The sequence below is a fragment of the Apus apus genome, chromosome 2 (assembly GCF_020740795.1).
Source record: "Apus apus isolate bApuApu2 chromosome 2, bApuApu2.pri.cur, whole genome shotgun sequence".
Classification (NCBI taxonomy): domain Eukaryota; kingdom Metazoa; phylum Chordata; class Aves; order Apodiformes; family Apodidae; genus Apus; species Apus apus.
In genome coordinates, this window is record NC_067283.1 from 79,401,997 (window position 1) to 79,690,354 (window position 288,358).

Genomic DNA, 288,358 nt, shown 5'->3' on the forward strand with positions numbered 1-288,358 from the left:
TTTAATGCCCACATTCTGTTATTAGTATAAATATAGACATTGAGTGGTTTTTTCCAAGTTTGTCTCAACAATCTGGGCCTTTTTTTTTGGAGTGGTTTTTTTGTGTTTGTTTTGTTTTGTTTTGTTGTGGGTTTTTTTTAGCAATGGCCCTATATGATTTTTATCCCTGTAGTACAGGTCTTTTTTATGAACTTCCATAATGCTAGTTAAAATATGTAAATTAACTTTACCTCTAAATGTGAAGTCAGCAGAGTAAAGGAAGAGATTTATTTACACTATACCCAGGACTTTAAGGGGTAAGCATATGCTTTCCTATAGTTAGTGACTTGACCCTTTTCATCACTCATAACTCATATTTTGACAAGTCTTATATTGTAAATACTACTCTTGGCAAATTATTGAGTATTTCCAGAGAAGCTTTTAAGAAGTTAAAATGCATCCTTACCTGAAGGTGAGGGAAATATATTCTTAACCATGTATTTCATGAAACAGCAAAATCCAGTAACATTCCTATGAACTGTAATTTGTGCTTAATTTAAGAAGTTAAGGTTCAAAATGCTCAGTAGGGCTCTTATTTTACTAAAGCTGACAAAATCTATTTTAGATATGATATTGCTTGTGACAGTGTTAACAGCAGAATATATTCCAACATTTTTCTCACCTAGTTACTGAGTGCAGTCCTGTAAATCATTTACCAACTACTGATAGCATAGGTGAGTTCTCTTTTTGATAGGAAAGTTTACTCAAATGTCATGAATACTAGATTATTGTGAAGACCATAAACCACTAGTTGCAAATGCTGAGAGTGCACCTGCATCTATACCTGTGAAAGTATATGGTGTGTTTTGGTCTTTCATGCCTACCCATGTGATCTCATTCAAATGTTGAAAGATAGAAGGAAAACCACAAATCATTAAGTGTCTTTTGAGGGCTCCTTTGTGATAGGTTTTCTATGTTGCAGCCACTTCTGTGAAGATAGTATAATGTAGGCCTGACTGAACCAGCTATAAGCTAGTTAGCATGGTCTATGAAGTATCACAGACATGTTAAAATGCACTGGGCATAAGACACAGTAATTGCCCCATGACTTAGATAGTTTTTCAAGTGAGCTTCCAACCCAGGTCAGGTCTTGCAATACAGCACTTTTCCTTTCGACCTTAGTAAATTGCTACCATATTAACAGTGAAGATGTCCTTTTTTTACTTTTAAATCAAGCAATCTCAAGTCTAAAACTGCTTTGTGTAAGATACAAGTCCACTGTGTAATGACCACAGGGCTAATGCCTTCACCATGAAGTGACATATGGTGTGAGCTGTGAGCAGACTGATGTATCCAAGCAATGCAATAATGCAGCTCTGGGAGCAGTGTAGCTCCTCTAGAGTTGTGCTGACTGGAAGCAAAACAAACCTGCCTCCTGGACATGAAATTTCTTGGACCTTAAGCATGACACACTTGTATGCCCTAGCAGAGCTTTTGTACAGATTTCCAGTCCCCTCAGTTCTTGTTTTGCATTTGCTTAAAGACATGAAAATTACAAATATTAATTTGCTGCAGACCTTTGTCAATTATAACAGAATAATATCTTGGCAGACATTTCCCATGTCTGCCACAGTAAAGGAAGTCAGGGACAAAATTAACTCCTTGTCTGCTTCGTACAAAACTTCATTAAAAGTATTTTTGTCATGTTCTCCCAATAGTCTTAAACAGCCTTAATATTCATTCCTTTGAAGGGTTTTCTAGCCATCCGGTTGTGTAACATTCTTATTGAGAGGATGACCAGGTGAGGCTGCACCTTCAGTTTATGGACAGCTGTGTCTCTCTGACATTATTTGCCTTGTTCTTTGTTAATTTGACTACCCTGCCAATAGCACAGCATCAGGTACAGGCTGATGCATTGCTGTCCTTGAAGCCCTGGAAGAAAGGAAGGCAGGCCACAACAACCCCATGCAATGCTACAGGATTGGGGAAGAGTGGCTGGAAAGCTTCATGGTGAAAGGGACCTGAGGGTGTTGGCTGATAGCTGGCTGAATATGGGCCAGCAGTGTGCCCAGCTGGCCAACAGGAATAGTGTGGCCAGGGAGACTAAGGAAGTGATCGTTCCCCTGTACTCAGCACTGGTGAGGCTGCACCTCGATTACTGTGTTCAGCTTTGGGCCCCCCCACTACAAGAAGGACATGGAAGTTCTGGAGTGAGTCCAAAGGACAACAAAGCTGGTGAAGGGTCAGGAGAATAAGTCTTATGAGGAGCAGCTGAAGGAACTCTGCCATTTAATGATTCTACAATTCATGACACAGCTCCACCACAGAATGATGACATACAGGAGGCAGGAGCAGGGCCAGGCTTCAAAGGAGTGCTTTAGAAATATCACCCCAACATGCAGGCATGGGTTGAGGAAAGCTGATGCTGAGTTTGAACTGGTAGAGACATCATGGGCAAGACAAAGAGCTTCAGCATCTGCATGAGTAGCAAAAGGCCAGACAAAGAAATGCGAGCTCTCTGTTGGGCAGGGCCATTGATTTCATGGAAGTAAACATGGAAAATTACAAATTGCCTGTGTATTCTGATAAAAATAACTCTTAACCCATTAAATCTCAATAATATACGCTATAGATGAGAAAGTCCTCTAGAAGGACTACATATCTGAACATTTACATGCTGACATATGGCACAGAGGTTTTTATTACATGACTATTTCCTCACTGAAACTTTAATTCTTAAGGTCATGCAGGTTTTAGCCCTAATATTAGATTAATCTTATGATGTTATCAGGGACAGGAGAAGTGATAGGTGTTTTTTTAAAGACCAAATTAGAAATGAAAGAATGTCTTTTCAAATTAGGTACTGCATGTCTTTGTAGCTACAGAAAAAATTTTAAAACACTAGAAAAAATCTGAGGAGTAGGTGACTAAAAGAAAAACAAATCCCAAATGATAATTTAGCTCTTGAAATATAAGCTCATCACCTGGATTTTGAGGATCAAATGAGTATTTTTGATGAAGAGTTTGTATTGTCTGATACAAAGCTGGATTATACCAATGGACAAGCTCTTATTATTTTTTGTTATATCTGCTGAAAATGGAACCTTACAAAGCAGAGGTTTCTTGGCTAAAGCACCATTAAGAACTATTCTGTCGAAAGGCTGTCTGATTTCCCTGTTGGGCAACATGTCATATTTGTGGTTATGACTTTAACACAATGAACTATAAAATATTTGCATGAATTGCAACAAAAAGAATCATTTCTTACACCATAATTAAATAGAACTGACAAGTCCTGTGGGATGAAGGAAAGATTTAGTTTCTTTTAAATACAAGGAAACTGACCCATGGCACCACATCTCAAGCCAAGGTCAGATAAAAATTTATCTCTATTACAGGGAGTAGAAGGTGGACCACTGGACCCCCAGTTCTGCACCATAAACACAGTCATCCCTTCTGGATTGCTTTTTAAAAAGAGAAAAAGTGAGAGTGCTTTGACACGTAGGAGGTCAATGACGTTAGAAAAGCTGATGATCTAAAATAACTTATCAGTGACTTGTTTCAACAGTCCAGTGAAACAATGAAGTTGTAATGTGTCAGAGAATGAGAAAGATAGACTCAACCATCTTCCCATTTCCAGCTAGTGTTACAGGAGGTTAGCACCTTCCATCCTTTGGTGGTTTTCTCGCAGTATTGGGAGACTAACAGTAAGGAGCAGATCCAGACTCCATGGACAATATGCATATTTCCTTCACCCCCTGCAGCTCCTTGCCAGTACAATTCAGTCATGATTTGCATCATCATTGCAAGTCCTGTCTGTCACGTTTCCTGAATGGAAACAGTGTCTATGTTTGACACGTGCACAAAGGGCTGGAAATAAGGCCCCTAATTTTATTTTTGCTACTGATAATATGCGTAGCTTTGTTTTTCCAGCAAGAGATTTAATTTGCAAAACAAGACTGGAACTTTTTTTCTGACTCACCTGTTTTTTGCCACATATATCCCATCTTAAGTACTTCCTTTTTAAAATACCATCTGCTCTATATAAAGAATAATTCAGGATGTTGTGTTTATATTCAAGTTCTTTAACAGTGCATGTAGATACTACCATACGTTTTTATTTAATTTCTAAAAGGAATTTCCTTCAAGGCCCACCTGGGTAACAGCTGAATAGGAAACCTGCAGAGCTGTTACTGTTCCCAAATACATTACTTCCTGCCCAGATTTCCACAGAGGTCTTCCAAACCTGCAGGGAGGCTATGTTTTAGACCAGTCACTGTTTGTCTTCTGTCTCCTAGCTTGTTGACTTCAAAGACAGACAAAAAAAACCAAACCCAAAACAAAACCAAAACTTATTATGTCTTGGATGACATAAGTGTTTGGGGGATGTAGGTGAGGGAGGACATTGTTCAAAATGGGACCTCTTTTTCACAGTACCATTGGCAAGAGCAGTAGCACTGTACCTGAGATCAGCATTACTGGGCAATACTGCTGTACAAATCATCTTCTTGTACCCACAGGCAGAGTGAGAGACATATATGAAAGTCTGTACTTGAGGATCATGCAAGGGTAGACAAAGCAAGCTAGGGTTAAGCCAAGTGTATTCTTTAAATTTTCCCTGAACTGTTTCTTCTGCAAATACGAAAGAGAATTTGTGAAGGGCCAATCAACTTATAGTAATCTCAGTGCAGAAGATAATTTTAAGCTAACTTTGTGTTTGCCTGGATTCAGAGACTTGGGATCATTTCATGTAACTCCATATAGCCACAGCACTAAAACTGGCTGGGAATGTTTTTTCCTATACCACACCAAACTGTGTGTTAAAAACTATTCCAAAGCCACCAAGAGAGTGAAAGGCAGTTGTCCCAGAATAGCTAATGCACCTGAATTCTTTAGGCCACTTGGGTTAAGTCCTTGTTCTTTCCTCTTCATTTATGCAGAAACATCCCACACCTCCTCAGCTCAGGCTGACTGTTCTTGGAAAAACTAGAAATGGGCAGGATGTTTCAGTTGCTCCCTTTGAAATTTTCCCATGTTTATCATTACATATTTTACCAAGCCCAGCTGTGAGGACTGTAACTTGGGACAGTGGGAACTAAGGTTCAGGTTCTTGCTCCACAGAACATCATGAAAATCAACATCAGAGACTCAATAATCCACTAGGCCTTCAACTGCAGCCTGGTGGTTAGGTTGCAGCATTCAGTCAGGCCAAGGAGTAATTTAAAACTCACCCGAGATCACCGGCCACTGTAAGGTATATAATTTGGATTGGAATCCTCCCAGATGAAATTTCTATCGATATTAACACATTCTCACAACCTGTTGTTATTCATTGGTATCTTTCATCGGTTTGGTTGGAGAATTCCAGCTGGGACTAATAAGAGCTGGAGAAAAGAAGATATGCTAGTCATGGACCTACTGTCAGGGAGAACTAGAAGAGGACTGTAGTGGTGGCTTTTCATCTGTGTTCTCCAGCATCATTTTCCTGTGAGGCATTCCCTAGCAGGCCTGTATTTGCCTGCCACCTCCCATAGCTTGTTTACTCTGTTTTAATTATGTGAAAGGGCCCTTTGGATTAACAGCAGCCTAAACTTCCTCAAAAAAAACCCACCACCTGAGATTAATTGAACCTACCTCTTTATTTTAACAGAGGTACAGGAAAAAAAATATTATTCATTGCCTGGTGGTGACCTAAGGGAATCAGTCACAGTGCTAGCCCAGCAGACTCATTCCAGGCAAACCTCAACAAAGGAAAACAACCTTAAAGGCCCTCACAAGCCATTTAAGCCTTGTCACAGACAATATTCACGTTTGGCTGTGTGGTCACCTATGTGGAAAGTACACTGTTTGGCAACCAGAATATTTCAGGAGATGAAAATATATCCCCATTCTTTAATTTTATTGGATTCAGGATAACTTGAAATACTTCAGTGCTGTAAACTTTCAAGTAGACCTGTTGGTTACTCTTCAGTCCCTTATACTTCACTGTACCTAGCACAAGGAAACACAGGAAATAGCACAGGCTAACCTGAAGAGGTAGAAGAATACGATAATATGGATAGCAGAATACAACAGTATAAAGAACAACTTAGTGTATATGGAAAGGAATCAAAATAAAATGTCTAGAAATCACTTCCAAAGAGACCTGAGAAACAGAGAGAGGCTTTCCAGGTGCAGAAGTCAGAGCCAGCTTGATTGCTAATCTATTAATAAATTACTTTATGCAAGTCAGGATTTATTTATCTTATCATAATAATAGTATTTTCTGTAGGTTAGGATAATTTTATGTTGTTAATAACACAGTAAAAGATAAACCTTCCCAGACATTGTTAAGCTGTATTTTGATGTTACCTTCAAATCTTCTTTGAAAATTAGTCTATGAATTTACAGGAGCAAATCTTTATATAATTGGTTCGCTACTTGTTGGTTTTTTAAAATAATATTCTGGTTTTTAAATCTGAATACTTTCTGTATATTTTACTAAACTTACATGCTCAGTGTTACTGTAATTCTTAATTATTATGAATCTCACAAGATACCAATTTGTATTGTTGTTTGTTTATTCAACATATGCATGTTTGAAAAGTTGCTTTTTTAAAAAAACACATGTTGCTATAAAAGCTTACATTTGGGGAGATGAATTCTCCTGGTTCCCTGGTGATTAACACTTGTGTTTTATTTTTTTTAATTTCCCGTCTATGTGTACATTATTTACAAAAACAAATTACTATCTCTTTTTTTTTTTTTTTTTGTGGATGGTAATGTATTTGGAGAATGGTGAATGTGTTCTTCTTCATATCGTATCATAATCCAGACACACTTTCAAGTATTAGAAACTATAGCCATCTTACAGGTCTTACTGGGCTACTAAGTCTCTCACTTCATAATCCTATTAATTAGCTAATTTTACCAGGGCAGGCTGAATACCTAGTCACTATAGAATTGTTCTCTGACTAAGGCAAGAGTCCAAGATGTCTGGGTTATGCATCCCTTTTTGCTGAATTACTCAGCCTCTTTGTGTGACACTTTTTCCTTAAAATGGGAATAACACATGTAGTGTTTAAGCGTATTTAATATTAGGAAAAGGTGCATAAAAACTCCTTGCATAAAAGGTGCCATAGAAAATTATAAACATTAGATTTTATAGACTCTTATCCACGGGTGGTTTACTTCTAAAAATATTATAGAGTTCCAGGTACCTGTGTATATGAATCCACCCCAGGATGATTCATAACCTGAGAAAAAAAACCTACCCTAAATCTCCTTGAATACATCATCAGCTCTAGCCAAGCTTATGTTAAACTTGGTTTTGAATTTAAAGGATTTTTCTTGGTTTTGAATTTAAAGGATTTTGAATTAAAGGGGCTTTGAATTAAAAGAGGTTTTATACAGAGATATGGCTGGAGATGTAGAGCCAAGTGAACTAGTGCTCGACACTGGGAAGCTCATAAAAATTAGCCCAGAGAGCCCCAGGGAGGCAGTTATACAGTTTCCCACAGCTCCAAGCATGTTCTTGCAGTGGCACAGCAGCTCACATGCCAATATTTGGTGGGCTGCTCGCACAGGTGTCCATGCTGGCTCCTCACTGGGGCTTACATCCAGTTGCTTCCAACAGGATCTGCAGAAATGACAATGAGCACTGGGTCTTTGAGCCTCGGCCTTCAAGGTATCGAGTTACACCTAATTTGAAATCCTAGCTGATTTCAGGGAGAATTTGGATTGATGCTGTTCTGTAAAATGCTGAGATGTAATGTCTAGCCTGTGTTTGGTTGGGAATGTGAGCTTGGCTTGTATGTCACACCACTGAAAATCACCTTATTCTTACAATCAGAACTCCATTACATTAGTTGTAAACCAGCTTAAGTACCATTTAAGTTTGTTGAAATCTTTCAGAAATATAAGAGGTATGAAAACAACAACAAGAAAATACAACACCAAGGTTAATGAATACTTCAGAGTGTGGATGCACGCAATTGCTGACCTGGAGAACAGCTCAGATCAAGAAACTGAAGGAGCAATGGGAATGGGAGCTCCAGTATCAAAGCTATTTATCAGCTCATATTAATGATACAATGTGTATAAGATATCAAAAGCATTGCTGCCATTTTATTTCCCCATGGGCCAAATCCTGTTGCTATTTTCACAATAAAGAAAGAAAAAAAAAAATAATTTACCTGAATGGGAAAAGTAGGATTACTGCATTCCCATCAGGAAATGAGAAGAATGCAGAAATGCAAATGCTGGTTATGTATATGGATGTACATTTGATGGTGAAGTTAATTCAGTTTCCCATGTTCTTTTTTACCATTTGGTATCTGGTGAATATTATTCAAGTTCTTATAGCTCTGGAAAAATGTAAGCAGAAATATTAATTGTCAGTAAAGAATTTCTCATTGTTTTAAAATTTGTTTATTTCCAAATAGATCAAATCCAAAGTTGGTTAGCCAATACAAATGTAGATTATCACCCAAACCAGCTTCTTTTTACTAATCTTCTACTAACCTTATGAGCTATAAATAATTCAGGCCATTTGCAAGAATATGATATCAGTTTTGACCTCCCAAAAGTAAATTTAAATTTGGTCCTGGCACGAATAAGAAAACTATTAAAGTAATAGCAAGAAACTCACATTCCATAATTTAAAGTGGGATCTGGACTCAATTATTCCACACAGCAGATGAGCTGCCTTAACCACCAAACTCTTGGTTCTTTTGGCACATGTCTCTGTCATTTCCACTGACACTTTATTCCAGCCTGAAAATGTAATTAAATACATTGGAGTTTTTTCTTTAGAGTATACTTTAGAAAGAGCATTTTGTCTAAAGAATTTTGTTTTAAAAGCTTCTTGCAAGTTTCTAATCTTGTGAATAGAACTATTGAGGTTAATCTCTTTTTAAAACCCTTTGGGTTACAAGATGCCTGGCTTTTGCTTTTGTCCCAGAAGGATGGTGTTTTTCACATCACCATAGGAGGTCCCCTGCTGCTCACCAGTGCTTGGGAGAACAGCTGGAGAGGAGAAGAAACACAGCCTCCCAGCATCTCATTTTGCTCATAGACATGGATCAAGTCAGCTGGATCCAACATTCTGCATCTTCCTGAACAGACATCAAAAGTAGCTACTTTTAGGTGGCTTTGGGCAAAATCTGTGTGTTTCCTTGTTTGTTTGTTTATAATGCCAAGCCCCTAGCACTTCCTAGCTCTTAACAAAAACCACCAGAATACTGTTAGAGTACTGTCTTATTGCTGAAGTAGAGTCTGCAAACTGAGGTGATATCTGGGTTCTACAGTAATCCTGATGAGGGATTCTTCCAAGATTTGTATGTTTAAAAGTTAGTTATGATCCCTTCAGAGACCTAGTGAGAGTATGAGGATGCCCAGGCAGACCAGGTCCTCAGGTCCACCCGTGGAGCTGGTGGCCAGGGCAAGGCACACAGTTGGCTCTCTGCACCCAGGTCTGTGTGGCATCCTTGCACCCTGCCTGGTGTGTGGCAACGAGACACCCACAGCCAAATGCTGGTCATTGCCTGCACTGAAGCCTGCCTGGGGATGGAGCCACATCTTGGGCTGGATGGGAGGGTTTTTTGGCAAGGCAACCATCTAAGAGCTTCCCATAAGTCTCTGTAAGGGCATCTTCTTCTCCAGGCTCTGTGGGCTCCACATCTACTCCACTTCAGTAGAGCCCCCTTGCCACAGCCATGTGTTCTTCTAGCTGTTCTGCTGTTCACTCTCAAATCCCAACACTGCTGTCTTCCCACTAGTCCCTCCCCTTGCCAACATTCCCTCTGGCTTCCTTCAGCCAGGGCTTAGAAGAGGGGTCCAGCCTGAGCAGCAACACTGACCAGTGAACATCTGCAACAACCCTACTCCTGACACACCATGGGGCCTCTGTGAGTGGTGGGTGGCAGACCCACCTCGGGGAAACCTGACACAACAAGATGCTTTTTGCCATTGCCTTCCTATTTATGAGCACCTCACACCAGCCTGCATTATAATTTTAAAGGAGAAAAAGTGAAGACAGAGACTTGAGAGAGAGACCTTTGTCCTTCCTGTCTTACTGGAAAACCTGGAAAAAACCAACGTGGCAAACATGCAAGCAATCACACCAAATTTTCAGTGTCAGGTGACATGTAACCCCTATCCTACTGTTTTAATTAAATGTACAGAATATCTTTGGATTGCACTGATGCTTTCAGTTTATTTTAAGTTCCACACTGAAATTTTTATTTCAAAGCAGCAAGGCTGCTTTTGCCCTTGGGTATGAAAGTCTTTGGATCCTGTTTTAATGGGAGACAAAAGAGGGAAAAGAGATTGTCATAAATACTTCTGAAATCTTTTGATTAATAACCTGATTTTAGTTCTGAGGCCAACATGCTAAATTTTAACATGAGATCTGTTGCAAGGGATAACTGACCCCAGAAGAGACATGAGGAATTATTAATGGATGTCTGTGATCTGCTTGTCTCGTTCATCAGAGCCTTCAAGTCCAGAGACTGAAACTCAGAGGAATTTTCCAGATGTTGCAGTACTTGCACATCAGTTTGCAAGGTTCTTAGATGACTTCTACACTTGATTTATTATTACTTCATTCTTTCTATTTTACTTATTACTCTTGCTTGTGTACTTTTGTATTTTCTTTCACAGCAGATACCCCAGAAGCATTTTTCAAAGGCCTTCCTTTTGCTTGCTTCAACAGCAATAGGTCACAGCCTCCTACTGCCTTTTGAGTTAAACACACATTTCTGCCTTACAACTCTGGTCCACCTGTAACTGAAAAACAGTGAATTTGACACAAGTAGAACCCTTGTATTCACAAATAAATAAGGTGGCAGGTTACTCAGACAGTAAATTCTACAGTTTAGACAGTATGGGTAAACTTATTTTTCCTCTGTACCATCTTTGTTTCTGTAATTTCTTGTGAAGTATTTATCTTGGGTAAATTAATAGCCAATTGGCTCTTTAGTACTTAATATTTCATAAACACTCAAGCAGATATTCCTCAATTGCTCTAGAAGCTCTTCTTAGCCTGATTATTTGCTCCACTGGCTAGAGAGAAGAGGAGGGGATTATCATTTACAGTTTTAGTCCTAGGGAAAACTCCAGTTGTCAGCCTCCTCAACACAAAATCCTAGCGTAGCTAATCCAGTGGGGGTGGGGAGAACAACCTTTCTGCCTTTCCAGCTGCGGTGTCTCTATTAAATCACAAAATCAACAACAGTGTTTGCTATAAACAGGGACTCTATAAACAGTATAACAGTTACTGTTCTGCTGTTGCCTCCGCTTTTGCAAATGTTCCAGGAGGACAATTTGTCCCAAAAGTGACTTTATAAAGAAATTCGATTCATAATTGAAAATTTTAGGTATTGAAAAACATTTTGTTGTATATTGAAAATTAAATGTTAATATAATGAATATTTATTTTCAGGAAACTGAGCACAAATTTGGTGGCTAGGAAACCTTGAGAGACAGGGCTTGGTAGTGGTCAGAATTGGACTTCTAGCAACATAGCTGCTTTTAGATCTATTGACAAGTTGAATAAACTCATGTCGACATCCAAGAATTATTACTACATAAGATGGACTGTTCATAGGGGTTTTTGTGCTCACTTTTCCTCAGGTTTTCCCGTATTGTATAAGGGAAAATTGAATGCACGGGATCTATGGGGCTCTTGTCAGAGCTGAAAGATCAGTGAATTTCCATGTGGCCTTTACCACTGTTTTTTTGTTATTTTTCCAGCACAAACCACCTAGATACTTTCAACCTGGTGGTTGCTTGTGCTGCTATAAACATCTGGCAGAGAAGTCTGCTGAAGGAGAGTCATTACTGTGTGATGCCAAAATTAAAGGCTCCACAAATGGAGAAAATTAAGGTTGCCAGGGTTACCTTAAGGCATTTCCTGTCTGCTCTGTGCTTCACTCTGCAGACTTGTTTGCTCATTTTGATATAGCATCTGTATGTAAAGTAAGCTTCAGGACTTTAAAATTGCAAACAGAGCTATGTCCAAAAGTGAAAGGTCTTGCCACAGGTCCCAAGGATAATTCTCATCCCTCTATTTTTCATGTAACATTTTCCCAGCTGCTCTCACCATGGATGAGGCAACGGTGCTGCAGGAAGCAGCTGCCTTGGGAGGTTTGGTCTGTTGAGAAGACTCAATAAAGGATTAGGGCCAGTCACTGAAGGAGGTTGTTTTTCTCTGTCATTCTTTGCTTAGGATGAGCCAAAGGAAAGACTGTCAGCTAAAATTTCAGGTCTTAAATTTTTGTCAGGGACACCTTTGCAAACAAGGTAATCTTTCCTTTGAGGATCCAGCTACGTAAATGGACGCAGGGACACAGCATTGTAGGTCTGTTCCTCCCACATATCTTACTAAGTCCCGTGGGAGTCAAGTATGTCTGGCAGTGTGCCAGTAGACCTTCTTAGTGAGTTGCCTGAGGTCAAGAAGAAAATCATTGGCAAACTGACATGCAGAATTCAAGTCTCTACATCCCGCATCACACAGGCACACTTCATTCTGCTGATGTGGATGCACTGTTAGGGTTAGGCAGTTCAAAAAGCACATTAGGTCTCTGATCTTGATAAAAATGCACACATTATGCTCAACTAGATGTAATATAGGTGATACTATGAACAATGTCAAACATGAAGTATGGGCATAAATCTCTGCAGTGTCACAGAAAGGTTAAGATTATAAACTGCAAACAAAGAACAACCTAATTAACTTTCATTCCAAATTTTATGACCTGAAGACCATGTTTTTTATTCATAAATATTTTGCACATCTTTGCAATGCTTGAAATAGAAGACAGTAAGATTTTTTCCAACATGCACATTTTAAAACTAACACACCACCCTGACACAGCGGCCACTCAGAGGGGCTTTGCCTATGCCAGTGTACAATGCTTTTTGATACAGTTTGCACATTTTTTCCCTGCAATTTCTTCTCTTGTCTTGGAGAAATAGAATTATTGTTATCTCAAAGACAAAATTAATTCAATATGGCACACAACCATCTTGGTCGGAGCTTTATTATTGCATTTTCTGATTTGACTTTAGTTGATTGTTTTGACAATTAGTCAGTCTAGGTTTTGTATATGTTACATCAAGCACATCTTGCATTTCTGCATTGTTTTAAAGGTTAGACTAAAATTTTACCATGATTCATTTTTATGACATTTTCCACAGACTGAAACAGAACTGTTCATGTGCTTAACACTGAATGCATGTTTACTTTGAAAAATCAAAGATTAGAAAGTAATATGTTTTTTTTAATTGATTTGTTGTTCTTTGACCAATTACACCCCAGAGAAAATAATGCACTGAAGTTAGGTTATTGTCTTATGCCAGTTTGTGTTTTTTCTCCTAAAATATCATCTGCAGATAAACTGGTGGAGAAAAAAAGTATGCTATAATTATGGGAGACATTATTTGAGCTTTGCTAACTTATTTCGACTAAGGTGATATGTCCAACAAGCTGTTTGTTCTGCAGATGTTTGCAGTCTCAGTAAGTGCTTTCTATGAAAAATTAAAATTGTAAATCAGGCAGAGGTGGCTTCCACCTTAAAATGGTGGCCTGCAGTTTCTCTGAAATGCTTCTCCACATCAGACTTCTAAATGGGGTCTGAGATCTTCTGGTCCACAGAGACTTTCCCCACTGTTTAATTACTGCTAATCACACTGAAACATAGCTAGTGTCATGAGCATTCATTTCACTTTGTGAAAACCTGGACTTGTAAGCACAGTCTTTGATGATGTGCAGTGTCCCTGCACTAATTGCAAGGGAATTTCAAAAGCAGTTTTAATTTGCTCCTTGGCTATGATTGTACACAGCTGTCATATTTCTGCACCTGTACAATCCATTTTCAGGTGCCAAATTCTTCAAGTCTTGGCTTTTTGCACCTTTAGATTCCAGGGTTTCAATGCTAGTTATTAGATTTATTTAACCCTTGCTTCCTACTAGATTTAGTTAGCTTTTTCAATATGGCCTGATCTGGGACCTTTTCAGAAAGCCACAACATTCTTAAACTGTGAGTACTGGGGAAGACAAGCTGAGATGTAGCTCATCCAGGCAAAAAACTTTATAAACCATATTATTTTATTTGTTGACTTTTCATTGAAGTGTGGACGGTTGTTAAGTCATAAGACTGAGTCACACTGAGGAGACATGAGGATGGCTTTGTCCTTTGAAACTGTTTCACTGCTTAGCAGCAGGAGTCCTGCAGCCCAGGTGACTCACTGGCACTGGGCTGCACCTACCAGAGTGCTGGCTGATGACATGTCATTGGTCCTTTCCCTGGGCTTCCAGCTCCTGTGACTCCACAGGAAAAAGCAGTATATTAAATATCTTCTTTCTATGCTAGAAGTGGCAGGAATCACATGTAGCAGTCAGACACCGACTGTAGAGTTTTGGACTGGTTGCATGAGGTAAGAAAATGCAAAATGGATTATCTCACTAGGTAGGAAAATGAAAAATGGATCATCAAAAGGGCTAAATTTACAAGTGATCTGGCTTGCCTCCTCCTTTGAAGAAGATGGAAATCCCTTCTCCCAGGGTTGTGGTGACCAAGGCAGGACAGACTGCCTCTGAGGAATCTGCATCAATATAAATAAGTATTGGGGCAGGGATTATACCACACCACAGATATCCTGCATCTCCACCCAGGAGGTTAATGTAGACACTTTCACTGACATATTCACTGGCCTGTAAACCTGTGTATCTCATGTATTGTCCCATGTTTGTTTTTGCTGTCTTTTCTACAGAGGACAGTTCAAACAGTGCTAATGTAACATAGAATCAACAGAGATTAGAACTCATGAGCCTTCAAATTGCAGCTGAGCCAGTGACTATAGTCACCACTCAAAGCAATATAGCCTAGTATGAAGGGATGTGAGGAGTCATGAAAAAGACAGAATTATTGAGCAAGATGAGTTGAGAGAAGGGAATCTGGGCAAGGAGGTGTAAATGTATCAATATTTCCTCATATAGAGCTTGTATGTAAAACTGCAAATAAGGTTGAAGTTACAGATCCATAATTCCATTGTGATTTTAGTGAATCAAGCTTCTCTCCTGTGGTTTGCAACATTACCTGAACCTTTAATAGAACTGCAATCCTGTAATTCACAGCTTGTTGTAATTAATGCATAAAATAAATCTGTCAAGGGCTTTAAGTGATTCCATAAACTATAAAAGCACTGTGCAAAATTTAAAATAATTATCTTGATATTGTTTGTAATTGTACAAGGTATTGGTATTCATTAATTTTCACAATGCATGGGAAAAAATTGTACCTAGATGTTAGATTTACATGCACAGATACATGCCTGTTATATTCCTTTGTTGGTGAGTAATCGTTTGTTAAGATTATTCTGATCTAATCTTCATTTTTTTCTGCAGATCTGTGCCTGTGCATCTCATTGCACAGTTTGTTGCATCTCATCTGTGCATCATGAGATTCTGAAGTACCTCAAATGTATGTATTTCAACAAACTAGAATATATATATATAAAACAAACATAAAGGACATTTGTCATCATAGCTGCCACCTAGCAATAAGCAAAAGTAGTAAATAACTGAGATGGAAATGGGTCAGCGGGTATTTCATTGTCCCTGAGCCAAATCAATAACAGCTTGTTTGCTGTATCACTTGTCATCTTCCCTTCAGTCAATGGTGTGCTTTATTGACCTTAGTAAATGCTATAATATATATTGACCTTAGTAAATGCTATAATAAATCCAGTACAAATGAAAAAAACCCTCTGCTCTGTAATGAAAATCTGATAGCTTATCTGTCATGCTGTCCTATGTAAAGAGCTGTGTTCCTTCTGCCCTGTCCCCAGGACATTGCCATTAGATATGCTGCAAGATTATGAACTACCACTGAATTTTATGAGGTTCTTCATGTAGCTTTTCTATACAATGGTATTTCTCCCAATCTCAGTCTTGATTTAATAAATTGAATCCTGTTTTCTTCTCCCTTTTATTTTTGTGACTTATTTAACCAAATTGACTTATCGGGGGGGGGAATTTAAGTGGAAGAAAACTGGGTCTGCATTGCTCCTTAACATTTTTCTGTTTAAGTAAAATTAGATGATCATTAAAAAGTTGCATTCCGAGACCAGTTTCTCATTTCTCACTGCAGAAGTTCCAGCCCAGGAAGCAGCTCTGAAGTGCACATTTTCCATCACAGTGTAACTAAAGTACTTAAAGCCATTAATTTTGAAGGAACTCTTAAAACATAATTTACCTGCAGAATTATTTGGACTCCAAATCATTAGCTAGAACTAAAGTACCAGTTATGAGATAGGAATTTTTAAGGGCTGTTTCAGCATTTCCTTATCAGTGGAGTTTTTTTCATTTCATCCTAGTTTAGTAGAAAAAGAGACCGTTTGCTGATTTTATGTAAAGTCTGTATTTATGGACTTTAAAAATGCAATGTTGCTTGACTGTCACTACTTGGATGACTTATTCAAGTCTGCAGACCTCAATCTCATCATCATCCCTATTGACTGTGATGTTCCTGACAAAGCACAGCTCCCTAAAGAAATACCAGCTGCTTCACAAGCTACATGTGTACTTGTTTGGTGCTCTCAGGAATACTCAGTACTGATCCTTCATGGCAGGCTTCCAAGCAAAAACTGAATCATATTTAGAAGCTGGATTGAACCTTGTTAAGTGAAAAAGCTTCATAAATACTTCAGTTTAAAAGATCTCAAAAGCTGAGAACTGCCAGCAGTTGAGTCAAGAAAACATTTGCTGATTTGTATTTCTCCACTGCAGAGTGTCCAAGTTTCAGTCAGGGTAATTGGACATAACATACCCCTTTTGCCTGCTGTTTTATCATGGTAAGCATAAAGCCCAACTGCAAAAGATGACATGAGATTATTGTATTGTGAGCACTGATGCTGTTCTGTCAGCATTTCAAATCTTGCTACATAGCAACCTATAGATAACTCTAAAGCTAAGGTCAAAGCAATTTTACAATAATCTTCTACAAAATGAAGTCAATGTTCTCTTTGTTAGCCTGTTTCTCGATACGAGAATGCTTCAGTCTCCATTCTGTTTCCTGCTGGCATTATTTTTTGGAATATCAATTCTGCCTTTGTGAATTTTTTAGGAATACTGTAAGACTGGAAGAAGAAAACCTCATGAATGGATCTGATGTAGTTTGGACAAAGGATGCTGGGGGAGGACTACAGAGGAAGAAGTGGTCACTGTGAGTGTCCTGATCATGCCATCCATTGTATTGTCTGGGTAATTTAAGGTCACTCAGAAAACAAAATCTCCCATTCCCCCAAAACTGAAAAGAAACACATTTTGACTGGCAGTTTTAAAGCAATAGAGACTCTTAATTACAAAACACTCTTGATATATACGATCTGCAAAGCCTTACATGGAATTTATACTCTTCCAGACCAGCTCACACCCTGGCTGTGCCAGCACAGCATTGTGCTGTGCAGTGGTTCTGCACTGTCACATCACACAGGTTAGGAAGCAGGCCTCAGAGCTCAGATAGGTACAGAACACCAGAATAGCCACAGGACTCCAGTGTAGCACAAAACCTTCTTCTTCAGGGGCTCCAAGATACAGCACAGAGGATAGATAAGGCTTAGCCAGAAATGAAAGGATTTATGGATTTGCCTGGTCCATGAAGTAGAGTGTACTAACAAGAACTTGCAGGTTGAGGCTTGAGAAGCAGTTTTGTGGCTGAAATTTGAGTTACTTTCCCACTGCATCACTTTTCAGTGTGCAAACCAACTGCTTGAACTGAATTTGTCTCTTAGTTACACAGCTATAAATCCCAGCACATTTCTAACAGGACTACAGGAGTAACTTCCAATTAGATAAAAATAGCATGAAGTGTTTTTCATAAATATTGTTATCTACTGTAAATATTTTAAACAGGAAGGATCTGAAAATTATGGTATGAAGGGATTATGAGTAGTCCTGCTGAGAAGGACTTGGGAGTACTAGTGGATGAAAAGTGGAACATGAGCTGGCAATATGCATTTGCAGCAGAGAAAGCCAACAGTATCTTGGGCTGCATCAAAAGAAGCGTGGCCAGCAGGTTAAGTGAGGTGATCCTACCCCTCTGCTCTTGTGAGACCCCACCTGCAGTACTGCATCCAGCTCTGGAGTTCTCAGCACACAAAGGACATGGAGCTGTTGGAGCAAGTCCAGAGGAGGGCCATGAAGATGATCTAAGGTGCTGGAGCACCTAGAAAAACGGGCTGAGAGAGTTGGGTCATTCAGTCTGGAGAAGAGAAGGCTCCAGGGAGACCTCACAGCAGCCTTTCAATACTTAATGAGGAATTATAAGAAATATGGGGGCAAACTTTTAGCAAGGCCTGTATAAATAGGACAAGGGGTAATGATTTTAATCTGAAAGATAGTAGGTTCAGACTAGATATAAGGAAGATACGTTTTTACAGTGTGGGTGGTGAAAAACTGGAGCACGTTGCCCAGAGAGGTGGTAGATGCCCCACCTCTGGAAACGTTCAAGGTCAGGCTGGACAGGACTCTGAGCAACGTGATCTAGCTGAAGGTGTCCCTGCTCAATGCAGTGGGTTTGAACTAGATGACCTTTAAAGGTCACTTCCAACCCAAGCCATTCTATGGTTCTATGAAAATTAACATTTGAAATTGTGCACACATCATCAGGTTCCTGGGTTTTCTTGCTAAACAATAGGTGCTTTTAGGGCCACCTCAGGCGAGATTACTGTTACTTGATCCAGTTCAGTGAAGACTTAAGCACAAGTTCATCTTAACACAGCTGAGACATCACACCAAACCAGACACACAGTTGGTTTGTGAACCACTGCCCAAACTGCCTCCTGCTGCATGTGCACAGGCCTCTCTGCTTAGCAAGGGCTCCAGGCAGTTCCAAAAGCCCACTCACATGGCACTAATTTGGAAACCACGGTATCTATTAGCAACAGCAACAAACAAGTGGAGGTGAATATGTGAGGGATGAGAAGAAAACCAGAGGAGTGTTTGACAAGGTTTCTTGCTTGTGAGCATCTTGAGGGCATCTTTTCACTGCATGCATAACTACTTTGCTCAACAAAACCCTGCTCAGACTTTTCCAACTGCCTTAGCATTTTACATTTAAATATGGAAACGTTTTGTTTTTCAAGTTTCTTCTGCTAGGGTCTTTCTAAAATAACTTAGACTACCAAGAATGTTTACATGTTGCTACACAACCATAAGAAGGATTAATTAGGCTCTTAAAGCTGGATCGCTACCTTGCTGAGTTCAGGCCAAGTATTGGGAAAACATAAAATGAAAACTCTGACTGAATTACTCTGACAAGGAGAACCTTTTAACATCTTCGTGTTGGGAAGCTCTGTTTCCTCCATGGCACATATTTAGTGCAGCATGAAGGCTGAAGAGGCCTTACAAATGCACTACCTCACTTCAGCAGTGCCTGTGTCACACAGTGGAGCTGTTGCAATGGCTCTGACTGCTAGAAGGTCCCAGCAAACACCAAGCACAGTGGTAGAAGGTGACTTTCAGTACAAGGTTTGAATTATTTATCTCCTTTCCCTAAAGGCAGGTGCTTTCCACAGCAGTAATCCAGTCACCTGAGAAACAGGAAGAGTTTCTAATCTAGCACCCAAGTGTAAACACAGCGCTGAGCCTAAAATGTGGAGCTCTTTAATCCATCACTTCCTGGGAACAAAAGAAAAACAATTGCAAGTGTTTAAGGGCATCGCAAAGAGAAATGACAGGAGTTTATGTGAGAGGGAGAATCTGAAGGTGGGCTACATCACCGCAAACCAGTCAGCCTGGTTGGCTCTTCAGCTCTGTTTCTCGGACCACTGGTGAGGTCTGTCTGTGCCCACTGATAGCGGACAAATTCCTGCTTACAGGGACAGGGTGAAGTGATGACTTGTAAAACCAATCCTTGGTCCAACTGGGTGTAAAGGGAAGAGTATTCTAAGGCTGCCCAAAGCCTGACTGTTCTCTGTTTGAAAACCTTGCCGGTAGCTGGGTAACCTCAAGAGATTATAACTTGGTCCCTTTTAGGGAGTCCTGACTTGAGCCTTTTGCTGCCCATGTTTCTTGGTGTTGCAACAAATGGTGACTGTGTCTAGAAGCTTCCTTACATAAAGAAAAAGGAAGATTTTCCCTGGTTCCAGGATTATTGGCTCAGGATGGGTCCCAAACCACAAGCACTTCAGTCATCAAGTGAGTCAGTATCCTCTGAGGATGCCATTAATAACAGGAAAGACAAAACCGACAGCCCTAATTTAGCACACATTTTGTACTTGACAACACTCAGATTCATCTTCTGATGCTTATTTTTTTATGTTAGCTTTTTCCTGAGAAAGGACTCACCTATTTTTTCTGAAGATAAGAGGAAACCTTCTCCCATCACAGCTAAGCAAAAATTGATTCACTATATATTAACCTACAAAGCTCAGCTACTTGTCCCCTTCAAGTAGTAAAGTTTATTTGGGTCAGTCAGCAGCAAAGGCTGCTCTGAATTCAACCAGGCATTTTTATTTTCAGTCAGAACAAAATATCCTCCAGATTTGTTGTGACCAAGAAATTTAGTCTACATCAGACTTTAGAGATTGCCTCTCCCAGGCAAGGCAGAGCCATGCTGCCAGAGTACTCTTCAGTAGACAAACAGCAGCTGCAGCGCTTTACCTGTGCACACAGCTTGATTTCCTGATAACCATGATGAGGTGGAGTACCAGTATTCTGCTTACCCTCCAGATGACAGCTGGCCATTCTGCCAGATTTCACTTCAGGTGACCTTCCTCCATCTAACTTGATACTTTTTACTAGGGCATGTAGTTAGAGGCCAACAGGTAATGGATCAAATCTAGAAGAGGGGAGCTTTAGGTTAGACATTAGGAAGAAATTCTTCAGTGTGGTGAGACACTGCAACAGGTTGCCCAGAGAAGTTATGGATGCCTCAGCCCTGGAAGTGTTCAAGGCCAGATTGGATGGGGCTTTCAGCAACCTGATCTAGTGGGAGGTGTCTCTGCCCATACAGGGGGGTTAGAAATAGATGATCTTTATGGTGCCTTCCAACCCAAACCATTCTATGATGATTCTGGTAATGCACTTGCTTGGATGCATCCCCACATGTGTTATCTGTTTTGAGAAAGAATTTGCAAAGTGCAAATACAAGTTATTTTCCAGTTTCCCTTTGAAAGCCTATTGGAACTAGAGGGCTCACTACTGTCACATTGTTGAATAATACCTGCTTTGCTACCATGTTTGTTACTCAAATGTTAACAACCTTATTTATGAAGTGTTCTCCATTTTATTTTCTGTTTACAGTTTGCTGCTGCATCCTGTGCAAATCCTGTGATTCATTGAATAAGAAAAGAATGAGCATTGCCGAATTTTTATGGGTGTTAGGGGAATGGTATACAGTACAGCAGTTGGGATAAGAATCAAGGGAAACAGAAGACATGGTCTCATATATCCTCTAATGAGCCTAGAGCTAAACATCACTACCATGTCTTTCCAGTCTACTAACCATCATAGGTTGCAAGTAAACAGAAACACCAAATACCGCAACGGGCAGACTGAATGTATCTAGCACTGGGCTTGCTAACTTCCCCAGTTTCCTCTGACATCTCAAGCCGAAGTGCTTAGTATCTGTGTACACAAAACAAACGTTTTCCTATTTCTAAATAGGGACATAAACTAACTCAGCAGCCTTTGATTCTATTCTGGGACAAGAAGCTGATGTAAGCCAGGAACTTTGCTTTTGTTTGTAAGAAACAAATGGCATGTTTGTTCACTTGAATGTATTCAGTAAATAAGCAAACCTATAAAGTTATAGTTCAACCAAGACGTAAACACATCCTAAAATTGTGCATGAATAAGAATATTATATTTAATTAATATTAAAGCCAAACAGATGCACTTGTGCAAAAGATTAAGCTAACAAAATAGAAAATATCATATCAGTGCAACTCCAAAGAAGATTTCAGGCAAGATTTGTGAAGTTGTAAATGGGACCATGAAAGGATACAATGACCAAATTTCTTTTTTGCATTGTTAAATGCAGTTTTCAACGCACATCTTAAGAACATCCTTCTTTGTAATGTGCAGGTTTGCAGCATTCTGAGTGTCTTGCTATCAGTATGTCATTGTCATTTAGGCCCTCCCAGAGTTTCTGGGAAATTCTGTTTGCTTTGAAATGAATATAGTGCTCTCCTGTGCTATGTTGGGATTCTTTGACTTCAGATGCAGGAAGGAATCTAGGGACAAGGGGGAAGAATATTTCTTACCATGCCAGATGCATGGAAAGAAATTTCTTACAGCGGAGCACTGACAGACAGCATTAATTACACTGCTGGCTGTTAAAGTCTAAATATCTGAAGCACAAGGGACTGTGGAGACTGTTCCTCCTGGGTCTTCAAAGCTGTGATCTGGTAGGAGGAACAAATGCTAGCAGCAGTGCAGAGCAGACTTGTCCTTCTACCTCTCTTTGTTGCAACAGTATTTGTTTGCAAGGTATTTATCCGAATCTGCTCAGGGAATTGGTCAGAATCAAAACATTTTTCTGTCAGGTTTTTGTTAGAAAAAAAAAACAGAACTGAAACCCAAAGAAACAGTTTGTATGAGTTTCCCCATCCCATTTCCACTGCACTGACCCATGGAGACATTACAGTTACGCTACACAAGCAAATAGTGCAAGAAAACAGGAGCTTATCAGTAGAGTGAAACACCATGCTGGGGACCCACTGATGGTCCGACATGAACTTCAGGAGTCTGTATTTCAGATTAGCTCTAATCTGACCCAATGTTCTGAACACCCTTGAGCTGGTTCATGCTATATGCTCCAGAGCATTTCTGGAGCATATCATTTAGCTTCGTTTCCTACAGAAAACGTGCAGTTTGCAAGCTCTGGGACTGCTCTGGGACACGAACTGAAGTGTGCAAAGAGGGAAACTCGCTTCTAAGGTGCCAAATGACATTGTTAAGGTAGGCTTATCCTTTTCATATGTCACAGCTGAGGGAGTGATAAATGGTGGGGAGAGACCATGGACTTTGTTTAAAGTGGCCTGACACCACAAGTGAGAAGGCAGCCTTTGATTTACATTTGCTGACTGAACAGCTGCAGTGGCTTAAGATATGAGTGGCCCTCGCTAGAGTTTACTACCTTTGTACCGAGTATTTTTCCTTCCATAGCAATGCCAGCGGCAAGGAAAGTGTGAGTGTCCCTTGTTTGCCTCCACAGAACTGAGGATGACCTAGTTTAAACTGCTAGGGGAAGTGTTTTGAACTAACCTGGCTTACATGGTACTAAGGCAGCAAAAGGTACCCTCATGGGCATCCTGCTGGGATCTGTATTGGGGGTGGTGACTTTCAGAGGGGGGTAAAAAATGTTTTTCACAGGTCTGACTACCTGATAAATGAACACGTGCATAAGCTGTGACTGCAGGGTTTGCAACTGTAAATTGCCTTTAAACATGTCTTTAAACAGGCTTCCTGGGTGAAGGCAAAGTAAACATATTCACAGTTGGATTCAGAGGAAGATGAGAAAAGCTTCATTTATTTTTATGCTATTTTTTTCTAAATACTATATTCCTAGTTGATACACATAATTAAAATTAATAAGCTGAAAGTGAGATTATAATAGAACAAGATAATGAGATGCTGGTGATGAAGAAATGCAGCAGCTATCTTAAATTAGAGGAAGGGTCAATGAGGTTTATACAGACAGAAGCTACATGTAGGGAATAGCCTGCCACTACGTGCAGTGATGCTGCCTGAAGGGTCCAGAAATGAAGAAGCTTGCTTAATGATATGAGGGACGGAGTGAAGAGGCAGCCTAAGGATGACAAATAACGGAGAGTAAGACCCTGCAAAGGCAATGCCTGGGAGCTGAGTAGAACTTATGAAATAGGTAAAAATATGGGGAGTTATAAAGCTGTCCATCTTCTGGAGCCTCTAACACAGGAAAGACATGGAGCTCCTCAAGAGAGTCCAGAGGAGGGCCACAAAGATGATCCGAGGGCTGGAGTGCCTCTGCTATGAACACAGGCTGAGAGAGTTGGGGCTGCTCAGTCTGGAGAAGAGAAGGCTCCAGGGATATCTCATAGTGGCCTTTCAGTACCTGAAGGTGGCCTACAGGAAAACTGAGGAGGGACTTTTTACACGGGCATGTAGTGAGAGGATGAGGGGTAATGGCTTTAAACTGGAAGAATGTAGATTTAAGTCAGACATTAGGAATAAATTCTTTAGTGTGAGGGTGGTGAGACACTGAAACATGTTGCCGAGGGAAATTGTGGATGCCCCATGCCTGGAAGCATTCAAGGGCAGGTTAGATGGGGCTCTGAGCAACCTGATGTAGTGGGTGGTGTCCCTGCACATGCAGAGGGGTTGGAACTAGATGATCTTTAAGGTGCCTTGCAACCCAAACCATTCAGTGATTCTATTATTCCTATGTGCTTCCAGCTGTTGATTAATCAAGAGGTGGCTCTGCGTCATTAGGAAAAGAAGGCTGGAGTCTATGAAATTGTATTTTGAAATCTTGTAACAGAGACCATTTTCTTATGTGGAAAATAGAACTTTGAGTCTCTAAGGTAGAGGTTCTGGTCAGAAACCAAGTGTAACAGCATACACTTAATGTCCTTCACCAGGGCCCAAGCTGATAGAGCTAAATGCACTGTCATATGGCAATCCAGCTCCATTATAACAGTTTTGGATTTGTACATCCCAAACAAGAACAGACCTGCTGTTTTGGATATGTGGTCAGCCCAGTAGCACAGGAGGTATCACATCCACAATGTCTGTGATTGTTCTGTGGGACTTCTATGCTTGCTATTTTTTTCTTATTCAGGACTTCATGAAAGTACTTGCACTGAAACTACAATCAAAAGAGTTAGGGTATAAGGAAGCCACAGTGGGGAAGAAGCTGTTGGGATCCAGAACAGAGAGGGAGGCTGAAGAAGCCAAGAAAATATCTTGCAGCATTTTTTCTTAATTCTTATTGGGAAGTTGTTTACATAAAAAGAAACTGTTGAAGTGACTTTATGCTAGAGTAGCTATAAATGAAGCTGTTACAAAATCTGCTGGCTAGTCACTTCTTATTTATTTATTTCTCCTGGAAGTTAGTAACTAAAGTTCATTTGTTAGCACAAAACATTCATTTGATTCATTGCTTGTCATGCTAAAGGCCTAGGCTCATCCTGGCAAGACGTAATTCTGCATAATGGGACCCAACGCTGAAGCATCTTGCATCTCATGGAGTTCACATGCTGCTACTCAGACACTGAGCTGCCAGTACAGTGCACGGGGAGAGCTGGCTTACTACAAGCTGGATTCCAAATAAGAGGAAGGCTGTCCAGCCCTGTTGTTGAGTATTCTTTTGAAGAGAACCTAGTAATTATTTTGAAAGCTACGACCATGACCCGGAACTGGCTTTGAAACCCGAGCACATGCTTGCGAAGGAGTTATGACGGACAAGAACGTGAGGAATCTGGGGTTTTTGCTCTGCACAGATCATGATAATTTTGGCTGGAGAAATCTTTTCTTTCACTGTATCCTTCAAAATTTGCATGGTAGCAAATTTTGCTGTACACTGTCACCCACTACAGAAGTATTTGCTTCTCCAGAAATGCCTTAGTCTTGAACTATGACATTTTCTGACACCATGTCAATGTCAAACATCTTGTCTACCAAAAGTTAGTGAACTGAAACCAGACAAGGTGAGGCAGATAATCTACTTCACTGCAGTCAGTGGGGGAAAAAAAACCTCCTCCAGAGGATGATACAAAGGGAAAGCTTTTGTGCAGTAAACCTGTCAGACACGCGAAAGCTGAAATAATTCAGTTCAATGACACCACTGTGGAAAAACAGAAAACTCAAAAATAAGGTAAGCCAGGCAAGAACAAGGCATCACATGCATGTAATGAAAACTCATCACCTTTTTTTAAATAATCATAGAATATGCAGATTTCTAGCATAAAGATTACTCTGGAGCTAAGGAAGGAAGAGATGTCTGTCTTCCATCTGACATTTTGGTCAAATAAGGTCTTTAGCAACTACTGGTAGAGGGAAGAAGGATTAGAATAGCTGGGTGAAGATGTGACCTGGCCCATGTAATGCAGCAAATTTAAGTGAGGAATGTTAAAAAGGTTTAACAAACCAACTCAGAGTAAAGCAAATCTAGCAAATGCCAAAGCTGTACTGCATGGAGCAAGAGTCTGGGGAATGGGTCCTGCTGGCCTGTCACCTCACCACCAACCACCCGCACAAGGTGGGAAGACCTGTACAGCCAGCAAGGAGTTGTCTTATCGGGGAGGTGGAGAGGAGGCTTCAATCCATTTCTGGTCCTCACCTGGGCTGAAAACTGAGCTGGCTTGCATGTGAGCAGCTTCAAAAGGAAGTAATTTACCTTAGGCACACAATCAGTGAAAGGAATTTCTCCCAATTAAAGGAAAATTGGAGCAGTGCAAAACTGGCCAAGTCCCCAGATGTTCATAGATGTATGGAGCTTTGTACAGTGTATTTGTGGGGTTTTCCAAATTCCAAAACAATTGCATAAAATGAAGAAGAAACTGGTTTGGGGTCATTTTCAGAGTGGGAAAAGAAAACACTGGGTTTTAAAACCCCTTTCCTATGAAACACAGATGCTAAGTGCTTATAAACTGAGTAAGATGGACACAAGACAAAGGAGAAAAGGAAGAAGCTTGTTGGAGTGACTGTACAAACTGATCTTCCCTTCCCCTCTGCTCCCCAAATCCCTCTTCCTAGTTGACCCCTCCTGCTCGTGCTTCTTTGCAGTTGTTCTAAAGCCTGATACAAAATTAAGAGTTTTGCAGGCCTTTGCAATACATCCACACCACAAGAGAATACTCACTCTTTCTGTGATACAGTTTTAGGCTGCATAAATCTGGTCCTATTCTACTGGTAATGGCTTCTTCTAATTCGCAGAAGTACTCATTTGAAAAAACACAGGCTGCTCTTATTGGATGACAGATTCAAAGTTTTCATTAATCCCTACGCTGTTGTGCTTCATAGACCTGAGTACATGCAATGCGGTAGCCAGACACGCACGTTACATTCCATCAGCATGGTGTCAAACCAAGTACTCAATCAGAAGTCAAAAAATAACTTAATAAATACCCCTGATCTGACTCAGCCCTCCTCAGATTAGGGCTTGTCTGAGTGGGGAAGCTTTCTGGCAGAGTGATTGGGGGAAAAAAAAAAACAAACAAAACATTCCCCTGCAGTAACTTTGGAAGCGCAGTAGTTTGGAATAGAGTTACAGAGCTATTTGGGATTATACCATATAATCTACAGTAGAATAACTATTTGGGCTAACTGTACTGTGAGTTAGTACTGTGTAGACAGGCAAACTCAGGTGAAATCCTTGGCAAAGCTTGAGTTTTGAAGCAACTGTAGGAAGGTATGACCTGTATACCTGGGTGCAGAGATTAGGGCGGCTGGCAAGTGAAGTGACACCCGCCTCCCCACCCCAGGAGGCTGCAGAGTGTCCTACAGGATGTCTCCTGGTTGGGCTTGGCAAGCTGCAACAGGAGTGCTGCCCAGGATATGCTAAAGCAGGAAGAAAGCATTTCTGCTTTTGCTGCCAGAAGTGGCTGTGGCCGGCCACAGCAAAGCAATCTGGGGGCAGGTTGCTTATCAGAAGACAGCCAGGTACAAGGCAGCTGCCACCTTCCTGAAGGCTCTCCTCCACCTTGCTTCTGTTTGATGGGGCAGGCAGCCACAGACCCTAGCACAGGTACCCATTTGACTCCAAGTCCCTCTTGTGCTTCTTTGTCCCAGCTCTAACCTTGATGACACACACCCAGTTTGCCTGGATGTCACCCTGTGAGCCTCCAAGACCAGCAGAACCCCACTATGGACATTACGCATCTCAAGTCAAATCTCTTTTACCTTCTCTCCCCTTTACTAAGATTTTTTTTTAAGATAAAAGAAGAATGCTTTCCTTGTGTAGCGTATGTGTTCTTAAACTTGCTTTTTTTAGTATTGCTTGTTATGCTCTACACATTAGCTCCACTGACACTTAAAAAATTAAAAAGTCACACACTCATGTTTATTTCTGATACCCAGAGCTGGTCTCCTGTATCACTGCTCACATGCTGGAGCTTCCAGACCAATGTTAGGATTCTGCCTGCAAACAAAAGACTGAATACAGCATTTGCCTCCTTTATGACTGTAACTTTTTTGTTCTTGTACCGTTTCCTATATGAAACGGGCCCATATCTGCAAGCTTGGATTCCTCTTTGCCTTGCTCCTTCTGTGGTTATTCACTGTAGGGCAAGAGTGCAAAGTAATAAAAAATAAATACTTCCAAAAAATAAACACTATATACTTGCTTTGCAGAAATTTAAACAACTGAAAAGCTATAGAGCGAGCTGCTGAACGAAGACCAGCGCGTCCCTAGGAGGTGGCCCAAAGGCTATTTTCATCTGCCCTCTCTGCGCTGTCCTCCCTCTCCCAGGGAAAAGCAACGGCCGGTGCAGGACACACTTCGGAAAGGCACGGCTGACAAGAGCCCCTACACAAATCTGCCGCAAACTTAAACAGGAGTTTGCTGCGCGCAGCGGAAGCCTGCAGGTATATCTTCTTTAACCGGCACGCGACTTCCTCAGCCCCTGCTGCGGGCTGGCGGTGCTCGGCACGGCTTTGTGTGGCAAAGCGCGGGAGCGGCGCATCCCCCCCGGACGCTGCAGGCGGGCCGCTGCCTTCTCCCGAGCTGGAGGCGGGTTCCCGCGCCCCGGGGCAGCGGACACAGCGGGACGCGTCCCGGAGCCCCCGCAGCGCCGCGCCGGGGAAGCCCGGGGACGGGGGCGCCCGGGGGCCGCTGCCCGCGCTCCTGCCGGGCCGGGGCGGGGCGGGCCGGGGCGGGGGCGCGGCCGAGCGCTGCGCAGGGAGCGGCTCCGCCTCTGCCCCTGCCCCGCCGGGACGGGGCGGCCCCGGGCAGGAGCGGGCGGCGGCGGTAGGCTCCTTTTTCCTCCTCCTCTCTTACTCCCTCCCCCGGCTCTCAGCAGCGGCTTTGCGCTGCCGGGGCCGCCCGGGCGAGCGGCTCTGAGGGGGCGGGCGGACAAAGGCTGCGGGCTGGTGCCGGCTCTGGGGCGCGATGGAGCGGCGCGGCGGCTGAGGCGGCTCGGTGGGGCCGAGCCGGGCCGGGCCGGGCCGGGCCAGGAGGCAGCACATGTTGCGCGGTGGGGCCCGGCGCTGCGCACCCGCGGGCGGGCCGAGGAGCCAGCATGGACAACTTCTTGGCGGAGGTGAGCACGGGCCGGCGGGGTCTTCCTCCCGCCCTTCCTCCTGCGTGGGGTGGCTCTGTGGGGCGGGAGCGGGCAGCAGAGTGTGCGAAGGGCTGTTGAAAAGTCTGGTCTGTTCCCCCGAGCACCGCGGCTCGCAGGGGCTTTGCAGGAGCAGCCCTTCGGGACTTGGTGAGCGGCTTTGCCCCCCGCACCTCCTCCCCAAAATACCAGCCTCTCGGTCCGTGAGCGGGGGCGGGACTCGAGGCCGCCGGCGTTGCGCTGGTCAGGCGCTCGGCTCTCCTTTGGGCTCATGAGGACGGGCCGGGGCTGCAGGAGCCGGTGCCTTGGCTTTGCCCGCCACGCCGCCCCAGCACCCGCCGCTCCGCCCTGGCGGGGTCTCCGTGGGAAGCGGCCCCGGCTGCCCCGGGCTCCGGCGGGGCTGCTGCGGGTCCCTGCCCGCTCTCCCGCCCCTGCTGCCGGCGGCGTGTCTCGGGGGAGAGTGCGGGGCTCGCTGCGGGAAACCCGGGGAGTGAACTTTTTCCTCCTGGCGTGGGCATATGAGGCTTCAAAGGATGGAGGTTTCGGAAGCAGGGCTGCTGTTGGCCAGTCTTCTTTTAAGGTCTCTTTATTAAGTGCATGCTGTTAGGTACAGACAAAAGCTTCCGATACAAAGGGCAAAGTAATGAGGCTCAAGTTTTGAAAGTGATTTGGGCTTGGCCATTATGTGGTGGGTCTTGACAACTTCATCATGTCGGGTCAGGAAACCAAATGAAGGACGCTTTGCTACTTGCATAGGTATACACTTAACAATGAAAACTTGGGTCCTCCTCTGATCTAAGTTAGCTGAATTTTATGCAACAGTATTTTTCAAATCTGTTCAGCCCGCCCAGTGTCGACACAGCCTTATGAGCATACGGTGTCTGGTGTTAATGCAGCGACTTCTGTGTGTTGTGCTTGCAGCTTGCTGGCAGAGCCTGCCTCTGGATTGTGACTTCTGGCCACCGACTGTGTGACTGCTTTAATCGCACCCCTTGCTGAAGCAGTTGCACTGTCAGGGTTGTAAATACAGGCCAGGCATCTGTTTTACAAGGCTGTGATTAAGCTGCAAAACTGTCCTTTGCCCTCATGAAAGAACTTCCCTCGTGTTCTCAGTGCTGTTGATGCTCCCACAAGAAAAATAGGTGATCTGTTTACCGGAATAGTAATTAGTCAAATAAAAGAAGGTCATACAGCTTACGCCTTGTTAGCTGTTCATTTGTCAGGCAACAAAAGTTCTGTCAAGTGCAACAAGAAGGAAGAAACGCAGCATTAACTTTCAAAAAGCCTGAGTTAAGTAGTAATATTACTTTTTTTTTTTTCCCTGTGAAGGATGTAGCCCTCACCTTTCAAAAGCTTGCAAGCCATGAGCAATGTGGTAGTATTAGCCTAGCCTTGCAGAATTAATCTGAAGAGTCATTCGCTCTGACACAACGTATAGTAGCATGCCCTACATAAAGGTGAAGAAGAGAGTTAATGGTTTTGAATCTCCTATTAGCCAAAATTACTTGCCCTGGGGAAAAGGCAAGTAAATTTTGCCGGTCTGTGTTAATATTTCAGCATGTTTTTATGTTAATTTGTGGCTGCTGCATGCAGACTTTGATCTTTCTTCAGAACTCTTACTCCCTTTCAACATGTTGATATTACTTTAAAAGATCAGTAAATATAGCACCTTGACTTTAATCCACATCCAAAGTCCCACCCATAAGTAGAAACATTTTCCTTTCCTTAGACCGGAGCAATATGTAAATGGTGTATAGGGAGCATAAGGCACAAGAGCAGAAGTGCACTGAGCCTGACCCAGCTACCAGAGAAAAATGTCTGTTGAAGGCGCTGGATTGAGCCACTAGCTGGGATAATTTAATTTGTGTGAGGCAGACATCCTGCAGCTGCTCTTTATGAAAATATTTGCTGACTTATCTGAGAGAATTATTGTTCTCACTAAAATAAGTTGTAGTGTGCAGAAGAAGGAGGAAGCTGAATGAAGGACACAGGTAACAGGCCTGGTCTGCTCTGCTCCCATATGGCAGTGACGTGAGTTTACAGACATAATTATGTTTTGGAAGAAACGCTGGTAGGTGAGCAGGGCATACACGGGCCCTTCACGGGTCATTCCTCAGCATTTCCAAGTTCTCATTCGCTGGGCTGGAGACAGTGTCTTCAGGTCTGGCTATTGTAGAAAAATACTGTACAATTAAAAGGTGCATTACTGTTTCTGCCGTATTTCTCCATAGCTACTGCAGATTATAACCTGCTGTCAGTATAGGATGATGCTCACTGGAACAAAAGGAGGCAATTGGGTAAGATACTGCCAGAGTGCAGGAACATGCCTGTTGCAGCAGAGGTGCTCCTGTTGGGACTTGCTGTGTTAAATGTGATGTGAGATAATGCCAAGCTCCTGACGATCAGCTGATGCTGCCATCACCTGAGACTTAACACCTTTTTGACTTCTCAGTCTTCCTGCTCAGTTTCCTTCTTTTGCTTAAATGGCTTTTATTCTTCTAGAATGATGAGTGGTTATATCTGTCTCCAGAAGAGCCTTGGTCTCCGTCCCTATCCTGGTTTTCTAGCTTGGCCAATTTAAAAAAAAATAATGCTCCGAGTAAAGAATTGGGCTAGAAGAGTTGGTCCTGGAACTTACCCCTCACAGTTCTTTAGCTGCTGGGAGATACAGAGAAATGTTTTCTGAGACTTTTAAAACCTCTTTCAGGGTGCTGGTTGATCTATGTTACCTTCCGTTGTTTGTCAGAAGGTCAGTGGTGGAACCGTAACTTTTTCAGTATATTTATAGTCATATTTTCATGTATAAAGTGTTAAAAAGATGTAGAATTCTTGGAGATCCATACTCAGAATTGGAGTTATGGATGTATGCAACAGAGCCATTTGGCTGCGTTGCTCAAAATAGCCTGAAAAAAATGGTAGCTGAGGTCAGACTTCTCTTTTCCAGTGAGAGTGCTAAAAGGAGGTGTATGCCATGAGAGAAGAAGAGTCATGTCAAGATGAGAAGAAACACAAGGAAATCTAGCATGAAAAGGGCAGGAGAGGGAAGCTCGAGCTGCCTCTTCAGCATCTGAAGTTCCTGAGCAGTGCTTACTAGGGCAGCAGGGGAAGTGGATGCAGAGGTTAAGTTCGTTTTCTTATGTGGGGAGTCCCATTGCTCTGTGTACACAGTGTGTCGCACTGATCCATGGTCATCTCCTTGTTGTGAGAGGAGTGTGGTGGTTGCTAGCCCAGCTGAGGTCGGAGAGTTACTGAGGTTGGAGGTGACTTCTGGTGGTCATCTTGTCCAAACCTGCCCTCCAAGCTGATGCACTGCTCCAAGGACCTGGCAGCACTAATTCATGTAGTAGTGGCTGCAGGGACTGATTGTGTTTAGTTGCTGCCAGGCTTAAAAGACAAAGGATTATATTTCCACAACTGGAAGAGGGGAAACCAGCTCCCATCTCTTGCCTTTTGTATAGCACGTTTGGGTAGATGGTGTTGGAGAGCATGAGAAAAGTGTCATCACCATCATAGAGGTCGGACAAGATGTTTCTGTAATGTTGCACACAGGTTTGGGAACTGTGGGGTAGCCTCTTGTGAGGCACTGCAATTACTGTGTCTAGTATGCTTTTCTTTTTAGCAGTACTGCTGGTACCTTGGGTTCAAAATGGTTTCCTTAATTTCTGCTTTCCGCAGTTGAACATACTTGCTTGTGTTGCCTGTTTTAAGAGCAGGCTCCCAGCATGTGTCCTGAAGCAGCAAGTGTTGAACCTCCCTCTGTGGGAAGGATATGGGGCAAAAATTAATTCTGAGGCTTTGAACTTAGCTTTAGGGAGCTGTCAGAGGTGGCATCTGCCGAGCCTTCAAGCTCTTATTTTGGATATGCAGCTTGTGGCAAACTTCCCTGGTGCTCTTGTGCTGCAGTGTTTGGAAAATCACTGCCTGCCAGCACTGAACCCTTCATGGAGACCTTCAAGAGTCTCTTCACCTCCCTGTAGCAAGCGCATGACTGTGCCAAGTTGTTGCTCTTAACGTGAAAGTATTGTGATGCTTATTACATTTCAGCATCAATGCACATGGGTTTATGGCTGTGCTGTGCAGCATAGTTTACATCTTTGGGACAGTCTTGGAGATCTCCCAGTTTATGTTAAAGGCATTTTACTGCTAGCACAAGTGTGGATTTTTAGGCTCCAGTTTGTGATGTTGATGTAGCTTATACTAGCAAAACTGTGTTTCAGACTGGTGGGGCAAAACCACCATTCCTTTAGTGGTAGCATAAAGGTTACATTTCTGCAGGACTTCTGAGCACCAAAGCCATGTCAAGCTGGAACAGTGCCTTGTTAGTATGTCGACATTGGCTGCATTTTCTGAAGTTTGAGTTGTGATTCCTTCTCATATTCAGTTTTTTCTTTAAAGGTGGTGGCTATTTTTTCAACAGTTATTTTTAGGTTAATTAGAGACTATTCTGTTTTGAGTAGAAAATGTTTCAGGGAGATTCATGAGTACCTTACCAAGTTGGAAAGGAATGAAAGTTTCTGTACGTTGAGAAATCACATTTGGCTCTTCAGTAGCACGTCATCATAAATGCTTACTGTATGTAGTTCACATATGCCTTCCACAAGACAGATTTGTGCAACTGAGGCATAGTCGTCGTCGCTGGGTTGGAGCCTAGCAGCCCTGCTGGCACCACTCATTTTGTAAAATGACACAAGAATTCTCTTAAAGCTGCAAAACGCATAACTATTGAAATTAGTAATAGAGGCTCTGTATTGTGCAGGGTCTGCTTGTGGTTTTTTAACTATGTTCGGTCAGACTCTAACCAAAGAAGACCTTCTGAAACCCCCCAACGTTGCAGGAGTCTTGGCTGCTTCTGAGTCTTGGCTTTTTTTTGACTCCTGGTGACACCTCACTGAAATGGTTGCTTTTTTCTTCCTGGTCTTTTCCCTAATATGTATGTTTATGTCAGCACTTGCAAAGCTCTTTGGTTCTTTTTTTGGTTTCAATCTATCACACAGCCTGCTGCCTGGTAAAAGGGAATTGTGTTTGAAAGCATGACCAGTCCCAACTTATATTTTAAGCCAAGTGGCATGGGCTTTTTTGAGAAATGCTCCACATTTTTTTCTGTGATTCTTTGGAGGCAGGAGAGGACCACTTGGCAGGAGAGAGGAAAGCAGAAAGTAAGGAGAGCTTAAGCTTTCTGTGCTGTCTGGAGAGTTGAGTGCACTGGTCCCATGGCTAATCTGAGAAACCCTGCAACCTTTCCATGCTCTTGTTACCTCAGTGTGCGGCAAAAGGTGGAAGGAAAAGTTTGGGGCCCATCATTGATAATAATGCTGCCACTTGGCTCAGTTGTACTGTGTTGCGCTTCCACTGTGGCGACTGGCTGAGACATTAGGAGGAAATTCTTCACTATGAGAGTGGTAAGACAGTGAAACAGGTCACCCAGGGAAGCTGCGGAGGCCCCATCACTGGAAGTGTTCGAGGTCAGATTGGATGGGGCTTGGAGCAACCTGGTCTAGTGGGAGGTGTCCGTGGCCATGCAGGGGGATTGGGACTACATGATTTTTAGGTCCCTTCCAACCCAAACCATTCTATGACTATATGAGTTTTGGGTTTCAGCTTGGTAAGACCAAAATAATATTGTGAATCTGTTTTTTAGCTTTAGAAGATGTCTCAAGGAAAGCTGGTAGGTCCAATTGGTGGCTCCATGTGTGTGCGCATAGGTTTGTATTTATGTAGTGTCACTGTCTTTGCTCAGAACAAATACAGACCTGATCCTTAGGAAATACCTTTTGTGTCTTTGGGGTGGACACAGCCCAAGTGGAAGGTGCCATAGTCTCCTGCTAGAGATGGGAGCAGCAGCTCCATTCTTTTCATGCTCAGTGTGGAAAGCATGTGCCTGACACAGTGCTGGAGGGAAGCCTGTCCTCTGAGGGGTTGTCTCACCAACCTTTTTGGTTGCAGGGCTGGTATTTTTCCTTAGTGAATCACAGTCTTCAGCTCTGATCTGAGCCAAGGAATGGAGTTTCGGGTGGAGTTCCTGTAGGGTGTAGGAGGTGAAAAGTCACTGTGAATTGAGACTTTGCTGAGGGGGGGAAAGAATGACCAGCCTTAAGTCACTAACTGTGGCTACTTCAGAAGTTTTGGGATGTGACCTAAAAACTTGCTAGACAGATTATATCTTCAGGTTTGTACGAGGAGGTCATAGTTTATGCATTCTCATTTATCTTGATCTGCCCGTTACTTATCATTATGTGACATTTTAAGCTACTAGTGTGACATCAAGGAGGATTGCTTAGTGTTAGAGCAACAGTTTAGGGCAAATTACTGGGTTTTTTGGGTATTATTGGTTCAAATTTTGCATGGCAGGGTTTTGGGTTGTTTTTGGTTTTTTTTACTTATTTAGGATTTTTTAATGTTTTGTGATGTCTGAGCATTATCCATTGGTCATATTTACTGTACTGCAACTTTGTTTTGGGCAACCCCCTGGTTAAGAAAGTTTTACTTATGGTTAGAGGTCCATTTAGTAGCTCAAACACTCCCATGTTTTTAAAGACAGGACTTTTCAAAGTTTGAATGCAGAATGGGAACTGATATTAACTATCCTGCAGATCTACGTTGTGAAGTAAACTATATGCATGCTAAAGAAAATATTACTGCTTTGTTACACTGGAAATGTGAATGTCTTATTGGAAAAATGTACTGGGAAATGTTTGTTAGCAGGCTGTTGAGGGAGAATGCAGTCCACTCCTAGACTCATTTCTGCAAAATCGGTGATAAGATCTGGCTCAGGTAGATTGAAATGTCCTTTGGGCTTGTTCTCTCCACTGAGCTGGACAGCCAGTGTTGGGTAGGTGCTCTGCAGAGTGTTGTTCCACTGACTGGCCAGATGTTTTCCCACTGCAAACTGGTGGTTAACTGGTGGAGGCTGCTGGGTTGTTTCAGGTGTTAACACAACTCCTTGATATTGGTTTCTATTTGAAGCATGGCAGAAATTGGTGTGTTTGGCTTTACTGACCAGTTAACATTTCCATTTTGTATAAACTTCTGTAAAGGAGTTTAACATACAGTTTCTAGATGAGATCTTGTAATTTTTCCTAGTGAGGAATTCTGTGCTTAGTTATTCTTTGCTGAGAAGGAGCTGTCACAGTCAGAAATTGGAGGAAACAAAAGTGTACTCCAGCACTTTTGAGGCTTTGAGAAAAACTTTGCAGTTTACTTGTTTGTATGAAGAAAATCTTCAAAAGTGAAAAGTGGTGGTCACTTCTGGTGGTTTTCTGGACTTGCAGTAAAAAATTCACATCTAATGCATCTTAAGATGGAGTCTCACTGGCCCTGTCTCTGGTGGGTAAATTTAAGCACACTGGAGCAGAGCCTAAATGGGAGAGCCAGTGCAATGCCTTTTACTCATTTTAGGATTAACAGCATGCTGAAGAAAAACATCCTGAAGTATAGACTTTCTCTGTCTTGCATGCTATTCATTAGCCTGCCAAACTTCAGAGTTGAACAGGGCTCCTGTATTTTGATGTCAGTATATTTTAGCAAATGCATTTTAGCATATATGTTAATTGCTTCTGTGGAGTGTTCTGCTGAGTTTATAGCACTTACTTTCTTTGAGACTGTGTAATCCTCATCTTATGGAGAGCTTCACTAGAGCTGAGTAAATACTTAGCAAAGGTGAATATTGGATAAATCTCTTAGGGTTAAATGCTCTGTGAAATTATTTTGGTCTTGGTTTGGTTTTGTTCCCAATGAGGAAAAACGGAAAGAGGAGAAGGGAGCCCTGCAGTATACATTTTAGGAATCAAGCTGTGCCTTCACTCATGGTCCTGGCTGGTAGCATGCAGTGTTGAGGGGCTGGGGAAACAAAAGGCTAAGTGCACTTTGATGTTAGTATTGCCTCTTCCTATATGTTCTTGGGAACCTATTAATAATCCTTTATTATATGTAAGTGATACGGTCTCAAAGTCAGGATTGATTTTGGTGCCTGTAACCTAGCTTTGGGTATAGACCTCAGGCTCACTTGGTTGATGTGTGCTAGCTGCCATGAGCTCCAGGCAGAATTATGAAGCTGAGTGTTTCTGAAAAATGTCATCTAAGTTAATACCCCGAGCCTCTTGGCCCTCTCTCTCCCGCTTTCTCTCACAGACTTTCAAAAGGCTTATGAAAACTTTTTTTGATGAGCTTTCCAGCATCTGGAGAAAACATTTATGTAGTGCTTGAAAACTCTGCTGGATTTTGAAGGTGGTGCAACTGGCAAGTCTTGCATGACTTTGATGTTGTGCACCAGTTGCGTCTACTATCCTTCCCAATCTTGCTAACAGAAAAATGAGATTTCTCTGAACAGATTCTTTCGCCTCCCCTTTGCATTCAGCTCCTGTGTTGGGCACAGGAGATAAGAGAAGTTTATTCCTTGTTTTGAAAAAGTATTGCTGTTTACAGCATTAACGGAAATGGATTATTTGGTCCTTTTTTAGTCACTGCTGTTTAGCCTGCCCTTAAAATGTTTACTCAGATGAAGTTAAATATATTTAAGAGAATAGGATTGTTTTTCTTATCAAGTTGTTTATCCTGAGGAAAAGTCAAATCCCTTTGTTTAATATACCCATCTGGTCTACAAAAGCTGTGGAGATCATTTCTGTTTGACCAGTTTCGTGGATCAAAAAAAAACTGTGTATCTTGCTTAGAGTATGCTTTTATTTGCTTCAGAAAGGAGCCAAGTTGGTGGAATGCTGGAGTTCACACTGGGACAAGGAGTAGACACCAATTCTGTAGGTCAGACTTTTTGCTTTTTTGGCTGTCACCTTGCATCTCTTCCCCTTATTAAATGTAGACTGTGGTTTTGTGATGAGGGTTTATCTCCTCATTACAGCTATCTGGTGATGGGTATGGTGGATAGGTTTGTTTGGTGTGTGCAATCAGTCAGTATATTCCCTGGAAGAAAATGAGAGCGGTGTTTACAGCAGGGCTTTGAAGGGTGGCATTTCCTGCTGCTTTTCAGACTATGTACCAGGAGGAGTGTCGGATGAAGCAAGCTCTTTGTTGTTGAAAGTCCCAGCGTCAGATTCTGCTGCGTGATACTTGATAAGCTATTTCAAGGAATAAACAAATGCAGCAAATCTGAGCTGGAAAATAGTATTTGCGCAACAACCCCTTTTTCCTCCCTGCAATTACATTTCTAATATTTTGTGCACTGAATCTGAGACGTTTTGACAGATGGCAGATGGGATTTTGGCACAAAGTTACACAGCATTTGCAGCAAAAGGGCGATTCTCTGTTTTGTGTTAGTTTTTAGAGTCTCTACTCCAAATTTCTGTGTTTCTGTTGCACCATATTTGCCATCATTCTGCTTTGGTGGTTCAGTATCTTAAATTATTACAGTCCTGGTGCATTAATGAATTCTCTGGTTTGTTTTTTGTTTTTATTTGGTTTGAGTTTTACAGAAGCCTATGAATAAACTTAATTGCAATGTAATGAAATAATTGATTTAAACTTTTATTGTATACCTTTACCCCTTTGTCAGTAGGATGCCTTTGTACTGTGCCAATAAAGTGGAGACAGAAGGGGGTACCCAAATCTGTGCATTTTCATGTGACCATCTAGTCCTTTGTCAGTGGCTTGTTCGTGGCAGTCCTTATTGGGAATGCAAAGGGAATATGTTGAGTTGTGAGATCCTTTTTCTGTGCGTAGTCATTCAGCATTTACTGAGTTCCAGGTGCTTCTGGATTCTGGCAAATACAAGCTGTAATCCTGAATTTTGCTGTCTTGAACAGTGTGCTGCTTACAAAAACACTTCTTTATATTGCTTGCAAATATTTAATTTGAAAAGTGCACAGTCTCTTTATGTGGTCAGAGAGGCCACAAAAGCTTTGCTGTTGTCCTGGGATTTTTGTTTTTTTTTCTGTTGAAAGGCATCAGAATTTTTGGTAGGCAGAATGAACTGCAGCTCTCCTGAGGCATCGAAATGTGCCTCCTGTTCCACGTGCAGACGGGAATCCTCTCATTAGGAAAGAAGAGTTGGGTGCGTGTGTTAATCAGTGGCTAAATTGAAGGGACAAGAAGGACTCAGGGCAGCCAAAGTCAGGACACCTGTAGCAGCAGATTGTGGATCACGCTGCTGTGGGGATGGCCCAGGACACTCCTGGGGAAGCAGAGGAGAGGAGCTGGCATTTGGCTCTGCACAGGAGCAGATGCTTTAGCAGGATAGCTTCTCAAAGGGGTCTCCTATTTGGATGAGGCAACGATGTCTGTTAGCTACTGCTTCAAAATGCATAAATTAAGCTTTTTTTTTTTTTTTTGCTTTGCAATTACTGTTAAGGGTTGAGATTAATCTTCTGTTCCTGTCCTGGGGCCAGCTGAGTTTTCCTAGTGGTACATTTTGAGTGTATTTTTTCTAGATGGGTCTCTGGTGTTATGAATACTTACAGATTGGAAAGTCTTGCTTTTCAGGGTTGGCTTTTAAAATATTTTTTTATGCTGTGGAGCAATGATGTGCTTCTGGATAGTTTAGTTTAGGCTTATTGGAGAAATCTGGGGTTATTCTCCAGAAAGCTGCAGTAATGTAGGTCCTAAAAAACAGGACTTTGGCATTTGTTAGTACTGCTCCATTGGTGGTGATGGTATTATTGTTGTAAAACTTGCCCTTTTCAGTTCTACTGACACCGAAATTCCTACTTTGTTTTTCTTCTTGTGTGATCATCTTTTCCCTAGTTTCGTTCCAGATGCTGTACCAGAGTAACTAATTATCAGCAAGCATTGCTTTCTTTCCCAAATAGCAGTTGTGGTGCTACCACTTGCTCTTCAGGAAACAGCTGGATTTTTATGAGTTTTTGGGGGAAATTTAAAGAGTTCTCTGCCAGAGGCACCTGGAACAGTTAAGTCCACTCTTCACATCTTTACCCACAGATGAGTGTGAGACCACCTGGAAGCTAGGATGATCCTTGTACATGCTTTGAAAAAGAAAAGGTTATGTCAATAAGCTCAAAGTTACGGGTGTATAAGATGCTCCTTCTGTTGTGTGTATTTTTATTTAGGTTGCTGATATTTTATTTTACTCCAGCTGCAATACTGTATACTGTTGCTTCTTTCCCCATTACCCAACAAAGAGGAGAGGGGTGGAGGAGAATAATAAAAAAAATAACAGTAAAAAAATAATTGTAATTTGTTTATTTATTTTTTCAGTGATCTGAGAGGTTCATTGACAGCTGAAAAGCCATCCTGAGCAAAACTAACAAAAATGTCTGAATAGCTGAAAGCTTAAATTGTCTGCTAGAAAGGTGGTTTGTTGAGTAACAGAAACAAGTTCAGAAGTGGTAACCATTAGTGGCTATAAATAGAGTTACTCATTTAAGCTTTCAGATGGATAAAAGAGGGAGATTGTTCTAGTTTTTCATCTTTACCATGTGGTAAAAAGTAAGGTATGTCATGCCCTGTGATTTTTTTTACCCAGCTTTAAAAATAGCTGCACTTGTGCTTCTTTCTGCTCAAAGAAAGGTCTTCAAGTATACTTACATAAATGACAAAAACTGTTTGGCCCTAGTCTGAAATAAACACATGAATTTGTGAATCATTTAACTTTTAATAAGTTGTGTTCCCTGCAGAGCAGTGTCTCTATTCTGTCAGTACATTTGGAGTTTTAATAAAACATTGAATTTTCTTCTAAACCAACATCTGTAATTGTGTGAGTGATATAGAAACAGTGTAGAGGAGCAGCTAATGTGTACCTAGTGTGTCACTGGGTCTTATCTTTTGGAAGATAGAACCTGGTTTGCAGCCTTTGAAGGAGCAGGTTGACTTTCTTCCTCGGAGCTGGTTGCCTGCTGTGGTGGTGAGGAAGGTGCCACAGAGCAGCCCAAAGTGCTGAGGCTGTCCCAGGGGCCCTAGAAGAGCCTTGATGACCCTGGGTCTTCTGTGGATGGGAGTGGCTTTGGCAGAGAGGCTGGTTTTCTTAGTCACCAGGTGTTGGGGTAAACCTTTTCCAGAGGGGCACCTTGTGCAGTCTCTGTTGTTGGGTTTCTTGTACTGCGTATGGTGCTGATCTTGCAAATTACATTTTTAGTTTAAAGTCTTTGTTTAAAGCAGCAACTACTTTTTACGGTCAGCTGTGTGTCCCAGCCTAATTAAGGGAAGAAGTTGGAGGCTTGCATGAATAACTAAATAATAATTAACCTCTCTTTGACTTCACCAGTGCAGAACTGGGACATTCATCTGAAGACCTAGATTTCTTCTGCCTTGGCACTGACTGACCAAGCATCAACACTTGCGTCCTCTTTCTTCTTCAATGCCAAGTGAATTTGTGGACATGTTACACTTCTGGGCTCCACTGGAAAGTAATACTAAAGATGCAATGCTTTGGGCCTATCCTGAGTCAGAAGTTCGATGTTGAGTGTCCTAGTTGTGGTGGCTGCCTGGGTGCATTTTGCACAGCAGCTAGCTGGTGGCTGAGGGGGCTGTTACAAAGGTCACTCCTGAGCTGGGGGTAATGCAGGTGAACAGACTGTTCCAATCTGTGAGCTTTGCTTCTCTTATCAGCAGAGGCTGGCAGTTCCCAAACAAGTTGCTGCGATAGTAGGTTCTGGCCGGGCAGGAGGGGGAAGTTGTTGGCAAAAGAAAGGTGTGCGGGTGGGTAGGTTTTAAAGGCACAGGAGTTCTAAGGATTTGGTCATCTATAGCTATGCTATGCAATCATGGCTAAAGATAAGGAACCCAAAACAAGCAGTGGTAGGAAGTATTGAGGCTTGGGTTTCTAAAATTTGGTGCCTTGACTTGCGTAATAACAGGATGTGTAACTTTTTCCATGGATATTTTGCTCTTGGTGTTCCTGTACTTAAAGATACCTTGATTCAGCAAGTTTGGTTATTACAGGATGAATGTGGGACACACAGTTCCGCCTGAATTATAGAAGAGTCCTCATATATTTAAAATTAATAATGTTCTGAAATACGTTGTAGTTATGTCTTCTGGCTGGTTACAAGTTACATGGCTTCCTATACTTCATGGTCTGGGCTTGCCACAGGAGAGTTAAAGGACATATAGGGAAAGCTCTCCCTGACCATGTTGAAAGTTGAACTAGATGATCTTTAAAGGTCCCTTCCTACCCAAGCCATTCTGATTTTGTCCCTGTTGGGATCAGGAAACCCTCAAAACTCCGTTTAATATCAACCAGTCAAAATTACTAAAATCCAGTAGGAAGATCCTGCCAATCTGGGTACAAATGAAGTAGTAGTGAACATGGTTCAAGCATAGCTTCTGCAAAGCTTCTCTCACAGAAGTGCCCACAGGAGTGGCCTTCTGCATCACTGCTGTAACTCTCCAGTGGGTTATAGTGGGGGAAATATCCCCATGCAAGTCATGATGCTCTCTTGGACCCCTCTTGCTCTAAAGTGCTAGTGTGGCATCTGCAGCCATGTCCACACCTCAGGGACAAGGGTGGGAAGTCTCTGCCACAACTGGGTCTCTGTGCTCTCTGCACGGATGCAGCTTTGTTAACAAATGACTCGCCTATTTTACTACCAGTTTTTAATCTGTCTCGGGATCATTGTTGCATTGATTGGTGTGTTCACTGATAGAGTTGATGTTGTTGCAGATATGTTCCTGGAAAGCTGGAAATGAGTTTTTAAAATTTCTAATTTTAAAATTTTTTTTTAATGAGGCAATCAAGCCATCTCCTTACTGATGCAGTGCATGACATCTGTTGAGGAAAGACCATTTACCCACTGGTGTCTTTTGTAGTGTGGATTGACTCTGAAGTTCTGCAGGGGATTTCTTGGCTTTTTAGGAAGCTGTCCTTAAGACACGATTGGCTTTGGAAGAGTGCAAATGTTGCTATCATACTGGCCCACAGAAGGCTGAGTTTCAGTGGTGCCTCCCTTAATTTAGCAGAATGGAAGCAGAGCAGTATACAAAGTCAGGAGTAAAGGAGAGTGTCTTGTGATTTCTAACTCCACTGAAGAAACAGAATTACATTAGGATTGAATAGGGGTGATTGCCTGCTAATCTGTGTCCTTCGGGCTCCTAGTGGTATCATCAAGCCACTGTTAGGAGAAAAAAAAGTTGAAAGTCGGTGCCATTGTCTGTAAAATAGACTTAAAGGAGAACTGGACATGAGTAGGAAGAAGCTGCGTAATACATTATACATTATTATGCAAAGTAAAGTAGTAATTGACTTTTACAGGGCAAGGAATGTTCAACACCCGTGGCACAGCCCTGTCCATGTTACTCACACAGCCACCTTGGGGATGGCGGGTGTGGATGTATGTATGGATGTGTGTGCATGCAGGGTGATTCATCACCAGCCCCTGCTTGCTTTTAGATATTCGAGAATCAACGTGCTGGGGAAAATTTCTTCTGGAAACTGGTTTTCACAACAGAAGGACCATTGAATGCAATACTGCATTTTATTTCTGTAAATGTGTCCATAAATTATTTTTAGACAAAAATAAATACAATTTTACCTGAGGGAGAGATTTGTACAGCACATGGGGTAAAAAAAAAAAAATCCAAATAAACTCCTTACAAATTGGCTGAAGTTGTGTATTGCCTCTGGAAGTCAGTTGTATTTGAGATGGATTTTAATGTGATCTTGAGGAATTAAAGGCTGTCTATCTGCAGACTGCTAGCTATGGGCCTAGCTTTTGTAGTTCTGCTGTACAAATGGGATCTTGCTTATGTGGTTATGAGGTGGTGATTTAGTTCCTAGGAGAAGAAAACATTGTGAAAGCATGTGTCTGTCTACAATACGTGCACAGGTTCTGATGGTCACACTTGTGCATAAACAGATGTGCTCTTGGCTATCCAAAGACAGAAGACGATGGAAGCACTTGACCAAATCAATGTTGTATAGGCACTCTCTTCTAAATAGCTCAGTTTGGTGATAAACAGGCTGCCAGAGCTCATCATATCCACGAGCAGCTAGAATTATTATGAAAGTATAGTCACTTCTTCAAAACAAAGACAAGTTGGTACTTGAGACAACAGGGAAATTGTAGGAAGACCAGGCCGGGAGCAAGAGGGAAGGTGATGTCATGTGAACACTGTCATGGGATTTGGATGATTTAAACTGCATCACTGCCAAGGACTTGCAGCCCTCAACAAGTAATTCAAGTTTTTTTTGTCTTGGTTCTCCAGTTGCAAAATACTACAAGCTTTTCCACTTCTAACCTTTTTTTCCCCATTTTCTCAGGAAAAGAGGTATAATGCATAAGGCTCTCTCCCGCCCCAGGCCCTTGTGCTGGTGCAAATAAAACTTGATCTGCCACCCGTGCTAAGCAAAGGGTCAAGTTCTGGTTGACTTCATTGGTGAAGGAGCAGGCACATAATCCTTGTGGTTTGCAGTATTTTCTGCTGCACGTGTGAAAGTAGCATGGAGCTTCAAGGACTCAAAATTATTTTCCTTACAAGTGAGGAAATCTCCATTCCTCCCTGCAGAATGAAGTATTTTGTATGCTACTTAGGGGGTTAAAGGTAGTATGTGCAGTAAGTAGGTTATTGTTCCCTTTTAAGATTTATGACTTCTTTGAAAAGAAAACTGGTTGTATTTAAAGTAACGTGGTTTTGGCCAGCCAAGTCAAAGGATAGAGGAAGCTAACATGGAACGGGCAGTGGAGGAGCACATTGCTACAGCAACACTTAATTACAGCAAAGCGTAAGTGGTTTTCTGGGATTCCTACAGTCCTGGTGTTAAGGAGCAGCGCAGGGATGGCATCTTCAGCAGAACTGCTGCATGGGGTTGGGTTTTCTGGTAATCACGAGCAAGATGCCTCTCAGATGTTCTGTTGCTCTGAGATTAACGGACTGTTCTTTTGAGTTTTGAAGAGTTAAAAAACCAACCAAACAAAACATGTTGGCTGAAGCAGTAACATGCTTAAAAGCATTCACTTTTTTTGAAATTACTCTTTTGAGAATAATTCAGTAGGGACAGGTCCCCCTCCAAGTGACCAAATTTGAGCATTTTTCCTGAACAAGGTCTGGGCTGAAGAAGCACTCATTCATTCTTGGGTGTGCGTCATATCAGCTGAAGTCAAGCACATGTTCTCTTCTGACTGAGAATGCTTTCTTGAATCCTCTTCTATCCTACAATAATTCGCCCGTGTAATGCTTTTGTTTGCATGTTCCACACTTCAGCATTTATGGAGAAGTTGTTTTTCAGCAGTGTTTAGATAATTTTTTTACCTAGGAGTTATTAAAAAAAACTACCACCCAAACCCAACAAATGGCTGTTTTGTTGACTCAGTGTAGTAACATGAGAAGTGACTTTATTACTATTATGGAAAGTAGTAAAAGATACTGGCTGGTTTTAGGCAGAGCAAGACATTTATATTTGTTTTAGACTTGCGTTCTTTAGTGCCATAAAAATCAGATTGTAAGATTAAATATGTTTTAATAGTGCTGTTAAGCAATCATGGAAAATTCCCATTCTGAGCTTCTGCAGGCATTTGGATGCTACAAAGTCCATATACTTCAGGTTTTGTTTTCTTTTCTGTTTTTAGGAGTTCTTGTAATTATTTAAGAAAACAGGTCTGTGGGCAGGCAAGAACCAGTACTAATGCATTTTGAGGGGTACACTTGCGTTTTCCTTTAGGCACCTTGCTAATTCATCTTGAACTTACTGTGCAGTCACTTTCTTTATAAATAATTTAAAGTAACATCCTCATGATGGGAAGCCTGTAAAGTCCTCCCAGGTTTCACAGAATGGGGAACTGCACCACGCTGTGGAAAATAGATGCTTATGGAATTGTCTGGGCTGACATTTATGAAAGAGTTGGTTGACTTAATTCATTGCCAAGTAAAATAAATTACTGTGTAAAGGTTTGTGCTCCTGAGTAGACTTACTTTCAGATGTAGGCAAGAGAAAAATTATAGTTCCCTGGACTTCAGGGTTCAACAGAGGGGTTGCACTTAGAAGCTTACTGTCCAGTGTGTTGATTTGCAGCTTCCAGCCACAATACCTCTTGGGGGCGCCAGGGAGAGTGAGGGAGCTATGTAATGTAGGCAGGGATGTGTAAACCTACTGGAGCAGTTTCGCTATGGGGAAAAAAAGCATGCTTTGGTCAGACTTGAAGTTGCTACACAGTCTGTGTATGTTGTCTGTCTGTTGCCTGATAGAGGCGTATGTGAGTCTGTGGGTAGCCTGAGGTATTGGATTTTGAAATAATAACTTCTTGGAGACGAGATGACTAGAGTGGAAAGAGGTTCCTGGTTCTTGGTGTGCTCTTGGTAGCTGCACAATCCCCTGCCTGTTTGTACCTCCCGTGCTCTCCACAAAGATACTTGTGCTTCACATGCAAATGCATTTCAGACCCCCTGGGTCACCACCATCATTTCATTACTTCCATCAGCATTAAGGTCTGCTGGATTCCAGTATCTCTGGGTTCCAGAGTATCTCTGCCTAAAGGCAGCTGTGTTCTTGCCATGTCCTCTTCTGGGCTTGCATCAGTTTTTCTAACGCAGGAAAGCTTTCCACAGCCAGCACTTGTGAGTGCTTCCAGGCTGGAGGAGATGTGGCTGCTGGTCACAGCTGGCAGGTCTATGTGTGAAGGAAATGGGATCTCCTTTCTGGATTTAGACCAAAACAGTTAAGTTTAGTGTCTTGGCTCGAGTAGGTCACATTGGTAGTAACAAGTGCAGTCTGCTTTCAGACTTGATCCTGGAGAAATGGGTGAAAAAACCCAAACAGTGTTAGTCTGTGCTGCAGTGATTTTCCAGTTTTTGCTTGAGCTGATCCCCTTGGCTAATCGGAAGAGCTTGGGTGCAAGGAGTTGCCACCTTGGTATGTTATTGGTGTTCATCTCGCAGATTACAATGTATAGTCAAAATTGTTTGGCTGACTTGGTCCTTTGCCTACCAAGAAGCATGCAGCTGTTCAATCCTGACTTTATTATGTTTTTTGCACACTGAATGTAGTAAACTAGAAGAGTCTTAATCTAGATGCATTTCCTCATACTCCTCATTTATCTCTGGGATAAATGCCCGTTTTGTTAGGTATTAATACTGGAAATCACTTCTGTTTGGTTAAGCTCTTCTAATTAATTTGTGGTTTAGTTTCAGATTAAATCTAATTTCATCCTGCAGTACAGTAAAACACTCATGCATGCAAGAAAAAATGCAGAAGCAACTGACTGCTCAGTGTTTCTGCTTTTTGTGCTCCTGCCACAAGTATTAGGCTGAGGTAGTAATTTTTCCTGTTAATAACTACCAGCTCCTGCAAACTTGTATTGAAGAGGGGAAAAAAAAAAAAAAAAAAAATCAGTGCCTGTGATTCAGGAAATGTTCATCCCTGTCATGAAAACAAGGACACAAAATGTGAATGCGTCAAATCTGTAGGTGTGCCTGCAAATAAGGAAATATGCCACACCTTTTTGTTGAAAGGTGGAGTGCAGATTTTAAGCTGTTTTGGAAAGATGCTACAAGCCACGAGGAAAGGTACATTGTTGTTCATCCTAGGGACCTGTGAGCTGTTTTGTATGACCTGCCTGGGAGATTTGTCTGTAGATGCGAGGTCAAAACTGGTATGAAATTACAAGGTTTAGTCCAGTGTATGGCTTGAAGGTATTAGTGACTGGAGAAGTGTTGCCAGTATAAATACCTGCCCTATTTATGGGTTTTCTTCTAAAGTTGCTGTCTTCCAGCAGTTTGGTGAACAAATTTAAAATGAGTAAATATTTTATAACTTCTATTGTATATAATATAGAAGAAAAAAATCCTGATATAAGTAGAATTACTTGCCGTTGTGAGTCAGGTGACTTACCCTGTAGGTGCCGCATTTTATAGTTGCACACTTGCAGAAAAATCAAAACACATATGCTAATAAGAGTAACATTGCTGGAAGGAAATGTATCTAGTCAGGGCAAAGAAGTGAACTAAGCAAAAGCAGGAGATTACTTTTCAGGGGGTTATGACCTTGAGGAACTGAATATAATGAATGCAGTGTTTTAGGCTGTCTTTTTACCTTGCAACTGTGCATACCGTTGGTATTCACCAGCAGCGACGGGGCTCTGCAGTGGAAAGCCTTGCAAAGCATCACCTCCTCCCTCAGAGACGTTTAAAGCCAGTGAAGTACAAAGCTGCTCAAAGCACATGCAGGAAACACTGCCTTTTATCTGAACTTCATGGGTAACTTTTCTTAAAATATATACTTCGTTGCTTAGTCTGCCCTTCAGTATAGATTCCAAACTCTTTTCTACAAAGTTGCACATTCTGTATGTGTTACAGTGGTGTGAAAGGCCACTGGTTCAGCCTGCTAGCCTTTCTACCATGCGTGCTTGGGAATAAGCCAGTCCTCTGCCCTTTAATGATAAAGTGTGCCATTACTTTTTGCTTAATTGGTAGTGTGTTCATCAGGTGATCTCCAGACAGGCAATTTGGAGTTGCTCAGTGATTATTGTGGTTTGCAGGATACAAATTAGTGTGGGAAGTTGCTTACACTAACCTTGCAACTTAGGACTTTAGTGTCAGGATCTGCTTTTTCTGCACTCGCCCAAAGCACAGAGGGAAGGGAGCATGGATGGGGCCGTGATGTCCACTGTTTGTTCGGATGATGTGTGTGAGGGGCAGGCTCCTGGGCTGCAGAGCCACCTCACTTGTTTGAGCTGGTGTGATGAAACGGCACTCGTCCTAGGTTCAGGACATTGCCCCAGAGATATAATGGGGCATCTGAACAGAGTGGAGTGGGTGGTACTGATGAAGACTGCCGGGCAGTTCGCTGTGACTCATGGGAATAGAGGACCTGAGCTCTGTCTGCTGAGCTTGGTGCAGCCTCAGCCAATCAACTGCTTGTGTCCAAAGCATAGCTGGGATTTTTTCCTCAGTGTGGGGTCAGACAGGCTGGATGTGCCTTCAAAATGCACTTGTTGGAAATGCTACTAAATGGGTCCAACAGCACTTTCTAATTGACCAGCTGTCCAGCATCTTTCATCTTTTCCTCATGCTTTCTGCATTCCATTATATAATTAACCATAGCAACTCCTACAGATGTTTACCCATATGCAAGAGTCCTGTTGACATCTGTAGGGTTGTAATCTGTAGGATATGGTACTTGGGCAAAGTTAGGAAGAGGTTCTGGTGTTTGTAGGGCAAACCATGTGTAGCTTGCCAAATAACATTGATTTTAAAAAATAAAAAATCTTGAGGTGTGATTGAGCAATGTAAATAAATAATTCAGTGCAGTTATAGGCTTTAAAGACTTGTATTTCTGTGGTAAAATAGAGATGTGAAGTGATCATGCTGTGAAAGCAAAGCTGCAAAGAAAAATGAAGCCTGCTGAATCATCTCTTGCAAGTTTGTTATTAGGGGATCAATAAAACTTAGGAAAAGAACTTGAAAACTGATATTTAAAATTATCCTTTTTGCAATAATCGACATTTCTATTAGTGAAATAAATAAATGAAAGAACTGTGGGCTGACTGGTCCATTATTCTCTTCTTCCTTTTCACATTTGCTTTCTTAGCCTTGGAATACAGATTTGCTAATTCTTGTAGCGCCAAAGTGTAAACTGTGTCTTTCAGAAATCTTGTGTTTTAAGTTTAGGGTAAGATGGAGCTTGGAAGAAGGAGGGCAGGGAATGGGGGAATGAAAAACACTAATAAAGAATGTGGGCTGGGTGGATTGGATTGTTTTTGTCTTAAGGCTCTGATCTTATAGCTGTTTTCTGCAACAGTTAAGGCTGGAAATATTTTCCCTCTTGCCCATCCCTGTGCTAACCTGGGAAAATGATTCATGTGTAAACTGATATTCTTGAGTTGGAGGGAGTTGTAAGTAAAAAATCTCTCTTAATATTGTTAGACCTGTAAAAGGCAGATGAAAACTGGCAATATAGAAGTAAGAGCTAAAGTGGAACCTCTTGTACTTCGATGCCAGTAACTTGCAAAGTGAAAACTGTGGTATTGTTCTTGGGAGCATTTTTAGAAGTGTACTCATTACCTTGCACAGTCTGCTGCTTTATGAATTATTGTTTCCACAGAAGAATCCCACTTGCCTAAAGGTAAGTTTTCCTGGAGTTGCCTGCTTGTTTGACATGAGGGGAAAAAGGAAAATAAAAAAAGAAGAAGAAGAAAAAAAAAGCTCTCTAGAAACCAGGAATAGTCCTGTCCTTGCTAAATTCATTTCTTTCTGTGTGCTTTCCATGCAACACTGACATTTTATCCATGATGCTTTTTGATCTAAGAAGGCTTTGATAAATACTACCGGAATGAGATCAGATGGCTGCCAAAAATCACTCAAAGGTAGAAGATGCACCTTGATCAGAAATCTTACCTGCTTTGTATATTGAAATAGTTCTGAGCCAGTATAGTGTCCCTCTAAACAAAGCAAATCCATGCTTGTATAAAACAGCTGGCATCCCTGGAAGAGCTGGTGCTGTATAGTAGTTCTGTACTAGATTTTCTTCTGAAAAGTTGGTGTCCAGGTGTATTATAGAACAGTGTTCAGAACCGAACAGTTCCTTGACTGATGAGTATAATAGTGTCTCATGAAACTAAGTGGTAAATGCCTCTGTTCACAACCCATGTGTCAAAGGAATGTTGGTTTTGTTTCTTTTTACACTTAGCTTTAAAATACTCAAATTAAAGATGTTCCTCCTAAATAAAAGGTTACAAGAGGGAGTTCTCATTTTGCAAACAAGACTCTTCTTGGTTTTTGCAGGAATTAATGGGAAACCTCTTTCAACTTCAGTCTCAAACTAAGCCTTACTTTAGAGTGGTTGGTCTCTCCCATGCCGCATGGCTGATGCTCATGAGTTGGCTCCCCTGGCCTTTGCTTTGCAAAGGGGCAAGAGGAAGGTGGAAGGAAATGTTAGGGTGTTTAACAGCATTAGAGAAAATGGATTTGAGACCCTTAGCAGCCTGTGACAGATGGCAGATTCAATAGCTGTGACATGTTAAGGGTGAAGTTTCCTAAGAAGAGCAAAGGTGTGAGCCCAAATAAAGGAGGGTAGTGAAGAAGACAATGTTATTTCTGCCATCACTTTGCCTCATTGGTGTTTCAGACACTATTCCCAAGAGGGTAGCTGAAGAAGGGAATGAGAAGAGAGTGCTAGCATGACTTTGCACATCTGAATTTAGAAATCCTTCTGCACCTTGATGTGATTTGCTTGTCATGTAGCATAAGCAACAAGTTGCCAAGCTGGTAGCTTTTGGATTGAGGACTGCCAAGCGCAACTGAGCATGGTGGGTGAGCTCTAGGCATTTTGGCAGGCTGTTGTCTCTGAGTTGGTGATGGAGGGAGCTGCACAGCAGTGCAGCAACTTCCCGAGTGATATGAAAAATACTATGTTAGCAGGAGCGAGCAGTGATTTAAGTTTGTTTAGGCAGTTGTGCTGGGATAAGTACTCTTGCTACATTGCTGTAGGCTTTGGGGAGTGGTTTTTAGAGTAGAGTGTCTCTTCACCTGCTGCTTGTGTTTGTGCTGTCGTTCCTCAGTTCTGTCTTTGTTAAAATACTTATTAAGGTCAAAACCCCTCAACTCACAGGTGAAGAATGGGGTTGTGCACATGTATACAGATTGTTTATAATTCAACTAGTTTTAGTGAAACAAAGGGATTTTTTTGTTTTATTTTGGTTTTTTGGGGGGTTTGTTTTTTATTGGCAAAACTGCTGTCATCGAAAACAGAACTGCAACTTCTGTTGACATCTGTGATGGCAGAGTTGGGGCTTGTTTGGTTCTTAGAAAAGTTTTAAGGATTTTGAGAGGGTATTGTATATTTCTCTTTAGGAATCCAAATAAGGGGAGAAAATTACATGCTACTTTAAAGATGACCGCAAATGTACCAGGAGCTCTGCCATTTGCCTGGCTGCTGCTACCCCCCACCCCAATATAGACTGTGATAGGAAAAGGTTGCAGTGGCCCCAAGCTCTTTTTTCCTGTGTTCCTTTCATCTTCCTGCTGTGCTCAGCCACTGCCCCCTCTTCCTTTTCTTCACCCACGTGTTGTCTTTTTGAATTACTTATCTTCATTACTGAGTTTTAACAGATGAAAATTCCACCCTCCTGTCAAGCGAAGGCATGAGGGGCTGAGTGATGGAGGCAGTGTTTCCCCAAGTCTGTGATACCTGCTGTGTACAAGTGTACAGTGGGACCTGAAACTGCAGATCTAGTAAATAGAGGAAAGTTGCCATACACTTTTCCTGCTTCCCTGATTTCTCACTTTTGCACTTTTCTTCTCAGTTGGTTGCCACGTAGTACTTTGAGTGCTGATTTTTAATTCTGGAATAAATGAGAACTGCCATTGACTTGACTGCCCAGAAACTGTTAATTTCTTTACTTAAACTTGAAGGCTTGAGAAAGAGCTGTTACCCTGTAACAGCCTGTGAAACTTGGCTGCAGCTGCTAACAGGCTTTACAGATACCTCTATTGCCATGGTGTAGGCTGGGCAGTCTTGAAAGCAAAAACGGTGTTGGACAAAACTTAAAGGTATCTTTCTCATGAAAGTCATAAATCATATTGTAGCAGTACCAGTAACTCTCCTGAAAAAGCTTGGTGTCATGTCATTGCTAGATTTGCTTTTCAGGGTATGGTGAAGCTGGTTTTTCTTACTGATGTGGAAACCATGTCATCCTAGAAGCCAGCAACCACATTTTTAGAGCTCTAGCAGAGAAGTGCAATTGCTTTTTAGCCTTTGAGCAAGGTCTGCTAGCAATGTGTGTCTTTACACTCATTGTGCTTGTCCACCTGCATATCTAGAGAGTAATTTCTGTGTGCTGTTTGTGTTGGGAATAACTAGAAGACTAATTGTTGTGGTTTTTATTATAATAATAATAATAATAATTAGACCATATTCTACGAAGTGGTGGTCTTCTAAGAAGTACTGGTGTTTTCAAAGGGCTGGGAGAGTTACAAATCTATTCTGGGTCCCTCTCAAGTCAGAAATAGTAATGATATATGTTCTAATCCGGTTTCTTGTTTTTAAAGTAGTATGCCATCATGGGCACTGTGCTATCTCCAATTACTGAAACAGAAGGAGATGGAGCCTGTTCAAGGTTAATCAGCAGCTGTTGCACAGACCTCAGGAGCAGGAGAGCTTTGATCTGGTGTGGGGGATGGACCGACAACAAGAACGTTTTCAAGGAGATTTTGGTCTGCAGGAAACTAACCCCCCTAAACTGACCTAATATCCTACAGAAACATCTTCATGGCTTTGTTTTATTTTTAAAAAAATAAAGTATCTTTGGGAGGCAGAGCTAAATTTGTTGAAAGGTGTTATTAGTTTATTCCTGTGCTCTCTGGGGAAATTTTGATTAGTGCTGTGTTTTGAAAATTAATTTTATCCCATTCAGCTGGATTAAGTATGTACGTAGATTTGAGCACATAGTCAGTTCATGAAGTTGAGTTTAAAGCACTGAAATTGAGATTACATGCTCAAATGCCTTCTAGCACTGTGCTTTCTCTCACTGTCTACAAAGACTTACGGTTCAACTACTCCTCCCTAGCTCCATACATTCCTCACCATCCCCCACCATCACTCAGATGAAAACTGCCAATTTTCCAGCTGTTGGCGGAGGGGCTGCAGAGTGGCTGGAGAGAAATGGAGCCCATTTGCAACACTGCCTTGGAGTGATTTCTGGAGTATTAATTTATTACCCTTTTATAGGTTGTGGGGTGGTAGCATATGCAGACCTTGGTAGTAGTTTTTATTTCAGCCACCACTGGCACCAGTTGTTGTGGAAGCCTGTTGCCCATGAGCACAGGAAAGCTGCGCTAGTGAAGCCGGGCTCTGCAAAGGAGGGGATCTAGACCAAAACTCTGAATTACAGAGTAATATGTCAAGCAAGTGGCCATTACTGCTTGTTTGTTTCCCTGGTCTTAGGTATGGAAGAACAGGTTCAGTTTTCCGCTTAGGAAGCAAAATGCTTAATTTTTGAGTTGAAGTTGGTGAGGGACATCCAGCTTTCAGTGAGTTTAATGAGTTTGCTCCTTAGTAGTCTGCCTAGGCATGCACTTGACAAGCTAAGGTTTTGGGGTACCTAAGCTGGAGTGTTCTCAGTAGTTGCAAGCTAACAATGAGGGGCGAGTTTTCAGAAGCAAAACTGTTCATTAATATGAAATTGGCAAAGTTTTTTCTGCCTGAATAGCTTCTTTCTTGCCGTGGCCCTCCTTGTGATCAATGTGAATCAGTTGAGAGGAACAATGAAGATAAATATGGTTTTGGTTATCTTTTCCATTAAAAAAAGCTATGTCCAGCTTGACATAGTTAATAAAATCTCTTCCTGTCTCTCAGACTTCATATTTAGAGCCAGGCTACTGCAGTGCATGAACAAAAGGTTCTCTAAATACATATTGACTATTGTTCCTTTTGGCTTTGCCAAGCCCTAGCAGTGAAATGCTTTTTGAGTGCAGATGTAGCATAACCTACATTGCTCTTAATTTAAAGCAGTTTTAACTGCTGTGAATCAACTGCATTGATGAGTTGTCTGGATTGTACATTGTGACATGTGAATGAATAGCATTTTCACTTGGATGAGAACACATTTATTACACAGTATCTGTTTTTTAATACATGTACATATACAGTATATATAAAAATGTATTTAAATTAGTTATTTAATCCAGCATACAACCTGCATGCATACAAAAGCTAGCTTGTTAATTACAGTTTTGCAACCAATGTGCCACCATTTTACTTAGTTAAGATCAGGTTCTTAGTTAATGTTGTGAATTCCAGTGTATATGTCAAAAGAAAGTAAAAAATAAGGGACTTTTACCATCTCCAAGAACAGAATACAGGTGAAGGTAAGAGTTAGTCTTTGCATTTTCAGCTGTAAAACCTTCAAGGCAAAAGAAAAAGGGACTTCTCGAGGTGGTCTTGCAGCCGTTAGATTTGCAAACCTATTTCCTTTCCCTTTTGCAGTCAGGAGAAATTTATTTACTATGGAAATGATGGCATATGCCCCTTCTGCAAATGCCATTTCAAGTATTTTTACAACCTCACTTCACAGAAATAAAAAAACGTTGAGCTTTAGTAACTGCTCTGTGGCTTTGCTTTCATCCTTATCGCAGAATAGCAGCAAGTTAGATGGCTTGTCAGAGGCCTCTGGAGTAGCCGAGTTACCAGGCTTCTTCCCTCAAGATAGGTCCATATGCCGTGTGTGTTGAGTGGAGTCCTTCCTTGAGTGAGTCCTGTATTATAGTGGTTAAGGTTGGAAGGGACCTTAAAGATCTTCAGGTTCCAACCTCCTTGCTATTATGCGGGGATACTTCACACAAGACCAGGCTGCACAAAGCCTCGTCCAGCCTGACCTTAAGCACCTCCAGGGAGGAGGCATCAACAACCTCCCTACACAACCTATTCCAGCAGCTTACTACCCTCATGGTGATGAATTTCTTTCTGATGTCTAACCTACATCTCCTCTCTTTCAGTTTAAGACCATTACCTCTTGTCCTGTCAGTACCCTCTCTGGTGAAAAGCCCCTCCCCAGCTTTCCTGTAGGCCCCTTTCAAGTACTGGAAGGCTGCTATAAGGTCTCCATGGAGTCTTCTCCAGGCTGAACTGTCTCAGCCTGTCTTCGTAGCAGAGGTGCTCCCGCCCCTTGATTATCTTTGTTCCCTTTCTCTGGACCCTCTTCAGCGGCTCTGTCTTTTCTGTGCTGAGGGCACCTGAGCTGGATACAGTACTCCAGGTGAAGTCTCACAAGAGCAGGCTAGAGGGGGAGAGTCACCACCACAAAAGAAGGGGCTACACTTCTTTTGGTGCAGCCCAGGATGCAGTTGCTCTCTGGGCTCCAGCGCAGACTGGCAGCTCATGTCGAGCTTCTCATCTACTACCACCCCCAAGTCCTTCTTCTCAGGACTGCTCTCCATTTTCCCCCCAGCCTGTATTTGTGCCTGGGGTTGTGCTGACCCAGGTGCAGGACCTTGCACTTGGCCTTGCTGAACTTCATGAGGTTGGCACTGGCCCACATCTCCAGCACGTCAAAGTCCCTCTGGATGGCTGCCGTTCCCTCTAGGGTGTCAACCACACCCCACAGCTTGTTATCCTCAGCAAATTTGCTGAGGATGCACTCAATCCCACTGTCCATGTCTCCAACAAAGATGTTGAGCAGCACTGGTCCCAGTACTGACCCCTGAGGGACACCACTCATCACCTGCCTCCACTTGGACACTGAACCATTGACAACAACTCTCTAGGTGTAGCCATCCAGCTAGTTTACTTATCAACCAAGTGATCCATCTGTCAAATACATGTCTTGTTTGTTTGGAGACCAGGATGGCTTGTGGGACAGTGTCAAATGCCTTGCACAAATCCACGTAGATGATGTCAGTTGCTCTGCCACCATCCACCATCTCTGTAGCCTTGTCACCGAAGGCTACCAGATTGGTCAGGCATTATTTGCCCTTAGTGAAGCCATGTTGGCTGTCACCAGTCACTTCCTTATTTTCCATGTGCCTTAGCAGAGTTTCCAGGAGGAATTACAAGTCTTGTCCATAAATTAACTACTAGTGAAGGTTTTGTTCTCAGAGCTGCCAATTGTGCCTCACTGATGCATGGCAGAGGGATTGCAGCCCAGCTGCAGGGCTCCCTGGGCACAGGAAGTGGCTTTAACCTGCCCAGCTCCAAAGGGATCTTTTGCCAAGGCTTTATTTTTCTTTCTTCCCTACCCCAGACAGGAAGGCCTTGCAGTGCACCCAGTTCATGGACAGACACTGTATTGTTGAGGTACCTTGCCAAGGAACACGTTGTATTTGCATTTCAGATGCCTCAGGCTTTGCAAACTGCATTGTTCCAGCCTCCCCTGAATGGCAGCTATTGACCCCTAACAATGTACGTTTGTTTAAATCAAACCCTCTCCTAACTTGCTTTAAAAAGCTAATTTTAGGACTAGCCCAACCAAATGAACCCTGCTGTGGAGGTCCCCTTTTTTACCCCTTCATAGCCAGAAAAAAAATAATTCAGGATTAATTATTTAATTTGAAGGTAGAATACATTCTCCTCCTTGCGAGAGGCTATTTTGAATGCTGAGGTTCTGGCAAATTTTGTTGTGTCTTAATGTTCATAATCTTTTCATTGCCCTTGAAAGCATAAACATAATGTTAGTTGAGGCTGAAGAATTTTGGCAAAAAAAACAGCGGAACAACAGGGCTTTGATTGACCTGAAGCACTTGAAGAGCTTGACTACATTTTGACAGGTTTTTTTTTTTGCTGTTTATGTGTGCATTTAGGTAGAGCAAACTCATCTAGGAGAAGGAGGTGAAGACTGATGGGTACAGACACTTCATGCCTACCAGCAGACTGGAGAAAGCACTTCCCTGGGTGATGGGAAGTCTGGGGCCAAATTCCCTTCGCTATTTTGTGACTGTAGCACATACCTTCACCTCTTGAACTGTCAGGTCTCCAGTGTCTTCTTCATTAAACCAATCACAGTTTGTGAACGAAACTATGGCTGTATACTGGGCAGGGGGAAGCTTTGCTATGCCTTGCTCCTGTGGAGTTACTAGGTTGAGGGAGAAAAGTTCAGTGAAGTAAAAATTTGCTATGAGCTGGACTACTTTATGAGGAATGGCTGAGAGAACTGGGACAGTTATGCTTGGAGAAGGCTCTGGGGAATCTTATCAATATATATAAATACCTGGAGAGAAGGTGTTAAAAAGGTGGAGCCAGGCTTTTCTCAGTTGTGCCCACTGACAGAACTGGAGACAATGGGCACACACTGAAATATAGGAGGTTCCCTCTGAGCATCAGGAAACACTTTTTTACTGTGAAAGTGACCAAGTACTAGCACTGGTTGCCCAGAGAGATTCTCTCATCCTTTGGGATACTTAACAACCACCTGGACGTGGTCCTGGGCAACCAGCTCTAGGTGGTGGTGGCCCTGCTTGAACAGGAGGGTTGGACTAGGTGCTCTCCAGAAGTCCCTGCCAACCTCAGCCTTCTGTGATGCACAGGTGAAGTGAGGTGGCTGAGGACATACAAGAACCTGAGGCAAGACTCAGCTCACCTTGCTCTTGAGTGTATTACATGGCATAGCATGGGTATGGATCTTTTATGCAGTGCTTCTTACTTGTGCCTTGGTCCTTTCGACCCACGCTGCAGTGGACTGAGTGGGGTGGGTGGCAGCTGCAAGCCTCGAGTTTTCACTGTTGGACCCTCTTGGGGATGGTGGGCTGGCAGCAGTAACTGTGTTAATTTGTCTCCCACCCTCCTTCATACTGATGATGTCACCTTCAAAGTTGTTATCACTCCTGCTCTTGTACTGCAGGGACATCAGGTATATCTATTTGGTGGCTCTGGTGGGGAGGTACCAGGGGAAGTTCAAGAGCAGTGCCCTCACGCCAGCCTTCCTCCCTTTGGGAAGCTCAGGGTGTCTGTGCCCTTGGATCTGTCAGCATGAGGGTGTTTGTGCTGCTTGAGCAGATGAAGAACAGGGCAATGCAGCAGTGCTGTGGGTTTTCTGACTGTGCTGGTGCTCTCCTGTCTGCTCCCTCTGGCGTCACCATGGAGTTTCGAGCCACTATATCCTGTGTTTGAACTGCCTCCAAATTACTGTAAACCTGGAAACCAGCTGGCCTGAGATTTCGGAGGTAAAAGGGCAAACAGCTCCATGCACACTTGCAGCATTTAAAATGGAAAACAGTCCATTGAAAGATGAAGGGGAAAAAAAAAATATGAGATACTCTTAACATGGTATTCTATGTGTAGCTGAGCTCTTACCATTCAGAGAAACTAAGCAGCAAGAGTTCTTGTATTTTCCAGGAACATTGCTTTGTGTCTCAGTGCTGCTGTTCTCCCATTATAGAAGCAACAACATTGTCTAAAGCATATGCAACTTGTAACTGGCTAAAGTCTGTGGTAGACTCACAGGTCACTTGCCTTATATAATGTTACAGAAATAAAAACCCTTTGCCAAGGCTGTAACTCTAGTTTCTGTGTGTAGAAATTCAGGCAAGGACAACCTTTGGATGCTAGCATGCAAAAGTAATTATTTGAATTGTTTTTTTCAATGATCATACACCCGAAATCACAATTTTATTATTTTCAGAGTATATCTGAGACATTTTCTGCTACCTCTTTTCCTTTAGGGCAGAATTTTACTGTTCTGGTGAAAAAAAAATAATCTCTTTTAATACCACTATAATATTGACTTTCTGATATGAAACCTGCTGTCTGTTTGTAGAGAATGGGAGTATACTTTGGTTTGGACGTCAGACCATGGGGTGCTGCTGTTCAGTGTTTTCATGCCGGCTGAAACTTTCCCCTGTGCTGGAACAATTTAAGTGCTTACAGTTACTGCAATGGCTTTTGCTGCAGCATCAGCTGTTGTTTCTTCTCCCACATCCCTCTCCCTTGTTCTCAGTGCTGGATATTTCTGTTTTCTTGATGCTGGATCTAACAGCCAAATGAAAATCAAATAGTTGGTGTCTACCCTGTCTTACTAGGACAGACTCAGGTGTCTCACTGATAATGTCTCTGAGGCCTCCTCACCTCTGAAAAGCAAATGTTATTTCCTTGTAACCTTGCCTGCTAGTAGTTGAGGGTTTTTTTAAATCCTTTTTGTTGCTGGTCAGCCAAAAGAGGAGGAAGGTATAAAGGACAAGTGGTTTAGAAAAAAGGTGAAAGATGGTGGGAGGGGGAAGTGCTGTGAGTACCTAACAGGTTGAAAATAAACAGGCAGGGAGCCAACCAGCTTTGAGGAGGATCTTTTAAACTGTGTGTAAAGTCAAACACTGCCTTGCTATTTTACATGTGCTAACATGAGGCACATGACTTGGAGAACTGGCTCCAGATGTTCTTGCTGGCTTTTAGGAACTTCTACTAAAAAAAAAAAAAGGCACTTCAGTGTAGTTCTCCTGTGTTTACTCTTCCGGCAGAAAGCGACAAAAACTTGCTGAGAGATTATTTTGTTTTCTTTCTTTCACTTGCTTATTTGGATTTTACTCTTACTTTTCTCCTTTTATATGATAGTATTTCCAGATAAAAATATTGAGAGAAATTCACTTTTCAGTTTTCAGTTATGCTCCATCTGTAACTTTGTTTTCTTTATTGTAGGGGTCTCGGGTCTGGCTGCGAGAAAATAATCAGCATTATCCCAGTACTGTTCATTCCTGTGCTGAAGGAGTTGTGGTATTCAGGACAGACTATGGTCAGGTATGGTTATCACTCCTCTACATTTTCTCCTTTTTGCAGCTCTGTGGAAAAGAAGCTGTTCTCCTTGTGGGGAGGGCACAGGGGAAACTATAAAAGCCTTCATTTTGTATGGCTGGAATGCACAACTTTGGTTATAATAGTTCTTTCCGTTGTCTGTCTGGTGAGTTGCTGTGATTGTGCCTGCCAAAGCTGAAGCAATGCTGCCAGGTGTGAGAGCCTTGTTCCACCTAGGTTGGGTTCCATTCCCATACAGTAAGAGAAAGGGGGGCTGGCACAGGGCACTGCAGCATCACCACAGTCATGCAGTGTCAATGATTCAGGGGGAGGCAGCAGGGCATACCTCCCAGAGCACAACTGGGGCAACTCCACCAGTTCCTGTAAAAAGGGCTTTGTGAAGGAAGGGGACTGCTACTGCACTCTCACTGCTTTTTTTTTTTTTCTGGATTTTGTTCTTAGTTTTGGCTTGGTTTGTTTTTTTAAATTTTAACTGTGTCCTGGCTGTGAAGTGCTCCTGGCTCCTGCTTGCCTGCAGGGATAGACGTGGGTCCCATCATCTCCTCAGGTTACCTTGGCTATCTCGGTCAGTGCATGCCTTTGTGTCTGGCTGCCAGCTGGTGAAGGAAGCTACTGTGAAGCTTGTTTCTCCCTGTTTTTTCTTGCTTTTTTTAAAAATATAATTCTCTTTTTTAACCCCTAGAAGAATGCAGAACTAGCCCTGTCAGATGCTGGAAGTGCTCTGCTTTCTCACTTTTTATTTGTCCATTTATTCTACTCTCTATTAAGCTACAGCTAATGATAACTCCCCTGTGGCAGTAAACAAGATTACCTTCTGTAGGTCCCTTCCAACCCAAACCACTCTGTGATCCTTTGCACCTGTCCCAGGTTACCGAATATATTGGATTGATGGCCCAGATGTATTGGAATGATGAGGAGGAACACATCCAGAAAACTAGATTGAGAGCAGCTACCACTAGGTGCAAAGCCTTCTCTCAGAGAAACAAGGCCACCAATATGCTGGTGTGTTTTCTTTGGGTTGCTGAGCTTTGGGAGACTGCCCTACTGAAATTTAAGGTCTGGTGAAGTGGAAAGGTGAGATTGTCTCCTCTCTTGGCTTTTTGAAGATGAAAAAAGAAGGATCCATCATATTAAAGCATCATTTGGGTTGCAGAGTAGGAAGGCTGCCTTGTGCATTGTTACAGTAACGTGCTCCAAGCAATGGCCAGCATTGGGCCTTTCATTTAAACAGCATCCCTCTCTGGCTCCTAGTAGGTGTGACCCATGTTTATAGGAGGGGATAGCTGTAATTTTCACAGGACTTTGTAATTGGACATGTAGCTGTAAAGAGCCTGATTTTTAAAAGTGTTTTGAGCTTTAAAACTCTTATACTTAGGGAAGCTGCAGATCACAGAATCACAGAATTGTGAGAGTTGGAAGGGACCTCGAGATCATCTAGTCCAACTCCCCTGCTAAAGCAGGATCCCCTAGAGCACATTACTCAGGACTGCATCCAGGTGCGTCTTCACTGTCTCCAGAGAAGGAGACTCCACAACTTCCCTGGGCAGCTGGTTCCAGTGCTCTGTCACCCTCACCATAAAGAAGTTTTTCCTCATATTTAAGTGGAATTTCCTGTGTTCCAGCTTGTGCCTGTTGCCCCTCATCCTGTCACTGGGAACTACTGAAAAGAGTCTGGCTCCATCCTCCCTGCATTCACCCTTTAGATATAGGCATTGATGAGGTCTCCCCTCAGCCTTCTCTTCTCCAGGCTAAATACACCCAGCTCTCTCAGCCTTTCCTTATATGAGAGATGTTCTCCAATCCTCCAATCATCTCTATTGCCCTCCACTGGACTCTCTGTAGTAGTTCCCTGTCTCTTGAACTGGGGAGCCCAGAACTGGATGCAGTATTCCAGACGTGGCCTCAACAGGGCAGAGAAGAAGGGAAGAATGACCTCTCTCAACCTACTGGCCACACTCTTCCTTATGGTACCCCAGGATTCCACTTGCCTTCTTGCCAGCAAGGGCACATTGATGACTCATGGATAATTTACTATCTATCAGGACTCCCAGATGCGTCTCCTCAGAACTGCTTTCTAGCAGGTCAATGCCTAACCTATACTGGTGCGGGGGTTCTTCCTTGCCAGGACCCTATACATCCTCTTGTTGAGCCTCATTAGGTTTCTCTCTGCTCAGCTCTCCAGCCTGTCCAGGTCAAGATGCTGTTTTAAAATGAACAGCTTGCTTTGGTGCCCTAGGAAAGGATGGCAGAGCTAATGTTGGCATCCACAAGTGGAAAAGCTGCACCTAAGACGTGGTCTTACATGTGTGTTATGTATGATGTTGCTGCCTTTCCAAGGGGCACATAATGGAATTTGAAACTTTAGGTAATATGGAAAAACCCCAAGTCATTACTGTGATACCATCTGACTAATTACATTTCCTTAGAAAATCTTGGTGCTATAAATATCACTGGGGAAAAAAACCCCAACACCTTGGTTTGGCTTGTTTGTGTTAAAAGCAGGTGGTGTGAATTGGGAAAAATGTCGGGAGCAGCCTTCAGATCCCTGATGCAGCATTTCTCTCCTTGGTGGGTCTGAGCTGGCTCCTGCCCAGCCAAAGGTATACTAGCCATTCACTGCATTTGATAACTTGAGTTCCTTTTGAGGTTTATGTTTTCAGGAGTGCACTTTCTGGTAAAAGGACCATGCTAGCTGACATTGGCTGATAATTCTTTTTTTCTCTTGTTGCTTTTCTTGATGTACTTTTAGACCATCCTGCCCTTACTGTTTGGTTACCTGTGAGCTGCAGAAGGTTGCAAGCAGGTGAAATGAAACTGAGATAAATGTTCAACTACTACCTCTGATGGCTGAGTGGTCCCTGCAGTGCTGTGTATCATTTTGAAGAACAAGGCAGGGGAAGCAAGGCATGAGGTTGCAGAAATATGGGGTGATGATGATTTTCGAAGCAGGGCTAGTGTATTAATTCCCAGACCCTTTTGAAAGCTGCAGCTCATGTTCAACTCTTAATGACAAACTGATGAAAGTGTTGGGACTTTATCAAAGCACCGCATTGTTACTCATCTTCTCTGATTCAGTAGCTCCTATTAAACTTTGTACTTCTCACCTTTCCACTGAGCATTTTGCATGACTTCTCAAGACGTGATTGATGGGGCAGTGGAACTAGGAAGGTGTGTTTGCTGGAGTTTTGCTCAGGTTTTATTTTTATGAGTTTGGACTTCAAGTTTTTGCCAGTGTCAGTTTGCAGAATAATGAAAATATCATAGCACAGTACATCTTAATTTCATCTTTCCGTTCTGGTCTGAGTGGTGGATATAAATTTGCCACAAAAGCCTGTGGTGGCATACGGTTGTATGCTGAAGGGGTGTTGGTTGTAGGGAATCCTACCCGATGCCTGAAGTCTTGTGGGAATGTTCCATAACTTTTCAATGTTTTAACAAATTGCATATTGGTTATTAAATCCTTTCTTGATAATCACACGGTGATGTAATTGCTCCTAGAGTATTCTTGTGTAGCCTGAATGTTTCAATTAAGCAGTCCATTAGTTAATTATTGTTTAAAGACAGTTGTCTTTAGCAGCCTTCTGCTGTTGTCACCCCCTGTGTGAGATGGTTGTAAAATTGTGAATTGACAGGCTGTGTGGATTATCTGATGCATGTGATAGGGTATTCTTAAAAAGGGAATTTCAAGATGTAGGTTTGGGTTTCCCTGAGCAAATAGCTACAAAGCAGTTTTAACTTCATGAAAAAAAAAGAAAACCATGGAACTGTGCAGGGATAGATAAAACCCTCATTAAGAATCACAGAATGTTAGAATGTTAGGTGTTGGAAGGGACCTCTGAAGATCATCAAGTCCCACCCTCCTGCCAAAGCAGGGCCAAAAACTAGGGCAAATCACTCAGAAAGGCATCCAGATGGGTCTTGAAAGTCTGCAGAGAAGGAGACTCCACAACCTCCCTGGGGAGCCTGTTCCAGTCCTCTGTAACCCTCACTGTAAAGAAGTTCTTCCTCATGTTGAGGTGAAACTTCCTGTGCTGGAGTTTGAATCCATTGCCCCTTGTCCTGTCACAGGGCACAAGTGGAAAGAGCTTGTCCCTGCCTTCTTGACGCCCAGCTCTCATGTATTTATAGACACTAATTAGATCCCCCCTCAGTCTTCTCCTCTCTAGACTGAAAAGCCCCAGGTCTCTTAGGCTTTCCCCATAAGGCAGGTGTTCCTTAAATACAGGGAGGGGAAGAGTACAATCACGGTTGTGTTTCACCACCCTGGACCATGATAAAGGAGTGGGAGATGAAAAGTGTAGCATACCTCCCAGCAAATGTTCATGGTGTTGGGCTGCAGCTGGCTTTGGAGCACCTCTCAAGAGCCTTCTGCAGGCTGGCCTTCAAAATGAAGGGTTTGCAATTGCTTGAAGCTGTGATGAGCAGACAATTCATATTGGAAACATTTTTCTCTTTTTAAGCACCTCCCAGATGCAAAAGAGAAGATGCTGTACTCATTCACTGGTTGGTTTGTTTTTTGTTCCATTAGCCTTCACAGAGCTGTTGAAGGACTGATGTTTTGGAAACACCATGTCTGTGAAAACAAATACGAAATGTGTCAGTGCAGTCTATGAATAGTTACACTCACAAAAAAAATCCTAATCTTTCCTTACGTGTGTGTGTGTATATATATAAGATGATGTAGTTACTGCGTCTTTTTTTCATGTTTGAAGGTATTTTTGCTGACTGTGTTTTTAGGGTTAAAATGATTTCCTTCTTAAAAGTTTTATTTACAGTAAAGCAGACATTTCCTCATCGTCATATTCTATAACTTTTTAATGAAGTTGTGTGAGTTTTTAAAATACTCAAATGTTTAAATAAAATGCTGAAAGCCCTGCTGTCACTGTGTGGTTTGTTTGAAATGACTTGTGTATGTTTGGTAGAGTATCAATGGTTCTGCTGAGAAAAACCTTTTTCCAGTTTATCTCCTTTTCTGAATAATGTGAACTTTATTTTAGACAAAATATTAACTTTTCACCTTGCATGAAAGAGGACTGTATTATGCTCTTGACTGATACAGCTGCACTTGAAACTGCCCCCACTGAGGGACTAGATAGCAAATAGAAAAATCAGGGGGGGAGGGTGGGGGCTTGAGTTGCATGGCATTAATTTTAATAACATATTTCTTGTCATCTAATTAGGACTCTCTACTTTTTCTTCCATTTGTACATCCAAATATATAGAAAAAGAATTCAAATAAATGTATAGTCAGCATGTGTGTCCTCCCCCCCTTTTCCAAATGTAGTCATGATGGCTTTTGTAAGTAACTCTGTGTTCAAGCCTTTGAGCATTGGGGACTTTCAAAACAGCATCTAAGAGTACACACATTTCCCTTTGCATGGGAAAATGTCTATAAACGTAAGACATAATGTGTGCACATGTAGGGAAAATTTGCGCTGAAGAAAGTCATCCAGAGAGAAGTGAAATTTGAATCAATTGCTGCAACCTGTCCTGAATCTGACACTGAAATTTCAAGATACTTTATTGCATACCTGCTTACTTGACTGAGAGGAACTTCTAAATCAAATATATTATAAATAGAAGCAGCTGAGCGATACTATCCCAAAAATGCAGGGTCTTTAACAGCAGATGTCATATTTCACCAGTGAAGACTTTGTCAGTTAAACCAGCTTTCTGTGAACTTCCTTTACAAAGAAGTCCTTCACGGCATGGTGTTGTGTCAGCAAACAGAGTGCAGCTCAATATTCTTAACTTCAAACCAGAGGCACCTGTAAATGGTTTGGTCAGCAGCAAAAGTATTTTTTCCTGTGTGTTTAGCTTAGTGTGGCTCATCTGGGGCATTTCTGCATCTAAAGAATGGGAAGGCTACAGATGTTACTTGTTAAACACAGCTCAAGTATGTTTTCCATGGAGGTTTTAACTTTTTCTCCCCCCTGCCCTTCTGGTTTCTCATTGTGACCTCATTCAGAAAAGTTAGACCAGGGCTTTGTTTGAGGTTTGGGGGTTGTTTTTTCTTTTTGCTCAGCTTGGAGGGTTCCTTTTGTTTGATTTCTGAGCTAGCAATAGGATTATGTTGAAGTTACTTTTTGGTTATCCCAGGCGAGTTCATGCTTTTCCTCATTTTTGGTTTAAAAGGATAAAAAAAAGATCCCAGATCTGCAAGCAATGGTTAAAGCACTTCTCATAAGGACTCTTTTCTTTGCCTTGTGTCCTTTCTCACCCTTGCTCGGGATTTGCTTGTGCTAGCCTTTGCTACTGTGAGGAGCCCTTTTAAACAAGAGTCTTCCGTTCATATTCACAGGGTATGAATAACACCACTGAAGTTACTTGGCTTAAGTGACTGAAGTCAGTAGGACTGTTTATCAGGAAATGCTGTTTTGCTGCATTGGCTCATAGGATCAGGCATTGGCGAACTAAATCCTTCTGGACAAGGATTTTCTTAAATTATGATTGAAAAGCATTGTGCTTGCTTCTGGGTCTTCCATGTGAAGACTAGACAATATTTCCCAACAGTGCTTTCTTTGACATTTTCCTGAGTTCAGTATCTATTACCCTTGAAATGCAACCTTACAAGGGAACATTTTAAAGAAGCCCTTCGTGAGCTCCCTTGTATATATATATAGCCTCTTAAGAAAATACACAGATATATGTAGTGGGCTTTGGTCTTGGCTGCTCCTAGTGTTAGATGAATCCATCTCTTTCTGCAAACTTGTATTTATTAAGACTTTCATGCTTTTTAATTTAATGGTGCTTATTAAGAGGTAGTGACTACCGACTCTGGCTGTCGGGTAGCTTGCCCGTGATATGGGCAGCAGATGCCCTGCCTTTGGGGCTCAGAGTCAGTGCCAAATTCAGCAGCTTTACACCAGGAAATCGGATTCCATCTGTCTAAACACTGTGAAGTTCATTTTATTCTACAGTTAGTTATATTTGGCTTACTTGTAATAATTCTCCTGATTGTTTCTAGTGTACTTCAAAAAGCTTGATGCCATGGCTATTGGCATGCTGGCTTCTTATGTTGTATTTTGCTGTTTGTTTTTTTTTTTAATGTTGGATTGTTGAGTTTATGTGATGTGTGTTTGGTTTGTTTTGTGGTTTTTTTTCATTGTGGCGTTTTTTAATTGCTATGTGTATGGGAAGTTTGGGTTTGGGGGATGAGGTAGGGTTGGGGACAACCAGAATTCAGCTGGAGCGCCTTTTTAGTACTCAGGATTTATCCTGTGTGGAGAAGTGTTTACGTCTTTATGCGGGATGTCGAAGTTCAGCGACTCTGGCTGCAAGCATCTGTTGGCGTGCCTGTAAACAGAGCTCATGACAGATGCGAGCCGGGCACTGGAAGCGTCTGCTGGGAGCACCCTCCAGGAGACTGGCCACCTACCCAGCCCTGACAGTGAGGCACCCCAGCCTGTGGAGGCAGCATTTGGTACCCCAGTCTTTGAGGCTCCTCCCGGGAGGGGCGGCCAGGAGGGAGGGCTGTGCACTCACGCTTTCTTCATCCCGTGCTCTTTAGAAAGAGGTTTCCATCAATCAGAAGAGGCTTCATTGGCCACACATGTCCTGCAAGCTCACTGAGCTACATCATCACATCCCTTCAGTGATGCATTTAATGGAGCATATCTGCAATGCATGAAAGCCTCCCCACATCTAGTGAGAATTTAATGCAACCATAGAGCCTCACAGCAAACCTTTTCCTTAATGGAAATGCTGCTTCAAAACCCTGAACATTGCTTACAAGTGTGGTGTTTGATCACTGGTTCAGGTGGAAATGCTCATAAATTGAACAAGTGTTTTGTTTTGGGTTTTCTTCTGGTACACCATCTTTTTTTGACTTTCTAAGTACTTGCTAATTGGAAAAATCATTAGTGTGAGTCTCTTAAATTCTCCAAAATATTATATATAGCATAAAAATATTAAAAAGACATTTCATAATGCTAAAGGAAGCAGTATCTGTAGCAGAAAACTTTTTTTTTTTCCCAAAATCCAGATCTAATTTCAGCTTTTTATCAGCAGTGATGTTTTTACATGACTGCTGATCCCTGAGAATTTGTTAAAGGGCAGTAGGGAAAAGCCTCTTTTTGTGTGTGTTTTTCCCTGAACTACTGTGTATTTATTACATAAAACATACAAAGCAGGTTATGAAGCACTTCTTGGATACGTTGCATATGTGCTGTCCATACACTTTTCCTGTTACTTGCCTTTCTGCCAAAACCACTATCATTTTGATTAATTCCAGGAAGGGGAAAGTTGTAATTCTGGAGTGTGATATTTTAAAAGAAAGGTCAGATTGTAAAAAAAACAAGAACCAAAACCCAAAACAACAACAAAAACCCAACCCTGTCTGCCAGATCAAGTTGACTGTATTATTCCTGTAAAATGAACTTTCTGGCTACCAGTGTGTAGCCACTTTTTGTCAGAAGTCAGGGAGCTTGCAAGTGAGTAGCACAGGGATTTCTGTTGTGCAATGATGGAGGCAGGAGGGCTGAGCAATGACCATAAATAACTCCTTTAATGTTGTGTTTTCAAGGGTTTTGTTCTGTGTTGCCTAAACATAATGGTAATGTTTGCTTTAGCTTTACTGAAATTAATTTGTTTGGCATGAGTGTGGCTGTTGTTAAGTGTTTTACTAACAATATAAATTAAATCTGTATGAACAGAAGCATTTATCTCTGAGCAGAGAGTTGCTTTATGCTTTTTAGAAGACCTGACTGAAAGCAGCCCGTGTTGGAGATGGTGACAAAGAAGTGCATACTGTGTCCCCCTTGGTTTGCTTTGGCCATGTAATAGGCTCTAGCTACGTAAACAGTTGAGATGTCAGTCTTGTCTCTTGCTTTCTGCAAAGAAAATCCAAACCATCTGTGCTTTTTTGGTGCTTTTATTATGCTTGTACTAAAGATAGCAAAACTGCTTTTGTTTTAAGATTAAAGGAGATATACACAGGCTGCCATATTAATGTCTTTTGTAAAGGAACACAGTTCAGCTGTTCACAAAACACGGGAAGGAATTCAGACCACATTGAGCCAAAAAACGACAAAAATACGAATGTGTAGCATAGTGACAAGCAAACTTGTCACTTCAGTTGCTCTCTTGATCCTAAATTCCCTTGGATATGGGGCTGGTCTCATTGTTCAGTATTGTTGGTGTTTTTAAGAACATGTGGTTTAAGCAAAGCACAATTATACGCTGGGATACTTTGCAACAGAGCACTACTCAGTCTTGCTCTGGTGAGGTTTTGTACCTTGCAGTGCAGACAACTGCTAGATGGACACAGATTTTTTAGTTGGAGAAAACTTCTGTCAGCTTGTGCATGAATTTATTCTCATTAAGGATTGCACAAAAGCCAAGTAATATAGAGTGCCCTAATTTTTCTGTTATTATTTTTTTATTATTGAGTATTTTATTGTTAATGATTATTGATTTTTAAAAGAAAGTCAAAGAAATGACTGGGTGATTCTGGACAAGATTTTACTCAATGATAGTAAAATTGTGAGAAAGCTTGTGAGAAAATACTAGGGCATGTGCGAGCAACCATTTTAAAATGTGTTGGAAGCTGTGAGAAGAGGCTATCTTCTTCATGACGGCCAGCTGCATGGGAGCCCGTCCAGCTCCCTTGGGGACTGGGCTGGGTGGAAATCCTTTTAGGTTACTGTTTCTAGGTAGTTAAAAAAATGTAGCCATCTGACAGATGTGTAGGGCATGGTGTTCGGTGGGCTGGTAGTCCCAGCCCACATTCTGGCTCACCAGTGTCATCAAGAGGTGGTGGTAGTTAACATATAGGGAAGTAGGCGGTCTCCTTTGGCTGGTCCTCTGGGGAAGGCTGTGGTGACTTGAACTGTCTGGTGCCAGTTCTGTAGGTGGAAAGCTTGTTTGATCTTTCCTCTGTGGTCACTCATAATTCTTGAGGTGTACATCACCTCTGTATACCTGAGAAGTACAGAATAGAAGAGGGATCCTCTGTATCTCTGGGTACCTTTCACTGCACAAGTTGACTTCAAACAAAGAAAGCCTCTGTGGTCAGATTGGAGTTTCAATGCCAGAGTACTTTCAAGATGATGTCGGAAATGCTGTCGACTTGAAAGATGCAGTACTTCTCGCAGAACTTCAGATTCTTTAAACAGGGAATACAAGAACCTTCCCGGTGGGATGAAATCTGTCATTACACTTTCAAGAGCTGCATAATGTTTGTGTTCTTGAGCATTTCAAAGTGACTTGTTGCTTGAAAGTGTCAGGTTTTCTCACGAGAACACTATCGGAGCAAGATTTCCCCTAAAGCATTTTTGCAATGTGATAATAAGTCTTTCAATATTAGTTGCAAAAGGAACTTTTAAGTGCTCTTTCACAGTGGTGCTTTTATGTTTGCTAAACCAGGGGGAGAAAATGTTAGCGTCAGTCATGTGCCTCTTCTCATCCAGCATGCTTTATTTTGTAAAACAAGCCAGGTCTTGTTTAGCATACACATGATGGAGCTGAGGGACAGTTTACAGAGATTTATCTATCCAAGCTGACTTACGTAAGGGCAATAATAAAATGGATGTGGAAGAAAACCCACTGTGTTGCAAAGTCAGGCCCTGGAGAGTTAGGAAATGCTGCAGAGCCTCTTCTTGCACTACAGGAAAAGGAGCAAATGGCCTCTCTGCAGTGGGGCAATTGTGTCTCATGCAGGAGAGTAGAGGGACCTGTATCAGGGCAAGCTGCATCAGTTGGCTCTAAGCAGCCTCTGGATGTTGTAGGGTTACAGGGATGAGTATATATGAGGGTGGAAGTAAAGGGTGCTTGCTGAAAGCACTCTTAATAGTCCTGTTGTGGTTTGTTTTTTTCGTTCTGGTTTTTCATGCCTCTTGCCTACCATTGCTCCTGTCTTCCATGCATGGCTTCCCGCACTTGCACTAGTTTGGTCCCTTCGACCTTCTGATTCAACTTTGCTTTCTGTAACATGTCCCTGCTCATTTGGCCTTGCATCCTGGTTCCCGTTTGCATCTGCTTGTCTCCCCAACACACAGATGCATGTGCACATGTGCTGGCTCACACCCTGTCGGGGCAGAAGGCGGGGCTTTTGGATCCTGGAGTGGGAGCATGGGGGGTCCCCAGGTGGTGACAGAAGAAAAAGAGCCCATCACACCCCCTAGACAAGAGCAGGGCAGCCAGGGGTGATGGGGCAGCCCTGACCCCAGGCATCGGGCACCTCCCTGCAAACCCAATAAACTTCAGCAGGGCACAAATCCTCATCAGGCCTCCTTCAGCTTTTGAGGAGTTGAAGGGTCAGATGGCCTTCTCGTTATCCTTTTGCATGCTTTGGTCTGGGTTAGTGCAGTTATTGGCATTTCGGAGTTGAAGGGGGGAGTACAGGAAGGTGCTCCTCTGCAGCAGCTAGAGCACACTGAGGGCAGGTGGGCTGTCCCAAGGTGTTCAGCTGCTAAGTGTCTGGGGCTTTGTTGTGTGCTCATTGTGGGATTTTTCTCTAGTGATTTATAACTTTGTCAAACTGATGACTTTTACAGGAAAGAAAATCATGCCTCTTGGAAACAGTTCATTCCCTTTTTAGATGGAACTTACAGTCTCCAAGGAAAGGTCTGGCTAGAGTGTTCACTTGTCGAATAACCAGTTATTTATTGTAGGCTTGAATGAGACAATAATAGTGTTTTGCCTATGTTTATTAAAAAAGCTATGTTGAAAACATATTGTTAGTAAGGTGTTTACCTGCTGTTTGAATACTTTGAAGATTTCCACGGGTAGCAGAATTGCAAACTATTGAAATCAGATTTGGGAAGAGAGCAATCTTTAATAGCTAGAAGTGCCACAAGCCTGTAATTAAAATAATGGTATGTCTTTTACTGCTGATTATTTCTCTTTTGAAAGTACCTTTTTTCACTAGCATCAGCAGGAAGTTCTAATTGGAAGTGAATAATAAAATTGGTTCCATTATTAATGCTGCTTTCAGGCAGGCATTTAATAGACAGTGAAATCTGATGGCCAGACTTCATTGACATTATCTGTGCATCACCATTGGCCTAAGTGCCATTACACAAGGTTTCTGTCACCGCAAAATTTGTCCAGGAAATGTAAAGTTCTGTCAAGGATACTTCAAGGTCTGCTAGGCATTTGAGATTTGTTTCTCACATGTCCTCAGTGGGGGAGGAGAAGAGGGAGCAGTATTTCTGCATGACCAGGAAAGCAACAGAAGCGTGACAAAGGCTCGGTAAGTCCAGCGTAGAAGTGTGTACTTCGAAGAAGAATGTGCCTGCTGCACCAAATTTGTACATGAACAAAACCCTTGACGTGGGCAGGAGCTGCATTCAGCCTGTGTGGAAGACGAAGGGGAGGCTAAGAAGAAGGAGGCTGCTAGGGGTCTATGTTTTCTTAAGCATCACCTTCTTCTGGGATGTTTCTCTGGGCCTTTTTTAAAATGCTTGCCTAGTATTCTGGATTTATGACAGTGTTAACAGATAAGACCAGACACTGCTGTGCATATTCAATTACTCTGAATGAGTAGCTGGTATCTGTTAATCCCAAGCATGCCCACAGTGTATGTATCAAATGCATTTGCTATATGCTTTTAGAAGTGAGCAGAGCTATTGCACTGCAATGCAATGTCTTAATGCCTCTAGAAAGTGGATATAGCTCTTCTGGTAAATATTAAACCATATGTACATGTGCTGTGAGGATGATGTGGTAAAATGTGTATAGGTGCTCACTAGATTAAAACAAAGCCCCAGGCCTTGGCTAAAAAAAACAAACATGGTTAGTTTGAGTAGTATTCACCTTTAGGTATTGATAAGCTCTGCAGTTGCACTTTGAAAAGTCCTTGAACATCACGATCTGAGTCAGGGTTGTTTGAATATGGAACCCTTAAATCTGGTTCTCCACAAGCTGAACAAACTGTGTACTGTACCTGATGTCCTTAGAGCAGATTATGCAGCTTGAAGTAAACAGAGATTTAGACACCACAAAGACTCAGAGCTGATGAAGCTGAACTCAAGTTGTGCTTCTTTTTGTATTACTTTTAACCTGTGCACAACAAGATGTACTTGCCAGTTTCGGTGTGGACATGATGTAAATACTAAGGACTTTATCAGATGCTGTTGAAGGTTGCAGTTACAAGCACTGCTTCCTTTGTTTATGTATCAAAATGGAAAGAAATGACTGATTAGAAATGGGCATCTGATTAGCAAACCTAGGGGCACACATTACCAGACTTGTAAAACAAGCTCACTTTTGTAGTGATAACAATGGCAATCAGTAGCCACTTCTCTTTTCTTTAGGAGTTTCTAAATGGAGATAATTATTTTTATAATGGACAATCAAACTAACTTCTAAGGAAGCTTTAGCAACTGGTTCTAGATTTTTTTCATCACTTTAAAGTTGCAGTCTTGAGCTGTTAGTACCCATGAGTTAATAGAGCCAGATTTTGCCATGGGAAGTGGAATCCAGTCGACCTCATTCTCTTACATACTACATATTTTAAATCTGCTTTTAATTTGTATTTGGACTTACTTATCAGAGCTAATCACCACAGTGGAAGTGTCAGTCTGAGAACAGTGTCCTGTAACCTCCATAGGACCTCAGGTACAAAGGGATGGAAGTAGGAGCTCCTGCATTTGCACGAGGGTGTAACTGAAGCTACTGAGTTACTGGCTGAGGTGGCCCTTCTCATCGCAATCTTATAATGAACTTTTCTTCTTGGGAGGTGTAAGGGGCAATTAAGCATAAGCTACGTAAGGAGAAACAGCTACTCCCTGTGCTTCCGGGCTTATTTGCCAGTCCAAAATGCGCTTGCCTTTTGGAAGAGTTTCTGACATGATGGAAAAGCAGAAAAGAAGTTTGGATTCTAGCCTAGTAGTTTCATCTACTCCTATAATTAAGCTCAGAGCACTTGTAGCTTTGTTGAATCTCTGTTTTGTTTGTAGCTAATTTAGTTTCCAGTTGGGCAGGAACTGTTCCCTTAATATCAGGTTTTTTCTTTAAACTTCTTAGCACAGTGCATGCTTACTGGAGACAAGTGCATTATTTCTGTCTAGCAAAGCCCCTCCGCCCCATTCTGATGTAGTTCTTGAATTATACAGCTACCAGCATACACGTCCCTAGAGTGAGTAACAGCTCTTTGCAGTACATATGTAAATATTTACATCTGTTTCCCTCCCACTTGGTAAAGTACTCCATTTTTATACAGTACAAGGTGCTTTTATATTGCAAAAAAAACACACTGTTTAGGTTTTCGGTTTTGTTTTGAGGGGGCGTGATGTTTACTTAGCAAAAGGCCAAACTAGACGCAGCATGCGTTTTGCAGGGAAGCCCTGCTTTCATCCAGTTTCACAGCTGGGCTGGCAGATTTATGACAAGGCGATGGACTTCTTCAAGGTCAGCCAGTGAATCGGTGGTTAAGTAGAACCTCGTGTCCTGCTGACTCGAGCGCTTTGTATAATAGTCAAGCGTGGGGCTTTGTCTTTGCAAATTACTGCAGCGAATAAACCAAGCTTATCCTCAACCCCACAGTTAATTTCAATAAAAAAAAATTGTGGGAGCTTTTATGCTTATTTAAAATTATGTTGATTGGTATTGATAGGCTCAGACTTGCCTTTGCGGTGGGGAGGAATTCTGAAAAGGATTGTGGGGATCCTTTTACACTCTTTGAGAAGATCTGAGTACTTAAAAATACATAATACAAGTATATATGTGCATCAGCTATTGCTGCTTTATGTTTATTGCAGAGCAGTAACGTGCAGATCCTCATCTATTTGTTATGCCGTTATACAGAGAAGTGGATGAAGGCAAATAGCAACAGTGGGGAACTTGTAGCACCAGATCAACTGGAAAACTTACGGCAAGTTTGGGCCATCATCTCCCTGAGCTGCGTTTGGGCAGGGTGAGGGGCTCTGGTGCTCCTGCAGACAGCCCTTGCATCAGCTCTGCTCATAAGGAGCAAGTTCCTCCTTGGCATTTTTCTTGCTCTACCGTATACGTTTTGTCACAGGGGCTGGCTCTTGTTCCTGTGGACTTGCAGGAGGGAGTTCCTTAGCTTTAGAGAGGACCAGGTTATTTGTGCCCTGGATTTTAACTTTTTCCAGTGTTTGAGTGGATGGCAGGTTCTGACTGTTGCCTTCAGCTGAGAACACACTGCAGGATACTTGGTGACTGAGGCAGAAATTAGTTTGAGAATATTATCTGCTAATTTCTGATTGTGAAATTTAAGAAGTGATCTGTATTTTTGTTTGAGAAAAAAAAATTACCAATTTACCAATTGAGAAATATTTAGTGTCTATGTTAGCACAGGCTTGCCAACAGCAGAACATCCAGCAAAGTTGTACTAGCATGTCTGCTGAGTTTGGAGTCGCCTCAAGTGCTGTGGCTTCCATGATCTGCGTGCACCGCTTCCAGCTTCCTTCCACATTTTCCTTTATGAGGCATCACCTGACTTCAGACCTGGCTGTCTTCATGTGAATGTGCAAGGTCTCAGGAATATAATCTGGGAGACTTAGCAATGACATTATTTTTTAACTGATTTTTTTTTTTTTCATCTTTACTGTCTCACCAAGCCTTGTGCTTTAATTCAATTTTCTCATCTAAATGTGCTATTGCTAACTTTAGGTATGAAAACTTCCTTTTGAAATGCATCAGCTCCAGTGTTCCTGGGGTGCTTCTTTCTGAATTTTTTTGTCCTCTATACATGGATGCAAATGGATATATTAATTTCACTTTTTTTTTTTGAGATAACTGAGTTTTGGCCTTGATTTGAATTACTCTTATCAGTTGTGTCTGTGAGCAGAAGTTACAGCATGTCAGGAAAGTAAGGTATGCTCTCACTATCTGTCAGATGCAAGGCAAAAATAAAATCTGTAGCTTTATATATTTAATAGTAAATTAATAGAGATCTTATCACTTGTTAGAAATGTCTGTAGCTAAGCTCACCTGTAAACTTGATGTGTGGTAGGAAATCAAGCTAATACTTGCTCCATCTGTTAAAAGGAGCAAGCACAGCAAGAGGCCAGGATAATGAGGTATGTATAAAGGGAGCAAAAAATTTTACTGTTAGACATAGTTTTGAAAGCTCATAATTGAATAACAGGTTTGTGAAGAGGGTGGGAAGAAAAGTCAGCTCTTACTGTTGGAGTACAAGTGGAGTTTGAACTTTCTTTTAAAAGATCCTGATCTGTTACAAGTGTTTTATAACTACACAGCAGTGGTAAGTGTCTTGAGTTTTGGTCTTGGAGTTAATGAAAAACTTCCATTTCTGGAACTAGAAATTTAATATTAAAAGGCCTGTCTTTCATTTCTTGCTCTGTGTTTGAAATAGGTCTGCAAGTCAAAAAGAAAAAAAAAATACCCCAACTAACCCCAAGTTGTGCTCTTTGCTTTTATGTTCTGCTTGAGAAGTACTGCAGCTTTTCTTATTGAAAACAGTCAGAAACAGGGCTATAATGACAGGAGTACAAGCATTTTTCTTGATAGAAAATACTAACAAATGCACACCAGTACAAGTTGAGAGGAACTTTTCAGCTGCCGTTAAGTAGAGCAGCCACATGTGCAGCAATATCCTGGGCAGAACCTGTGCTGTGTTGTCATGTGTACATGTTGGGTTTAGTCAAAGGCTCCCATTGCCTTCCCTGTGGATTTGATAGAGCCTGGGGTTGGTGGGGTTGAGCATCCAGCTAAGGGGAAAGTTGTGTATCTGATGTAAGTAGAGCTTGTTGAGTGTGTGACTGCTGCAATAGCCAGAATCTGCACTCCTGGCAGCCTCTTCCCTCTGGAAATACGCACTTGCTGGTTGCTAATCGCACGTGCTTTCTTCACCCTACAGTGCAGCAGCGGTTGTGGGGACTGTTTGCTTGAACTTGTCTCAGCAGTGTTACATTTTGTGATCCTGAACTGGAGCTGGCAATGGCTTGCTGACGTTTGAAACCCCCTTGTATTTTGGGAGCCTGTCCTGTGCCTTTCCTTCATCTCAGGTTGCTGTTTGTATACCTTGATAGCTCAAACTGTGAAACAGTTTTCCTGCAATTAGTATCCCGCTTGAAGCACCAGTGTGTAGCACTGTGCTCCAGGGGAAATCACTCCAGAGGTTGAAAACATCATTCAGATTGCCAAGTTGGTGAGGCTTTGCATCCAAACTCACGTTTTGGCACCACTGTTTGGAAATGAGCTTGTCTTTCTCACCACATCAGATAGAGAAATGTGTGCCCGTGTTTTTGGTCCTTTGTGGAGGATCTTCACATTTGAAGGAAATAGATCTCTTCTTTCATTCTGTGATGAAATGACAGCTGTTGCTCAATGCAGGTACCTCCTTTGGAGGGATGTTTTACAGAATAACTGCTGAACACTGGAGGCAAGCATGAAGAAAGCTGTAAGCCAAATTGTCTCTATAAAGGTTTAACTACAGTGGTTCTGACATTAATGTGCTGTTTTGATACAGCTGTCCCCCTCACCCCCTTTCTTCTCAACACTTCTATATTTCTGGGAAGTGGTTTGTGCAAAGTCAAAATAAAAATAGCGGTGTGGGCAGTGCTGGCACTGTAACTTCAGCTGACACAGCAGAGTGGTTTAACTGCAATGGTGTGGTTGTATGAGTGTAAGGACATGCTTGGAGTTAAACACAAAATTTTGTGGGAGCAAAACTGTTCTCAGTTGCCTTGAAACTGGGCAGAAAAGTCCCATTTAGGTCCCAGGACCATAGCCTGTCAGCATGGTTTGTGTTTCAGACACATGCAGAAAAGGGCCAAGTGATGCCAAAACAACTTTGTTGGGAAGGGTTTGACTTCAGTTGCTGGTGCTGTAATACAGTGTAAGACCTTTGGACTGCTGGAGCCCACAGCACTAAGGGAATTGTTTTTCAGTTTTATTACTTTTGTGTGTTTTGATTGGATTGAACAGTGTCTCAAGGGGCTTGGAAAAAGTTTGGCAGATGTGCTAGCACTTCCCAGTGGAGGGGCCAGCCTCCTAACTGACACAAGTAACCCCAGTAGTCCTGTAAGCAAAGAAAATTATATAAAAAAATTGAGATGGTGTAATCCTGCTGAGGTTGAGGGCCTCTGCTGGGAAAACCTTTCACATTTGTGATTCACAGGGCTGCATCAGCAGGATCTAGTGCAAACCTGTCTTAACGGGAAAAGCCTCTGACGTGCAAAAGTGGATTTCTTTAGAGACCGGTGCTTGCTTATGCTTTGTCAGCAGCACAGTAATATCCCAACTTCTTGAGTTACCTTGCTCTGAGATGCAGCAGACGGAGAGGATCAAAATGAGTGCTTTTCAGCTTCGTTATCTGGCTTAATCTAATTGATTGGCTATATGCCTGACATGTGCTTGCTTTGACTTGTCCTCTCCAGAAGCGCATCCTGGAAGCCTGGTGTAGTAAACCTTCCTCTTGCCAACACGCTTCCTCCCCTGGTACCTGGGATGGTTCTGTGTGTTTCCCTGCTTGGGAATGTGAAGCAGTGTTTGATAGACATGGGCTCATGGTGGAGTGGGAATTCTCCAGTGTTAGGCAGCATCTGATAAGTGTATTTATTTTGGTCTTGGGCAGATCAGTTAAATAAAAAACTATAAAAAATGATAAGTGAAATCAGGCTCTCTAATTTAGATAATAATGGAAACCTGCATAGCTTACTAAGTTTCTTCCTAGATGTTTACAGTTGGATGGTATTTCATATTAGGATTTTTTGTTTGGCTTCCAGCACCAGAGTTTGAATCTGCCTTCAACGTGCCTCTTTCAATCCATTTCCTTCTCCCAAAATTTCAGCTGCAAGAGAATCTAGCAAATGCAAAATCATGAGGACTGTGTTTTAATTTGTCATGCTCACATTTATGCCTGTGTGGTTACTACAAGTAGGTAGTACAGGTATGTTCCTGTGTGGTTTTGCTTTTTCTCCTTGTAGTGTAGTAGTATTTCTTTATAAAAGCAGAGCATGTCTTTCTGTTGCATATACTAGGCATGCAAGGTTTAGTGATGGTGATGTCAGCAGATTGGTTAGGTTAACCGAGCTTTTCAGATGAGTGAATCCCAGAATTGAGCACTTTCAATATACCAGTAGTATTTATATTCTTTATAATACAGTCATCTCTTGAGAATAACTTAATACAGGTTCTTTTTCAAAACATATCAGAAACAAGTATGACTTCCTTGTACCTCCTTGTTTTGAACTAAATGAGGCGTTGGGTGAGTCCTCACCAATACTGAACTTCCATGGATGTAGCTGACTGTGAGGTCTTTGTGTGCTTTGCCTGATCACCCATATCTTGCTTCTCAGTGTGGACGTTAAAGAAAAATGTGTTAAGATATCAGTATAAAAATTGGTATTTGAAGCTACTATAATGCAGAATTACAGATGAATAATGAATCTTGTATTTGAATAGTTGGTAAAAGTTCTTTTGAGCTGAAGGAAAGCAATACGTATATCTCAATGGATTCTTCTAGGAAATAATATCTTCTGCAGTTTAAATACTGCATACTCATTTGTGTTACAGTGTAAGAAACCTGCTTTTACTGCTGATGCATGTTTTGATGATGAAAGAGCTTGCAATGCAAATGTTAAGGCTTTTTAGTAGCATCACAGCATTTTTCATATTTTGCAGTTGACTTAGAGTCAGTCATTAGTTATTGTAACAACAGATAAGGAGAAGGCTGAAGTTCTCAACAACTTTTTTGCCTCAGTCTTCATTGGCAACCCCTCTCCTTACAACTCTCATGTTGATGGCCCACTAGATGCAGACCAGAGAGACAGAGTTCCTCCCACTATAAGTGACGATAAGGTTCATGACCATCTGAGGAACCTGCATATATACAAGTCCATGGGACCTGATGAGATATATCCCAGAGTCCTGAAGGAACTGGCAGATGTAGTTGCCAAACCACTGTCCATGATATTTGAAAAGTCGTGGCAATCAGGTGAAGTCCCTGGTGATTGGAAGAAAGGACATGTTATGCCCATATTTAAAAAGGGCAAAAAGGAGCACCCTGGGAATTACCGACCTATCAGCCTCACCTCTGTGCCTGGGAAGATCATGGAACAGATCCTCCTAGAAGACATGCTAAGGCACGTGGAGGACAAGGAGGTGATCCAGGACAGCCAGGGGCAAATCCTGCCTGACCAACCTAGTGGCTTTCTACAACAAAGTGACTACATCAGTCAACCAGGGAAAAGCAGCAGATGTCATCTATCTGGACTTCTGCAAGGCCTTTGACACAGTCCCCCACAACATCCTTCTCACTAAATTGGAGAGATATTGGTTTGATGGGTGGACTGTTCCGTGGATGAGGAACTGGCTAGATGGTTGCACCCAGAGGGCAGTGGTCGACGGCTCTAAGTCCAAATGGAAAACAGTGACAAGTGGTGTCCCTCAGGGGTCAGTGCTGGGTCCAGTGTTAATATCTTCATTAACGATAATGACGGTGCCATTGAGAGCATGCTCAGTAAGTTTGCTGATGACACCAAACTGGGTGGTGCAGTCAATATGCCAGAGGGACCTGGACAAGCTAGAGAAGTGGGCCCAGATGAACCTCAGGAGGTTCAACAAGGCCAAGTGCAGGGTCCTGCACCTTGGCCAAGGTAACCCAAGATATGAATACAGGCTGGGGGAGGTCACGCTTGAGAGCAGCCCTACGGAAAAGGACCTGGGGGTACTAGTGGATCAAAAGCTGGACATGAGCCACCAATGTCCAGTTGCAGCCCAGAAGGCCAACTCCATCCTGGGCTGTATCAAAAGAAGTGTGGCCAGCAGATCAAGAGAAGTGATTCTGCCCCTCTACTCTGCCCTGGTGAGACCTCACCTAGAATACTGCGACCAGCTCTGGTGACCCCAGCACCTGTTAGGATGTGTCCAGAGAAGGGCCACAAAAATGATCTGAGGGCTGGAGCACCTCTCTTATAAGGACAGGCTGAGGGAATTGGGGTTGTTCAATCTGAAATAGGCTCTGGGGGGACCTCATAGTGGCCTTCCAGTACCTGAAGGGGGCCTACAGGAAAGCTGGGGATGGTCTTTGTATAGGGGCTTACAGTGAGAGGACAAGGGGTAATGGGTTTAAGCTGAAAGAAGAGAGATTTAGGTTAGAGATCAGGTATAAGTTCTTCAGTGTAAGGGTGGTGAGACACTGGAACAGGCTGCCCAGAGATGTTGTGGGGACTCCACCCCTGGAGTGTGTCCTTGCCCATTCAGGGGAGTTGGAACTTGATGATCTTTAAGGTCCCTTCCAACTCCAGAAATTCTGTGATTCTGTGATTAATTGTGAGGTACCTGATGATGTGTCAGCTCAGTGCTGCATGACTAAATTGTCATGTCATCTTAGTGTTTTTCTTATAGCTTGTTGAGATTATATTTGGGGCTGCAACTCTGAAGTCCCTGCACACTGTTGCTTTCTTGTTAATGGTAAGTATGACCCTCTGTTGGATTGGCTTGTTACACCTCAGTTCCATGCCTTCAGGCAGTTTTTTTGGCAATAAAATTACTCCAAATAAAATACTTATTGAAGATTCTGTGTCTAGAAGTTCTAATAATGTGATGCACATTTTTTCTTTGTCTTGTTTGGACTTACTTTCACCTTTTTGTCCTAGCCGTAGCGTGCGTAACCACTTACTTGAAGGCGCAAGTCTGGCCTCTAATCCAGAGGATTTGAGTTTTGAGAAGAGATTATGTCTTATTTAGAGTCCACATGTGCTGGATGTTTTGGTGTAGTGAGAGCCAGTCTTCACTGCTGTGTCCGCAGATGCACTTTGCTCGCTTGCAGCTTTGTCAGGCATCTCTCTTTACTGTTGAGGATCAGTTTCTGTGGTTGCCTTGATATTCAGTTTAACTGCAGTCCTTTGGCAGCTCTCAAACTTGAGTATTGGCTATTACCTCCATACCACCAGCTGTATTTGCCTGTCCAGTTATGTCCATCCTGTGGTCTTTACTTTCCCTGACACTGATAGTAGCTTTCCCTGAACATTGTACACTGTGGTATCTTAGTGCTATGAGCATGGGCATGAGGCCAAGAGAGGCTGTGTACTACACAGAGCATTGCCAGAGCCAGGCTTTAGAAAACCAGTTGCACAAAGTTGGGAGCTGTCAGTTTTGTACAAGAAATGTCCATCCCTGCAGAAAGGTTTCTACTGCTAGTTTAAAATAATATTTTGCATAGCAAAAGGCAAAATCGAAACAGATAGTAGTAAATTCAAGATATTATAGGGGGAAGGAAAGACATGGGCAGTATTTCAGGGCTGAGACTTTGCTAAATAGAAACTGAATGTAGATATGTCTCTTTTCTATGTTATACAGCTGCTCACATTAAAAGATTGTAGCAGTCTCTCTAACCTTTGTAGTCTTTGACTGTAAGATTTAAACATGCCCTTGTTTCTAGAAATTTCTGGCTTAATTTGCCAGGCTGAAGATACATGTAACAAAAATCATCCCATCGTCAGAGAGGGAGTGAGTTTGTGTGGAACTAAGTCGCTGGATTTGGACAGGAAAAGTATATCTACCTATCAGCTTGTAAGTTATGTGGATGAAATAATTAAGTATTTTTTTTTTCTTCACAGAAATTGCTTTCCTTCCTTTCACCTTAAAATGAAGAAAAATTAAATAGAAGTTCTTGCTCACCTTACATTCCACCAGGAATCATAAGGAACAACATACTGGCCTTTGCTTTGAAATGTACAGTGAATTCTAGTGTATAGGGGGATAGAAACTGGGATGTAGGAAGACAGGCAGTCTGCGCCCTCTCCAGCATCCTGAGGCGCACCAGGACTCGCACTGTCCTGGGTTTATTTACCGTTGGTTCTGTTCTGTCCCAGGTGACATCCTGCTTTATTCCCTGCTCTCTGAGCCTGTTTCATGTTAAGGCCTATGTGCTATAAGTGCCTGTAATAATAAGAACAGCTAGTTAGTGTGCTAACCGGAGGACTGCACCTTTGAAAAGGTTCTTCATGTAATAAGCTGAGCATGTTTTGGGCAGTGAGAAGGGGTTACATTGATAGGGAAAGAGAGCTTGATAAGGGAAAAGACAACCTTTTATCACTTGCAGGAGGGTTTTCTCCACTGATCTCTAAAGCTAAGTTTTAAGATGTTGTATTTATTGGAAAACACAGTCAAATAAATCTGTTTGTATCGTTGAGAGTAGCCTGGGAAGGTAAGTGGAGGGCAATGCTATTTGCTAATACACAAGACTGCAGTGTACATATAAATCTCTCGTAACCTTTCCTCCCATGCAAGGCATCAGAAAAAGTGGTCCAATTTTAATCCGCTGCTTCTGATCTGTTTTTAGTAACATGCCAGGGTAATCTCACCACACTTCCTGTTGAACGTACATTTGACCTGGCTTTTAAAGAGTATAGACTGGGACTTTTACATCTTCATGTGTTTGAGGTTTATAAAGGCAAATACTAAAACAACAGTATCCTGACAAAGATAGAAAAATGCTAGTGTATTTTTCCTTGCAGCAAAAGATTGGGATTTTCTTTCCAGGACTATAAACATTACAGTTATATGTAAAGCTACCAAGTAATTCTGTAAATATAAGACATCTTTCTCGTCTGCTTCCTTCATAATTCTGACACAACTACTGAAGAAGTACTGCCCTTATGTGGGGGGAAAAAGAACCCAGATACTAGGAATTGGTGCTCCTTGCTTGCTTCATGGAAACCAGTTGTAATTGGGCTTCTCCAACATAGATGTACATGCTATCTGGTGTGTAATACAAATGTTTTTTTTCAAATGTAAGCACAAGCTAGCTGTGGCAAATTAAATTGCACACATACATTTTAACAAGCGGGTTACCTTCTTATGGGTTAAATTTGCTCTTTGGCAGTAGGTTCATAGTTCAAAAGCAAACCAGACAGTTTATATGCTGATTTTATGAGAGTGACTTTCAGAGCAGTCTGTCAGACTTTTTCAGCCAAGAGCAACTTCTTTTCATGGCTGGTATATAAAGCATGTTCTCACACATGCCATAGCAATATCCATGTCACATACTGAGACTTATGACATGTTTTTGAAAGGTATTGCATCTGTTAACCACTCCATCTGTTGTCCATACCTGTTGATTCACACCCTGCAATGACTGACGGGTGCTCTGCCCTCCTGGACAAGTTTTAGCAGTGCCACTTACTTATCTTTTGCTTGAAAGAAGTCTGCTTACAGGAGTATGGCCCAGACTAGGCATATTCAAACCTTCCACCTGTTCTTTTAATTTTGCCAAAAACAAAGCTTTAAGGTTTCATATTTAATATCTACAAGCTCTTCACAAGTGCTGTGAAAGGAGGTTCTTTACCTGCACAGTAACAGAAAGTTAACATTAATACTTGCAGCATTATCTCTAAGGATGTGAAAAAGGGAACTTGCTGGTCTAAGACAGACAAAATAAAAGCTTTTAAAAGCCATTTTGTGAATCTCTTATGGCTTCTGGACCTGCAATGTTCTTGCTTCTTGTAATAGAACCAAGTCAAAGAACATAATACTGTTTTCCCCCAAACCAGACATACTAAAATGCAGTAGTGTTTTCGTATTTGTACTTCGGTATCTCCAAGAGGCCTTTCCATCTTTGTGCCAGGCACTGTAAAATTTTATAGCAAAGAGGTAGCTTTTTTCTTAAAAAGCTTTCAGTCAAAGAAAGAGATCACTTTGGCATACTTAACAATGTGTACTTTGAGCAATAATCAAGTTTTACTCGCATGCATTTGAGGAAACATCAGTAATTAGTACCTGACAATTAGTGCCTGTAAGCAGTCTGACTAATGCTCCTGTTGAGTGCAAATTAGAAGACAAGTGTGGTGTGCTGCTTGTATCTAAGCAGTTTCTCTGTTTTCCAATTTAAACTTTAAAATATTTTGGACTTGAGAGAAGTATGCATGCATGGCCACTGCAGTATTTTCTTACAAATTAAAGTTGCATGTGGGCTTGCAGTCCAGGGAGCGACACAAAAATCTTAAATTTCTGTGTTCACGCATTTCAAGTCTACCCTCCCTCTCATTTATGTACCTTTTCAAAACAAGACAAAATACAGGTTTTATTTATTTATTTATTAGATCTGTCTGCTTTTTTTCTTCTTACTACCTTCACCATGATTTCATGATGATTGAACCATTGTGGAGCATGCCGTTGTTTTTGTCAGTCTTGAGCCAGAGCAATTCTTGGGCAGAGGAGGTCTGGAAGACTTCAGTTGCTTGGTGTGTCCCCCATAAAACTAAACAAACAGCTGACAAAAAAAAAGTAGCTACAACGGAAAACCTGAAGACATCATAAATGGACTGTCATTGGCACGTTAGCTCCTCCAACCTGGTGAAGGCTGACATGAGGCTGCAGGAACCCTGTGACTTCAGCCATGCATGGGGCTGGGGGATCTTGATTGACGGGAGCCGGTTGGGTTCTCAGGGTGCAGAACTGGGTTTCACGGTTGTCAGGGAAAATGCTTAACCGCCTTGGCTGCTGTCTTGAGATACGTGCAGCTTTGTTTCATGCTTGTCCAAACCTGTTTTGATCTTTCTTGCAGCAAACTCTCCTCCTCGTGCAGCTAACAGTGCTGAAGGGATAATGGTGGTGGAGAGCCAGTCCCAATTATACTGATTTAATGTGTCAGGTTCCCTTGCTGACAACAGTTGTGACTCTCTGTGGTAGTTCAGCCTAGCAAGACTCGGTGGTGGGGGACTTGTTGTGACAATATCATGCAAATATAAGAGCCCTGAGTGTCTTGAAGCTCTAACTTTTTCTTTATGCCACAGAAAGCAACGTGCCTCAGTGACTGTTTAGGAGGACCTCAGGGTCCAAGAGAGTGAAAAAAGGCCCAGCGGCAGCAGGCTGATGTGCATAGCGATACTGACTAGCAGCACTTCTCAAGGAGGGGTTGATGGTCATCTTCTGGAGCCTGCTGCTGTGGTCTAACCACACTAGTTCTAGAGAAAAGTAAGAATGTAAGGGCAAAACACACTCTGTAAGACCTTAAAATAAGTCACCTTTGTGCTTTTTGAAAGCAGTGAGGTTTTTGCTGATTTTTTGATGATGCAACCTCCTCAGAATGTTATAAAAAGTCCCCGCTTTTTTGCTTACTATATAGAAATTCAGAATTATTCCAGCTTCTTGCTCCCTTTCCTGACCTTTCACCTGTCATCTACTATTTCTGCCAAGCTGTCTGAGAGACAGTAACAGCAAAGGGACCCTGATCCCTCTGGGACCAGTGGGTGCTGCCCACACAGTCAGTACTGTGTCCCATGGTTGTCTGTTGGCACGGAGGCAGGGTCTTTTGCTCCTTCCCTCTGTGGACACAGAGTCCTTTGTCACAGTCCTGCTAGCAGGGCATGTGAGAGCAGTGCCCCTTGGGAGGGATTAATGCAGAATTATTATTTCAGAGGATTTGCAGACTTGGGCAGCTGTCCCTGCAGTAAATCATACACTGGCAGGTTCCTCTCCAGCATACGGGAAATGGGATGTCTAAATTTTATTTCTAGACTGCAGTTGAAAATCTGATATACAGATAGCTCCCTGTTCTTCTGGGAGAAACATGAGTGTGAGGCAGGACATGCTGAGAGGAAAAGCATAGCCCTACCTACTCACAGAGCCAACACTGTGGACCAGGGTGTTGAGCTTCAATGTCACAGTCTCCACTGGAGGCAGCTGAGATTTAGCTTCAGCCAAAATCCTGAAATACAGCTAAGGCATCTTCTGTCTCTAGACTGTCCTCCTCTTGCCAATGTTTATACACGTTTTCCATGCTGCACAAATGTCACTGGCCAATTCTGAGTGTGGATAAATGACCTGTGCCTGTTTTTTCTTTTTGTTCAACAGTTCTTCCATGTTAGCAACAATTTTTTGTCGATACTAGGAGTGCATGCTTGGGTGAGGGAAACAATGCTGGTATGGCACTTAACTTGGGTAGGTTGAAAGGTGCGCTTGGAAACCTGCTTGGGGCTGGTCTGTTCCTGCCTACCCTACAGTCACTTCTAGGTGTCAGAACCAAGCACATAGGTAAGGATGGATTACTCCTTCCCACTGTCCTCTAAGGGCATCTTCCAGTTATCTTCAGTCAGAGCTGGAATCCTGAAAGGATGATGAATTGTTTTGAGATCAGCATGCACGATAAAAGTAAACATTGAAATACCGTAACCTTGTAAACTTGTCTACCATAGAAACTGTACTGTATGCTTAAGTTTGGGGAAAATCCCCAGTGTTTCATGTTCACCTTCCTGTAACTGTACTTTGAACATTGTCCGTTGTGTGTTATGTGTCACTATGTACATAATTGTTTTCACAGATAGACTTTCTTATGAGTTTATTGTATTCAGGGCTTGAGTTCCTCCCCTTTCTACCTCCCAAACCCCCTGTAAATTACCATTATACACCTACAATTCTGGGAGAAGGGGAGTTGAATAGACAGCTACCTTTTTAAAGGGCTGTTTCATTGAAGAAGCTTAGAGCTGTGATTCAAATACACACTTGGATGTCTTGGTAGCACTATGGCTATATCAAAACCTCATACCACAGCTACCCTGCAAGAAAGAAAAACAGGTAGTAAATGCTGACTTAATGAACAGCCTCTCTGATCCTTTAAAAAAAAAAAAAAAAGCCAAAACAAACCAACCACCAAAAAAGCATGAGCAAGGCACTGATGTTCAAGCCAGGGTGTTTGCACGGCATTGGGATCACTTGTAACCCAGTTCTTGTTTTGTGGGTCAGAGCAAAACTAAGTAGTGACAGGAGTGTGGGTAGGAGCATGGTGTGCAGATTGCTGGTAAAGGGAGGGGTTTTGGCTTGGCTTTACGTGACAATTAGTGAAACTGTAGAAATGCTATTTTGTGATATTGCAGGGGAAAAAAATAAAACTAAAGTTAGTTTAAAAAAAAGTATAATGGGACTCTGGCTTTTGTTGTCTGTTAAAATGAGTAGGTCATTGTATGAATTCAGATGTACACTTTTAGGATCTCTCATATTCAGATTTTTGTAGCAAAACAGAAAAAAACCCAAACCTATAATTATTTTTTTTAAGCAAGCAAAGACTCCTATCTAAATTTTGCCAGAATTGCATCAAAATTATCTTAGAAATTAGACCCTCAAAGATCATTCCAGAGCTCTGCCAGTTCACACTCTTGTTAACCTCTTGCCTATTCTGCTTCTCTGGAAACCTGTCAATACAGAAAGATCTAAAAGGTGTTTTTCTAATTGAGGCAGGAACATCCTGCTGAAGCAGGCATGTTGCTGTTGCAAACAAGTTGTTTCAGTAATACGTGATTTGAGTACAATTGAATATTGTTGCTGTGGGGTGTGCACTATTTGCACTAGGAATCACCAAGCCAAGACTTGGAGAAACTAAAATAAAGTGGAAACACTTAATTTATGACAGTTCTGTAGTTAAATGTTGTCAGGAGATCCAAAAGCTGAGATTACGTGTATATGAATTTCCTCTGTGCGTGGGCAAGTTGTCATGTCTTTAACTTGCAAAGAGCTTCAGAAATACATAGGGGTTTTCTGCCTTCAGCACTGGGTTCATGAATAACGCTTGCCAGCATCCTTTTCTTGCTTTCTGGCAAGCAAGCCATAAACCTATGGCCTCCAGCTGTGGGCAACAGGAGTCTAGCAGAAAGAAAGAGGGAAACCCAAGTCCTACACTGTCTCATAGTGCTGACATTTGCCAGCAAGACCCTTTTGCTGTAAAAAACCTTCCAGTCTGTTTTTTTATCTTTATTCCCAGCCTGCTGCAGCAGCCTTGCTAAGGCAGTGCTGCAGCCCAGCAGCTGTGGTTCCCCTTCTTGGAGTGGACCAGCTGGAGCCAGGGCTTTCCAGGGCTTTTTGGTTTTTTTGGCATCCCAGAGGGCCTCATGGGAATATTACCTTCTCCAATGCACTTTCATTGGGGACAAGGTGTGCTTTGCCTGGATGGCCCCTTGGAGTGCCAACTCCCATGTATGCATGGCTTCTGATTTCATTCCTGCACTGCACACAGGCTGCTCCTATTCTAGACTGGAAGGCAGTCCAGTCAGCTGCCTGCAGGGCTTTTTTCTTTTTCTTTTTTCCCCTCTTCTTTTTAAGAAAAAAATAATAAATAAATAATAAAGACCTATTGAAATTAGTTGCTTTGTGCCTCAAGAAAGCTGGTATAATTTGTAGGCTGCTTATTGAACAGAGTTGTTCCAGTTCTTGATAGCAGGGCATTTTATTCAGATTTGGTCTTATTCATTCAGTTGCAAATAGTCATTGTTTATCTCATATGAATCATTGAATAAATATGAGTTTGAAACTGAAAGTTTCACTTTAACTCTAACTGATGTTGACAGTCAAGCTAATGCATTCAGTGCTTTGCATCATCCATAGATGCGCTTTCCTTTGTGTAGAAAATGACAGTTAAAGGATTATGGGGGTTTTTTGTGGTGGTCTTTTTTTAGTGTTTTGGTCTTCCTGCTGGGAAGAGGGGAAAACACCCATTTTTTAGCCTCATGTGCTTGGAGCTAGTTAAGACAATATGTATTGAAAGCAGAGGGAGCATTGCTGTTTCATATGTTTACTGGATGCTGTTTACAGTAACACTGACTTGGGAGTGCCTTTGGTGGGGTGTCCCAAACCAGTGAGAGTATTGAACCTATGGGAATTGTGAGCCCAGACCTTCTTCTGTTCATCTGCTACATGCTGGAATCTGCTCTCGACATCATCTCCCAGTGCCATGCTTGCAGTGCAGTCAAAGCTTGCTTCTAGTTGAGATCCTGCTGCTGACTGGCTGCTTGGCAGGGAGCTGATGGTTCATCTTGTGGTATGTCTTCTGTGTTCTGGCCTTGAACTGCTTCACTTGTCCCACATTCTGAGAAAGCCTGGGCAGCAGCAGTCCCATCTCTGGAAGCGTTCAAGGGCAACCTGCACAAGACTTCGAGAAACCTGGTCTAGTGGAAGGTATCCCTGCCCATGCAGGGAGGTTGGAACTAGATGATCTTTAAGGTCCTTTCCAACCCAGATAATTCTATGACTCTAGAAATCCCTCCACTTCTCAGTTCATGCAGAGAAAGGGGGAATTTTCCATGGTGAAGCAAGTGCTGGTGATGTGCCATGAATGTTTCACATTTTCTGCCGTGCCACTGTCACAATATTTGTAGGTGGATGGGCTTCTTAAAAACTGAGCTTTGTTGTGTCTTCACATGCTTTATAGGTTACACAAGGTCACTTGCAAAGAAAGCTAAGTTAAAGATAAATTTGGTTTTTTTTCTTGTAAGAATTAGCATGGACTGCCTAAAGGCTTACTATAGGATAATCTAGGTAAAATTGATGTGTTTAATTTGAATTAAATTTCTTTATTGTCTATGTAAGCAAGTCCAATTGAAGGATTATAAGCTCTGAACCTGTTACTGGAATCTTGTTCGCACTTGGTGATAGAGCTTGTCTACAGACAGAATCAGGTTGGTGTGTGGAATAAACTGCCTTGAAATTCCTCTTTTGGAACAAGCATTATGTAGGAAGTCTTGATCAGTCAAGTTTATTGACAGTGGTCAACATATCAGGAAACAACAAAGAGGAGCCATTTAGTGGGTTTGCTGAGCTCTGCTGCAGTGATGACCAGGATTGCTCAACCCCATTCCTTGTGGGTGCAAGCCATCACTAGTGCTGTCGCTGCTGGAGGGTGGGGGAAGGCACCAGGACAGGCTCCCAGCACTTGGACCTGGGAGCAGCTCCTGAGCCAGGTGTCCCAGGCTCTGGCAAGTATGAGAGGTGTCATGAAAGGGGGATTGAGGGGAATTTGGAAAAGGTTTGATTGATAGGAGGAGGGGTAAAGTCTGAAAATGGCTGGAACTGAAGTGAGCAGGGGACAAAACAGAGGATTATACACAATTTATGGATTATGTGTTACTCAGCTGCTTTGACAGGACTAGTAATGTGAGAAGTGGACATTTAGGCATTTTGCATTAGGGGTCAAGATTAACATCTAACTGGGAAGGGAGCGTGGGGAGTGGAATGATTGCCAGAGTAAATGGGGAAGAATTTTACAAAAATGGGTGTGAAATTACCTGATGCTCAGTTGATGTGTATATGGGATATTTGCTTAAAGAAAAGGCCAGTGTAAGTTGCAGTAGTAATGATATCAGTTTAGCCAGTAAGATTTTTTTTCTTGACATCAATAAACGCCTTATATAAAATTATTTAATGTTCCTCTACAGTTTAATAGATAAGAAACTTCATTGTGGGTTCTTTTTGTTGCTTTGAAAAAGATTACATTATATTGCATCAAAGTAAGCCTTGGACCCTGGTACATCTTGTTGCCTCAAAGATTGTTTTTGGGACAATGGAATGGATGTCTAATGTCAGCTGTTACAGAGAAACAGTAAATTATCAGGCAAAAACATTACTTAAGCCACACTCTTGTAATGATTAACCATACAATTTAAAATGCTGGGAGTTAAACATTTCGTCTTAAATTGCTTTTGATTTATGAGAGCCTCCTTGTTCTGTGTTTTAAGTATTTACTTAGACAGTGGATCTCTCTAGGAAAAAAGAGTGAACTACTAGTTTTTTGTTTTTGTTTTTAATCTCTGGGTCCTTGGGATTGTTGTGATTTATTTTTCTCCCTGGAACGCTGCATTCCACAGCTTGTAATGTGAGCCCAAGGCCTCTTTTTTCTGCTTGGACTCATGTATAAAGACATTTTGTAAGATTTATTGCATTCTTTTAACTTCTAAGCACGAGGGAAACACAAATGATTGTCCTCGGTTAAGACCAACAGCAGAGAATGAAAAAAGAAATTATATTTTTAAGTGACTATGTCTGTGTACAGTCCTGTGTATTTTGCTGGGCTATGCTCATATCTCTGCTGCAGGGTCAGTGATCGTAAGTGAAAAGATAGCTTAGAAAACTGAGGGTGCTGATGTCTTAAACATATAAGCCAAGTCCTCTGGAATTGCTGTTGAGTTGTGTGGATTTTCATGGACATCACTGTAGCAGTTGGGATTAACCCTGTGGAAAAATTCACACAAAGCAGCCCTCGTGGCAGCGACAGGAAGGTTGATGGCCTCTGGTTTTGATTCACAATTAGCTTTGTTTTCAGATATCTGTGGACTGGCAAGATGCTGTAGTAGTTGAGTTGCTAATATAGGCATTATTGAAAAGAGTTTGGTTGTTTAGTTGTATCTTCTGCTGTTTGTACAGCCACTTCCTAGATGACATCTGTAAAATACCTCTTTGCCTTCTCCTTCCATATCTTATGGAATTTTATGTTTAAACTACCATATTTTACATTATCCCTCTTGTTATATGAATTTGAGCAACTTAATTTAAATTGAGTGCATGCCAAGACTTAGATATTTCTGTTTTTGCTATACCAATTGTCAGCCTTATCTTCTGTAGTACCCTGCAGTTTTTAGAGCACACCTAGGGCTCACAAAAAGTGTTCTGATGTAGAAAAGGGCAGTGGCGGGAGGTTGGTTATTCTTTTTATGTTACCCCTATGCAAAACCCCCCTCTTGATCTGTTGCAACACCGCCAGCAATAGGTGTGCTAAGCTGTGAGATGGTTCCTGAGCACAGCAGCTTGCTGTATCTGGCATCCCTCAGACATTGCCACATCTGCCTTATGTTACTGATGGTGAAGATGATGGCACATGGCTGGCTGCTGGTGGTGTGGTGGGTGATGGCCATGAGGGATGGGCCAGCTTTAGGCTGCAGGCAGGCCTCTGGTCCCCATCAAGAGGTAGCAGCAGCTTGGGAGCTACCATTGCTGCCTCTGGATGGGGATGGGAGGCCTGCCTGTGACTTCAAGCTGGGCCTGTGTCCATCATCACCCTTTGCTCTAATCCCAATCTCAATTTTTGGATTAAAGACAGAGACCTGAGCCTTGTACTGACTGTGAGTTGTGTTCAGAAGGGGGGAGGGATCAGGTCACTGTGTAGAAGGGGCCATTTTAAAATTCTTGCAGTGTGTGTACTTTTTGGTGGTTGATCTTGCACATTTTTAGAGAGCAGATTCAATAATGATCTAGCTCGGGTCAGGGCTTCCAAGATACAGACAAACCTATTTCCGCCATTAAATTAAAATTACATGTAAATCTTGCTAAAGTGATGAAGTCATCAGTCAATACCAAACTGTTGATTAGGAAACTTTTACAAGACTTTCTGCCTTCCTGCCTTCCAGGATTGATTATCATTAGCATCCTTGTGAAAAGAACCCCGAGAGATTGGGTATTATTGGTTCCTCACACACTAGAGAGCCTGAGCGTGACTTCCAGCTTTTGCAAGAAATGGGGATTGTGAGGATTTTTTAATGTGCTTTACCTAAGCACTTAATTCAGCATTTTCCTAAACTTACTTGATTTAGCTGTTGTGAAATCCCTTTATACCATATAATGACCTAATTCAAACAAGGGTCTTTGTCACTTGGTATCATGTCATAAAGTGAAGCAGCGAGAGAGAGAAAGCATGTGTGCTCTTATCATTGAGGGCCCACTCTGACGTTCTTTCATTATGTTAATAAATTGTATTACAAATTAAATCTTTCATTAAAATATAATTTCCATTGGATATTAAGTTTAGGGGTAATTTGTCAGTGCAGAAATTTAATTAGACATTGGTTTGTGATATTCCCCTTAAATGGAGTGCTTGAAAGGCTTTTTTTTTTTTTTTTTCCTCATGCCAGATAATTGCACAGGATAAAATGTCATTTTTAAAATGAAGACGTAGGGAATATTAAGGTCTTCATGCTGGTGGTTTTCATGCTCTCCTACAATCATCAGTGAAATTAATTTAATTGCTCTCATATGCCTCAAACTCCTGATTTGTCGGTGGGTTGTTTTCTTTACATGCTCAGTAGTCAATTTAAAAGCATGTATTTGTGTAAAATACTAGTTATTCTAAATTCTACGGCATTAAAAAAAAATAATAATTTCTGAAACAAATACAAAGCTGCAGCCTTGCCTAACAAATACTTGTATATTATGGAGTACAATATTACACCACTCATGCAGCGATATTTATGAACAGGCATGATATATATGAATAGGGAAATTTATATATTTATTTGCTAAAGCCATCATTTTCATTATATGTCTTAGACATAGTATGTGATTTATGGGTTGTTGGCTTTCCAAATAGAGTCCCATATGAAATTATTTATTTCTATTTATGATGTTCCACCATTTTGGAACAAACCCCTTCATGAAATGTCAACTGCCAAAAACTTTTATGTAGTGTTCATCTGCAGAGTCTCAGTGCATGTTGTTGTAAGTTCTTTAGGTTCCTACAATGCATTAGAGAATGTCATACTGGCATCTTCAGCAGAAAGAAAGCACTTCCTGAAGCAGTGTTTGGGGATCTGGATGGTGTTTCAGAGGGTTGAATGGAAGTCAGTCCCATCTATGCAATGCAATTCTGCCCATGTCCTGGATGTGCTGAGGTGCTGCCAAAGACTCCTCTAACTTTATTCCCTTTGTCCTGTGTCCAAGGCTAATGTTCTCATTGTGAGACAATGAATGAATTTTCTCAACTTGTTCTTCTTTCTCATCTAGGTAATATTTTTGGGAAGTATGAGTGAAGATCTCACTCTCAGTGTCTAGGACTTGACATTGTGTCCTAAACAGATGTGGCGAGTGCCATGGGTAGCATAGTTGTTCAGCAGGTGCACCTTGATATTAATATTTGGGTGTCTGACAGTTACCTCCTATGTTTTTTTTCAAACACCCGAGTGCCTGTTAAAGCTTTTTCCCATGTTACCTGGGGAACTTGGTAGCACTGGTCCCCTGCCTTTTCAGGTTGCTTCCTCATTTGTGGCCATTTTTGGTGTGTTCATCACAGCACTATTAAGCCAAGGGACAGCTGAACAGTTTTCATGTGGTGTTCTGCTTTTTCAGTACTGTTGTTTAGCTGAGTTCACTGTTTTGTATTTCTTGACCTTACTGTTTTTGTTGTTCTTTGCATCGCTCCTTCTTATCTGAACCTCTAATTTTCACTGCCGTAATAACTTTGAGAGTTCTTATTTTGTGTTCTGTCTCTTCAGGGTTTAATTTATAGTTTTCCATGTATTCAGCATGTTTGTTATCTTGGACCATTTATATCTTGAGAGGAAAGAAGCTTTTGCTGAATTCTCATTTAAGCTTCTCTTAAATCTTACTCCAAGTTTCCTGCATGTTTTGCTTGACCTTCCAGTAATGCTTGCAAGAAGATTCTTGAGGATGGATGCTCCTGTGCTCTGCTCATGGGCTCCTGGAGTTTAAGAGCCATCTTGTTAATTTTCCTCTTCTGCATGCTGACCCTACAGAATGTCTTTTGTTTCCTGTTTCCTGAGTATTTAATCTGCTGTCGTATTTCATTAATGTGACCTTCTAATTAGTAATAATAAAGTTCAAGGTAGCTTTTTCACATCCTTGTCCTAATGAAGGCGGGACTCAAGATGAAGTCAAATAAAGCAGGCCTTTCAGGGCTTGAGCATCAGGACTGCTGAAAGCCCATTTTATGGAAACAAGGTTTGGGCATGTGATCCTTCTGCCCCGTCTGATGACTTTGATCTTGTTAGATGATTTTGACTAAGTTTTACACTGGGTTTAGGAAGTCTGAAGGATGTATGTCTCTGGTAAAAATTCAAAGTAAAGGATAAGTAACTCCCCACTGTTGGGGAAGATGCCCTCCTTCTTTCTTGTCTGGGTGGCAGCCATTATGATTGGTCAGTGTGTTTTCTACCTGGTTGACACACAGGTGTATCTCAGTCAGTCAGCTCACAGAGCCATTTCCTTACCCAAACAAGGAGGGAATACATGCATGAGCTGCAAATGTGAGAAAATTGGCCTGAAGAAGAGGAAATAGTGGATTTGAGTGGAAAGGACGAATCTGCAGAGACCATCTTTGATAGTCCTGCCACCCACAAGTCAATCATCACGTTGTTTTTCTCAGTGCATTTTTATTAATTCCTTATGTTAATAAACATGCTTTGGCATGTATGTAGTGCTCTGTCTATCCTGCCAGCTTGTGAATCACATATCAAAGAACAGAAATCACAAATACGAATATTCTCCTCCTAGAAATTACGGTGTTTTTCCTTTCCATGTTCACGTGAGCTGCACTCAATGGGTATGTGCCGTTCCCTTTTGGTTTCCTAATTCTCTTGCTGAGTTTGTTTTCCTGTTTTAATTCCAGGCTAGTACATGGCTGTTGGTAAGTTGCTTACTTCTCCTTCAATCCCTTTTATTTCCAAGTCTTTCAGCTTATGACATTCTTTGTTCTACAATATGACCTTTGTTTTTTTTCTTTGGGATTCATCCTAGTAGGGACTGCATTTTATTGTTCTTCAGATGTAATTACCTCTAATTCGGTTTGCACTTTGTGTTGTTAATCTTGGGACTGCAAACACTCTTTTCAGCCCCAAAGTTTTGCTATCAGCTAATGCTGTTCAAGTTTATTCTGTCCTTTAGGTATCTGAACTGCTTGCCCCTGGATCATGTACAGGTGGTTGCTTTCTACATGCAGAGCAACACTTACCTGCCCTGTATAAATGCTTGTCCTGTCATCTTGACAGTTGCCTACCACAAAATAGATCTGTGTGTGTCTTTTGGTTACAGTTAGGGATTGTGCTTTGGAGGCTCTGAATCTGTAAGAAATTTCTGATGGCTTGCTCAAGTGTCCCATTGTTGTCTGTGCTGCCTTCCAGTACCTGTTAGAAATTTGTTTCCTAGATAACCTTTCTTTCCCAGCCTTTCCCCCAGTACACTTTGTGTCAGTGATAGCTGTAGTGGGGCGATGGCCTGTGCCAGCCTTTAGTACACCTGGGATGGGATTTTAATGAACAAATTTCATCAGGCAGTTCCCCTCTGTCAGCTGGTGGGGTATCCGATGTTCAGTGTGGTCCGTGTTCAGGCTCTTGCTTTTTCAACTTCTTTTTCTCAATTCTCTCAGAAAGACAGACAAAATCACTATTCTCCTGAGTGGCTTCCTGTGATGACACAACTGTCCTTGTTCAGTCTTTTGTTGCTAGGAGCATACACAGGTTTTTATGCTGAAATACTCTGAGAGGTTTACTCTTCCATGTAGCAATGGCCCCTTGTGCTGCCCTGTCCATCAGGCACTGCTGTGTGATCCCCACCCAGACTGCGGCAGCAACCCTGCCATGATCACCAGGGCTTGAGCTGTGGGTTATTGCACTTCTGCCATCAGCTTAGTCATCATAGAATGGTTTGGGTTGGAAGGGGACCTTAAAAATCATCTAGTTCCAACCTGCCTGCTTAGGCAGGGACACCTTCCACTAGACCAGGTGTCTCCAACCTGCATCCACCCTGGCCTTGAACATCCAGGGAGGGGGCATCCGCAGTTTCCCTGGGCAACATGTTCCGGTGACACCACCCTCACAGCCAAGAATTTATTCCTAATGTCCAAGCTAAATCTACCCACTTTCTGCTTACAACCATCCCCCCTCATCCTATCACTACATGCCTTTATAAAAGGTCCCTCCCCAGCTTTCCTGTAGGCCTTCTTCAGGTGTGCTGAAAGGCCACTCTAAGATATCCCCAGAGTTTTCTCTTTTTCCAGGCTTTGTAAATATTATTCAAAAGGATTTTGGAAGGGCCTTTTAAAAAATATTCTGCATCAATAAGTTGTTTACATTAGCCCTGTACTTTCTGACACTTCAAGGGTGATGTGTGAGGCATTTGACACTGTTCCACAAGACATCCTGGTCTCCAAACTGACAAGGCATGGATTTGACAGATGGACCACTCAGTGGATAAGAGATTGGCTGGATGGCTGTCCCCAGAGAGTTGTGGTCAATGGCTCGAGGTCCAAATGGAGGCAGGTGATGAGTGGTGTCCCTCAGGGGTCAGTACTGGGACCAGTGCTGTTTAGCATCTTTGTTGGAGACATGGACAGTGGCATTGAGTGTATCCTCAGCAAGTTGGCTGAGGATACCAAGCTGTGTGGTGTGGTTGACACGCAAGAGGGAAGGGCTGCCATCCAGAGGGACCTTGACAGGCTGGAGAGGTGGGCCAGTGCCAGCCTCATGAAGTTTAACAAGGCCAAGTGCAAGGTCCTGCACCTGGGTCAGCACAACCCCAGGCACAAATACAGGCTGGAGGGAGAATGGCTGGAGAGCAGTCCTGAGGAGAAGGACTTGGGGGTGGTTGTTGATGAGAAGCTCAACATGAGCCACTCATGTGTGCTGGAGCCCAGAGAGGAACTGCATCCTGGGCTGCATCAAAAGAAGTGTGGCCAGCAGGGCCAGGAAGGGGATTCTGCCCCTCTGCTCTGCTCTGGTCAGACCCCACCTGGAATACTGTGTACAGTTCTGGTGCCCTCAGCACAAGAAGGATATAGACCTGTTGGAAAGGTTCCAGAGAAGGGCCAGCAAGATGATCAAAGGCCTGGAGCACCTCTGCTATGAAGACAGGCTGAGGGAGTTGGGGCTGTTCAGCCTAGAAGAAGAGAAGGCTTCCGGGAGACCTTATAGCAGCCTTCCAGTACTTGAAAGGGACTACAGGAAAGCTGGGGAGGGGGAAGATAGTGAAAGGACAAGGGGTAATGGTTTTAAACTGAGAGAGGGGAGACTTAGATTAGGTATTAGGAAGAAAATCTTCAGTATAAGGGTGGTGAGGAACTGGAATGGGTTGCCCAGGGAGGTTGTTGATGCCCCATCCCTGGAGGTTTGTAAGGCCAGGCTGGACAAGGTTTTATGCAACCTGGTCTAGTGGTAGGGTTCCCTGCTCATGATAGGTGATCTTTGAGGTCACTTCCAACCTTAATGATTCTGTGATTCTACCTTAACAGGGACTAGTATTGCTTGAATAACATTGGCTATGGGCTGCAGATATGTATCTGTAACAACGGATTGCCAAGATGTAAATTAAAAGGAAATGGGAAGCTAAATTCCAACATTATTGTTTGATAGTCTTCAGGGTTGTCATTCATAACAGTTTATTTAACTAGATTGGGGATGTGTACATCTGAGCACATTTGTGATAGTTCTGCAGAAGATATGTACAGGTGTTGTCTGACTATTTAAATTGTGGATTTTTTAGAGCTTTTATTTTCTGTTTGGAATATTTGTCTCAAAAGTGCATTAATTAGAAGTTGGTTCTGTTGTTCATTTTGAAATATCTTTAGCCCACTGAACTTCACATGCTACTTGCCTTAGGAATAGTGACCTAACCCAATAGTGATGTTGACCAGAGAATTAAATGGAAACATTTAAATGGATTTTAGATCAAACATATAAACACTTGTAGCTTGTTAAAGCAGTAATTTTCATTTGCTGTTTTGCACTGTAAAATATTTCCTTCCAGAGTAATTTGAATATAAGTGGGGCTTACTGTAAGGGGTGGGTTTTTAGTTGGTTGGTTTCGGATTTTTGGGGAACGATTGTTGCTTGGCTTATTTTTCTCCTGATAAAGTCTAACAGTAGTCCAGTATGAAACAAGATTACTTTTAAAGGAAGTGGTAAATAAATAAATAAAATAAAAAGACCTGATAATTCTCAGTGCATTGTCAGTATGTGCTAGTTTCATATGACCCTATGTATGTATTTGGGGTTTCAGTTATTGTCAAAGAAGCTATACAAGACGGTATGACTGGCAGATTATTATGTTTTACAGGTCTGCATGCTGATAAACTGGATAGGGACTATGAATAGATATGAAAGCTCTGTTCTCAGATAGGAGTTTTTGAATGTGTGGTCTGATAATAGTTTGTTTTTTTCTTCTCTTTCAGGTATTCACATATAAACAGAGCACAATCACACACCAAAAAGTAACGCCTATGCATCAAACAAGCACAGAGAGCGTGGAAGACATGGCAGCACTCATAGATCTCCATGAAGGCTCCATTATGCACAACTTATTCCAGCGCTATCAGCAAGATAAAATCTATGTAAGTTTCTCCTAAAATTAAGAAAAATACCCAGAGGGAATGTTTTTGAACATGTAGGTGCTGTGTGTGTTTTGCTGTTCTGTACTATCACCCTTCCTAAGGCTCTCTGGTTCTTTGCATATCCACATAGAGCTGGAGCATGCCTCAGCTAATGACTTCTCACCAACAATGATGGAAGGAGAAGGTAGCTCAGGGCTAGCCAGGCAATCCCTTGTAAAGACTGGAAAACTGGCATGCTCCATATGCTTTCATACTTCCAGTGGTGGGTTCTTCTTTTTCTCTTCTTGAAACCCTCTGTGCCAACTGTATATTCTGTATGTCACCAGTGAGGATTTGGTGAGATTTAGTCCGTGACTCTCACTTGAGATCCCATCAGGCCAAGAGCCAATTCTGATCAGCATCCCCTTTTCTAGTGTAGTAGAAAGGGGGTGGTATTGCAATTGTCAGTCTTAGGACTTGTGTGATTAAACACAGCTAATCAAGGTTTGGGTTGTAGGAGAACAGGCAGCTGTTTAGCAGTTCCAAACCTAGGAATTAGTCTACAGAGAATTCTTTTTCTCAGCTCTGTAATGAAGGTTTTTGTGATTAGTTTTACTTGCTTTTAAAATATTTTCATTTATCTTGAACTGACTAGATATGAATCTTTCCTATATCTGGAGCTACGTTAAATGTAAGGAGTATTAATGGCTCTTACAGATTGCAAAATCTCACTTTTCAGTGGTTCAGGATTTGGAGTTCTGTTTTGCTTTTTAAAAAATAAATAATGACAGAACATAAATAATTTTTGTTTGCATCATCTGTCTAGACCATTGATTTGGCCTATACATGCTTTATTCCAAGCACCACCTATTAAGTTTGGATTCTTTATTTTTAAGCATCAACACATCAACATAAAAGTAAGTTCTCCCTGTATTTAGAAATTTCTTTATGATAAAAAGCAAAACAGGGCACAAGGAAATTACATGCCTTTGTAGCTTTAAACGGACTAGTATGGAGAATCTTAAATGTTGAGGTAGTTCTCTTTACAAAAGTCTTTATGTATGTCTTTTCTCAACAAAAAATAATAAAAATGAATCATGTTGCCTTTCAGATAAATCAGTAAAAAAAAAAAAAAAAAAGGATAGCATATATGAACAATCTTGCACATGCAGGGGAGTAAAGGGAATAAAGCTACTTGGTAAGAGTTTTGTTTTCCAGTAGTGTTACTGGATTAGAATACACTACTCAATGTGAATGAAAATAAAACATGTTTTCTGAGCAATTCTGTGGACTTGGATGTGGAGCATGGATGTCAACCTTTCCCCATTTTGAAACAGCATGTGTGTAAAGGGGGTGATTTTTGCGGAGAGGCAAAGAATTGCCTTGTTCTGAAGAAACATGTCCTAGCTTCTTTCCTAGCTTGTCAGGGCAAGTTTAGGGTATTTTGGTACTTGGTGCTCAGTGTGATGTGTTTTTCTAGACAAACAGGTTTGTGTGTGGTTGATGATGACAGAGTTTCAGTGACTGCTGAATACTCAATTGTCTCTTCAGTTTTGCTAATTTTACTGCTTTCTGTTTTGGGTCCAGCTCAGAAATGCTTGAAAGGTGATTGGAAAAAAAACATGCATTTTGAAATGCATATGAAAGCCTCTCTGTTGTCCTATCTAAACAGCAAGAACCTGATGTAAGAAGCATCTTTTCTCTCTCCTCATTGTTACCCTGCTCCTGTTGTCCCAGTGGTAGTGTTTGAACAGGACAGGGCTCCAGGAACAGAAACCCCAATAAAAGCCAATTAAGTAGCTATAATAATTTTATGAAAACTGATAGATATTTGACCATGTGTTATAGGAGGAGGTATTCCTGTTGCAAAACAAACTATCTCTTTTAAAGCCAAAATCTCTTGGTTGTGTTGAACAGTTCAACAATCCTTTAATACTTGATGTTAAAAAAAAACAGAGGACTGAAAGGTACATTAAGTTTACCTTTGTTGAAGGCATACTTGCAACTGAAGAAACTGTGTTCCTGGTCAGTCTGCTTTAGGACCAGACTGGTTCTTGTATAGGACAGTAGAAACCATTGGAGTTCATGCCAGGAGCAATCGAAACTTTCCAGACTGTACATTTGCCTTCTCCCTTACCTCCAAAAAGTCCTCTCCTACGGCCAGTAATTGCTTCATCACTGTAGTGCACGTATGGAGTCCTGTGTCTGCCTTGGCACCTTGGCTGTATCTGTCCCTTGCGTGTTAGGGATAAGTTGGGAAGGCTTGTGGCCCTCTCAGGGTGTAGAGGATGGTCATCTCACTGAAAGACTTTTTGTACCTGGCAGTGAGACTGGGAAGCACCTTCTTACCCATGATGAGGAATGCACTTAATTAGGACGTAAGTTTTGCTTCTTCGTGCACACACACAAATTATACAAAGTGCAATGTAATAAATGGTAGTATAAAGTGTATAGCATTTAAAAATACAGAAGAACCTTTTAAAAAGAAATTTAAACAGTTGCTTTCTCGGGAGGACAGTTGTTTATGCAAATCTTCCACAGTTGACTTGTGTGCTTGTCTGTATTTGAGAAGCTGTTTCTCCAGCAATGAGCAATTAAGTAAATATCTTGAGATCTTGAATTAATTTTATTCTTTCTTTATTTAATAACATTTTGTCTCACATAATCACACGTGTGTTTCTAAACTCGTCGCTACTTCCTAATTAATACTACAAAGGTATTTGCTATGGGTGCCAAGTTTTGTCAGACGTGTCAGTGACTTTCTTTGCTGCTGCCAACAACTCCAGCTATAAAGGCTCAGCAAAGGATTTTCTGTATTTCTTGTTGTTTTTTGATGGGGGAGGAATATTGATTTAGCCTACAGACTATGTTCATAGTAAGAATGTTGCCTGGCTCTGTACTGAATGAGTTGAGGCTTTTAGCTGAATCTGTGCTGGTACAGAGAAGATGCACTACGAAAGTTGTTTGCATCAAGTCTGTTGATACTTGCTTGTGATACTTTTTGTCTGAATTTCTATGAAAGAAGAGAGTGCATGCTTTCCCTTATTGGTCTGTGAGAAGCACAGCATGTACATGCCCTTTCCTGATTACTTGAAGGACGCTCCTCTCTGGTATTCTTGCAGATTTATTGATTGATACTGTTTCTATCTAGAAGTCTGCTTCTGGGCTATCACTGCTTTTGGTGTCCAGGAAAGGAGCAGAGTTAGGATGGCAATGATCATATGTTGAAGGGGTTTCTATTTCTCCTTTTTCCCTGCATTATACCCCATCAGGAACAGTTTGATGTGGGGGGGTCCAGTCCCTGAACATTGGCATATGAGTTTTAACACCCATCTTTGAATGCTCAGACTAGCTTGTGTGCTATGCTGGTATGTAGCAAGATATGGAAAGAAAACCACCAGTACTAAAAGCAGAAGGTGCCCACATTTGAAAACTGAGCCTATTGTGGAGTGGAAGGAGGGATTTTGTCACCTCTGAAGCAAGGCCAGCATGGGGCAGGCAATGTGAAGAGGGGAAGTGCTGTGGCGGCTGCTGTTGTCACTGTTCAAAGGCCATTTTTTCCCAAAGCTGTTGATTCTGGTTTACTTTTAGTTAAGTACACATTGCAGAGGAGACAGGCTTAGCCTTGGCGAGGACTCTGTAAACCACACCATGTGGATTATGCTGCAAGATGCACAAATTACAGTGTTGGAGCTGGCTCCAAAAGGAGCTGCGGTTGTCTTGTCTATGTGGCCAGCGGGTAGTTACTGATGCAGGATCCCAGCAGAGCAGAGAATTAGGGAGCAGCTTTTGCTGAGGTGAGAGACAGGCTGGAAAAAACTGCAGTATACATTGTGCAGGTCAGTATGGAGGTTTTTAGTGTCAGATCTGCCTTTGTTTGCCTGAGTTCAAGTAATAAACAAGTTTCAAAGCATGTCTTGATTAATTTTTTTCCTTTTGAATTAAGCTCTGAAGCGCCAGCTAGGCATGTTCCCCTTTGAAGTGGTGATGATTTGACACGTGCCCATCTTCTTCAGGTGGAAAAAGCATCTCCGTGCCCAGGGAGGTGTGCTGTGTGGGGTGGGGTGTGGCAGTCCCTCAGCTGCCCTCTCCTGATGAGAAGAGTGGCCTCCAGGTTGTCCAGTGGCTGGGTGTGGTAGCTATGAAGGGTGAGAGAGACCATAGCCTATTTTTGCTCACTTTCAAATTAGGCTTGCAGCTTGCCTGCCAATAATTACAACCATCTGTTAGGCTTGTGTGTGTAGAAAAACTTATGTACCAGCCACGTAGACATCTAGTGCTGTACCAGCCACATCCACCATCAGACAAAGAATGATGGTATTTAGGAGCTGAGTTTTTGTGTCTGGCTTCTTTTCTCTCTTCAATTGAAGCAACAAACATAGGATAACTTGGATGAGAAAGCAGCATTTCTCCAATTTTTAAAAGAGTTTTAAAACTGGAAAAGTTGTTTCTTCCATGACAAGGTTTCTTGCAGAGTTTATATCCTCTTTATTACGCTGAATGCTCAGTTACCTGTTCTTAAAAGGTATATTCAGTTATTTTTACATCAGTTTTAAATCCATTTGTGTTTATTTACTGAAGCAATGTTCAGTTGCAGTTTGTTAAACTAACAGTAATTATATAATTTATTTCCCTCAAAGTCATAAGGGTTCCCTGAGGCAACTAGTTGATGTTTGTACAATAATAATCAATAATCACCACCAGGGCTTTTTCAAATATCTGTTTGCAGGCATAAACATTTTAGTATCTAGGTCAATTGCTCTCTGTGACTTGCTTGTCTAGACTTTTGCATTCGCCTCTTTTTCTGAGTGCCGTAAAACTCATTTCAGATCCATTGCAGTTGGTCTGTGCCACGTTACAATGATCAGCAGGAAGTGGATGTTGCTGCATGTTGTAGTGAGAAAATAGCAAGGCACACTTAAATTGGTTAAATCAAGTAAGTTCAACATAATTAATGCACTTTGAAATCACCGTTCAGATGTCCTCTACCACAGGAAGAAGTTTTAGGTGGACGCAGAGAGACAAAGTGAGATCAGTAGAAGACAATAGCCCCAAAATGTTTACTTGTAAAGACAAAAGCTGTCACAACTGATTTCTTAAACAGAAAATCTTGGATATGGTTGCTGCAGAAACTGGATCTTAAAAGAATGTGTATCAAGGACTCATACACCATTCTGGACAGATGACCAGCCTTGGTCTTTAACCTGTCGTTCTCTGTAGTATACGTTAAGTGTGGGCCATTGACTTCAAAAAAAGAAAACAATGATACACACAAATTGTGTAGTTAATTAGTACAATTACACATATATATTAAGTATCGCACATGTACATTTAGACCAAGTCCTTAGTTATTAGGCTACTCCTAGAACTACTTCTATCCTGCTCTTGCCTGCAACCCAGTGGTAGTTGCACAGTTACTCTCCACAGGCATCCGGTGCTCTAGAGCAGTCCCAATGTAACCAGTTTGCAGGTTCTGCCTTATGGTCGCTGAGAAAACCACTGTTAATTTAATTTCTGTATTTCTACAGTAAAGAAATTTAACAGGAATCCTCATGAATCACAGTGTTTTTTCATGCCCTCCTGCGTTACTGGGAAGGTGAGGGAAATTCTCTTCATCAGCTCCTTCAGGGGAGGTGCAGAGGGCAGAGAATGCTGCTGCTAAAATTGCAGCACAAATGTCTATACATAGCTACTTACCTCCATAATTAGCATGTTATGCTTACACACATCAGATAATGTTTTCAAAATGTAGTTCAAAGTGAGTTCCTGTCTCCAAGCATTAATTACAGCTTCCATTTCACATCTCTTTACTAGATAGCAGCAGACAAAGATCTATATAAACACAGCAGGGTTTTAATTGAAAATCTAGTGGAATTTATTTCTGGTGATTGCTGTTTCTAAAGGATGGTCAGTTATATAGATCAACAATTGTCTGCCCAGGGCCAATTGCCAGTATTTCCTATTTGTTTTTTTAATATACTGGCATAGACTTAGATTTCACTTATTCTGGCTTTTGATTTCATGCTCTTTTAAAGCGTAATTCCTGCTGTCCTCCTAAAAAGCGCTTTCTAAAGAAGAGGTATTAAAACATTAAAGGAACATGGAAGTTACAAAAATTGGGGTATCAGTATGTAAAAATACTAGCAAGCAGACTGAAACAAAGCATCATATTAAAAATATTTCTCCTGTGTTCTGGAGGCACTGCCTTGTGCGATATCATCTACTAGAATTTTTGTTTTGTTTGCATGCGTTTTCTCTGAAAAGCCCCTTCATCTTCCCAAAATGAATCTATAGGAATGAAGAACAATGTTTTTTTTCTTTTCCTTGCTGGAGGGTGAATTAGACCTCCAGACAGCTTTGAAAGACTCATTTGAGCATTGTACAATAACAAAGCAGGAAGAAAGACCAGTGTGTGGCCACAGGCCATTTGAAATGAAGGGATGAGCCATGGTGTCTCTCTTCTCTGATTTGAGCTAGTTTGCCTCATTAGAAATAAGCTGTGCACTTGTGCACACAAATTTCTACAGTCTGATATGCAAACCTACTGTCATAAGCTGCATTGCATCCCATGAAAATGACAGAAATCAATGTTTCGTCCAGATCAACAGCAGATTGTTTTTGTTCAGGAGGTCACCTCCTCTCTCCACTTGGCAACGGTGAAGAGAGTTACTCTTCCATAACTGTTCATGTAAACAGTCCATGCACTAGATCACAAAAGATCATTATCCTGACATCCAGTACATAGTACTGCTACATGGTAGAGATTGTCTTGTATTGGTCAGCAAAAAAATGCAAAAAAAGCCAAGGAGACATCATCATACAGGAGAATAACTGCCAGAAACATGCCAAGTTCTTAAATAAGGAGGGATGTCTGTCTGGCATCAATGTTGTGGTCTGTTGTTTTGGTTTTTAACTTTGTCTGTAACAACGTTCTTCTATCAGCTTTTCTTCATCTTGGTTTCATATTTCCTAGCTGGACTTTTTTGTGCAGGTTCTGGATAACTCTTGTAGAGTGAGTTTCACTGTACACATGGAACAGTCTGATCAGTAGGAGAAGATTAAAGGGAAAACACAATGAGATTAAGCTATAAGTGTATCTCAACCTGTGGAGAGCTCTCATTTTCGTGTAGATTCTTCACCATCTCTGAACTAAGCTGAAAGGTGTGACTGCCTCAGTCCACTGTTTTGGTATTTCCATTGGTAGTTAAGGCAATCTAAAGCCAGTTTTTAATCCTGAAGAAACAATTTCTTCTAGCATCCTTTAGCTACCTAGAACAAGGACACTATGAATGTGTACGCTTGAGGCTATGGGGAGTGGAAGAGTTTGCTTAGTTTAGAAGTTAAAGTAGCTGGACCCCAAAGTACCATGGTGCTCCTTAATGCTCTGTATGAAGGGAAGCTTTAAGTCACTCTTGTTGGTTTGAGGGATGAATGTAACAGCTAAAGATGCAACTAATAGGGGATGCTGTTGCCCAACAGTTGCTGATGATGGTCTGAAGTCATGTACAGAAAAAATTCCAAATTTATTAAAAAGTCTTGCTATGAGCTGTGCCAGTGAAAACAAGCATAAAGCTTGGTTTGAAAATACTTTGCTCTAGTACTCCTTGGATCTTATTTATGCTCAGGAATGGAAAAGGCTGCCAGGGAGGGAGGTGGTAGGAGAGGCTGCTGCAGCAGCTTACATCATGGACAGTGGACGTGGGAAAGTGCAGCTAAACAGTGTGAATGTGCCTGAGAGGATGCTTGTAGAAAACAATGACAAGGAGAACATTTAGCAGGAGGGTCTTGGATGTAGGTGGCTATCTATTGGCACTTGATAGTTTTAATGACATTCTTTGTTTTATTCTGGTTCCCTTCAAAAAATCACCTCCTGTGGACTGTAACTGGCATTTGTAGTATGACATGCGTTTACAAGCATCTCATTTTGTAATCAATTCTAAAATGACCTTGATAAGAAAAAAAGATGATTTAGGGGTCATAATGGTGTATGCACTGACAAGGAATAAATGATAAAGTGCTAAAGGAGAGCAAGACTGATGTAGATTGAGGCTGCTGGAAACCCACCAAGACTCACCAAATATGGTGAGGGCTGCAGAAGCCCAAGCATGTAGAGATGATTATATAGTATGACATTTTCATCTTAGAAATGGGTTGCTTTGTTGAAAGCGTCTGAACTTGTAGTTTAGAACTTCAGTTCGATTATGGCTTTTAAGAAAGGAACTTGGCTTCAGATGTTTTAGCTTATAATTTAGGGAGACAACTGGATTCTGTCCCACTGAAATTAGTGTGGGACTAGTTGAAAGATGGGGCATACATACCACAGAGAGGGTAAATCAAGGCCTTACCAAGAGCAAGACCCCTTATTATCATCCTGCTTATGGAATACCCTCGCCCCTTCTGCTCCCTCCCCTAAAAAGCACACCAAAATATTGTCCAGCCGTCTTTCTCGTTTTTATGCTGACGTGTATGTGGTGGTAGAGTGAGTTGTCTTTGCCTCAGAATAAGCTCAGGCATTATGAACATCTATTCCTTTACTTGGGAAAACTGGGAGGAGCCAGTACCTGCAGTGTGGGGCAAGCTCTTCTGTCCCCAGGTCTTGCATTCTAACACCTCAAAAGTTGACATTTTAAAGATAAAGAAGTTTGACAGCTACACAGTTTTGTGGTCTTATAAGCATCTTCTGCCTCTGTAAATTACTTGAAATCACCAGTATTGTAGTTTGGTAAAAAGTCCTGTAGCCTTGATGATTTAAACATGAGAGATGCCCAACTTGTGTAGGACAGTTATAAAAATCTTTTCACGTTCATTGTCAAATGGTGCGATATAGTAGCTTTCTAGTGAACCAGATGCACTGCAGTTTTATTTAAAGCTTCCCATATATTAAGGGTGAGCCTGGAAAATGATACTCATTGAATAAGTTGAAACTAATAATCCTTTTTTTTAAAAAAAAAAAAAACACCCTTACTTTTCAGATAGCAATTCAGTTCCTTGAATTACTCCAGTCGAGTCAGGTGTTGATCAAAAACAACGCAGAAAGATATCTTTTGAGGCATCTGCTTTTTTTTCTATATTGAGGATAGATGTTGTCCCGGAGCAGAAAGCCTTGAAAGTGCTCTTAAAATGAGAGTTGTCCAAAGTGCTGTCTCTCAATGTTAATGCAAATACCTGTAACAAAACATCTAGATTCTGTATTTGATTGGTTCCAACATTTCCAGTAGCATGCAGCTACTTAGAATAAACTTAACTGAAAAGTAAAATTCCTAAAAAGAAAGTGTGTTGTGTTCTGGCTTAAACCAGAACAATGAGGAATGCAAAGCCTGAAAGAAGTATTTTTTTTTTCTTATCCCCTCAATTTATTTAAGAAAGAAGAGAGAACGGGGTTTCTCAAATGCTAGAAGTCTGGGAAGCATGGAGGGATACCTTGATGTAGAAGGTGAAAGGAGGTAATGAGAAAACATATGGGATAAAACTGATGATCTTACACGAACAGAGAAAGCTTGGGTAAAACACAGACATCAGAAAGGATCCTCAGAAATAGAAATGTTATTGTGGAGATGTGAAAGTCTTGACATAAAAGGGAAGAAGTGGAAGGTGAATGGTTACTGTATATGGAGAAAACCTGAAAGGATATGCCCAAAGGAGTCTGTGAAGGGGAAAGATGGAGAGCAAGACAGTCCTGATACGTCTAGTAAATTTGGTTTATAGAATTAATTGAAGTGTTCTTGCACCAGGGCCATTTCCTTTCTTGTTGCTTTTTCCATGTAGAGGACCTGAAAAAAATGCTGAAGGGGAATTTTCTCCTCTTTTAGTTTGAAAGCCTTTTCTACAGTGGAAAGAAAGACATTTTAAACTGTATTTAGATAATCTATTGCAAACTTGTTTCCTGTAACTTTAAGCTAACTTGAAAATGTGTGTATTAATCAATAAAGCTTTTTACATAATTTACTTATGTTTGACATCAAACTAAAGTAAACTTCAGTTTACAAACTAAAGATTGTGCCTTCCTTAACAAAATATTGAAAACTTTCTCGTATTAGACAGGACTACTAAGACCATTGCAAGTTATTCTAGACTGTTTCTATGGGCATCAGAAATCTTTGTGAGGTTTTGAACCTTGTTAAAAAGCTAATTGATTTTCACTGTTTGAAGAAGTGGTGATTTCAAGACATGAGGTTCAAAGCTGATTGCTATTAGAAGGCAACAAGCAGAAAAAGCATTTGGAGAACTGATAAAACCTCTTCATTTCTCAAGTATGTCTTTCATTTTGACTGTTGCAATACCATCATCTTACTGAATGTTTAGCTGAGAAGACAGGGCTTGAACTTCGAATTTTGAAAATCCTCATTAGCAAATCAGCAAACAATCTTATTTCCTCTTTTTTGTCCTAAAAGAGGGAGCAGGAGCATTTGTGGTTTGTGACTGGAAGTGTTTTGGGAGATGCATTATCAATGTAAAATTTCAGTAAAAATTTGAAAGTAGAAAAGGAGCCTAGCTTTTTAATACAGTAAACAAAGTGCTGTATTGGGATTCAGGCTGAATAACTCATTTTTCATTTATTCTTAGGTTTAAATAAATATATTAGTGATGAACTGATAACAGGTTGGTGGTTTAGTCTGTAACAAATTAAAGAGTTTGTGTGTGAAGTGTTGAGTTGTTCATATAACAGAGAAAAGTAAACTGTCCCGTTCATTACCATGGATTTAAGAAAACAGGCTTGCAACAGAAGCTCTACACAGCATTTCTTTGAAATACCCCTGAAAGTATTTTAATCGGAAATCTGCAGAAATCCTAATGGCTCTGAAGTGCTTTCATTAAAAATAAGTAATTATTGACTGCAAGAATCAGATTAGAAACTGCAAAGAACAAAGAGAAAATTTAATTCACTCCCTTTTAAGCAAAGTGTAAGTGACATTCTTATGGGAAAACCTTCTCCAAAAATTAATCAAAACGGCTGCTGTGTGATGTTAGCATAATAAAGTAATCTAGAGATCCTGCATCTGACTGCTAATTGCTTTAATTTGCCACATGATGATGCCTGGTGCAAAAACAGCATCCAGGAGACAGTGCCCCTCAACGGAACAGCCCTGCATTTTTTGTGTATCTTTACACCAGTTCAACTTGCTGCTAAGGTGCAAAACTGGAGAGTCAGCTCTCCAAGAACAGTGTTGCATTAGGTGGCCTCTCAGAGTCCCTAAAGTGAGGGGAAGCAGAGCCCTGTGAACAGGGCATTGAGAGGTGGTGCTGTGCTTTGCAGGTCCTGCATTGCCTGAAGTCCCTGCCTTCATGGCTCTTAAGGGTGCTAGGGTAGAAGGCTAGCAAGAGTAGGATCTGCTGTTTATAAAATAACACTGTTGCTAGGAGTGTGTGGTAGTCACTGGACGAAAAAACTAGTTGATCTGGAAGTGATGTAGAAAATTATTCTTCCAGCAGGTCTTGCTGCTGTTGATTATCCCAGGGGAAGTTTACAGAGATTTTGGGAAGCTTTGTCTTTTAATGGGAACTTTTCAAATAATGGGAATAGTTTTTAATAACAGTGCTTAATCAGCTTACCAATATCTTGTTGAACTACCTTGGGTTAGGGTGAAGCTTCTACTTGGGCCAGCTAAGTTCTAGTTAGTCCATACAGAAATCTAGTTGTGGCTGCCCCTGGGTTGGATTGTTATACTTGGTAGACAACAAATCTGATCCACTGTGTCTGCAAAGAATATATATCTGTTTTGTGATCTTGCCTTGGGATGAGGAAGTGTTTGTTGGGTTTTTTTGAGGTCCTGACTTTGTTCTATGTTGTATCATTATCATTTGGTGGCAATTTGTACATGTATTTAACTTGTTCTGCAAATAGATAATACATAGTCAAAACACCAGAAGACTGGAACCACAAAATCTGAACTATTTCAGGGGAAAAAAAAAAAAAAGGAATTTTAGTGACATGTCCTAAGAGTTACTCCAGTAGGTGATTTAGGAATTGTTTTTGCAGTATTGTTTCTACTATTCACCAGGTTTCTGTTAGTGCCATAATGTGCTGCTTTTTCCTCTATGACACCTTACGTGAATTATGAGGCAATGAAGCCATCTGACTTACATTAAATATAAAATATTTTCTTAGTTGCAGAAATTAGTAGTATTCTGGAACTGTTTACTTAATTTACTTAATAAGTTTGCTTAATTTTTAAAAAGTTATGCCTCAACCATGTGAAAGACAGCCCCATGTTAAGTGAGTTGGTGCAGAAGTGGGCTGCTGTTGCCTTTTGTGATGTTGTAATTTGGAACAGGAGAAGCAAGAAAACTCGCACTGGAGCCAGTGGTGTAGTTGTGCCAGTGCTTTATCACAGGAAGATCAGGGAACGTGGTGATGTTCTGTCAGGTACTCGATCATGCAGAAGCTATAGAGTGGATGCTTACAGTTATAAAATTAGACAGTATCATGTATTCTGGGGATTTTTTTATTTGCTTCCTTGCCATGGCATCTGTTGTGATGGCGTGCCTCAAGTTACTCTTCTTACATTTTAGTAAGACTTCAGTCACACTTCAGTAAGGTAAGGATGAAGATCTGTAGCAGTCTGTTTTCTTGGTCATGCTTGCACCGTATTCATGTAATTTGGAAAAAAAATCTCTTAAACTTTTGTCTGTGCAATCTGTGCTGATATATATATATATCACAGTGAGGAAGCTTGCTCTCAGAGACTTCCTCATTAGTTATTTAAGAACCCAAGAGGGGATGATCCCAGGAAATTAAGCTGTTTTATCAGCACTGTAATTGGCCTGTGATACAATCTTGTGCTGAAATGGTATCTTTCCTCTCAGTGAAACCTTATGAGCTATTGCTCAGCGTGAGGGTTTTTATAAAACACAGATTGAAAGTTCACAGCCCTGTAAAATGTATTTGAGTTACAGTGAGGAGGAATATTCCACTTGCAGCTAATAAAATCATAATCAGGTCAAGGACACTGTTCAAGTCCCCTCAGAAAAAGCTCAATGCTGCTGCTTGGGCATGATGGAGAACGAACAGGTGGATAATGGGGAACATAACAGCCAGGTAGCAAGGAGAAAGGAGAGCTAACACATGGCAGCAACTATGTTAAGGAGAAGAAGAGGGACGCGGGTAGGTGAGGAATATAAGTGCTGTGGAAGAGTCTGAAAGAGAGGAAAGGCAAAAGAGGGGAGGTGATGGCCACTGGATCTTGGTGTGTGCTCCTGGGGTGGCTTGCCAGAGGAGAGGGCAGCTGCAGGAGGAGGACGTGGGGCTGCGTTTCTGTGGTGTGCAAGATGCTGCTCGCTGTATCCACCCCTTTCTGGGTAAGATGCTGTGGAGGTGAGGGGAGCCCAAATTCTGTTCTCAACCTCACAGGCGGTTCCTGTCAACAAGAGGGTCATCTACTGGCGAAGCATCTCTTTGTGTGTGGGGACTGTGTTACAGTGCCAGAGGCATCACAGCCTGGCTCTTTGCAAGTCCACAGTAGGGCTCTTGAAGCCAGGTGTCAGCTCCTGCCTGTAGTGGCAGAAAGGGTACATAACAATATGAAGTTAGCATCACAGCAGCAACACTGCACACACCATATGATATGTCAATTAATCTCGCATGCTTCAGAAATGTACTGGAAATGCTGGAGATAACATACTTAATGTAATCTCCTTCCTCACTTAATTTGATTTTATTTGAAAAATATATTGAAGTGGATAGAAGGTGACTGAGAAAATGAGCAGTGTTGTGAACAGACTGCTTCAAATTACCGTGTTACCACAGCCTAATGAGTAAAGGCAATGGGAATGGGCATAAGCTGCTACTTGGGTGGTTTTAACTGATGTGGTCTCTAATTGCAATAGGATAGAAACAAATGCCATGTCAGCTGCCATACTAATGTTTTGGGAGCATCTGCCAGTTCACATGCTTTTCTTAGAGCCTACTACCATATAGTGGTGTTAGTATCTACCATAACATGAGGTACTTCTGTTTTAAAAATGAGTAGCAGAGAAGGACTTGGATACTCTACATGGAAATACAGACTTTTGCACCTGACACAGTCAGGTTTTTAGGAAGTTCAGGGAGTCCCTAAGAATATGTGCAAAGCAGCTCTAGACCAGCGTTTGTAGACATGACTGTGCACCTATTTGAACAGCCGAGAAGCAGCTCTCTGCTGTAGGTGGGGTAAGCATGAAAACATGATTGAGGTGCAGCTAGCTTTTGCCTTTCTGTTGCTTTTGTTGAAAGGAAAAAAGCAGGGAGAAGTACTAGCCACCTGTATCCGAAGGATTGCTGGGCTTTTGCAAACATGTCTTTGTTGGCTTTCAGTGTTAAATCCATTCTGCCCTGTGTGTAACAACAGCTCTGGGCTTGTGTGCTTGCAGACATACATCGGTTCGATAGTTGCTTCTGTGAACCCTTACAAGAGCATCCCAGGACTCTACGACCACGCCGCTGTGGAGCGATACAGCAAGCACCACATGGGAGAGATCGCGCCTCACATCTTCGCTGTGGCCAACGAGTGCTACCGCTGCCTTTGGAAGCGCCACGACAACCAGTGTATCCTCATCAGGTAAGTGGCTGCTGCTGCTGCTTTGATTATCCCTGCTGGTGAGCCTTCCAAGGTGATTTAGGAACACGGATTTGGGTCAGCTGGAGAGAACAGCTCCAAAACAAAGCAGACTTTTAAACCATCAGAGTTTTGGGAGAGAGCTTTGAACTTGTTCTGTATTGTTATGTGGTCGTCTAACAACTTGTTCATTTCTCCCCCTCTACTTGGCCCTGGTGAGACCTCACTTGGAGTATTGTGTCCAGTTCTGGGCTCCCCAGTTCAAGAAGGACAGGGAACTGCTTGAGAGAGTCCAAGGGAGGGCTACGAGGATGATTAAGGGACTGGAACACCTGCCTTACGAGGAAAAGCTGAGAGACCTGGGGCTTTTCAGTCTAGAGAGGAGAAGACTGAGGGGGGATCTAATTAGTGTCTATAAATACCTGAGGGCTGGGCATCAAGAAGGCAGGGGCAACCTCTTTTCACTAGTGCCCTGTGATAGGACGAGGGGCAATGGATTCAAACTCCAGCACAGGAAGTTCCACCTCAACATGAGGAAGAACTTCATTACTGTGAGGGTTACAGAGGACTGGAACAGATTCCCCAGGGAAGTTGTGGAGTCTCCTTCTCTGCAGACTTTCAAGACCTGTCTGGGTGCTTTTCTGAGTGATCTGCCCTAGTTCTGGTCCTGCTCTGGTAGGGGGCTTGAACTCGATGGTCTTTGGAGGTCCCTTCCAACCCCTAACATTCTGTGATTCTAACATTCTGTGATCTTATGGTTTCATTTAGTGAAAAAAATCTATTGTATCTTTGTGTATTTTTTGCTAATCACCCAACTGATTTTACTCTCAAGTGTTTTCCCACCAGTTGTGGGACAATCCCATCCTTGTGCAGCTCGGTAGTTTGTCACCACTAGACCCTGAACCTTGTATGGAGAGGAAAATTAAAAATAACCCACCATACGGCAAATAAGAATAGCAAAAGAGAAAACCCTCCACATTTCAGCCACTTAATTCTGCCCGATTAAGCTTCCTTGCTTAATCTCATTGTGCTTTAATTTAATCTTGATTTAATAGCTTCCCGTTTGAGCCGCTGTGTCACTGGTGTTCAGGATCTCGCTGCTGCTGAATGTACATGGGGAGCAGTTGGCATTTCAATTGCTGATTTCAGCTCCTCCTTCCTTCTAGCTCCAGAAGAGCTGAAAATGCAGCCAGGCCTTTTCGCTTTCCCCTGCCTGCCAGCTCAGCTGTGTTGGCTGACAGGAGGGCAGGGAAAACCAAAGCCTTGCCTGCCAGATCGGGCGAAGCAGCTCGGTGGCAATGGCAGCGTGGCACCTGCTGTTGGGCTCCAAGCCAGTGGTGATGCTCAGGTTAGGGGGGCATGAAAGAGCTTCTGTTTCTCTCTCCTCTCTCACTTTTGCAGTGTTTCTGGGATTAAACCTGTCTTGCTCTTGCCTTCCTGCAGCCTATCAGCACAAGTAAGATACGGAGAGCTCTTCAGATTCAAGGTGACATGATTTTGGCTGTCTCCTAACCTTCATGGGAACCTTTCAGACAGCAGCATCTTTTGCAATAGGCAGATCTTAGTGGCATTTAAGACCACAGGCAAGTTTGCAAGGCTTGCAGAGTAAGAGGAGGACTTGGCCTGTGTAGTTCAGCACCCAGCTTTGTTAGAAATGTCAGATGCAGCACAGCTGGATCTGGTTCCAACTTTCTGCAAGCTCTCAAGTTGCAGTCCCCAACCTGCCCTCATCTCTGAGCAGATTTTACTTGGCAATTCCACACAGGCAGAAAGGGCTGTGTGTATTTTTCAGCTTTCTTCAACTATCTTTTTCCTTTTTTTACAAAAAAATAAATATTTGATACATACTGCTGTACATATAAAGTGGAGTCCAGGTGACACTTGAATTAAAAAATGAAATGCGCAGAGATATTTGACATGCCAAAATACTTAGCCTGGAGTAATAATTTTATGGATTATTGCCAGGTAGTTACTTGTGAATGGCCCATATACCTGGATTTTGGGGACTGAAATAATTTCTGGTGCCTAGCAGGTGGTTGTTGATATTTCTGTTAGTTCTACTCTGTACTGGCCAAACCATTCTACCTTTGCTTACAGTTACCCACAACTTCCCACAGAAAACCAGGTTGTGTCCTAAAAAGGACATAAACAAAAATCTCTGATGTTCCAGAGGAGTCTCCAGCAGTCCCTGCTCTGTAAACCATGTGCCTTGGTACAGATAAGCCATTAAATGGAGAAGTTTTGCATTAGCAGTCTCTCTTAAAATAGCTGACAAGCCATAATATCGAGAAGTTTTGCATTAGCAGTCCCTTTAAAATTGCTTTACTGTGGTCATGGATAAAAACAATGATTTGTGGAAGTTCAGTGCTTCAGACAAGTGCTATAATACAGCCTTATAAGGATGTGTTGTTGCTACAGAACATGAAGGACCATGCAGCTCATAACAAAAAATAAAAAGTCCAATCTACTTTCCTAAAACACTGTTGTCTGTTGTATCTGTGAAGGGGTCAGAGCAGGATTTTTTTAAATTAATGGAGGTTTTCAGTGGCCTTAATGAGGTTTAGAAAAGTCCGTGGTTTGGGGCATCAGAAGTGGACGTATAACGGTGTGGTTATCATCTTCACCATCCTGGTCATTCCTGCATCTTTTACTAGCTTAGAATTAGCTGGTTGAGCAAGTCACTCTTGGGCCTTCTTGGTGGCTATTGGCACTTGAAAAGAAACGGTCCAGCTCTGCAGTGTGTGAATTCAGGCAAATATTCTGGTCTTGTATTTAATGTAAGAGATGCTAAAAAGGAAAAATTTGTTCCATCACAAGAACATAATAACAGGGACATCCAGTTAAAATGGGTGAATTATTCGTGTAGGCTTCACGTTCTGATACACATCCTTCACCTGCTCCTAACTCTGAGACCTAAGAACTCAGTACGGAGTTCTAACAACGCCATGACAGGAGGTGCTGAGCGCTTTCATGTTATCCTCTGGGCTTCAAGTGCCCTCTGCTGGCCTCCAGAACGAGCACAAGTGTTGCAGAGCTGCTTTCTTAAGGCATAGAGTTTAAAACCGGGGAAAAAGCTTCGGCTGTTTTGAAATGTTTGGAATATTTGTCTGGGTGGGGTAAGATGAGAGGGTTAAGGCAAGAATCTGAATTAAAAACGGTCATCAGTAGTGACTTAAAAATCTATTATCAGTGCAAGCCCACTTCTGCAGTAGAACAACTCATATGAGAAGTGAAAAGAAATACAGAATAGATTCCATCAAATGGAGTCATCCACAGGTGTTTATGTATTGGTCTGTGTTACACAAGCTTGTTTTAATTTGTGATAATGCTCCATAAAAATGACTTAGCGGCCTGAAATGTTAACAAAATGGCACTCTGAGGAAGATGTGCACAGCCAGTGCATTAGAATATCCACACAGTTTTGATATGGTGTTTTTGCTCTCCTAAGCTAGAAAAAAATTGCTTATCTAGCTATTGAAGTAGAGTTTTCCTGTAGACATAAACATTTCCTCAACAAATGCTCCATTTCGTGTTGATATGAACCTTACTGTAGAGTTCAGTTTCATTTTTAAATGGAAAAAACCCCAACACGACAATAGCACACCACAATTAACATGTCTGTTGTAGCGTCAAATTAATTTTAAAAAAATTATCTTGTGATTCTTCAGCTGAGTGACTTGGTGGGATCGTGAAGGAAGTCTGTCTTTTTCAAGAAGCAGCCATACAGCTTGTCCTCATGTAGGGAAGGGACAGTGTTCCTCCATGATTAGCTGATATTCACAAGTTGGTACCAAGTGCAAACCTCCACCCCTTTATTGTAAGAGTAGGAAAATAGGTTGGTTTTTGTTAGTACTCTGTTTAAGATGGTCTAGTCTGTACACAAGCAAACACATGCTCTTCTCTCAAATACACTAGCAGTTGATGCACTTTAAAGCACTCAAAAAGAAGTGTAGAGCAGTCGAAGGAGCAGCAAGTCACTTTGAATTACATTCAAGTCAGTGCTGTGAGTGGGAAGTCACAGTCTGACACCAGTTTGTTCCCTCTGTTATCATCTGATGCCCTGACATTTTTTGTTGTTCAGCTTGAAACTCAATGTGAACCAAAGTACTCTTTGGATGAGACCCAGACTTGTGATGGAAAGACATTCTTATGAAACTGACACACCAAAATTCACATGTGCATTGGACAAACTGTATTTGCTGAAAGGGCCTATTTTGTCTGTTCGTATCTATCGTTAGGATTTTAAAGCTGGACAGACAGAACTGAGAAGTGATTTAGACTAGTGTTGATACCACCTCACTAGTGTTGTGTCCTTCAGAATTAGGAGTCTCTCTCAGTGACCCCTTTTTCCACTGCGCCCTTAGCAAGGTGCCCTGTCATGGAGTAAAGTTTAAAGATCTCCTAAATGGGAGTCTCCTGGGTTCCTGTCACACTCAATATATTCAGCATGCGGAATGTAGTCATGTGGAAAGAACTGGGCACTTAAACTCACGGGTTAGAAAGGTTGCTGGAAAGGTTGGCCATGTGCTAAAAAAATCACCCTTCTTTTACTGACCTTGGCAGCTTTTTGTAGGCATAAGCTTTGTTAAGGAGTCTCAAAGATTGATCCCACTTAACCTACTGTTAGTGTATGTACTGTGAGGTTGAATAAACAACTGAAAAGTTTAGCATGCTTGTTCTTGATTTTCATTTCATTGATTATAACTCTTTTTATAAAGCCTTTTGTAGAGGAAAAATGCAGAGCCAGCTTGATGCACCTAAAATTATGACTCCGAGCTGAGCAGCACTGTGTGGGAGTGAGATCTTGCTGTCACTCCAAGAGGGCTCCAGAAGCCCATCACTCAGTGTTCAGCAGTAGTTGTAGAACTAAACAGAATGGAGCAGTTACCGGTAAATTAATGGAGAACATTTGGTATATACATCCTTTGCTTTTATCCTGAATATTTTGTAGAAGCCTTTTTCCCCCTTTCGTCATATCCAAGAAGACTTTTTGAAGCTGGAGGTGGTTCAAAGGAGAACAGAAGGGATGATCAGACATACAGCATGGCTCTACATGGGAGAGGCTAACAGAGACAGGCAGTTAGAATTTGGGGGCTATCCGTGAAGTCATGCATAACAGAGAGAGGGAGCACTGGGATGAGTTGTTGGCTGCTCCTTCTGCTATGAGAACTATGGAAAATCAAACAAAGCTGATCGGAGGCAGATCCAAACCTAGGCATGTTCATGTTTTTTAGGGACATGACTAGAGACCTGTGAAAGATAAATCCATTGAGAGTTACAAGACACATAGAAATTTGGTCTAGATGAGAAGTCCTGAAAATTGGAAGGACAGAGAAGGGAAATCTCATGTCTTCCCAGTTTGTCCCCATTTCGCGACTGTCAGAGAAAGGACACTGGGCAGGTAGATACCTGGCCTGGGACAGTTCTGAGCCTCTTCTGTTCTAAGAAAAAATAAAGATTTTGTAATTGTGCATAATACCAACTGTACCAGAGATAAGTACAGAAAATATTTTTCCATCAGCTATGAACGTCTCACTTGTAGAGTTGCTGTCAGCCACAGTGGGGTAGTTCTCAGCTTCCATTGAACTACAGGTGCTCCAGAGCATAGGATAGAGGATGGAGGCGGAAGAGGAATGGTATCAGTGAAACAGCTGTTGTCCTCCTTGGTACCCAGATCCCTGCCATTGTGCTATGCACTGCTCAGAAGGGGAGAATTTAGGAAGGTATCGTGATTTTTTGCACCAAACAAAAATAATGGGAGTGTTTGTGAAGCTCTTTCAAAACTCATGGTAGAAATATTTTGCTAATCCTTTAGTGTACAAGGAGACAGTATTCAGTATGGTGAATATTAAATATTTGTTTTGTTGGCAAATAGAGCGTGAGTGGGTGAGGGCCTGCAAAGAGAGAGGGAACTAATACCAAAAAGTCCAGAAGTCAAGGGTAAAACTAAATTAAAAATACTACTGAGTTTGTTTGAGATGGTAGACGTGTGATGGATGAATCATACTTGCTGGAACTTATCAGCAGGTAGCATATCTTGTATGAAGTTTTATGAAACATTTTAAAGACTTTGGTTCTTTCTTGGAAACAAATCTCAGCTATGAAGCTCTGTGTCTTATTATGTGTTCCGAATGCTTCTTCCCTGATAATTTTTTTAATTGTTGTCATTTGCAGAAAAAGCCATGCCACTTCCTCAGGCTGTACCTTTCTTCTTAATAGAATGTATCATTATCCTTTACTGTAACCTAAGATAACCAGGGTCACCATGCAGCAATAGCATAACAAAAGACTATCAAGTGAACTAAGCTTGCTCCACATGCCCAGTCATGCTCCATCAAAGTCAGTGATAAATCTCCTGCTTGCTACAGAGAAAAGGGTAGGATAAGACCAAAATGTACCTCCTTTCATTGGGAGTAAACTGGAATTAGGCATAACTTAATTAGAAAAACTAAGAATTGGGCTGCATCTTAGGTTAGAATACTATGACTTCAGATGAACAGTAAGTAAACTAGACAAATTTAACCATAAGCTATGTCTCTTAATGACTCAGTTTGTGTTTTTAATTCTAATGCTATATAATTGAAGGGAAATTATACTGAGGAAATGAGCCAAATTTTTACCTTCTCTTTTTAGTGCTTCTGTCTTGGAGGGAAAACAAATGTATTGCTTTCTGTTTCTATCAGTGGGATTGCTTATTAACAGTTTGTTTTTCAAATGTCAGTTTAGCATTATCAAATAGCTGTGTTCTGTCGTGGGTAAAGATGAGAGGTTTTGCATCTCTGATGCTTAAGAGAGGTGAAAATTGTGTATTTTGAACCTATATGAATCTGGTTTATTTGAAGGGGCATATAAAAGGGGTTTTTAAGAATATGTAGCTCTCTAAGAACATCAGTATTAATTATATCAGTAGCCTTTATGTGTTATAATACGCATTCTCTAGGTCTCTAACTTCCTCCTTCCCACAGCAGGACTCCCTCCTTAACTGGATTGCTGCAATGTAATCCCAAACTTTCCTGGCTGAATTCATATTCTGAACTTTCTTTGCAGCTGTTGCCATGCCTTTGTACTAACTTTGTTTTTCTATTCTGCTGAGAATTGTTGGATAGTTTGTGTTCAGAGAGCTGTTTGTTGCCTTGTGGGTTGCTCTGTACATCTTTATGCAATCAATGCCCTGAAATGCATTCTGAACAGTGGTATGAAGTCTAAAGACAGCTTTTGTGTTTTAAGATGGCGTTTTGTGTCATACTCAGTGAGCTTAAAGATGCCTTCTGCTGCTGTCTGAGTATTGCTTCTCTTCACCCTAGTCTTCCTGGCCTCCAGTAATTAAGAGTTTGGAGGGCTGGGCAAACCGAAGGCTTCTGGCCCTCAGCTGGAGTTGTGCAGACACTTTTCCTCCTCCTCTTCTTTCAGTGGTGAAAGCGGTGCTGGTAAGACAGAAAGCACAAAGCTGATTCTCAAGTTCTTGTCTGCAATGAGCCAACATTCGCTGGAGCTGTCCTGCAGAGAGAAGACCTCTTGTGTGGAGCAAGCTATTCTTGAGAGCAGGTACTAAATCTTAATACACAGGTATTCTTTCCAGAACACAGAAGCCTTCTCATTGAAATAAAAGAGATTGTGATGTAATTACAGTTGTAGGTGCATTTACTGGTCAAAAAGTTAATAGTGGAAAGAGGGAAATTTTCCATTAAACAAAATTACCTGGCTGTTCTAGAGAGTTGTGAGCACAGTAGGCTATCTTGATGAAGCAAAAGGTTGCATAGTTTTTAAATGGGTGATGCTGTTGTCGTAGCTTTCATTTTTTGTGGGGGCTGGATGCAGATAATTGAAGTGGGGGAAAAGAGATGGGAGGGAGAAGCCATTGGCTTGGTTTGTATAGCCTGAGGATAAGGTAGAACAAGATACAGCATGGTGAGGATAAAGTATGTAAGTGGTAAAAGCATGCTGAGGAGAGGGAGGATAAGGAGAACTGATAAGACAGATGAGTAAATGCAACAGATAAATTGGACACACTCTATGCAAGCAAAAATATCTGTGTTCAAATGAGATAAGAAAAACAATTTGGGATGCTATTACTTTTGTTTATTGTACTTCATCTGTTTTACCTGCTGTATCTTGTTGTAATTTTTTTTTTCAATTGCCTTAGGACAAAGACTATTTTCCTTACATCTGTCTAGCAATTTGCAAGTGCTGAGATTTCATATTTCTATAATTAGAGTACTGTACTGAGGACTGCATGCATCTTTTGAGCAGTTACAGATCAGTCTGCAGAGTAGTTCAGTACCACTGATATTCCTGTTGCTTGAATACTTACACATTTGATGCAAAATTGTGATGCCCATTGTTAATAAATTGAGGATAATACTGAAGATAAGTAGGCTGAGGAGGGTATCAGAAGTGAGTTTTTCAGAGTGCTGTTCCTTTCACCAGTCCCTGTGAAGCTGTTGGCATGCTGGTCACACGTTAACACTCTGTCGTTCTTCTGCATTTTCACAGCCCGATTATGGAAGCATTTGGCAATGCAAAGACTGTTTACAACAACAACTCAAGTCGCTTTGGGAAGTTTATTCAGCTGAACATCTGTCAGAAAGGAAACATTCAGGGAGGAAGAATAATAGATTGTATCCTCATTTGGTGATTTCCCCCCCATTTGTGGGCAGCCTCAGTGTGCCTCCTCTGTGGAGGGCTGAGAGAAAAGTGCCCTTTTACCCCATCCAGAAGCATACATGATTAAATTGGTCTGATGTAGGTGGGAAAGGGAAGCAGTAACACCAAATTCTGCATGATTTTGTACACACACACATTTGTTGCAGGGTGATGTGTATATACTTCTGAAGGAAGGACCAGGATTTTGTATTGTGACTGCTAGCAGGGCTCATGTGCATGTTCCTACATAGTGAGCTAAATCAGCCTGAGTAGTTGTCAGCTGTTTCCCTCATTTATTAAATTTTTACTTTTGTAGAAAAGTAATTGAAAGAGCAGAACTGCTGAATTTCTGCAGCATGAGCCTGGGTGGGTCAAATCCTTGGATTTGTCCTGCATTTGGCAAAATTGGACTATGAGCCAGCTCCAACAGAGCACCAGAGGTTTGAGGATGAAGAGTATTCCAAGGGGATCCTACCTACCTACCTGGTGTTTTGGATATAAGCTGCTTTTGCAGTGTGACAGATTTCATCCTTAAAGCTGTTTCTGAGCATTAGGGAGAAGAAAAAGTGAAGGAAAGCAGATGTAATTTAAAGTCTAGTACATGACAAGTTCAGTTTTGATGGGATGGAGGAGAAAGAGGTGTAAGAACACAGTGGTATTAGAACTGCTGCAATATTATTGTTGCTACTTAATTCATCTTGTTATGGCAGTAAGCATGTGGTAAGGAAAGACCATGATGCTCTTCCTGTTGCCTCAGATGAAAGAAGGAAGATTATGTGTATATCTTGTGCATTAATTGCTTTTTGCTTTATTCCTTGACTGAAGCTCTTCTTCCTGACTACAGATTTATTGGAAAAAGTAAGTTGATATTTGCTTTTGTTCAGTTAATTTTGTTTAATGTTTTATTTGAAATTGTGGATTAAAAATTTCTCCTTAAAAATGATTGCTTAAATGGAAACTGTTTTTTACTTTGACAGAATCGTGTAGTAAGACAAAACCCTGGGGAAAGAAATTATCATATATTCTATGCTCTGCTGGCAGGGATAGAAGAGAGAGAAAAAGGTGAGTTGCAAAGCTCAAGTCACACAACTGTTGTGGCTCTCTGCTAGCAGTCAGCTGTGGTCACAGCAGTGGACAATTTTAACTGCAGAAACCTGCTAACCCAAGCAGAGAAATAGTTTATTTATTCAGCTGGGATTCAGTGACTGTGAATTTGAGCTCAACATGATAAAGCAACTTGCTTAGTTGAAGAATGTCACTGAGCTGCCAGTAATTTTCTTCCAGCTTCTACAGTGGCCCTGGGAAAATTAGTTGGGGACAAATATGCTTCATTCTTTTCAAGCTGAATATTTTTGCTGGTACTAAATAACTCCACGGCAACAAAGAGAAATAGTTCTGATTCCTCCAATCCTCTCTCATAAATCCACTGAACAAAAGAAATGACATTTGTATATGTACAGAATTGCCTAAAGCTGTGTCAGCATCTCCCTTTAGGCCTGCTCTCTTTGCATGCTAAAAAGTAGAGTTAACTCCATTGTGTAGCTAAGTAAGGCAAAAAACAACAAAATAACCCCCCATTTCTGATTTGAATATTGTTTTGTTCATCATCATAATTTCTGAGCAAATGAATTGTGAACTGTTTCACGTAGTAATTTTTGTTTTCACTCATTCCCTTTTCTCTCCTCATCAGATGATTTTTACTTATCTGTACCAGAGAACTACCACTACCTGAATCAGTCTGGATGTATAGCGGATAAGACAATCAGTGACAAAGATTCTTTCAAGGAAGTCATTGTGAGTTGTTTCCCTAGTTCTTTATGCTTTAAAAATGCTGTAGATACAGGCACCTGGGGCCCACTGACAAAGCAAGGAGGAAAGCCTTCTTGTGCTGACATGCACATGCTGATCTCTCCATCCAGACACTACTCTTTCATGGACTTACATTCTCTCATAACACTTCACTGTCATTTTGAGCATGTCTTTACCTTCCGTCCAATATTTTATTTTTACTCTTGTCATTGCAAAATGTTCTATAATTAAGTGAAATTATTACATTTTGTAACGAGAAGAGCATCAGTTGGGAAGACGATGAGTATTTACATGCCTTTGCCCTTCCCTACATTGTTTTACATTAGCAATATGTCTGCTTCCACTCTTTTTCCTTCCTAAAGCTTTGTCCAGATCATGTAGCATCTATCAGGTCAAGCCTGCAGTGCAGCATGTGGGGAACAAAGTACCTGGGCTTCTGTGACTCTTAAGTTGCAGCTGGAAGCTCCAGTTATATGGAGTAACTTACACAATAGAATTAAAGAAAATGAAAACACAGATTAAAAATCAGGTCCTGATGGCGTCTTTCTCAGAATGGCTTTATGTCTTATACTCACGCCAATTAGCTACAGCAGGTAGTCTATACTGACTGTTACATTAACTGCCAATTGCTTATTATATCATTGAGGTAACAGGTGTTAGATTTTAAAAATCAGTAAAAATAATGGGGTTTACGCCCTTCACCAAACTGTTTTTGCTTTGCCAAATTGAAAAATTAATGTGTAGCGCATGGAGCGGTTATTTTTAGTGTAAAGCATCCTCATCTAGCATGCTGGAGGTGGGATGGGTGGGAGGTTGGAAAAGTTGATGATTTATCTACATTATAGTCCCATGGCATAAGCTGAGTAGCCTGCCATTTAATTTGTGCTAATGATCCCAGGGTAGGCAGACCATGAAATCAGCTGGGCAGGTGATGCTTGCGTGCTGCCTGCCATGTGGACATGCTTGGAGCAGGGTCTGAGGATGCCAGCCTGGCTTCCCAGAGTAGGAGGCAGACAGAACCCCCACAGTTCACCCTCTCCTGTCTTTTCCTATTATAGTCCTCCCCCTTGACTATTATTGTGGTTTGAGTCATGGGAATGTTACTTTAAAAACTTCTTTGTAGGAGATATAGAGGAACTGCATGGTGAGTGTGGAGATGAACTCCTATTGCTGCTGCTTTTTTAGAGCTCAGTTGTGAAAGGTCTTCTCTACAAAATAGACCATCAACCTTTATCTCTTCTCTGCTTTTAATTATAGAATGAGGCTGACGCTTTTCCATTTGTAACTGATTATTTATGAATGATAAACTGTGTGATAGGTCATCTGTCAGATACCTGCAGTGACCATAACAAGATGAGTCTAACTGTAAGGGTACAATGGTGATCTGGTCTCTTACAGGCTCATGTTGGACCTACATTTGGAAAATTCTGGTGATTTCAGGAGGCATACAATTACCCCTTCTATGTCAGAGAAAAGCTCATGTTTCTCCTCTTGTTTTAATATTTCTTTAGGTAGAGATTTGCTGTTCTCCTCATTTACATAGTTGAGCCTTCATCATTGACATATTAGTTATTCTGAAATTTCTTGCTCTCTTTTTCCATAAGATGTCAGACCACACTGGCAAGATGTGTTTGGGCTTTGTGTCTTGCCCAGATGATGCTGCAGAACAGCTTCACCTTGGCTGAGAAAGCAAATGAGCAAACCTGTTGCTGTGTTTTCTCCCCTGTGCCTTGGTACCTTCAAGGCTAATTGGCGAAACTTGGTAAAAACTTAAAGGAAGTTAGTAATGCAAATAAGAGGAAGTTAGTAATGCAAATAAGTGAAATTACGTCTGACACATGACTCAGTAGTAGGACATTCCAATATTTATACAATTGAGAGCAAATTGCAACAACCTTACAGCATTAAAAGATTTTCTTAAAGCCAGAGTGTTACTTGGCTGTGTAAGACATGTAAGACATGACAAGATGTCCTTGTCATGTCTTACAGTGTATTCAATTTGGGATGAAAACAAAAGAAGTGCCAGCCCTCAGTCAGTCCTGACTTGCTTTTCTAAGGCCTGACAAGACGGTGGGTTTCTCCTTTTCCTCATTTCTGAGTCAGCATCCCTGTTATTGAAGAAGCTCACATGTCATTCCAGACTGCAATGGAAGTGATGCAGTTCAGCAAGGAGGAGGTGCGAGAAGTTTTGAGGCTGTTGGCTGGTATTTTGCATCTAGGAAATGTTGAGTTCATCACTGCTGGTGGGGCACAGGTGTCTTTTAAAACAGGTGAGAAGGCTTTGCATCCAAACGTTTCTTCAGGCTGTGAAAGCTATATTTGTTGCTAGTATACCTGACCATAGCAAGGACAAGCAGTGAAAGGGTCTTACTGCTTTTTAGCATCTGGAAGTGTTGATTAAAATGCTATTTTTGGGTTTTGCCAATAAGGCAAATTAGTCTGCTTCTGGATGCTGCCTTAATTAGGGATGACCTTGGGCATATATTTATTCCATTAATAGTAGTGAAATTCCTTTTCAGTTTAATTCCTTTATTGAAATCTTCTCAAGTTGATAAAACATAAGTGCTCAAGTACATTCATTAACTGAGATCTCCACTGAAGGCATCTTTCGTTTAATAGAGCTTTTGGTACCTCTTTTACAAATACAAAAGTGTGTGCTGGGATGTCTATAGATTGGGCTGGTGAGCATTTTAAATCTTTGTTTAAATGTGGCAATAAAAAATAATACAGCTTTATATACCACCTAATAACAAAATTTCAAATTAAAATATGTATGTAAGAAAAAAAAAAATTATTTTCTTTATCCTCATCATCCCAAGGGAAGCTGAAATGCATTCTTGTGGACAAAAGTTAATTACATTTTTATATGTGGTAAAATATGTTAGTGTATGCAGTAGATTGTTTAAATCCTTGACATGTAACATTAAGGGGAAAATAAATATTTGTGACTTGTGATTAATTTCCACTGCTAAATTCCTTCAATTATGCATATTGATGATACTATGCCTTTTCATGAGCAGCAAAAACATATCCTAGAATTTCTAGTTGCATTTTATCTCTAAACCCCATCTTTTTATAAGCATCGTAAATCATGATGGTAGGAATAATAATACAACAAATTAATTTTGTAACCTTATACATGTAAGGACATACTTTCATTTGTCTCTTTCATTTGCCAGCTTTGGGTAGATCTGCTGAACTACTGGGGTTGGACTCTACACAGCTAACTGAAGCATTGACACAGAGGTCAATGATACTCAGGGGAGAAGAAATCTTAACACCTCTTAGTATACAACAGGTAAAGACATCTCAGTTTTGACCTGTTTTTAGGGTCTGGTAAATATATGGCTTGATCTCAAGTCCAGGTAAGTCATTGGTCACTCAGGAACAGGAGCTTAGTGCATTCATCAGCATTGCTATGAAAATATATAACGTATGGTTTTTGGGAAGGGTATAATTGGACTTTTAGAAATCTGTATAGACCCCATCCTCCCATTCTGTACAGGGCTTGTAGCTTGGCTCTTGTTATTCTTATTAATCCTGCTTGTTTGCCATGAGACCAGTGCTGCTTAACATCTTTGTTGGCAACATGGGCAGAGGAACTGAATACACCCTCAGCAGGTTTGCTGACAAGACCAAGCTGTGTGATGTAGTCGACACACTGGAGGGAAGGGATGCCATCCAGAGAGATCTTGACAGGCTTAAGAGGTGAGCCCATGCCAACCTCGTGGAGCTCGTTAAGGCTAAGTGCAAGGTCCTACACTTGGGTCAGGCAATCCCGAGCACAATTATGGGTTGGGCAGAGAATCGAATGAGAATAGCCCCAGGGAGAAGAAGCTGGGGATGCCAGTTGATGAGAAGCTCAACATCAGCCAGCAATGTGCACTTGCAGCCCAGAAAGCCAACTGTGTCCTGGCCTGCATCAAAGGAAGCATGGCCAGTAGGTCAGGGGAGATGATTCTGCCTCTCTGCTGTAGTGAGACCCCACCTGGAGTACTGTGTCAAGTTCTGGAGCCCCCTACACAGGAAGGATATTGAGCTGTTGGAGTGAGTCCAGAGGAGGGCCATAAAGATGATCAGAGAGCTGGAGCACCTCTGCTATGAAGACAGGCTGAGAGAGTTGTGGTTGTTTAGCCTGGAGAAGAGAAGGCTCCAGGGAGACCTTATAGGAGCCTTCCAATGCCTGAAGAGGCCTACAGGAAAGCTAGGGAGGGACTTTTTATGTGTGTAGCAATAAGATTAGAGGGAAGGGCCTTACACTGAAAGAGGGTAGATTAGTTTAGATTTTAGGAAGAAATTTTTTAGTATGAGGGTGACACTGGAACAAGTTGCCCAGGGAAGTTGTGGAAGCCTCTTCCCTAGAAGTGTTCAAGGCCAGGATGGATGGGCCTTGGAGAAACCTGGTCTAATGGGAGGTGTCTCTGCCCATGCAAGGTGTTGGAACTAGATGATCTTTAAGGTCCTTTCCAACCCAAACCATTCCATGATATTTTTCATGATGGGTGCTTGTGCCAGGTGGGCATTTTTTAAAACTTTCAGAATAAATAATTTAATTTACAAGAAGGGCATTAGAAATAGGTATATAGAACATTATGCTTACCTCTACAAATGGGTAAATGGAGGTTTTATTTCCTACCCTTCTCTTTTATTCCTCCACACCCTAAGTTATAATTTCCTAGTTTTTTAGTGTGTTAACCTTGAAATGTCATTTTAAAGCCACATAGGTATACAGCTGTTACAACCTACACTGTTTGAGCTTAAATCATGGTGCTCTGTAACTCTTAGTATAATTGCTGCCAAGGTACACAGGAATACTAACCTGCTTGTATTATACATTTCTGCATGCTGTGCAAAGGATATGTTGACGAGCAAAGTCTGGTAAGTTCTTGGTTACAGGGGTAGCTGATGTGTTGTGTATCCTTTCTTTAATGCAGGCAATAGACAGCAGAGATTCTATGGCTATGGCACTTTACTCTCAGTGTTTTGCTTGGGTCATTAAGAAAATCAACAGCAGAATCAGGAGCAAGGAAGACTTCAGGTCCATTGGCATTTTGGACATATTTGGATTTGAAAACTTTGAGGTAGGTTTAAAAGTTTGTTCAAGTGGATTGTCTGATATTTAAGCTTCGTTGTTCTACATATCTTTGTCATATTCACTGGAACTAGATTGTTAAACGTGTTATGACTTACACCAGTTCCCTGTTTGCAAAGTAAAAATACTTGGCATGTGCATTTTTGAAAATTTCTTGTCTCTTTAGGTAAACCGTTTTGAGCAGTTCAATATTAACTATGCAAATGAAAAGCTTCAAGAATATTTCAACAAGCACATATTTTCCCTGGAACAACTGGAATACAGCAGGTGAGTGATATGGATGAAATCTGAAAGATTTTTGAAAATAGCAGTATTCACTTGAAATTTGAGTTCCCAGCTACCTTAGCTTCCTTTGAAAATCTCCATCTGGAGCTGCTTGGTTTTTTAAAAGCAAGCTGAAATTGATGTAATTTTAGAGATAAATACATCAGCTCCTCCTATTTCTGTATTTAAAATAATTTTGTCATGGTTGTCAATAAAAGAGGTCTTCCTTATTTTCCTTAGGGAAGGACTAATTTGGGAGGATATTGACTGGACAGACAATGGAGAGTGCTTGGATCTTATTGAGAAGGTAATAAAGAACTTGCTATCGGTACCTAGTTCTAGTTTTTGTTCTGAAGTAATACGCCTTTAAAACATTTGCCAACACAAAGAACAAGTGAAGAGAATGTTGGATCTTCAATTTTTAAATAATGAACTTCTGATCAGACCATTTTCATGCATGGAAATCTTGTAGAGTATATAGTAAGCTCAGGATATGTATCTTTCTTTGTAGTAACTTTTAACAGTGTATGATGATATACAAAGGCAATACTTGGAGATGTTTAAAAAGAGAAGAAAGAGGGAGCAGAAAGAATGACAATATCTTGCTTCTGTAATGCCTGTTCATGGGATGCGGGTAATCTTCATTTGTTGCCCACCAATTTTTACTTAATCCATAGTTTTGTTTGTGTTCTGATTGGTACTAAAGGAACATGTAAAAGAGCAGGAAATTTCTGCAGAGTTATTGATAGGAACACTAATTGTGAGGGGCAGATGAGGTCCAAGTTCACTGCATAGAAAATATAACTCTGCTGAGTGACAAATCCGAAGTTATATACCATTTCATCCATGTTCACCTCTGCCAGCAGTACAGGTGGGCTGCATGAGTTTATCTCTGTAGCAGGGTGTGGGGCTGCAGGGGTTTAGACAACAATCCAGCTGCTGGGACGTGACTGCAGTCAGGACAGTGGGGTTTGTCAGGAGTTGCTCGGGGCCAATGGGAAGTGGCTTATTAAAATGTCCACCTGGAGAACTGTGTTTTTCTGAGAGACTGTATCAACCTGCAGCTTGCTGGACACACTAATTAACTGCAGGGTACCTTGCTTTGTTTACCACCTCTTCTAATATGCAAAGTAGGGAACATCAAAGGAAATTACACAGGGGCATATGCAAAGCAAAGGGAGGTTGTGTTTCACGCAGTGCATAGTTAAAAGTAGTTGAAGTGTATCTTTTGCTGTGCCCCACAGCACAGTGGGTACTAAAGTTTGCATTGGTTCAACAACTAAGTAGATCATTTTATGGAAGAAAAATTTATAAAAGGCTGTTTACACAAACCCTTTAGGTTTAAGGGACTCCTATCATTGGAGATCTTGGAGGCTGGGGATATATTCTGGGACAATGTCATTGTATGTGTCTAAAAAACTGCCTACATCAGAACTGTTGCTTCTTTTAGTAGCTTCTTATTCATTGTTTTGCCCAGGTGTCGTATCCTTTATGTTTCAAAAGGAGTGTTACCAGAAAAGCAGGATTGCAGTCCTCCATGAGAGTGGGAATTTAGTCATGTATGGGTGGTTTTGCACCTCTCTGCAGACAAAAACTTCCAAAGATTATTCCAAACCAGGGACAAGCACCTGTGTCCATCTGTACACTAATTCATCTTATGCCTCTTACTCTTCCAGAAACTAGGGCTGCTGGCACTCATCAATGAAGAGAGCCATTTTCCTCAAGCTACTGACTCCACCTTACTGGAAAAGTTGAATACCCAGCATGCTGTATGTGATGTTTTGCTCCTGTTTTCAGTGCAAATTGTGGAGGGTTTCTTTGCTTCAGTAGAAATTCATGGTTCAATTATATGGGTGAATAGAGTAGAGGCTGACTCAGTTATCTGGAGGAGCATACCCTCATTACTGTTCAGTTAAAGGTTCTGTATTGGTGAATAAACCAAACTCTGCCCTTAGAGCTCTGACAGCCTGCAGTAACTCAGATTGCTTAGATCTTTGTTTTCCCTTGGTTTAATGAATATTCACCTTGATGTCACTTCCTGAAAGGTTACTGTTTCCTCTGTCAAGATTAATGTTACCTTTGTGATTCTAGAACTATTTTTGAGAGTTTCTGGGATACAAGCATAGCTACCAGTCTTGGTAACTGCCGGTTTCAGACAGAGCCTTCTTTTTCAAAGTGCCTTTAATAGATGGTTCTGCCAGATGGGTCCAGGTTTAGTTTAATGCCTTTTTAGATGCTATAAATCTGTTATTACTGCATTTGAAGCAGCCCAGACTAACAAATCCTATTATCATTGTAAGTTGGTTGTTTGCTTTTGGAGCACTAATCTTCTGGGGAGTTCACTGGAAGACAGTGGTTTGTTAAGGTCTGAGTTGAGAGGGTAATATGACCCTTTGTATCATTCCGCTCCCTGATCCCCTTCCCCAAATATTTTTCTCTTTTCTTTCCTCTCCAATTAGAACAATCCTTTTTATGTAAAACCAAGAGTTGCCGTTCACAACTTTGGAGTGAAGCACTACGCTGGGGAGGTAATTTTCTTTATTTGCTGAAATTATTCCAAACAGTTTTCATTAGCTTAATTTTTCCCTGGGGCTGCTCAAAATTAACTAAAGCACTTTGTTTCCTCAGCACTTTTTACAGTGCCTCTCTTGTGAGAGGCGCTTGCTACTTGGCTTGTTGTTTGAACCAGCTCTGTTTCCTTCTAGGTCCAGTATGATGTCAGGGGGATCTTGGAGAAGAACAGAGACACTTTCAGAGACGATCTCCTGAACTTGTTACGTGAAAGCAGGTATGTTTCTGCGATTTTTGTTTAGGACATGTTTAAGGATTGTTGTATCACCTAGTTGTACTGAAGTTAAAAAATGCTGGATGTTGCTTAGCATCAGACATTGACAGTGTTGAAATGAGCATAGAAGAAATACCATAGGTGCTTATAAGCAGATCTGACTGAAATAGTTTCTCACAAAGTCAAGTTTACTCACATTGTACAGTACCTCATTCCTGTTCAGACAGGGGATTGCTAGAGAGAGCTCACTTGCTACTCAGTGGTGGGTAAGGATGCTGAAAGCTAGTGATGGTTTTTAACTGTTTCAGGGTGCCTCATAGGCAGTGTGCATGCATGGCTTTTTCCTTCACGTTCAGCCCAGTTTGCTTGTATTTCTGGCATTCCCTGATTTGATTGAAAGCTTAGTGTCAGGGACCTACCACAGTTCAAGTTGCCGGATAGTAATTGCTTCAGAGGGAGAATTTCTAGAACGATTTATGTTACTGAAAGCCTGGGCTTGAGTGTCTTCAGTACCTGTGTGCCTCCTGTCACTCTGCTGTGTGAGGTCTCAGAATCCTTACAGTGGTGCCCTGTGAGCCCAGGTGGTACCGTGTCCCTTTCGGTAGGCATATTCTTGAGACTCCAGGACACAAACGGGTGAAAGAAGAGGATGGAGCTGAGCCCAGGTGTTACTGTCTCAGCTGTTGCCCTCACCCATCCTGTCCAGTCCTCCTGCCTTGCTGTGAGAGTTGCTTGTTGGTAAATCCCTTAAGCTCATCTGTGCAGGGGAAACAGTTAATAAGCATTTCCCTCTCCATGTTGTTTGTTGTGGTTTTGTGACACATTTGATGTAAGATCTGTCAATTGAAGTATATAGGTGAAAGTAATAAATGAGTTAAAGCTGCTGGGCCTGGTTTTGCTTCAGCATTGACATCTGTCTGGAGCTCAAGTTAAAAGGTCTGTGCCTCTGTAAAGTGGTCAGAGGAGGAAACCTGAGTGATAGGGTAGAAAACAGCATACACAGCTGGTATCTGAAAGTGAGGCTCATGTTGGGGGTTGTCTTATGTTATGGCCCCAAACAAGCTGGAAGTCTTGTTTTTCAGTCTTTGTTCAGGTACAGTTCCCATTACGGTCAGCTGGAGTTTTGGTTGAGTGAGTGAAATAAAATGCAGTAAGGACTCTAGGGCTTCACACTTCGTTTCCCTAATGATGTACTGGGAGTGAAATAGAAAGAACATCCTGGTTTTGTTTTGCTTTGTTTTGTTTTGGTTTTTCTCCCTTCCATAACTTCTGTAAAGGCAAAATCTATTGCTCATTAAAGATTATAGAGAAAATCAACAGACATCGATCAAGGAGCTGTTTTCTGAGGGACAGTGCTTTCTTTGCATTCTACAGTGGCAGACCTCCTAGTCTGTTAAGATGTACTTCAGTAATATTTTTATTCTTTCCTATTTCAGTCTTGACTTCATCTATGATCTATTTGAACACGTTTCAAGTCGCAACAGTCAAGACACTCTTAAATGTGGAAGCAAGCACCGAAAACCCACTGTCAGTCTCCAGTTCAAGGTTAGTTAATGTGTCTTCTCTGCTCTGTAGCTAATCAGTGATAGATAAACCTTGTTCAGCAAAGAACAGTTGCAGATTAAAACAGGCAAAATTTCAGCATCAAAACATTGCTGTGTCTTCTGTGAAACCGCACTTACTAATCAACTAATTGGCTAGCTTCATGCAGACACTACCCTTCACATCACACCATCCACAGAGAACTCCTATTGCTTTCCACTTGCTTATTTGTCTTTATTTTAAAGCTTATCCATTAAGTTGATCTCTCTCATCCTAGTTTTTCTTTCTAATCTAAAACTGGCCAGAAAACAGCACAAAGCCTTACAGCCGTGCCTTTATGCTAAGAAGAGTAAGCACTGCATAAATACCTCATTAAGGTGTTGCCTTGCTTTTTAACTTAAAGTTTGGGAGCAGTTTCATTAAACCACTTTTTTATGAGGCTTTGTAGCTCTCCCATCAAAAATGGCAACAAATTAAAATCTAGCATAAAGTCTATCTGAAAATTATTAAAAGAGAAAGATTGGCACGAAACTTTTTCTAAATTGCATGAGTACAAGTCTGGATTAGTTGTCTTTCATTTTGTTTGAATTAATATACATTTGCACCTTTCATTCACTTTTTTTTTAAAAAAGGAGCAGACTCAAACCCCTTGAGGGCAGATTTTATCCTAATAGACTATAGCTAAGTGTTGGACAGAACAGCAAGGGGTGTATGCTGGGGCACATATGGTGTCTTTTATTAAAAACACTGGTGTTATATTCCCTGGACAGCTTGCTTTGTGCTACCATCACTTGTCTCAGACAATACCCCCTTCTTGTAGTGAGGTGGTGTCATTTGCTAGCTCTCTGGGACAGGAGAAGGTACTGGGGGATAACAGAAGGTACTGTTTCCACTTAGTCATATGTACCTGTGCAAAGTAGACCTCTAGAATGTTACTGCATAAGGATTGATCGTAATGTTATGCACACTGTGCAAGGTAGAACATAATGTAGAGTTCCTTCTCTTCTCTGTCAGGGTCCCTCGACAACATAAAGCTTGATAAAACATTAAATCAAAACATTGCTGCCTCTTATCTACAGCTGCAGTAACTGACTGTTAACCAGCCGGGCTGCTTTACAAGAGGTTGACCTTCGTATCCTGCCATCCCCAAAGATTTAAGTTGGTTGGTTTTTTTTATGTTTTAAGCCTTCCAGGGATTAGTCCATCTCATTTCAACTGAAGATAAGAACTTTGCCTCCGCAGTTTTATTCTCATGATAGGTTGGTTAACTCTTCTTTTTATTTGACAGCCTGCTGAATATGGGCCTGGGGCTGCTCGCAGAAGAGCTGAGGTTACATACCATCTGTTTCAGCCCATTGCTTAAAGCAGGGCAAATTTCAGATTAGCTTGTCATCTGACAGTGACTTAGAGGCGTGCAGCACTGTGCAGAATCTGCCTGTCTGTACCACAGATGAATGTGAAAACAGGCTAACCCATTTTTGTTCAGACTGACCAACTTTTCCAGTTTCTGTAAGTAGTAGCCTGTGTTGAGAGCATTGGCGTAGTTGTCCATAAATGTTGCAATGTTCACACAGCTTTGATACAGATGAAGCCTTTACTTTTTGAAGCTGTAAATATTTGTCTTTGTGTCTTCTGGCTGTTCAGTGTTTGCTGCCCTTGACTCCTGGTCCCTAGGCTGGCAAAGGCAAACAAACGAAGGACTATCATTTATGTTCCCAGTCACTTCACCATTTGTTCCCTTTACTTTGTACCAACTCCTGTGCACAGCCACAACTCTGCCTGTTGCCTTTATCCCTTCATTATCAGGAAAGCCCTTGGTTTAAAGCAAGATTTTGGTTTAAAGCAAGATTTAGGTTTAAAACAAGATAAAGCCCAGATTAAAGTAAGAATTTGTTCTAACAGACTGCCATTGGCAGTTTTGTTCCAAAATACATGGTAGGACACACAGTGTTTCTCCTTTAAAAAGTGAATTTTCTGTCTCCTTGGCTTCCTGCTCTGTATTCTCTCTCTTGCCTGGCATGCAGTGCCACCTTTAAGGGGTGAAACATCATCATTGCAAGCTTTCCAGGCTCTTCACAGCATTGGCTTCTCTCCTATAGTAATTTCTATCTCTGCAAAGTAAATGCAAAATTTCAGTTAAAATGGTTTATCATACTTAATGATACAGAATGACACAAGTTGGAATAAGGTATGGAATGATGGCTCAGGCAAGAAAGGGGCGGAGGTGTAATTAAAGCAATAATCATAAAAGGACTGAGGGATTTTTGTGATTTTTATCTCCAGGCAACGGATCAGACCACTGATAGTCTAATGTGTATTGGGTCATTCAGAGTTCTAAAACTAGGGAAAAAAACATGTTTTCTTCCATGTTGGCTTTTTTTTTAGCTGAAGCTTATAATTTCTCTTTTTATTTTTAAATGCAATTACCTGTCACATAAAATAACTGTGACTCTGTCTGTTTAATGCTGTTAATAAGATGTGTTTTCTTTACCACTCAATCCTCTATGCAATTTTTGCTAATTTCGGGAGGGGGGCATTTTAAAACCCTAGTATTGGTAACGCAATGTCTACTGTATTCTAGAGCAACACTTTTTTTCAGAAATGTTTAATATTTTTTCTACCCTCTTCTTGACTTATGTGTATTATCAGAATGTCCTTTTATAAAGAAACTCTGAGACCGCAAAGGAGAGAGGATCTTCCTGTGTACAAAATGCTGCTGATAGCAGAAAAAATGAAAAATGAGTTGGTGTTGGGTGGTTGAAATAAAAAGATGATATCTGGGTTTGAGAACATTTTGCTTTTACCTTAGTCCCTTTATCCTTCCTTTTGACCTTATCAAGTTGAGCAATTTGGGAAGTGGATCCTAAGTCTTAACCAGTTATCCAGAAGATCCCTGAAACAGTGATTTTCCAGTTTGGTGTTTCCTTGTGAACAGTGTTCTTCCTATCACTGTGAAACAGCCATGTCTTGATTAGAAGGGCCTGTGGAAGAAACTAATATGCATGTATCGATTCTGTAGGTTTTGAAGCAAGAGCTTACATGGTGGAGTCATTTCTGGTGTGTACCACTAGGTGTTGCAGTTTAGATACGGCCTGCAGTGCTCAGCTACAAGAGCTTTTGCTGGGGCACTTTGCTGGTACAAAAAGTCAGCTTGTGAAGTGCTGTCTTCTTTCTACCTGTGTTTTAGGAATCTCTTCATTCTTTAATGGCGACGCTGAGTTCTTCAAATCCCTTCTTTGTTCGGTGCATCAAACCCAACGTGCAGAAGGTAAGTTTTAAATTGCGCCCATCTTCTCTATACATCTCAGGCCTAATTTTTCACTGCCTGTTTGGTTATTTACCTCTGTGTGAAGGAGAGGGTGGTGTTCTACACTGACTGTGTAAAAGGCTCTACCAGGTGAAGGCACTGGGAAAGACTTGATTTTTTGGCATGTGGGCCGTGTCTTTGGACACCTTTTTAATAGTCATTGCTCACAGCTCTGGGTAATGATTGGCTCAATGGATGGTTATAAAAGGAAGGTGGAAAGCTATGCTGCATGTTTGACAGCTCTGTGAGCCTTTTTAGGAAGAAAATGTCAAAACTGCAAAGTTTGTTTTAAACAAAAGCATAACAAAACTGTTGTGAATGACCAGTTGTCAATCAGACTCTTAGTCTTTCAATTTATATACAGTTCTAGCTGTCTTCATGCTGGCTGTTTTGTTCTCTTTCAGAGTTAAGTTTTTTAAGCAGATATGGAAACTAAGGCTTAAAGTATCAGTTTGCCTTTTGAGTCACAAATAATGAAAGAGACCATCAAGATTTATTTAGATATGGAAGGCTCTCTAGAAATGAAGCAGTAAGGGTCTAATAGTTGCTGAAGTCAAGTATTGTCAGCCCAGTCCTGATATTCTGGATTTTTTACTTTATAAACTGTGATTCAGGTATGGTCTGCTTATGTAAAAGATGCAGCAGGCAGAGGTACTAATGAATCTGGTTCATGGTTTTCAAGTGGCAATTTAGAGACAGGTGACTTTGCTATAAATCCAGTTACATTTTTCTGGGATGGCTGGCTAATCAGGACACTAACACACAAAACCTGGTGTATTTCATTGCCATTTTTTGTGTTATATGGATGGTTTATCTTTGACTTTCGGTGCCAGTGTTTACGTTTCTAACCGTTCACTTGTGCAGTGTTACTCGTGGTGTGTAAAATAGCATGCAGATCGATGGTACCTTAGCAAGAAGGAACAGCCTGGAAGCGAATAAGACCTGATTTATATGTCTGAATCATTTGGTGCTGCGAGGTGTGCAGCCAGCAGGTAGCCAAACCCACATGGTTGGCAGCACTGTGGCCAGCAGCTGGGGTCTGTGAGCTTCTGTGTGTAGCAAAGCTCCTGGTCACTGAGGGAGGGCAGTTTTGAAAGGCTTGTTTTCTTCCCTGTTCCCTTTTCTGCTTGGGAGCCCCATCATCTTTATAAAGCCCACCTGCTGCCACCAGAGTGTAAGAAGAATTTCAATAACTAGCACGTTTTCCTCATTTGTCCTTTTGCATCCCAGTAAAGCTCATCTCACAGAATCACAGAATTGCTGGAGTTGGAAGGGGCCTCTAGAGATCATCTAGTCCAACTCTCCCACTGAAGTAGGATAACCTAGAGCGCTTTACTCAGGACTGTATCCAGGCGAATTTTCAATATCTCCAGAGAAGGAGACTCCACAACCCTCCCAAGCAGCCTGTTCCAGTGCTCTGTCACCCTCATAGTAAAGAAGTTTTTCCTTATATTTAAATGGAACTTCCTGTGTTTCAGCTTGTGCCTGTTGCCCCTCATCCTGTCACTGGGAACTACTGAAAAGAGTCTGGCTCCATCCTCCCTGCACTCACCCTTTAGATACTTCCAGGGTCTCCCCTCAGCCTTCTCATCTCCAGACTAAAGAGTCCCAGCTGTTTCAGCCTTTCCTCATAAGAGAGATGCTCCAATCCCCCAGTCGTCTTCGTCACTCTCCTCTGGACTCTCTCCAGTAGCTTCCTGTCTCGCTTGGAGAGTCTAGTCCAGTCTAGAACTGGATGCAGGATTCCAGCTGTGGCGTCACCAGGGCAGAGTAGAGGGGCAGAATGACCTGTCTTGACTTACTGGCCACACTTCTTTTATGCAACCTAGGATTCCACTGGCCTTCTTGGCAACAAAGGGCACATTTCTGACTCATGGATAGTTTATTGTCTATCAGGACTCCAAGATCCTTCTCCACTGAACTGCTTTCCAGCACATCCACCCCTAACCTATGTTGGTGCAAGGGGTTCTTTCTCCCCAGGTGCAGGACCCTATATTTGCTCCTATTGAACCTCATGAGGTTCTTCCCTGCCCAGCTCTCCAGCCTGTCCAGGTCACTCTGGATGGCAGCACAGCCCTCTGGAGAGTCAGCCACCCTTCCCAGTTTTGTAGCATAAGTGAACTTGCTGAGGTTACACTCTGTCCCATCATCCAGGTCATTGATGAACATGTTGAACAAGTTGGACCGAGTATTGGCCCCTGGGGGACACCACTGATTACTGGCCTCCCACTCGACCCTGATTGTTGATCACCACCCTCTGAGATCTCCACAGTACCAAAGTCACAAGGATTTGTCATGATTGATGCAAGAACCAGGCACTGTTGCATTTCCATAGCAAGGAAAATGGAGTTCCCACTGCATGCTCCCTGTTGCTCTACCAGTCTTTTCCCACTAGAATGCTCCATCCCTGACAAATTTGGCATATACTACTGTATCTGCATATATATTTTACTGTTATTAAAACAAAGTTTTTACAGTATTATCAACTGTGCAACCAGAAGGAGCTTGAGTCAGCCTCAGTCACAGGAAGCCATGTCTTAATGGCAGGAGTGCATGAAGGAACAAAAAGACAATCCCTTCCAAAGCGTGTATGAAATGTCACCGAAATCTCACACAGAAACATTTGTCCTTGTTTTTAATTTGCTTTAATTTGATTGTAACTTTAACTTGATCCAATGCTTTTACCAAATAAGAAGTTCTATTTGAAGAACAAGAGTAGAGAAAAGGGTCACACAGTTTCCCTGTTGTAACTGGTTGGGTAGAAGACTTGGTGGAAAATGAGAAGGAAAGCCATATATAATTCTTGTCATTGGCATTTGTCACTCATGGAAGTGTTCTCAAAACACATCTTTGGGATTCACTGTTGTCATTTTTGTCTGCTGTGCACTGCTCTCTGCTTCCCCCTACCCCATGTCTCACAGACACAGTGATTTTCTGTGCCAGTATTGGGACATTGTTGGTATGGCTCCTTCTGCAATGGTGCAGGTACAGGAACAGGCACATGAATGGCATTTGGCTTCTATGTAGCTCAGCTGGATTCTGTGGATGCCCATCACATTAAACATTTCATAGTTTATCCTGTCACACAACTTGTTGCTTCTTTTCAGTTAGACAAAGGAAAAGAAGGTGAGTCAGTTTGCATAAGTCTGCAGCAGCACGGCTCAGACATGTTAGCTGTGCATGGGCTACCAGGGATTACCACATGTGTGACTCACTGTGCAGGGTTGGTTAGAAACATTGCTGCTTGAAACATTTGAATGAGCCACTGAAATGGAGTAAATGGGATTGAAAGAGAGTAAAAATCTTAAGGGAGCATTTTCCTCTGTTTTTTCTGCTAATACATTCTTCACTCTATGGTGACAGTGATATGGAATGATAAAATGTCACTCTTCAAAAACTGCTCGCCAAATAAATAATATGAATGAAAGAGGTTTTAAGTGCTTTTTGGAAATATGCTGCATTAAAGACAAGCTGCACCAGAGAGACTTGGCAAGGAGAGAGCAGAAGTTGTGTTACCAGGATCAAAACCTCTCAAGCTACTCATTGCTCTATGGTCAGCTACAAATAGGTGGCAGACCTACTGGGAAGCATCCTCTGTAACTTTGGACAGGAGGAGGTGATGCTCAAGAGCAGTTTTACTCTGGAAGTATATTTTAATTCTGTAGGTGAATGAGCTTGAGCAGATGGAAGAAAAATGCAAGCCTTTGAAAATCAGAACATGCAGCAGACAGTGTTTCTTCTTCTCTTCTAGGTGTTGACGTGTATTCATGTTGGATAAAAAATGTGGTAATTTACAGTAACTATTTGATACTTTAATTGGTCAAAAGTTTAATTTTTAAAGATGCTTCAGTGGCAAGCAAGCCCAACTCAGCATATACAGTAAACCACTGTACATTTACATATCAAAGCAGGATCTACACTCATTAGAACAATGTCCAAAAGGGAGTGCGCAGAGGACATGACCTTTTGTCACAAGACATTTCAGCAAGCAGGCCTCAAACCAAAGAACAGAGGACCCATTAATCTTTGGGAGACCCCTGAACAATTGGTGTATCTGTTTTCACAGTTTCCAGTCTGTTCTGAACTAGCCATAATGTGGAAACTTTTCCACTTGGTATGCTTAATGAGTATTTTCTGCTAATGAAGGGTCTTTCTCCTCAGCTCCCCTTACCTTCAATGCAGCTTGCAGAATTATGTATCATTTCATCTTTTTTATCTTCAACATGTATTTCTCTGTTTCTTGGTCTCATGTTTCCTTTCCTACCTCCTACTCTGTTTGATAATGATTCCTCCCTGCAACCTTGCCTTTTCTGGTCTCCATCAATCCTTTTTTTGTGCACCTTAAATTAAACAGAAACAAGCACCACCACCTAAAAAATATCCCAAACAAAACCAGTCTTTTGAAACCAACCTATTTCTACAGCCATCAGCTGAATGCTTCTTCCAGCTTGCTGCTGTTTATACAGTTGCTAGCTAAGCCTTGGTGCTGCTCAAGAGACAGTTCAGTGTAAATTTAAGGTCTGAATTTCTTATGCAAACTGTTTCTGGGGCAGAAATTTTCCTGTTGGCCCGAAGAAGCCAGCCTTAGGCAGGCTGGCTCATGTTCTTCCCCAGTTCCCTTCTCCATTTAAGAATTTTCTTCAGAAAATATAATCAATAGTGAGTGGCATTATATTAGCATAATCATAGTGAGTGACCCACACCTGCAGTATCTGCATGGCCTCATCTGTGCTGGACTCTTGATTATTACAGCTGATCCTGATTTTTACAGCTTGCAGTGATGGTTTTGCCACTGGAAAGATAAAAATCACTTTCTCTGAAGTTTCTGAGCTCTGATGGGGCAATTCTGTTTTCTCTGCAGGTTTGTTTTTTTTTAAAATAATTATGGGGGTTTTTTAATCTTAAAATGTAATTAGGTAAGGTAAAGAAATGAATCATAGAATACGCTGAGTTGGAAAGGACCCATCAGGATCATTGAATCCAGCTCCTGTCCCTGTGTAGGGCACCCCTAGAATCGCACCATGTGCCTGAGAGCATCATGCAAACACTTCTTGAACTCAGGCAGGCTTGGTGCTGTGATCACTTCCCAGGGGAGCTTGTTCCAGTGTTCTTCCATCCTTCGTGTGAAAAACCTTTTCCTGATATCTAGCCTAAACCTCCCCTGATTCAGCTTCCTGCCATTTACCTGAGTCCTGTCATTGGTCACAGAAGTGAAAAGATCAGTACCTGCCCCATCTCTTCCTCTCATGAGGAACCCATAGACTGCAATGAGATCACCCCCCAGTCTTCTCTTCTCCAAGCTGAACAATCCAAATGACCTCAGTCACTCCTTCTCACATCCCATCCAGACCTTTCACCATACTCGTGAGACAAAATGAAACCTGTATAGTAAACCTACTTCATAACAGGGGTTTCAGGGAACAACAGAAAAATTGAAACTAGTAGCAACTTTGCAATTCAAAGGAAGACCAGGAGAAAAAGGTCTGTAATAAATTCTGTCAGGCTTAGAGCTGCTTAGGAGTCCTATTATGCTTCATATTCGTTCTGATACAAGTACTATCAAGGCAAGATTGCCAACATGGCTTCTGGGGACAGAGTCATTTGAAGGGATTGAGGTATGGCTCTTGGCACCTGCAATGCCCTTTGAGGCATAGGTCAGTAATGGCCATGAGACACCCTGGAATAGCAAGCAGTATGTCCCCTAATAGGAAATAAGATGCAAACCTGTTTTGCTTGGCGTCTGAATTAAACGTGTGCTTTTACAATAGCTCTGAATCATTACAAAGGTAAGTATATCATGATACCAACCTAAACACCAGCTGGGACTACAGCTCAGGGATGCAGTATGAAGGAACAATGAGAGCACAGCTTGGCCCCATCAGCAAGGATCATTGTGTGCAGCGTATGGAGCAGGTGCAAGATCAGTAAATGCAATGTGTGAGCAGGTTGTCAAGTTGGAATTTGCAATATTGTCATTTTGAACCTTGACTGTATGAATGACTGAGTTTGCCTTGTAGAGAGATTTTTTGCAGAAATATGGATAAGGACAGTGCAAGTCTAACACTGTTGCGTTGAAAATAGCACTAAAATCTTGACAGATGCAGAGAGGGGGAGACTCTGAGCTTCAAGGATATCCTGCTAGACCTTCAGCACAGTAATGCTAAGCATCTGGATAAAACTTTTAAAAGTAAAGTCTTTATTTTAAAAAATTATCCTTAATAAAGTGTTACAGCTTCAAACTTATATGCACATCCTACTGCAGTTGAATCCACACTTTTTAGTTTATGCTTTGCTTTATATGCCAACCTCAGTCACTCAGCAGACTCTGGGTCACCTTACTGAGGAGCAGATGCCCTTGTGGGTTTTTAAAGATGCTGAGCCCGTCAGTTAAAAGCTAAAAAGACCCTAAATAGAGACATCTTCATGGTTTCCTCTTTTAGTTGTAGAGCCCTGGAGTAGCCCTTCTGTAGTGAAGCTGCAGTGTTCTCTGGTGCAGGGACCTAGCAGATCACAGGGTAAATTTGACTGGCTGTCCCTAAGAAAAAGGGATAGAAAGCATGATCATCACATTGATAGCTACTCTGTCATACTTTGAAAGTAAAGGGAATAGATTATATGGTCCATATGCAGCTCCTAGGCGTCTGTGGTACTATCTGTAGAAAATTAAGGTGTAGTAGCATTAATTTACAGCAGTGTAAGTAGCTCATGTATTAGAGGAGATCCTTACTACCTATTTAAAAAGTCTCTCTTTAATCTCAGTTGTTCTCAATAAATACTTGTTTTAAGGCGGCTTTCTGGCTGCCAATTACTGCTGTCATTGCTTCAGGAGGAAACAGAGCCACAGGCGCTAAGCACAGATCGGGCTTGCTGGGGCAGCCTGGGTCAGGCTCAGGGAGCTGCTGTTCAGGCTCATCCTTTGGGAGGAGAGCAAAAACATGGCATGTTGGCCTGATCTCACAGGCCAACAAATGCATGGGGCTGAATTATTTATCCTTAACCTACAACTAGCTTATAAGGCTTTGTTGGTTGTAATCAGGAAGGCACAGTTGTAAGGTGTGGCATCATGCCTGGCTGCTGCTGTGTGATTCAACTACCTGGATCTTGTCGCCTAGGGTTTTGCAGAATTGCATAGCTTCAAATCAAGAATTGTGGAGTATGTCCCAGCTGGCACATCACTGGAGTAATTAGGTCAGACACTAGAAGACTCCTTAGGTAAAAATGATAAGGAGAGTGGGTGTGAGGAAAGGAATTGCTCCTGCTTGCGAAGTGCTGGCAGTGATGTTACATGTGGATCTGAATCCCTGGCTGAAAAGTAGATGATGATTCCTTCAAGGAGTTTCATGCTGCACAGGCAGAGCCTGTCTTCTGTGTCACCTTTGAAAGATCACTCCCATCACCCCTGTGGTGCAGCTTGCCAGTTATGCTGCCTGGGAGCCACCGAGTTGTCCCTTTGTCCCCATCTCCGAGTGTCGCTGCTTGCTGGGCTGAAGTAGGTCATTCCACTCTCCAGGCAATCACCCAGACAGGCATGTCTTTCTTCTCCATCAAGGTTTGTTGTTTACTAAGCAGGGCTGACTATGCATCCCTTTGCTAAGTGTATAAAATTGAGGTCTTTTATGGCTGGGAAAAAGAGAGCTGAGATGGGGTGCTGCCAGGGAGGGAGCAGACACTGTGCTGTTAAGGTTGCATCAAACTCCAGGCAGTGCTGGCAAACAGATTTTTGCATGTTTTGCAGCACGTACATGCACAGCTGCCAAGTTTCCTGGAAAGACCATTTGGTAGGATTCTGTCCACAATTGGAAGGAGTCGGCTTTGGATCTCAGACAGTAGCTGCAGCAGTGTGCTCATGTCAGCAGGGTGGGGGGATGCATGGGAAGCGAACCCTGCCTCAGGAAGGACTTGGGGGAAGGTGGCCCAAACAGCAAAGTGCTGGAATAGTTCTGGGGAAAAACAAAGTGCTGAAGAGTGGGATATTTTTAAAGAGTGACACTTGCTGTGTAGTTCAGTATAATACTTAGAAGTGAGAAGGAGTTTGACTGCTGCAGCAATTGATTTGACAGCAGCAGAGGGTCTTACTACCTCTAGCTGACTGAAGGCCCTGCAGTAGAGAATTACTGCAGTAATTATCTGTATTTTGTGCTACCTGATGGATTTTGTTGTGTTTTATAAATTCCTTCATATGTAATTGAGTGACATGTGTGTGCATTTGTGGAACTGCAACTACTGATCCCAAGTCTGAAGTATTTGCTTTGTATAAATACGAGGAAAGAACTTGGCTTTTCTTCCTTCTTGTGCACTCTACCAACTATTTGAATTGCAGGCATTGTCATGGAAATGTATGCACAGAAGAAGTGTGTACTTCATCAAGCTTTGGAAGTTTTCTAACTACAACAAAACAAAATCCCCCCACATCTCTAGATGGCAATTTACATTCAAATCCTGTTTGCTGTGTTCTCATGGTAACTACTGCAAGGAAATATGCACAGTCCATGATAAATAGCCATCCTTAGAGCTCTAAAAGCATCGCTGGAGTACAAAGTATTGTTCTCTAGCAAAATCTTTAGTGTTTGTAACTCTCTTGCCAAACTGTGTTTTAGGGCATTTTGTGTATTTTATCTCTGAAGGTTTAGGAATTTGTTGGCTGTGAAATATATTTACATTCTTGATGCCTATAAGGTGAGATTAGCCCTCGTGTCCTGTTAGTCAGGAAGATCTACAGCGATTGCTGTAGAGCCAGCCCTCGCTAGGCTTGACTTCCTTTGAGTAGCAGCAGGAATGAATTAAGCAAGTACAGCCAAAGATATCACATGAAAGACTTGAAATACCAGTGAGCTGAAGAAAGCCCTGTTCTGTGTGTGTGTGTGTGCATAGCTGCAACTGCTAAAGATTCAGTTTTTCACAATGGGCGAACGCTGAAGGGTGAAAAAGCCTTAAAAGGTAAGGGATTTAATTCATGCAGGTTTTTTAATAATTTTGATCTTGCATACTTGGACATGCAGTGGACTTGTAGAAAGATAAAAGAAAGTGTCTAGAGTTTGGCTGAGCGAGCTGTACTGGAAATGTTTCTGAGCTTGTATTTTCTTTTCAAGAGGGTAAATGCACGCAGAATCAAGTTTGTGAAAAATTACTAAATTTACTGGTATAATCATATTTTCAAAAGGCAGGAGAACTTTGCTGTCAAGTGGTCTGACTTAATAAAGCACACTCTTTGAAAGTTAAAGGGGTGTTTGTTCACAGAGCAGGGAAGAAGTCAGCAAAAGTAAAGCTTTGTGTGCAGAGGGGGGGAAGACCTGTTCTGTAATGATGAGCTGCTTTCTGGAGAAGGATCTTTTCTGCTGTTCCACAATCAGTGGGATAGATTCAGGATAACCAGTTCTGTTAAGTTTAGGACTTTAGTGTTCCTGTAATTTATTAAGGCACAAGGCATGGCTGCAGTTTTGCTTTGATTACATGATAAGAAAGCAACACTGGGGACAAGTGTGTTAGAGAGTGGAGGAGTCCAGTGAGATATCTGCAGCACCCAGAAGTCTAAATAATTTTGTAGTTCTACCGGAGAAACTTGATGGGGCACATTTGAGACAGTAATTTTTTCACCATAGAAGTACAGAAAATGGCATGTGCCTGGAAAAAAAAAATATTAATTGCAGTAGTAATGGAAAGGATACTGTATGAAGAGTATATTTTTTATTGCGTTTGCTGTGTGAACTCCCCCCTTCCACCCTTGATGAAATAGACCCTCCAAGCCAGCAGGTAAAAGCTGTTCTTCACCACTGACTGCCTTTGCTTCTGGGATCTGCATTTTGCTCCTTGCTTTCCCACTTAAGAGCTTGCCTCTGCAAACATTAGGATTCAGCCACAGGGTAGAAAATTTGTATAAAATTGCTTGAGAGAACCTGTTGTGGAGGGAATGGGTTTGATCCTGCATCATTCAAGTCTATGGGAGTTTTATTCTGGTCTCAAGAAGAGCAACCCTAGATTTGCCTTGCAAATCTAGATGGGGAAGATACAATCTGATTAAGTGCCTATGAGACTGGGAAAAGGGGGTTCTCATAACTTGTAGTAGTTGTTCTCTCACTGAGGTTAAGGTACATCCTTTTAACCCCAAATAATAACAGTGGTGGTAGGTCAGAATGTAGGTACATCAATGATAAGTATTCAGTATTTCTTTTCCTAAAACTGCTTAGTTTCAAAAAAGGTAAGATTTGTTTTCTTTTTCAAAAGTTTTCTTAAAAAAAGAAGTATTTTCAACCTGTAAGATAAATGGAAAGATAACAACAATAGGTTTTTCCAGTACAGCTACATTACTGATAGGAATTACCTGAAAGTTACAGTACTGTCCCAACTATTCACAGATCTTTTTCAGGGCTACCCTTAGAACACAAAATCTGTGTAAGGAGCAGAAGGTAATGTTTAAGAGTAGACTTGGGTCAGTTGCTAAGCTTTTTTCTTTTCAACTATCTATTTGTGTGTGTGTGTATGTGACTTTTCTTAATTTAGTCACAGGATACAGCAAAGAAGCCAAGACTTTATGAGGGAAACCTCACAGTTCATTTGTAAAGACAAAGTACACTTAGAACATCTGCTGTCACCTTGTAAGAAGAAACTTTAAACTTTAAATATTTGCCAGACTTGCATCAAAGCATCTTACTTACACTCAGAATCTTCTTTTTCTGGAGGTTTTAGGCAGTTCATAAGCCTAAGAAGCAAGGCAGCTTAATTCCTGACACTGTTTTTATTTCAGTGTTAGAACTGCGGAAGTGAGGTTGTGTGTTTAGCTGTTTGAAGTGGAATGTGAAAACTGCAATGTCTATGTTTCAGGATATCAGCTGGGTCATAGCTGTGTGAGGACAGTCAGCCTAAACAACAGAAAGTTTTCGGCTGATGTGTGATGAGGTTTGAGGTTGCTGTTGTTGGTTTGTCTCTTCCACATTCCTGATGTCACCATTTAGTTGACAGGTAGCTGGGCAGTGCGTGCTCCTCATAGGAGGGAGGTGGTAGCACCAAAATGCCTCAGGCTCTGGGGGCAGCAGTTCTGTTGTTTGGTCCCAAGCACAGGGTAAGTGTACACTCTGTTCAGGTCTCTCAAGTTCCTGGTGAGCCAGGAAGCCCATTGCACCATGTACATCAATCAGGGCACTGAGAAGCTTTTCAGTTTGGCTGCCTCCTTGGATTGTCACATGCACCTGTGATGTTGTGCAATGTTTAGTGTATAAAAGGCAAATTTGCCACCAAACTAATAGTTCTGTGTTTTAATTCCACCATTTGCATGGTGAGATCCATTGTGGCATTTTTGAGACTTATTCTCTGTAGATCTAGATATATAACACATGAAGTATGGGTTAAGTAGGGGTTTTTGGGGTTCTCAAAATTACTGATAGTCAAGCAGAGCTAAAGTACATGGGTTGAGAGAAGACATCCACTTTCAGAAAGCCAGATAAATGCCAAATCCCCTGTGATACTTTCTCAAATGAATGGCTGCCCCAGATTCAGCACAAAAAGGGTGAGTATGTCCATCTGCATCTTGCCAGCCACACCATTTGTGAATATTTAGCAAAAAAACCCCACTGTCCAGCCTCATTAATTTAGTTTTTCCAAGGAATAAATTATTTTTGTTAGAAGTGTTTTAGCACTTAAATTACCTTCACAGAAGTTTTTTAATACCAGCAAACAATTCACATAGCAAAGAAAGTCACGTTTAGGAAGCTGATTCTATCTTCAATGTTTCTTTCTGACTCAGACATTAATGGTTATGTTTTGTTGTATATTTAAGCCAGCCTAGGAATTTCTCTAGGGAGAAGTGGCTGTTAAGCCATCCAAAATTGCCATTTCCCTGTGACCACTGGCATGCACAAACTAGTGTGTCTCAAGTTAGCCAGAGTTTTAAAGGGCATGTACATCTCCTTGGTCTCAGTGAACTCCAGGCACACACCTGAATGCTTTGCTTAAGTTATTACTGGTTTTAGGCTGCTGTGAGTGTGCTGGGCAGCACATAGCATATTACCTGGGGAAGCAATCTTTCTCATCACACAGATTGTAAAACCATAAGTAAAGGCAGAACTTTTCTCCACAGGATCATTTAAAATTAGAGTTAACTAAGTGTTTGCTTCATGTAACTAAGAAAAAAGTTGAGCTTGCTTTAAAGAAACAAAGGGCCATTGACCAGTGTCCCTGCCTGTAAATTCTGCAGGCTTTGTGGAGATGAACAGTGGCATCGCAATTAAATCACTCAGAGGGTGGTTGAATGTTAAATTAGTTAGGTCCTGAATGTAAATGTATCATCTATTATAATTCATGTTTTCTCTGTCTGTATGTATAGTTAGATCAGGTGATAGTTGCTGGTGTTAAGGGAGATTTGTTGCCATCCATTTTGGCTAACTACACCATGATAATAAAGCAAAATTAATTTATTCCATAGTTAACTCTTATTTCCCAGATATATAGGAATTGAAAAAAGTAGTTTCTGCAATTTTTTTGTGAGGGAAAAATACATGGTGACTTTCATTGCAAGTGTTAACAATTGCCAACCTATAATTTATAGCTATGAGATCATAATGGTTTTTCGCTCTGTCAAATGCATTTACTAGTAATGCTTGCAGGAAGCACAGAAACTACCTACTGTTCTAGACAAGGTGATGTTGACTCACCTGTGCCTTCAGCATGGCCTCTGTGACAGCACAAGATATGTGTGATTTGCGGAGCTTCTCCATCTTGTGTTTTTGTAATATATGAAGAAATCAGTAAAGGGCCTTTTTTGTTTGTTTTAAGGTGGAACTTTCAGAACTATCAGAAATACCTGATTTGATTTTGATGTGGTTCTTAGAAACATCAAAGAATTCAAATAGAAGACTTTCCGGCTCTTAATGGGGAGGTTGGATGGGATGGGACTCTGGTATTTTAACAAAGCAGTCCAAGGAGAACATATTTGTTGCCTTTTTCTGTGAAATGAAAGTACACAGGAACCTTCATTTTCTGTCCCTTCACCACAAACACACACATACATGTTTCATCAGTCTTGATACCCCCTTGGCTGTTCAGTTGCAGATCTGCAAGACAAGTCCTCAATTTATAATGTAAGCATGTAGAGGCACACAAGAGCAGCAGCTCAAAGGACCAAATTCTAAGAAAAATGCCTAAGTTAGACTGACGCTATCTGAGACATGATTAACATCCTGATTACATGGGATTCATTTATCTGGGCCATCACGCAACTCTTGCTGCCAGCCAGGTAGATGTCTGTGCTAATCACAGGTTCCCCACCACCTTCCGTAATCTTGCATTTCCCCACTCTAAACTTAAAAAGTATCTTAACTGCTGTGTTATGGGTTTCCTCATACTTCTAAAACTTAAAGCAGATTCCCAGAGCACCCACTACACATCTGTTGCAGCATAGCTGCCAGACAGCCCCTGGTGTCTTGGGCTCCTCCAGGTGGAGGTGAGTCCTCAGTAAAGATAAAAAAGCAGCAAGGACCTTGCGCAGCCGGATGAGGTGCTTTTGGTAAAGAGGGGCCCAGGTGCTGGCTGCTTTGACAGGGATCTCTGCAAGGTCCTGGGGGATCTAGGCAGCCGGGATGCCCTGGGAGGGCTGGGTCATGGTGCCCATTCAGGCAGCAGCCCAGAGGCAGGACCCTGCCATGAATGGAGTCCTGTGCCTGTGCTGGGTTGGGAATAATCTGCCCTTTCAGTGCTGCCCAACCTCTGGTGTCCTAGCAACCCAAAGCTGTTCGGCTGAATATTTTGTGGCGTTCCTCATTTACACATAGCAGATATTGGCTGTGATTTAAGCCTGGCTGATCTCCTATTATGGCTTTCAAACAAAAGGCTTGATACAGGAAGGAGAGAAGAAAAGGGCTCCTTAGGAGATAATTTTACAAAACCTTTATATTTTTTTCAGCATAGGAATTGCACTAGAACTTGCTTGAGGAAGCTCCAAGCAGCAAGTCAGTGCGCTAGGTCAGCCTGGTGCTTTGTAGGCGTTTGTTACAGGCCATTGAAGGAATGAACCATGTGCAGCAGTGAAATGCATTGGAGACTGAGGATCTGCTTGTGGCCGTGATACAGACAAAAAAGAGTGCAACCAAGTGCTAACTTTTTAACGTTGCTTGAATCTGGGTTTGATTCTTAGCTAGAAAGCTGGTGGCCCTCGGGACCATACAGCCAACGCATACGCTCCACACTTAAGTCAGTTAAAGACAACTCAGGTTTTTTTATTACTTTCAACCTTACAATTTTCATATATATGATTGTTGCAGGGCTTTTCCTGTTTTTAGCAACTGGAGCTGAGAGTGTGGAGTGCATTTTTATTATTTCATGGTGAACGTGTGAAGGCTTTGTAATGACTTAATCTAAGCTAGTCCATAGTGCTGCAGCCTATGTCTTTGTAGGCAGTTACCCACTGTAAAATCTCAGCCAAATGTCTGCCAAGTGCTTGCATAAGTAATGAACTTGCTTCCTGCCAAGACAAAGCTTGCATCTGGGACGTGCAATGCTGGACTGCACCATCCACTGCAGGCCAGTAGCTGTGTGCCTGGTTCCTTCCTCTGATGTAGAGTCGGTGTTTGGGACACCCAATGCCAAGTGTTATGGAAGTCAGCACTAAGCTTCTTCAAATAATTTAAAAAATATTATTTTCTCCACAACTGGAGTGCCGAAGGGGGACTACTTTTAGTCTAACCTGTTGCGTGGCGAGCTGTAAAGAAAGCATTAACACCTGCTGGAAGGAGGAGGGCATCTTGTGTTTTCTTTGAAGCATCGGGTGGCTTTAAATGATCCCTCCACCATAGGTAAGTTCTTCCACTGAGGAAAACATGTGCCTTCTGGTTTGAATGTGACTTGGCTTTGGTTTTCACACTTTTTAGTGATTTAAACTGACTTTTGAAACAACAGAGAATGTTTAGAATTCTCTTTAGAGCAGTGTCTCAAAATAGCATCTCAAAATCTAAGGTGGCATTCAAGCATGCGGTTCCTAAAGGACTCAGGTGTGACCAGGTCAAGAGAAGTGGCAGGTGGGTGCTCCAAACTGAAACAGAGACTCATGAGAGACTGGGATTTAGATTTCTCTTCTGCTCTCCTTGTGTTCCATGCACTGCTTTTAAATATAGAAATGAACTTACATGCCCAGCTTGCCAATAAACAGTCCAGTAACAAAAATCTTGTAAAGTATGGATGTGTGGAACTATGGTAGTCAGGCATGAAGGAGTGAAAATATGGTGGAAAAATGTATCAAATATAAAAGAAAAAGTTGGGCTCACAGTCTCTGTGAGTTATTTTCAGTCACAACTGATGTGGAGGGCCAGGATTTCACCATATGCAGTTGGCGTGTGTGCAGCCTCAGCACACATGGAGCGGTGTGTGCGGTTGTTGTCTTCACCATTGTAATGAGCAGTGGTGATGCTGGCTGTCTTGACATGGAATCAGTAAGAAAGGACAGCTGTCCTTGCAATTAGTACCTCACAGCATGTTTCTTTATGGTATGTCTGTGGCTATCAGGCAGCCTGATTGATTTTCTTCAGCAGAAGCCTGCTGACGGGTCACAATGTGGGGAGAATGAGGCCAGATTGGGGTTTAGTCTGCAGGGACTGGAGGTTTTAGTGAGGATGACCTCAGATGAAATGGCAACAGATTACTCACAGGTGGAGAAGGAGGGCCCATTAAAAGTTCCAGCTGGGGTCTGCGCTGCCAGTCACACCTTCTGTCAGCATGCTGAGACCCTGCCAGAGCAGCTTCAAACTTTAAATCCCTCTTTTCTCAAGTGCTTTTAATTGTCTGTCTCACATGGATGCTCCTGCAGTTGCTGTTCCAGGGCAAACAGCCTGTGAGACTTGCTGTGCATTTCAGTAGACTTTCTGAATAATGTATTCAGGCAATAAAGGGCTCACTTCAGCTGAAAACTTGGGTACATGCATAGGTAGCTCTTAGACATACACTTGGAAAACTTAGAAATCCCTGGTGTTCAAGGCTCTGCCTTTAAGAATCTTTTCCTATTCCATGAAGTTTGTTAACCAGTGTGTAAGAAATTGCTGTAATTTCTCTGGGCTTATGTATCACCTCCGGTGAGAGAGGTGAACAACCTCTGTCTTCCTTTAGAAGAAATTCTGTATACCTTTAGAAAGGAAGGTACACGAAATGGCTGTTGTGTATTTACTTATGGTAAAATTTAGTCCTTAGAAACCAAACGAAAAGAATATTGCTCTGAAATGCAAGACTGCAGTGACACTGACTAATAAAAAGTAGTTTAAATAGCTCCATTGTTGTGAGTTTATTGATCATTGTTTATGAAAGCATGGGATCACAGGAAGCAGGTCATAATCTTTCCTCCAACAGTGAAGCTATTTCCAGCTTTATCTTTGGTATAGACAAGTAGGACCCAAAATACGACTACAGCATCTTTGAAGATGGATTTAACTCAGCAGTGTCTTGACCTAATTGAAATCTTCAAAAACTAGTGCAAATGGTCAGTGTGGTAATGTACTGCTTCGTAACAATTAAATGGGCTGCTGTTGCAGAAATGTCTTTGAAATGCCCTTGCTTGTAAAGTAAGCTGGGTGACAGGCTTCAAATAAATACAACAGCATTTTCACATTTATTGAGTCCCCTCCTTTGACTCCTTTGGTACAGCAGAAGAACTCTAAAATTACAGTGTTCCTTCTATACAGTATTATTTTTAGCACAAGCAACTCTAGCCTGTGGCATGAAAGTGGCTAATTTTGAAGTCTGTCTTTTACCTGAAACACTCTGGGCTGGAAGGTAAGTCACACAGGTCAGATGCAGTAGTTGGCGTTAAAGAGAAGATCAGCTAATTGTGTAAAAGCTTTCTGTTGGTAAATGCAGTACCTTCACGTTCAGACGTGGAGAGATGGTATAAAACAGCCAGTATTTCAGTGAAATCTGGTGTGGAGTTAGCAGCAGAATTTTTTGAGGCACAAGTGTTGCAATATGCCCATGCTCTTTTTCCAGCAAGTTACCAGCAGCACTGTTAGTAGTTTTAGAGGCTTTTTATGTGTTTTTGGGGTTGGTGTATGAATAAAGGCCAGGAGAACTTTGGACATGCAAAACCACTTACTGTTATTTCAGGTTTATCCAAATATTCCTTGACTTGCCAGTCTTGGCAAGGACTTGTCTTGACTTTGATGTTTCTACTGTACTGCCGTATGGTAGAAATATCAAATAAACTTTTTAGCTGTGGCATGGATTTTGTTTTATTCTCCTATGTTCTTAAGGTGTTTGTGGACACAAATACTCTGGGACAGTAAGGAAATGTCTTCAAAAACAAATCAAACATGAAATAGGTCTGTATTTCAACCTGTTCCAGTTACAGCTCACTACATGCCAGAGAAGACCACAGAGGGTTTCTTTACTTGAAATACATGTGCTCTTAGGTCAGTGGGACCTGGTGCTCCAACTCCTTGGGCAGGATGTGCACAGGTTGTAATGCTCCTTCTGCTGTAAGCACAACAATTCTGAGGTTGAAACACTGTTGAGTAAAACAGTGTCAGCACAACCAAGAGAAGAAATGATGGCTAGAAGAGCAGGGGCTGAAACGCTTTGATGGAGGTAGGAGTGTGACCAGCATGACAGTTGAAGCCTCTGGATTTGACAGGGAGGTTGTCCTAGTCCTCCCTTTCCTGGCTGTACAGTGCATTTTCATATTGTGGGTATAGGTGTTTCCCTTCTTTCAGGTTACTGGCTTCAATTTTCAGGAGTAATAGAGGCTGCCGAGCAGTGTGTATGGGTAAGAATTGCTAATGCCATGTGGCTTAGAAAAAAGGAAACAAATGCAGAAATTTTCATATCAGCTCAGCTAGATTATATTTTAGAAGTTAATTTATTGACACTTCAAAAATTCTTCTGAGAGGAAAGTTCAACATAGGTTTTGACTTGTGGAGCTGGTGACTGAGATCAGAAGACTATGGGGATTGTTTCAGAAAGATCTGGATTAATGAGTCCCCCTTTTTCTGAAGAAACATCAGTACATGCTGGGATGTGAAAACAGGTTCAAAACTCACTCTAAAACAGGGTAATACAGACCTCTTTTTAATTTCTGATGCCTTTTTCCAGAATAAAATTTCCAAGATTTCATTTTAGAAATAAAATAGCAGATTTTAAAAAAATAAAACATTGAGAAAGGTTGCTAGTTTTTAAATTAAATAATACTTTTTCACATCATCTTACCTGCTTTTCATCTTTTCTTTCTCTGTACCTGTCTTCCACAAGACACTCTCCTAACCCAGGAAATTCAGCACTTTTAAGACACAGAAGCAACCTTACATAGTCTTGTTCAAGTTCTCACAGAGAAACCTAGAAATAAGGGACTGGTGTGGTTTTCCTTTCCCCCTCTTCCCCAGTCTCTCTGTGAAGTTCTTTCTGCCAACATAAAATCCATGGTGCTGCTGTAATCAGTTGTCATTGTGCCTGTACTCTTTGGAGGCAGCCAGAAGTTCAGTGAGGAAGGAGGATGTCTTCTACAGGAAGGAAATAGAGCTCTTGGAGCAAGTCCAGAAAAGGGCCACGAAGATGATCCAAGGGCTGGAGCACCTCTGCTATGAAGAGAGCCTGAGTGAGTTGGGGTTTTTCAGCCTGGAGAAAACAAGGCTCCAAGGAGACCTTATAGCAGCCTTCCAGTACCCGAAGGGGGCCTACAGGAAAGCTGGGGAGGGACTTTTTACCAGGGTGCATAGTGATAGGATGAGGGGTAATGGTTTTAAACTAGGAGAGGAGAGATTTAGATTAGATGTTAGGAAGAAATTCTTTACTGTTAGGGTAGTGAGGCACTGGAACAGGATGCCCAGGGAGGTTGTGGATGCCCCCTCCCTGGAGGTATTCAGGCCCCAGGCCAGGACTTTGTGCAACCTGGTCTAGTGGAAGGTGTCCGTGTCCTTGCAGGGGGATTGGAACTAGATCTTCTAGGACACTTCCAACACAAACCATTCTATGATTCTTTGATTTCTGCCAGGGGAGGTCAGGTATCCTGTGTTTGAATGGTGCAAATGATGCACAGAACAAAAAAATGTTGTGTTCTCTCTGTGTGTTACTCAGATACTTGGGGTCTCCGCTACAGGTCCTGTCCAGGGAAAAGGGATGGTGGTTTTTTAAGCCTCTGTCAGACTGTAATCTAAGGAACTATTTTATCATGAAAATTCTGCCTAGGTGTTAGATGTCTCTCCTAATGGCTGCTTCTAATTGTGATTTCAGGCAGCAGCTTTGCCCTTTAGGAGGCTTGCAACAGATCAGAGCAAGCATTTAGCAGCTTAAGGAGCCAGCGTCTCGCCAGCAGACTCCAGGTCACATTAAAGCCTTGGCTTCAGTGCTGTCTGGCGCAAATTCAGTGGAGACTTTAGGAGTCAGGAAATGATAAATTACAAGTTGTGCTATGAAAGAGTGCACTACAAAAAAAAACATCTTTATCAAGTAGAACAGACCTGACTTGTAGCTATTAATTTCACATTGATGTTGCTCAGTGCCCTAACGTGGCTGTGACCCACGTGAGTTTAGCCATCGTCTGGCGATTTTACCTGTCGGGAGTGGTTTAGTGCTGCCATTCCTTGATAACAGTGAAATGTCTTTTGAAAACTGAGTTGATTTGAAGTTTATTGCATCTCTCAGACAGTTCTGGAAGTTGTCAGTTGACTTCCTGTCAGAGCAGGTGCGGTTCCTTAGAGGAGACTTAACTGAAAAGTAAATTTATTAAAAGAAAATTGCTTCTATCCTGGCTCAAACCAGGACACTACTTTTTCTGTTGCCTTCTCCTTTATAAATTTGATCTTACTTTGCAGGAGTCTTACTTTCAGCAATTCAAATTTCTACTTTGGAAGACATGTTGTTTTAAAACCAGATATGGTTCTGTTCTAATCAGAAATTTTCCAACAGAATACAATTTCTTCCCAAGTGTGAAACAAGTCCAGTTCTTACAGCAACACTAGTAAAAGTGCAGCAGACCCCAGAGCTGTGTCCTGTCCTGTGTTACTTTGCTATAAATCTGAAAGTTAGCTGGCATACCCCAGAAAGTCTGAAACAGCACCAGTAAATATACAAGACTGAGCATCAGCTGCACAGGTAACCCTTTGCATGGAGATTTTATGCTACAGTGAGTTTAATTAGTGCTGTACTGAGCATTGTTCAAGTGGAGATGGTCATCATTGTCTGCCTTAGAAAGGTCTGTACTTTAATGGTGGGGTATATACAATACTTGCACTCTGGTTCAATAAATGCACATGCAATTGATTTTTTAAGTATGAGGAACCTGCTGACTGAAGGGTATGCTTAAGGTTGTCTCTGCCTGCAAGTGTTTATATGATGAGGCTGAAATCCTCTGCTTCCACAGAGTAAAACTACCTGAGGTGCAGCCTGTCACCAAGTTGCAAGCTGGATGTGCTGGATGCTGTTGTGCACAGGACTGTGTTTGCAACTTCTTCCAGTTGTTTTCATTAGATGTGGGAAACCTTGGGTGCATGTTAACGTTTAGGATTTTGGCTGCCACTCTGACTGGCTGCAGCTCTCCTCATTGGTGAGGACTGGAGAGCTGTTGTGGTAACTCACTCAAGCCCCCCCTGGTTAGAGGGAGCATCTGCTGGTACTCTATATTCAAAGTGTAAAATAGGAGTCTGGCACAACTCTTACCACCACCACCACTTCACCCGTTTACTCAAAGCAGCCAGACTTCTTGCAGATGTAATTAGATGTAATTCCAGTGATATGCCAGGGCAGGATTTGACCCTCCAATTTAATAGTCTCATGTGTCTGTGAGTAATTAAAAATAATTACAAATTTAAAGTGAAGGAGTATGCTTAGATAATTAAAATGGTGATGGTCTTTATGTTGCCCTGCTCTGATACCGTGTCACCATCTCTTACAGTGTTTCATTCTCTTCTTTAAGATGCAGGCTTCTGAGGTAAGGTGTGTGAAAGTCCCGGCTTCTGGTGACAGCAGAGCTGTTTCTGACTTACGTAATTGCTGGGAAAAGGTCATGAAAATGTTGCCTCTTCTTCTGCAACTCAAAACAGGGATGGAAAGAGAAAAGTTTTTTTAAAAAAGTAACATGAGCTTTAGAGCCAGGCTTTTGTCTGGCTTTTGACATTTTAAGTGCCTGGGGCTGGCAATAAAAGGATTAGGTGGTGCAGCAGCCATCTGGGTCTCAAAGCAGGAGGTGCTCCCTTGCAAATTGTGAGGTTGCCTGGTGAGGGAGACGACTATAGTGTCACCAGAGTTTTGCCTGGCATTGGTGCATCCCCACTCCCATGCATGCATCTGCTTCCTGGCCTCCGTGCCCCGAAAATACTGGTTTGTTTGCAAGTCTTGTGAAGAACCTCATCTTTTGAACCAACAAGTATGGGTGGGATAAAAAGGACTGAAAGCATGTGTAGTATCAATGAAAAATAGGTGTGTTGACCTCTGTCCATTTGTGGCACGAATCAGCCTTGAGTTACATGTGGCAAAAAATGAATATGTTTTTCCTCGTGGTTTGTGCACACACCTGTGTTTAGACATTCCCTTTCTTATTGGCATCATCAGCCTCCTGCACAGAAACTGGCAGGCCAGTGTGCACGGTGTACATTCCAAGGGCAGCTTTGCCAGGCTGGTTGCCTAACAATGCTGTAGGGTGAGCACGTAGGGAAGCTGTTGGCAATGCCAGTCATGACTGTTGATACCTTCGTTGTAAGCATTGACACTCCGTTCAGTACCACACAAAGATTTTGCTTGTGGTGTGTTTTAGTGGTGGTGGCAAAATCCAAATTAAACACCTTGCTGAGAAAGAAGAGTTTGCTTGTATCATTCACAAAAACATTTTTCCTCCCTCTGGAACATTAATTTTTTATATGCCTAGGTATGGAAATAAAAATGTTAAATCACATTTCTCAGAGCCTTTAGTATAACAACAGCCAGGGTGGCACAGAGTAGATGTAACTCCTGAGTCTCCCAGGAATGCAAACCATCTGTCTCAGAGAGAAGGCAAAAGCAACTGCTGGTCATGACTGAATTTCTCCATAGCCCCCATCCACCTGCTTGGGCTGGATCTGGTCATGCCAGCACCCAGTGCTTATTGCCCCAGCAGGGCAGGTCTCACCAGGTGAGCAGGCACTTCATAGAACACCAATTCTTTTTGGTTTTGTTCAGTACTATTGACTGTGGTGGAAGGGCCGGGCTGTGGTGTTTTTCCTTATGAACTGTAGCCCCTTCACCAAAGGAAGGGACTGGGAGGTGTTTCACTGCCAGAGTTAATTGTGAGTGCCAGGGAATCACTTGCCTGTACCGAAGGGCTGCTGCACCTACAGAGGGGTGTCCCACCTCTGCTCCAGAAGAGAAATTAATGAAAGGGAAAATAGCAACATTTTGGTTTAGACATTTTGCCTTTTAAAGGAGGGAGGTAGAAGCTAAGTTATCACTATTCTTGAAGCTGCCTAATTAACAAACCTGGGTTATCACTGACACACAGTGGAGTTTTTTTTCTGCATGAAAACACTAATGGAAAAGTTTGGACTAGATATTTTTCATTAAGTTTTGAGCCTGTGCTTTCCTGAAATTACTTTTGAGAAGTGAAAATGTTGGGGGATCATTTATTCGGTAAGTTGAACAGGAGGCATGATTAAAGTGAGTTAGTAAATACAAAGAAAGTGCTCTGATTTACAGTTGCTCAGGGCTTGACCTTGCTGTCATTTCTATCAGCTGAAGAACTTCACGTCTTATATAAACCATTGACTTTGTCTAGGAGATCTCTCCTTCTGAACTAATTCTTGAAAACACGAAGCACTGTGCTCCAGCCCTGCAAATGACTGTGCAGGACAGTTTGTAGCTCAGTTAAGTGGATTTTGGAGCTGATTAATTAAATGATGTCTTTACATGAGGTGTTATTTTGGTATCAGGGTTGCCAGGGTTTTGCAAGGTAGTGGTTAGCACCACCTTGAATGTTTCCAAGGATGAGACATCTACAACTTATTTAGCCACTGTCTTTGAGTAGCTTTGTGTGACTGTGGCTGGTTTACCTCAAAGTGTGGTGAAAGCATGGGTAACTCCAGGGGGTTCTGAGATGGCACAGGAAGATTCCCAGGAATCCAAGGGCAGGAACAAACTGATCAGTATTGAGAGGTTTTCATGACTGAGTTAGGCTAGGGTTATCTGATAAGTTTTCTAAATGAAAAATTATGCCAAAAGAACTGCATGCAAACTAGGGTAAATCTGTGTCAGATAAGCAGAAATATTTGTTTTGTGTTTACAGATGAAAATATTTTTGTTGTTCAGAATAGCAGCAAATAGAAATTCACTGAAATACAGCTTATTTTAGATTTGAGGTTCCATCACTGTCCATAGTAGATGAATTGTCACTGTACTAAAATGTTTTCTGCCCTTCTGGTTTTGCTGTTTTTTTCTAAAACCATATCATACCACTGTATTTGTGGATCTTTAACTTTTGGGATTATCTACAGGGACTGTAAATTCAATTGCTAAAGAAACACAAGTCCAGCTTATAGCTGTTAGCTGCCTCTGCTTCTTTCTGTCATTTCTTCCTGCACAGCAAATTGCCTGCAAAAATATGATAAATGGCAAGAGAGAGCTGATTGGATTAAATGGCTGTAAATGTTGTGTTTATGGAAATTATAATGTGTAATGACCCCTTTATTTCCATCCTGTAGATATATTTTTTTATGTTCTGAACTGCTAATGTCCTTTAAGACATGGTGTAGCCAGTTTTTAGCCTTTGTGCATTGCAGATTCATATAATTTGCCCTTGTTTATTTGCCCTGACATCTCTAACCATTGCTATTAAAATCCTTTTTTTGAACCTGCTCATTTTAGATGCCAGACCAGTTTGATCAGACGGTGGTGCTTAACCAGCTGCGCTATTCCGGGATGCTGGAGACAGTCAGGATTCGGAGGGCTGGCTTCCCAGTCCGCAGGCCCTTTCAAGACTTTTATAAAAGGTAAACACTCTGACTTGTGCACTTCAGATGCGAGTCATGGGTACCAAATCAGCATTCCCATGTTGAGGAGTAAAGTGAAAATCTAATGACAAAAATTCACATGGCAAAAATGGAACTTGTCTTTTAAATTAAGTAAGAAATACTTTTTGGTTGCCAGGTATAAAGTCCTCATGAGAAACTTAACTCTGCCTGAAGATTTAAATGAGAAATGTGCCGTCCTGCTTCATCTGTATGACAACACAAGCACTGAATGGCAGCTTGGAAAAAATAAGGTAACATAGTCTGTCTGTGCGTAGTGTGGGGCTGCTGCGTGTACAGAGCTGAGGGGACAGGATTTGGCCTGCACAGCTGCAGAGAGGTAGTTGTAATGGTAATTACTTCTGGCCTTACAAGAAGCTGCGCATGCCTGTTGGTGCTCTTGAAACCCTTATAGCAACAACAAGTCCTTGTGCTGAGGAATTTGCTGTCTAAGGAACTTAGACATTTTCTGGTGATTTTACTCCTGAAGAAAGAGTCCACTTGAATTTTCTGCCACTGCTCACAAGCGATAGCCCTGGTGAGGATCCGAACCTTAAAGGTGGTAGCTGGACCTTAACATTTTTTGAAGTATGGAGCATGTGAGGTAACACTTCTGCAGGGAGCTCTGCTCATACTACCAGATCCATCTGTGTGGTACCTCCTCAGTGGCTGAAATCAGGGAGGAATTTTAGCCAATGTTCATGTGCCAGAGTTGAGCTCTAAGTGTGTTTGCCATCCTACTCTGAGGTACGTTAGACTTCAGTATGTGTCCTACTGAACCACCTGAAATTTGCCCACAACTGTTTTTTTTTTCTTCCAAAAAAAGTTCAAGTTATTTTAATTAAAAGAATGGAATTTTAATTTGAGAAATAAAACAATCCAGGTGTTTTTGCATGCTTGTTTTGCAAGTTTGATTTTGAATAACAGCTGTGTGCAGAGCTTCCCTCCTTGTGAATTGGTGCTCTTGGACTTAACAAATGATGAGAAAGTATTGCATACTCAGGAGAAGATTCCCCACTGTGGGATCTGAGATTTCCTAAATATTGAAAACACCTGGTGCAAAGGACAAGAGAGTGGATTACAAACATAAGGCCATCACTGCCAAGGATAATCCCCCAGGCCTCTGCAATTGGCTTTCTCTTCGGTTTTCTCTTGGTAACTCCTCTTAGCACTCCCAGGGCTTCTGTAATGGAGAGAGAACAAGAAAGGCATCCAGAAATGAAGTTTGCTGAATTATGTTTTACACATGCAGTTTTCCTGTCAATTGTTAGAATTGTGAAAAAAAATCTCATTACCAGGCAGCAAAAATTTTTTGTGAAATCTGAATGCTTTCTGTGTGGAACACCCTTCCTCCTCATCCTCTTCTCCCTACAGCTGCATAGTTTTGAAAGGCTTCCTTCATTCCTCTGTGTGCTTATGGAGCCTCAGAGATTCTATTGGGAAAGTTGATTTAATTGTTTTACAGTTACTGTAAGAGATAGAACCCGAAATATTCAGATGGCAATTGAAGTATTTCTCATCCCGCTTTTACGTGCAATGGCTTACAAATAATACAGTGATGAGACCACAGAGCTAGGTTGTGCTTCCCATCATACTTTCAGATGTAATATGTTAACAGTATTTATGCCCAGACTCTGGACAATGCTTTAGCATCTGAGGGTCGTAGATTTGTGAGAGCCCAAAATTTCTTTAATGAAGTGCTCATCAGGACCTTGACAGTAGCCAGAGACCTGCTCTAACTTCCCTTATTGGGACGTGGGCTCACCCCCCCGCAGCCCCACAGGAGCTGCCTCCACATTTGTAAGTCTTCATGAACAGCTTATTGTAGGAGGGAGCAAGGGGGCATTGCTTTCAGACTGACCATGGGATAGGGCTCTCTCCTGCCCATGCTATTTAAAAGAGGTAATGACAACACTGTGATGCTTTAGCTTCAGTGTGAATCTTTCTTGTCTTTTACATCTCAAGCTGCAGTGCACCTGCTCAGGAAAAGGCATTAGCCTGGGCTTAACATGTGCTTAATGTCCACTGTTATTCACAACATAGCTGAATGCCTTGCTGAAGCATAATTTTGTTGTGTTTTTCAAGCCAGTGTGTGTAGAGCAAAGAAAAGGCTTTTTCCAGGAGTAAAAAACTTTATACAGAAAGAGCAACCCAGTGCAATGTGGATACGAGAATGTTGAGACTTTCTGTGGGACTTTTAACATTGCTTAGCATTGGGTGACTTGTAGTGAAATGTAATCCCTTTCTAGCTACAATCAAAACTCAGAACTATGCCTCTCCTTCAGAGTGCTACTGCTTTTGCTTTGATGATGGGCTTTTTTCTCCCTGAAACACAGAAGACAAAACTACCTTTTCTCTGCATGAGCACTCCCAAAAGTCCATGGTTTTGGTTTGTTTTTTTTGTCAAAGCAAGAAAAAATCCAAAACCCTTTCTTGAAGGAAGCATTCCTGCTTTCAGATGCTTTTGGAGCCCTCCTCCCTTAGGAGGAGGCATGCCCTTTTCTCCTCACCACACTGTGGTGTGCAGGCTGGCTGTCACCACAGATGCTCAGGAGAGTCACTGAATTGTCTTATTTCCAGGTACTCATGTCTTTGCCAACAGCATACCAGGCCGTTGGCACCTATAACAGATCCCAGCAGAATTAGCCTTCAAAAGTAGAAGCTGAGAAGACCTGGAAAAGCGCTGGTAGAGCAGGATAGCTCATGGTTTTGTGAGTGTGCAATGAAGAGAAGACATCCAGGCAGGTAGAAGAGGGAAGCTGCACCCCCCATGCCACTGCTTGGCTGGAGAAGCAGTTTAATTCATTTAAGGCAAAATAAGCTGGGCTAGCTGCATATGCATCAATGCTGTCTGCTAAAGCTGCTTCTAAGAGGCACTAGGCAGTCCCAACAACTGATCCAGGCTGTTGGTGGGACAAGAGCCTGGGGAACAGTCTGTCTGCAGGAGGGCTGCGCTGGGCTGTCTGGCCCTGGCAGCTGTCTCCCCCTGTAATGACAGGAAAACTTTTCAGTCGACCTGAATATAGAACCACTCTCATTTCTCCTGATTTCTGCAGGCTTACAGCAATGCCATTTGAAACAAGTGGTGGTGAAGCTTGATGTTACATTGAAACAGCTAAGTTACCACGGTGGTATTTCCTACAACTCTTCGGTGGGAAGGGCTGTTTAATGAAACCAGTAATTATGTTGCTTTTGAAAAAACCCTGTTCCTAATAAAAGTTTCCATTAGTGTAATTGGGCTCTTCCCACTGAAATCCAAATAGGATCATCTGCAGGTATTTTCTGTAAAGAGGTATAAGTTTTGGTTTTTTTCTTTTCTGTTGAGGAAATGCTATGTTTGTCTCCAAAATCAAAGCTGAGGCTTGCTGCTGGGACTGACTTCGGCAGCACCCTGGCTCTCCTTTTATTCTGATGCTCTCTGCAAGTTGTTAAGCCAGAAGTTTTCTTATTTAGGTATTTCTCCGGGAATCCTTGGAACATAAGTTGGAGAAACAGCGAGAGGTAGAAGTCACCAAGGCAGCAATGATTATCCGAGCGCACATCTTAGGTTATGCAGCCCGGTAAGTGACTAGATGAGAATATTAATAATCAAGCTTTGGAATAAAATGGATGGGGTGTCAGGTAGTTATATCCTTACCCTTCTGTCACAATTCCTAACTGTTTCTAGGGTCCAGGCAGCCAAATCCTGTAAGAGGCTTTTGAAAATACCAGGCCCATGAATTAAACAAGATGGAGTTTGAATTGTTTTAATATAGTAAATAAGGGACACTATGGAAGTTTAGAGGTCAGCCAGAATCCATGTAATTGTATCATGGCATTAGATCCATGATAGGAACTCTAGCTGGATGGTGCCTAGTGGGACTGCCCCAAGTTGGCAGCTGAGATTCAGCTTATCTTCGCTTTGTCGTGGTATGAAAAGAGAAGGCAAAACTAATCAGTTTGATTCTTAAAGAACCATGACATGAGGTAACTGATTCGTGTTTCACTTGTTTGCCTGGCTTTGTGCATTATGTATTAGGTGGAATTACTCATCCCATCTGTTAATTTCTCTGCTTTTTCTTCAGATCACTTGAGGACAGTTTAAGGACACTTGTTTGCATAATGATGATTTCTCCAATGTTTATATTAGTCCTGTCCTTATATTCCAACCAGTATGTTACTTTAAAAACATATTCCTTTTTTAATGACATAGCTATCCTGCTGTTCATGATCTTTCTTTTCAGAGATGTGGGATGTGTATCTATTTATATTCTTTCTCTCCATGTGTGCATACACAGAGCTGTCCTTTTAGCATTTCCTTGTTGGGGCATTAAGAACATGTAAGAAAAATAATGTGCATTTCCTTAATGAAGACACAGGCAGTTCTGTCATATAAATGAGAGTATTTCTTTCCTCTCCTAGGAAGGAGAACAAGAATGGGGAAACCATCACAGAGCTAGAAATAATACGTTATTTTACTATCACGGGCTCATGTTGGAGGTCACCATGATAAGATCTCTTGCAACTGCTGGTTAGTTCCTTGTTTCCTTAGAAATGTGCTTCTTTTCTTTTTTTCTTTTCCCAGAAAACGGTATAGAAAGGTTCTCTACTATGTGGTTGTGATACAGAAGAACTACAGAGCATTCATTGGAAGGAAAAAGTTCCTGTGCCTGAAGAAAGCAGCCATAATCCTTCAGAAGCAGCGGCGAGGCCAGCTTGCTCGACGTATTTACAGGGAGCGACTAGAGGAGAAGCAGAGACAAGAGGAGGAGAGAAGAAAAGAAGAGGAGGAAAGGTGCAGTGTGCGGTCTTAAATCACTTCTGTCTCCATATTAGGTTTTTATTTCAGGCTATTCTTGAACAAGTGATTTTGGAAACCTTTGCTTATTTTGCTGAAAGATGCAGGTAGCTATCACCATTTTCATAAACATCCTTGGTGACCTTATTTTTGGCTTTTTCATGCAATAGATGATCTCTGTAAGTTGAGCTATTACCCTAGCAAAGCTATGTGATGAGCTTATGTTCAGCTTGATTTATTAACTTCTTTTCTTCCCTTATTTTTAGAGAAAGACAAAGGCAAGAAGCAGAGCGTCTTGCTCAGCAGGTAAATTATATTCTTAATGCTCCTAGCTGTCCTGTTTATTTGAGTATCTCAACCCAGCCATTAAAAATATAAGAGGCATCTGTGGCATTTAAACTAAACTTACTGCAGGAGTTGGCAGATAAAGCCAAAGGAAACTTGATACAGTTGTTTGCAGGGAAATTTCTTTCATCTCGTGCTTCATTTAATTTCTGGCAAAGATTGAACTTTCAGCATATACTTGAGCTTTCCAGTATCTGTGAGCAAATGTAATCAAGCTTTCATTTTTCCTTTTCTTTCTGATCTAGACATAAGGGTCCTTTTAAATGAGCAGCATAGTGGCAGCACAGTGGTTTAGAAATAAATACATTTTTAAAAGGAAACTTGCATTGGGGAGCTTTATTTTATTTCAGTTTCTCTTTATTTTATTTTGAATGCAGGCTGAAGAAGAGAGAAAGAAGCAGGAACTGGCCGCCTTTCAGAAAGCCCAGAAGGAGGCAGAGCTGAAGCAAGAGGTGGAGAAGCAGAAGGAAAGCAGGCAGGTGGAAGAAATCCTGCGTCTGGAAAAAGAAATTGAAGACCTGCAGCGCGTGAAGAAGCAGCAGGAGCTGTCTTTGACAGAGGCTTCGTTACAGAGGCTACAGCAGCTTCGAGATGAGGAGCTCCGGCGTCTCGAGGATGAAGCATGTCGAGCAGCCCAGGAGTTCCTGGAATCTCTGAACTTTGATGAGATTGATGAATGTGTCCGAAACATTGAGAAGTCTCTCTCTGTGGGCAATGGGTACCCTGCTGAGCTGACTGAACAGACTGGAAATGCCTGCAGTGAAAAGCCCAATTTTAACTTCAGCCAGCCATATCCTGAGGAGGAAGTAGATGAGGGCTTTGAAGCTGATGATGATGCATTCAAGGATTCACCCAACCCAAGTGAGCATGGCCATTCTGATCAAAGGACCAGTGGCATCAGAACAAGCGATGATTCCTCAGAAGAGGATCCCTACATGAATGAAACCGTGGTGCCAACAGTTCCTGGTGCTAGCAACACCATGCTTATACCTCCTACCCATGATACAGTCAGTCTCCACAACTCTTCGAGTGGTGAATCCACATACTGCATGCCGGAGAATGTATCGTGTAGACCCCCAAATTCTATGGAACTTATTTCTCCCGATGGAGACTATGATTATGACCAAGATGACTATGAAGATGGTGCTATTACTTCTGGTAGCAGTGTGACCTTCTCTAATTCGCACAGTAGCCAGTGGTCACCGGACTACCGGTGCTCAGTGGGGACATACAACAGCTCTGGAGCGTACCGATTTAGCTCTGAAGGAGCTCAGTCATCTGTAAGTATCATTGGTTTTATTATCTAATAATTGACCTGTGCTTTCTGGTGATTTTTTTCTTTTCACTCTGCAGCTGCAGAGTCGTGGAAGCTGCTGTTAAGAGTTGTCTGTGTTGTGTAGTTTGATTGCTTAGATTGCGGATGGTCATAGTTGTCTGTTGCCATCTAAGTGCCATTGGGGTGAGTGCATTTGAGTCAGAGAGGCAGCTCAGATGCTGCTTGCAGTCCTAGGCTTATGTAAGGGTATGGTTCTGTCTGGTTTAAGGCTGAACTGTACGTTATTTGGTGAGGCTCTCAGTGCATCATGGCCTCGGTTGCAATTCCTCAGCAAAATTCTTGTGTGTGTATGTATTATTTGGAAGGGGGCACCAGATAGCATGGTAGAGAATTGGTATCAGAAGAATGAGATTCAGTTATGCATGCAAGTTGCAACAGTGTGGAATAAGCTGCTTGTAGAAGTTCCTGAAATGCCTATTTTGAGATGGCCCAGAGACAAACTTCACATTTTGGAGGCAGATACTCATAACGAGGAGCTATTTTTCAGGCTTTCTACTAAGTATACTGTGGGCTTTACTCCTACAAATATTTTTGGAAGAATATGGTTCCCCCTTCCACACACAGAATACTTATTTGAGTCTCAGTGACTGGGAAGGTGAAAACGTATTTCAGCAACACTGGCTTATTTAGAAGGAAAATGTTAACACTAAAATAGCTATTACAGTTAAATTTACAGAAGCTGGTCATAGAGCCATCATGGTCCCTGGGATAAGCTGACACTTCTTGCCTTAGAGGAGAACACTTTTAGCTGTCTCTGTTGTGGAGAGACACATCTCCAGGCGTGTGTCAGATACAGAACAGAAATTCTGATTATTTGGGGTGAGGGTGCAGGAAGGCCATTACCATAGCTTGTGGAATATGTTTATTTTTCCAGACTTCTATAAACTGTCACACACAGCACTTGGGTGACTGAAGGAGGTAGCACAAGGTAGCATTCCCTGGCCATGCTCTTGCAAAGGGATAACTTCCCTGAGCAGCTAGAAAGCTGTTTCACAGATCTGTTACATGACATCAGGGCTAATGCATAATCAAATACACGAGCTGCAACATCCTACAGAGTACTCCTTCCTTTGTTAGCTGGACAAAAACCAGCGAGGAATCATGTTCTTCCAATACATCATAAAATGTTTTAGCTGAAGACTTCTAAAACAGTTTTATCTTAACTGTTTCCTGAGAGATTAATTTCAACTTTATTTGTTTTCCTCTCTAGTTTGAAGACAGTGAAGAAGATTTTGACTCCAGGTTTGACACAGATGATGAACTTTCCTACCGGAGAGATTCAGTCTACAGCTGTGTCAGCCTGCCCTACTTTCACAGCTTTCTATACATGAAAGGTACTGGGTAAATCAGAATTCTCTAAATATACAAAATAAACAAAAAATGGTTATTATGTCTTGCACTGCATTTCCTGTAGAGTTAAGCTATTTTCTAATTCTTCAAAGAGTAATAGAAAAGTCTGGAGAGAGCTGCTCTCAGGTTACTTGTAAGCAGTGGCTTACATCTAGCAGCATTCTTCCCATCTGCAAAGGAACATCAGCATTTTGGGCTGCCTGTTTCACGTAACATCTTTGCTGGCTTATAAACAATGGAATATCCAGTATAAATACAACTCCCAAAGTTAGATCTTGCCAAACTTGGAGGAGAGCTGATTCCTGCTCCCAAAACCTCTTAACATAGACAGCATGCTACATTGCAGATCAGTTTTACTGACCTCAGTCGACTTTCACTTTGGATCTGAAAGAAGACACAAAGGGTATGTGTAGTAAAGGGGCGTGAGAGACTCTGAAAGAATAATATACACAGGAGTTCTTTGCTTAAGATTCGTAATCTTCTGATGATAGATAGTAAATCAAAAACTCGAAAAAAAAACTTGTATGCTACCCATCACAGTAGCATAACTTACTTTCCTGGAATAGGAACAGTGATAAATGTGTGCACAGCTACGTTTGTGTGAAAAATAGTGTACGCAGTCATCACAAGCCCGGCTTTTACTTTCTGACATAGTTAGCAGGAAGTTCTTGTGGAATGACACGTACTAGCTTGGCTAAGGCTTTTATGACTGTGATGTTACTACAGTGGAAGGTGTATTGCCTACCTTAACAGAACTCACAAGAAGTTCAGACAGTGTAGCCACACTTTGGTTTGACTAAGCTCACACTTGTGTATTTCATAATCTAAGTATAGCTCTTCAGATTTTGTGGGTTGGAGGTGAACATTGCTGCCTTCTAGTAACCTGGAAAGAGTAAAGAGTTTAACTCTAAATTTTCTTAGAGTATCTCTGAGAGACTTTGAAAACAGTGTTAGAGCTCTGATTCTCATACACAGTAAGACTTTTTAGTTTACTATTTATCTTATAGATGTTATGTCTAAATTATTATATATGTTACATATATGGGGGGTTTTTTTGAGATATTTATTATAATTTGTCATTTAAGGGTCTTTAGATCACCAACAACATTGGTGGCCTTAAGGATATGCAAAAACGAGTTATTTGTTTTTGTGGCTTACAGCAGAGACTCAGTTTAAGTGCAGCATTGTTGGTCCGCATCTTCCAGTGCAGGTTTGGTCACAGCTTCTGTTTTCTAGTATAACTGTCTTAACTACATAGAAACCTACATCTGTCTTTCTTGTCAGGTGGCTTAATAAACACATGGAAGCGACGCTGGTGTGTCCTGAAAGATGAGACCTTCCTGTGGTTTCGTTCCAAGCAGGAAGCACTTAAGCAGGGTTGGCTTCACAAAAAGGGGGGTGGATCATCTACGCTTTCCAGAAGGAACTGGAAGAAACGATGGTTTGTTCTCAGGCAATCCAGGTTGATGTACTTTGAAAATGACAGTGAAGAAAAGCTAAAAGGTGCCATTGATGTCCGAACAGCCAAGTAGGTTTATATGCATTTATGTCTTAGCCATAGTTCCTTCTCAATACTCCTTGGGGCTTAATCTGGGAAGAAGTTGAGTGCTCTGCCGACAAATTGTGTGAATGCAAGCATGAGAGTGTGCGTGATGAAGTGATTAAAAGCAAGTGTTGTCCTTACTTGGCTCTCTCTTAAGCCTAGATAGTGCTCCAGAGCTCAGCCAGTGTCAAATACTTCAGAAAACTGCTGCTGTAATGAATCTGTGCTTTCTCCCAGACTAGAGGCCCTACTTAGTCTGTAATGATTCACAAGGCAATTTGAGGCACGTTGCCAAGTCCGTAGCTGCAGGCAAACCTAGATGGAGAGGGTGGACTTAATAGGCCCTCAATATATTTGTTACCATGGGTCAAAGCACTATCTTCTGTATGCATTTATGATTCTTTTCATGTTTGAAATAATTGTGGTAGTGATAGAAGAGTCTTTAAAATGTGTATATTCATTTAAAAAAATTAAAAATTACTAAACCTAACTTAATTGTGTTTTCCTAAGTAGAGCCTCTTACGCCTTAAAATTCTTTGCTTCCTGAAGCATGCATCAAAAAAAATTTCTAAGGGATGGCATTTTTCCTTCTAAACAGTCAGTATGCTTTATGAACTTACGGATTATATAAATAATTTTAAAGTTAATGTGCTAACTTTGGTTGTCTCATTTCTGGATATTAGTTTACCTAAGCTTTCTTCCCAGGTAGAGAAAAACAGAAATGGCTGTAACACTTGATTCTATTCTGCTCCTTGTAATCTGCAACAATCCATTTTATTTTGTTAATTATATTTTGTTAACAGAGCAATTAAAATAAATTGAAAATGTAGATTAAACTTTTTTATGGAAGTCCTGGCTTGAACCTGATTTCAAGCAGGACAAAGTAAATAATTTCAGTCAGCTTCCCGGCTTGCTTTTGTAAAACCAAAGGGCTGCTGGCTGTCAGGTGAATCTCTGAATAGAGACTGACGTTTCCACCACCACTTTTTGTTTGGTTGAAACTGAATTTGACTGTGTCTCATGTACTGGAGCATTTATTTAGCATAGTTTTCTAATATGTTTAAACCTTCTTTTTTTGTTGTCACCACAACGTTTCACTGACTGTGCCCTATCCAGGTTTTTTGCTGAACGTACCTTTAAAATGGTCAGGTAAAGGCTGTTGAACCCAACTTGAACTGTAGGTTCAAACAGTTACTATTTGTGTATGAAATAGCTGAAATAAAGGGTCCTTGTATGTAAAGAGCTGTATGTCATGAGAATAAGCATTAGTTTTTCTAGGTAACTTTAATATTCACTGAATGCATTCCTAACAGATCATGTAACTTACATATTTCACGGCTGCATATTAGGGATGCATTTCAAATTAAATAAATAAATCTTAGGCTGATTCACTTAAAGTACAGAACAAGGAGGTGTTTTGTTGAGCACTACTATTGGGAGAGAAGGAAGAAAAGTTAAAGCAAAGAGTACAGAATTGCAGCTTTTTGTTGTAATAGCAGATAAATTTTCCTCATAGCTCTGGTAAGCAGAGCTTGCATATATTGTTTCTAGGATAGAAATTTATGAGAATAGTGTAGCTGATAAGGAAGTATAACTAGTTAAGGAAATAATAAGCTTCAGACAAATATAGGAAAACAGCAAAAAGGAACTCGGTTTCTTAAACTTCAGGAAAACTTGATGCAATACTTAAATTTTCCTTAAAAATCTCGTGCCCTGTGGTTCATGGTTGTTTAATATATCGATACTTAGATGTCCTAACTACAAATTAGAAAAATGTCGTTTTTCAGATGAGTGCTCAGCTTTTTCTGGAAGTCACGTTTGGAATTGTCTTTATGCTGACTCACAGCCACACAGAATCATTAATCGAGGTTTTGTTTGCTTTTTGTTTTTAATCTTCAAGAGCTTTCTTTTTACCACTCCAAAATTTACTTGAGCATGCAGTAAGTTCAGAAATGTATCAGTTTCTCAACTCGGTTGTCGTTACTTCTCTTGTGATTTGATGATTTTTCTTTAGTTCTTGTTTATTTTAAATTACAGAATAGTTGAATTGGAATAGTAGCATTCATAGTAACATGAATATTTGTACTGTACAGACAGAAACACAACAGCCATAGTTTGGCGAATTCGTACTGTCTGATAAATCACATTGAGAGTCTTGCGAATGAATCTGATTAAGGCTGACTGCTGTTATTTTAAGTATCAGTAGTTTGTGAGCCTCTCAGAAGAGCAGAAGCTTCAAAATGTTGACAGCCTCTAATCCTCAGTCTTGCTATTTTCTTCTTTTCAGAGAGATTGTTGATAATACTGGCAAAGAAAATGGTATTGATCTAATAATGGGTGATAGGACCTACCACTTAATTGCTGAGTCTCCTGAGGATGCAAGGTATGGAAATTATCAGGCCCTTTCTTTTTTCTGTCTTTGTTAGCCTCTATGCCATTCTGACTCTGCTCATCATTAATTCGGTTGCCCACTGGCACAAAATATTCAGGCTGTGTTTACATGTTGCATTTAACATCTTTTCAAAAGGCCTGCTGAGAAGAAAATCTTGTGGCAGAAAATTACTGGGAAAAGTCAGACTGCCAGTGAAAATTTGCCTAGAACTTGGCTGTTACCCATTTATTACTAGCAACTTTCTGAAACACAACATGACTGTAGAGATGCAGTCATCAGCCATTGATGCTTGTCTTGTTCATTACCCTGCTGAGTTTAGCTGCACAGATGAAATCAATATTCGAGACCCTGGAGTCTGGCTGAAACAAAGTACTGTTCTTTAGGGTTAGGATCTGTTTGCCTAAGCAGTGCCTAAAATTTTTCCAGATTAATGTTGCAATTGGATTTTAGAGTGAAAGCATGTTCATGAATAAGAATGGCGTGCAACAGTGTGTTTTCCTTTCTCCTGATTTAAAAGGGGTCTTGCTTTTGTTGCTAAAGGATCCATATCAGACTAGGGAGAGGCTGGTAGATGAGGAGCAAGCTTGACTTGCCAGATCAGTTGTAGTGCATCTTTTAAAAAAAAAAAAATTCCCCACACTGCAGTTCATGCAAGATAATAATATGCTTGTCCATAAAAATCAAGCATTTAAATAAAGTGAACTTAGTAATGAAAGCTTATTACCCACTGCCATGTTGCCCCAAGGCCAGAATACAGGATGCCTGTGTCAACATCACTTGAGCTACTTTTGCTCTGAAGCTTTGAAAGTTGCTTTGTATTCTATTATTTTTAAAGGTATAATACCTTCCTGTATCACAGGACCCTGAATATAAATCTAGCAATGCTTACAGTGCAGAATCATCCTTCATTTTTAGGCAACCTTAAAATTACTCTTGAAACAATTGTGAGCTTTCCAGTACTCATTGTTAAGATTCTTGTGTGATGTCAGTGCATTTTAAAATGAAGGCTTAGCTAAAGTCTCTTCTGTTAGGCTTGTGCACATGCCCTAGGGATCAATAAGAAATTATCAACAAAAAGACTTGTCTGTTCTCATGCATCTCTTTCATTTTTTTCTTAAACATAGAGGAGTAGACATGATACACTATTGTTGTGTATAGTGCACATAACACACCATCCAGATTAAATACTTTTTCCAGTGTATTTCATGTTTCTTTTTTCTCAGTCATCCCAGAAAACTTTAATAAGGGAGATATGTAGAGATTTGCAGAGGGGGCTTAAGTAAAAGTCTCGTTAGTGTTTGACATTGTTGAAAGTGTAGTACAAAATTATTGGACTGTGTTGGTTCTAGATCTGCTATTGAAAAAATACTTTGTACATGTGCTAGATCATGAACTGAGGTTGCTTTTTGTTCAAATGATGAAAGAAAGCAAGAGGAGCCTGACACCTCCACCCAAAAAGATGAATGACTATTTTGCACATGGAGGTCTATTTGAGGGAAGAAGTAATGCTTCACTGGGAAGCCGTTGCTGAGGGTTTATTCTTTTCAAACCCTTAGTCTGTCTTTTTCCCTATTCCTGGACTCTAGGGTTCAACTGAAAACCAAAGGAGGTCCTGAGAGGGACGAAAGCAAAGGAGAGTAAAACCTGCCTTTGTGTTTTACAAAGTGACATGATTAATTTCTTTGTTTACACAAAGATTACGTGAAGTTCTGAAAACTCCAAATAGTTTATAGAATCACAGAATCATTAAGGTTGGAAGGGACCTTAAAGATCATCAAGTTCCAACCCCCCTGCCATGAGCAGGGAACCCTACCACGAGATCAGGTTGCACAAAACCTCATCCAACCTGGCCTTAAAAACCTCCAGGGATGGGACATCAACAGCCTCCCTGGGCAACCCAGTTCTGTTCCTCACCACCCTTACAGTGAAGAATTTCTTCCTAATATCTAACCTAAATCTCCCCTCTCTCAGTTTAAAACCATTACCCCTTGTCCTTTCACTATCTTCTCTGACGAAAAGCCCCTCCCCAGCTTTCCTGGAAGGCTGCTATAAGGTCTTCCCGGAGCCTTCTCTTCTCCAGGCTGAACAGACCCAATTCCCTTATCCTGTCTTCGTAGCAGAGGTGCTCCAGGCCTTTGATCATCTTGCTGGTCCTTCTCTGGAACCTTTCCAACAGGTCTATATCCTTCTTGTGCTGAGGGCACCAGAACTGTACACAGTATTCCAGGTGGGGCGTCACCAGAGCAGAGCAGAGGGGCAGAATCCCCTCCCTGGCCCTGCTGGCCACACTTCTTTTGATGCAGCCCAGGATGCAGTTGCTCTCTGGGCTCCAGCACACACTGGTGGCTCATGTTGAGCTTCTCATCTACTACCACTCCCAAGTCCTTCTCCTCAGGACTGCTCTCCAGCCATTCTTCCCCCAGCCTGTATTTGTGCCTGGGGTTGTGCTGACCCAGGTGCAGGACCTTGCACTTGGCCTTGTTGAACTTCATGAGGCTGGCACTGGCCCACCTCTCCAGCCTGTCAAGGTCCCTCTGGATGGCAGCCCTTCCCTCTTGGGTGTCAACCACACCACACAGCTTGGTATCCTCAGCCAACTTGCTGAGGATACACTCAATCCCACCGTCCATGTCTCCAACAAAGATGTTGAGCAGCACTGGTCCCAGTACTGACCCCTGAGGGACACTTCTTGTCTCTTGCCTCCATTTGGACACTGAACCATTGACCACAACTCTCTGGGGGCAGCCATCCAGCCAATCTCTTATCCACTGAGTGGTCTATCTGTCAAATCCATGCCTTGTCAGTTTGGAGACCAGGATGTCTTGTGGGACAGTGTCCCACAGTTCATTAAAATCCAATAATAAATTCTAACTGACTTTGCATATAGTGCTATGAAGTCTTTTTTTGTTGGGTTATTTTTTATATAAAGGGAAGACTGTGATTTAAATAAATCTGCAATTCCTGAGTTCAAAAAGCAATGCTAAATTTAAGTTTTGGGCATCTTTTGATACATGAAGTTTTGTTTTCTCCAGCTGGTGGTTCCTTCTTTTTAGATAACCCTTCCCTCATTTTGGAGTATCTTCAGTGACCTTGTCCAGCAAAGGAAGTGTTATGCACAACCTCTCTGTGATATCCCTGAGTTTTAACAAAAGAATTGGAACTAAGTATGTTCTCATCTTCTTTATTGTCAGGAGCTCTAAATCTTCTCCTAATCAATGCATAAGCTCTTAGAAAGCATTTAGGATAGGGTAGCAATTGGACTGTTTGTCAGACTACACAGGTTTTCTCAAGCTATTTTGGCAGTTCAGTCTCCAGCTACCTGTATTATGAAGAGCAGCTGGCTTCTGAATGCTGGAGCTAAGGAGGCAGCACTTCAGTGTGACAGGCATAAATTCTGTGACTATAAGCAACTGCAGAAAAGGGAGCTTTATATTTAAGGCAAGTAGTTTTGCATTTGTTTCCTCAACCTGGTGGTGCTGGACAAGCCTCTGCAAAAAAGTGAGGAGTCTGTTTTAAAGGCTGGGCTTCTGAGCCCTTTGAAAACTTGGCCCCAGGTGGTTTTCATTAGAATAGCAAATTCATATCTCAAAGAATGGCATTCAGGAACCTGCTGAACAGGCCAAGCTCTGCCCTCAGATTTCAATGGGACTGCTTAGAGCAGTTGAGCTTTATCATATACAAGTGCCAGGAGGGTAGAGATTTCCCAGAAGCAGAAGGTGTGGTTGCAATTAAATGCTTCTGCAATTGCTGCTCAGCACCAGGAGCTGAAGTACTGGAAGCCTTTCTGCCAGTTTTCCTGTGGTGGATATATGCAAGACTACTGGGGTGGCACAAATTGGCTCTGATTCAGCTTCACTGGTCCTTCCAGCAGCTGGATTTTCCAATGTTCCATAGGGAATGAAAAATGTACAGGTATTTACTTAGGGATTTGATCAACTTGCATGGTCTTTGCAGAAGTATCATTGTAGGAAACTATCGCCGGTCCTGTTACCAGCACAGCAGAATTTATAATCTGAAGGCTGGGTTTCCCGTTAAAGGCTTTCTGTATATAATGTATTTTTTCCAGATGAAATACATGGAATGTGTTATAAATACTGTCTAAGCACTCAAATGTTTCTGTGCTTGCTGCCAGTTTTTCAGAGATGCCAGTTTTTGTACAAGGTATTTGTCTTTAGGAAGAAGGGTATGACACGAGCTTGGATGGGAGGTCTGGAAGGGCTTGTATTAAGCCAGTATTACTTGAACTGACATAAAGCCTTCCTGCTTTCATGCATGTTGACAAAAGGAATCTTAAGCAATTTCAAAAACCTGCGGAACCTGCTACATCTCTGCAGAACAAAGGTGACAGAAGGCTTGTGCACAAGCAACATTTTACTTACACTGCTGCCTTTCTCTCCACAGCCAGTGGTTTAGTGTCCTGAGTCAAGTCCATGCGTCCACAGAGCAAGAGATCCGAGAGATGCATGATGAGCAGGCAAATCCACAGAATGCTGTGGTAAGTCTAAATCCAAAGAACTTTTCAAAGCAAGTATTTTTAGAAAACAAGGAGCACTGTGGTGACCATAGCTTCTGAGAGTCACAAACTAGGTTTCCTTAAATGTGGTGGTAGTTCTGATGCTGTCTAGAGGTTTTGTGTCCTTGACCCTGTAGCTGGACAAGAGGAGAGTCTGACTTATGATTCCTCTCTCATCATTCACCTTGATGAAAATGCGTGCTGGGTGTTTTTTTCTGGTCCATTTCCCTGTCACATCACAGTGTATGCTTGAGTCTGAAGTTTGCAAAGATACAGTTAATGAGTAATTTTAAAACCCAAGAGAAGAAAAATTGAGATTTCTTTGATCCTGCATTTATCATTCTCTACAACATACACTGGGACTAAATGGGATAAATTTGGAACCTAGTAGCAAGCAAAGGGAAATAAAAGCTTCTGCTTCATGGCTTCAGAGTCCGTCCTCAGAGGATGCCATTTATATTGGGATGGCACTTTTAGGTGAAAAATCCAAGCAAGTTTGGAAGTGTAGAAAAATAAGAGCAGTTTCTGAGCTGCCTCTGGCTTAACTGGAGATACATTTACTGGGTTTGTTTATCTGAGTCTCTTAGTTTTCCCCTCAGCAGTCTTACGGGTTAAGAGAAACTGATGCCCAAATATGCAGTTCAATTTGCTTGATCAAAGCTGCCGCTTCTTTCACCTGTCTCCAAGAAGAGTACTGTAAGTAATGTGATAGTAAACGTCTTCCTTATTTTCTGGTTGGATATTTGTTTATAGGGTACACTCGATGTAGGACTAATTGATTCTGTCTGTGCTGCTGACAATCCAGATAGGTAAGTCAAACCATGCCTGGTGACTTTCTTTTTCTCCTTTCTTTAGCCAGAATCAGATGCTTTAGTCTCTATGTGCTACTGACCAACCATGCATTAAAGTGATTCGTTACTGCCTCCCTTTTAATAGTACTAAATACCACATGTTAAAATATGGAATGGGAAAGGTGGTGGTTTTTGTGGGGGCTTCACTAACTTCCTTGACACTGCTATTAAAGTGGTCCAAAAATGGAAGATTAACGATTTCTTTCATTTAAACAATTAATGCTCACAAAAACCATCATCTTATTTTTGAGTCCTTTAGCAATATAGTAGACATAAAAATTAATTTTAACAATTTTCTGTTTACCTGCTTATGCAAGAATGTTGTATTCTACAGGGATGAGAATTATTTCCCAGAATAAAAATGTCTTTTAACAAAGAAGACTATGCAACATAAAAAATAACTGTCAAGATATTCTTGATTCTTCAACAAATGTTTTGGGAGATAAAAATTAATCTGGGGTCAGGCTATGACTCTGGTTATAAGGTTATTGGCTGTGAGGTATTATCTGTACTGCACGTGTGAAACAGCTGGGCTGAGTTACTGGCTTGTTCTTGGCCTGTCAAGACACTGATAGCACAAGTAACTGTGATTATAAGCCCAGGCTTCCTAAACAATACAATATAAATTCCCAGAACTTTCAAAATTTTAAGTTACAAATTTACAGTTCTCCTATAATTTTTCACATAGGTTGTTTTTTGTGGTTTTTTTCTTGTAAATTTTTTTATTCATTCTCTGAGCCTAAATCAGTGATGGAGGGTTTTTTTCATTAAGAAATTAATTTCACTAATACAGATAATAGCTTATTTTTATTTTGACACATGTGAACCCGCTAATGCAAGCTCAAAACGTAGAAGCTGAGCAGAGAGCCCTGTGGATCTATCTTCAGAAAGAATCTCAAGAATGAGGTTTCCCTTATTTTCCTGCACTGGCGAGGAGAAGAGTGGAGCCAGGAATGTTTCCTACCATTGATCATAATCTCCTGTGTGATAGTTTCATCTATCTTAGTTTAGACCTTAGTGTCTCCCTTTTCTGTTCTCTTGCTACAGCTCATCTGTAGCTTCTGTCCTGTATATCATATTATCCAGCTTTCTAAAATTTCTACCTAGTTACCTTCTTCCAAGAAGTGTAAAAGGAAGGCCCGTGAGCTTCTTGTGCATGGGGTGGCCCAGACTACATCACTCCCATTTTCTACATCTGGTACAGTTCTTAAAAACTGTGTTTACCAGGATGAAAAAACTAATGATAAAAAGTTAAAGCAATTGTTTCTAGGCTGAAAAACCTGCCTCTCTCATCCAGAGGGCCATCAGCGCAGTTCACTTAGGCTAATTCTTCATGCTTCAGTGAATCCTGGTGTTGGATTGGGTACAAGCCAGACTCTCATTAAAAATAGATTGTACTCTCTGTGAATTGGGTTGCACTGCATTAAAAATAAAAGAATCTGTGTTCACGTGCTGCCTCACTGTAGACCTTTGTAAATTCTAGTTGGTTTAGCTAATGTAACTGCTGAAGCAGATACTCTAAATAGATCTGACCCTGAAATAGAGTTCTGATTCACATCCAAAGCTGGTTAAAGATTGGAGATTTTGCTTACCATAGAATTATTTTGAGCTAGGACAAGCTGTAGTTTATTGTAAGCTTTCCCAGCATTCAGAGCCCTAGAATTTTGGTGTGGATCCAGCATAACTGAGTCTTTTCAAATGCTCTTTTCTTTTGTTATGTTTAGTGGTGTTGAAATAAATGCTTTAGAGATGGACAGTGTTTATCTAAATAGAAATTGCAAAAAATTGATACAGTGTTCATGGTTATGATGAATGAAGTAAATGGTACATATGTTGATTGTAAAGGTTTTTTCAATCTTCGTTTATTTTCATAGACCAAATTCATTTGTGATCATCACTGCTAATCGTGTTCTTCACTGTAATGCTGACACTCCTGAAGAGATGCATCACTGGATAACCCTGCTGCAAAGGTCAAAGGGGGACACTAGAGTGGAGGGACAAGAATTCATTGTGAGGGGTAAGAACTGAGTGGGGCAGCAACAAAGTAAATATCCATTAAGCTTTGAGTAGATTGTTCCCACAATACAATCTGGGTAATAGTTGGAGCCTTATCTTGATACAGTGGAGTTTACTCACAAATTAATGCAGCTGAAATTATACTTCTGCTGTGCTATGTAAGAAAACACTGTAATGATGACAGAAGTGTTTTTGTAAGTTGACTAAAGAATTTTTCAAGTGAATACCAAAGTTGAAAAATTTTCATATTAATTTACTTGTATCTTCATCATTTTATTGTGTGAGAATTTTACTAGAAGTTGTTTAATACATGGCCTAAACACTTCATGTCATATTTTTGTTGTTGTAGAAAGTGCACAACTAACTTTTAGCAAGCCAAATTTGTCCTACTCTGCCTGAAAAAGAAAAGTGTGATTGAAATTTTGTCTTTAATAGGATGGCTACACAAGGAAGTAAAGAACAACCCAAAGATGTCTTCATTAAAACTAAAGAAGCGTTGGTTTGTTTTGACACACAATTCTTTGGACTACTACAAGAGTTCAGAGAAAAATGCTTTGAAATTGGGTACACTGGTCCTCAACAGCCTCTGCTCAGTGGTCCCACCTGATGAAAAAATCTTCAAAGAGACAGGTAATTGTTTGCTCTTGTTCAAACATGCTTTCAGTTGCCTTGTGACCTACTACCGAGTAACGCAACAAACAGTGCATAAGAGTATTTTAAAGATTAATATGGTTGCAGTTTGGTGGACAAATCAGGTTTCTGCATCACTGAGACATTTTACAGGGAATTGTTGGGTGAAAAACAGAGGTAATACTGTGTCCAGGAGTAAAAATTGTTCTCACCAACATTCCAGTCATCGTAGACTGAGACTGCTGCTAAGTTAGTGTAAACACCTTTACACGTCAAAGAGCTGGGGAAGACATATGGGTAGCACTCTCTTCATGCATTATTTTATGTTCTGAGGAACTCTGAGGACTAACACTGGTGGAGTGAGTATAGGAGAATCTAGAGTAAGAGTCCAGTTTGTGCTAACCTACATCGTACATCTGAGTCAGCTCCCCTGTGCATTTTCAAAACTGGTTTTCAGCTTAGAAGTGGCTGTTTGCAAATGAGGAGCGATTGTTGACAGCCTTGTATAATCTTCCTGGGGTCACTGACACTTCAAAGAGGCTTTCGCTAGTGAAAGATGAAATAGATTTTTTTTAATTGAACCTGCTTCACAAAAAGCCTGCACAACGATGCAGAGAGAGTTTGAACTGAAATGCTCTTTCTGTCATAGTTGCCACTTTGTTGGTGTGAAATTAATAACTTTTTTACAGAAGAGGTGGCTCATGCTTTATACTTGTTTGTACATGTGCCACAAACAATGAAAGACTCTTGCATAGAAAGCAAGACTGTCTCAGATTTTCCTGTTACAGACAGGACTGGAGAAGTAGGGCCCACGAGCCACAGGTAGCTAACAGTATTCCGTAGTGTTGTCTTATGGTCACTTTTACAAAGATTACTGAATAAAATGGTAGGCTGCATGATGGTGGCTGTACTCTGAGATTACTCATAGGCTTTTTTTAAAGGAGAGAATCTCCTTTACTACCATGGCATCTGTACTATACTTCATTAGTCATACAACTTCATAGGTCCTGAAAAACTGCCAGCCTGATCCAGAATGCAGAACTCAGGGTCTGATGGGACTGCAGCTGTTTCCAGATAGAAGTTGGGGTATTTTTATACATACAGCTTCTGTGGTTAATAATTTTTACTGTTGTACTAGGTTATTGGAATGTAACTGTATATGGACGCAAACATTGCTACCGTCTCTATACAAAACTGCTTAATGAGGCAACCCGCTGGTCAAGTGCCATCCAGAATGTGATTGACACGAAAGCACCAATTGATACTCCAACTCAGCAACTTATTCAGGATATTAAGGTAGGCACAAACAGGAGGGCGTGGGGTGGGAAAGAATGGTTGCTTGAATCTTTTTCATGTTGGCTTTGCCACATTGAGTAATAAAGCAGAAAACTGAGTTTTAATCACAGAGTGACATGGACTGAAATTGTGGAACCTGAATGTATTCACTGACCTGATAAAGAAATTTGAATCTGAACAGTGAAAGAGCAAAGTATGAAGTACAGCTTGGAGGGCAAGTGGGATTTTTTTCCATGAAAAGAGTAACAAGTTTTACTGGTTTGTGTAACTTGATAGAGGTTGCTATACCAGGCAGTAGAGCACAGTGTGTAGGTTCATGAGTTAGCAGGGACCTGTCTTGCTATGTCCACAGTGAGCAGCACACCAGGATCTGGACTAGGCAGCTCCTGTGATTCTTTTTTTCAGTATGCTTCATTTCTTGTTCTATGATAGCAGAGGTTCAACATCTCATGTACCTGCTTGATGAGAAACATATTCGATTAATGCTTACTGCTTTGTCGTCCTGTTGGAGACATTGCATGCCTAGCCAGAGAACGTCTTTCTTGAGATTTTACTTTCAGGAGAGAGGATGATGATTCTCAGAAGAGACCAAAAAAGGAAGAAAAAAGCCCTAAATTCCAAGATTATGAAGGCAGTTCTTCAGAGCAGCAGAAATATGTGGAAGTTCAGGATTGATAGAAAACAGTAGTCACGCATCTGTAAAACTGTCAAAACAGTACTTAGGATGTCAGAGTAGGTGCATCAGGTTTACAGCAGCAGTTTTTCTGGACCATTTTGTTTCTGTAGCTCCTGTAGATTCTAACTGGAAAGGCCAATTAGTTATGCTGGGGCAGTATTTTTAAAGAAAACTTGAATACAGATGTCTTAATTCCAGTTACGAAATACTGGAGTAAAAATGATTCTAAAATGAAAACACACTTCAAAAAAAAAAAATGAAACTTTATTTTTTGTCTCCTGCAGCTCTGCTGTCATTTGTTTTTTACTGCACAGAAAAAATAAGCTTATGCAAGGCCTGAGGTTAGCAGATACTGAGCATTCATAGCCTGCAAAATGCCCTGGCAGCCACAGTACCCACAGCCGGATTTAGCACGAAATACTGTTGCTATCAGTGATGACTAGTTTCTTCACAGCCAACCTGCAGGCACAAAACATTGCATTATTGTTAATGCTGGACCCCAAATCTTGCCTTTTTCTCACTCCAATAGGAAAACTGCCTGAATGCTGATGTGGTTGAACAGATCTATAAGAGAAACCCCATCCTCCGTTACACGCACCATCCACTGCACTCGCCATTACTGCCACTGCCGTATGGGGACATCAACCTAAACTGTAAGTTTTTCAGTCATAGAAACACTTTCCTTATGAAAGACTTAACCAGAGGATGGGAGTTTTTAGTCAGTGGGCTACAGTGAAGTAACGGTAGGCAAAATATATTTTTTTAATACAAAATGGCATGCTTCCCTGTTCTCTTTCAAGAAGTGGAGAATAGCAGTTTGTCTAGCACAGAGCCACGGGCTTGTGGTGGTCCTGCATGGGTGTTACAGAAGGGAAGGTTGCTATTGCTGCTGTCATACTTGTTTGTTGCCTCACCAACACAGTTAAGTTTCATTGAATTTGAAAAAAACTTTCACTGAAATAAGCAACTAAACCAGATTCATCTAGAATACTTGAATAATATTCCCCTTCTCAAATTATTGTTGCTTCCTATGTCATGAGGGCATCTGCAGCAGCCACAAGAAGTGGAAATTTCATTTCATTTGTGATGGGAAGCATGATTTATGTGAAACAAGATTTGAGTGGACATAATTTTAAAAAGCAATGGGTCATTTACTCCTGACATTGGTATAATCATGCCTTTTAATATCCTTGCCTCAGTCAGTAACTCAGAAGTCTGTTTTGAAGGGTTCACAACTATTGACAGTTGTGAATTTGGTGTCCTTAATTGGATTTGCTTATCTTACTTTGCAACTGCATATTGAACAAGATATTGCTCAGGTTAGAAGTTTTTTCCTTGAAAGGAAGGTGGGAGGTCACAGTTGATGAAAAATTAAGGTATTTCAGGTAAGATCTCCTGATAACTCAAGCAAAATCCTTCTGCTCAAACGACAAGGAAGAGTAAAATCCCAGGAGAAACCTTTCCCTTCTCTTTCTTCACCTCTTCCTCCTCTACAGTGGCAAGGCACAGTTCTGGTCTTCTGGGCACTTGAACTGGTTATCCCATGCAGGAGTGCAATATGGTTGCTCCCTATTCCCCATGGACAGGAATGCTAGCTCCCTCTGAGGTAGTCGTCTTGGCAAAGTCTTCCCATATTTAAATGTAGCTCCACAGATGCACTGATGAGTGGTTATTGCCTTGACTTGCAGTTGAATTCTAGTTATTTTCTGCAACAGTATAATGTCAGGTTAGAAACTTCTTAAGATATGTCTGTACTGCTTTGTGCTTTGATGGTTAGTCAGCCTGACTCAGACATCAGAGCACTCTCTCCCATCTCTTGAACCCAAGAACTACTTTTAAATAGATTGTAAAAGTTGTTAGCTGACGCTGAATAACCTGTAGTCCAAAACCAATCACCTTTTCCAGCACTCAAAAAGCAAGTTGCAGTGTCGTGGCAATGATGTAGTTCAGTAGTATTGTTTGGGTTTAAGTTAAATGCTGCTGCTGTAGACAAAAGTGATGCCATGCATCTCTGTCACTTTCTGTAATGCAGTCGTGCTTTACCTCATTATCTGATTAGATTTTCACTTTCTTGTGACAGTGAAAAGTGATAGACACTTCAGCAGTGTGGACTGCTCTGGAAGGATGATTCTCCATCAAAAAAAAACCTGATCAATCAACACACATTTTAAGTTATGTGGTCAGAAACTGTCAAAATGGGACTTCATTAAATTGGGATCAATTCTCAGTAGCAAAATATGTCATAAAATGGGTTTGCCTCGTACATTTGAAATGGAAAAGATCCACTCTACTATCCTGCATGATAAGGGTCACAGAATAGCATGAAGCAATTCCTATGTTAAGCCTGAGTGCTTTCTCCTTGATATCTCAGTCTCTCTCCCTTTTTTTCTTTTGTAGTGCTGAAAGACAAAGGCTACACAACTCTGCAGGATGAAGCCATCAAGATATTTAATTCTTTACAGCAGCTGGAGTCTATGTCTGATCCCATCCCTATAATCCAAGGTATCCTCCAAACAGGACATGATTTACGACCTCTTCGAGATGAGCTCTACTGCCAGCTCATCAAGCAGACCAATAAAGTGGCTAATCCTGGCAGCGTGGGCAACCTGTATAGTTGGCAAATACTCACCTGCATGAGTTGCACATTTCTGCCGAGTCGCAGCATCCTCAAATATCTCAAGTTCCATCTCAAAAGGTGAGAAGCTTTGAGCTACTGCAGCAAGAAAAGTTTCTTCACTCACTGTTTTCTTCCCCACAACTTGTAAGAGTGTTTAAACATCTTGAAGTGACACTTGAAGATGCATTCACTTAGTGCACTGGCTATGCCAAACAACGAATCTAAAAAAAATTTGTAAGGAAGGTGTCTGATCTAGATGGAATTATTCTCATCTGAAGAATCAAGCAAAATCCTAGTAAACTGAACACATAATTTGTAAATGTTGACCAAAAAGGGTGTTTCCATAATTGTATAAAGTTACCTAAATGACTTGCAGCCAGTACCCCCAGGTCCCATTCGCAACCAACCTGTTAAAAATTCTTCATCCTGCTTACCTTAGTTTTGTGAGTGAAGCATCACACACCTAAAAGAACATTAGAATGTTGAAAGCTGGACAGTGAGGTAGATTGAGAGCTGGCTGTGTGACAGAACCCAGAGGGTTGTGATTAATGGAGCAAGGTAGAGCTGGAGGGTTGTAATCAGTGGTGTCCCCCAGGGGCCAATACTTGGTCTGGTCTTGTTCAACATGTTCATCGACGACCTGGATGAGGGGACAGAGTGTAACCTCAGCAAGTCTGCTGATGATACAAAATTGGGAAGGGTGGCTGACTCTCCAGAGGGCTGTGCTGCCATCCAGAGTGACCTGGACAGGCTGGAGAGCTGGGCAGAGAAGAACCTAATGAGGTTCAACAAGGGCAAGTGTAGGGTCCTGCACCTGGGGAGAAAGAATGCCATGTACCAATACAGGTTAGGGGTGGACCTGCTGGAAAGCAGTTCTGAGGAGAAAGATCTGGAAGTCCTGGTAGATACTACATTATCCATGAGCCAGCAGAGTGCCTTTGTTGCCAAGAAGGCCAGTGGAATCCTGGGGTGCATAAGGAAGAGTGTGGCCAGTAGGTCAAGAGAGGTCATTCTGCCGCTCTACTCTGCCCTGGTGAGGCCTCAGCTGGAATCCTGCATCCAGTTCTGGGCTTCCCAGCTCAAGAGAGGCAGTGAACTACTAGAGAGAGTCCAGTGGAGGGCAACAGAGATGACTGGGGGATTGGAACATCTCTCTTGTGAGGAAAGGCTGAGAGAGCTGGGACTCTTTAGCCTGGAGAAGAAAAGGCTGAAGGGAGACCCTATTAACACCTGTAAGTATCTGAAGGGTGAGTGAAGGGAGGATGGAGCCAGACTCTTTTCAGTAGTTCCCAGTGACAGGATGAGGGGCAACAGGCACAAGCTGGAACACAGGAAGTTCCATTTAAATGTGAGGAAAAACTTCTTTACTGTAAGGGTGACAGAGCACTGGAACCGGCTGCTCAGGAGGGTTGTGGAGTCTCCTTCTCTGGAGACATTCAAGACCCGCCTGGAAGCAGTCCTGAGTAATGTGCTCTAGACAATCCTGCTTTAGTAGGGGAGCTGGACTAGATGATTGCTAGAGGTCCCTCCCAACTCTGACAATGCTGTGATTCTGTGAAGATGTATTTAAGGTAGAAATGCCTGTTTGCAAATCTAATTTTAAGATGCTTGCAACCATTAAATAAATAATTTTTGACAGTTCAGCGCTAACCAGAATGTGGAGCTCTGCTTGCTGTGATGAAGCAGAAGAATGCAAAGAGTGTGTCATTAGGACATCAAACTGTTCTCAGTAATTTAAAAGTTATGCCTGTGTTCATGCTAGAGCATGGACATTGTAAATCACTTTGCTAAATGTAATAATTTTACAAATGTGTAAAACATTTCTGTTAAAGATACACCTTTGAACCAAAGTAAGATTAGTGAAAAACATTAATCACTTTATATAACTCTTAAAGTGAAAAAATCCAACATTTATTCACTTGCTCAATTTAACTCAGTTCATAAAGTGGTCTCCCAGTTAATAAAAAAAATGCAGGTAATACATTTGTAGGTTAGGTTCAATGTTATAGATGCATAGTCATGTTACAGCATTGCTGTAATCCTGCAGTAATATTTTTATGCCTTGCAGATAATGAATCACTGTGCTTCTTCACATAAATTAAACCACAGTAGCTCTAAGAAGCTGGTATTTTATCATGGGAAATACTACAGAAACACTCAGTGCTGAAAGCTACCTCATGCAATAGTTTTCAGTAACTAAGAGTTGCGTTCACTAAAGTTGTTAGTGAATATCCGTAATACTAACTGCTGAACAGTAAGGTCTAGAGAGAATTGTTAAGAAAATCAGGAATAGAAATCAGGTATCCTAAGTTACACTACCTACCACAAAACTGAGCAGTCAAAAATATGTCTTACTGTTTTTTTCTGAAGAACCTTAGTGCAATTTTGTCTTCATTCAACAACTGCTATTGACAAAAGGGGAGATGATTACAAGAAGATGTTTATACTTACCTCTTAAATCTGACTTATGACAAGGTTCTGGTACTTAATGCTGTAAAGGTAGTTCAGCTTTTACTTTCCATTAGGTTTGTAGAACAAACCCATCTAAGTTATCCCACAGAAAATCACAAGTTAGAACACTTCCCTTGACAGTGAAGATAAACCTTTGGGGGTGTCAGTTAAACAGCTTACTGTGTACAGACCTACTTTCAGAGAAAAAATTCGTTCTCAAATAAGTAAATTTTATATTTCACAGACTGTCAGCCTAAAGTAGTAATATTTGTCTCACAGGATTCGTGACCAGTTTCCAGGAACTGAAATGGAGAAATATGCACTTTTTACTTATGAATCTCTGAAGAAAACCAAATGCAGAGAGTTTGTGCCATCACGGGATGAAATAGAAGCTCTGATCGGCCGGCAGGAAATGACATCCACAGTTTATTGCCATGGTGGGGGCTCCTGTAAGATTACAATCAACTCACACACTACAGCTGGAGAGGTGAGAAGTGGTGACAGAACAGCTTTGGCACGAAATCAGTGTGTTGCTTTCCATGCCAGCTACTGCCAGTAATAGTGTCAAACTTTGGAAGTGCTGGGGGTTTCTCTACCAGTCTCTCATTTAAGGAGAGGGAAGGCTAACAGAGCTGTCCCTCTAACTCCCCAGCATGTTCTGAAGAAATTCCTGCTATAAAAACTGTCTTTTTTCTGCAGAGGATTACCCAACTATAGTTCCCTCTTACAGGAAAAATTACAGGAAAGACTAAGCAATTCAGTTAGAGGCATTACTCAGATAACTTCAGTAGATACTGGTGTGTATGACAGCCAAGTTGCTTCCGAAAGCCAGAAGACTCTTGCTGAGTTGGTGAAGTACAGGTTTTATATCTGACCAGGTGATGGCATGCACATGTATTTAGTCTCAAACTTAAAAGTGGAATTTGACAACAATCAATACTGCTGATGAGAACATCTTAGCAACTTTTTTAGCCTAATGTAAAACCTAGCTCCCAATTTTCTTCTTGTTTTTTGTCCTACTCTGTCGTGCTGCTTTTCCATGCTATGTTTTTTTCTTGTGCTGTTTTTCATTAGGTGGTTGAAAAGTTAATTCGTGGCTTGGCCATGGAGGATAGCAGAAATATGTTTGCTTTGTTTGAGTACAATGGCACTACTGATAAAGCGATTGAAAGCAGAACCATTGTGGCTGATGTCTTGGCAAAGTTTGAAAAGTGAGTGTGCCTCTTCTTCTCTCTCACCACTCCAATAAGTAGCAATTAAATACATTTCCAATGTCAATAATGTTGAATTTTCTTTCTCTTGCTTGTTTGTGATGATGCAGCTAAATTACACACACGACCATTTCTGGAACAAAAGCACCTGTTTTTTTTTCTTTTAAGAAATCAATGAGCCACCTATTCACGTGTGTTTAGTTTTCCTCTGTCTTGACACTAGTAGAGTAATATTTCTTAGCACTATTTCCACATTTTCTTTTCTACTACTACAAATTTTTCCACCATTACTAGCATTGTGGCTCCTCCTGTACTGGGAGAACTGAACTCCAGGCAGTCATTGCCATTCAGACTACCCGTTGCCTAACATCCCATTTCCTACCAGTAAAAATGAAAACACCCATGCCACAGTACAAGCCTAAATAGCTTCTTGTCATCCTTCTGTTATATGCATGGCAATCAGCCTCCTTTATCCACATAATAATGGGGGAGTAAAAAGGAATGTCTCAAGTGTTGTGCAGTTACATTTATGACAGGAATTATTACTGTTGTTTTTACCAACATCTGAGCCACAAATAAGAGTTTATTAAGAGAATTCAGGTTAGAAACAATTGACTGAGAACTGAGTCAATTTAAAATCCTTGAATTTGCTGTAGGCTCTAATAAACACACACGCATGTAAATATATATACATATATATATATCTCCAAATGATACCAGTCAGGTATACCGCTGAAAACAATTAGCTCCTGTCAACAATACCAGATTGATAACAGGTGTAACAAAGCAAAATTCAGCTGATGCCTTGCTTAGATTCTTCAGGTGTCAATTTAGAAAGGAGTTTGATTTCACACGTCTGATCGATCTCTCTCCTTCTCCACACACCTTTGCAGGCTTTCTGCCACTGCTGAAGCTGGGGAGATGCACTGGAAGTTCTACTTCAAGCTCTACTGCTTCCTGGACACAGAAAACGTCCCAAAAGATAGTGTGGAATTTGCCTTTATGTTTGAGCAGGTAAAGAATGAGGTTCTACTTTGAGGCACTTTCAAGAAGAGAAAAAAAGTAAGAGATCTAGTCGCACAGGAAGTTTAGATTTTGTTCCTGTTTAACTGAATGCGCTACTACTACTCAAGCATCAAGTGGAAAGAAGGCAGTTCTGTGGTCAAAGTAGACTTATCCTAACATAAGTGAGGCACACAGGATTTACCTAGTGTTTAGAGTTTTCTTCTGTGTTACTTGCAAATTGCTTTATGTAGAGTGGTAAAAAATGGGACAGCTGGGTCTAAGCTGGATAAAAAAGAAGAGGATAATACTTGTTTTAAGTTTGCTCTTATGAAAGCATTTTCATAAGGAAGTGCAAGAAACAAAGTGAAAAACGTGTAACTGGCAAGCAAATTAATTATTAGAGACTCATGTTGGCAACTGTACAGAGCTAACTGAAGAATAGCTTTTCCTCTTTTCAAAAACTGATTGGTATTTCATAGGCACCATAATAAAAAAAAAATCAGTCCAGTCTCAGCAGTGACTGTAAGACAGCTATGCTGAACATGAATCCATTTAATGAATGTGCTGAGTTCACAATGAGGCCATATTGCAAAACATAAGTGAAATTGATTTTAATGAAAACTAAATGCATCAGCAGTTGGATTTCTATTTTATGAAGTCCCATAGTTACTCAGAAACTCTCACTGATGGCATATATTATTGTTGATTGACCTCCTTTTCTACGACATTGCAAAGGGCTAAAAATTCTTCCACTGGACAGCTTCTTTCAGGTGGGCACTAGAGACAGATAAAGATTTCTGTGTAAGGCTATTTGCAATGCAAAGATACTGACATTCTGTTGGTAGGCATGCTTGATGTGATCAAGAACTGACATATTTCAACCTTCATAGGTATGAAGCCTTTTTTCCTTCCACAGGATCAGCAACATCTTCATAGTAATGGAGTTTTTCTTCCTTGTTCACAGCTTAGGTTTTAAGGCACCATATTATGTCATGAGTCTACCAAAGGTCTCCTTACAGAGCCTGTATGACATGAAGTGTAAACAGTAGGAAGAAAATCCATGAGTGCTCTGCATCAGATATTTTACATTACATTAGTGGTTTAAGAGGTAGATTTAGATAGTTTTCTGTATGAACAATTAGAACAAGCACATTGATTGAAGCAGATTGTTTTTATGCAGGATTCTGTGCTGGCTGGTGCTTAGCCAAATATTTTATGTCTTGCCAAAACCAATAGTAGTTCAGTTATAAAGCATGGTGCATTCGATCCCTTCAATGAATATCACAGCAGTATCTTTAAGAGGTGACTTATTACATTCTAACACCAGTTCTTTTTTCTCATTTCCTATTTTCAATGTCAGTCATTGATATTTCAGCCAAATAAGAAAGTTCCCTTATGTGATCAGCTTTAGTTCTATAAACCTCTATTAAAGTCTGAGTCCTTTAATTCATAAGGTGTTGAAGAAAAATCTTTTAGTTCTGCTTTCTCATTATAATACTGTACTTCCATTTCCACAAGACAGCTCATTCTTCTGCCTGTGTACAATCTCAGGTAAACCATCTTGCATGTTTAAAGGCAAAATTTTGTCTCCAACCTAAGTGTACACCAAAATCATAGAATGGTTTGGGTTGGAAGGGACCTTAAAGATCATCTAGTTCCAAGCCTTCTGCATGGGCAGGGACACCTCCCACTAGACGAGGTTGCTCAAAGCAGCATCCAACCTGGCCTTGAACACTTCCAGGAAGGGGGCATCCACACCTGTGGGCAACCTGTTCCAGTGTCTCACCATCCCCACACTAAAGAATTTATGAAATGAATGAGCTCTTACTTGAATGTGAGCTATCTCTGTGCATTTACTGAACTCCTTGCAATTCCTGTATCTTCAGGCATGAGGCATGTTTGGTTTTTTCCTGTACTAGTTCCGTATGGAAAAAAAAACCCACAAAAATCCTAGCGGTTGCACATTTCCAAAGGTTTGACTGAGTGTGCAAAGAGCTGGGACTTGAGTGAGTCTTCTTCAGTCTAACCCCTGATGCTACATACCACTGTAACATGTAAACATTTTACTAGTTTTATCTGAGCCCTATTTAAAATCTACTTGTTGAGGTTTTATTACAAAGTTGTCTCAGGGCTTTACTTGTTTGGCTGGAAACATCTGTTTCCACAGCCAGACTCCTGATAGCAGTAAGCAAAAGCAGATAACTAGTTCTTTCTAATGCCCTTCCACATACATAGCTTGCTCCCAGTCAGATGTTTAGATCCTGATCTTTTCTCCTTTACATTGTATTTTTCTTTTTAGTAATTCAGTTGCTCTTATATAGGTGAGTTCAGTAAAAGCTGTACTAGTAACAGTAATTCCCATTTAGCAAGTTCCTCGACTGCCATGTAGTTCTTCTAGTAAACTCTGTCTTACCCAGTTTAACAAATTTGCCCAGAGATTTACCACATTTTATTTATTTAATGGATCATTTCTTTCAGATCCTGTGTTTGCCTGGTAGTAAATCTACTTCCCATTTCTCTCTTAGTCCTTAGCACATGACGAACTACCTTTTTCCCCTTGATAGGCTCACGAAGCAGTGATTAGAGGACACTATCCTGCTCCTGAAGAAACCCTCCAGGTCCTTGCAGCTTTGCGTCTTCAGTACCTTCAAGGAGATTACACTCTGCATACCACTGTACCAGAAATGGAGGAAGTCTATCCCTTGCAAAAGCTGAAGTCTCGGATCACACAGTCTACCAAAACATTTACTGCAGCAGAGAAGGCTGAGAAGAAACGAGCCAGCTTCCTTGAAGGAACATTGCGGAGGAGTTTTCGCAGTGGCTCTGTCAGCAAACAGAAGGTTGAGGAGGATCAGATGTTAGACATGTGGGTCAAAGAGGAAGTCTCAGCTTGCAGGACTAGTATTATTGACAAATGGAAAAAACTCCAGAGGATGAACCAGGAGCAGGCTATGGCAAAATATATGGCTTTGATTAAGGAATGGCCTGGCTATGGCTCAACGCTCTTTGACGTAGAGGTGAGTAAGACCCCCTGAACACAGAAACGACAGCATATACTGTGTAGATACTGATGTAATTACAGAAATGAAGAGCAGAGCAGTGAAACCATAAATACCACAGTACCGCAGTACCACAGGGCTCAGACAGCTGATGTAATAAAATGTTAGCTGTTAAAAGCATAATCCTGTTAGCAAGCACTGTAGCTGTTTAAATGCACTAGTTAACCCTTAAATACAGAGGGACAGAATGCTTCCCAATGGGTTGCAAACAAGGTTGAGAAGTGTAAAAGGCTATGTTCTAAGGAACATAGCAATATGCACTGCAAGCAACATGCACTTTTTAAAAAATGGTTACAGACAACAACTTCAACATTAAGTGTTGTGTGGCTCCCTCGGTTCCCCTGTGCTGTTAATTTACATTTTTTCCTCTAGTGTAAAGAAGGGGGATTCCCACAAGAGTTGTGGCTCGGGGTCAGTGCTGATGCAGTGTCTGTCTACAAGCGTGGGGAAGGAAGGCCTCTGGAGGTGTTTCAGTATGAACATATCTTGTCGTTCGGTGCACCGCTTGCCAACACCTACAAGATCGTGGTGGATGAGAGAGAACTGCTTTTTGAAACTAGTAAGGTAAGAGCAAGAAGGAATTCTGTTTCTGTGGCCAGGCTACTTAGTAATTTAAGTAATTGTTACAGATGTTACAGATTAATTTTGAGACCCCTGTAGAGCTGGAGGGAAGACATAGTGAGATGACAGAAGTGCTGAGTATTTTTATTTCTTTAACTACAAAAGGGTTTTGTTGAAAGCTTGACAGTTACTGTTAGTGTCTAAAGACATTAATTCATATACTGTTACCTTACTGAGAACTTTGCTCTTTATACTCTTTTGGCAGGTGGTTGACATTGCAAAGCTGATGAAAGCTTACATCAGTATGATCGTGAAAAAACGCTACAGCACGTCTCGATCAGTGAGTAGTCATGGAAGTCAGGGCAGCTCCAGGTGAAAACAAAACCAGTTCTACTGTCCTCTAAATAGAACATATCGCTGCTTGGCCTCAAAACGACCTGATGATACTGATCATGTCTGTTGACAAGCTAACCAAGAATGAGAGTTTCCACAGAAAAGATCTGCAGATGTTGTTTTGGAAAGACCACAGGGTGGGGAGGGAAAAATCAGCTGAAACAGTCACATACTAGAACTGCTGGCTCATCCAAAACTTTCCAAAGCATTATTATTTTCAGTTGATGTAACAAATGCCTTAAGACTTGTTCCACTGCAATACAAGCAGTACTAAGTGCCTTACAACATTAAACCCAACTTGTAGTGACCTAAAACTGCTGATAAAAGTCAAGAGGATTCTTTTTGTCCTTCCAGAACACTGAAAACAAAGTTACATTCATCCATTCTGCACTAATCTACTGGCCTGTATACATGTTGGAAGGGGGAGGGAATAAGAAAAAGGTATATTTTTTTGGAGAGCTGCTGGCAGCTTTCCTGATGGATGCCAACTTTTTGTTTCCCCTTGCTTCCATGGATATGCACACTGTGCATATGTTATTGAGCTGTCAGTAAAATTAGATTAATTTTATTCTGTATTTCACAAGTCTTCTGAAGCAAAGGGAAGAAGTATGTGCAATGGTGTAAACAGTCTTTCTGTACATTTTAATAGTTCAGAGTTATAGTTGTTACAATTGTATGGTTACTTTATAAGCAGTTTTATTAACAAGTAAATTCCAAATTTTTCATACATTGATTTTACTATTGCAAATATGCATTACTATATAAGTAGCAGAAGTTTGCATTCTGTATCTGCTGTATTATAGAGATGTAGCTGAGAATATTTATAGACTACCCTAATATGGAAGTACAGTTATCAATTCAATACTGCATAATGTCAGCTTAAGTTTTTAATATTATTTTTTTCTTTTAAAGACATCACTCTTTTATAATTCTGGCTGGACTCTCCAATCCAGACTGACTGCCAAAGGTCAGAGCCCTTCAGAGTTGACTAAAAACAGCAAAAGCTACACAGTGCAACTGCTTTAATACAAAGTTCTGTCTTACCTGGTTGCTTGATGAAGGTTCTTGACAGTACCCTGTAAATAAATTGGAGAATATCAGCTAATAATAAGCTGATTTTGGACTTTTATTTTTGTACAGAAATACTGTAATATAAGGCAAAAGTTTGATCAAAGGTATCTTTTTGTTCACAGTAAAAAAAAGAAAGAAACCTGAAAAACCTTTACTGTTACTGAAAACCTCAACCTTTAAGGAATCATGCCTAATTACTAAAAGAAAAAAAAGTCCAGCAATAAAGAAAATATAAGTGATGTGCTCTGTTTCCACTTCATACTGAGCTGCACCTGCAGCAAAGCTCTCATTCCATCTGTCTTCTCAGGAGCCATGCCAGGAACAAAGTGTAGGCACTGTATGTATTCGTCGCTTGGGAAAAGTGCACGTGCTTCATGTTGTAATGGGGCAGGTTTCCCTCTGTGATCACAGCTACCTCCTTGATCATGTCATAGGTGTCAGTTACACCATCAGGACAGAGGGAAAGGAGTGCTGAGCAATGCCACTGCACAAGGAATGTGCAAGTAATGCTTTTGCTATTTGTGCAGCCCTGGTCTAAGGTGGCCTGCTTTTACTAGCCAACCACAGCATAGTAGTGCAGCATGCACCACCCTCTTAAAGTGTTCATAGCCTCTGTAGACTGCAAGGCTTACCAGTAGAAATCCTTTATCCCCCTCCAATGGGCAGGGACTTTTAGTCACTCTATCTGTGATGCCACCCCTCAGTCCCTAAAGGCTCACTAAATAACACTTCTAATTTCATGTCCCCGCCTTCCCAGCAAAGGTGGACTTACCTAAGAAGACAAGAAAAAAGAGAGAACCTACAACTCCAGTATGTATAGCTACATACACACAAAGTATCTGAGCCTGTAACATTTCTGATTTTGCCATATGCAAGTTGTTTAGATAGAACTTAGATGCTCTTGGCAAGAATCCTTGGAATGACACAGAATCATCATGGTTGGAAAGGGCCTCTGTGATCACCAAGTCCAACCATCACAACGAAAACCTAAGCTCAGCTACTAGAGCACGCCCTGAAGTGCCATATCTACACACTTCTTGAATACCCCCAAGGATGGTGACTCCACCTTCCTGGGCAGGCTGTTCCAGTGCCTGACCACTCTTTCAGTAAAGAAATTATTCCTAATGTCCAATCTAAACCTCCCCTGCTGCAACTTCAGGCCATTTCCTCTGGTCCTGTCATTATTTACTTAGGAAAAGAGGCCAACCCGCACCTCCCTACAACCTCGTTTCAGGTAATTGTAGAGGGTGATGAGGTCTCAGTCTCCTCCAAACTAAACATCCCTAGTTCCCTCAGCCACTCCTCATGTGACTTGTTCTCTAGGCCCTTCACCAGCTTGGTAGCTCTCCTATGGACACACTCCAGCACCTCAACATCCTTCTGATAGTGAGGGGTCCAGAACTGAACACAGTACTTGAGGCGAGGCTTCACCAGTGCAGAGCACAGGGGCACAATCACTTCCCTACTCCTGCTGGCCATGCTATTCCTGATGAAGGCCAGGATGCTGTTGGCCTACTTGGCCACGTGAGCACGCTGCTGGCTGATGTGCATCTGGCTGTCCACCAGCACCCACAGGTCCTTTTCTGCTTGGCAGCTTTCCAGCCACTCTTCCCCAAGCCTGTAGTGTTGCCTGGGGTTATTGTGACCAAAATGGAGGACCCGGCACCTCGCCTTATTGAACCTCATACAATTGGCCTTGGCCCACAGCAAGAAGGTTCAGTTTTGTCTATGTGCTGTTTGCAAACATGCTCAGAGAAGTTTCTTATACATCCATCATCAAAAAAAACAAAGAAATACACAGTCTTGTTCAGTGTTACAATCTTCAGAAGCTGATGCCACATCTCTAGTCACGATTCATTTACCTCCTGACTTCTGGATGCTATCAACCATTAGGAGGGATATTTGTTCTTAGTCAATACCCAGAAGTGCCTGTCACTAGATCTAAAAGCTTCCCTTCATTCATGTCAATTCTGCCAACCTGCCATGCAAATCTTTCTTCAGTTACTGCTGTTGAGACAAATAAAAGCTTTCAGAATTATTGATACTCACAAGAAAGAATGCAGTTTATCAAAATAAATACTGTACAATAAATATGCTTTGGGTTGGAAGTAAGAAAAGTGTTTCTCAAATTATAAAATATTTTAAAATTGATTTAGATTATCTCTCCTTGCAAATTATTTTGCTTCAGTAAACATTTATTCTAAGAGTACATTAGATTTCTTGCTAGAGCCATGATCTCATCTGTGACAGTAGCAGTTGAGTGTATCTGGAGAGGAACTCTAATCACAAATCAGAATACACTTCTATTCTTTTTTTTTGGAATAAAGGTTTATATTTTTGAAAGAACACTGTAGAACCTTACCTCTATTATAAAAGAAAAAGTAGATCTGTACTTCTGTGCAAGCCATGATTGCAAATACTACACTCTGTGGGTTGAGTGCATCAGAAATCACCAAGAGCTGAGCATTAGCAGTTAAAGTGTTCTAGTAGGATCACCATGCCTTATTTGGTTCTTTGAGAGAGAAGGGGAATTCTACTCTACATATTGTAGTCTTCAGGATTTGAACCTCTCATGTATCTCTGAGGGAACAAAGAGCAGCCATTCCTGCCCCATTGCCTGTCTCCCACCACAGGGCTGTCACACAGCCGCCTCTCCTTGCCCTTGGACCAGCCCCATGGCAGCACTGCCCCTTGCTCCACGCCAGGTGCCTTGGGACATCTGCCACTCCTGGGCAATTACACACACCCTGATTAAAACCCTCAGGGGGGCACAGCAGCTTCCAGTGCCCAGTCAAATACAACCACAGCAGGAAGAGCCCTGGGATCTCACCGGCCGGGCGTGCTGCAAGCACAGGCTGGGCAGGAGCTATGCCGTCTGGCCTAAAATAGATGGCAGCTGCAATGGAAATGAAATTGTAGATCATCTTCTTACCACGCTTGAAAGCTGGCCATGCCTCAATTCCACATATGTCCTCAGGCATCAGCCTAGCACTTTCCCTGTGCCTTGTAATACACATACATCCATTTGTCAGGGTGCCAGAACTCTTAATAATCTTAATTACGCAAGTTATGCAGAGGAAATTACTTCACCCAAAAAGCATTGCATCAGAAACTGAGGTTTCAAGCCCCACATTTCCAAGACATACAGCTGCAACAGGGACACACGTCTGCCTCAGTGCTAACACCTAACAGAGACGTGCTGCAGCACTGCAAGTCATGCTGGCATAAAACCGTTTGCCAGCATCTTGGGCAGAACAGGAGCAGCTTCTTCAGTGCCAACAGACTATTTCTCACAGCACATGCACTCCAGATGATTTACGGCTCTGTGAACTAAATACAGAAGCATACCAACCAAATATGACAACAGTGTCCAGACTATAACTAATTCTGCATAGTGCCCAGCCCTAGAAACCCACTGCATTTCACTCCATCGAGTACAGCAATACAGTTATCAGCTGTGCTGTGGTACAACTGTACTTAGACACACAGATAAACACAGGCCTGCAAGGTGGGTGAGACTGTGGAGACAGACATTTGCAGTTGGTTGTTGGGACTTCCAATCTACTCCTGTTTGTTTCAAACTACTGAGTTATTAATGACAGCTTACCTCTCTCATCACTAGCAAGTATCTAATAAAGTTTAACCTTGAAGGAATCCACCGAGAATGTCTCCCACAACACATCACAACCGACATGAGGCTTTTGGTGCAACACATAAAACTACACATGCTACAGCAGTCGTGGAAAGCAAGCAGAAGAGGGCAGCAGCAATCCGAAGAAGTGAGCTGTACAGAGAGCAATTCCATCTGTAGTATGATTTTACTTTGTCTTTATCAAAAGAGAACTGACTGCAGTAGGAGAAGGAGAGGGAGTCCTATCATCATTCTCGGTGTCCACCAGATGTGTGATTCGGACAAGCAACAGCTACTCCAGCTGCTTCTCAGTTGTGCCAACGCCCCCAACAGTCTCTAGCTGTGGGCAATCATAAAGTGAAAAATACATGAAGCATCAGAGAAGCTGAGAAAGAGGACACCACGAAAACAAAGACTGAAACTTCTAAGGCCAAAGCTGCAAGTTTCTAACTAAACAGTCATTCTTTTTTATAGATACATTTTTGGGGTGGGGGGAGGAGTGCTTGCCGAATTTACCGTATTCAGAAAGCTGTTCCTGAACTTTCCTAGAATTCGTGTCTGAAGTTGATTCATATCTAGATTATTTGTTCCTGTTTCAGCACAATCTTTTAAGAATTTTTCCTTCATGTAAAATTTGTATCCACTCCTCCCTCCCAATACATTTTATTAATAGTAGATGCATCATATTCCAGCCTTCATTTTGCAAGACCACTCAGGCTAAAACTTTTTTTAAATAAAGTTTTCACAAAAGCAAGTTCTCCGTTCTCCCTATTCAGCATCATAGCCTTTTTCTGCCTATAGTCTATCTTAAAACAGCGATTTTCAAACTATTTAAATTACTTTTAAGTTTTTTAGTTGATTTTTCCCTTACTGCTACTCACCCACGCACATCTCCTTGGCAAACCTGAATCATACTCCTGTTATTTACCAAGTGACCAACAATACCACATCCTCTCATTTGACTGTGTCAGAATTAAAGAATAGATGCTGATGAAACCCCATCTTCAAGATCTGTATTCTCAATTATAAGGAAGGCTCTTGTGTGTACAATGGGAAATCCCATACAAAGGAGACTGTATCTCTTCTGCATTTTGAAGGACGTTTCCCTAACTTTTTTCTTCTACCCCCCCTTCTGAGAGTATTTCCCCACCTACACTACCACAGTCAGTCTTCTAGGTACAGTAACACAATCCAGTTGTCTCTAGATGGGAATTACCTTATCCCCCCTCCTCAGTTCACTAAACCAAATATTATACCCAGCTGCCCCCTCCACATACTGCCACCAGGAATTTCTACCTTTTTTCCCTGTGGCAGGGACCCCTGCCCTGAGAGAAGTCTGGGGCCACTAGAATGGCTGAGGCATCACTTTTCACACCCTTACTTTCCACCTTTATAGTGCAGAGTGCTGCTGGCACCTGTGCACCTTGCGTGAGGGGTGAGGAAGCTTGGGGTTCAATCACAGTTGACCAAGCGCAAAGTCCTGCACCTGGGTCAGGGCAATCCCAAGCACAATTATGGGTTGGGCAGAGAATGGAATGAGAACAGCCCTGAGGAAAAGGACTCAGGGGAGATGATTGAGGAACACTCAGGTGTTGGTTGATGAGGTTAACATGACCCATCAATGTGCACTTGCAGCCCAGAAAGCCAACCGTGTCCTGGGCTGAATCAAAAGAAGCATAGTCAGAAGGTCAAGGAAGGTGATTCTCCCTCCCCACTCTGCTCTCATGAGACCCCACCTGCAGTACTGTGTCCAGTTCTGGAGCCCCCAGCAAAAGAAGGACATGGAGCTGTTGGAATGAGTCCAGAAGAGGGCCAGGAAGATGATTAGAGGGCTGAAGCACCTCTTCTATAAAGACAGGCTGAGAGAATTGGGGTTGTTCAGCCTAGAGAAGAGAAGGCTCTGGGGAGACCTCATAGTGGCCCTCCAGTTCCTGAAGGGAGGAAGTACTTTATACAGGAGCATGTAGTGATAGGACAAGGGGTAATGGTTTTAAGCTGGAAGAGGGTAGATTTAGGTTAGACATTAGGAAAAAATACTTCACTGTGAGGGTGGTGAGAGACTGGAATAAACTGCCCAGGGAAGCTGCGGATGCCCCCTCCCTGGAAATGTTCAAGACCAGGTTGAATGGGGCTTTGAGCAACCTCATCTGATGGGAGGCGTCTCTGCCCCCATCCTACCTGGATATATAAATAGGGCCCCACCAGAGACCATTTTGAGCCGTCCTTGGAGCAATGGGTATGTGACATGAGGTCCTCCTTGTGATAGGGACACCTACCATGGAAACTCACTTTAAAAGGTGGAGTGTATGTGCTGTAAGATTCTCTTCCCTCCCTAAGCCCCAAAAGCTTTTAGGAAAACCTTACAGTGGTGTTGCTTCCACTTAGTTCTTTTCTATCCTGTAACTACCTGTGGACCATCTCCTGTGGCATATGAACTTTAAAAACTCTACAGACATCTGTTTGTGCAATAAACTGTTCTTAGTTGTGGTCCATCTCCAGCGGTTAGTGGTTCTGCTCTGTGACATACCCTCAAGTGAAATTACCTGTTTGCTACTGTCTCTTGCCAGAGCACACTGATCCATCCACTGCCCTCATGCAGCTTTAGCAGTGGAACCCACAATTTGTAGCACTTTCCCTGGTAGTAGCTGGAGGTTTAGTCCTGGTTATTTGCACAGCAAACACACAGCAAACATACTCTCTGCATTCTCAACTGCTCCGAATTCTGTGTGTCCCATGCTTCTTCCAGCTTTGAGAACTTTCTCTCAACTACAATTTTTAAACAAAGCAGTGTCCAACATCAAATATTGATGGATCACCAACATGGTCTGTGTCATGAAGTCAGTGTGATAATAACATGCTTCTAATTACTTTTCTCTCCACAATATTTAAAGCATTGTATAGTTTTAACACAATGGTAATGTTTTTCTTGATCCCTCTGCCACAAATAAAGCCATAAGACTAATGTATGAATATGCTGATTCCGAGTGATTTTGATTCTTCCTTGCCAATGAGAACTCCCATATGAGCTTACCTGTAAATGCTTAACAGCTGCTAGGTTCAAAAAGGTTGCTGGCCTGCTAGAACTGCTCTCAGGCAGAGCTGACCAAAAAGTGGAGCTAACAGTGCTCTGTTGAGGAGCTGTCAAAACGCATTTTCTTCTGCAAATTCCTTTGTCTCAGGTCCTAGAGAGTTACATCAGAGATACTGTTCTTTCTAATTTAAAGTTGATCTGTCTTTATTATCCTTCTAATGCCATGCCAACAACTCAAAACCTACTGTTACACTAGCTCAATTCTACAAAACCTGGATTCAGAGAAGACTCAGAATCATGGAATGGTTTGTGTGGGAAGGAACCATCTAGTTCCAACCCCCCTGCATGGGCAGGGATACCGCCCACAGAACCAGGTTGCTCAAAGCCTCATCCAACTTGGCCTTCAACACTTCCAGCAAGGGGGCATCCACAACTTCCCTGGGGCAACCTGTTCCACTGTCTCACCACCCTCACAGTAAACAATTTCTTTCTAATGTCTAATCTAAATCTACCCTCTTTCAGCTAAGGACCATTACCCCTCATTCTATAGCTACCTGCCCTCACAAAAAATTTCTCTCCCACTTTCAAAGAGAACAATTCTGCATTTGAGAATGGAACATTCACTACTGTTCTCACACCTGTTTGACCACACAAAAAAGAAAATCTGATGCAGGGGCATCAGAGCATCCTGATCATGATCTGTATGACAGAAAGACTGAAACTGAAGCATGATTCTTCCATATACTACTTCATTGTTGCATCCTACTTTTAAAACGTTGAGTTCACAGGCATTAAGAAAAAGAATAACCTAGCAATGAGAGAAAAAAACCCCAAATACTAACATTTCTGGATGAGCAGCTGTAACAACATCGATATAATTTTGTCACTTTTGTTAAATTTTTCATCTTGTACCACCCGGTATTTTAAGCTTGCACAGCCAACAGGTCCCAAGAATTTCAGCTTACCAACAAATATTTTTTTCCTAAATACACATCTTTGCAGACCCAGATTAAAAGCACCAAGTTTTAATTTTGTCCTACCAACTAAGACTGTCTACTACCATCCAGCATAATTATGTATATGCTAAGCAGTCTCATAACCTCAGGCAATGAAGTATTTCATTTTAAGGTCACTTACAATCTTTTGCAAGCACAGACATTTCTTAATATTTGCTTTAAAAATCATCAGCGGATTTGATTTGCAAATTACAAGTTCTCATGTTTTTTTCATTATTTGTATTGGGAAAGGGAAAGTACCTGGGATTTCTGTTTGAGTTTGCACCCTGCTTAGGCTTGGCACTGCACAAATACATGAGGTCATGTCCCATCTGTAAAAACTTTAATCAAATAAAGAAGACAAAGAGTAGGTCAGGAAGATACAAGGAGTATTATGTGTCTCAGGAAGATACAATCAGTCTTTCCCCTCTCACACAGCAGGACAGTGGGAGCACTGAAGCAGAATGCAAAGTCTATTTCCTCTCAGCCAGCACTCTTTTCCAGACCAGTGTAATTTCAAAAAACCAGCAGAGATAGTGAAAGCATTCTAATCAGCATCATCCTGCTAATGACTTTTTTTAAAAATTAAGTTCTCACACAAACTATTCTTCCTTTTCAGATAAAAGGAAAACACAAATTTATGAACATGTAAATAAAAATAAATAAATAATAGGGAAAAAAAATCACACAATAAATACCAAACAAGACATAGTGACTAAAGTTCTTCTCATAAAATATAATTTGGGACAAGACACACTTGGCTGGATTTGATACACAAAACTTATAAACATGTTCAGTCTGTTATCGTATGTTTATTTCTAGGAGCTAAAAAAAAAAAAAAAAAAAAAAAAAAAGGCAAGAAGCAAAGCTGATGGCTGAGAGAAACAGCAGAGGGCAGCCTCTAAAAGGAAGTGTTTCTGGATGGAGACGGATCAGAGGGCTGGAGCACCCCTCCTATGAAGGCAGGCTGAGAGATAGGGTTGTGCAGCCCGGAGAAGAGAAGCCCCCAGGGACACCTTATAGTGGCCTTCCAGTATCTGAAAGGAGACTGCAGGAAAGCTGGGGAGGGACTTTTTACAAAGGTTTGTATGGAGAGGACAAGAGGGAATGACTTAAAACTGGAGTAGGGTAGATTTAGATTAGACATTAGGAAGAAAATACTTGCTATGAGGTGGTGACACACTGGAACAGGTTCCCCAGAGAAGCTGTGGATGCCCCATCCCTGGAACTGTTCAAGACCAGGCTGGATGGGGCTTTGAGCAACCTGGTCTAATGGGAGGTGTCAGTGCTCATGCAGGCAAGTGGAACCAGATGATCTTTAAGGTCCCTTCCAACCCAAACCATTCTGTGATTCTATGTTGTTCCCTCAAACTGGCAACTATGCCTCTGAATTTTTCAGCATTTCCTTTAACTAAAATTATTTAGTTGCAATAATCCACATGGCAGCACTAACCCCCAAAACCTAGAATATGAAACGGAATGCTGTGGTTTTGAAGCACTTGGCAGGGGATGAGAGTAGAATAGGACTGTTGGTGCCTGCCATTTTAAGTGATACACAAACTTGTATGCAAAGTACTTTAAAAGGCATGTCACAGTCCTAATTGCATTTGCATAACAGGATGACACTGAACACATTCCTGCTCCATTGGTTAAGATTATGATAAATATGGCAGTTAAACAGAAGAAGAAACAGTTTGGAATGTAGCTTCAACAATGTTTCACAATAGAGTAGAGACCTTTCAGATGCTGAAAAGGCTAAGAGTGTGAGCATCTAAGGAAAAAACTGTTTGCCAGCTATTAATTGGAAAGTTATTCCACACGTAAATGGTACCTATAGTACCTTTAGTGAAGAGACCCATGGGAAAGTCTACAAAAGCATGCATGAAGCTTCAGTCAGAAACAGGATTAGAGGAAGGTACATGGTATGTATGTCATGTATGACACCAGTCTTTAAAGAGTTTGAGGGCTCTAGGCAACTAAAGGCTTTAATGTTAATTAGTAAATATTATAATAAAGAATATAATTAGTGGACACCAAGAGAAATAGGATCTACTGGGGACAGGCAGCATAGATTCTGTAAAACAAAGGTCTGCTCTAGGAATTTGCTGAAGTTGTTTGACAGACCTGTGAATGAGGGCAATCTCATTTACCTGGATTTCCAAAAGGCTTTTGGCAAAAATTAATCTCCTAATGTTTTTAAGGAAGCTGTGTAGCTACATAAGAAGGGAAGTCCTGATGTGGGCAAATAATTGGCTAGAAGATAGGGAACAGGCAGTAAGAGCAAATGGTCCATTCCCAACAAAGGAAGATCATCACTTAAGTTCTGCAGGGGCTCTATGTTCTTCAACCTATTCAATAGTGAACTCAAAAAATTACAAACAGCAAGTTCAAAGTTCAGTGAAAACATCAAGTTATTCAGAAAAGTGAGGACAAGGGCAGACTAGAGAACTGCCTGACCTTAGGAAACTGAATAGTTGTCCAATAAAATGGTAGAATACATTCCAAGTAGATACTGCAGGCAGCTGAGGTGTGGGGAAGAAGCCAAATCCCCGATCCAGATGTACAAGCTCTGAACTGATTATTATCACCAAGGGACCAAATTGTGACATTTTAACAGTTCCAGGAAAATATAAACTCTGTGGCTTGCATTGTTATGAAACTATTTAAATCCACGACCTCTCCCACTTCAAGGGCAGCAATGATGATCAAAGTCATAGAACTGCTACCCTATGAAGGATGGTGATTCTTCAGCCTCAACTAAGATGTGATTCTTCAGCCTCAAAGCAGGGAAAAATTAGGAAGTGCCATGGGGATGACTGGATACAAACCCAATAATCATGCACCATGGGGTCATTAGTAGGACAAGTGATTTTTTTCCCCTTCTGTGATTTATGAGACCACATATGGAATACTTTGTCCAGTTCTGGGCAACCCAATACCAGACACAGGTTGACTTACTGGAAGGAGTCCAGAGACCCCCTGGAAAGGCAGTGGCATACGGCACATGATGTAGAAGAGGCTGAAAGAGCTGGATTCGCTCAGCCTGGAAGATGGAAGGATAATGGGGATGTACTTGCTAAATACCTAACGTGTGATTATAGAGGAGACATGGCCAGAGTCCTCCCCTATGAGTTGCATCCCAAACCAATTTGAGGAAATAGGAAAAACTTACAGAATAATAAATTTTTTATACATAATAAGAAAATACTCTTCACAATGAATGTGGTAAAATGCTGGAAGTTTGGGAGATGCTGAAAACTAAGCTGGGCAGAACACAGAGCAACCTATCATCACCAACTACCAAGGTGCTTTGAGTGACAGTGTATGTAGGGAAAAAGGTCAGACCAAATGTCTTCCAGGTGTTCCTTCAAAATTAATTTATTCTGTGATCCTACGATGAAATGAAGTAAATGGAAAGCAAGTTTGTTTTTTTTTTTAAAAAATCATACTATTTTGAACTGGTCTTCTCAACTGAGTTCAATTGAGTTCAATATCTACCCTGATATCAGAATTTTCACGTCAGAGGAATTAAAATGCTTTGATACTTGTAAGCTCCTTTGATAGAACCATTTAGGAAGCTTTCTCCTCAGTTTTCATCCACTATTTATATTGTTGTCCCTGACACCAGAACCGCAGTCCCTAACCTAATTCTGTGCATTACAGCTCACTCATGTTTGTGAGTTTGTGCTAATCCTAGTTTTTTCCCAGAACAAACTCAATGAACTACACACAAACTTTTAAAACCCTAATAGTGCTTAAACCCAAATTTGAACATTTTAACCTCAATGTGCTTCCCAGGGCTAACTACCCCATGGTCACTTTGAAAGCACACAAGGAACAACCGACTTTTTTCCAGGCTTATCTAGTAATTGTTCAGAGCTAGCTAGACTTAAGACGCTGGTTAGGACAGCCCACAATACTGACATAACTGACTGCTGGCAAAGAAAAGCAGGCTGCCACTGGCTAAGCAGGGGACAGTTTTGGCAAGTCATGGACAGTGTTACTCTAGAACACCACCTTGGCATAGATAAAACATCCTACAATGGCCTGAAAAAAAGAAAAGGTAAGTACAGGAGAAACTCCCCTATTTGTGCTCCTCTTTTTTGTTTTTGTTTTTTTTTTTTTCTTTTTTTCCTGTGAGAAGACCCTATTTTTACTTCTATGTACTCCTAGGACTCCCTCTTCTCCCACTCCCCAAAACCACTGTAATGTATCCATAAGCAACCCCTGTGCACACCCTACAGAGGAGTCCACCCTTGAAGTGGCACCAGGAGTGCTCAGTAAGTATAAGCAGCCACTTGCACACATATGAGACAGCCAACTGCTTTCCAGCACGGGAACAATACCCTGTTTTGATCAAGTCTTTTGAAGGCAAAGTTTTATCTAACAGCACAAGGCTGCAACAAAAAACCAAAGTGTTTCTCCAGCCTTTCTGCTTTCCCAGAGCCTGCCTTTTCCATCCAGGTACTTTGCTACTAGGGAAGCCTGTCTCTTTCCTTTTGCTCTCTCAGACCTTCACGACAGCACCCAATCGATTGCTTTTCAGCTGGGCTAATTATTAAGGCAGGTCAGCCTTGTCCCAGGTTCTTAGAGATGAGAGCACAGTAGTATTAACAAATCAGCATAGAACTAAAGGGTCCTTTAGAAAAATTGTAATTCTCTGTATTTCTTCTGCTACATTCATACCCTACATAGAGTCTGTGGAATAGGAGAAATAACATAACTTCCTTCCCAAGGTCATCTGCTCAAAATACACAGCAGATTTACAACCCACAGTTAACTTTGCACCTTCATTAATTTTGTGGCCTTATTTTTTATTCTTTTACCTCTGAGAAGAAAGGGCATGTTGACCTTGAGGTGAGCATCACTCCTTTCCCCATCAAAAGATCAGGCTAACAGGGGGTACTCGTTCAAGCTAGAAACAGATGTTAACTAGCAATCCGGATTTTTCCTATTTTTGGTACCTCACTCTCGCAATTTAAAAAAAAAAATAATAATAAAAAAAAAATTCATTTGACGCAGTTTACACTCCGAGACACGTTCCTCGGTTCCAGCTCTCGGCTGCTTCGGTGCAGCCACAGGCGGCTCACAGCGCCGTCTCTCCGCAGGCGCGCGCCCACCGGCGCTCAGCCCCGCAGCGCCCGCACCGGCTGTGCCGCCGCCTCTCTCCCTTCACCCCGGCCGCCGGCTCCCGCAGCGACGGGACGGCGGGGCGGAGGTTGCCACGGGAGCTTCGCGGCTGCCTACGAGGCAGCTGGAAGCCAGCGCCCTACCGGCAGCCTCCTGCCCAGGGTGTCGGGAGAGGTTCCCAGCGCTGCGATGACATTTAACTTCCTTTTGTTGTGGGGGGGGGGGGGGTTTGGAGATTATTGCTGGGCTGCGGGATGCACGCACGAGGAGGAGGTGGAGGAGGAGTCTCAGCGGTAACACCTGGCAGCGGGTTTCCCCTCCCGCTGCCCAGCAAGGCAACCGGCTCCTTCAGCTTTCCCCAGCCGGGAACCCAGATGCAGCCGCTCACTGCTCCCTGCTCACTCCCGCAGCCCGGGGGCACCCCTCCGAGCCCTGCACCCGCCAGAACACAGGGGCGGCTCGGGGGGGGGGGGGCACCGCCGCCTCCCCGGGCCTCCCTCCCTCCCGCCCCGGCAGCGCCCGGGAAGGCGGCACCGCCACGCCGCGGGCACTCGGCGCGCGCTCGCCGCCCCAACGGCCAACGCCTCCCCGGGCCCCGCCCCCAGCACCTGTCACGCGCGCGCACAGCCCCCTCGTGACACCTGCCCGGGGGGGGGGCGGTTCCCTCCACGCGCCGGGTCTGACGTCACCAGCGCCGGTGGGCGGAGAGGGGCGGGGGGAAGGAGGGGGGCGGTGCGGGGGTCACGGCCGCGCGGTGCGCACCCCCCGCCCCGCCCCCCCGCCCCGCCCCGCTCCCCCGGCCCCGGAGCCGCCCGCCGGGCCGCGCCCCCGCCCCGCCTCCCTTCAGCCCGGCCCGGCCCGGCCCCGCCCCGCCCGCCCCAGCGGCAGCCAGCCCGGCGGCCGCCAGCGAGCCATGGCGAGCGCAGCGCCCGCGCAGCCCCGCCAGGCGGAGGCGGGCGGGCAGAGTGGCGGCGGGCGGGAGCGGCCGGAGACCCTGGAGGAGCGGGACGCGGCGGAGGCCGGGGATGCGGAGCCGGCGGAGGTGCCAGGCGGGGCCGGGGCGGCGGCGCTGCTCGGGGAGACGGGGCTGGCGCTGGGCTGCTGCGTCGCGGAGGCGCTGAGCTGGGAGCGGCCCCTCCACAGCCTGGGCGGCTTCGTCTGCGCCAACCTGCTGTTCTGGTGAGCGAGCCGCGCGGTGCGTGCCCGCGCCCGGACCGCCCTCCCCGGCAGGGGAAGGCTCCCCTCCGGCCCGCCGCTGCCCCGCCTGGCGACGGGAGCCTCCTCCCCCCCAGCCCTTCCCGCGCCCGTCCGCCGGGAAGCAGCGTTTGCCCTTGCTTCCCTCTTTCCCCACCCCAGCCCGGCTGCCCTCCGAGAGGAGCGCACCCCGGCTCCCTGCTCCTCCGCGGGGAAGGTCGGACTTCGTTCTGCGCCAGCGCTTCCTCCGCCCGGCGGTCGCTCCGGGCGGGGTACGGCCCGCAGGTTGCGCGCATCTTCTGTCTCGGGTCCTTTCGCCCTCCGTGCCTGCCTCTTGCCGCCGCGTCACGCAGCGGCGCGGGGCAGCCGGGCTTGCTGCGGCTGGGGCGGGCGCTGGGCCCGCGTTTCCCTGCCGAGCTCGGAAACCCGGCGAAGCGAGGCCTGGGGCGCGCAGGTAGCGCGGCTGCCGTGGTCCATTGCTTCGGAGTTCGTGTTGGGTGTGCGTGCTTGTCCGAATTGGTGGCCTAGTTGGCGGAGCGGGGACGGCAGGAATGTTGCTGCAGTGCACCAGTTCTCTGTTTTTTGACAGAGCTTTTTTTGCAGCCAGGTACAATGTTGTTGAATAAACACCAGGAATTAACAAAGGGACCATGTTCATTGTATTTGTAACAACTCTTCTGTTTATTTCTGTAGGAAAAAAAAAAAAGCTGTCTTTCCATGTGAAACTTACTCAGGAATTTCCCCTTACATTTTAACGATGCCCACGTTTTTAGTTTTCTGCTCTCCTAAAAATATTGCTGTATGCCTGCTTGCTTATGTAGAGTGATTAATGCATTAGGCCTCTGTCTAATAACACTGTTGAGACTCTGAATTGTTTCCCCCTCTGTGATTAGAACTGCCTCCTTAAGCGAGTGAGAAGCAAACAAAGACGTGGATTAATTGCAAACTCCACTTATTTCTCTGTAACCCTAACGGTGTGATGTTTAAACATGAGATCAAAGTCGTGGAAAGAGAACTTCCTGAAGCTTTGCATTGCACAAGAAAATCTCTTTGCGCAGATATTTCCAAAATAATTTTACCCTCTTTAATCCCAGGAGCAGCGCGTGTGATGTCTGATTTAGCCTGACTTCTATTATCCATCTTGCTCTGAAGTATCCATGGTAAATCCTTTCATTGACAAAGTTACATGGTTTTGCTCTCATTTTCTGCATACTTCAGAGAGCATCCATTTTTCCAGTGTTTTGGAAGTGTTATAATGCTTTATGTTTCTTTGTGACGTGGCTCTGATAAAATTATCAGGGACATATCTTAACAGTACCTTTTTGTGTCTCAAGGAATGGTAGCTGCTGAGCAAGCTGCTTGCTATTCTTATGTCCAGCTTTGATTATAAGCAAGGTACATAGTGCATGCATTGTGTAATGGCTCTGGAAAATCTCCTTTAGTAGTCTTACTGGCAACTTGTTATGTGACCAGTATTTGAGATTATTTTATCAAAGGTTATAGTTCACTCTGCTTTCTTACTGTCAAGATGGGTCAAAATGGCAAAAGTCAGGAAAAGGATTGCATATATTTTGCTAGTATTGCACCTCAGCAGGAAGCCCACTATCCTAGTGCCAGGGAGATTTGAGAGATGGAGACAAACTAGGAAATATATAGGAGCAGGTGTGACGGCCAGTAAACTTTGGTGGTTTGAGACTCAAGAACATCAGGAAAGGTCTTGTTAGCAAAGCTATGAAATCTGAGACTTAGAGAATGAAACAATCATTTAAATCTAGTTTCATATTTTCCTGCTTTGTTGTAGGCATTGTGAATGTTTGCAGCACAATGTGTTCACTGCTACTTCTTTTCCTATTGGAGATCCAGCTGGTCAGCCTGGTTTGTGATGACTCAGCCAGTTGCTACTGCCTCAGGACTGGGAACCAGGTTTCACTCCTGCTGCCTGTGAAGCCTCTTCTAACAGGGCTTTGTGCTGGCTGGAGCCTAGGTTGGAGAAACGTTGTCCAGTCACTGCTTTATGTGCCTCATCTGTCTTCATCCAGTGCTTGCAGGTATCCCTATCCCGATGCAGGTGTAGTTGCACTCCCAGTGTGCAGGGTCGCTTAATTTCAGTATTCCTCGGAGTCTAGAAATCTGTGTGGGAGACTTCTCTCACTCTATCAGCAGCTGTGTTCATGGAAGAGGGAGGAAGGGAAGGTGAAGTTTAGTTTTACAGTTTTCCAAATGTTGGAAGAGTAGTGATAGTTTCCATCCTCGCAGCTCTTTAATTTCAGGGGGACTGTGTTTTCTCCCACAGTTAGTTTAGTTCTTGTATGTATGTCATTCAAAACAATGTGTAAACTGTTGCAGTAGGAGATGCTGTGCATCAGGTATTTCTCTGATGTCCTGTTGCAAAATTCTTATTTCTTTTAAAATATGGATATATTTTTGATTGTCATTTCCCATTAAAAATCTTTGTGGCAGTGTATATAAATGCATTTTTGACACTTACTACTGAAACAATTGTCTTGTAGGTACAAGAAATTTACTAATTTATTTTCCTTCTGTTTTCCTTCAGTTCTTTGAATAGTCCTAACAAATCATCATGGACTCTTTAAGAAGGCTTAAAGCAACTCGTTCTTGATCTTGACTTCAGGACCTTCTTAGACTAGGCATTGCTGTACTCTTACTGTTGTTCGGTTTTCTTGGCTAAGATAAGGCTGCACTGAAGTTTGGACCCTGCAAAAGCTGACTCAGTATGCTTAAATTCAACATTTTTAATACATGTATCGAATATTGATTATAATACAATGGAGATTTTATATATACTGACACATTTAGTGAACTAATATTTAATAAAATTGTCTTAAAAATTAATGAAATGAGACTGTTGGTTAAAGTAAGAAGAAATCTTGAAAAAGCTTCCATCACCTACCACTTCACTTATTTGTTCACCATGAACAGCTCTAAGCCCCCCAAACCAAAACTACCCCAATTGAAAATCTTTAAAATGGACAAGGGATAAATATGTTACTTCATACCTACTCATCTGAAAAGTAGTATGGATTCTACTTTTCTCCTGTACATAGTTTACAAAGAAGTCAAAATGCCACATGAGAAAATAAGATATTTTATTCCTATTTTACAGGCATAGCACTGAAAAAGTGAGTCATTTGCCCAAGACTAGAGAAACTCTGTGCTAGGGCCAGAAGTTTAGTCTAGGTATTCTAAGTGTTAGGCTTTAGGCTGGTAACTTTCAATCTTAGACAAATACTAACAGTCAGTCCTAGATTTTAAGCTAGTATTCTAGCCTAATTATTACTTTGTATTTGTGTATGGAACAGGGGGATAGTGGCAGCTTTTCTTTTTTTGTTCTCCTAATCTGTCATCTTAAATATTTAGGAGGACAAGTTTATTTTTAGTAATTCTGTGCTGTCATATGTCTATTGTAGTTTTCAGATATTTTTTTCAAAGATGTGTTTTATATTTGCAGATATATGTTTCAAACATAATACATTAATGTCTGCAAAGTCATCCTTAAATGCAGCAAGATGCATCTATTTACCAGTTGGCCAAATGACTTATTTCCACTTATTCCACAAGGAATTTATGGTGTTACCCTGTTTGCTCTTCTTATTGGTATCCAAATCTAAATTTTTCTTTAAGGTTTTTTATATGCTTTCTGATAGACAAAGTTATATGCTACTGCAGGTCTGTTTTTAACAACATTACATAATGTTATTGTACTGGATGAACAAATTAACTGACCAACTGTGTAAAAGACAAGTATTATTCCTTGATTTACACAGGTGTGATGGCCAAATTTACCATTAAAAATAGTGTCTTTTCTTACTATCCATATTCAGACTTGTTTTGTTTAATCTCAGACCTAATTAATTTTATTTTTTTGTATGGGAGAATTAATTAATCAAGAGAGGAAACAGTATTTCTTGTATCTAAACTGGCGATGTGTATTGCATCATATAAAGACTGGGACAGGGAGATTATTCCAGACACAAAATCTATTTGCCATTGAAATGTAACAAAAACACATTCAGACTGTAGAGGTTTGGTATGTTCTAAGTATTCAGTTTGCTTTTAGATTTGTTATTGAAGTGTTTGGTTTGGTTTGAAGTATCCAGTTCACTTTTAAGATTTGTTATTAAAGTGTTTCTTACTTGAAATCTCTGCTTGGCAATTATACTTACCATGGAGAGATCTGAAAGTACTTTTCATTCATTAATTTTTTTTTTTGGTATAAGAAAATAGTACTGGGCTAAGGATTTCTTTCTGGTGTTTGCACTCAAACTGTAAATGATGTTATTACTACATCTTGATGGATAGCTTTTCTATTAAAGCAAGGTTTCTGGATTTGTGCAAGGCATTTGACACTGTCCAACATGACATCCTGGTCTCCAAACTGACAAGGCATGGATTTGACAGATGGACCACTCGGTGGATAAGAGATTGGCTGGATGGCTGTCCCCAGAGAGTTGTGGTCAATGGCTCAAGGTCCAAATGGAGGCAGGTGACGAGTGGTGTCCCTCAGGGGTCAGTACTGGGACCAGTGCTGTTTAGCATCTTTGTTGGGAGACTTGGACAGTGTATCCTCAGCAAGTTGGCTGAGGATACCAAGCTGTGTGGTGTGGTTGACACCCAAGAGGGAAGGGCTGCCATCCAGAGGGACCCTGACAGGCTGGAGAGGTGGGCCAGTGCCAACCTCATGAAGTTCAACAAGGCCAAGTGCAAGGTCCTGCACCTGAGTCAGCACAACCCCAGGCACAAATACAGGCTGGGGGAAGAATGGCTGGAGAGCAGTCCTGAGGAGAAGGACTTGGGGGTGGTTGTTGATGAGAAGCTCAACATGAGCCGCTCATGTGTGCTGGAGCCCAGCGAGCAACTGCATCCTGGGCTGCATCAAAAGAAGTGTGGCCAGCAGGGCCAGGGAGATGATTCTGCCCCTCTGCTCTGCTCTGGTGACGCCCCACCTGGAATACTGTGTACAGTTCTGGTGCCCTCAGCACAAGGAGGACATAGACCTGTTGGAAAGGTTTCAGAGAAGGGCCAGCAAGATGATCAAAGGCCTGGAGCACCTCTGCTATGAAGACAGGCTGAGAGAGTTGGGTCTGTTCAGCCTGGAGAAGAGAAGGCTTCCGGGAGACCTTATAGCAGCCTTCCAGTACTTGAAGGGGCTACAGGAAAGCTGGGGAGGGGCTTTTAATCAGAGAAGATAGTGAAAGGACAAGGGGTAATGGTTTTAAACTGAGAGGGGGGAGATTTAGGTTAGATATTAGGAAGACATTCTTCACTGTAAGGGTGGTGAGGAACAGAATTGGGTTGCCCAGGGAGGCTGTTGATGTCCCATCCCTGGAGGTTTTTAAGGCCAGGTTGGATGAGGTTTTGTGCAACCTGACCTCGTGGTAGGGTTCCCTGCTCATGGCAGAGGGGTTGGAACTTGATGATCTTTAAGGTCCCTTCCAACCTTAATGATTCTGTGATTCTGCACATTTAGAGCAGTGTGCATGTGCAGTGTGTATCTGCATCTGGATTTTTATTCTTTGTTATGAGAAACCGACCTATTAGACATGCAGCAGTCACATTTGTATAACTCTGTGTATGTTTGGTGTGACTATGTCATTATGTTCTATTTCAAGTGTTTGAAAAAGGGAACTGTAATTTTCTGCCTGTGGTCAGCACTGATCGTGAGTACCACTGGAAATGCTCTCAGGAACTGCCCAAACAGGACATCTGAGTGAACTTGGCATCCTGAACCTTAGGATATCAGCTGCTTACAAAATGTTACTTTCTCCTTGGTCTGATTTATAATAGGTGGTCTTTTACTCCTACAAGGCTGGTGTGGTGATCGCTAGTGTTTTTCAGTCAGTGTAGCAGGACTGCCTGGAGGTTGTAAGGTTGTTGATTGTTTTCCCTCAGCAGTTTGTGTGGTCTCTTCTTTAAGGATGACTCATAAGGATCATGTGGCTTTTATCCATCCAAACCATTCCTCATTACCAGCATGCCACCAGATGTCATTAGGAAGAAATTCACAGAAATTCTGTGGAGATTACATTGACTATGTAAATTCAGCTTTTAATTCTTCTCTGAGACTTCAGCTTTCCCTAACCACACTCAAATCTGAGACCATACCAAGCAAAAATAATACAGAACTAATTAATTCTGCCCGAATTTAAATTCCTAGGAAGAAAATATTTGGTTCAAAATACTTGCTTTCATTTACAATGTATGTAGGAAATTTATCAGTGGTGGTGGATAGGAGGGAAATTACCAAACTAAATTAAGTGAGAATTAGAATAAAAAAATCTGTGAAATCAAAACATAAAGAAAAATGCATTAAAATTAAATGAGTTGGAGTAAGAAGGGATATTGATATTTTGAGGCCAGTATGTAGCATGTTAACTTTCAGATCACTATCTAAATTTGTGCTATATCCCAAGTTAGGAGATCACATCTACATGTTTCTGTGAAAAAATGTTTTTCTTCTTACAGCAACCACATGCTAAATGTGGTTTTGAATTTGGGAAATTTCACTCCTCAGCTATCTTTCTTATAGGTATTATAGGTAATATTAGAGCTTCCTTATTAGTAATTTTTTTATAACTTTTTCAAAATCCAAAGTATCAGGAGAACAAGTTAATAGTAACCCTGCCTCAAACCGCAAGAAGAGTTTGTATGTCTTTTCCCTTAAATAAAGGTAGTAGGATAGGTTATTTATTTATGTATTTGTTTTGTAATTATAATACATTCAGTATCAGAAAAGAGAAGAAAAATACTCTGGTGTGGGCATTCACGTGAATGCATTTCTAACACAGGTCCTAGTTTGTTTCTTCTAATCAGATAATCTGAATTTACTTAATTTGCTGCTTTTTACCAAGCTTCTATAGCTTACTGGTTTTATGATTATTTTATTATATGCAGCTACAGTCATTTGCTGTTTGTTCTGCAAGATTAAAAAAAATGTTTTGGGTTTGGTTGGTTTTTTCCCTAGAAGGTGATACCCCAAAATATGCTTTCTTGGGTAAAGCTGAAATGCTGATTGCACCACAAGTTGTGGTGTAATTTGAGGGTCTACTTGTCTTCAATCAGGCAGTTCGCTTTTCCAATATGAATTACTAAAACTTCTGAAGGCTTTGGAGGCAAAAAAGTAGAACAATGTTAAATTAATTTAGTTAGCAAAAAAAATTTAACGCAATTATCTCAACAGCTTTTTAGTGACAGTTTGTGTAGTTTTGGCCAAGAGATTGGCTTGCAGGAAAGAAAATTGACATTGTTTAAGAGCCAGACAGTGTTACATAAAAACCTGGACAGTTTACAGCATTTTTCAACCAGTAAGTTGAAAACAGGATCAATCAGGAAAGAAATCAAATTGGATAATTGAGGAACTCAGGGAAAGCGAGCATTACTGAACAATTTAGGAGTAAATCCGGGATGAGGACTTTGTGGAATACGAAAATCCTGAACAAAGGAGAATAGACGAATTGCCACATGGCTTGGGTTTATTCTGCCTGGCTAAAACTTAAAAATTCTGTGTCTAAAGCATCTGTCTTAAGAGAGAAATTATGGTTTCTTCATGTATTAACTCAAAATAATGAGACCTTTCAAATAGTAAGTAGAATTTTGAGAACAATGGAAGTTTTAGGGGGATATGCCATGCTCCATGGTAGATGTTACAGAACTGAGAGTATTAAAAGAGATTTAGGGTAGCATGGTAGAGGTGGATTGTTTAACATCAAACTGCTGCTACTGAATGAGAAAATGGGATTAAGATTTCTTCTGTACTTTGCCAGGGCACAGGTTAATTAAGGTCATCTGAGCACGTTTCTGCAAAAGTAAAGGAAGCTGGGTTATTTGATGTTACATGTTTAATTCAGAATAATTTTAATGTCCATCGAAATACCATCTACTGTTGTCACTGATGTACCATTGGCATTTAATGTCACAGTAAATTCAGAAGGTATGTTGTTTAGTTCAACTTTTTATTTTACATGCCTATCTGAGTGCAATAGGTTACAGTAAATCTGATCTGCAAGCCACAGATGTTGAAACATGATTCTAACTACTGCATTCCCCAAGAGGTTCCTTGCAAACAGTGTGAGATCATTTTGCAGTGCAGCATTTTATTATTGACTTGATCCTATTTCCTAGATCGCCAGTATTATTCCAAGTTTTCCATCTTATAAGAAAATTTGTCTTTGGTGATTAAATGCAAAGCATTTTAAAGTTTTTTGGTAATATTTTTACTTGTAGAATTGTACTGTATTTATTATTACTGTTCTTATTACTTATTTATAAGTTTAAAATGTCATTTCTTGTAGCTCAGGTGGAGAGTATGCAACTTGAATTCCTATCCTGTGTGTTACTAACTTTAGTTAGAATTGTCCATCAGTTTTCACCTTTTGCCCTGCAACCTGTGCATAGACCTCTGAGAGAACTACCATTTCTACAAGAGGATGTCATAGTAGCCTAAGTTTGTGGGAGTCTGTTTCTTATGACTAGAGAATTATTTATTATTTAAAAAAATCTTTACTCCTAAAAAAAAAGCAGCTATCCAGTTTTTATTTGAACTGTGCTTTCTGGCTGAACAAATACAGTCCTAATCTTTTGAATAAAACCTGTCAAGTAGGACTTTTGAATAAAAGGTTGATGAATGAATGAATTGATGAATTAATTGTCTTAACAAAGAAAGAATTAAATATAATGCTTCAAGTTTTACAATAATAATCATGCCTCTGCTGTTTTGTTTTGTTTTTTTAATTTTTGCACTTAATGATAGAATGTTTAGTCTTCTAGACACTATCCAATGGAAAACTCATTGTTGGTTGGCACATAAGTCATGAATCAACCGCTTTCCAGTTCTTCATTCTGTTCTGGTTGAAATGTTCTATTAAAAATCTTAGATATCTAAGTTCTTGGATGGCATTCTTACTTAGAAAAAACTTTGACTAAAAAGGCTGTTTCTTCCTAATTTATGTCTATAAAGAAGAAGACACTTTTCTAAATTATAAGTAATTTTAAACATATTTTAAGAAGGATTTTATTACAGTATTTCACGTGTTTTCAGCTAAACAGATATGCACCTATTTGAGTTCAAGATGCCAGGCTGCAGCAGTGTGCATATTTGTAATCTGGATTAACATAAAATGTAGAGTAAACAGGTTTTTAAATTATTTTATTAAGAAAATATGCGTTTTGTAGGGGTGAGGAGGTTTGTTAGACAGAATTTATCGTCTTTGTTAATTCTAAAATTTCTGACTGCACATATGCAAATGTGGTTTGCTACATGTAATTTATTTCCCTCTCTGCATCAGGGAATCATCTGTACCACAGTTTCTGTGTATCATTCAGGCATGCAGGTTGATAGTTAAATACCGTATAAATATAATAAGGCTCTACCAAGTTCTATTCTATAAATCTACCAAAAAAACATGCATAACTTCTGCCTTAAGTGAGTACTTACACTTTTTGTGCAGGGATAAGGAAAGGATTTTTGCACTGTACTTCTCAGACCAGTATCTAAATACTTTGGCTCAGACCAAAATGTACTAAAGAAACAAAAGGAAAAATACTAGATTATTGAGTTTAGGATTTCAAATGTATTGAATACTTGAGCAGTTGGATTTTAATATTTATGGATACTCCATTTTGAAATTTACAGAAGCTTAACATGAAAATTATTTACATCTAAGAGCAATTCACATAGGGGTAAATTCACATGATTAATAGATACAAAACACATTTTGCAAACCTGCTTTGGGATTTTTTTTCAGTTAGCAGAGTCAAGTTGTTAAGTTACCTTTAGATAAAATATAGTTGTATTTAATACATATTATTGCTTCTTGATTCACAAGTGGGCAAGCAAAATGGTTGATTCAGTGACCACTAAGAGCACAAGCTTTCTGATACTGCCTTTGCAGTGAATTTCAGCAGTTTTCTTCAGAAAGTGCATTTCCTGCGGTATTTAGAAGAAAATGAATGCACCTGTCCTCTTGCTTAAGATAGGCATCAGAATTTGTTGCAACCAGACTGGTGCTGATCACTGTAGCAGTAAACATGAAGGAGTGGTCTACATTCAGCTCCAAGCAGGAAACAGTTGCCACCAGGAAACAATTATGCCCATATTTTTTTCCTTATTGGCATGCCATCACTGTAGACATCTGTCTGAAACAGTGTGGGGCAGTCCCCTGTAAGCACAAGAGTAGACAGACCTTTAAACTTAGCACATAAAAAAGAATGTCCTTTGTTGGTGGTTGAGCATTCTCAAAATGCCCTAGAAATAAGTAACCTGTACAGGTGAAAACCATTCTTTAGCTGGTTTATGTCATAGCCCAAGCTTGCATACAGGTACCTAATTTGGAGCTGTGGACAGTTCTCACTTTAGTTCAGTGGTGCATCTTGTCTGTGTCTCAGGGAACAAAACTGGTGCTATGGAAAACCGTGGCCAGAAGGTGTTGAGTGGATTTTTACCTTTGCATTTACTGAGGAAAGAAGTATATACTAACATAGGGTATTTAGAACACCTCAAAAATACTCTGAAGAGTTTGGGCTCTGGTTATATGATGTAAATACATGTTTGCTGAGCACTGAGCTCAAGTCTGCAAATCACTCATGCAGCCAATGTGTTGTAATAGCTAATAGTGAAACAAAGCTCCATGTCTGTGTTACTCACAGCTTTGATCTATTTGGGTGTTATTTCTGGAATTCATCTAAGGATAGATGGTTATCAGAAGTGTACCTTCTAAGCTGCTCCCTAAATAACTAGCTCTGGCTGCTTGTAACCTCAAATGTTTAATTCTTGATGAAATATTTTCTTACAATTTGTATTTGCAAAGTGCAAGTCATTAATAATTTTAGAATGTGTCGTAAAACACAGATGCCTTCACAACTGAAGTTAGGCTTGTCTCATCAAATTGATATATATGACATCTAAAGATACTCAGTAGGTCCGTGCCTTCCTCACAAGTACAATTATAAATAGCTTTTGCTGTGCCCTGTAAGAGCTCATTGTGTTTACAGACTGCAGTATTGTGCGACAGTGCTTGACTCTGAAATGTCTTAGCTGGATTGTGCCACTCAAATGACTGTATGATCAGGTTTGTGCAGTTAATTATCCTGGGAGCTCTGCACTAGAAGGTGGCTACTTCTTGATATAACAGATCCAATAGATGATTTGGTGTATTAGTTAGCAGACCTTGCCAGTACTGACATGTGACCATCCTATACTGTAAAGAGCTGGAGAAAAAGATGAAGGACGAGGTATCTTAGGGCACTTTTCTATCATAAGGTGGTGTGATAATTAGGTAATACCACCTCAAGAGGAGCAAGTAAAGGAGCTCTCTAACCAGATTAGATCTAAGTGTTAGTTTTAATGTGTTGCTCTTCTACTATGTACAGTCTTGCTTTTACCTTTGGGATTTCAGCTGGATTTGTTGTCCCATCTTTTCTTTCTATCTGGCCTTCATGGCTATGGGAAGATTGCCAAAAGGATTTTTTAAATTTTTTTTTTAGTCAGAGCACAATTCTTGAATTTAATTCTTACAGAATTTCATGGGGTGAGCAAATGTTGTTTATGCCTCTAATCATCATAATCCCACATGACTTGTAGAATAAATTAAACAATTTGAAATTTAGACTGTTTTGTTTATTGCTTAAAAAGAGAGCATAAAAGTTTGTTGACTAAGTATAGCTTTTGATTCTTCTACTAAACAAGTAATTTTGTGCAGTGCATGATGATGTCATTTTGGAGCCTTTCAGTTTTGTCAGATATATATGTGTATTTGAAATACTTAAATAACCTCTATTCTTTTCTTGAAAACTTAGAAGGGGGAAAAAAAGCCCCAACTCCTAATAACAAGCAACAGTATCACTGAAACATTTCGTTAGTCTGGTTGCTGTGCATCATGTTGATAATTCCTGTAAAATTTTTCAATCCTGACACTGTTAGGACAGGAAGGGGTTTTCAGAGCCCAGCATTTTTTTATAAGTTTATGGTAGGCATGTGTAAAAAAAAAACATAGAGGGGGGACTCTATCAGCTTTAACCAGTAAAGGCTTCAAGGACATAGATCTGTCTGACATGGCTCGCTGACAGTTTTGCTAATCTTTATTGTTGGAGCAGCTGCGGGCTGACACGCATTGGCTGTGAATGAATTCATATAAATGGTCTTTCCTGCAAACAGCACAGTGTAAATAAGCAGCACTTAAGCAGGGGAGGAAGGAGTGTGACAGCTAATAATTTTAAGGCACAGGAAGTTCAGTCGGAACAATTCAAAGCTCTCCAAGTAAGTGAAGAGCCCTTGTTTGGCTACTACATAAACTGCTCCCACTAGATAACAGTTTTTTCCCCAAAGGCCATGGAGCAGGAATATTGCAGTATAGAGAAGGTGGAATGACATGGCTTGGAAGCATCTTTCAGAGAGGATGCTACCTTGTTAATCCCTGTACACTAATCCGTGTCCGCATTAGTGCAATTGTTTTTAACAGCAGGTGACAGCTGTGATTGCAGTAAAACTAGGAGTATGGTTTAGTTGTGACCATAAAGTAGGTCAAACATGCCCTGGATATTCTTTGAAAGACCTTCTTAGTAAACATCTGTTGTATCTTTAACAACTAGTAAAACATCTGCAAGTATGCACACACATTTACACACATACATAAATTTCAGTATGGATGTATTTCTTTAAATCATTGAGGACAGGCCAATCAATGGCAGTCGGTAAGTTGGGGCATTCTGTTTGATTCTATAAAATATTAATGTGCAAGCACCACAAAGAACCTATAGAATAGGCATGTTATTAAGCCCACATAACTTAAAGGTTTGCATTGTTACAAATTTCTGATGCCTAGAAGTTACATGGAAAATTCTTCATTTGGTTTGTCTCTGCACTGTCACATCTCCTCTTCTCCATTATCAAAAAGTTAAATAAGTAGGTTAAGCAAAGTCAGTGCAGTTAAACTTGATCCTTAAACAGAATCAAGGATGTTTAATGGTGAAGATTATCACCAAGGAAAATAGTGGGACAACATGATGCAAAGTTGTTAGGAGTTTTGATTTAATGAGCTATGCTTCAGCAGCTTTCAAAGAACTTACCTTGTAGTCAGTTTTCCCTGAACATCTCTTGGTTTACTTAAACTGACTGAAATTATACAGAAGTGCTGATTTCATACTTGTTTTTTGTTTTGATTTTTTTTTAATAGAGTAGTATTGTAATTCAGACTCTGCACAGATGTGGAAACCTTTCATATTTAGAAAAAAAATTCAGACTGAGTTTATCTGTATTAGAAATCATATCCTATTCTGGTTGGAGAGATTAGGCATTATGAGTTTGTATTAAATGTGGAAATTGGTGTCACACACATTTTCTTTGATGCAGTTCTGTTTTTTGAGAATTGCAAGGAATACTTTAGCAGTGTTCAAAACCTGCAGTGTATCCTGAGCTTGCTAGAAACACCTAGAAGTAAATTTTCTTTTAAAAATTCAAAGTCTGCTCAAAGGGTGTCTCTTGGGTTCCTCCAGAGGCCATGCTTGCTACTCCTTGTGTCCCTTCCCCCTCTTTCTTGCAGAAAAACAGCAGCAGTAACTAGTCGGGTGGCCAGTTGTCCAGTTTTCAAGTCCAAGAGGTTTCTTGGAAACCTCCCAGCTTCATATGATTTTGCTTCCGTTGGTATTCTCATTTGGTCCACTGCCTTGGACAGTGGCTTCGTATTGGTTTTGGCTCTCCTCAACTTTTTTTTTTTTAAAAAGGATTGGTTTTGCTTTTACCTTGAAAAAGATACTAATATGCATATTATCTGTATTCAGATCTCTGGCTTAATGTGCTTGAAACAAGCCACTAAAGTACTTCAGCTCTTTTTTATATAATTGAATTTTAAATCTTGTACACTTTGGATTCTTTTTTATGAGTTAAGATATTTGCCAACAAAATAGATAGAAGAGCTAATCTCCAAACACACCTGGATAGCAAAGTCAGCTATGCATGAGATTATAAATCATACATTCTGAGTCTAGGTCTTTTTGACTTGACTAGACATATTCTAAAATTTTTATGTAATGAAAAACAAAATTCACAAAAGCTCATTATGAAGAGAAGTTTGAGTATTATACAATGAGTGATACAGTATTACCTCATCTTTGTGTTTGAAATAATAATTTGTATTAGTGTCTTGTGTGAACATAGGACTTACAGGAAACAAAAGAAAGTGTGTAACCTTTTTTTGTATGTGAATAAAAAAGAAAATAGTTGTGCTGAGACAATTTTTGTTAATAAAGCTGTAAGTAATTTTAAAATTAATGTGTCCTATGCAATAATGAAAATATTTTGGTTTCTATAATTCCTCTTGTCTTTAGATAAAAGTGTGGACAAAATCTACCACTAACTCAATGTATATTTACTGATTACATTTTCAAATGTGTCTGTCATGCTTGGAGCTCTGAGTGTTTGCATCCTGTGAGAAGGTTGTAGGGGTAAACTAAATTCAATTAGTGTAAATACCAGTCTATTTTTTTCTCTTTGTTTTCAGTACTAATAACAGCTGTCAAGTTATGCATGCTTCAATAAGCTTAAAAGTCTTCAATGTTTATTACTTCTTGACATTCTAGGTTTATTGCACTGACCTCTTGGAGAGTGTATCACCTGACTTCTCTCATAATACTTGGAGTCCTAGTTCTTCAGATAATAAAGGATTTGGTATTCTCAAGGATAAAAGGTAAGGCAGTGTACTGATAGAATTCCTCGCTTAAACACCTTCAATTCCAAACATGTTAGTTAGTTACTAAATCCACTTCAATATTATGATTATTGTGAAGTATTAGATAATTTCAGAGAGAAATAGTATGTCTGTGATGATCTGTAACCATTTTCAGTGAAGTTTTGCTGTATTTTATAGAAAAGGCATTATGAGATTTGTTTTAGCTTGAGCGTAATTTGTATCAGTGAACAATTGTTCTTATTTCTTAACTGCTAGATCTGAAAATGTATTATTTTCTAAAATACAAAGTTTTCCTAAACATTCTGTGGTTGTGACTTGAAATGAGTGCTACTTCAAAAAGCAGAAAAAATTCTATCCAGTGTAACACTTCTGGCTAGCTACTTTGCACTGCCAGCCAGCCACTAGATGGCAAGACTATTACAGATTAAAAAGGAATGTTGAAAGTGGTTGTCAGCTTGTCTGTAAAGCGTAAGCTACGTTAGTCATCTTCCATGAGAAAAGATAGCAATATAAGATAGTGTTGTTTTCCACTTATAAATTGAAATGGTAGGTTAAGTTTATAGAAGAAAACTCAAGAACTATTACTCTACGTTAATACACTCTTCCTGTTTTGACTGTTACAGAGACTTCCTTAGTAAATTTGTTGCAAATTTGAACCTTTCTTATGAATAAAAAAATCGTATTTCACTTTATATTCCCACACTTGCAGGTGCACAGCTTTGGAGGACCATCACTGGCAAGTAGGCATATTATTTTTAATATATTGGTTATTTAATATCTTCATTTTTATAGTTTGTCCTGAATTTTAGTCTATTTTTCTTCTAATTAAAATAGAATGGAATTATTTTGATCTTAGCATATTGACAAAGTTTATTACTGCTTGTTCATCAGTGTTAATTTTTAATGATTTTGTAGAAAGTATATTTTTTCTGATTTGAGTTGAAGTCTACAGTAACATATCAAAATATGTTTAGAAATGCTTTTTGTTACTGTGAGATTATCATGTTTTGGGTTTTTATGGGAACTGGTGTTTTCTTTGAAGTTCGTTATTAGGGAAGAATACTGTGTTGGTTAAGGACGTAACTTTGTTTTAGAACATTGTTATACCACTGCTGTCTAGAAGTAGGTAAGCTTCCTAAGGTTTCCCTTTATCTCTGTAGTAGCCAACAGAAGTAATTGATTATTATAATTTCAAATAAATACTAGTTGATATCCATAGGAATTGAAATTAATCAATTATTGTGAAGTCTGTTGACTTGCCAGTGGGCTGACTCAGTCCAGAGTCAAATGTTGCTAGTGGAGAGTGTATAATTGATTTAGTTTGTTTGCAATATGAACAATGTCTCTAAATAGTTTAAAGACAATCCATTTTTAGAATACAGGTTCATAAATTTAAAGCATTATTCTTCTAAACAAGCCACCAAGAATTACTGTATATCACATAATTTGAAAGCAACTGCTGCACTATGAACATCCATAAGTACACTGTTGTGTTACACCTCAACACTGAAGAGACACTAATGTGAAGTTGAAAAGAGAAGATGCAAGTTTGTGCTTTCTGCCTATAGATAGACACCAGTATCTTGGCAGTTACAGGCAACAGTTCAGATACACATTTGTTCCTAAACTTCTAAAGGTATGAACCATCTTCAGACTTTCTTACAAACCTAAAGTGAAGCTGTGCAGAACTGATGGCAGGCTAGTTCTTGAACGGAGCAGCATAAAATGCTTATAATGCTAGTCAATGTATCTGTGTAGACCAGCAGTGCTTCAAAGATTCTGAGGAGCCATTGCTGTGGCACAATACCTAGCATGACAATACCAAACTGTGTGGTGTGGTTGACTCTTTAGAGGGAAGGGTGGCCATCCAGAGGGACCTTAACAGGCTTGAGAGGTGGGCCCTTGCTGACCTCATGAAGTTCAGTAAGACCAAGTGCAAGGTCCTGCATCTGGGTCAGGCAATCCCAGGTACAGCTACAGGCTGGGCAAAGAATGGATTGAGAACAGCCCTGAGGAGAAGGACTGGGGTGTGTTGGTTGATGAGAAGCTCAACTTGAGCCGTCAATGTGTGCTTGCAGCCCAGAAAGCCAACCATGTCCTGGGCTGCATCAAAAGAGGTGTGGCCAGCAGGTCAAGGGAGGTGATTCTCTCTCTCTACTCTGCTCTCATGAGACCCCACCTGCAGTACTGTGTCCAATTCTGGAGCCCCCAACACAAGAAGTACATGGAACTGTTGGAATGAGTCCAGAAGAGGGCTGCAAAGATGATGAGAGGGCTGGAGCACCTCCCTTATGAAGACAGGCTGAGGAAGTTGAGGTTGTTCAGCCTGGAGAAGGGAAGGCTCTGGGAAGACCTCATATTGGCCTTCCAGGATCTGAAGGGATCCTACAGGAAAGCTGTGGAGGGACCTCTTACCAGGGTGTCAATCAACAGGACAATGGATAATGGCCTTAAACTGGAAGAGCAGAGGTTTAGGCTAGACATTAGGAGGAAATTCTTTACTGTGAGGTTGATGAGACACTGGAACAGGTTGCCCAGGGAAGTTGTGGCTGCCTCATCCCTGGAAGTGTTCAAGGCTGTGCTGGGTGAGGCTTTGAGCAACCTGGTTTGATGGGAGGTGTCCCAGCCCATGAAGGGCAGTTGGGACTAGATGATCTTTACGCTCCCTTGCAACCAAAACTATTCTGTGACTCTGTGACTTAAATCTTTCATCCTTTTAACTTGTGAGATAAAGTTACATAAAACTTGCAATCTTTTTTGGTTTTGACATCTGATTTTACCTGTCTGTTTACATTAGAGAAGAGGAAGGCCAAAAAATTTAAAAAAAAAATTGCTTGGGGTGTGAAAGTAAGTATAGGTTTTTAACTGCTCTAAGTTTCCATGAAAAATAATTCTGCAGTCTGAGACAATTTTTTTCTTACTCTCCAGTTTATTGGGTCCCAAAAAGAGAACAACTGATCTTCACCAAAAAACCTTTAAATAGTACTTGGGTTCAGGTTTTCAGGTGACAGGAATCTTGGACTTGACTCGCTGTTCTATGAGAACGTATAGGCTATTGGGTATTATAATACAGGCATTGAATGTCTCTGTGTAAAATAATTTGCAATGGTAGGAACACAAGGTCAGTTTGTAAGTCTGTCTAGCCCAGTATTGGTTCTCTGAAGGTGGCCAGCCAGGAGAATTGGCAATATCCTGTAGCAGGGATATCCACAGCTTGAACTGTGTGTTTTGGACCAAACACAGCCTTGTGTTTGTTTATTGCTATATAATAGTTTCTTAATAATTTACTACCTTTTTTGTGTTGGAAGAAATACTGAGCACTCACACTCTTAAAGTTCTCCAGCAGCTTGTGACTTTATAAACCCCTATCATGTCCTGTTCAGTCCATGACTACTTAAATTTTCCTAAAACAGAAGTTCTCTGTAGCTTTGATACCTTCATTCTGCTTTTCTGCACTTCTCTGCCATTTCTGTTGTCCTTTTTGTTGGGGAGGGGGAGTGGGATTAGAAATAGCCTTCAGCATTCAGGGAGACCTTGGACTGACTATACATTGGCATATGAATATACATTGTCAGAAGAATGCCCTCTCATCTTTTCAGAATAAATCCCAATGACCTGAATGGCTTTTATAACTTCTACTGAGCTTAAATCGAAGTTTTCATGGATTTTTAATCATCTCAATATTATGTTCCTAGGTAGTAAAGATCAGTTTAAAGCCCATGTGACTTCAAGGTTTGTTTTTTTTCTCTATGAATGTCTTCACATTTCACCTGCTTCTTGGCAAGCAAATCACTTGATACTTGGTTAAAATTCTGCAATTCTTTGCAATTGGTCTCCATCTTTACCTGAATAATTCCTCTCATATCCTGTGACTTCTTAGTCCCCATAAGAGCATTTGATGGAAGACCTTGCTGAAAGCCTTCTCAGAAATTCATCTAGAAGCTGGCTGACTCTTTGAAAGCACAGGAGGTTTGTGATGTGATGTCCTTTGCCGTGTACCATAGGACAGAGATGCGTGTCCATTATTAGATTTCCTGAAAGTCTGCACAGAACAGAGATGAGTCTTTATGGGTTTGCAGATCTCTGGCTCTTGCATACCTTCCCTAAAAATAGATGTTGCATTAGACACTTCACAGTCCTCTGGTGTTCAAGCAGCTTTAAGAGAGATTATTTAACATAAATGAAATTTCAACTGTTGCACCATAGCTTTCATTTAAACCTTTCATAATTTCACATACAGACTTCGCATTTATTTGCACTGTGGCTGGGTGTTTGTTGGTTTTATTTTCTTTTTTCTGTGCCTGTTGATACGGTCTGAATTGGAAGAACTGCTATAAGATGTTGAGGCTGGGTGCATGGTTGCCTTTCATGTTGCTCAAGATTGGATATAAAAACCTGTTTTCATGTTATCTTATGTGGGCAACCTTTGGCAAATGTATCCCCATGCTGTTAACAAAAAGCAGAGTATCATATATGCATCATACACAGAAAAAAATAAGTAGGTCTGTGGTAGTTTGGCTGAGAGGCAATTCCTATTCTAATGAATGTGTTTGTGATTATTCTCTGGCATCAGGGCCTACAAGCACAAACAAGCTTTGTCCATAGCGTTTCACTGCCTTACAGTCCATGCAGAATGGCCCTGTGCAGGCTGAAAAGGGTTCCTGATCCATGCCAACTCTGAAACTACCTTGGGTTTTTTGGGACAGTGCTAGTTGGCATGTGGCAAAACTCTGCCAAGAGCTGTTTTAGTGGTTTAACTGCATAAATGACCAGTTCTAGTGCCTGACAACATTGGCTCACATTGTTTATCAAAACTGATATAATCAGAAAGTAAAAAATGGACTTAACATGCTGGTTTCCTGCCTTACCTTCATGTTAGGTAATTCTGGTTTTGGAAATTAATACCAATCATTCCCTATCAGACAATGATGTTTCATAACATCTTTATGCTTAAAGCACAGCTTTATGATGATAATATTGAAATGGTATGCTTTGTACTATTATTTTTTGCAATTAAAGCTTGTGGTAGTTGGAAGGTGAATGACTGATTATCACTGTTCTGAAACTTTTTTTTTTTTTTGCAACATTTGCATGCATTTTGTATCCCTCTGCTGCACATAAAATACTGTTAATTTGTTGCACTTGCTTTTTGTCCTCCTTGATCCTTGTTGAGTACTGCTAACTAGTTAAAGCAAACATGGCCATAGCCTATTTTTTTCATTGCCATAACCCAAATGGAGAGTGCTTGTTGTCTCCCATTTAAAATGTGTCTATGTAGGAAGACCAGTGCTTTTATTTCTAATAGAGTAATTTAGTACTATTTTAAGTTATTTTTTTTTTAACTGTAGCAAGATGAGATCTCATCCTGAACCTTTCTCAGTGAAGAAGGTTCTGGCACCACGTTTCTGAGTATGTTTCTGTTTCTGAGGAACTTATCTACTGATATCTTCATATTTTTTTTTTAAGTGATAACTGTTAAAGGAGCAGTGGAAAGTCATGTGTTAAATTACTTTTTTTTACTTTATAAAGCTGCTTTATATCTTCCTCTCCTAGCAAGATTTCTTTGAAACCCGATGCTTCTCTGTCAGCGCTAGCAGATATGTTGGAATAAGCACAGGAATTGTGATACACTTTTGTTTCTTGAGTGGTCAAACTTAAGGAGGTAAAATTAATGTTAATTCAGAATTACCCTCTTATATCAAGCCTAAAAAAAACCAAACAATTGCAGGCTGAGACGAGACTAAGCTACAGTCCTTTAAATAGACAGTGACTGAAGGATATTAGACAGAAAGAAAGGAGTTAATGCTGTGAAAACTGGCAGCTCTGCACAGCTAGTTTTCAGCCCTGTCTATGCTTTATCATGTTCTTTAACAAAATAAAGCTACGGAGTTCTAGGAAGATACTTGCCTGACGGAAAATGGTGTTAAGCTCCCTACTGCAGTAACAGTCACATCAGCTGTACAGACTGCAGCAGGTGGGTGGTACTTACTATGTTATTAGACATTGAATGTCTTGGTTGTCATTCTTTAGGCTGTGAAAATAAGTCCTGAAAGGGTTCTCTAGGCCCTGTAGTTTGAAAGGAAGACTTTTTCTTCCCAGAGCAGAGCCTTCTTCCCAAACTTATTTGCATGGTCTCTTCAGGTCCCAAGAGGAGGGAAAAATAAGAAGGTGCAGCACCCTGGGCAGCATGTCTTATCCACTGCTGCCCATATGATCAGACTGATCAAGAACAAGGGAACAATTCAAGAAAAAAAACCACACTTTTTTTTTTGCAGCTTTTAGCTGGCATCTGTCTTTATTGAAGCAATTTTTGACTCATGTTGAAACCATGAGCTAATACTGAGACTCTCTTGAAGCCCAGTTGTTAGTCAGCTGGGGTATTTCTAACAGCCTTCACTGACAGAAGGCTGCAAACATGAAGTCCAAGCTCAGGACATTTCTGTTTCTCACCATTCCACTCCTCCAGTCCCTCCTTCAGAGATTCCTTTTTTGAGAGTTTACTGTGATGATATCTGTGGAACCCCAAAGCTGTCAAAGTTGCTGTTTGCTTCCAGAGGAAAGAGTATTACTGCCTGGTAGGGAGTTATTGGGCCAGCAGATGCTAAATCTCTGCCACGACATCAGCTTCAAGTTCAGGTATAACTTTCCAAGACCTGAATTCATCTTTTGACCTACACAAATTCCACACTTGCATCAGCCTACCTTATAGACATTTTTATGCATTGCTATGATCAGTGCATTCTGAAGAACACTCTATGCTAGCACCATTCACAGCTTGACAGACTTCACACAATGTGTGCTTAGTGTTTTTTCTCCAAGAAGAAAAAAAATAGATCTTTTTAATCTAGTAACTCCATAATACACTTGTGCAAAATTCTTCCTATTATGTCAGTGACATGGAAAAAACTCTGCATGTTATCACTAAAGATGAGACAATTCTCTCTCTCATCTAATTACCATGCTTCATTTATTTTGTCTGAGGCTTTACATACCTTTGAATTGCATATGCTTTACCTGCTGGGCTGTCTTAAGATAATCTGCAAGTCATTTGCCTAATGATTTCTGATGTAGTCTGCCTAGTCTTTATTTTGTGATCAATGGAGAAAGAGCTGAAATACTTTGTGAGATACATAGCACAATTCACATTGTCCTAAATGAAATGTCTGTGGGCTGATCAGGTCCATTGTACCTTAAGGGTGACTTCTTGTTTCCTTTAAACATGTACAGTAAGCCTAGCGTGGCGAGATGAGTAAGAGCATTTACCACCTTTGTGTCATTATTCCTGGTTGCTCTGAAGGCCTGTCTTTCTTAAGGATGCCATCGACTGATGCTCGTGGTTACAATAAGAAGCTGACTCTTGCAGCAACATGCTGGAATACCATTCCACAGTAGTTAACAATTGCAGGGCTTGACGAACACGCATGAGGACTAGATTTGCCTCTGTCTCTTCGTGTATGCAAGCAGTTTCTATGAAATTAATCTCTGGCACAGTATGACTGTGTGTTCAGATCACCCTGGAGACCTTGAGGATATGCTACGCAATCATATCTCAAAAAAAAAGAAGTCTGTGCTTCAGGGTGTTGCGAAGAGATCTCTTTGAGGATGAGCAGATTAGGAAATAAGAGGTGCTTTTCCATTATGAAATCTAAACAGAATCAAGGTTGTAACAGAAGCATTTCTGTTTATGCTTGTTAATCTATTTCCTTGATGTTGTATATAGGAACAAAGCGAGTGTACGTCAAGGCCAGTCTTGTGGGCCAATCAGTACTGAAACATGGGATTACCAATGTCAGTTTCTGTTGCGCAGTCCCTTAGTCCTGGTTTGGACATCCAAACAATATCCATTCTTCACATGGGTGTACATGACTGCATGAAATCTGGTAACAGAATGCAGAACTTTCTGTGAACCTACAGGGAGGCAGAGAGCAGAATGTAGTCTGATAGATAGATAGATAGATAGATAGATAGATAGATAGATAGATAGATAGATAGATAGATAGATATAGGCTTCAGAGTGCAAATATTTCCTTCCTCAGTTGTTTCAGTATAATCTCAAGGCATCTAGTGTATTCAATGACTTTCATTCTGGGTATTTTGTAATGTTTGCTGTTCTGTTCATTTTAGCTCACAAATGCATAAGAGTTTGGACTGGAATATATATACGGCAGGATAACATACCACAAATAATTATGCATAAAATTATGATACTTCCCAGTGGTTGTAGTCCTGCAGAAAGTGGATGCAACCTGTGGAACTGTAGTCTTAGCAAATGGAAATTGATTTTTATTTGCAGTTTAAGCCTGGATTATATTTATTTAGTAACCACTGCACTGTTCAAATATCAATCTGTAGTTATCCTTTGCTTTATGTAGTGCATTGTAACAACTCTGATAACTAAAAATATGCATGGTGGGGCTTTTTCCAAGTCACAAAGGTATATTCTCTGGAGATGCTGAAACCTCCTGGAGATTGCAGAAGTAGTCTACATTGCAAAACTTCTTGACAATTGTATTATTTTTTGTTTATACTGTATGACTTTATTCCTGCTTTCTGGCTTGTTATTTCCAGAATGTTAGCTCACTTCTCAGGTACTGTGTTCTTTAGTGTGCGGGTTTTTTTTATATTTGGTAAAATAAAATAAGCATTCTGGTAAAATTCTGCGTGTTCCTTTTCTTACAGGAATGAAAAATAGTAATACTCCAGTAGAAAGGCTGTAACTTTGGCAAAAGAGTCACACTGAAAGTCTGAAGCCCATGTAATACTTTTTCCTACACACCTATCCTTGTTTTTTTGTTGGTTAGCTCTTTTTTGTTGAAGGTGAGGGGAAACAAAGGAGATGGCCCAGCCTTTGTAGGTGTTCTGTATCTAACTGGTAGAAATAGTTGGTTTGTCTGGTTTGGTTTGTTTTTTTTTTCCTTATATTTGCCAGAAAGAATGTGTGCTGTGAACAATTGATTTCTTCTTGCATAGAGAGTGGTTTGTAAACTTTTGAAGTTATGCCCACTTCCTGTGGTTCTCTGGCATTTTGGCTATAACATGATTCTGCCTTTGCCACCACAAGACATTTTACTCTCTTCCTTGTGTTCATGAGCTCAGCTCCTCTTTCCAGGCACCATCTATGAAAGGTGCAGAGAAGAGATGAGAAAAAGTTGGAATTGTCCAGCCTCTTTACTACTACCAAACAAACATTGCATACCTCTTTCTGTATGCCTTATTTACTTCTGTCCCTATTAGTTAAAAATAAAGTTTAAACATTCTCATGGCTGTAAGAAAAGAGTAACTTCTGAGAAAGTAAAGGCAGAAGCAAAGGACCAGCAGAATTTTACTGGGGCTTCTTTAACTTTTTGTTAATGGGGCTATATTCCATCATCCCAATTATATTTTCAGAAACTTCTGCCATTCATGTTTGAGTACCTGTATTGCTCATAGCATGATGCCCAAACCAAAGCCTTATCAGTATCAAGTAAAATAAATTAGTTGTGTTGTATACCATAAATGTAAATACATCCCAGGCAAAGATATATTTTTTCTAAGACTATTGCAAATAACTCAAGTAGCTTATATTCTGCTGAGAATATTCTCCTTTTTCACTGCACTGCTTGTTGAGGAAGTTGTTTCCCTTTTGTATCCATGCATTTGGCTTGTCAAATACAGTATATTCTTGATGAGGTTGGCTGGTTGGTTGTTTCATGCCTTTGTCCAGTTTGAGCTCCTCCTTGAACCCTGATGCTGTCCTCTACAGTGTTCTGCCACTTATCCCGGAGTATTGCCACTCACTTATCTGAAGGATTAGCATGGATACCAAATGAAAATGCTAAGGACGTATCAATCTCCTATAACAACACTTTTAATACCTGCCCTTTGGTATGGCTTTTCAATTAAACATGAAGTTATCTTATGAGGATAGCATATAAGCTGTATTTTTAATGCTTTAAAGTGTCACATTTGGAATTTTCAAAAGCATTACTACAGTTGAGATGTATGCTTCCCATCTTTTCTTTAGGACAGGCTATGTACTTTTTGTAAAGAAATATGCCTTCTTTTTTTTACTGTTTTACACACCAGTATATCCTTGACTGTTTAACAACTTCTCAGCTGTGTTATTAACTTGGTAAGTATCTCTCCCAAGTTTTCAAGTGAGAGCAGTTGATCTGAAGTTGCTTTTCTATCCCTATTTTTTTCCATTTGTGTTTTCTCAGAGATAAAGAAATACTATTGTTTGAATAAGTCAAAAGGAGTAATTTAATGGAACAAATTCAGGAGTTTTCATGTGGAGACTTCCAAAAATTGTATGCCTAGTGTTTTGCCAGTTTGCCTCCCTGCTGGAAAATAGGTCACCCGGGCACTAGCACAGAGAGATGTGCTACACTTAAATAAACTAGGTTTGAAATAGTTCTATTCAAGTGAAGCCACTGCATTCATGAGTAAATGTGTGAAATAAATAACTGACATAAATGCAGTCTTTGCAAAATGCCGGGTATGCTGCATCCTGTGCAAAAGTGACTCAGTAATTAATTTCCTTTGTTACTCATTGGTAAAAATTAACTGTTACACTCAGCTGAAAAATGCTGGCTTCATAATGACGGGAGGATGGAAGTACAGTCGTTGTTTGTAGTTTCTGTATTTAAATGTAAGGTAGCTTTCCCTTAGCAATTTTCAACATACAGTAAAGCCAGCTCTATTCAGTGTTTAATTTTTTTAAAGTATGGTTCCGCAGCTACCAATTATTCATTAGAGTTTTGCTTCTGGATCCACTGTGCCAAAGATACATTTCTGTTAGAGGTGTCTGTGAGTGCAGCTAGGTGGATTTGTACGTTGTGAACAACTTAAGAACTGCTAATTCTGAGCTGACCCAGATCTGATAGCTCTGGGTGATGCTTGCTGGCATGTCATGTAATACCCGTGTTACCATCACTGGGGAGAAAATGCAGCCTCCCTGCTGCTGCCTACCATCATGTAGGTTGTCTCGCATCTTTTTTTTTATTGCTATGTTTATTGTAAGGATCAAATCATTTTGTCACAGTATTAACCTAGTATTGAGCATAAGATACGCAGAATTGCAGATAATTTGGTTGTTTCAGTTCAGCTTGTTTCCAGCACTAAGAAAACAACTCCTGAAAGGTGATGGGAGTTGAAAGGAAAGTGCTAAAGTGAATACAGAAAATTCCATCGAGGAGGTGAGTGGAGAAATGAACCAGAGATTTAGAACAAAAAAATCACCAAAATGGTTATTGTTAGTCTGGAGCTCTCCCTTGCCACTTGTCCCTTTCTCAGCTTTGCACCCTCTGAATAACAAGTGCTTAGATCTACTCCTCTGTCTTAGACAAGAGCAAGTATGGCAGGTGCAGTATTTGAATTTACTGATCTGTATGGTGCAATTGCATGTTGTTTGCCAAGTTCTCCCAGCTTTCAAAAGCAAGGGAGTTTGGCAGTGTCCATAGCTTTTTAATATTGTAACGTTTCTTACTGACATAGCAAAATTGGCACCAGTACTTTTCTGCAGTAGAGTTAAAGCTTTAAAAGTCTAATTACAGGGAAAACAAAACATACCCTCCCATTTTGAGTTTTGGGCCACACTTTGGACATACAATGAAAGTTACAAGCTTCTCCTAAGGTATTAATCTGTCCCATCTTTGTGGATTGATTTCTTAAACCTGTGAACATCTCTATAGAAAAGTTGTATCTGAAAAACTGCAGAGGAATTGTGCTGGTCCCATCCATCTCAAATCACTTTTCCTGTGTGTCAAGAAGGGACCCTTCTTGAAGCAATTAATTAATCTTTGGTTGTTTTGGGGTACAAGACCCACACATAGAATGTCAAATGAGCTAAAAGGGGCAATATTTGGGTACCTCCTGATTTTAAGAAAATTGTATTCTCTGACCATTTTTGAGCAGGTAAGTTTTCTCATGTTAACCACAGGAGCTGTTATTCTTTCCCTATTTATTTTTCAAAGCTGCTTGGAAATTGTCAGCTACTGGCAGGCACACTTTATATATTGCTGTTGATTTTGAGTATTAATGCACTTGATGTGTGAAGCCCTTGCTTTGATTATTTTTTTTTGCTTGTTTATATTTACAAAATGTTTCGTATAAATAGCATGCCTCAGAGGCAGGCTGTAGAAGGGTATATTCTTATTTTGGCTTCTGGCCTAAATAGCATTATAAGAAAACCTGTCCAAGAATGTGATTGACACGTATTTCCTGAATAAGAAAGTGAAACTTGGAATGCAGTGTATGTGGGGGAAAGTGGCAAAGACCCCTCATCCTAGATAAAGATCCTTCCCGTTGAATGATCCAAAAGGTTTGGACATATTATAAATGTCAGCCAAAAAGTAATGTTCGTTCTTAGACAGGTGTACTTCAACTCACATGTTGAACTTAGACTCAACTTATGAACTGCGTCTTGAAGGGCAGCAAAAGGCTCCCTACCTTGCTCAGACAGGGAAAGGAGAAGAGGTGGATGTGGTCCCATCATTCCGAATGGAGGAGCTGGTCACTCTCTGCCTCTGTCAGCTATCACTGTGAATATATATGCGTAATCCATAAGGACTTTTGAACAAGTTCTTGATATTCTGGCATTTTCTAATTTTCTAATCTATGGTGGGAAGACATGTCAAATGTCTTGCAATTTGTAGCTGGAACTATTCAGATGTAGCTGTATATCAGTACTTTAGAATCAAAACTAGGTTACTGGTTTGAGTGCAATCTGTATTTCGTTATTTTCAAGTGGAGGTACTGTATTACAAGGTATTGCAGACAGCACAAATTTGGGGAAACTCTCAGAGTCATCAACGTTATCTTCTAGTTAAAAAATATCAAAGAGCTTAGGCAAACTTAGTAGGATGTTGTGGAGTGTGGCTGTCTATCCACAACAGATGTCTAGACAGGTAAACCTTAGCTATTGTTGTCTCTTTGAATTGGTTAACAAGCAATACTACTTTTGTAGAGTAAGAAGGTCCAAACCCTGTTAAAAAGAGCAGAAAACTGACACACACTCAAAATATCCTTTTAATAACTCTCTCTAGGGTTATACCATACAATAAATATAACTACTGCCTAGTACAGGAACAGCCACAGAGCTGTTGGGTATGTTTGCCTGCCTCAGAGATTTGTTTTTCTTGCTTGTAATGTTTTCACCTTTTGTATATATTTTAAAATGTTCTTTATTGTTTTAAATTTATTGTATATGTGGGTTGCATCAAATTACTGTTGTGCCTAAACCACTGGAATATTGTTACAGCAAGTACCAGACAGATTGCGAGTAGAGGAAAACTGCATTTCTGATCAGCCTTGAGCAGAATGGCAGACCTCAAATTGCTCATCAGGAGGGAAGTTCACAAAACTGACCATTTTAAATGATACAGAGTGAATTTAAGTGGAAAGATTGCTGTTAAAATGCTCATTTGTCCTATCCCCTATGTTTATTCTGTGGCACATGTAACATTTTCACCATGGGTATTTTTATTCTATTCTTACCGCTTTCCATTTTGACAGTTGAACAACTGTGAGAGATAACTTACAATCCTGAAGTCATTTGACTTGTCATCTTAAAGGGTATTTATAAACTATAGCATTCAGGGAGCCCCCAGTGTTACTTTAAATAGAGAGACTGCTTTTAGGATTGAGAAAAAAAAAATAAAATTAACCGTTTCATTTTGGAATTGCTTTTCTTAAATCTTATTTGATGGAAAACTTCATTAAAAAAGGTATCATGCTTAACCATATTGTCTGTTTTCATATTCTCACTGAAGACTGCCTGAAAAGTAAATAGTATGGCTTATGCCAAACAAACATGTGAAAAAGGTGGTTTTCTACTACAAGTGCAAATAGCTTTTTCCCCTTTTAATATTGGTCTATATTATCTGTTTCCTGTAGGAAGAAATGCTGCTTTTGCTATTTTATTATTCTGAGGAGAAGAAAAGGGTTTGTTCTGCACAAAAAAGTTACTGAATCAAATACCCAAACCTGCCAGAAGTATATTTATCAGAGACATTTGTCTCCCAATTTCAGTAATTACTTATCACAGTTGTTGCCAGTCACAGATTTTTATTTTTTTTCTTGCCACACAAACTAGCATTAATCTGATTATGACAATACATATACAAAATGTACACAAGTGGTTCTGGGGCCAGTTGTCCCTAAACATTGATTTCAGCATCATGAGAGCAGCTTTTGGGTCATTCTGCAGACAATGCAAAGGTTTCTAGAACCTGAAACCAAATTAATTGAATCACAGTCTGTTTTCTCTGATTAGGAAGTTTTTTGGTTTTTTACTTTTCTGTACTGTAACACATGCATTGAGAAAACAAATTATTTAAATAATAATTGGTACGGGCTTACATCTGAGCAACAAGAACAAAGACTGCAAATTCTGTAGTGCTGCGTAGTTTTCCATAGACAGTATGCTCCCTGTATGCAGCAAGAATATAGAAAATACATTTTTAGTTTTGTAAAAAAGCTGTTTTTCACAAGGAGAAAATATGTGCAGGTCTCCCAACAGCCTATTTAGAACAGAATTTTTTTATTAATTTGAGACCTTGATAAAAGAAGCAGCAAGCAATTATGATTAATGAAACAAGATGTTTATAAATATATACTCATTATTGCCATGGAAGGAAGAGGACATCATTGCCTGGAATCTTTAGAATGGTGACAGTCAGGAGAAAGATCAGAGTAAGTAGAGTTGAGTTTATGTAGTAGTTGGGTTTTGACCTTTAATTGCATCTCGTTTGCCAAAGACAAGCATTAGATTACAAAACGCATGATGGAAATTATTTACAGGGGGCATGAGACCCTATAGTTGCAGTCCCTTTTTTTTTTTGTTTTGTTTATATTGCAGACGCCTGGGTTGTTGTAACACGTGAGGGTGTGTTTTCCAGCACAACATCTGATTAGTCACTAATTTAGTAAGGAATGTACTGGCACACAGTTTTGTTGAAGCATGTGAGCCTATCAGCAGAATAACGTATTATATTCTTTTAGGTGTTTCAACATACAGTTGAATAAAACAGCTCAGCTGCTTTGAAACAAACATTATGATATTCCTTCCCTGGGTCTCCTTTTTTCTTTTTTTTTTCTTACTGGCAGAAGAGATGTTGCATGTTTACCTATTGAGTTCCTTTGTTTGTTTGTTTGTTTTCTTAATATTTCAAGATGGTTTAGAATCTAAGTAACAGTAGAAATCAGCTCTACAAAGCTACACATGCTATATTTTTACACTGAGAAAAATTGAGGATAGCATATGATTATTATATTTTTCATGCTCTGCAAGTTTCCCCACTCCTTGAATAGAGATGATCAGACATATTCTGGAGACTAGTTTAATTAAAAAAATCAGAAGTAAATATATACTATAGCACAAACCCACAAAAGTTCTCTCAAGTCCAGCTGAATGTTATGGTCACAGCACCATGTGGCACACACTTCCTTTTCCTAGCTTAGATTTGATATATGGAGAATGATACTCTTTCAAAAGTTCAGCTTTTTTTCACTAAGTGCTTGGATTGATAGTACAATTAATAGATACTGATGCAGCAGTGGCCATTGATGTTACTGTAGGTCAGTTCATAGTGTGAGGCAATGCTTAACAATTTCACAGTGAATATAAAAATACCCAATATGAAAGTAGTAGAAATATTGTTAAAAAATAAAATAGTAACATTATTTTTAAATTTATATTTAAAAATTCATACAAGAAGATTGTGACAGAATGCTGAGTAGAGACCCGTGTAGTCCAGTTGAATTTTAAAAAAGCATTGGCTAAAAGCAACTAAATAGCTTTGGAATATGAGAGAAGATCATCTCATGAATGACAAAAAACAGATGCAATATAGGAAACAGTGAGAGCAGATGACTAGTCTTTATGTTAGTGGAATGTCAGAGAATGAGTCCTGCAGCAGCATGTGCTGGAGCCTTTCTGATAAATGTACATATAAGTGATCCTGAAACTGCAGTGAATTGTGGGATGGCCAGGCCTGCTAGAAGTACCAAATTATTCAAGGAAATTACCACAAAGACCAACTGTGAAGAATTTCAGAAGATCCTTACAGGATTTTTCCACCACAAAATAGCATATTAAATAGCATGTAATCAGTGTAGGTAACTGCATAGTTATGCAGGAATACTAGTCCTAAATTCACATATAAAATAATAGTGTCCGAAGGTGACTGTGAATCATTCATGAATAAGATGAGGTCTCAACAAAACCAGCATTGGCCAACATACTAAATCTACTGATAAGAATCAGTAAAAAAAGACATGTGGGGCAAAAGTTAAGTACAGCCACATGCCACTCGTATAAATTTTTGTATGTCCACAGCCTGAATACTGTGTGTAGTTCTGATCTGCTATGTCCCAGGAAAAAGATACAGGAGAAAACAAAGTCCATGGTAGGGCAATAGGGTAGAGCAAATATATGGAACTATTTCCATTTAAAGAACAAATATGCAAGATAGAACTTTTCAAAAGGGAAAAAGAATAATTAAGGAGAAATATAATAGAGGTCTCTAAGATACAGTAAGGAACATGCCTTCTCTCTCACTCTGTTGAGTGAGGAGGCATCAAAATAGCAGGCAGCAGGCTGAAGAAAAATAAAAAGATGTATTAAGCTTTAGAAATCCTTGACACAGGATTGTTGTGAATGTTAGAACTATATGTGGATTAAAACTAAAAATTACAGAACAGTTATTTGAAGACAATTGAAGGCTATTAAATAAAAATCACCACCTCTGGCTTGTAAAGTCTCCAAGTTGCAGACTGTTGGAGGCTGTATGGTATTTTATAGAGGCATCATTATGTATTTTCTCCTGTTCTTATTCTTTTGCCTGGGCATCTACCTCCAGGTATTCAATTTTGGCAACTGTTGAAGCAGGAGACAGGGCTAAATGGCCCTTTGACTGACTCACTATAGCTGTACTTGTTAAAAGCATTACAGGCATTGACTTTTTATTCAGTTAAGTGACACAGCAAAACTGAATTAAATACATCTATTTATTTCTGCATTTATATATGTTGTTAATAAATTGTGTATAAATGTTGAAGTTTGAGAAATCCCAGAAGGGCATGTGAGATAGCTGTTGCCCAATTTTAGTCAGTGTCTATTCCTACCACCACATTGCATGGAAGTTGCAAGGTCAGTGTGTACCTCAATAACTTGTTTTGATGCATTTAGGCATGAGATCAGACTACAAAAATCAATCATAGTAATATTTGAAGTTTGCACATCTGATCTTTAAAAATATATTGTTCTAAACATTTTTAAGAACTTTTAGCCTAATGCATGTGTATGTTTTCTTAGAACACAAAAGCATGGAAGACTGTTATTGTACTGACAGCAAAGACTCAAATGTGTAGGAACAGTTATTGTATGAAGTTTTTGTGTCAGGGCCACACAGGAACAACACTTGTTTCCATTGTGAGTGCACCATAAGCAGACAATTTTCTTAGGATGTGTAGCTTGACAACTTCTGTCCTAACTTGTTAGTTGAATCAGGTGTTTTATATTATAATCAAAGTCTCAAAACATGGGAATTCAGCTGAAAACTCCCTAATCTGATGATAAATAGAAATGTAATGAAGTTTCTAAAAAGGATACATGAAGAGAGGGGTTTTTTTTAAGCTTTTCAAGTGCTTGGCTCAAAACTCTTCCAGATGTAGCTTGGAAAATACTTACTTCCTCAATCAGTAATCAAAGAAAAAACATACTAGAGAGCCTTTTTTTTTTTTTTTTTTTTTTTTTTTTTTTTTTTTTTGGGTAAAGAATAATGTTAGCATATGGAGAATAGTCTTCTGGGGCATTCTTTGTCTGTCCCTGAAAGACGTGCCAGCCAACTTGAGATATTCTGTGATTTCTGTATCAGCAGAGAAAGTTTTCCAAAGCAAAGGGTGCTTTCTTCTAGGCATCTTGGAGATGAAGATTCTGAAAGAAACAGCAAAAGCTGTGATAAAATGCCATGCATTTTGCAGATTTAGAAAGAGAAAATACTTGTAGGAATAAGTAATTTCTAAATCAAAAGCTCAATTTTTCAACCTTCTGGCAGCAAAATGTTCTATTGAAATGTATGTCGATTTTTAACAAAAAGATTCATTTATAAATCTTTAGATGTCTGTAAAAAAATAGGGAAAAGAAGTTTTAACCATGATAGGAGCTGCTGTTGTGCACTGCAAAACATGGTGTTCTGTACATGTGTTCTAAATCACCTTATGAGATGGATTACATTTAAATAAAAATTAATCATAAAGGAACAGGGAAAGGAAAATTTATGCCTTTTATACTTTGAGACAGAAGTCAAATAACTGAGGTTAATCTGACTTCCCAGTAGTGCTGTCAGCCTCTCAGCAAAATGTCACGCATGTTATCATCTTCTTGAGGCAAGGCAAAGGTTATCAGGGGTTCTCAGCACTTCTGGCTGCGTGTTCTGGCAGTGCTTGCCCAACCAGCCCAGGGGATTCCTCTCAATCACAGGTCTGCTTCTGCCTTTGATAACAGTCAGGCTAAGCTGCAGGTCTTCATTGATCATCATTCCTGGTCTGAAGCTTTCTCGATTTGTATTACCCCAGGAGCCATTTAATGTTTTTTGGAGGGCAGATGTGATTGCGGGAGGGGGCTGCATTCTCTTTTGCAGTCTTGGCTGCTTCCTTGCCTTTTATGTGGAGCTGTGTGGTGTTTCATTGGCCTCCATAGCTTTAAATTTATAGTTCTTTCATAGAGAGATGGATGTTGTGTTTTGACACGACACACAGAGCAGAATGGTTGTGGTTTGACAAGTATTTACTTTGGAGAAACTCTGGTGAGAAACTGGGCACACCAGTCACTCCAGGATAATGTTAGTTTTGTTTTCATCAGTGCATCTCATAATTAACCATCCTATCTAGTCTGCAATTGAGTACATGTATGAATTGTCCTTGTGTGAAGCATACCATTGCTTTGTATAATGGATTTCTTCCTGCTATTTCTCTTTATTGCCTATTTGGCCCTTCTATGTTGTTGCCTATGTTATGTAGGACTATTTTCCTTAAGTTTTGATGTTATCATTTAAAAAATGTATGTCTTTTCTCTTTCCAGCCAGTAGAGCTATAACGTGAAATTAAATAGTAACATGAACTGTGGTGAGGGGTTCCTATATTTTTAATATTTTTTTAAACAAGCCGGTTGATCAGCATGCACGCATACAGGGCTTCTAAAATGGCATGTGCTCTGACACTGTTTTCCCTGATCTGTTTTAATTTGCAAATACTTTACATTTTGCTTATATAAATTTACATTTCTTTTTTTTTCATTATACTATATCAAATTTGCTGAAGGGCTGTTACATGTCTTGGAGTTGGAAAGTACTGACGGGTAGCATACAAATAACAGTTGCTGCATCAGATAAATATATGGCCGTGAACCTGAGTTATGTTACTGACAATTTAATATTTTTTATGTCCCAGTTGCACAGTTCTATGAACTACCACAATGAGACTGAATAAAGACAATTCTAATTAAAAAGCCCTTTTTAAAGGGAGAGAATATGATTGTAATTTTACCATCAGGTGTGTAATTTTACCATCAGGTGTATTAAATACTAGAAATGTTATTTCTTGTCACACAATAAACCAACAAATAGCTAATACATTTATGTTAATAAATTGATAGGTTAACAGTATAATTTAGCAATCTCTCTCACTTTCATTACATAGGCATTGAAAAAGGCTGTGGCCATGAAGGAACCAAGATTAATTATATTTAGTATGAAAACATTTGACTAGCAATTCTGAACATGAATCAAAAATTTGGCTCTTTGAGCTGGGACATAAGAATAGAGTTGATGTCAATCAAAATGATAAATCGTATATGTGTGTGATGTGCTTCCATTATAATATGCTTGAAGTCTTGCAATTATTCATCCTTAAGCTTTGTAAGTTCTAATTCAGGACGGGTGTCCTGAACTTGGATCTAGTTATGGCTTGCAATTGCACTAACCACTCTCTGGAGGATCTTCTTACATTACACTGAAGAATAAATAATATGATTAGGTGGAAAACAGGCTCGTATCATCTTCTTCATAGCATGATAGCAGCATCAGAGTAATGGTGGGTTGTCTTAGTGAACTGTGAGCATACTAGAAAAATCTTTTAGACATAGGCATTGCCAGTATGTAGCTCTGAGGGTCCAAATTATCTTAGAGGTTCCATGTAATTGAGTGACTTCTTATGTTCTTAATTGAATTACATACAGAATTATCTTCTAGATATTCTCATTTTCTTGGTAGTTTGTTTGCAGTCTGTTGTCTTGCCTTGTTTTGTGCTGTGTTAAATGCTTATGTTAGGAAACACAACAAACTTCTCAGGTTTGTTCTTTATCTACACTTTTGAATTATATTTTAAAGTCTTCATGCATTCTTAACTATTTTTAATCTTTTGACCAATTTGTTCAATGCAAGCTGGTTTTATTGTCTTGCTATTTGGTCTGCCTTTCATATAGGTCATCTCTCTTCAGTGGGGGAAGAAACCGGTTGCTGCGAAGAACTAGATTCAGATTGCTGCAAACCAAAAGAGACACGTGTGGGGGCAAGGGTTCAGAATTTTGAGTAGCCTGTGTGCCTAGGAAAACAAACTGCATTATTTAATGTGAGGTTACTGAATTACAGATCATAATTATAGATAACCTAGTACATTAGTACCTTTGTCGGTCTTACGGTAAATAGGAAATGTGGTAAACAACATAATTTCATGAAGCAGTAGCTAGTGTCTTCTGAAAAAATTGTAAAATATTTGGTTATCTTTAGAAATTGCTCAGATAATTGCTAGGTGACATATTATGTGGGATTTTTCCTCCTCCAAAATCTGTTTCTTTTATAGCTGTTTAACAAGATCCTATGGCAAAAAAGTCCCAGAGCAGTTGAGATTTTCACCCTTCATGGTAAAATCTACTGCTCTACCTCCAGCTCTTTTTTTCACAAAAATCTAGCATGATCTATCATATTTGCACCAGAGAAAGATGTGCTATCTTCATGTGACTAAAATGTAGTAATTTGCCTTTTAAACTGTATTTGAGTGTCTCTTACTTCCATTACCTCTTCTTTCTGTTTGTATTTGAAAACTGGGAAATACTCTCATGCACCTGTGGTACATAATTATGTGCTTTATGATGAAACACTAAAACCTCACACTGACAATTCATTATTTTGGATACAGATCAGGTTTTGGTGTGTGTTGATAGTCAGTATGCTTTAATTTTTTATGGTTCTTTAAAAATACATAGTCCTGTGCTTTGTTCTGCTGAGCAAGTATTTCTTGCATGCAATACCCTGTTAGGTTTTTGAATGTTGCATTACTTTTTTAATGCAGAAACTGAATCTTGGTTGTTTTGTTGGGTTTTTTTGAAGATGCAGCTTGTGATTTAAAAAAAATGTTTTAACAATTACTTATTTCATTCAGGTGTAAAGAAGAGTCCTGCATAACATGCAGGATTCCATGGAGAGAGAAGAATTTTCCTGACTGCTTATTTTGTTTTGGTCTTTGACTGTTGAAAGGTTGTTTGTTTTGTTTTTATTTGCCATTCCTACTCCTAGGTACAAATAAACACAAAACTATGTTTTGTGCATAATAGGTCTCTTAAGCTTTTTGTAGCACACTGCTTAATGGGTTGAGGTTATACCTGCTATAATACTTCAGCAAAGAACTCAGCATGTTTGGTAGGTCTGTCATGATGTTTTCTCATTTGCACTTGTAAAAAAGGCTGCTTCTCTTCTAAAACAAGCCTCCTGTGTGTATCTTAGAGTGTGTGAAGGGATCTCAAAGTTAAGTAAATATCACAAACATTTGTAATTTTAAGTCAGCTTTACACAGTCAGTAAATTTGGATGTTGAAAATACGGGAAAACTGATTATTGAAGTTAGCCTAATAAAGACCAAGTACTCTGGAAAAATGTGGTAATGAGGGCCGATAGAGTGTGAGGAGCAACTCATCAAAAGGTGCAAAATATGTAAATCAATAGTACCTGTCACCAGTAATAATGGTGTACATTTCTGGTCTCTCCTACCTTAAACTGGTTATAGTAAACAAAGGAGTTTGGAAAAGAACAATGAGAAGGTTTGAGGGCATACAACAGCTTACATGCATGAAACAAGTAACCAACTGTAGGGCTTTTAAAGCTGAATGAGCTGACCAAGAACAGAACATGATCAATTGTGTATTCTTCCTTTTGATCATGAAGTCAAGTGCTTTCGCATTCCTTTCAGAAGTAACAGGGCCAGGGGGAAGAACTCGCTGTAGGTGGAAGGGGTTGTTCTTTCTGTTGAGGAACCAACAGAGCCAAGGGGAGGAAACTTTCAGAAAATGCTGAATGTGAGCAGAGAGACATAGCAAGGCTGGAAGACAGCAGCTCAAGCAAAGAGGTTGCAGAGAGGAGCAGTGATTAGTCATGCAAGTTGAGGCCTCAGAAGTGGCAAGGAGAAACTTAGAAGGGACAGAGAAGACTGACCAAAGTCCCCTGCAATTCAGGAAGTTGTAACATTAGCTGCAACTTAGCAAGAAAGTAAAAACCTCCCTGAAAAATAGCATGGGTGGGGAAAGAGCTTTTCCTTCCTCAGTTCTGTCATTTCTAGTCACTTTGAGTTTTCCATGTTGAAGAAGTCTGAAACTAATTTTTAGCAATTCTAGTACCAGCAGTTTTCTAGGCAGCTCCACCTTTCACTTCTGCAGTCTCATCAAAAAGAATACAATGGTCTGCAAAAATTAAAAATAGCTATGAAAAGCTAGAGAGAAAACTGTCATCTACCTGTTCTAGTGTAAGACTTCCTAGAAATAGTTGAAGTGGCTAGATCAGAGCTAACAAAATTGGGTAGGGGTTGGTTGTTTGATTGGGTTGGGTTTTTTTCAAACAGTAGTTAAGCTGCATGAGATGTTATAGATGCTATCACAGGATGGAAATCCTCTCAGAGCTAAAAATACAGACATCACTGCTGGTTCAGGAAGCTCATGTTAGAGTCTGGAAGACTATCTGGAGAAGGCATTTTTCCTTAGGCTGTGCTTTTGGACATAGTAGGAGATGCCAGAAGCCCTTTGGCCTGATTCAGTACAGTACTTTTCCTCGCCTGCCACTGTTCCACCTAAGTGTACTCAGAGAGGTCATTCCATCCTGTGCAGCTGTGAAATAAATCTGGAGCCCGATCTGCTGGAAACCTCGAGATGGGCCAATACAAGCTGTAATTTCCCTTGGGTGGACAAGATTCAGAATGATCAAAAAAAGTTGAGATTAATTTTCTAGTCTTTGTGATAATAAGCAAAATGCTTTAATGTGATTGCGGTTTGTCTAATTATGTGCTCATGCTGTTCTGAAGTCTGATTAGCAAATATGATGAGCAGTGATACCAGTAGAAACTAGTCTTTGAGTATTAAAGTGTTTTATAAATGCTCTACTTCCAAGTAACAGGTCGTTGACATTTCAGTTACATACTCATTCAGTAGACATTTTTGAACCTAATTGTTCCAAGACTTACTTATCAGTAAGTAAACAAGATGATATTAGCCTCTTTACCTCAATGAGGGCTGGGAAGGAGTTCTAAGGAACTGTAAAAGTAAACAATGATCCATTTTTCTGCTGTAGCAGCAAGCACTGTATATGGAGTGTGACAAAGAAATTAACAATCTGAAGTTGTACTTGAAGAGTTTGGAGTACATCAAGTTCCAAGACTGAAACACAAGGATAGACATTATACTGACAGCTTTTCAGCTCCTGAGTGTGGTCATCAAATGCATTTAAAAGGCATTTTACATAGTAAATGCACGTGGCTATGTTGCAATGCGCATAAACAAAAGCAACTGAAGTTGCACAAGGGGTTTAGTTTTGCTTGCTTTTATTTTTGATGCTACATTTAAATTTTGAATGACGCCTTTGTGTGTTTGCACATTTCAGTTATTTCTTTTGATTCTCTTCCTAATTAGAGGACTTCAGAATTTTAATGAAGCTTTCACACAAAACCTTTTTATTAATTAGGATTTTTGAATTTAGCTCTGTTGTTTCAGGGTAAGCTTGAAGGAAATTCAGCTCTAATTATTTCAGCTATAACTATGAGAAGCAGAAAAAGAAAAAAGAGAGGCTGGTATAGGAATATGCAGCTATAGGTGACCACTAAACGTCTCGAGTAGCATGGGACATTTATTAATACATATTTATATATTGCCCTGCACAATTTAGATACAGGACTTTATTTCTGTTTTTCTTCTCCCTCCTTTCTTTTCAAAGTTCAGTAGTGATTAAACTAGTTCAGGAAGAACATGTCTTGTGAAAGCCTGAAGAAAGGTATGAATATGGAAGATTGGATGAGATAAAGAGAAGGAAAAAGGAACTAATTGGAATGTTGGGAGAAGAATTAAGGAAGTTGCCATTCACAGATAGGCAGCCTTCCTGTTTCATTTTGTTTTCTCACCACTTCCTGAGATAATTTTATTAATTCAGACACTCACATCGTAAATATAAATGATGCAATTTGAAGTAATAGATCTATGTTATATGGTTTTCAATTATTTGCAATTTTTATCTAGACTTTACTAGTAATTTGAAGCATTTTTTATTAAAATAAAAATAAAGGAGAGAATAATTTGTAGTTTTGAAAGTTAAGCAGCTTTCCAGCAAATGATACATTATCCACAATGCACTAAATATAGCTTACCAAATCAAAGATATGGGCTGCTTGTTTTTTAGTCTGACATAGTTTTTGTTCCAGCTTTGCTTATTATTTTCTTAATTTATTTTTATGCTGTGTCATTCCCACGACAATTTCTATTATCTCATACAGGAGAGACACGTCTTGATCTTTCTGGGTTCCCTCACAGAAAAAAACAAGATCTCTGTGTGAAGATCTCTTGGATGTAATTTATTTATTTATTTAATATATATTAAGAGCAATAGGTCAAGCTGTTTAATGGAAGAAGGAAGCCATGTGACGGACTAGTGCTGAGCAATGTGCTGAACAACATACATATGTGATCCTTGGAGTCTTGGGCTGTGCAACAAAGCTTCATCAGCAAAGATAAGGTGGCGGGCGTGTTGAAAATTCAAGAGTTGTAGCAGGTGTAGCTGAGGGACAGAGCCCCTGTCATGCACGTGGCAAAAAGCCATAGGGGGAAACTGAATTTGTCAATTCACATTAGGTTGTTCTCAGAGGCATTTGCAATATTTTTTCAGAAAACCTCCTCCTCTAGTGGGCATACTTTCATTTTGAGGACTCTTCCAGTACAGTTTGCTGGTATATGATAGTTAAAGATTGCTTGTGGTAGACAAGCTTGGTATCAGAATTTAAAAGAAATGCAAATAATCTTTATTGGAAACCTGTCTTCCTAGTTTTATTTTAGAAGAATTGTTAGGGTGTTTTTATCTGTGAATTCAGTCAGTGGAGAATAATGTTGCTTCTTCTGACAGCTTGTGGCTGACACATTGTGGGTAGGGAAAAAAAGGATATTCTTACAGTTAGAGGAAGCTCTTTGCTCTTACATTTTTAAGTTTCCTACTTTAAAGTTGGTGTGATTTAGCTTCCTATAATTTTGCTTGCTGCTTACTTACACCTGATAAAAACAAGAGACATTGAGTAAGATTTCCAGTGGAAGCAGAAAAATGAAATGTACTAACTGGCTGGTGATTCTTCCTCACGTGACCAGAAGGAAAAAACCCCAACCTGTTTTGCTTTTGGCTGTGCCTGCTACTAAACACCCTGTCATAGTGTGTTAGGTGAGTCACGACTTGTTTATTTATAGCCTTGGCCAATCAAAGCCAAACACTCTGAACTTCATTCAAGACCAGCAGGCACTTAGGATGTCTTGTAAACATTTGCTGGCTGAGCAAGGGAGTGCTCTTCTCAGCAGCAAACAGGACAGGTGCCTGGGGTTGTCGCTTCTAAAACACAAAACAGACTGGAAGATCATTTCCTGGATTATCTAGATTGGTAGAGAGGGAGAGAGATAATTCCGTTTTACATCTGAAATGCCAGACAGTGAGGATCTGGGACAAGATGAAAGGTACTGTACCTTGATTTCACTGGCCTTCTTGTGCAGTGTAGTATGGACCGAGGCTTTGCTTAACTAATCTGTGTGCTCTCGCGAGTTCTTAGCCTAAGATCAGTTTTCTCTGTGTTGTAAGAGAGCATTTCATTCTTGGGGGTTTTGCCTCTAATGCTAGACTAAGGCTTCTTAGGAGAGAAGTATTAGATCTTGCTGTCTGCTTAGGGGTTAAATTAAAATCTCTTATGTATTTCTTAAACTAAAGCTGAAGGGAATAAAGTACTGGGTGGTTTCTGTCTGGTCACTTTTCCCAAGCGTGGGGCAGTTTACAAGCCTCAAAATGTCAGATACACAAATAGTTTAGTTGGAGCCACATTACTGACAGAACCATAACTCATTACTATGAGATAGGGCACTGTGTCCTTTTGAGGTATGCCTGTCTTTCTGAAGCTTAACTTTTTTCCTTATTAGCTTATAAAAACAACAGGACAAGAAGGAAGTAGTTTGTTCTAAAACTTAATTTAACAAATACTGTTTCCTCAAATACGATCCAGCACACTTCTATGAAATAAATGTACTAATTAACTTTAGTTAGATAGACAGATTTTAAAAACAGATATTTTAAAAGGAGATGTTATTGACGTTTGGCTAGGACAGAGTTTATAATCTGGGTTTGTTACAGTCTGCATGTCTGTCTACAGTTAAAATTTTGACTCTCTTGATGCTAATAAAAATGTTGGTTCTAATTTGGTATTGCAAGAAAACCTGTAATGTATGCAGAAACAGACTTTTTTATATGTTAGTTAAGAATATGCCAGAATATAGAGGCAAATTAAAAAAATTACAGGAATCAGAAATTATAATTTCATTTTGGCTTTGAATTTGATTTCTTCTAGTTATATTTAATTTTGGTAATGTATGTGGATGTTTTTCCAATATGTAGGCCATTTTGTTGTTGTAAGATAGATGAAATACAGAAGACATTTCTGGTTGTCTCTTGTAGATCAGTATATTCAGGCATGGCCACCTAATTGGATGAGTGTGGGTGAATGGGTCCCCAGTAGTATAATTAGGTCTCTTGAAGGGTGGGGTCACCTAAACATTTCCGTGTTCAGGGATCCAAGTTGTGCCCTGTATATGAAGTGGATTAAAAGTAATTGTAGGAGTAGATAATATTTTTTCTGTTAAGGAAATGCTGACTCATTACTGATAGCCACCAAAGTGTCAGTTGCTACATATTAATAAATGTTAAGCTGGATCTCCAATTTGTTAAATTTTATATGTTTTTAATACAGGAAAACAATGACATGGATGACACATTAGAAAAAACAGGTTTCATATCATAATCACTTTTTTTTCTCTGTAATCAATTCTATGAAGGATATGCATCATGTCCTTCCTTGAAAATGTGTTGTGTCTTTTTTAAATCAAGATTGAGAGAATCTTACCAGCCGAGAAGAAAAATAATTTTGGAAAATAAAAGTATTTAAAAATTCAGATTTGACAAAAAAACACGAACAGCAGTCTTTACCAATATGTAAAAGGATACAGTTGGTATGCAAAATATACAAGCTTTGAAATGTCTGAATTCCTTTGTTCACAATTCTTTCTCTATAAAGGCTGGTAGCAACCTTTGGCAGTTAAATAAAAGTAGTAATAGGCCTAAAAAGCTCCAAGATGTCTTCTATGAATCAAAGTCGTTTGTTTTGGTGGGTTTTTTTAAACAAAAAGGATAAACATATCAAAAATAATAACCTGAAAAAGCATGATAATAGGGCCTGATTCTCCTTGAAACTGCCATGAAATTATTTGACCCTGATCCTAGTCCATCATAATTTTGTGTCTTGCTGTTGAGGAAGAAAGTTTGAGAGAAGCCTTTAATCAAAAGGTTCCAATTTGTTTTGGAATTAATTTGCCTTTTTTGCCTTGGTGGTAGCAAATAGGATATAACTTCTGTTCTGGAAAACAGAAGTGCTAATGAGATTTGGTAGAGGTCAGAATACATTGGTCCAAATTAAACAAGAGGGAATAGAGGGAGGAGTCAGGGGAACTATACTGGAGCAATATAGGAATTGTACTGCAGCAATTAATTGCTGAGTCACAGTGGAAGAGATAGTAATGTAAATGTGCAGATAATGTGGCAATTCTGAGGGCACACTAAATCAAAACTACTGCTTCATGTATTTAAAAAAGGAGGGCAGTGGTATTTTTGTAGAAGCTGTAGAATGAGCTTGGTTCACTGAGCCGTTTCAGTGCACTGTAGTCTTTGTAGCTCCTTCTCAGATGCAAACAAGTACTTCTTACATCCTCTCCCCTCTCAAGTTCATGTCCTACTTCAGAAAATATGCAATATTGCATCACAAATGTATTTCATTAACATTATAACATCATAGTTAAAGATGTGGCATTGGTCAATACTCTGTTAGTCATACTGTGAATTTAAATGTATAATAAGCAGAGGAACATAAGCACAAATACTTCTTAGTACAGCTAATAAAAATGCTGAGAGTTGTGAAGATTAGGTACCCACTCATATCATCTGTTTTGTTTTGTCATATGATCCTGGGCAGCAACAGATCAAGAACAGTGGGCCAAGGTCAAGGTTGAAAACACTTTAGCGTAAGGATAATATTTTTCCTCAATAATCCTTTATCATCAGGTCCCCTATAGTTTTGGCATAAAATAGTATAATTTATTAGAAAACAAAATAAATTGAAAATTCATGAGGAATCTGATGATGGTCAAGAATGCAAAAGGTATAATCAGTCCTGAAGTGGTGGAAGCATTTGGCTATAGGTGCTTCAAAGAGATAGCAACATGTAACTTCCTCTGAACGATGTCTGTGCTGTTCCAGTCTCTGTCACCTGCCTATTATTGGACAGGATGGTGGACTGAATTCTTAGCCAGGAACCTTTAATGACTTGAATAGAATTGGGAAAGAGTTCTACATTATTTTGAACAAGTAGATTTTGAACTACAGTCTTACAGTGCATGACCTTTCTCAGTATGTGCTTGGACTTAAAAAAAATGGAGATCTGATTTAAAGTAAAATCTGCATCTTATTTGATTATTCAAAGCACACTGGTTTGTAATTATATAAGAATATTTGTTTATTTTGCTAGTATTAGTTAATAAAGTGGAAAGTATTTGATTTCCGTTTATGATTGAATTCAGTGCACAAATGTAGGCAATGTGGTTAGCTCATGCCAGGAACGGTCAGTAATGCAGCAAAGTAAATGTTCATCTGCTCATACAAAATACTTTAAAACCCATTGAAAAGAGTCAGAATTAATTTCTGTGCAGAAGAAATTAAAGCCTCCTTGTAATATCACACAAAAAGTGGTTTTCATTGCTTTGCAGGTTAAAAGTATTCTTTGTCTGGCACTTGAAAATCCGATTTTCCTTTTTTGTGCAGCTGCTCTGCAACTCAAGGCATGCTCAGCTCATCTTTCTTAGCTGTTTGACTTTGAGAGGCCTTGAACTAGGAGTATCCCAGCTGAAGAATGTGGAGGCTTAAGGATGAAAATTAATGGAGTCTGCAAAAAAGCCTTAAAAGATATGTCTTTGCAGGAGAAAAATAAGTGAGGAAGAAGTGCTTCCAAGAGCTAGGCAGACAGCTGACTGATATTTTGCAAGCAGAAGTTTATGCTCATGTTGATGTAAAAAAAGACATCCTTACTTTTCTGAACAAAAATAGTGCATTAAAAGCGTCTCTTTTGCATCATCAGTTTCTACTACAAATGGGAAGCTGGCCTGGAAGATCACAGCCCTTTTACATGCTGATAAAAAGACAACAACACACAGCAATAGCATCATAGTCTTTGATAGTGTTTACATGGCACTGAAACACTCGATTGCAAAGAGGTGTTTTAAAAAAAATCTGTACTTACTAAGTAATGACTTTGGACTAATAGCACCTGACTATCAGATCACTTTCCATGTTTTGATTGACCTCAAACGAGTTCAGCTGGTATTCTCAGGAATGCTGGACAAGAGTAGCACAAGTCAAAGGAAGGGTTTCCCCTGAGAAATGACCTATCAGTTTGCTTAGAAGAGTCTGTCTAGAGGAGCTGGACAATTAAATGCCCCAAATTCAGTTGGACTATATTTTGTTTATTTTAGCAGGACTTTCAGAAAAAAGTGACAGCATTTAGGACAATCTGCTCTGTTGAGGATCATGTGTACTGGAGTCACCTTCAAAAAAGTTGGAGTTAACCAGTTGGTGACTAAAGAAAGACAATACAGCTCCATATTAAAACTTTAGAAGATGACTGATGTTGTACTTGAATAGAAGAAATTAACATATCCTCTCCAGAATAAAATTCTGGTAGTAATGGGTGTTTTTTTTCTTTTTTCTTTTTCTTTTTTTTTAAGAAGAGTTCCCCTATGCTTTTGCAGAGCACTCAAATGTGTTTCATTTTCAGAAAAATTTGTTCTTGACTAGTAATATAAGAAAAAAAAAAACACCTTTATTGATGGGATTGATGTTGTTTAGCAGCACATTAGTGGTAAATACTCCCAACTCAGTTGAAGAGAAGAAAACACCATTATGACTTCAGTTTAATGCACTGTGCAAGAAGCATATAGTGTCAGGGATGAAAGGTTGCTTATAGTGTTTTGTTGAAAGTCACATGTTCTGACCAGTCTGCTGTGCAATCCACTGGGAAAAACACCTCCAGCTTTACCAAATGGCTGATGATCTAAACACATTTCTTGTACAGCAGTATTACAAAAAATATTTTTGGTCAAGAAATAAAATGGGCATGTTTGTTACTGAGAGTTGAGATACAAAATAGTGTTTTAGCTTTTTTATTGCACGCCTTCCCCTGAAAAAAACAGTAACAGCAATTGGGACTGACTCACTGTTAATAAAAAAACCATAAAATTGAAGAGTCAGATTAAGATAGATAAGGTCAGAAAGAAAAGACTTCACTGGAGAAGCAACGTTGCACTGTATTAGCAAAATTCATTTAGTTCTTAGAAATTATCTATTTTAACTACAGGAGAGCTGATAAATAAAACATATTTTTGTATTGGGAAATGTTGCTAGTTAGTCTTTGAGGTTGGTAACTACATTCTCCAGCTTCAGTGTAAAAACAAGATCTGTCTGATTTTGTAAATCTTACAAATTCCAAGCATGCCCAAGCCTTAACATTGAAGGGATGTCAAAAGTGATCACTTAAAGGATGTTTGCCACAGAATTACATGTTAGTGAAAGTCTAAATCTGTGCAGTGCCTGTAGATTTCCAATGGGAAATAAATTGCATATGGATATCTATAAGATGGAGAGATTTCTATTAGAAAAGTGTTGTTGTATTAGAAAAGGTTGTAGATTAAGATTCTCCCTAAAGTTTGAGAATGGAGTGTATTTGTGGATGCTTCCTGTGTTCCTCGTTCTTTCAGTGATATAGCATCCTTTTGTGGGACTCTTTGAAGCAAGTAGGATTTAACATGGTGCCAGTGATTCATTTAAATTGCAGGTCTTGCTGACTTGGTCATCTTCACGTGACACAAATATAATTATTTTACTATACTTAACAATTGCATAGGATCCAAAAGTGGCACAGTATAAAGCACGCTTCTACATAATCACCTTTTAAATTAGCCACATAGGTCATTAGGATGCTATGCTGTGAGTTCAGTGGTGCTTGCTATTTTATGTCTTTCCACATAGTGCACATAACATTCACAGATTTGTTACATTGTATTACAATAGGTTAAGCAATATGGCATTGTTTTCCACCATTTAAATAGCAGATTTTAACGGGTTTGCTATTGATATTGTAATGCACTTAACTGTAAAATGTGCTTTTTAGATTATTCTGTATTTTGGAGAGAGAGACAGATGGTTATTTTCACTTTTAGTATGGAGTCACCTGAAATTTAAATGTAAAAACATTTTAAAATGTTTTTTACAAAGTTTCTTTTCATATCCATTATCTCTATACATGAATAATTTAGAAGACAGATTTTAAAATACGGTTTTGGCAGAGGTCTTCAGGTATAAAGTGTTTGTTTCAAAGAAGGGTAACTGCATCTTTGTAATCATTGCTGTCTGCACTGTGATGATTCCTTTCCCCCCCAGGACAGACCCATGAAAGCTCTGAAAAGGTAAACTTGCTTGATTGGGTTTTCCTAATAGTTTACACTTTATTTCATTTGGTCAAGTTTCATACCTAATTCTTGGTTGCCTATGAGATTTGTCCTTAGATATCCACATCCCTTAGAGCTACATCATTTTAAAACCTTTGGATGCTACTTTTCAAAAAGACTACAAAATAGCCACATTACCTATATTTTTATTTACATATCTTTGAGAGTATAACTTTCAACTCTTCAACCTTGACTAACACATTCTAAGTTACCCTTAAAATTACAGAGTCTGCACAAGTTTCAAGTGTGTGTGGTTACAGTTGGGAAATCAAGAAGGTGTAGAAGCTCTGTAATTACTAACTCTTTGTTTATGTAGGTACAATCCTTGAAATCCACCACCATGGTGTACTTTGTCACTGCTGCAGTTCTGCATAGCGTATCTATGTGAAGATACATATAAAACTGTGTACACATAATTAAAAAAAAATCCAGCACATCACGAAGAGATATTTAAAAGAGTAACATGAGAGCTACTGACCTTTCTGAGATAAATGTGACGGGCCTTTGCTTGAACAGATGTCTAGATACAAAATGAGAGCATGACACCATCAGTCATTTTTAGAGAATGTAATGCCACTAACTCCTCTGGATAGAGTTAGTGACTGTGATGTGTTGAGGCATCTGGGGCAGGAGGGTGTTTTGTGAGGGGGTTTTTTGCAGCTAGTAGGTAACAGTTCATGTATTTGCTCAGTTTTAGGAACGATGCATTAGGTAGTCAGAAGGATATGAGTAATTAATGTTCTCTCTAAACACCTTCAGTCTTATTGACAGTAGTTTTAGAAGTGTAGTGCTTTATACTAAACTCAGGAGAAGTGATGTCTTTCTAAACTATGCACAAAAACCTTTGAAGGCGTTCAGGAGAGTTGGCTGCTTATATCACCAAAGAAGCACCTTGACAGGAGTCCCAAAAGCTGTTTTGACAGGAAGCATAGGGGTTACATTTAAGTAATTTATTAAGGTGCTGTTAGTAACTCCATTAATACTATGCTGAAGTAGTTTTTGTATGTTCTTGGTTGACTGATGTGATGCACTCCGTGTTCATCATCTGCATCACTTCCTGTATCTTCCTTTTTTCATTTTTGTGTCTAAATATGATCACTGAAAACAAATTTTTCCAGATTATGCATCATTATGTGCCTGTCAGCTTTTTATCTAATGCAAGTTTCATGTTTATCTCTGTTTCTACACATCCATGACATAACCTCTCTATCTTTGCATACATACAACTAGACATTGCACCTCCTTTCTTTCTCCCCAGCTCCTACCCCTCCTTTACCAATGTCTCTGTTTCTGGCCCCTGGTTCCAGCCCTCTGGCTGCTGGATAATGTGGCCGCTGGAGCACCCCCCGTGGAAGAGGGACAGGAAGGAGAGGTGTTGCTAGAGCTGACAGCTGTTGGGAGGTGTGTGAACAAGCAGAGGCTTGTGCATCTCGTTGAAGATCAGCAGGCTGACTTTTTTACACCTCTAGTTGCCCCAGATCAGAATAAGACCTCAAAATAGTCCCTGGTGTTCCTTGGAAAATAGAGAAGTGTGCCTGTAGTAGAACTGACAAAGGTGTCTCATGATTTCTTGTGGCCTATAAGAAACTGCCAAGTATTCTGTTGCAGAGCAAGCTTAACAGTGGATATGTAATGTTTCAAAGCGAACTTGACCTGTACCCTCCACTCTTGTAGCTTGGTGGCTTCTTTGTCAATGCACCACATGCAGACCACGGGATCAAAGCATCTAGCAGTGCATTGTATCTGCAGTGCAGCTCATATTCTCAACATCTTTTAAACTTGGCAAAATAAAGCATTATTAACAACCAAGAAAAGCAACTCCAGAGAACTTTCTCTGCAAATGTGCTGGTTTTCTGCATAATCTGCATATTTGTTTTGGTAGTAGTTATCACAGTGTGCCATATTGTATCTCCTCCTCTTTATATGATCTTTATATTGGTAGTTAGCATATAGGAAAACAGTTTGTAGGTTATTATTTCATCTTCCCACTCACCCCATTTTTGCAATTAACTTGAAGTTAGTAAGCGAGCTATCTGCAATTGTCCTGTTTTGATAGTAGGCATCAGGCGTATCCCTTTTCTTTCTTTGTGTTTCTACAAAGTTCCACTTTTGATTGTCAACACTTCTAAATTCAGGATAGCAGTAAAGTCTATAAAAGGATTTTGTAATTCAGAACACTGTCATAAAAGCTGTTTTAAACACTAGAATAAACAGGCAACTCTTAAGATATGTTTATTAATGTTGCAGAGTGGTTTACGAAAGCTGGAAGCAATGTTTCTTTAAGGAGAGTAACATCCATAAAAATTGTAGCTCTTCTAAGACAAAACCTTTGTATACTGCTTCTTTCAAGAAGTTTCTCTCCTCAGAGAGGATGGAAATCGAAATCGCTGTGTGGATGGGAGGTGGGCAGAAAGTTCTGTGTGATATTGCTGCTTCCTCCTGATGGGTTTCTACAGTGTTCTTCAAGAGATATATAATGGTTCATTTATATTCTCTGTCCAAGGCAAATACCTGCATGCAGTGCCATGCATTGCTGCAAAATGTGTTGTATTTTCTCTTTCTTACAAAAGCCACCTAGTCCAAGACATGAGATTTTCATCCTATGAATTTCAGGTGCACTGTTTTAAATTGTTCTTTTTCTCAAAGGAGGGGAAATAAATCCTTGCCCTGAGTATTTCGTATTGTAAGAGGAAGTCACTCTATGGCAATACTATAAGTACTGTAATAAATAATGTAATAAAGCCAGGAAATAGGCAACAGTTTGGGTTTTGAACTTTAATCAGTTTTACACCGTGGTTGAAATACTAGTTTTTCTTTAACTCAGTCCTGCGCTCTGCTGTGCATACGATATTTTGAACATGAATCCCCCATGCATGCTATTTATGTTCTGTATGAAATGGCTCCCAAACCTTGCTCTAATACTGATGTTGCTGTGTCACCATCTCGTGGCGGAGTTGCTGTACGGTAGTTAAATACAGGCATGGAAAAAGGTGAAGTTTCTCAGTGTGTGTAAATAGCAATTTTTGTCTGAAGTTATTCCTGACTTTTTTACAAAAATGAAGCCTCTCTATTTTCCTTCAACCATTATCTCCTCGGGATCTCTTAAGTAAACCATTTTCTCCTGCTAGAAAGATCTCCAGTGCTATTCTCTCTGCAAGTGGGTTGTGAACTCAGTCCCATGTAAAACATCACTGTACAGTTTTGCTTTATAGACTGAAAAAGCCTAGTTTAGTAGGGGAAAATTTGCTGTACAGGGATCCATCTCTGTTTTGAAAAATATTAGGTGTTAAGCAAATTTAAAAGCAGTACTCTGATTTTAAGTATGCACTATTATGTCTGTCACTGATGGGAACAAAACTCCAAAGTAACACCTGAGCCAGGTGTCTCAACACCTGTGGCCATTGTACGTGTTCACCAATATTGCCAGTGGCTTACACAAATGCAAACATATGTTCAAAAATTTTAACATCTTTGTGGCTTTCCTTGTATCAGGAAATGAGTCACATTAGCACATTCATATTCTACAACATAACGATGTCTTATTTGTAAAAATGAACATTAAATCATAGCTAATAAAATACAATACATAAAAGGCAGGAACTTCTCACAGTAGAACAGATTGCTTAGAGCCCCATCAAGCCTGACCTTGAATGTCTCCAGGGATGGGGCCTCTACCACCTCTCTAGGCAACCCATTCCACCACCTTCATATTAAAGAACCTTTTCCTAACGTCCAACGTAAATCTACCTTTCTCCAGCTTGAAACCGTTACCCCTTGTCCTATCATTACATGCCCTTGTGAACAGGTCTTCCCCAGCCTTCTTATAGGCTGCTTTCAGTGATGCATTGAACATTCAATGGGTTATGTATCAGAGTAAAATGACTATGGGATTGTTTATGGCCTACTTGCATTCATTCTGATCAAAAGTATGTGTACTGAGCAGTGAATTATGTGAAAAATAACTTGGTAAAACTGGTGCAGAATTTATTTCAGATTCTGAATATCTGCATGGTTATATATCCATACCTTTTACCAGTTGGGTTGACATTGACTGGTCTGCCTGTGGTTTTCCTTTCTTCTGTTGTTTAATGAAATATCATTGTTGTAGATGCTTTGTCTACTACAGCAAATTCTTCAGTACAGTTCCTTTTTATTTTATTAAAAGGACTGAACAGGAATAAGCTAAGGTTTACAAACAGTCCTTTCAACATGAGCGAAATAAAAATTCATTAAGGAAATAAGTGTGAACATCAAGACTTTAAGAGCTATTTTTTTCTTTTTTCTTTTTTTTTTTTTTCTCTAAGTTGGATAACCATCTCTAAAAAATCATCATAGTTTACAGAACAAAATGAAAAATAAGAAAGAAAAAGCATAAGCAGTACATGCACAAAATTAAATATATTTGTATCTGTGGCCATCCTGTGGCAACAAAAAAGTACTGCAGGTTTTTTTTTTGGAAAAAGAATTATAGGAAGAAAGGAGTTTGGGGGTCGGTTGCTTAATTTAGATTACAGCTGTGCCCTGAACTCAAGTTTTTCATATGGCCAGAAGTAATTAAGTAGTAATTTCTTCTTTAACTGCTTCTGCAGACTAGGAATTGCCACTACTGAAGAGGATTTATTTGATTAAAAAAGATGGAATTAGCCCAATATAAAATACAGGGGAACAAGCACAGATGTCTGTAGCATAGCAGCAGCTATGTGATTACTGGAGACAACAGCATTACAACATAATTGGCTTGGAAGTTGATAAGGCTTTCAAATGTTTTCAGTCAGTTTCAGCTTTCAAATGTTTTCAATCAGTTTCAGTTTTCAAATATTTTCAATCAGTTTCAACTTTCAAATGAGTGATGACAAAACTTGTTGGGTATTTCTGTTTTTATTCCTCAGCTGGAAAGTCGTTGATTCCAGGCAAGACTCCAGACCCAGAATAAATCAGTGCATTTCAGAAACACTGATGAATTTATTTGTATTTCTTCAAGAAATGTCCCACTTCAAGGAACAAAACCCTGGCAAGGTAAGCACTCCCAATTAAGATTAACACTTTGGTGATACAGATTTTTAAAAAAACAAACACCTGAAAAATCAAATACACATTATGATACATTCAGTCTTGAGTTTCTGCAAAGTTGTTCCTGTGCAGAATACAGCCAGGTCGTCAGTAAGCAAAGCTGGTCACAGTAATGTTTACAGCATGATGGTCCCTCCCCTTGCAGCTGCTGGAACCTCACCAGTCATTCAATGGAAAGGAAATGTAAAACATCACCATTTAGTTAAACTTGAAAAAGCAGGAATAGCGCACAGTTCCCCAACATACACATTTTATTCCCTGTAAGTTTAGTTTACAGAAATAGCTGCACAAGTATTATATGATAGAAGGGAATCCTTCCTATGTGATTGTGGTAATGTTTCTTTTATACAGATATAGTTGTTTGGGTGTTTTTTAACTGGAAAGAACCCAATTCATGGAAGAGGCAAGCGGCAAGCAAGAGTAAGGTTTCTTCTTTCCTACTAGGAAGAAGATTATTATGTAGTTCTAGACAAAAGTGAAGCAGCTTTCTTTTCCAAAGAAAAATGTAAAATATGTAGAAGTATGTAATGGCAATAGTGGATTTCATTTTTTATACCTGTATTGCTAATTTTAAAAATATAAAAGGAGATTAGGAGGTTATTCTCCCTCATTTGGTCTCAGTTAACTTTACCACAAAATATTTCATGGAAACAGGCCATTCAGAATTAGCACATTGGTAGTACATATGGCACTCAAATTTTAGGAGTTTAGGCTGAAAATACGTATGAGCAACAGAATGAAACAAATTCCAAAGATGTATAAATTATGTGAACAGAAATTGTGTGTTTAGGATAATATTTATATGAAAAATAATTATGTATATATTGAGGTAAGGAAATGTGGTATCAGCATACACAGTTCCATAATTTTGCCACGTAGTAACATGACACAGTAACTGTATGTTTAGATACAATGCTGATTTAGAAAAGCTGATTTTGACAGCATGTTTTCCTTTGTTTTTCCTAACCTCATTCTCTGAGCCACATCATTATTTTACTGTTATCATTACAAGCAAATTTGGCACTTACGCTGAGTGCAAAATTTGTTTGAATCAACCATTTTATTGCAATTCAACTCCAAATGGATTCTTTCTGTAAACTTCCAACAGATCAGTTCTGTACTCAGCACTGTGCAGTTGTGAAAGATGCACTCTGTTTCAGTCCCAGCAAAGGCTGAATCTCAAGCTTTATATTGAAAATTTAGCCCAGTCAGTTGTTAGAGGAGGGCTAGGGTAGCCAATAAGCATCAAGAGAATGCTTGCCAGCATATGAGAGGGAACAGTTTCATGAAGCAAGACAACAGGGCAGAGAACTGTACTCATTGGAAGGATTATCTTGCCTTTGTAAGCATGCAGCAAGTATGCAGTGCAGTATTTCGGTTAGTAGTTTGGGGTTTTTTATCCTGCATACCAACTGTTTAGCCTTTTTTTCTGTGTGTTTTTCTAATAAAAATAAATAAATCTCGACTTTTCCACTGCATACTAGATTTCATTTAGTATGCAACATCTTTCTTTTGCAAAATGATCTAAGTGTTAATGGCCAATTTTGATGTTTTTGCCAGTTTTGCCTACTAGTCTGCAGTGTATGTACATTTTTCACTGTCTTGGGGAGTTACATTCCTGGAGTTGTCCTCTCTTATGTCCTGTGTAAGTATAGTCTCTTTTTCAGTCCTGATTTACGTATGTGGTTTCTTCATTATTTGGTCTCTGTATAGGGAGTAATACTTTGTTATTATTTTTAAGTATGTATGTATGTATATATATATATATATTTATATACACAAACTCACACATGCATATATACACATGTACATGTAGATGTAGGTTCTGACAAGTGCTTTTGGTCACATGAGATTCAGCTTACAAGTTGGTTTTTTTAGTTTGTTTATTCTGGCACAAAGTTGCATAGTTGTGTTTCTCAGATAGAGATATCAAAATCAGACCAAATCAAGATAGTGATAAATGTTACAGTGATCATAAATTGTGTCTTATTGGAAGTAAAAAAAGTGTCAGTTGACATGAATACAATGGTCTCTTCTGGGATGAGAGGGAATGGCTCCTGGAAACTGTATTTGACATTAACAGTTTCTCTGACATGGGCATTTTACGGTGCTTTTTAATGTAAAACTAATTGCCTTATGTAAAAATAGTAGTTGTCTTACTCAAGTGCATTGTTTAATATTTATTGAGTAACTTCTTATCAAGTAATATTTCAATACGATTTCTCTCTCTGTCTTCATTTTTATCACAGTATTGTGTGCCTTTTTATGTCCCTTCCTTAAGTGCAATGAATTTGGACAGAAAGTATGCAACAAAATTAAGGCTGTTCTGATTAAACTAGATTTTGGAATAGTGGAATATATCAACCAGAAGAAAAAGGAGAGATCTGGTGAGTAATTAAGTATAGTCCCAATGTGTCTGTATGCAAATAAGATTTCATTAACTGCGTAGACAGTTTGTTTTTCATGTGAATTCAGGTGTAAAGGTATTTCTTGCTTCGAACCGTTCTTAGCTATATAAGGAGAGATAATGTATGTAAGGTTTTGTGAATGAGGATTACACACAATTATCCAGAAAATTGTTCCCATGTAAAAGTAATGTGCTGGGATAAATACACTGCCTGTTTTAACAGTATGTTACAACTGTGCATTGTACCAGCAATGTAGTTTAAAATACAGATATGTATTGCCAGGGAGTATTATGTTATGGTGAGCAACAGAGACTTCTGAAGCAAAGTAAATGAATGTGTTGGAATGTATTTCAGAGCAACAACTTCTCCCCCGCTTTGGCTGCCGCACGGTGTATTTTGAGAAATGCCCAGCCTCTCAATCAGCCTTTTTCCCCTCACTTTAGTTGCATATTCCATAAATTATGCACTTTGTCAACAGGTGAAAGTTTACGGTACTACACAAGCTCTGTGACTTGGAACGCACACTGAACCTCAGTCTGTTGTCATGAGTAGGATATAAAATATCTTTTTTTCTTTCAGAAACAGCAAAAACAAAACCCACAGAGGATGACAGTGAATTAGACATATCAGCCCTATGTCCTAAGGTGACTTTTTTTCAGTCAGCCCTATCTTGCTTTTAAAATCTATATAGATAATGGAGAGTATCTAGACTACTGTCTCTCTTTTCTGTAGAAAACTTTAACCTGCCCGGGAGGCTGTGTTCCTGAACTAAGCAGTATGCTTTAAAAGTGATTCATAGTCTTCATCTTTAGGCTTATACTAATTAACTTACTGCACTTGCGACTTCTGACCTTCAAGGTAGTGGTTTATTTGGCCTACTAAACTAGGAATGTGTTTATATTGGCTGTGAAATGATTACATGGGAATTTAATAGCAAAGGCAGCTATTTTTATTTGCAACAGTGAAACTGCAGTTAGAGGGAAACATTCATGGCAAACCTGTGTCATTTGTCAGATACTTACGTGATCACTTGTCTGATAATTTTTAGTGATAGTGTAAATCAGTATATTATCTATAAATATCTTTCTAGATATGTATGAGAACACTCTTAATATCTCCTTTCTCTCAATATTCTAAATAACTGTATGGCGAAGGATTTTCCATTATAATCAGAACACCAGTTGATAATAAAAAAAATCAATTTCCTAGGAATTCTTGTGCAGTACTTGATCAGTGATGTACAAAGTCGGACTGTGACAGTGATAGTTTTGAAGGTGTTTTTGTATTCTGAAAAAAAAAAAACACTTATGTCCCATGGGATAAAAACTGGTAGCTGACATCACTGAATATTGTTAGATAATGTTTATTTTATTTAGCTACTTTTTTGACTGCCTTATAATGCAGGGGTTGATCCTAGTTTATGTATTTCTTTACATTTATATGTATTTTGTGTTTGCAGCTCATTCAGCTTTCATTTCAGTAGGATATTACTTTGAGAATGAATAATTGTAATTTTGTATGCTTCTTCAGTGTAACACAGCTTTAGTTATTACAAAGAGGGATGCTTCAGTTCTAAGTATTGTATACTATTATTTTCATGTTTCTACAATTAAAGCTTAAACAGGAGAGAGTTTATATTGGTATGACATGCAAGAGGCTTCTTTTTCAGTATCTAAGCATTGGTTTCCTGTAGTGTGATTTTTTGAGCATAAGAATACCATGTGTGGGACTTTTTTATGTTTAGGTTAGTCCTGCAGTTGTTGCCAAAGAGCTGTCAGTGTCTGACACCGATGTCTCAGAAGTCTCTTGGACCGATAACGGGACCTTTAATTTATCCGAGGGGTATTCTCCACAGACAGACACATCTGATGGTATGTAATGGCTTTATCTATGTCATCGGTGAATTGCAGTCATGTAAGTTACCTGAAAGCAATTAGAGAATTCTAGGACATGATTTTGGTTTGGTTGGTTTTCCCCCTACAAGGCATTTAGCATTAATTCCAGTGTTTAGATCATTGTGTGATAGAGATGTCCTCATCTTAAAAGCAACTAAGTACATCTGTAAGCATTTAAATAAGTAAGTAGGGGTGGGTAAAACTGACACATTCAATATATGCTGGACTTAGCTCTCTCTTCTGCTAAACTTGTAAAAGCTAGTAAACCTTTTAAGTTTATCTCAGTGCTTCTGTGAGCAGACTATGTAAGGAAAAGATGAGGAAGAAAAAGTGAATACTTTTAATTGCTAAAAAGCCAATTAAATAAAGCCTTATTAGGTTTCGTTACTAGAATGCTGATGAAGATAGCCAGCAAGGAACCTAAATGAGACGTGAAGACTAAGACTAGGAAAAGATTGTCAAGCACTTGTCTTGGTCTTGACCAGATCTTGGCAGTTCTTATTTTTCATAGACGAAGCTTTCAGTTAGTACTTTGCCTGAAGAGATTAAGGACAAGAGCAGTTTGGTGTGATCTTGTCAGTGGATTTGTTGCTCTGCTTGTCTGGCAGAGCTTTCTCCTCTTCTAGGAAAATGTTCACTGAAAATGAGAAGTGGAGTGATACCACTTATCATAAAGGCCAGATTAATAATTTGAATTATTTTGTTAATATTTCAAGTTGTATATAGAAATAATTGTATAATCACAGTTGTAAGCTGGAATAAGCCTTTGTCATTCATCTCATCTAACCTCCTCTTCAGAGCAGATTCAACTCAATCAAGTTGGTCAGGGCTGTGACCAGCTGAATTTAGAGCATATCCAGTGACAGGGATTCAGCAACCTTCCTGGACAGCGTATTTCAGTATTTGATCACCCTCATGATGAAAAGATTTTTCTTACAGTCAGTAAGAATTGCCCATATTTGAGGTTGTGTTAATTTACTCTCACCCTTACACTTTGCCCCTCTAAGAAGAGTCAGGCCCCATCTCCTCTGTACCTTCCCCTTAGGTATTTAAGGACAACTATGTGATCCCCCTTTTGCTCCTTCTCTGAAGGCCAAAAAAAGCCCATTCTCTTACCATGTCCTCATATGTCCTTTTCTTCAGCCCCCTAATAATTATGCTGGCCCTCCAGAGGACTGACTCCAGTCTTTTGTTGTCTTTCTTCTACTGGAGAGGTCAAAACTGGACAAAGTGCTCCCAATGTGCGCTCTCAGGTGCTGAATAGAGGGGGGGAATCCCTTCCATTGAATTTCTGACTTTGGTTTTGGTAGTATAGCTGAGTATGTGGTAGACCTTCCTTGCTGCAAGGGCATGCCCCTGAGTTGCTGTCCACAGGTCTTTTTCTTGAAAGCCGCTTTCTGTCTCCTTGCCCCCAACTTGTACTGCTGCACAGGTTGTTCCATTCCAGATGCAGGACTTCGCATTTTCTTTTGTTGAATTTCATTATGTTCCTTTTCAGCCTGTTCATTTCTCCAGCCTGTTGAGGTCCCTCTGAGGGCCCTGTCCTCCAAAATATCAAATACACCTCCCGCAGCGCTGTTCCTTTCTGCCTGTGAACTTGCTGAGAGTGCACTCTGTTCTGTCATCTAAGTAATGAATAAAAACATTGAACATTGGCTTCAGTACCTTTGAGAGACACCACTAAAATAACTGCCCTCCAGTTGGACCTTGTATCACTGATCACAACAGTTTGAGCCTGGCATCCAGCCAATTTTCCACCCACCTTACAGTCCACCTAACTAGTTTGCCCACCAATATGGCTGTAATGATAACGTGGGAAACAGTATTAAAGGTCTTGCTAAGTGAAAAGTAAACAACATCCACTCTTCTCCCCTATGGAGCATTTCAGCAAATGGTATATACACACAAGTGCAAGACCAGACGGGATTCATCCAAGGACTGTCTCATCTCCTGTCAAAACTCTGTGCATTTCAGCTACCACTCCGCACACAGCACAACCCTTCTTCCTCACCTTCCAAGCCTGTTCTTCCTAAAGAAAATGGAGAAAATGACGTATGAGGCATTTTTAGGATTAATTTCGTTAGCCCTTGTCAATGCCTCTATTACTTGTTTTCGTAGAAAGTAAGTTCAAACTGTTGGTTTTTTTTTACCTTCTAATTCAAATACTAAATCAAAATATTACCTTATGCTCATTTAAGCCTCTTCCACAGGCCATGTGCTGTACAGTATGTTTCACACATTTCTAATAACAAATATTGGGCCATTAATGCAGCCGTAAAGATCTAAGGTTTTATTTGTTTACATTCTGCTTTTTATCCTCTTGAAAAAAATGAAACAATCCTAGTCATCTGTAGAATATCCTTTTTCTGATTCCTATTTAATACAAGCACTGGCCAAGAAAGGAGAACATGCTAAACCTATTTAAACAAATGTATTAAAAGCTGTTAGTACATTTCTATATGCTTACATATTTATCATTTTTATATATGGTGAAAAAAGAGTTTAGAGACTGCTGTCGCATTGTACATTTTAGGAGTTTATGTGGTTGATGTATTTAGAACTGGCCATGCTAAAGATTTGCATGGGTTGTTTCATAAACAGCTATATATCATTTCAAAAAGATATTTTACTCAACTAGCTTTCTGAGATAGGCTGATTCCAGGTGATTTGTTGTACTAGATTTACGACTTCAAACCCATGTGATTTTAGATGTCACACACAGCTCCTCTGCACTGCAACTACCAAAGGCTACCAGAGTCTGGATTAGTAAATGTATTCAAAGGAACAGTTGCTAATCACATTTTTACATTTGGCTGCTTTTTTGGGAAGCCTTTCATGTTTACTAACACTGTTTCCTTCTGTTAACCCCGTAATAGATTTTGACCGACCTAGTGATCATGAAGAAGCTTTTGCTAGAGACCTTTCAGAATTTCCTTCTTTAGAAAATGGCACCGGGACAAATGACGATGAGGACTCAAGCATCGGCATCCCCGTCCAGCACGAACGGAAAAAAGAACAAACGTCTTTCAAGGTGGATCATGTTTCCAGACAGAGTAAAGAGAGACCGTCCACTGCAGGGCTGTCCTTGCCGTTGACCAGTGACCAAACCTTTAATTTAATGAGTGGAATTGCTGGGGATGTCATTGCTGCTGCAGTGTCTGCTGCCATCAAAGACCAGCTGCAGGCCGCACAGCAGGCTCCCTCACACGCAGCGCCCAGTTTGAGCGAGGAGACAGACACAGAGGAAGCTGATGATTTTGAACTGCTTGACCAGTCTGAGCTTGAGCAGATTGAGAAGGAATTGGGACTTTCACAAGGCCAAGAAGCAGAATCCCAAGAAAAGAAGAAATCGTCAGGCTTCCTTTCAAATCTGCTTGGAAGTCATTAACCTAGAAATTGCAGCTGATAACATAGAAGAAATGAAACACACACACAAAAAATCAAATGCAAAAAAAAAACAAAAAACAAAAAGGAAATTTTAAGCTGTAAGCTTTAACTATCCCTCTAGATGTGTTGTAATAATTTCCCTTATGCAGAGTGAATTAACTGGAAAAATATCAGCTGATACTGATAGCTTAATGTTTTCAGTAGTTATACCTCAGTGTAATAGCATGGAAATGAATTATCTATCCACTGTTTGGTTGCAGATGAGTGTTGGAGAGGTCAGTTGTTCAAAAGAGTTGGGGGAGAGTTTTTTTTTATCTTTTTGCCAACCATGTATTTTGGAGTCCTGAGCCAAATTTTTTACATTGGCAGTTTGCTTACTCTTGGTTGCCAACCATGGAATACAATTAATGATTCACACAGTGAGGGCGAGTTATCAAAGGGTTGCAATGAGATTTACTAAATCTCACCTCCTTCAATCATCCCTGCAGTTAGCATTATGTGTAATGCATCTACTACATATGAAACACATTAACCAGCACAACTCTAGTTTAAATATGTGTGCAGCACTATCAAAGATCTTGATTTCATACTTAAAACCTTTGAATTATTTTTGGATATGGTGATGCATTTCCAAGGTTTTTGCTGGTTTAGGCTTGTAGAGTTGTAAAGTGGCATGCTATTTGACCGAAGGCCTGCTGTGTTACTTGATAGAGTCTGGTCCGTGGCAGTATTGCCCATATAAAGTCAGCCAACACATTTTTACATTTAAGAGTTAATATCATGTAAACCGAACAACCTTCTTGCGAGCAGGTGAGGGTAGTTATTTTTTTGAATAGGGGTTAGAGTTTAAAAAAATAAAAATAATAAAAGAAAAGGGTTTTTTAGGTTCAGCTTTCTCAATTCAAGATTCTGTGAGATTTATGATTTTTTCCCAGGACAGCTTCTATCAGTTGCAACAAAAGCTGTGTTGCAAGCTGAATCTTTTTAAGATTACAAGTATTCAGTGAGGTCATTTGCTATAGAAGACACTCAGAGTCGTCTTCTTGGCATTTAAATTAAATTTAATTTAAAGCAAACAAAAAAGAAGTCATTTAAATTATTTGCCAGCTTAAACTCCACACATGCTCAGAGAGTAGCCTGGGATCTTAAGCAGGTAACTTATTTAACTTTTTCTAGAGCTTTTTTGTTCACCTGTGACAAAATTGAATTGTAATACCAAGCAATAGCAATCAAAGAAATAGGAAGAAGTAAAGCTAGTTTTTTGAATATGATATCAAGTGTTAGCAAAGTTGAGGGACCATGTCAGCTGCTACTACTGAAGTGATTTTCCATTTGCTGGCATTTGAAGAGGTGAATACTGTCATCTAGGACCCTCCAAAAGTACAGCAACAGATTATGAAAATCTTCCACTAACATATATGTGTAGGTAAACCTGTGTTTAAAGTTAACTCCATTTTAATTTGTTTTTCTTTCTGAGGTGAAAAAAAAGGCCGATGGCCAAAAAGAGTGTAGTGAAAGGAAAGATGCTGAGAATTTTTGACACTGACTTTATTGTTGCTTGTGCTCTTGTGTCAGTAACGCATATTGACCGTGTTTGCTGTCCATTACCAGTAAAAAAGTGAGCCTGTGCCTTCACTATCAAGTCCATTACAAAGTAAGTGAATGCTGCATATAGATCCCACAAGATGGCAGCTTTTGAAACTATAACATCTTAACATTAAAAAAGTTTATGGAAGTATTAAAAAAACATGGCCACATGTTAAGTTTCTTTTTTCACTTCCCTAAGCCTGTCCTTCCCATTGAAAAAACAAAAGAAGCTTTTGCTGGGAAATCAGTCACTTTATAGGCCATTTAAATGTCTCAGATGAGTTGAAAGCCTTGTTTCCTTGCTGCATGCTCAGGACGGTCTGTAAGTTAGAAGAGTACGGCTTCCAAGTTGTTGATGAAACTTCATAGGACACCCAGACAACTGTGCTTCCTTGAAGAGAAGCACTGGTGCCAGGAGGTGAAATGGGGAGAGGCAGGAGGGAGGGAGGGAGCGGTCAGTCATTCACAGGCCCTTCTAGAGCAGGTTGATGGGATGGACTAGCTGGCTATCAATGGTGGCATTATAAGAGCATGCACTTTATTGTTGTTTTATGAAGAATGCTTGTGGTTATAAAAGTGTGTAATGCAGGGGCACTCTTCTTGAATAACAGATTAGATCAAGAAGTAAAAGCAGTTGGAGGAGTTTCTTGGACTTTTTGTAAATGATCCATTTTCTGGTTTCAAGATAGAAAAGTAGCTTGACTTTTCTGCAGTACAAGTCTCAATTTATTTTTTTTCTTTTTCCAGAAAGAAAAACAAAGCAAAACTTGGAACAAGCAAATCATTAAAGTTTAGGGGCATAATTGCTTATTTGAGTGTCTTTAGAATTTTATTTTTCTGTTCTCATGGTAGTCAATTACATTCAAGGCCCTTAATACTGTGTAATGGGAAGGAGGTAATTCCGTACCATTTAATATTCCTCCTCAGGTAGGGCAAAGATGCTTAGTTTTGCAATTACCTCTTCCCTCCCAAACAACCACACATAAGAAACACTTCTCTCAGACACAGTACATTCCACTGCCAGCAGTTTGACAGCAGAACACAAAGAAACAGTTTCTCTCCTTTGTGAGATCCCTTCCACACTGCCTTCAGTTGGAAATCCCTCAAGAAACCTTCATTTTGCTGTATTCTAGCAGCAGCCACAAAATAGCAGTTAATTAAAAATTCCTGTCAAAATGGTCCACAGCATCTTTCCAACCCGAACACTGGTCGTCGTCACCTTCCCATCTTCCAAAACTGAAGACACGGAGAGGAAGAAAGACCAAGCAAGCATGAGGTAGCACGTAGCTTTGAAACATGAAAGCCTGCTTGCGTGCAGGTTCCAGTCAAAAGTCAATACAGGCAGCCTAGAGGGCAAGAGCAGAGTGTGGACACGTGAGCAAGTGCCCTGGGAGCGACACAGGGCAGGATCTTGCTGTGGGATCAGTTCTGCCTGCGTGACCTGGTGTGCTCTGGCCTGGTAGTAAATTGAGGGTGCCAGGTCTTTTTGCAGTAGCGTGGTGAAAGTCCTCACCCTCCCTCGCCTTGCAGTGGCTTCTCCATGCATCCGGGCTGGAGGAGAATGGCAGTCAGGACTGTGGGATGCAGTGCAGTCCTTCGCACTCGGAAGACTTTCCCGTATGCCGTTCCCTCTGAGTGACCAGCGGAGCGGCCGCCGTGGGATCGGTGGCCTTCAGCGTGTCAAACCCGGGGTCCGAGCACCCATCTCCAGCACGCTGGACTTCCCCTGCGCCTGCACCGCACACCTACCTGCCACGCGTCAGTTTGTCTGGGGGGAAATAAAATGCTCGATGCAGAGGAGGGGAGAGAATCTTAACCCAAAGTAATAGGATATGAAGAAATACTCGGTTTTACTTGTTTTGTTTGCTTTGCACTTTTTTTCAGACTGTTTACGCAGTCTGAACAACCCCCCTGCGTCTCCCCGTCTGTTCTCAGCACGTGAGCAGCGCAGCAGCCTGCAACCCCCGCCCATCCAGGTAACCAGAAACTGGAGGATTGCAAAATGTCTTTATTTAAAATACTTTGCAGCACTTTACCTAGCCTGATGACTATTTTGTAAACATGGAATTATTATATTGATTGTTTGTAAAACCATTTAATAAATATGTGTTAGTTTTTATCTTTCACCATCTCCAGTTGTCAATTTGTTTCCAAAATAGGGGGGTTGGGGGGGGGACACAATGCCAAAACAATGCCACAACCCAACCCCTTTTTATTTAGGTTCCGCTGTTGCCTTGTGTATGGCATCACAGAACGCCAGGTGGGAAGACACCTCGAGGATCACCTGGGGCGACCTCGTTAGGTAGGAACACCGTTCAGATCAGATGGCCCAGCACCCTGTCCAGCTGAGCCTTCAGCGTTCGGCGCTGGGGAATCCATCACTTCCCGGGAAGGCGATTCCCATCTCCGGGTGTCTCCCTCCCCCCGGCCCGCACCCAGCGAACGCTCCTCCCGCCTCTCGGCCTCACCCCTAGCACTGCCGAGGCGTTTCCGGCCCGCTGCCCAGGCGGGTGGTTCTCATGTGGGCAGCGGGGGGGGCGGGAGGAGCCCCCGGCCCGGCCCGGCCCGGCCCGGCCCGCCGCGGGCCCTGGGGCGGAGGAGGCCCCGCGCTGCAGCCGCCGGGCGGCAGGGGGCGCTGCGGCGGGGGCGGGCGGGGCTTGCCGGGACGGGGAGGGAGGCCCGAGTCCGCCCTCCCTGCCGGGCCCCGCCGGGCTCCGTCTGCCCGCCCGCCGGTTCCTGCTGCTGCTGCTGCTGCTGCTGCTGCGCGTCCCGCCGGCGGTAGGTGCGGTGCCGCGGGGCCGGGAGCGGGGGGCGGCGCTGGGCTGCCGCGCCCAGGGTGCGCGGGGCAGCGGCCGGATCGGTGAGGCCGGGCAGGGCCGGGCCAGGCCAGGTTAGGCCAGGCCAGGCCAGGTTAGACCAGACCAGGCCCGGCCAGGCCGGCCCAGCCCGGCTCAGCTCAGCTCCAGCGGGCGATAGCGGGGGGTGGGTCGAGGCCCCGGGCGGCCCGGGGTGGGCTGCGCGGCCTGGAGGTGTCGGTCGCTCTCCCTGAGGGCGGAATCTCCGGGTGAGTCTTGTCTGAGTCACGTTTGGCGGCTGGAGGCTCCCGGCTTCCGCCTCCACCCTCTTGTCTTTGGGTTTGTTTTATTTTGTTCTTTTTCGCGGTTTTGACCCCTGGTTTAAGTTGTGCTGTCGCTTCTGGTGTCCGTATAATAAACACCCGCCGATCAGTCAGGCCTTTCTGTCTGGTGTCAGCCTTAGGAACGCCAGCACAATTTAAACTCCCAATAAAAGCAGCTAAAATCAGCCCTAATAAAGACCCTGTGGGGAGAACCAGATGCTTCTGGAAGGGCTTGGCTGTGCCTTGAGCTGGAGGTTTGCGAGTGCCTCAAGTTTTGATTTCCTGAGCCACAGGCAGGGGCAGATTCTGTGCTTCGGTTCTGTGCGTGGAGATGATAGGTGAGTAATGGGAAGTGCTGGTGTGACTACACGGGATTCTGTAGGTGGTTTTTCTACTTCATGGAATTCGGATTGTAAACATTATTTTTCCATGTAGTAGTAAGATCTGAAGGTTTGTGGGTTTGGATACTCTCAGTTATGTACCTCTTCTTCTGATCTGTTTTGTGGTGTTTATTTAATCACTCCCAGGGTAAGCTAGTGTGTAGCTCCTGTCTACCTGTAATGGACCAGATCAAACAGTTCTGTCCCTCAGGTTTTTGCCAGGAGTTTGTGACTAACAGCAAACATTAATCTGTTCCAGTTGGATTTGGGCTGTAAAATACTTGCTTGGGTTAGGAAAGGGATGGAGAGCTCTACAGGTGGGAGGGAAATGCTTCAGAGAGCAATCAGGATCCCTCAGTGGGCAAAGGATGCATTTTCCTCTGAAACAAAAAACATCGATTACACTGGATGGATGGTTATTGAATTTCACATAAAATAGTAGGACCTTTATATTCTGTTTATGCATTTTCTTTTACTGTGGGATTACAGATAGTCCAAGCAGTAAACTAAGAGTCCAGGCCTAGTAGTGCAGCTCAGCTGGATGCTGGGAAGTGGAGGAAGGCCAAGGGTAGGAGTAGCTTCAGGTGCTAGATCTAGGCATGACTGACTGCATCTCCAGAAAAACAGTTCTGTGGGGTTAAGTGTTGACAGTACTGGCCCTGCTTCAAAATAGCTGAGAGGGTTTTAAATGCAGTAACTTTTTTTTTACGTTTGATAAGGCTGTAGAAAATGGAAAATAGACATGAAAGCATGTCTTCCCTTTTTACCCTTATTTTGGAGCAATCACTAGTCTCCTCAAACGCCTGTCGTTGGCAGAATATAAGCTTCTTCAGAACCTTTAGTTGCTGATATTCAGTACTGCTTTGAAAGCTCTGCACTTTTTACTGTAGGGCAGGGAACTCTCATTTGGTGTACGAGGCCTGACAAGCACAGGGGGTGCTGGGTCCAGGTGTGGGAGGGCTCTGATTCTGCTGCAATATGAGTAGTCTCTGATCAGTATATCAAAACCTTTTTCTATTATTACTTAATTTCTTACCAATTTTTGTTCCTTCTAATAGATAACATGCCGTTTGCTAATGCTGATGTTTAACAAATCTTAATTCTGTACAAGAACTATATGTCTTACGATGCCTTACATGGGTGCTGTCAGGATGTTGTGTTTGGGGTTTTTGTGGCTGTTACTTACCTTTGTAGCATGATTATTGTTTTTTTCCCCTGCTTTCCAGTAATGGCAACCTACACTTGTATCACTTGCCGTGTGGCTTTCAAGGATGCTGACATTCAGCGTGCCCATTACAAAACTGACTGGCATAGATACAACCTGAAGCGTAAGGTTGCTGAAATGCCTCCTGTCACTGCTGAGAATTTCCAAGAGAGAGTCTTAGCTCAGAGAGCAGTAGCAGAGGAGCAGAATAAAATCACTGCCACTTACTGCACAGTTTGCAGCAAGAGATTCTCCACTTTCAATGCCTATGAGAATCACTTGAAGTCTAAGAAGCACCTGGAGCTGGAGAAGAAGGCTGTTCAAGCTGTCAACAAGAAGGTGAAAATATTAAATGAGAAGAACCTGGAAAAGGGACTGGCCCCGGAGAGTGTAAACAAAGATGAAATGAACGCAGCTATTCAGCAAGCCATCAGAGCTCAGCCGTCTTCTTCTCCCAAGAAGACACCTTTGCCTCCTAGTACTGCAAATAGGTCTCCAGTTTCTACAAGAAGCACCAGCTTACCACAGAGTAGAGAACGACTGGAGAAACCTCCACGTCTGCAGTGGTTTGAGCAGCAAGCAAAGAAGCTGGCCAAACAACAAGCAGAGGAAGAGGAGGATGTAGAAGAAGGTAAGGCGGCAAACATACTGAGGAGGGGTAGCTTGGGGTAATCTATGTAGTTGTTGGTTTTGTGTAGAAGCCTCCTTATGTTTCTGTAGTAGGACAGCATTTTTCCATCACAAAAGACCTACCTGTTGGTTAAATTTTCAGCTTAACAAAGGAGTTAAGGTTGGCCCATGCTTGCAGTCAGGGTCTCTGTGCTATTGTCTGAAATGCCAGCTGTGAAAAATGCTAATCCGTGTGAAGGTTGAATATAAACAGTTGCTAATCTGAGCGCTATTTCTCGCATAAAATTCCAGGGGAAGCTTCCTTTAAGGAAGGTTAGCATAAAAGTTACCTAAAACTACTTATGAAAAATAGCTGAACAAAAATCCATTCATGATCATTTGCTGTTGTCCCATCTATCCCTTTACTGATCTGTTGAAGGCAGGTGGGAGTGGAGTTGATTTTGGATTTTTTATTATTATTTTGGTTGTGTTTTTTTTTACTTCTAGCAGTATGATCAGTTTGTTAGTTCCTCTCTCCATTTATGAGCTCTGCAGTAATCTTGCATATGTGTAAAACTGCAAGTGTACTAAAGTACTGTAACATAATGTAACACAATACCTGTGACAGCTGGCTTTGTTCTTCTCTGTTGTTAAAGATGGATGTTTGAACAGGCATGTGTTTTCCCTCACTGCTGAGTCACTGATGGAACTGTGTATTTTCATGATTCTGAGAGAGTTGTATTGTTTTTAATGAGCCATGTTTGTGTCATGTGCTGTATGGAATTAAATTCAAGGCTTCAAACAGCAATAAGGTGTTAATAGGTGAGAAAACAGAGAAGAGAAAATACTGGCTCTGCCAACTTTTTCATGAGCAGAGTTAAATTTCACTGTGCATCTTAGAAAGAAATGTGTTTTATTGGCAATGGTATATTCTCACACCTTGAAGTGACTGTGTGGCACTTAGCTGTAAGAGTAGAAAATGCAATGATAACTTTTTCTAACTTAACTGGAACTTGTTTTTCTTGGTAGAAGTGATCAAATATTTCTTTCATTTCCTTTAAAAGACTGGGAAGACATGGATTCTGATGAAGACATCAGCTCTGAAGAAGAGATGGAAAGTGTGGGAGAAGAAGAGGAGGAGCAGGCAGAAGCTGAAAGCACTCCTGCTGTTGGGGCCATACCAGTTACAGACTGCTTGTTCTGTTCCCATCATTCAAGATCTCTCACAAAAAATGTGGCCCATATGACAAAAATTCACAGTTTCTTCATTCCAGACATAGAGTACCTTGTGGATCTCAGAGGACTAATCAAGTACCTCGGTATGCCTGTAAATGTTCATTGATTTGTTGATCAGGGTAATTATATACTGATATTGCTTATTTTCAATTGGATATTACTTAAAATGCATTTGGAGGTGTTTTTTTTTGTTTAAAATCTGGTGCTGTCTAGTTCAGTATTTGATCATGAACAGAACCACAGGCTTTCTGAGGAGAGTGAGAGGAAACCCCACTGAGCAAATGTCCTGTGTGCTGGAGGTCTCAGGTAGTTTTCTAATGTTGAGAAAGCTCTTCAGCTGACAAGAAATTTAGGACAAAACTGTTTCTAAAGTATGCGTATACACTGTGTTATCCTTTTCATTCTGTGATTCTATGTGGTAGACTTGACAGCGTGCTAGGTTGGACTTGATGATCTTGGAGGTATTTTCCAATCATAACTATACTAATGAGTCACAAGTATTTGCCTCATGGGTTTACAGTACTTGTGAGAGAGCTAAAAGCTAGGAAAGAAGTATCTTCCTTGAAGTCTACAAGTAATGATGAGAATAAAATAATTTTGGAGTATCAAGTAAAAAACTGTATTGGAAGTCTGAAATTTGTTATTGAGAACACATAATGATCTAGTGACAGAACAAGTGGTAATGGCCACAGCCTGTTACACAGGAGATGTAACCTGAATATGAGAAAATACTTCTTTATTCTGAGGGTAACGGAGCACTGGAACAAGGTGTCCAGGGAGGCTGTGGAGTCTCCATCCCTGCAGACATTCAAAACCCACCTGAACATGTTCCTGTGTAATCTTCTCTAGGGGATCCTGCTCTAGCTGGGGGGTTGCACTAGATGATCTCCAGAAGTCCCTTCCAATCCGTACTATTCTATGGCTCTGTGATCCATGCCTCGTCATGCACTTGTCCCTGATAGAGCTGTGTGGTCAAGGTATAGGAACAGCAGGGCTTTTCTGGAAATGAAGTGCTCAAGGCTCCCTCTCAGGCTTTGTGCCTGCAAGCTGGGAAGCCTGCAGCACAGAAATGTTAAGTATTGACTAGGGAGGCTCTATTCAGACCAACAGAAGTGTCAATGTTTTCTGCAGGAGACAAAATTGGTGTTGGGAAAATCTGCATCTGGTGCAATGAAAAAGGGAAATCCTTCTACTCTACAGAAGCAGTACAGGCTCACATGAATGATAAAAGCCACTGCAAACTCTTCACAGATGGAGATGCTGCCCTGGAATTTGCCGACTTCTATGATTTTAGGTGAGAATGCTTTTCTTTGAGTGCAGCACAGATGGGGACAGACAAAAGGCCAGTTGATTATTTCATCAGAAACTATTATTAATTCTTAAAATTTAGTCCTATTTTTGGTTCTCACGCTTATTCTATGTGGCTGGTTTGCCACTTTTCTAGGTAAGCGTAACAATATGATTGGTTCTCTTCTCCTATGACCACTAATACCAGTCCTACATGGAAATATATTTTGGATTCTGTTTTTTATGTTCGCTGTTGTAGGTTTCAGTGCACCGGCAAAGACCATAAAGGAGCATAACTGTCTCCCATTACCTTTTAGGCAGATTGTGGGCTTATTATCTACTGTTATATATAGGCAGGTGAAAGCTATGCATGGCAGTTCTGGATAGCTGTGGCTGCTCACCATGTAGAAACTATGTACTGCTACTCCTCCACAGGAGCAGTTACCCTGATCACAAGGATGGGGAAGATGGGGAGGTGCCTGGAGAGCAATCAACAGAGAGAGAGCTGGATTATGATGATGACACCATGGAGCTGATCCTTCCGTCTGGTAGGCCTGGGATTTGTGTTACAAAATACTTTCTCTGCATTTCTCATAGCTGCAGCCCTTACCTGCAGTGTAGGTCGTTGTTGTAAGTGATTCTTGTGGCAAGGGAGAAAGTAATTTTGCATCTAAGTGTCTTGGGTTTCGTCCTCACATTATTTTCAGTACCAAATAGTTCAACTTCTTCAGCTTTAATATATATGTGGTCTGGGCTGGGGGGTTCTTTTGGAACCCACTTTACCTCTTCGTTAACATGTGACTCTCATCATAAACTCTTAAGAACATCCACATCTTGTTTTAGTGCAAGTTGAAAGGCCTATAACTTAGGTTATCCAGTGTAGGTTTTTTGGCGGGAGGCAGCTGGTAATTAATTTAGTAAACTTGTTCAGTAAAATTAATTAAACAACCTTACTTTAGTCTTGTAAAGCATTTGGCACACTTGCTTGCTTTTTTTTTGTTTGTTTTGTTTTGGCATTTTTTTGTATGAGGGAACCTCAGCCATTTCATGCTGAAGAGTGCTGCCAGTTACAGATGATATCCTGAATGTCAGCAGCTTGCTTCCCTGGTTGCTTGAAAGAGCATTGCCTCTCTGCTCAGTCTCCTAATTATAATTTTCTTTTCTGAGAGCTGCCTGCTTGTTACCTGAGCTAAAGCTCTCTTGAACAACAGCAGTCTTCGGGTGTTTTTTTTCGAAGTAGAGTGCAGTACAGCAGATCCTACAGTAATTACACTGAGTTTCTAATAGTCCTAAAGTTTTTAATGTTCTGGTCCTTTAGAAAGCATTTGTCAGCATAGGAATTTTCCACAGTTTTCAGGATATGCTTGAATACTGCATTTCAAAAACTGTCGTGAATAATAAAGTGCTCCCTCCTCTGAACAGGTGCAAGAGTGGGGCATCGTTCTTTAATGAGGTACTACAAGCAACGGTTTGGTCTGTCAAGAGCAGTGGCTGTTGTGAAAAACAAGAAAGCAGTGGGTCGGGTGTTGCAGCAGTACAGAGCTTTGGGCTGGACAGGTCAGACAGGTAAGTGACAATGTGAAGTTTTTGCAGAGGAGGAGATTCTAGGAGGTTATCACTCTACAATTAAGTAGGTCAAGTTTGTTTCATGTTTGTGGAGTTTTATGCAGTAGTTTGTCTTCCACTCAGTTCCCTTTTATTCCTGACACAGAAACAACATGCAGTATGAAGTTGTGTGTAAAATTAGCATGTGTGTTTGTGATGTGGACTCTTTATAAGGTTTGTTGGTTCCTGCCTGTCAACACCACTCCCCTTGCTATTTAACAATGCAGCAGAAACCATTTTTGGACAGTTAGAGTACTCCTCCAGTTGGGGAGAAGTGTTAATGACGTATATCCACTTTTGAAACAAAATAAGTGCACATTGGAATGCAAAACAACCTTTTCCATTGATCATAGTCATGGGTATTTATAGAGGGAACTGGCCTTTCCCAAGAGAAAAGTGAAAATAAGTATACCAGTATGGGGAAAAAAAAAAGTGCTGATGTAAGTGGACAGATTGGTCCCGTGTAGGTAGGAAGTAACCTTACAGACATTGATCCCTTTCTCTTCCTCCTCTCTCCCTGCAGGGGCAGTCTCTGCTCAGCAGCGTGATATGCAGTACCTGCAGAGGATGAAGTCAAAGTGGATGCTCAAGACAGGAATGAGTAACAATGCAACAAAGCAGATGCATTTCCGGGCACAAGTCAGATTCTGAGTTCTCAACTGAGCTGCGTGGAACTGGTTTTGGAAAGGGGGATTTAATGGTTTCTGGCTTGAGAATGACATCATTAAAATTGATTTGGTACCTATCAAATGGGAATGTGTGTGGTGGTGTGCCTTTCTGTCAATGAGAAAAAGAGCAAGGAGGTTGTCTCTTCCAGTGAAATTATGGTTGGCCTGAATTAAAAAAATAAAGTGTCTTAAATGGAATATGTGGCAAAAAGATGTGTTCATCGTCTTGCTGCCCATCTTTGTGCAGTCCATTTATGTGGGGCAGTTGACATTGTCATTTGTCTGAATATCTTCAGTTTCCAATTCTGCAAAATGGTTGGGTCAAGAGAAGACCCTAAATCTAAGAGCTTGAGATTAAGCTTCTGGAAGATTTTTACTTGTGGTGCCAGACATAAGTTAGTTGGGTATATTGGACTTTTGTCTGGCATTATTGAGGGGCAAACTTGAGAGCAGATATTCTGGGAAGGTTAAGTGATAATTGTTTGAAGAAATGCACTGTTGGAAAACATAACTCCAGGATTAATATTATCCTCAGAAGTTTACTGTACTTAATGCTCCAGGTCAGGACTGGATTAATAATTTACAGTGCAGTACTTCCATGTTTAATGTAATAAATTTTTGTTTCCTAAAAACTTCTCAACAATAGTGTAACATTGAAGTGAATTTAAATTTCTAATGATCTGCTCAAGAGCTCCCGATTAAAACTCTGAAGTTATTCCTTCTGTTGATCCCAGTGAGTACTGGTGTTCCATATGATTTTGCTGAAGGAAAGTGACCCAAGACATGCAATGGCTAGAGTGGAGCACTTGAGCAGCTGAACTGTTACAGGCAGATGTGGAGAGAACCTGCTTGTTAAAGAGCTGAGGCAGCAGCACTAGTGTTGTTCCTGGTGTTGTCTGTGTTGAGATCTTCCATGAACTTTTACCAGTTCTTCTGACCTTCATGTAAGGAGGTGGGCACGTAGGCCCACTCTAAAGTGTCTCTGAGAAGTGAGATCAGGACAAGTAGTATGTTGGCCTTTCAGTACTTCTGAAGGAGTGGTATGTTCACGGGATGCTTAGGAACATGATCATTTCACAATGGAAGTGCATGATACGTATTTTTGTTTTGTGGATTTGTCTGTGGTGTTTTGGTTTTTTTCTTTGTTGTTTTCTTTTTTTAGTAAGATCTTCTGCCTTGGAATTTATTTTTTTTTTTTTGCTGTTCCTGCTTTTACTTAGAAAGCAGAACTTGTTGATCAGTAATGCAGGCTATAGATTTGACACAGCATTTACTGTGTTGAGTGACTTATACATTAAAAAAGAGAGGATCTTAAAGGCTGCGTTTGCATCCAAAATCTTAAAGTTGTGTTGATAAATCATTTCCTGGCAAAGCAGACTTGCAGTTGTGTATCCACATCAGTATCTAGCTCACATTTGAATTTATTTTAGCTTTAGCACTGAAGGTATATCCTACTTGTCTTTGTCAAGCGTCAGAATCTGGCCCTTGGGAGCTGCTCGTATCCTTTTCTTTTAAGTTAGAGATGGCTATCAAAGGGTCTTATGCTTATGAACAAGTTAGATTGTCTTTACACATAGACCAAAATGAAGTGTCACAAAAATGAATAAATGGAAGGGTTTGACTTCTTAGCCAGCATCTTAACTTGAAGCCTGCTGAACTGGCTTTGAATACCAGTATGAGTCAGCAGTGAGCATCAGAGCAGGATTCAGTCTGGAGCTTTTGTAAAACACTTGTGGAATATCCAAAACTTACATTAAGGAGAGGATGATTATCCTGGAAGAATCTTGGGCATAATCTGGTACAGTTGCTGAAGTCTTAGAGGTAGCTGAAATTAGAGGCATCGTGGCAGTGGAGGCAGAAATACAAGGAGATAATGGATCCAATGACAAATGACCTTGGGTCCATAATAAGGTTCAGGCTGAAGGTGCATGGAGTTTGCTGCTTTCAACATGAAAGGACAACCAAAGGAAACTCCTGTTCTCTGTGCAGACTTGCTCAAAGACACCTGCTGCTTGTGAAAAGATGGGGATTGCCTGAATTTCCTTAACAGTCTAGTTCAGAAAGAAATGCAAGAAAAATTGGTGGTCATTTGGCAAGTCACAGGGAAGCTGAAGGAGGCAACTTGTGTAATATGCACCTATGATTCTGTCTTATACATCTTGCTGCAGTTTAGTCAAAGGAAAATGGAGGAGAGGTGGGGAAACCCTACCAGAATGTTAAAGGTAGTATTTTAACTCTAGTTGAACTAGTTAACTCTAAGCTGAAAATGGGTGCCTTAGAAAACCAGCAGAGGGCGTAGGAAAGCTTTTCCCAGAATTGTGTTTTCTATGAAAATAAATAAATTCTAGTAAGGGTACATTTATGCAGGATAGCAGTAGGGTGAGAAGACAGAGCTTGCCACTACCATGAGTTCAGATTAGCACTATACTTCTGAGAGGTGGATTGCTATTAGTATCTTTATGTAGGTCCAGGGAGAGCATTGATAGCAAAGGGTAGCTAGAAAAGTCCACAGATTGTCTACAGTATTCAGCAACAGAGCTACTGACTGCACAGCTTGTTACAGGTAACTCCAACTATGTGAAAGCATCTGAGAGTGTCTATGTTAAACACACATGACAGTGTTACAGTTTAGTCTTTTTCCTCCAGAGCCTAAATCCTGAAGATTGTAAGAAGGAGAGCTGAGTTTTTTGTTTCCTTAAGGCATTCCTAACGATAGTTCCCATCAAGGAGCTGTGTTTCAGGCTATAATCTAGCCTTACACTTCTGTGTACACCCTGTTCTGACCTTCCGTTTTCTGGCTCTTAACATCAGAATGTGAAGAAAGTAAAGTCTTAGGGCAACCAAGTGTGTTTGAGACAGTCTCTGAATATAGTGGCTTCTCTGGGGCAGTAATTTCCTAGTATGATTGTGGGTGTGCTACTCCCAGAGGAGAAGATGATCACTTTTCAAGGTGGTGCATCCATTGTAGGAAAGGTTGGGAAGAAGCATAGAAAAGGTACCCCATTTTGGGCAAGGTTGGTGTTCTGTCTGCCTGTCCATCCAGTAATAGCTGATTGTTTAGGTGGTCCTGATGCTGCATCAGGCATTGCAGAATGAATCAGCAGAATGAAAAACCTGGTGGAGCAAATAGACTACATCTGCCGTCTCCTTTTGGAAGTACTTTTGTTTTGTACACTGAAGTTACTTAAAAGCAAGTGGTACTAGAGGGAAAAATTTGTACCCATTATCTGGAAGGGAGGGGCTAGGAAAGAGGGAGAAGCATAGGAGATGTAGAGTGACACAGACACAGAGAGTCAGATACGTAAAACATCCTAACAGCTTATTGCACTGAAGCTGCAAGTTAAAAAGTAATGATTTGTTTAAGGCAAGTACTCCTTTCAGCGGTGTGTTATTGATCCCTAATCTGTTTCCACAAGGTAGAGGGCTTGACATATAAAGGAATTGGACCATTGCCTGGTAAGTATCTGCTGCTTGAGGGGCATTTGAGTGAGATTCTTTGCTACAACTTTTAAGAGTTGTTTTTAATATATTAAAACTGAGGCATCCTGTGCTAATGGATTCATCTGCTCCTGAGTTTTGTCATCTTCCTCCAGACTATCTGCATGAAGCTGCTGGTGGAAAACCATACTTGAGAGACCTAAGTGGATTTATACTATTATGACCTGTAATAGGTGACAGGTTAGAGAGAAAATTTAGGGCACTTCATACTGAAAACTAAAAATGTATCTTAAAAGCTTTCAATCTTAGTCATTAATTTCTTTAGTCCAACTGACTACCATGCTGCAGCTGGAGAATAGCAGTCACCAGACTGTTATCAAATCCTGAATCCTTAGCAGTTCACAGAGCCTGCGTAGCTATGATGACCAATTGATGACACATTATATGTCAGAGCAATCCAAACTATCTCTTTTCAAGAATCTGACCCAGAGGAAATGACTGTTGTCTTTCCCACTGCATCCCGAACTACCCTGTGTAGGATGCAGCAGCCTGGCACTTCAGGAGCCATAGAAACAGTAACAGGAGACCTGTAGCCAGTTTTGCTTTAAGGATTTCTGCACATGTCTAGGGTACCAGACTAAAAGCAGAGTAATAAATGCTAACAGAGCCAGGAAGGGATTCAGAATCACTCTCCTCTGAAAGTAGTCAGCACTTCTCAGTGTGAAGTTATGTGACTCTTCCCAAAAGCAAAAATGGATCATTAAACACATTTTTAAATAATAACATTATGAAATAAACATCTATGTTTTTGTACAGTTCCCTTATGCAAGAAAAAGAGTTGTCTAATAATGAGATGTATTTTCTACCATTTGTTACTTTTGTTGTGTGGAGTCTTATTTACTTTCCAGTTTAATAGATTTGTCTTTTCATCTTTATCTTGGCTGAGAATCTAGGGTTAAATTCCATATCCATATATTCCATGGCTTCTTCTGTGTTGTATGTTAGTAGACAAAAGTGAATATGTACCAAGACTCAGAAGAAGCATGTTTTCACACCATATCTGACGTCATATCTTAACATTCCTTTCTAGAAGGACCTTCAGGAAAGAGGTCTAGGTAGGAATTACTGTCAAACAACAACCTGAGTAACAGAATTAGCAACAGCAAATGGTGTTGGTTAAAGAGAGAAAAAAAAATGTCTACATTTCTTATGCCCTCTAGAGGCCACGAAGAGTAACCTAATGTTTTACGTAATGGAATTTGTAGCAAGATGCATTTCTCCATGGAACACTTGTTTCTTTATTCTGCCAGCTCAATTAGTTTTTTTAAATTATCATTATTATTTTAATTTAATAATTAAAACATGCCTGGAAGATCCAGCTAGAAGTTTACAAAACCAAGTGTCTCAGTAAATAGTCACCAGACTAATAGAAGTTGCATTTCTACAGCAAATTGGTAAACCAAACACCTTGGATATGCAAGAAGAGGCTGCAGAATAGGCTGGCACGAAGCTCTGGGGAAGTTTTCCAGCAAGCTGGGGAAGAAAAGGGAGCCTTCCTGAGCATTATAGACATAATATATCAGCTGCAGCACTCCAGAGAGGATTTCAGCCTCTGTAGCGAACTAATGTCAAGCTCTGTAACACACACAGGGGCAGCCCCAAATACCAGCTGTGGCCCAAGTGTAGTGTCCTTGCCTTGGTTTCCTCTGTTGTTTGTGTTTTTTTAAGCTACAAAGGAGAGTGTGCTTGTACATCTAAGGCTGATTTGCCTTACACAGCACTACTTCAACCAAATTCCATTACACAAAAACAATTTCACATTTCCTAGGCTTGCCAATGCCTGTAAATAATTTGCTAAGGTTTATACACCATCTATAGATAATGTGGACTTTTATTTTTTGTGGGCCCAGGGCTCATAACAGGAGGTGGAGGGTGGTCCCTGTACCCAGGGGCAGCCTTTCTCTCAGCAAGCAACACGGCAGGCAGGAGCGAGCCCCAGGAAAGGGGCCCTCAGGCTCTGCCACCCTCCTCCTCCCACATGTGGGCATCTTCCAGGCCATGGGCCCCCCTGCCCAAACCCACCCTATTTGGCCCCACCCATCGGCCAGAGTCACAGTCACCATCACAGTGGCCTCCTGATGTCACCAGCCCTATCACAGCAGGGCCCCTGCAGCCGGCCCACAGTTCTCCCTCCGGCTCCCAGGCCCTGGGATGCCAAGCATGGCTGGAAGGAAGAGCAGCCGGAGCAGCCGGGCGGGTGGCTGCCCGCCCTGGGTGGGACAGCACGGACACAGTTTCTGCAACCACCAGAGAGGAACGTGCCTCCCAGGGGCCTGGAGAAGGGGCAGCAGCGGAGGAGGAACATCCCCCCGGCACCATGAGAGCCACGGCCCGTGCTCACACCGCCGGTGATGTCCCGCACGCAGCTGTGGGCGCCAGGGAAGCAGCACGGGGCCCTGGCGTGTCTGCCTGCTGAGACCTGGTGTGAGCCCCGGGCACGAGAGGCAGCGCAGCCGCTGGTCACAGCCAGCGTGGGCTCCAAGGGTAAGTCATGTCTGGCTGAAAACAAACCCTCTGGACTCCCCATGGGCTCACCTGCAACCCCTCCCACCAATATACCTTTTCCTTTGTGGATTAACAAGGGTTGTGGGGGCCCTTCTTTGCCAGCCCCCACCACCGCCCCTGGCCAAGAGGTGTCATCTCTTCCCTACCAAGCCCTGAAGGGAAGGTAGGTTGATCCCGTATCCGAGTGCCTGATAAATGGCATAATCTTTTTTTTTTTTGTCTTTAATGCCAGATACTTGCCAGCTGTATCTGCTTTCTTGCCAGGAGAAGGTTCATTGTCCCACAGAGAGGGGAAAAGTGACCTGTAGTGTGCAGTGCTCTGTTGGTCATCCTCAAATGCTTTAGCATTTGGCCAGCTGGAGTTGGTAGAAGTCCCAGGGTTCATTGTACAATGTATTTTTGTTCCCTTACTTGGCTGCTTGGCTCAGCCATGCCTGGCGTGGCTGCATGACAGCATGTTACACTTAAGGTTGTCCTTGACTCTTCCAACACCTAAGCCACTGTGGCTCCTTCTTGGAATATGATTCTTGACAGAAAAACAGCATTTTATTGGGAAAAGGCATGAGCAGTATGATCATGGCTTAGTTCTGTAGCTATTTACAGAGCACAAAAGAGGATTGCATGGCTCGTCTATGGCCACACAATTTTCTTGCAAGGAGCTACCAAGAATCAATCAACAGGATCTAATGCAAGATTCATGTTGCCCCAGGACCTGGGCACCTATCTCTAGTTGCAGTCTGAAGCAGGGAGTCCTCTCCTGAGAGCAGGTGCTTCTCAGATAACTGACGAGAACTGATTTGAACATTTAAGTCCTTGCAGGAGGGTGCCTACTGCTTAATTAATAGGCTGGTTTTTCAAATTCTTTGTTACTAAGCAGTTAAATATAGAAATCAGCCAGATGCCTTTGAAGTTTTATTTTAAATTACTCTGTCTTTTGGCCCCATTAATCATCCATTTTTTTTTGAACTGTGGCATAGCTCCAACAAGTGATTCCAATGCAGCCTTTAAGAATAGCTGAGGTACTTTGGGCAGAATTATGGCCAAAGCAATATGTGCATATCCAAGTTACTCAGGGTCAT

At 40.9% G+C, this 288,358-nt stretch overlaps 3 protein-coding genes across 4 annotated transcripts; all 3 read left to right on the top strand.

Annotated features, from left to right (window-relative positions):
* The first annotated feature begins 28,971 nt into the window (after positions 1–28,971).
* On the top strand, positions 28,972–196,248 carry MYO10 (myosin X). The gene is made up of 41 exons (XM_051610362.1): positions 28,972–29,208; positions 60,176–60,274; positions 99,879–100,037; positions 114,363–114,550; positions 121,958–122,092; positions 123,041–123,165; positions 124,035–124,048; positions 124,168–124,252; positions 124,881–124,984; positions 127,140–127,269; positions 128,179–128,297; positions 129,934–130,080; positions 130,258–130,358; positions 130,596–130,662; positions 132,032–132,124; positions 132,815–132,883; positions 133,061–133,143; positions 134,577–134,685; positions 137,870–137,950; positions 161,774–161,898; positions 162,056–162,170; positions 165,370–165,476; positions 166,481–166,690; positions 166,960–166,999; positions 167,416–168,318; positions 169,585–169,708; positions 171,009–171,252; positions 173,555–173,650; positions 178,061–178,154; positions 178,926–178,981; positions 180,898–181,040; positions 181,475–181,669; positions 182,808–182,965; positions 184,171–184,294; positions 186,039–186,336; positions 188,989–189,196; positions 189,784–189,920; positions 190,814–190,934; positions 193,490–193,942; positions 194,357–194,548; positions 194,811–196,248. The coding sequence occupies exons 1-41, from the start codon at positions 29,188–29,190 to the stop codon at positions 194,919–194,921; spliced, it is 6,183 nt and encodes a 2,060-aa protein (XP_051466322.1). The 5' UTR covers positions 28,972–29,187; the 3' UTR covers positions 194,922–196,248.
* A 13,446-nt stretch (positions 196,249–209,694) lies between these two features.
* RETREG1 (reticulophagy regulator 1) lies at positions 209,695–273,293 on the top strand. Of its 2 annotated transcripts, XM_051609564.1 has the most exons (9): positions 209,695–209,975; positions 224,580–224,686; positions 225,399–225,429; positions 261,712–261,838; positions 263,453–263,537; positions 264,142–264,279; positions 264,880–264,944; positions 266,045–266,171; positions 269,072–273,293. In XM_051609564.1, exons 1-9 carry the CDS (start codon positions 209,710–209,712, stop codon positions 269,581–269,583), a joined length of 1,458 nt encoding a protein of 485 aa, XP_051465524.1. In that variant the 5' UTR covers positions 209,695–209,709; the 3' UTR covers positions 269,584–273,293. The 2 variants fall into 2 exon arrangements, with proteins under 2 accessions (XP_051465524.1, XP_051465525.1); XM_051609565.1 differs by lacking the exons at positions 209,695–209,975; positions 224,580–224,686; positions 225,399–225,429 and adding an exon at positions 250,469–250,687.
* A 532-nt stretch (positions 273,294–273,825) lies between these two features.
* On the top strand, positions 273,826–281,364 carry ZNF622 (zinc finger protein 622). The gene is made up of 7 exons (XM_051612055.1): positions 273,826–273,947; positions 275,894–276,502; positions 277,545–277,799; positions 278,848–279,010; positions 279,439–279,551; positions 280,426–280,569; positions 281,132–281,364. Exons 2-7 carry the CDS (start codon positions 275,896–275,898, stop codon positions 281,257–281,259), a joined length of 1,410 nt encoding a protein of 469 aa, XP_051468015.1. The 5' UTR covers positions 273,826–273,947; positions 275,894–275,895; the 3' UTR covers positions 281,260–281,364.
* The last annotated feature ends 6,994 nt before the right edge of the window (positions 281,365–288,358 follow it).

Excerpts from the sequence above, each read along its gene's own strand:
- RETREG1 (XM_051609564.1), top strand. The coding sequence starts at position 209,710 with ATGGCGAGCGCAGCGCCCGCGCAGCCCCGCCAGGCGGAGGCGGGCGGG. Across the intron at positions 264,280-264,879 it reads GAAGAAAAAGGAGAGATCTG|AAACAGCAAAAACAAAACCC; the intron begins GTGAGTAATTAA and ends TTTTTCTTTCAG. Across the intron at positions 266,172-269,071 it reads ACAGACAGACACATCTGATG|ATTTTGACCGACCTAGTGAT; the intron begins GTATGTAATGGC and ends ACCCCGTAATAG.
- ZNF622 (XM_051612055.1), top strand. The coding sequence starts at position 275,896 with ATGGCAACCTACACTTGTATCACTTGCCGTGTGGCTTTCAAGGATGCT. Across the intron at positions 277,800-278,847 it reads AGGACTAATCAAGTACCTCG|GAGACAAAATTGGTGTTGGG; the intron begins GTATGCCTGTAA and ends TGTTTTCTGCAG. Across the intron at positions 280,570-281,131 it reads GGGCTGGACAGGTCAGACAG|GGGCAGTCTCTGCTCAGCAG; the intron begins GTAAGTGACAAT and ends CTCTCCCTGCAG.
- MYO10 (XM_051610362.1), top strand. The coding sequence starts at position 29,188 with ATGGACAACTTCTTGGCGGAG. Across the intron at positions 128,298-129,933 it reads CACCTCTTAGTATACAACAG|GCAATAGACAGCAGAGATTC; the intron begins GTAAAGACATCT and ends TCTTTAATGCAG. Across the intron at positions 132,125-132,814 it reads AGTTGAATACCCAGCATGCT|AACAATCCTTTTTATGTAAA; the intron begins GTATGTGATGTT and ends CTCTCCAATTAG.